At 43.5% G+C, this 246,791-nt stretch overlaps 1 protein-coding gene and 1 long non-coding RNA gene across 11 annotated transcripts; one reads left to right on the plus strand and one right to left on the minus strand.

The window, feature by feature from the left end:
* Positions 1-32,921: 32,921 nt before the first annotated feature.
* On the minus strand, positions 32,922-37,439 carry LOC108390108 (uncharacterized). 2 transcript variants are annotated; one of them, XR_001851431.3, is made up of 3 exons: positions 36,099-37,439; positions 35,493-35,644; positions 32,922-34,187 (listed from the first exon to the last, which is right to left on the minus strand). It is a non-coding gene; the product is annotated as an uncharacterized lncRNA (long non-coding RNA). The 2 variants fall into 2 exon arrangements; XR_012129329.1 differs by having other exon boundaries at positions 35,493-35,655.
* Positions 34,802-239,563, plus strand: DGKG (diacylglycerol kinase gamma). Of its 9 annotated transcripts, XM_073231961.1 has the most exons (27): positions 34,806-35,151; positions 67,752-67,975; positions 83,611-83,687; positions 91,285-91,450; positions 92,030-92,092; positions 108,071-108,241; positions 112,013-112,062; positions 115,318-115,392; positions 116,079-116,201; positions 120,351-120,468; positions 121,996-122,084; positions 124,918-125,034; positions 126,083-126,175; positions 127,703-127,762; positions 130,204-130,283; positions 131,429-131,503; positions 134,105-134,190; positions 138,639-138,728; positions 140,719-140,879; positions 148,084-148,148; positions 175,943-176,033; positions 195,125-195,302; positions 215,633-215,753; positions 218,004-218,064; positions 227,682-230,003; positions 235,323-235,417; positions 239,420-239,563. In XM_073231961.1, the coding sequence occupies exons 2-25, from the start codon at positions 67,909-67,911 to the stop codon at positions 227,778-227,780; spliced, it is 2,376 nt and encodes a 791-aa protein (XP_073088062.1). In that variant the 5' UTR covers positions 34,806-35,151; positions 67,752-67,908; the 3' UTR covers positions 227,781-230,003; positions 235,323-235,417; positions 239,420-239,563. The 9 variants fall into 9 exon arrangements, with proteins under 9 accessions (XP_073088063.1, XP_017504291.1, XP_073088064.1 ...); XM_073231959.1 differs by having other exon boundaries at positions 227,682-235,577; XM_017648799.3 differs by having other exon boundaries at positions 227,682-235,417.
* The last annotated feature ends 7,228 nt before the right edge of the window (positions 239,564-246,791 follow it).

Here is a 246,791-nt window from a genome sequence, read left to right on the forward strand (position 1 = left end):
ACATGTAGCTGACCAGTTTTGCCAACACCAGCTGTTGAAGAGGCTGTCATTTCCCCATTGTATGTCCATGGCTCCTTTATCATATATTAATTGACCACATATGTTTGGGTTAATATCTGGACTCTCTATTCCGTTCCACTGGTCTGTGGCTCTGTTCTTGTGCCAGTACCAAATTGTCTTGATTACTGTGGCTTTGTAGAAGAGCTTGAAGTTGAGAAGCGAGATTCCCCCCTGCTTTATTCTTCCTTCTCAGGATTGCTTTGGCTATTTGGGGTCTTTTGTGGTTCCCTATGAATTTTAAAACTATTTGTTCCAGTTTGTCAAAGAATGTTGTTGGTATTTTGATAGGTATTGCACTGAATCTGTAGATTGCTTTAGGCAGGATGGCCATTTTGACAATATTAATTCTTCTTAGCCAAGAGTATGGAATGAGTTTCCATTTGTTGGTGTCCTCTTTAATTTCTCTTAATACTGTCTTGTAGTTTTCAGGGTATAGGTCTTTCACTTCTTTGGTTAGGTTTATTCCTAGGTATTTTATTCTTTCTGATGCAATTGTGAATGGAATTGTTTTCCTGATTTCTCTTTCTGTTAGTTCATCTTTAGTGTGTAGGAAGGCAACAGATATCTGTGTATTAATTTTGTATCCTGCAACTTTGCTGAATTTAGATATTAGTTGTAGTAGTTTTGAAATGGAGTCTTTAGGGCTTTTTATGTACAATATCATGTCATCTGCAAATAGTGACCATTTGACTTCTTCTTTACCGATCTGGATGCCTTGTGTTTCTTTGTTTTGCCTGATAGCTGTAGCTAGGACTCCAGTACTATGTTGAATAACAGTGGGGAGAGTGGGGGAAAGTTGTGTTTTTCTAGAAAGCTTTCCATTTCTTCTAGGTTATCCAATTCATTAGCATATAATTTTTCATAGCGTTCTGTAATAATTCTTTGTATTTCCATGGTGTCTGTAGTGATTTTTCCTTTCTCATTGCTGATTCTGTTTATGTGTGTTGACTCTCTTTTTGTTTTAATAAGTCTGGCTCGGGGTTTATCTATTTTGTTTATTTTCTCAAACAATGAGCTCTTGCTTTCATTAATTCTTTCTATTGTTTTATTCTTCTCAATTTTATTTATTTCTGTTCTAGTCTTTATTATGTTTCTCTTTCTACTGACTTTGGGCCTCATTTGTTCTTTTTCCAGTTTCATTAATTGTGAATTTAGACTGTTCATTTGGGATTGTTCTTCCTTCTTTAAGTAGGCCTGAATTGCTGTATACTTTCCTCTTAGAACTGCCTTTGCTGTGTCCCACAGAAGTTGGGGCATTGAGTTGTTGTTTTTATTTGTCTCCATATATTGCTTGATCTCTATTTTAATTTGGTCATTGATACATTGATTATTTAGGAACATGTTGTTAAGCCTCCATGTGTTTGTGGCTTTTTTGTTTTCTTTGCACAATTTATTTCTAGTTTCATGCCTTTGTGATCTGAGAAGTTGGGTGGTATACAATTTCAATCTTTTGAATTACTGAGGCTCTTTTTGTGGCCTAGTATGTGATCTATTCTGGAAATGTTCCATGTGCACTTGAGAAGAATGTGTATCCTTTTGCTTTTGGGTGGAGTGTTCTGTAGATGTCTCTTAAGTCCTTCTGTTCTAATGTGTTGTTCAGTACCTCTGTCTCTTTACTTATTTTCTGTCTGGTTGATCTGTCCTTTGGAGTGACTAGTGTGTTGAAGCCTTCTTAAATGAATGCATTGCAATCTACTTCCCCCCTTAATTCTGTTAGTATTTGTTGCACATATTTGGGTGCTCCTATGTTGGGTGCATAGATATTTAGAATGGTCATATCCTCTTGTTGGACTGACCACTTTATCATTATATAATGTCCTTCTTTGTCTCTTGTTACTTTCTTTGTTTTGAAGTCTATTTTATTTGATACAAATATTGCAATTCCTGCTTTTTTCTCCCTATTGTTTGTATGAAATATCTTTTTCCATCCCTTCATTTTCAGTCTGTGTATGTCTTTGGGTTTCAAGTGAGTCTCTTGTAGGCAGCATATAGATGGGTCTTGCTTTTTTATCCATTCTGCCACTCTATGTCTTTTGATTGGTGCATTCAGACCATTTACATTTAGGGTGATTCTCGAAAAGTATGTACTTATTGCCATTGTAGGCTTTGGGTTTATGGTTATCAAAGGCTCAAGGACAGCTTCTTTACTGTCTAACAGTCTAATTTAACTTTCTTATTACACTATTATAAACACAATCTGAAGATTCTTTTATTTTCTCCCTTATTTTTCTTCCTCCTCTACTCTTTATATGTTGTGTTATATTCTGTACTCTTTGTGTATCCCTTGACTTTGTGGTTAGCTGATTTAATTTTGCATTTGGTTAGTAATTAATTGGTCTATCTCCTTTACTGTGGTTTTATTTTCTCTGGTAACAGCTATTTAGCCTTAGGACCACTTCCATCGAGAGTAGTCCCTTTAAAATACACTGTAGAGATGGTTTGTGGGAGGTAAATTCCCTCAACTTTTGCTTATCTGGAAATTATTTAATCTCTCCTTTAAATTTAAATGATAATCTTACTGGGTAGAGTATTCTTGGTTGTAGGCTCTTCTGTTTCACTGCATTAAATATATCATGCCCCTCACTTTTGGCCTGTAAGGTTTCTACTGAGAAGTCTGATGATAGCCTGACAGGTTTTCCTTTGCAGGTGATTTTTTTTTTCTCTCTCTAGCTGCTTTTAGTATTCTGTCCTTGTCATTGATCTTTGCCATTTTAATTATTATATGTCTTTGTGTTGTCTTCCTTGGGTCCCTTGTGTTGGGAGATCTGTGTACTTCCATGGCCTTAAAGACTATTTCCTTCCCCAGACTGGGGAAATTTTCAGCAATCATTTCCTTAAAGAGACTTTCTATCCCTTTTTCTCTCTCTTCTTCCTCTAATCCCCCTATAATGTGAATATTGTTCTGTTTGGATTGGTCACACAGTTCTCTTATTATTCTTTCATTCCTAGTGATCCTTTTTTCTCTCTGTGCCTCACCTTCTTTGAATTCCTGCTCTCTAATTTATGTTTCACTTTCCTTCCCCTCTACCTCATCTAATCTGCCTTTAAATCCCTACATTGTATGTTTAATTTCAGATACTGTATTTTTCAAAGTTTCTCTCTCTTTCTTGAAGTCCTCCCTGAGATCTTGGATATTTTTCCGTAGCTCCATGAGCATATTTATGATTTTTATTTTGAAATCTTTATTGAGAAGATTGGTGATTTCAGTTTCACTTAGCCCTCTTTCTGGTGTTTATGGGATTTTGGTTTGTACAAGGTTCTTTTGACATTTCATATTTGTAATGAATAATATGGAATAATAACTTTGTGTAGGCAGTGCCCTCTAGTGCCCAGAAGCTCTACTCTCTGGAGCTGCCCAGCAACTGGAGCAATGGTAGCGGTCACAGGTGAATGGCACTAAGGTCTGCTAGGTGGAAAGAACACTTTCCTGCTCCCCAGTTGCAGAGCCTGCCTCCACTGCCAGGGTCACTGGACCAAGCATGCAGGGAGGAACCTCTGCATTAAGCCCTTGTAGCTGCCATAGGTGGGGATGCCCTCCGATTGGCCTTGTGTATTGGCAGGGGCAGCAGGTTTGTGAACTGGCACCTGCCAGGGGGATGGAGTGGCAGGCTGCATATTGCAGTGGGGACCCTCAGTGCTGCATTGCCAGCCAGGCGGATGGAGCACCTGAAGCTGCTGAAAGTTTCCAATCTGCTGGGCTGAGTGTACCAGGATGATTTTATCTACCTGTCCATTTTCCTGAGAGCAGCTCTGTGTAATCCTTCCCCCTTTAGCATCCCTCTCACTACTGGGAAATCTTTCAAAGTGCCCACCTTTATTTTATCCCGGAGCAGCCGGTTGTGGGTACCTGTTCTCCACCATTGACTTGAACCTCAGTCTCTTCAAGTATGCTGTCTGTCCTTGCTTTCCAACCCAATGAATCTCCAGAGAGCACCATGTAATGTGTGTTCATGCTCCCAGAGCAGATTTCCAGGGGTGGGTGTGGGCTTGTACTCCCCCCGCTCCATTTCTCTTCCTTCCGCTGGTGAGTTGGAGTTGCAGGAGGGCTTGGGTCCCACCGGATTGTGCCTTTCCTACTGTACCCTTTTCCATGAGGTCTTCTCTTTTTCCCATATATAGGCAGTCTGTTGCAGTCTGCTTTCTGGACACTCTTTCAGGTTTAGTTGTATTTACTGTATTTTCATGTTATATGTGGTTTTGGGAGAGATTTCTGCCTCACTTCTCATGTCATCTTCTTCCACCTCCACCTTGATCCTAATTCCAACTGGTTAACATTCAAACAGCCAGCTCAGCCTTTCCAGGGTGTACCTGCTCATAACATCTAGGCATAGGTGGGTTTGTTCATCTGCAGGAACTTTAGTCTGCATGATCATTGCTTCATTTCCCCCAAACCCATGCCATCTCCACCCAGAGTAGGCAAAATGAGCCCTCAAAGCAGCTTGTAGTGGTTGATAGGATTCTAGAGGGTACAGCAGGATCATGCTTCAGATCTGGGCTTTGCTTATTACCACCTGTGTCACATGGGGCAAGGTAACTCCCTCATCCATAATATGCAATGGCCATGCTCCCTTAGTAGAGACAGTGTGAGAACCACATAAAATAAGACATATAAATTGCCAGGCACAAGGCCCAGTACATAGTAGATACTCAATATATGGCATCAACCCTCCAAAGGGAAGTGGAGACACAAAGCTGCCCTCAGTGACTTTCATTCCAGAAGGCCCAGTGCCATCTACCCTGGGGCTGACTGCTGGGGAAGTGATTCTGGGCAGGATGATGGGGGAGGACAGCTATTCAGATCTGGCTGCAGCAGCCTCCTGAGTCCTTCCTTCCCAGCCCCAGAGGGAGACACCCACAAAATCTGATTTTTGCAGTCCCTTTGGAGGAGGATTGCAAAGCAGCAGTGCAAATAGTGTCAGGACAGAGAGCACTGCTGGAGGACTCACTGCCAAGGACAGAAGGCACTGGGGAGATAAGAGGGTTGGGGGAGTTGGCCCGGCCTTTTCACGACCCACTCTTCCTTCCTGTATGCTCCCCACTGTTTGGGCAGTTTAATACTGTTGCCATGGGAACCCCCTGCATGGTGGAAAGAATAGAAACCAGTAGTCTGAAGACATGGATTTGAGTCCTGGCTCTGCTGTTTTTTGGCCATGCTATTTCATGCCCCCTAACTCTCCCTCCCCCATATCGTTTGCTTCCTGAAATATAGGAATACTGTACCCGTCCCACCGACCTCATAGATTTTGCAAATTTAGCTTTGCAAATACGTACATGAAAGCAATTTGCGTAATGTACTCTCCAAACAGTTCTGTAACATGATTGTGTTTGTTTAATGTAACCTGAGTTTCCCCAACCTGCCAGCCAGTGGGTGCCATTAGCAGTGACTACCCATGCTTCACCAGCTGCTACCCTTGCACTGCCAGCTAGGTCCTGGCATCTGTAAAGAGCCTCTTAAGGACTTGTTTCCTGGGGATAGCGACTGGGCACCCCACACAACCTGATCCCACAGGCATAGCCTCTGCACCTCAGTTTCTCCTGGGCATGCCTTGTCCTCTCCTGCTGTGAAGCTTCCCCTATGGGCATGCTGCCCATGTCCAAGGATCTCCTGCTCTACCCCCACCCTATGTCACATACTGTGCCTTGTGTGCCAACAGAGCCTTGCACAGGAGCAGCTTCTGCAGACCCTCTTTCCCTGGGGCTTAGACCCAACTGCCCTGTTCATTACTTCACTCCTGGCAGTGGAGCCTTCAGCAAAAACCTTCCTTCTCCCTGATACCAAAGACAGGTAAATTTCACAAAAATTAAATCTTTCAGGTACTATCCATAAGCTAACCAGACTTACTCAGAGAAATTTGTATCTACTTTTAGGGTAAAGGTGGTATGCTTATAATAATAATCACCATTTTTTTTTGAGAGGGCATCTCTCATACTTATTGATCAAATGGTTGTTAACAACAATAAAATTCTGTATAGGGGAGTCAATGCTTAATGCACAATCATTAATCCATCTCAAGCCTAATTCTCGCCAGTCTCCAGTCTTCTGAAGCATAATGAACAAGTTCTTACATGGTGAACGAATTCTTACATAGTGAATAAGTTCTTACATGGTGAACAGTATAAGGGCAGTCATCACAGAAACTTTCGGTTTTGATCATGCATTATGAACTAATAATCACCATTTTTATTATTGCAAGTAGCAACATCCCCATCTGTGGTTCCTGAATTTAGTTGGAGTGATCCTCGTGGTGGCTCACCATATTCCCCAAACAGGACCTGGGAGGCAGCCCTTCTAGATCCCTCTGAAGAGAATCTAGGCAGATGAGCTCTGGCTGAAGCAATGATGGAAAAGGGCAATCACGTCTTAAGGTTTCCATGGAGTAGTTAAACTGAAATTTAAAGGGAGTGGGATAAATATTCCAGAGAAGCCCAGTTACCAGAATGGTTTCATGTAAGTCATAGTTGCTCAAACCACAGGTCACATCTCATTAGTGTGTCATGAAATCAGTTTAGTGGGTTATGACCAGCATTTTAAAAGATGAAGTATGATAGAATAGAAATATTAAAGTGCTTTACACATACTGAGGGTAAGTATTGTTTTGTTATATTTTTTTCCTACTTTATCATACATAGATATTGAACTATATGAAATTACCACTTTCTAGGTCAGAGCAATAAAATATCTGCAGTTTCATATAGTTCACCTTACTAGGATATTGCTTATTTGGCCATATGTAACACTTTCTTTCTATAAATCACAATTTTAAAAACTTGAAGAAGGCAATGGATTTTGGAGTCAGAATATTTGCATCTAGATTCCAGGAGAGTTCTTTACTAGCTCTTTCAGCTTTGTTTCCTTTATGCATAATGGGGATGATCAGCCCAGCTGATGGAACCAATGTCAAGAATTGTGGGAAAGAATGCATGTGCTTCTGAATAGCCAAAGCAATCCTGAGAAGGAAGAATAAAGCAGGGGGGAATCTCGCTTCCCAACTTCAAGCTCTTCTACAAAGCTACAGTAATCAAGACAATTTGGTACTGGCACAAGAACAGAGCCACAGACCAGTGGAACAGAATAGAGTGTCCAGATATTAACCCAAACATATATGGTCAGTTAATATATGATAAAGGAGCCATGGACATACAATGGGGAAATGACAGCCTCTTCAACAGCTGGTGTTGGCAAAACTGGTCAGCTACATGCAAGAGAATAAAACTGGATCATTGTCTAACCCCATACACAAAAGTAAATTCGAAATGGATCAATGACCTGAATGTAAGTCAATGAAACCATAAAACTCTTAGAAAAAAACCATAGGCAAAAATCTCTTGGACATAAACATGAGTGACTTCTTCATGGACATATCTCCCCGGGCAAGGGAAACAAAGCAAAAATGAACAAGTGGGACTATATCAAGCTGAAAAGCTTCTGTACAGCAAAGAACAACTCCAATAGAACAAAAAGGCATCCTACAGTATGGGAGAATATATTCATAAATGACAGATCTGATAAAGGGTTGACATCCAAAATATATAAAGAGCTCACACACTTCAACAAACAAAAAGCAAATAACCCGATTAACAATTGGGCAGAGGATATGAAGAGACAGTTCTTCAAAGAAGAAATTCAGATGGCCAACAGACACATGAAAAGATGCTCCACATCACTAATTATCAGAGAAATGCAAATTAAAACCACAGTGAGATATCACCTCACACCAGTAAGCATCACCACCATCCAAAAGACAGACAACAACAAATGTTGGCGAGGTTGTGGAGAAAGGGGAAACCTCCTACACTGCTGGCAGGAATGTAAATTAGTTCAACCATGTGGAAAGCAGTATGGAGGTTCCTCAAAAACTCAAAATAGAAATACCATTTGACCCAGGAATTCCACTCCTAGAAATTTACCCTAAGAATGCAGCAGCCCCGGTTGAAAAAGACATATGTACCCCTATGTTTATCGCAGCACTATTTACAATAGCCAAGAAGTGGAAGCAACCTAAGTGTCCATCAGTAGATGAATGGATAAAGAAGATGTGGTACATGTACACAATGGAATATTATTCAGCCAGAAGAAGAAAACAAATCCTACCATTTGCAACAAGATGGATGGAGCTAGAGGGTATTATGCTCAGTGAAATAAGTCAGGCAGAGAAAGACAAGTATCAAATGGTTTCACTCATCTGTGGAGTATAGGAACAAGTAAAAAACTGAAGGAGCAAAACAGCAGCAGACTCACAGAACCCAAGAATGGGAAAGGGACTGGGGAGGATGGGTGGGAAGGGGGTTGGGCACACAGAGGGCTGTACAGCACAGAGAAGACAAGTAGTGATTCTATAGCATATTACAACGCTGATGGACAGTGACTGTAATGGGGTTGTTGGGGGGACTTGGTGATGGGGGGAGTCTAGTAAACATAATATTCCTCATGTAATTGTAATGATACCAAAAAAATAAAAAAATAAAAAAGAATGCATGTGCTGGTACATAGTGCATACTTGCTTAGTATCAGCTGAATCTGGGGAGAACAGTAGATTCCAAGCATGTGCCCCTCAGGACTCTTTATCTACAAATGTTAAACCCAATGCAGAGCAGGGAGAACAAAACAATGGGAGTCCCGGAGTTGGGTGACCACAGGCATGACTGGATGCAGAGACTCAGCTGGTATCACCAGGTCTGTCTCTCCCTCCACCTCTTATTTCTGCTAGCCTTTAAGGACAGGGTTCTCTTAGGAGAAGGATTGGGGAGCATTGTTGCACATGATTCAGGTCTATCTCACCCAACAATGATCTCGTAAGTGTACCTCTGGGAAGACTGACCCAGACTGGTGGGTGTGCTGTCCCAAGAGCGTGCCTCTGTGATAGAGAGAGGGATGAAGCCACCTGGGGTCCCTCCCACCCCTGTGGCCAGAGGGTGGGAAGCTGGACCTGTTGGTCCCAGCACAGAAAGGATAGTGGGGCAGTGGGGCAATTCCCAAAAGAAGGGGAAGTTGTTATCGGCAGAAGCAGAGGAAGGAAAGAACCCCGAGCAGACCACCTCAACAAGATGGTTCAGAGAATCTGAAGTGCCTGCAGAGGGTACCAGAAACAATATTTCTTGTTACAGGTGTCTAAAATGTCTGTCCACAGCAGGAATGGTGAGCAAGTGAAACTGGTTATCTACAAGGCAGCCTACATGCTCTTGTATAGATTTCTGAGCCACAGGGATAAAGGCCTCGATGCTGAAATGGGACAACTGAAAGACAGGAGCCATTCCTAAAGAGCATGCCCATGACCAAGAGGCCAGGGAAGAGATGGAAGTCAAGAAGCTTTAGGACTGCCTGGAAATGTACAATACCCCCAAGAGTACACCAGGCAAAGGAGCAAGTGGGAAAATCTGAGAGGAGCGGACATGGTAAGACCTGGTCAGAGAGAACAAATGGAGGCTGCATTTCAGACACAGATCATAAAACTGGCCCCAGGGAAAACACTGTAAGCCCCAACTTGTACAGTTCAGATCTGTGGAAACATTGTTTGGCTAAAAGCAGAACATCTGACACATTCACACTTTGCCTTGATGGATATTTTATCTCACAAGGAGTAAAAGAAGTAGCAGATAAGCTTTTCTAGGCAAAATTCCAACCAATGAGGAAGCTGTGATGGTGAGGGAGGGGGTGGGTGGAGAGGAACTTTGGGAAAAAGCTTCCAAGATGTCTCACAGCTAATTTGTGACAATAGGGGAAGAGACACTGGACATAGTCAAAGATCCCCCCTGGACCTGGGATAGGCAGATACCAATCCTTCACAAAGAAAGGGTGGGATTTTATGGCTAGAGGAAGGCTGCAGAGGATTGGCAAGCTCTCAAAAGGACAGTTCTGCTGGTGCCAGAACAAAGGGTCCTCCTGAAGAGAAAATATAGTGGTATCTTAGAAAAACTGAAATGGTAGAAAATTCACATAAAAGATTAGTTTTCTGGTTACAGTGGAACCAAGATTTTTAAAAATAATTTTTATCTTCTCATGAGTTCCCCAAGTATCTGTAATCAACCAGTGGCAATGCTGACCCCCGCACACACACACATACGTACACACATGTGTGTGCATGCATGCAAACTCCTATGCTGGTTCTCCAACAACTAGAGTTCTCTATTTCCATAACTCTCTCTTTTTACACTGTGGATGGGAAACTTGGGCAGTCACTAGTTTTATCATCACCTTACGGTTGCCATGCAATATTTGGAATATATTTATGCCAAAATAATGCTTTTAATCTGAAAATCAAATTTAACCGGGCATATGAACATTTTTCTATGTTGACAGATAGTAACTGCTCTGGTTGGGGTGAGGATTTAATAATGTGGGTAGCTGGTGAACCACTGTGTTGTATACTGAAAACTAATATAAGATTGTTTATCAAGTATACTTAAATTAAAAAAAATTTAACTGGTATCCTTTTTGTGTGTGGGGGAGGGGAGGGGTTTTGGTGGGGTGGGGGGTTATAGTGCTAAATCTGCAACCCTCACTCCACCCTCGCCCTGGTGCATCTCTCTGGGAGGCTCCAGTATTGGACAGGACACTTAATGAGTGAGGCAAGGGGTAGGGAAGCACCTCCAGGTCTTCAAGTCCCCACACTCCGAGCTGGGGCCAGAGCTTCTACCCCTACCTCTCTTCCTTGGCAGTCCTCCGCACCCGAGCACAGTCACTTGCTTGCCAGGAGCAGGTGCTTCTCCGTGCTCTTCAGCCACAACACTCCCCATAGAATGGCTTATTTTCTTGCTCACAAACAAACAAGCGGTATGAGAAGGCTCATGCTCCTCTCACATAGCAGGGTGCAGTTGCTTTCATCTCCCGCCTTGGAGCTTTCTTCTCTGGGAACTCCAGCCTTTCCATTACTCAGAGCCTCTCAGATCAGTTTGTGATCTGGAAGTTTTGGGATGTCAGGGCTCCTTTCTTTTCATTCATTCATTTATATACCCATCCATTCCTTCATTCATCCAACAAACATTTATTGGGTCTTCCATGCTAGACATTGGAGATGCAACCAAATAAGACATTGCCAACAAGTCATCAGACTCATGCCAGGTCCTTTCACCTTAGTGGTGCCAAGGATTTAGGGCATCAGGTTTTCAAGGTCTTGACTAATGTATGGATAAGGCACATCAGTAACTCAATTTAAGGGGACTAGGAAAGAAAGAGTTTATATACATAAATCCTCCCCAGGATCATTGATACCTTCCCCCACTGCTCCCTGTCATACAAAATCAGAGAAAACACTGGGAAATGTCAGAGGTAGCAAAGGCCACAGAAGATCTCCTAACCGGTCTCTTACTTGTACTTCCTAAGGACTATACTGTTATCGCTAGGGATCTGCCTAGGATTGTGCCCTGGAAGCAGGTTTAATGAGAAATAATAAGGGTACATTGAGCTTTAAAGATGATTAACTGCCCTTAAATCCATTCTGTCATGTAGTCCTAACATGGCAATGAGCTAGTCAGGGATACCATTCCCATTTTACAGATGAGAAGACAGGCTTGGAGAGGGTAAGTCTTCTACCCACCACAAATAAATAATGAACTGGACCTTCATTATTTACCTCCAAGTCTGTGGCTTTTTCATTACAGCCCATCTAGTGAGTCCAGATGGCCCCAGAACCTCAGGGAAGATAGCAGCCCCAGGGCACACTCAGAATGTGTGTGCATGCAGAATGGAGGACTACTGGGGGCAGGATGAAGCTGGGTGTGTGTGTTTTCTACAGTTGTGGTAACAAATTACCACAAACTCAGTGCTTTCAAAACAATAGAAACTTATTCTCACAGTTTTGGAGGCCAGAAGTCCAAACTCAGTATTAGTGGGCAGAAATCAATGTGCTGAAGGGCTGCACTCCCCCTGAAGGCTCCAGGGGAGAATCTGTTCCTCATCTCCTCCAGATTCTGGCATCGCTTAGCTTGAGCTTGTATCACTCACTCCAGTCTCCAAGGCCAGCATCTTCAAATGGTCTTCTTGTCTGGGGCAGCTCTCCCTCTGCCTCTCACTTATAAGTATATATGTGATTGCATGTAGGACCCATCTGATAGTCCCAAATAAACACTTCAACTCAGAATCCTTAACTTAATCATACCTGCAAAACCCCTTTTTCTAAATAAGGTAAGCTTTACAGGTTCCACGGATTTGGACCTGGTATCATTGAGAGACAGCATAACTTGGACTAGGGGCTTGCACATTAGTGACCTGTTCCGCCCTTGGGTAACTGCACAGTAGACATGTGGGAATGGAGAGGAAACATGGTATTGTGACAAAAGAATTTTGGGAGGACTACACAGATGAGGGTAGGATGAGACAGCCTTCTGCAAGTAGCAGTTTGTTTATTGATTCTGTCTTTAAATCTGCTGCCTTTTCCCATGGTCCTGCAGAGTTGGCTCATGTCCCCAGACTCCTAACCTCCTCTCTGTCCATCCCAGTCCTGGGAAAAGGCTAGCCCTGAAAACCTGGGATGTCAGAGCTGGACAGATCACCTTGGCCAGTCTCCACTTCCTCCTTTACCACTGACAGCCTGAGGTCGAAGTGAAATCAGACTTGCTGAGCCGTCCTCAGAAACCAGTACTTCCAGATACTTGAGTCTGTGTTTCTCAGGAAGCAGCACACTATCCTCCAAGGAGGCTTCAGGTCAGGGACACAGGCTCAGTGCAGGAGGAACCAGGACTGATTGAATATGTGGAAAGCATCCTTTTATGCTCTTTTGGAGCCTGGCTATGGTTCTTCCTGTTCATCCTCTCTGAGTCTCTCAACCGTTTCCTTTCATTGTCCATCTCTTCTCCCCATCTGATTCCGCGTCTGCCTCCACTTCTTCCCCTCTCAGCCCTTAGCCCTTATTGACCTGGCACTATTAGTTCCCTCTTGCTCTCGCCTCCCCGGTTATCCTCCCTTCTCAGCCCACCCTGTTCTAGCATCCTTGGCAGTAACTCTTTGTCAATTTCAAGACCAACATGATGAAATAGAGAAGCATAGTGGCTTCTGGAGGCAAATAATTCTTTTTGGTGGGTGGGGTGGGGTCTAGTTTAAGGCCTCTAAAACTCAGAGAGATAATGAGGAAGGAAGTGGGGTTATAGGGGAGGGAGGTTTACCTTTGCTTGTTTGTTTGTGGGTGTCATTAGCGTGAATTTTCTTGTCACCAGGATGATGAGTAGATATCTAGGCATCTACTTACATAATTGCTCAGTTGAAACTTATGTATATGAGAAAAACAGACCCTCAAAGTTAGGACATCCATTACTTGGATGGCCAGACTGAGGCTTCTACTTGTACCAATGTTCCAATATCATTTCTTAGCCATGTGACCTCTGGACTTGCTTTCTCATCTTTGAAAATCACAGAGATAGTATCTACTTCACAAGGTTTTTGTGAAGCACAAAAGAGATAATTCCTGTGAAATCCTCTTGCAAATTAGTGCCAGTTGACAGTCAATAAATATTTGTGGAACTGATATCTGGGTCACTTCCCTTGTGAAGATTTTTCTAACCTCCTATTTCCAGGAGACCCCTCTTTCTTTAGTGTACCCTTTACACCCTTTATGCCCCTGTCCTAGAACCTATAATACTTCATTATTATTCTCGGTCCCCACCTGCCTCACCCCACCCCTCTCTCAGGCTCTAAGCCTCTCCAGGGCAGAGACACCCTTACTCATCTTTGTAACCCCAGTGCCTAACTCAGTGACTGGCTCAGGAAAGATGCCCTATAAATATTGGTTGAATTGATTTGAAGTGGTGAGGCTTTCTGAATGAGTCTTTCAGGCCAAGATTGCTTTGGATTTATCATGCCAGTTGTTGTCTCCTTGTATTTATTAAGATCGATGGCAAAACCCATTGGAAGGTATCTCACCCTAGAAGCCCCAGGAGAGCCTGTTGGCTCTAGTCACTCCAGGCAGATGGGCCTTATTAAGAGAGATCAAACTGTTTACTATGCTAGCAGTGCCCGGACTTTCTTCCCTCCCAGGCTGCATTGTTTGAGGCTCAAGTAAAAGTCATCTACCTCCCCAACGTTCCCAAGGGGGCTGCCTCATGGATTCACTTTCCCTGGGGACAGTCTTCTCTGGTTGCAAGCAGTCTTTCAAAGGCTTCAGGTGGTCCTGCCTGTCTGTGGTGGATGGCTGTGCAGCCTAGGGAGTCACACCTAGACAGGAAGAGTCCTGGTTCCTGGAGGTGCCAGAGGCCCGTATCTAAGAATATCTATGGGATCTTGTCAGGAAGAAGTACCACCTGTGGTATAACTGGGGAAAGAATAATCTGATGCGGAGGCCCCATAGAAGAAGGAGTTGCAAAGACATAGTTGTGAGTCTCTGAAATAGGTCACAGAAGGAAGTAGGGAACTGGCTGAATGGTCACTAATAAGTAAAGCTGATTACCAGGTACTGGGAAACTACTAATGTGCTAGACACAGCCATATACTTCATCTTTTGAATCATCATAGCAACCTATGTAGCAGACTTACACAAAAAGACATTGAGATTCAAAGGACTAAGTGACTTGCTTAAGTTCACACAATAAGCAAGTGGCAGAAATGGGGTCAAATCCAGGCAGTGGAACCCAGTCTTCTGCTCCTACTATGCTCCACTGCCAATATGGGAATGGAGGGCATGTGCTGCAACACCTCTTTATGTTATGTTCAGCATGTGCTGTGGAGGCATGGGCCCACCTGATTTGGGGGTCCGTGCTAAGTAGAGAGGCATGGCACACTGCATATCTTGTAAAGAAACAATTCTCTTACTGTCTCCCTTATGGCCGATTTCTGGCTCTGTACCTGTGCTGTGTCATTACATTGTACTGGGATGGGGATTTCTTCTCATTCATTATTTAACACTATTCATTGTAGCTATTGTGGCCTCAAATAGGGCCTCCTCTTAGAGTTGAGAAATGTGGCCTTTCCCAAGTCAGCCACTATATGAAGAGATAGGACCTGATATGGGAAACTGAGAAGGTGAGAGAGGGGATTCTTTTTTCCACTCAAGGTCTTTCCTTCACTTTCAGACAAGACATCAAAGAGCATGAATTTCTAAGGTGTGGCTCTCAGATGATAGATAGTACACAGCATAAAAGACTGAATGAAAAGCAAAGCCACAAACTGAAGAAAACCAAGCCATAGCCATATCTCAAGAACCAGAGTATCTAGTACAAATTACTCACTAAGCTTATTTTCCTGATACTATCTCTGAACACTGCATGAAGGATTATTTAAATACCCTACCTAGTCTGACCTCTTCTCTAAAGAGGAATTTTTAAGAGAAAGATTGTAATTAGGGCATTAAAGAGAAGTGGTGGCCTCAGGTCATCATGCAAGGTGACCCTTTAGAAACAAGAGTTGTATTGTTTTACTGCCTCTCTCCACATGGGGAGTCTTCCTGCCTGGCCAGCCTTGCCGTGAATATCACTTAGGATTCTTTTGGTCACAAGAACAGAACATATTGAATCTAATTGGCATGATGTAACTGATGTGACCAGAGGCCCAGAGCAGAGCAGCCCCAGGCATGATATAAACCATGAGCAATGATGGCATCAAACACATAGGTTCTCTCTGCTGCCCCACTCAGTGGCCCTCTGTGCCGGCTTCTACCAAAGCTGGTTTCCCTTGTGGTTTTATGATGCCTGCTATCATAATCAGGGCTACATGCATCCTGTGCATATCAAGAACTATGATGCTTCTTCAAGCATGACTAGATTTCTCAGTATAAACGAAACATTTTCCATATTCCCACACCTGGTCCAGTTATAACAGATGCCCATTGGAATACCACAACCCAGTAATGGGCGGATGCCTAAATAAAATCAGGATTCAGCTGGGAAGTTCAGTTGGCAACCAACAGAATCTACTTCAGAGAGGCTCAGTGTTATTTTATCAAGGAAAATGGCAATTTCCTTCAAACTGGCCTTTCCTTCTGTGATTGGCTAGAATTTGGGGGCCTTTTTGCCAGGGTGGGAGCCAAGTGGAATGGCAGGGACATTGTTGCCAGGTACACACAGTGCCTAAGCCTTGAGCACATAGATGTTTACGTCTTATTTATGTCTAGTCTCTGAGTCACTCTCCAGAGTTTCAAGGACTGTAGCTGCAAGGGCTGTCCCAGTCCTCATGGAGGCAACTAAGATACAGAAGAAATCCTTAAAATTGAGTCTCTGGAGAACTGCCAGGTACCAACATATGCTGTTGTCTTGTGCAAACCTGCCCACGCAAAGACTTTGCCTGTGGCTGTCTTTATAGCCTGTGGTCCTAGGAAATTGTATTTGTGGTCTGGCAATGTTGGCTGGGCCCTCTGCTTCCTGGAGCAGCTTTGTCAAAGCTTTGAGTTGACTCTTGAAGTTAACATGGCTTGAACAAACTGAAGAGCTTCTACACCTGTACCCCCAGCTCTCATTTCCATCACTAAATGCTCATTTCCTAAGCACTTCCAAAGAATCAGGCACTAAGATGCTCCATCTTGCTCTAGAGATTATTTCTCACCCTACTTGAGGAATAAAGGGTCATATTAAAGAAGACACATTAGTGAGTCTGTGATTTGGGTGGTACCACTGGGAGCATGGGTGGTGACAAATAGAGGAGTGAATGGAGTATGAACTACATATGCTTTTGGGGGAAAGAGTGCCATGGAGCATAATAAATGGCTGGAGTCATTATGGGTCAAGCTCTGCTAAGCCAGCTTGAAAATATTACTTGCCAAGGAAAGCCAGTAAGCCATACCAGTTAAAACAGACAATACAGAGTAGGGGTTTCCTCTGTCAAGTACCCCATATGTCACTTCTGACAACTGAGAGAGCTGTTAAAATCAAACAGGTGTTTGGCCTGGTGTTGATCTGGGGACCCCTGACAGCTGCTGTCTAGGCCACGCTCTGTGACTCTTTACCTGGTGCGCTGTCACTCCACAGAGGCAAGCAAGTACTGACTTTCTTCACTGGTTTCTCAATGGCTAAGTCAGTGGCAAAGCCACCAGTGCTGTGTAACCAGACCAGATCAGGATGGCGGAGGTGGGCATGTGGCCCGTTAAGCCCAAACTCTATTCTGTATATACCAGTTTTTAAAGACAAACAGCATGAGCTTCTGCAGAAACTGTATGAGTGTGTGAGGTGCATATAAGTGTGTATGTACCTACCAGAGGAAATGTATTAGAGTGCATGGACCTGATGTTACCATGAGGACTCTTTCCACAGAAGCCTCACCAATTCTGCCAGGCCTCACAGCCCTGTTTTCTGCCTCCCTGCAAGTGGAGAGTACAGGCTGTGTCCGGCAGGATTCCAACCTGGCAGGCCCCAAAACCAAGCAGCGCCTGAGTGAGTGGGGTGTGCCAGGACAGAGTGATGGACTCCATGCTGCTCACAGTGATGAGCTGCGCCATGGCAACCTGGGCAGGTGTTTGGTGTCCTGGGAAGGAACCTACCCTCTGCCAGTACTGGGCCTGGGGCTGCACTGTGTGCACTGGCTCTTCAGGCTTTGGGGTGTTCAACTCATCCTGCATCTTAGCGTGTGAAACCATCACTACCACCACCACTTCACCCTTGTCTCTGCCTCCTCTGTACCACCTCCCCATCCATCTCTAATCACTATCACCACAGCTACCACACCTGATCCCCTACACTCCTCTCCCACCAGCACCTTCCTCTCCAACCACCACTACCACCACTTCCACCATCACTGGCTACCATCACCTCCTCTGCCAGCATTGCTTCAGCCACCACCCTCACCTCCACTGCTATCACCATCACCCCCTCCACCCACTCCATCGCTGCCATCAAGCCATCTCCTCTTCCACTACTGTTGTCATCATTGTCCCCACCTCCATCCCAACTGCCTCCACTCCCTCCACTATTACCAACACCTCCAGCAGGATCATTACTACCGTGTAATCTGGCTGCTTACAGTATAAGCCTGAGCACTGCTGGAGTCTCCTCACTTCTTACTATTTCTTACAACAGTTTCTCCCTTTGTAAAAATTCTCACAGTCTAAATCTCCAAGCACAAATGAGAACACTTCAGTTTAGGTACTGGAACTTGAATCCATGAATCAGGGTTTGGAATACGTGACCTACAAATACTCTTTCAGCTCCAGGCTTCCTTGGTAGGTGTGTGTGTTGTGTCTGACTGTGTGTGCACACCCATCCATGCCCACATGCACGGGGGCAGCCAGTTCAGACTAGCATTCGTCTTCCTGTGAGTATTTCTGATAGAATATAGATTTAGAATGTGCAGAAGGAGACGAGGCACAGTGACCTGCTGTGCGTGGGCAAGCCCTCCAAGCTCACAGCATTCATCACTGCCTTGTAAACCAGAGATGGAGTGCAGGAATTTAGGCTCATGGCAAAGCTTGGGGGCTGCATGGCATGAAGAGTCATCATAGAGAACTAGGAAAGACTTCTCTTAAAGACCCATCAGGCCTCTTACTCCCTGAATGACCTTAAGTGAGTCACTTTCATCTCGCTTAACTTCAATTTCCTCTCTGTGTAAGCGGGGACAATTTTACCCACTTCCTACTATTTCTGAGGGGATTAAAAGAAAAGACAATATGTGGTAATACCTGATGCCAGGCCTGGAACCCAGGGCTGTTGGTTCCTTCCTTCCTCTCGCCTCTGCCCCAAGACCCTGCAGCTTTGGCTGGGGGACCCCTTTCTGGATCCAGTCCTCTGAGACAGTGGGCTTCCTGTTCCTAGTTCTATCTCAATGGCTCTGAAGAAGGAACACAGTGATCCTGTAAAATGTCACTGAATCAGAAGCTCCAGCCTTGCCAGCAATCTGGGGAGAGGACTGCAGAGTAGCTACAGGGAGTGAGAGGGCAATCTTGGGCTTGAGCTCCCCAGTGGGAATGGGCTCTAGGGCTTCCATCTTTTCCACCACTGCAGTAGGGGAACTCATCACACACCACACACACACAGACACACACACACACACACACATGCCAACCCCATTGTGGGGCAGAGAACAAGGACAAGAAGCTAATGGGGTCAGAGCCCTCAGCAGCCCAGAACTGGTGCCCATGAGCTCTGATTGATTCATGGCCCACATCCAAATGACTGCCCAGACAGTACCTCCCACTGCAGCCTTCACCGTCAGAGTATACAGAGGAGCAGGCTGATGGCCTCCCTGTGGAAAGGGTTCTGATGGAAACATCAGGTCCATGCACTCTAATACATTTCCTCTGGTAGGTACATACACACTCATATACACATTCTGACTGTCAGAGTCTCTTGCCAGCCTTTGGTCCAGGTTTTTCTCTCCATCCCATTGGTTGGTGGGGCCTCTGGATGGGGACTGCCTGGCCAGGGGCCCATGGAAGCACAGGCTGGGACACAGGGAGCCACTGAGGGATAATGACGTGGTGACAAGGACCTCACTTCTAAGCCAGCTGTTAGCACTGTCCTCAAAAGCCCAGGGTCAGCTCTAGAATCAGAGCCAGGGAGAGAACTGCATCTGCCTCTTCAGCAGCCATGGCACTTCCTGGGAAGCGTCTTATTTTCTTTTTAGCTCACAAGATTCTGCATGGGAACAAATTCCAACAAACCGTGGGATTCGTGTGTTGCATCCCCTAAAGCTGGAGACTTCACTAATACACTGAGCCCTGGATTTGATTCCTGTTATACCCCTACTAGCTAGGTGACTTGGGGCAAGGGACTTACCATCTTCCTTTATGCCTTGCTATCTTAATCTGTAAAAATAGAAATAAATAACAATGTCTGTTTAAGAGGGTTGTTGGGAATTTAAATGAGGGTTATTTCTGGCTCTTGAAGACTCCCAGTGTTCTGCAAATGTCAGTGAGTGCTGCTCTTACTACAACTTCCTCATCCACTACCACAATCACTGTCTGCAGCAAAACTTGCCAGAAGAGTTCATTCCAAACCCCAGAGTTAGAATTAGTTTTTGTTACCATTTAGTTAGCACCTACATGAACACACTACTTGGTACCTTTGCTGACATTTATTAGTCTAACTCTCACAATTTGCCTGTGCAGTAAGTCATATCATTTCCCACGTATTTATGGATGAGAAACAGAGGGGTTTCCTAAGGTCCCAAGGAAAATGGGGGCAGGCAAGGGAACTTGGCAAATTTTTGACCTAGGCATTTATCTATTTATTTATGCCTTGTTTCATTCAAAAGAAGAGTCAAGGGCATCTGCAAGTCATCCACGTGCCAGGTAGCAGGGTGCCTTAGAAGGTACAAATGCAAAAAAATCGATGATCCCTGGGTTGGAATCCCAGCTCCTCACTAGCCAAGTAAGTTGGAGATTATATAAAAGTCTATGAGCTTCAGTTTCCACATTTATGAATTAGCTATACACACTGAAAGATAGTTATCATTATTGCCATTGTTCTGATGAGTAAGTCAAGATTCAGAGATGGTGACACTAAGTTTCCAAAACTATTAGGTAAACAAATAACAGAGTCAGATACTGGGCCCAGGTTGATTTGATTTCAAATCTCTTCCCACAATTCTGAGCTATCAAATGGTGCCCTTCCCACATGCAAAGCTGGAAGTCAGACATGGAACAGTGTTTCCTATGACATCATGGTACTGCTGGTTTTTTGGGCCATTGGTCTTAAGGGGGAAAAAATCAAAGACATTCTGACTTCTCCATTTGCACTTGCCTCCTCCCAAATGACTAAAGATCTCAAGCCCTTAAGAATAATAAAAGATAATACTGCCTTCAAAGTAAGGAGGGAGAAGATGGGCTACAGCCCAGACTGTAGCTTCATACTGATTTGATTTCCCTTCATCCCCTATTCCATGGACCGTGGCAGTCTGGCATTTGTCCCAACACACCATGGGGAAATGTTCTCCTAAGATCATCAATCATCTCATGGTGGTCAAATTACAGGCTTTTAAAATATTTCCATCATTTAGTACCAAATGCATACTGACAGTCTGCTCCACAAAGGCACTCTGATAGGTGAGTCAACATTTATAAAGGTGCCAGGCCTCAAACAGATTACAGTCTGTGTGGGAATAACAAGAAATATAACTAGAATGGAAGGCAGAGTATGAGACATGGGAGCACAGACAGCTTCAAGTGTTATCCTCACCCATTATCTCTCCCACCCTGTCTTCACCTCCCCATCATTGTGTGATCTTTTTCCATTCCCATGAATGAAGCTACCTCCCTGGGAACCACTCCCCATTCAGTTTCTCAGCCCAGGCCTCTCTCCCTAATCAAGGCCTAATCACTCAGCTGCCACTTTGATGGCCTTCAGAACCATCACATTCAGAGCTACATTTCCCATCTTCCTGCCACCAGCAATACCTTTCTGGTGAAAAGGCATCATTGTTCACTCTTAACACTTTTCTCTCCCTCATCACCCAAATTGAATCAGTCTCCAAAATCCTTTCAGATCCTCCTCCTGGATAGTCCTTGCATATTTTCTGTTCTCCATAGTCACGTGGTTTAATCCAGGCCACCCTGTCTCTTGACAGATCATTTAGTCAGCTTCCCAGCTGATCTCCTTACACCACTTCAGCCCACCTCTCATCTGCAACCACACTTTATCAGAGTGATCATTTTAAAAGCCAAATCTGGTCTTGTACTTCCATGTATAGAATCCCCTTCCTTCAGCATAAAATCAAAACTCTGTAGCCTGACCCACAAGGCTCCTCCAGGTCTGACCTGCTCTTCCCTCTCCCCCCTCCCCTTCTCCCACTCCCCGTTCCATTAAGGCCCATAATCAGGGTGACTGAGTATGTTCTCATCGAAACCAGAATACTTATGAGAGTGAAAGGAGGCCCTAGTCATAATCATACTATGATAAACTAGGATTCCCCAAGGCACACTGAGACGTATAATCATCTAATCCATAATGGCAGACACAGACCCCAAATCTACATACATTTTTCTCTCTTCCCAAGAGCTAACTGGCAACTTCTCTCTGTGTCTCTTGGCTCATATTTTTAGAGACAGAGAATTCATTTCTCCCAGCTCATCTTTTCAAGGCAAACCCAACTTACAGGCCCTGGCTGGTCTGCAGACTGGTGGGCTGTGCTACGCCAGCTGTCAGGTGGGTGGCCCGACAGCATGGCACAGGTCACTCACTGAAGCAACACCTGTGGTTTTTAATAGAGGCTTGACTGACATGGAACCACGACGGACAGGTCAGACTGCTCATCTCCAGGACCCGCATCAAATGTTTGAAGGTGGACCAGCCCCCTACCTGATTCTGTCCATGGCTCAGCCCATGGCGCTGTGTGTAGCCTGAGGGTTCAGTGGAGTTTATGGGGGCCACGTGGAACTTTGCCTTTGTTTTACTTTTGGGCTTATCTGTAAAGCTTAATGTGAACAAAGGATTATATAGTTAAAAAATATTTGGACACAACTACCTTTGATTTCTTGAATCAGAGCCCATGTTGTGTTCATTGGTGTTTAGAATAGACCATAGCAAACAGTAGCATCAATAAAAGTTAGATGAATAAACGTATTATTACATTCAAGTTCCTTCATCACCCTGGCCACTCTCCTCTAAAGGCACTGGCCTCTAGGTCGCCTGGGGCTGTCTTCATATACACTTTAATGACCTCCCCACTTCCTTGGGAACACTTGCCAGGAAGTGATGAGCCTGACCCAGATGCCACCCAGGCCCCAGCCAGTTCCTCCTCCATGTCCAGCCATACTGCACCACCCCTCCCAACACAGCCAACCCTTAGCTTGCTAATTTGGAGGAGGTTCTTTCTCCCCAGCTGAATTTTCTTTTCTCTCCCTTTCAAATCCTGCTGTGCTGTTATTCAGTAATGGAAACAGCAGAAATCACTTTAGAAAGGAAGTCAGCTGGTTCATTAGTCTGATTAAACTCAAGCAATGGGATCTGAGCACAGTTCATATGATGAATGGTATGCCTTTTCCTTGGCCACAGTGAATTTTGCAATGATTATGAATATTGAGGCTCAGTCACCCCTCATATCTGCAAAATCATGTGGGTCTGAGAGAAAGGACAGAGCTACAGCAAGATAATATCAGGACTTTCTGAGTAGAAGTGGTTCAGTCTTCCCACTCCCATTGTAGGTCTGGCAGATCTACAAATTGAGTCTGTTGGAAAGATCCTGTCTATAAGATAGCCAGACTTGTTTTTAAAATCAGATTGTGTTTCAAAGCTCTTCACCTAAAAGAGGGTATAAAAATATGTATGTTTTAAGGGCATCACAGGGCAAATTAATACTTAAATCTCCAAATATAGTGGTTGAGAATGTCTGGAGTATAGGCAAGAGTGGGCAGAAGTGAGAAACAAGTTGAAACAAGGTAAGCAGGGCCAAATCACAAAGGGTCTTAGAGGTTGGGCAAAGGAGTTTATGATTTTATATTGTAAGTATGGGGAATATTATAAAATAAAATTACAGGAGAGTGATGTGATCAGACCTCATTTTGGGAAGCTCACTCTGGCAGCAGGGCAGAAGAAGGTATGAACTGGACAGGCATTGGACTGGTAGCAAGGAGAATGGCCAGACAGTTATCCCAGGAGAAGTGATAGAGTCTAAGCAAAGGCAAAAAGTGGAATAACAAGGACTCTGTCTATCTGGCAGCAGATTTGGAAGTCAGTAAGGAAGCAAAAAAAAAATGCCATTGCTAAGGGACTGAAAATGGAAAAGGGTACCAAAGAGGGGGAAGTCCTGGCTGATCCCAAGGTTTCTGGGTTAGATGGCTTTGCAGAGAGTGGGAGCCAATCTCTATGGAAAAAAAACACAAATGGAGAAGCACACTTGTGAGACGCGAGAAGACAAACTGAGTATGGGGCATGTTAAGTCAGAGGCAATATTTCAAATGTTCTATTTAGTGGCATGGAATCCAATCTGTTGTGGGTACACAACTAGACAGACCCTGTCTGGAGAGCTCACCTCCCCAGGCCCTATTTCTAGGAAGATGAATGGCCAAACTAGCCAACACCAGTCCGTTTATATCTCTAGTCTGAAAGTTTTCCTGGCAAGTGCTTTTGGAGGCTGTAGCAGCCTTGGCTGGGTCTACAAGTGCTTCCAACTTTTCTATCAAGAAATCTCACTTATTGTGCAGAACACCAAAACCTACCATTTCTTATTTTGCCCTTCTCCTCCAAGTATGTTTCATGTGAATATATCTTTTCTCTGCTGGTTCCAGATGTGGGAGGGGAAGGACAGCAGCTTCAACTGGAGGGAACATCAACATAACTGTGCCTCTTCAGAAAAAGGTCAAAGATGACCCCAGGTGATTGGTGCTCCTAAAGGAAATCATGTTGTTGGGAAGAGTGTCAGGGCAAAGCAGATGGACCACTGCAAGCAGGGACAATAACAAAAGACCAAAAGATGACAAACACCCTATGTACAAAGGAATCCCAAAAGTAATCTGCAATGGGAGGGAAAAAGAATGTGAACCTTAGAGTTGCCTGCAAGAAATGGCCTGGTGTAATGGAAAGAGCGCAGGTTTCGGGGCTCCCCAGGCTTGGGTTCAAAGCTCAGGTATAAGCCAAGTCATGGTGGCTCTCTGAGGCTCAGTTTCTTTATCTGTAAAATATTTGGAACAGTACCTGAAAGGGTCAGGGTGAGAATTGGCCCTCCCCTCCAGTGCTGGGGAGGCAGTGAATTAAGTTTGGTAGTTGTTAACGCCATGATTGCCTCCATCCCCTCCCTCCAGCTGTCCTCGGGCTGCTTCTCTCTGCTTTGCGGCCACAGACACAATCCTGCCCCTGTGAGCACCAGACTTGAGGGACACCCTCTGGCCAGATGCCCACTGCCCAGGAGGACACTAAAGGGCATTCCCTCAACACATCTTCACCCAAGCAGCTCTACAGGCCCCTCTTGGTTTGTGAAAAAGTGGGGTTTGGGCTCAGCTTCTCTGGAGTTTGAAGATATCTGGTGATTATGAAGACACGCAGTTAGGGGAAAAGAGCCTGGGTCCTGGTGTCTAGCATAACGGCGTCACTGCCACTGCCACTCCCGCTGCGTGACTTGCGCAGCTCACCTAATCCCTATGAGCGTCAGTCTCCTTGTCTCTTCCTTGGCCTGCCTTGAAGAGCTATGAATTGGTACAACCCATGAACGAATGCAGGCACACAGCAGAGAGGGCAGGCACACAGCAGAGAGCGCGGGCACACAGCGGAGAGAGTGCAGGCATACAGAACACGGGCACACACCTGAGAGGGTGTGGGCACACACCTGAGAGGGTGTGGGCACACAGCAGACATGTGCATGTGCTCTCCTCTCCCTTCATGTCCTCTCAATATTGAGATTCTGGAGATTAGAAATTAAGCATAAAACTGCATAGGACTAAATGATACCAATCAATCTTTTAAATTACTATTAAATGTAATTGTCAGCAGAAGAGAACAGAAAAACAAGCACCCAGAATCTAACAAAATAAGCTGACTCTGCCTTTGTGGATTGATGGCAAACTGGCTGAGCTCCTATTCTTCCTTTTTTTTTTTTTTTGATGCTTCAGAGATGAGGGAACACCATTACCCAGGCTGCAGAAGAAAATGTCTCAATGTATTTATGTTTTGGGTTTAATCCTTTCAAATGCAAGAAACAGATAGTCATCTAGAACAAAGTAGCCCAATGACACTTTGTGGTTATACAGCAGCGCAGCTTTTGGGATTCCATTCCCATTTATCCCCCTACAGCAAGGGGGCTTACAGCATATTTCTCTTGTTTATTTCTATATTAAAAAATCATGAAAAGATTATGGAGTTGAAGTCTAAATTTCTATATAACTTAATGATTAAACATGAGGACAGTAAAGAAATCTGAAGCTTTTAGTGGTGTGCCTCGAGACCTGAGGAGGAGGAAGACACCAGTTCACTCCCCGGTGACAGTGGCACTCTAGGGGAACACTGGAGAAGAGCAGCCTCTTCCTTCTTTCCCTCCCCATCCTTAGAGCCACTGTCAGGAACAGCTTGCTGATTCTCAGCACAGGGACACACTATCTCATACTCCTAGAGACCTAATGTGGCTTCTGTTGACAGAGCCAAAGAAGGGCAGGGGTCACCGTGAGGGTCCCCAGGGAGTGTTTACCTAGGTGCCAGGGAGAGGTAGGGGTGGGAAGGCAGACCATCCATGTGTTAGAACTGGAAGCTGAATTGTATCTCTTCCTTGCCCCTGTTAGTTTCTACCATGGCATGAGATGTGGGGTGCAGGAGCGATGTGCCACTAGGCATCTGACAACCAGCTCTGGTGGGAGTCAGGTAGGGGTGCCTGATTTATAGCAACTATAGATTACTGTGGTGTAAATGCTCCCACCATGGCTGATTCCATACTACCTACATGACGTCACAAATGCAAAACTGGGAAGAGGTGCACATCATTGTCTCCAGCACACCACAGGGTAGGGCTCTGGGACCACCACTGCCTACAATTGTCAAGAGGTCCCACATGCTACAGAAGAGCACTGGAAGGCTCCAACTTGCCTTCAAAACACACATAAGGCCTTGCCACCTGCTTTGAGAAGTCTCCCTCCCACCCTACCCCAGCTGGACCCCCTATGCCCCTCTCTCCTAGATAACTTGTGAGGCCATGATGTCTTCATTTGTCCACACATCAGTCCTTCCATTAAACCCGTTTTCATTTCCATATCCCCGGTGCCTAGCAGAATGCCTAGGAAAAGTAGGCTTATAAAGAACACTGGGTAAACATTTACTGGATGGACACCAGAAAGAATGATGAGCAAATGTTCGGGGAGGTGGGATGCTGCCACCAAGCATCTGCAAAGATGCCATATAAAAAAAATGCCATATACATATTCTTACATGTACCAGGACCAACAAGAGGATGGGAAATAGGCTTAGGGTCTCTGAAAAATAAATAGAGATCCTGGCCCCTACAAAATAGAATTCAGAGTCCTCCCTGTCTTGTGCCTCTAAGTTAGCATCTCCTGCCCTTCATTCACTTGAAAACTGGCTCTAGTCTATTCCTCCTGCCTCCAGCCCTGTTTCCACACCCCAGCACAGGGAAAAGGAGTTTATGCTATCACCACAAATATTGAAGGAAATTGCCTGGTATGCATTGCATAGCCCAACAGAGGTTGGGATCACTCAAAGTAATGGAGGTCACAGTCCTGAGTAACTCTTTGCAGTATATAAATGAACAAAAAGAACTTCTGGTGGGCGCTTCAGGATTTCTCTCTCATCCCTCCTCCACTGACTCTTGACTCTCTCCCCTTTAGGCATTAACCCCATGGCACCCTTCTCACCACCTTGCCTGTGTGTTCTCCACACAGGAGTAAATTTTGCTCCACCTGTTAGACTTTGAGCCTATCAGGGACAGAGACTGAGATTCCTGTCTGAATCCCCATTGCCTAGCACAGCATCTGGTACATCGGACGTCCCCAAGAACGTTTGTTAAATGAATAAATTCAGAAATGATGAAAAAAGGTCCACTTCCTACACCTTTAATTTATATGTTCCAAACTGGCAAAATTCCCAGGAACATCTAGAAACAATTTGCAGATCAAGTAAGCTACCGAGTGAGCCAGAGCTCTGTGAGAAGGCAATTTGGGAAAACTGAGTCTGTCTCCCTCCCCATCTATATCCTTCTAGAGCCAATTGTAAAAATCTTTTTCTCAGAGACAAATAGCTATGAAAACTTTAAAATACAGACAGTTCCCTACTTAGGAACATGTTGTGTTCTGAAAGTCTATTTATGAAATTGTTGTTTGAAATTCAGAATACACTTTCTCACAGAACCATGTTAAGAAGAGTAACTGACAATGTAGCTCTAACTTGAGACATTAGCACAGGAAAATAATAGGAAGCAATGAAGCTATACTGTGAAGGCAACTTTTTCTTTTAAGCATCATAAAATAGACATATGGAATGTGTCAAACTACATAGTAGCCTTTGGACAAGGGAGAATACTAGGAAGCAATGAAATGAAATTTTAAATGGTTTCTTTTTATTTATTATGGGTGCAGCTATTTGAGAAAAAGCCAGGTTTATTTGGAACAGTCACTGAAGTTAAAAGGAAATCCCTCAGGGGAGCTTAGGACAGGCTGTGGTGCTCAGACTTCTGGGTCCAGAGACTAGTTTAAAATTCAGATTTCTGGCCTTTGGATTCAGTGGGTCCTGGATAGAGCCCAGGAATATGCTTTTTAACAAGCATTCAGGAGAGGCAGACCCAGGAGATTAGAGGACCACACCTAGAGACTTGCAAGCCTGGAGGAGAGGCCACCTCACCTCTACTGGGCTAAAGCCTCATCTCCTGGGACTTTCTCCAGTTGGTATAGAGCCATGCTCCTCCCTTTGCCACCTGTTCCTTTCACTGATGGGAGAAGGTGGCAGTGACTACCTGTCACTCCATGGGATACATATGGATCAGGGATTTATCATCAAGAGTATAGATCGAGAGATGGAAAACATTCCATCATTTACTCATCAAACATCATTTAGGGCTCAGGTTCAGCTGGTATGCTGGTGACTAAAATAGCAAAATACTTTGTATCTCTTGGAAAATAGCCTCTGCCCTGGTATTTCCCAACTCAACACTCCCCTGCCAGGAGCAGCTCCGATTGAATTCTCTGTAGAATGGGATTGATAACATCTTCTTTGTAGAATTAGTGTGTGTGTGTAAAGTGCTAAATATATGTGTTTAATAGATGGTTATTTATTTCAATTACTATATTGCTGTACAACTACTTGGAGAATCAAGACAAAGACATTTAAAAAATACAGCCAGGAAGCAATAAACAGTTTTATATAATTCAGGTCAATTTGTTCACAAGTGTTATAGAATGAAAATTAGAGCCTGGTGTGGAAGAAGCTCCCTTAGAGGAAGGGAGACAGAGACTGTGCACACGGAGGCTCTGGTCACTGACACTGACCGCACCGCTTGAACAATCAACATCTGTGTAAAATGAGGCTGGTGGCACTGTCCTCACATGGCTTCTGGAGGAGTGGCTGGCACATGGTAGGTGCTCAGTGAATAGCTCTTTAGAAGATTTTAAAAATAAGAATAAACCTTCCCTCAGTGGTAGAATCTCAGAGCCAATAGTGACATTTAGTGTCTTTGAAAAATTCAATGCAATGTTATTGATGCCTGAGTATGTACAATACACTATGGGTGAGAGGAAGATGATTAAGATATGGTCTAAAGAAGGTCAGCTCTGGTCCTAGGGATGGGGCAGAGTAGGGAGTGTGAGGCACACACAGATAACCATTATTGAGGTAGCCTGTTTAAATACTAGAATAAACTATACACAAGTTTCAATGGGAGTACAGGAGAGAGGAATAAAAAACTTCAGTGGGTAGGCTTCAGAGGTGCCACTATAGAAGGAGCAAGAGAGAGAAAAAGGCAGCTCTCCTGGCCACCGGAGCAGTCCAAGTAGGATACGGAGAGGGGTGGGTGCAGTGTGTGCTTGGCTGATGAAGCCAGTCCACCGTGTACCAGATCCTTACAGGGCTCATGGAAGTGTGAGTGGATGAGTAAGTAGGGACTACAACATGGAGGGCCTTGAATGCCCTTTTGGAAACAGCAACTTGATTCTGAACCATCATAACAATAATCCTATTAATTGAGAACTTGCTACGTGACTGACACTGTGCTAAATGTTTTATAAGTATTTCTCATATACCCTGCAGAAACCTATGCTTGATAAGTATTCCTATGACTACCTCGTGGATGAGGAATCTGAGACCTTGAAAGCTTTTAAGCCAAGGGATGGCTCAGGGTTTATACTTTCAGAAAGAAATTCTGGCAGCAGCAAACAGAAAGAATGGATGACAAAAATGCCAGCACTTAGGGGCTCCCTTCATTTTTAACATATTTTGACGGTTTCTCCCCTCCAGATTGGTTAACAAGAGAGAAAGAAGTGACCAATATTTCTAAAAATGGACTGATCCCTCTCAAAAGTTCTGGAGTTGGGCAGGCTTTGAAGCATAGGGCCATTTACGGAATTAGAACCTTTTTCTCCTTGTGGTTTTTCCCAGGGGTCCCCAGGAAAGCTTCCCCCCACCAGGGGCAACAGTGAAGAAGTCCACAGCAGTGTCTCCTGACCAGGCATAGCAGAAAACAGATCCAGAGTGATGTGAGTGATCCAAAATTAGTCTCTTTACAAGCTCATTAAAGCAGAAAGTTTAGCATCCATTGCCCAAAATATATCAGGAAGGCAAAGGCTTTTCTCTTTCTCCCTGCTTCTCAAACTTCCTTCTTTCCACCATCCCTTTCCTGATAGACAATAATCAAAGTAGGATCTTGGATGGCTGGATGTCTCCTTCATTTTCAAGTAAACTCAGTCAAAGTACCTGAGAATTACACTGTGAGCAACTCGAGTGACATTGCAGAGTTCTAGGCAGGGGGAACATTTGCAGCCTGTGAGTCAGTCCTGAGGTCCACTAGCTCCTTTATTAAGTTTTCAGGTTAAAATATTACTATCCTTAGGAGCATGGAGACAGTTGCTGACCTAAATTGTTGCTTCCTAGGAAGCAGACAAGTGAATAAGTAATATAATTGGGTTTTTTTTCTCTTAACAGACTGTCTTAGGGGAGCAGACTATTTTTAATAATTATCTTTTTTGCATAGCACTTCTATATATACCAAGCATTTTTACATATGCTTCTTCATTTTACCATTACCCCACCCAGTTTTACTATCCCCATTTTACAGAAGAGGAAACTGAGGCTTAGAGACATAGACCCAGGTCTTTCAACTCCATCTAAATGGTCTGTTTATTGCTCTTAACTTCATGGCTTCTCTTTTGTGCTTTTCCCCCCAAACCTATCAGTTGGCATCATGGGAATTTTCCCAGCTTGTCTTGTGAGGGGTCCCACCTTAGTGATGGGACAGTTCTTAAAAATTGTTCAGTTGACAGTACTTAACAGAGTATCAGAGATCAATTTCCAAACTCCTTGTTTTACCACAAAGAAAACTGAGGCCCACAGAGGGAGCAGCCTGCCTACATTCCCAGGGCTGGACCACAAATCTGGTGTGTGACAAAACTGGGACCAGGAGCTGAGCTTCCTATTTCTTCTGTCCCCATCCCACAGTCTCACAATCTCTTTCAAGCACAACCTTCACAATCAAAGCCAAGAGGAAAGTTAAGGTTGGGACTTGGCTAATATCAGTCCCCTACCTATACTTGTTTCATAAAATGGAAAGATTCTATTCATTATGAAATATTAGGTTGAAGGCAGTGTGGAAACAATCTGGTGTGATCTTTTCATTTTGTAGATGAGAGAAGTGAGTCCCAGAAAGGTGAACTGAGTCCCTGAGCAAGGATTTGAGCCCAGGTCTCCTGGTCCCCAGTCACTGACCCACCACTGCAACCTCAGCTGTGCAGTGTCACAAGCTGTTCATGCAGCTTGCCAGAGATGGTTTGACTTAAAAATTTCCAGACACAGGTGCCTGACTCAGCCCTGGCTTTGCCTTGGCAATGGAGACCAGACATCAGCTGCCAGCTTGGATGATGTGTTCCCAGAGCAACATGGCAAACGTGAGCTGCCAACATTAAAGTCTCAGAGAATGTAAAGTGTCAAGCCAGTTAAACATCCAAAAATGCCCTGTCTCTCAGAAACAAGGGTGACTCACCAGAGTGCTTGGGCTATGACTGGGAATGGCATTAGAGTGGTCACAGGAGCTAAAAGTCCAGGCTCAGAGGCCTCCAGCTTCGCTGTATCCATCCCTTTGTTCTCAACTCTGTTCTCTAATCCAGAGCCAACACACGCTCCTCTCGGAAGCCCAGATGTCCTCACACCTGAAACCTTCCTTGACTGTTCAAGCCCAGAGAAGTTCTTCCTTCTCACACTCTAGGAATCTGCCCTGTGTAATTTAGCACTTGATTTTCTATTGTCTTTTGTGGCTTCTTAATTGTTTTGCATGTTTGTTTTATAGCCAATGGGATTGTGGTGTTCTGAGGGGACAAAGTAAGCTTCCTACTCTGCACCCCATAGGACATCTTGGAGTGTCAGCAAAGAGCAGAGATACGCTCAGGTTCATAGCTACTCCTGACTTCAAGACTCTTTCACTTTACCCTTGCTTTGCACACACAGCAAATATTCAGTAAATCTGCAATTGCTCACTGTCGCTTCATCAGCCTAAGTTCCACAGCCAGGGTCTCTGTCAGGCCAGCTCAAGCCAAGCCTCTGTGCAAATTAGAGAAAAGCCACCCCTTCCTGCAGGCAGATGGGGCTCTGCCAGGCTGCATGGCTGGGCTAGTGGAGTGTGGGCTGGACTTCAGCCCTTTGGCTGGGCTCCCTGTGAGTGAGCCACCTGCACTACCTGGGCTCTGGCTCCTCATGAAGGCAGCAACACGATCTCTCCCCACTCTCCCTTCTGGCGGGAAGGCTTTGCTTGGGAAAGCTGGCATCAGAGGCTTGCCAGCTTGTTTCCCAGCCCCTTTTCTGTCAAAACCAAACCAAAACAACCAAAAATGCATGTGACAGCTCCTCGGTACTCAGAGCCTGAAGTCTACACTGCTGGCAGAGACCCTGGGGGCTTTCCATAATATGATCCTGGACCTTCCTTTCTCCTCCCGATGGCCCAGATCTCACCACGGGTTGTACTCCTTTAGTGTTCTGTTTTTCCTCAGCGTGGAGTGCCCTTGTCCTCTGGTCTTTGTGCCGGACCCCTCCTCACCTTTCAAGTCCCTCACAAGCCTTATGCACTCCGTGTCTCCAGCCACCTAACTGTGCGTGATGCCTCATCCCTTCCCAGTGCTCCCTGCCTTCCACACAGCTTCTGCCTTTATTACAACCCTTTCTTCCCATGGTATTAGCATGGAACTTAGTGGCCTCTGTTCACTCAGGCTTCTCTGTAACTCACCCTGCATCAACCCAGATGCTGAACTCAGCAGCACCCTCAGTTCCCCAAAGGCGTCTACTCACAAACAAATTAGGGAACAATACTGACTTTACAAATGATTTATTTCATAGGAAGGGTGAAGAGTGGGGACTTCATACACCCCCACCCCAGCCTCAGCAAACTACCAATCTTTGCAAGCATACCCGTCCTCCAAATCCTTGCTTGACAGCCCTGTTCTGGGAGTTTCTCTCATTACTCTTCCTCAATGCATGCCCAGGAAGGTTGCATCTCTGCACTATATCTCTGTGTGCTTTCCTCTTTCCTCCCATCCAGTTTATTTCCTTTTATTTCCTTACTGTTCTAATTCAATACTGCCCCACCCGCTACCTGCAGGCATGCAACTCCAAATCCATCTTGATGCTCAGCCCAATATAGGTGCTCCCTCAGTTTCACCTTCTTTAGAAGGAGTCAGAAGTGGATTGAACAGGAATGTTTTTTTATGACATGTATGTGTTTTCCTCCACCTAACAGAGGATAATAGTTCAGAAAGCAAGGATTATGTCTTCTACATTCATCCAACCTAGCACGGCAAAAATATGCAGAGTGAGCCTGTGACCAGCCTTCTTCTCTACTGGGTACAGGGGCAGCTCTAAGCCTTTCTGTCTCTTGCTTTTCCTCTCTTCCCAAGTAAGGCCCAGGACTAGAGTCAGGGGAAAGTGGTTGAAGACATTGTAGGAGCTTAGTAGGTAGCTGTGAAATGGTGAGTCAGTAAGTGAAAAGGGAACAAAAAATGATAAAAGAATAACATTGACAGCATCCTCACCAGGATTATTTCAGTCCAGCTGAAGGGAACTTTGAGCAACAACCCAGGGTGACAGAATGAATCCTGAATGGTAAGATGAACTATGAACATGGGGTTCTGGTACTGGCTTGGCCTTCATTGCCAGGTGGAACCTTGGGGAAATGTTTGAGCCTCAGGTTCTCATCTGTCCCATTAGTCTGCCTGTAGATGTTCCAGTATGGATACTGACCATCAGGGTCCTCGGGGCTGCTTGACATTCATGTTTGAGACTTCCTCCCCAAATGCCTAGGCACCCAGGACCCCTTGGTGCCTCTATATCTCCAGAAAGCTTTCCTTGGCTGCAGTCCTGACCTGGGAAAACTGGTAAACTCCACATATTTTACAGATGAGAGTCCACACTTCCAATGACTCTAAAGTGGTGTGAAATGGACAGAAGTCATCCCCTGATATGACATGCCTGAGACAGTGTCACCACCACCACCACCCCTTGCAGGATGTACTTCATGGAAAGAGAAGCAACAAGTCACAGTGCCTTGGCCAATGTTGGCCTTCATCCCTTGCCCCTCACCCCCAGCTCCGTTCCTGTATTTTTCCACATTTTGAAAATACAAAGTGGTCTGTTTGCTGCGAAGTAAAACAGTCCATGTTCACCTAAATGCAAAAAAAGAGAGGAAATTAACAACCCTCAGTCCTGAGACCTGATCCAGAGATCAGAGCCCAATTCTGGTGATCTGTGATGGTCCCCATTATACCTGTGGAGGGGGAAATATTTTCAAATTTAGCAGTCTCCAATCCCTAGCCACCAGGGTGAAAGCTGTCAGAAATATGCCCCTGGGCAAGGGCAGTGATTGGAGGCTATAGAGACATGGAACTCCTGGAAAACGGAAAGAACTTGCCGATTTTTTATTTTTACTTTTTGTCTGATTTGGTCGAGGTATTAAGGCAGCCTACACCCTGGTTCGATACCGAAATGCCCGGTGGGTATTTTATTTGCCAAACAGTTGTCCTCCGTCTCGGAGTGAGCTGGTCTCTGTGCCTGCCGAGCTCACCACTGCTGCACCCTCTCCTAACCCCTAAACCTTGAACTCCTCCTCCCAAACTGAAGCCCTATTTGTGAGACGTGCCCAAACGATGCCCGCGCCCAAGTTACACCAAAAGGGCGCGGGTGCCAACGGAGCCGATCAGCATTCGTGTGCGCGCGCGTGTTTGTGTGTGGCGCGTGTGTGCGCGCGCACGGGTGTGTGGCGTGGGCGGGCTCTGCGCCCGGAGGCAGGGCTCCGCGGTGAGAGTGGCAGCTGGACCTACCAAGCGGCTAGGGGCAGGGCGCCGCAGTGCCGTAGTAGCGGGCGGCCGCTACATACTGCTTTTGAGCCGTGGCGACCGAGCAGACAGAAGACCCTGGGGCTGCCTAACCCCAGCCGGGCCGCCCGGGCTTGCTGGCGCCCGCTCTGGCTGCCATCTCCCTCCCTGAGAGGGCTGCGGGAGCGGGAAGACGCCCAGACGACAGCTTTGGTCCCCTCTCTGTCTCTCGGTTCCTCTTTCCTCCCAAGTAAGGGAATAAGCTCCGAGGAAGGAGCGCTCCGGGAAACCGCGCAACCAAGTGTTGCATGACGAGGTAAGACAGTGGCCGGCGCAGCGGAGAGGGTCTCCGGCTGGGGAACGCGGGCTGCAGCAACTTGAAATTTAGGGTAAACGGGAGCCAGTCCCGTGGCCAGAGGAAGCGGCTGCAGCCGAGGCCACTGCACCCACCCTGACGGTGTCACTTGCCCCAAAGCCCCTGCAGAAGGAGATGCCCCTCTGGAAGGGTGAGGGCACGGGAGCGGCACAGGGTGGGGCATCGGCTCCCTCTTCGATTGGGAGGACCTTCCAAACCGCAAAGGTGTGCGGGCGGGAGGCCGCTTTGCTCCAAGCAGTTTGCTGAAGCAACTGGTCAGATTTCTCCCCGCCTAGACTTACCTTGGCTTTTTGATATCCAGTTCGCGCTCCAGGGTGCACAGGGCCGCAAGCAGTGGGGGATAGTTTTCCTAACGTCTGGCCGCCAAAGCTTCTGGCCGTCCCACAGGGTTCCAGGACTTTGGGGCAGTCCACGAAGCCCCGGAGCTCAGAGCCTAAAGGGCAACTGAAGAGAACAGAGACACCTTGGCAAAGATAGGCTAGGAAAGGAGAGGAGGATCAGGGAGAGAATGTAAACCTGACCTGTTTAGTCTCGGGGTCACAAGATGTGTGTGTGTGTGTGTGTGTGTGTGTGTGTGTGTGTGTGTGTGTGTGTGTGTCTACAGCGGTGCGCGTCTAGTATCACCTGTTGGGCTTTGAAAACTCCAACAGTCCACTTCACCCTTCCTAGTCTGGGATTTTCTTCCTCAGGACAAGTGGACTAGAATTTGGGGAGGGGGCTGCGAAGTTTGAGAAAGCCCTGGAGGAGATTGTACTGCGCCGCCCCCTTCCCCGCCAACGCTGCAGTGGAAAGCACGGGACTGGAGCGAGGAGGCATCCTAGCAGATGTGAGCTATCCAGCTGCGGAACTCAGAGTTCCGGGCACGGCTCCTTCCCCTCCCCACCTACCCCTTCAAGAGGGTCTGCGGTAGCGTGCCTTGAGAGGTGGCTGCGCCGCAGTGGCGCGCGCGCGAGGCCGATCCGCCCGCGCGCTGAAGGCAGACGGGCAGGCACGGCGGTCTCCGCCGGCCCCTCCAGCTTCATTAGCATATGATAACCTAGCAGTGCGGAGGAGGACCCGCGAAGGCTGTTTGTCATTTTGTCATTTAGCGGGCTTGGGAGAACGCACCTTGGGTCTTGGAGGTGTGGCCCCGAGGAGTCACCGGTGAGCGGCAGCGGTCAGGACACGGGACCAGGAACTGCCCCTAAGGTTCGAATGCGGGGGACGACTTTGTTTTTTCAGTGCCTGGGATTCTTTGTCTAAAATACAACCCACAGAGCCACTTGCTGGATCCTAGTTGTCAATGAAGGACATTAGATCACAGGGGGCAAATGCCTTCACTGTTTGGTCACGTGTACACGCGCGCGCGCGCGCGCGAACACACACACACACCCCTTTGTGCTTTATGCCCTTCTCATTTCAGGGACAAGTCCTAACGTGGAAAGGGACGAAGTGGAAAGGGCTGAATCTGCCAGCCATTCTGTTTAGAATATAAACTGTACTAACTAAATAATGCGGCTGCAACCAAGCTAACTTCCTGTTGCACCGATGATTTGTCTTTTCTTTGCCAGTCACCTTGTACGTTCATGTAAAGCACTGTAGGCGTTATCACAGGTATTTTCCTAGGATGGGCTTGAGGTGGGTAGCAAGTAGATTAATCTTTACCACCTTACTCTTTTATGTCAGTCTTTGGTTCAGATCAACCAAGAAAGGGGAAAAAATGATAAACATGAGAGCACCTTGGAATCTAGTCTCTCAGAGACAGGAGTCACTAAGGGCATCTGTTCCAACTTCCCCCAACTGGCAAAGCACCTTCAACAAGCAGTGGAGGATTCTGCCAACCCCGTACTCCCAGAGGTCTCTACCCTGAGCTTGTGAGGCCAGAGGAAGAACCCCTAAAGCATCAGGGCTTCCCTCTCCTCCTCATCCCTAGGGGAGGAGGCCTCCCCCAGCTCCTCCCCTGCAGGGGAACGGGGAAGAGGAAGGGGAAATATTGTCTTGTTGTGGTAAAACTATTTTTTAAAAATACCGTATTGTATTATATCACCATGATATCTTCTTTTAGTATAAAAATAATTCATGTTTAATGTAGAAAATTTGGGATGTTGAGGAAAGTATGCAGAGAATCAAACTACCTGCAATTCTACCACCCAGTTTCCACACTGTTAATATATTGGCATATTTCCTTTCCATCTAGTTTTATGCCTTGAAATCATACAATTCAAAGAGAGCCAACATTTATTCAATACCTAATAAATGTACTTTGCAAATATGAAGTATTTTATATTCAGTGTGTCATTTAATCCTCAGAAGATTCTCTGAGGCAGGACCACAGACTTCAGTTGACTTGCCCAAGTCACACAGGTAGCCAGTGGTAAAGCCAAGATTAAAACCCAGGTTTCTGACTACTGGGTAATTAGTTGCTTAGCCTCTCTAGCTACTACCCTCTTTTTTCCATAGCAAAAGTCCTTCATGAACATCATTTTCATGGCTGCATATTATTATGCTGTTACTGATTCAAAGTGCTTCCTGTCTCTAGCAACTACAAATAACTGCACGACATCCCTGGTCAAAATCTTTGCTGCACACATGTCCCAGTACTTCCTCTGGGTAGTTTCCCAGAAATAGAATCACTGGGCCAAAGGACATGAATGTTTCAAGACTCCTGATATATATGACAAGCTGCTTTTTGAAAAGGCTAATGTATACTTCCATCCACCAGAGGCAACTCTACCACAGTCAAATCAGGGACTCTAATAAGGACTCAAACAGACCAGAGACTCACATGAGCAAGCCAGATCACATGAGCATCCTCCTGGCCTCATAGAGAAGGAATCACACATATCATCCAGCTTTATACACACACAGGGTGCCTGCTTTTATCTGAATGTGTGTCACTTGCAGAATTCTCTGGCTAGACATTACATATTAACTTTGAACAATGAAACTATTGCCTGAATATGTAAGTGGGCATAAGATCCCACTGCTCCACACATGTGATTAGAATAGCCCTCTCTCCTATGAATGTGCATCACTACTCCATCCAGCTTCAGCCAGCCCAACCAATCAGTGACGGCTTCTTCACATACTGGCCATATTCACAGAGCTGTTCATTCACAGCAAGTATTGGAATTCCACAACCAAACCACAGTGGGCGTTGATGTCACCTTATATGTAACAGAGTTCATCTGCCCACAACGCCATTCCTCACACCCCAGAACCTGCAATCACTCAAGGTTAGTGACTACTAATAAAACAATAAAAAATACACATTATCATAAAATGTCTACAGGTGAAGAAAGTGTGGCTGCAGGAGAGAAACTGGATTAGACAATACAAAAAGACACAAAGGGAAAATTTTCAAAGAAAACAAATTGATCCTAGCTATGAGTTTTCCCCAAGGCCATGTTTGCCTTGTAACCACCTCTGCCATCCACACTGAACTTGGTTGCCCTGGAGTACAGTCTGTTGTTGCAATGGAATAAGTATCAACTGAGCCCCCACTATGAGATCTACTTAGTCAAGGTTTGGCTCAAGTCTATTCCAATCATCCTTCTTAGAAGCCTTTCCCAACTGCTCCTCTGAGTTATGGTGCACACATAGTGCCTGTGTATATGCTCACATTGGGGCAGTGAGCTCACTTAGCTTTACAAGCCCCATTAAACTGTGAGCTCCCTGATGGTCCAGCTGGTGTTATACCTGAGGTGGACCTTATGCACAACAGACTATGAAATGTGATGAATAACAATGAAGATAATTTTGCAGATACTGCACTGAGTGCTTTATGTGCATTTCCCTTTTGATGCATCTTTTTTTTCTCCTCAGTCAGGTCAGTCTCAGAAATGGAACTGAAAGGTGTCCAGAACTGTGCTGTTTTCACAGGGAGCAATTGCCATTTACATTTAATTCTTTGAAATTAACTCAAACTTAAAATTCAGCTCCCCAGTCATGCCAGTCTGATTTCTAGTGCTTAATTGCTGCATACGGCTTTGGTCTACCATACTGGAGAATGCACATAAAGAACATTTCCAGCATTGCAGAAAGTTCAACTGAGCAGTGCTTAGCTTGTAAGCTTGTGCAGGCAGGGGATGTGAATCTTGTTTTCTACCATATTCCCTGCAACCATCACAGTGCCTGGCCCAGAGGAAGATGAGGGAGAGAAAGAAAGAGGAGGGATGGTAGTAATAAATGGAGTAGTAGTATTAGCTATACCATTTATTGGGCCATTACTTGGTGCCCCACATTGTGCTTTATTTGGTACATGCTTTGTCTCACTTAATATCCACATCACTATGAGCCTGAGAGTCACAGAAATGGAAACTGAGTCTCAGAAAGTTTAAATAAGTGGTCATAAAGTAAGCGGAGAGGCTATATTTTAACTTAGGCCCTTATGATTTCAAAACCTACTCTTTTAGGCCTTTTGCTTTAGTACCTCAATAAATGTCATATGTAGTAGTGGTGTTGTGAATTGCCATCATCTTCTTCCCAGGAAATCAGAGAAAGGGTGCTTTTAAAGGATTCCCAAGTGAAATAATTGGTACAACTTATGAATGCTGATAGCATTTAAAGAACACAAAATTTTGTTTAGGAGGCTCAAGAGGCTTTATCCCTGGATGGATGTGGTAGGGAGGAAGGAACCCCTGTAGTGTGGCCTGTCCAGAGGGCCATGACCTGGAAGAGCAGGTCAGTCAACCACTACTGCAGTGGTTCTCCTAAAGGAGGGCCTTCACCAGATTTGGGACACACTGACTTGCCCAGGATCTCACAGCCAATTCGTGATGTAATGTGGCTTCCAACTCCCTGGTCAGTGCCCTTTCCAAGGCTCCAACCTATCTCATAGGCCACTGGCTCCAATTCCTCACTATCATTATCACTCCCGCTCTACTTCTCTTTAATTTCTTTATTCTTAAAGAATAAAATACAAAATTTCAAGGGAAGCCTAATAAGCATCAAGTAGAGTAAGGTTATCACCTCCTTCCATCTACATTTCATATTTCTGTTAAAATTCTGTGAGGTTGAATTAGGAATCTATACCAGGAACACCTGTTGAGCTTAACACCAACTAGAAAAACCCAACTTTTTTTAGCTTGCTCTTGAACTGTACCACATGGCCCACACCCCCATGCTTATACTGATGCTATCCCATACCCAAATACAGAGCCTTTGCATTTATTCCCAAATTTATCTTGTTCATTTCAGTCTATCCTGCCAGCCTGCCCAGATAGTTCTGGCTTTGATTATGTTGTCTAGTGTAGTTATTGTCCTTTCCAGCTGGCTTCCCGTCACCCCCAAGTCTGATGAGTGTGACCTCTTCAACTAAGTCATCAATAAACATGACGAGCATAACAGGATTCTGAGGCATTCCACATATGCTCTCTAAAGATAGATGTTAATTCAATAAGTAAACAATACTCTTTTAGAAAACGTATTCAACTTCTTGTATTATTACTCAGCCCATATTTCTTCATTTTCAAAAGATTATCAGAGGAGTCTTATCAAAGGTCCTGATAAAGTCCAGATACTTTTTATCACTGGTATTTCCCTAATCTGTCTGCCAATAATGTTGTCAAAGAAGCCATTAGCCTGACATAAACTACTTTCAGTTAACCCTTTTTGGTTCTTAGAGATCATGGCTTCAATTGTAAAAGTTCATTCCACATCCTATTCCAGATTGTTTTCTGGGATTAACATCAGCTCCCAAGTTAAGCATTTTCATAAATTATTTTTCCCACTTTTAAAAACAGAACTGTCTTTGTCATGAAGTGGTTGTGGTGGTGATAGTGATGGTGATGGTGGTGGTGGGTGGGGATGGCTGTGGAGGTGGCGATGGCGGTGGTGGTCATGGCAATAATGCCGTTGGGAGTCATGGCGATTGTGGCAGTGGTGACGGAGGTGGCAGCGATGGTGATGATAATGGTGGTGGTGACAGTGGCAGTGTGGTGGGGATGGCAATGTATAGTGGTGGTAGTGCCTTTCTTAATGATTCTGAACAAATTAAGAGGAGTAGTGATCTCAGTTGCATGTTTTCTCAGCATTCCGAAGTATTATTTAGTTAGGCCAAAGACATTTTAATTTGAGGCAGATCTAAGAGTCTCTAGCATCACAGAAGATGAGATCAGGGAAGGAGCCTAAAGAGTATCTGGCATTCATCCTAAAATGAAGAATCCTCTTTCTAAAGTAGATGTGCCTTACATGGGGGTCGCATATCCAGGACAGACCCCAAGGTCTCCCACTCTTTCCCAAAGCTTTCCCAGGGCATAACTCCTTTTCATTTTCATTTCTGAAGAAGCATAGGCTTTGTTTTATGTAGAAATGTTCAGTTTCCTTTTGGAATTAATCTCTTAAGTCATTGATGCCTAAGTGAAAATTGAAGATTCTTTCCTGGCATCATGATTTAAAAGGAGAAAGAAAGAGAAAAGACTAGAAACAACAAATGCTGGCAAGGATGTGGAGAAAGGGGAACCCTTCCTACACTGCTGATGGAATGTAAAATAGTTCAACCACTGTGGAAAGCAGTATGGAGGTTCCTCAAAAAACTAAAAATAGAAATACCATTTGACCCAGGAATTCCACTCCTAGGAATTTAACCTAAGAATGCAGGATTCCAGTTTGAAAAAGACACATGCACCCCAATGTTTATCATAGCAATATTTACAATAGCCAAGAAATGGAGGCAACCTAATTGTCCACCACTAAATGAAAGGATAAAGAAGATGTGGTACACATACACAATGAAATATTATTCAGCCACAGGAAGAAAACAAATCCTACCATTTGCAACAACATGGATGGAGCTGGAAGATATAATACTCAGTGAAATAAGCCAGGCAGAGAAAGACAAGTATCAAATGATTTCACTCATCTGTGGAGCATAAGAACAAAGCAAAAACTGAAGGAACAAAACAGCAGCAGACTCACAGAACCCAAGAATGAACTAACAGTTGCTAAAGGGAAAGGGACTGGGGAGGGTGGGTGGGAAGGGAGGGAGAAGGGGAATAAGGGGCATTATGATTAGCACACATATTGTAGGGGTGGGGCACGGGGAAGGCAGTATAGTGCAGAGAAGACAAGTAGTGACTCTATAGCATCTTACTACGCTGATGGACAGTGACTGTAATGGGGTATGTGGTGGGGACTTGATAATAGGGGGAATCCAGTAACCACAATGATGTTGCTCATTGTATATTAATGATACCAAAATAAAAAAAATAAAGGAGAAAGAAAGAGAGAGCTTAAGGACTCTTATTCTACAAGTAGGAAATGAAACCAAAAGGTCTTCAAGGCAGGGCAGGAGCACAGAAAGAAAAGGTTCAAGTAAGAAACTATTTCTAAAATAATGTCACAATAATAACTATCTTTTGCATATGTAGCACACTTAGAATATAACCACGTGTTCATATCCATGATCTCTCCTGATTCCTGTCACAGGTGTGTGACAGTGAGCACGGACATCACCAGCCTTATTTCAGTAGTGTGTTTTCACCAAAGCAGAGGCTGCGGGATCTAGAAGAATCTGCTCTGGCAAGAAACGGGATGCAGGACAAAACTCAATGGCGTAGAGCAGATGCCTGCTTAGCTAGCCATTTGGTCCGATCGCTCCTTTCTGTGTGGTCTGAATGAAGAGGTCTCTCCTCATTTAAGGCATAAACAGTGTCCTCTATAGAAGAACTGAGTTTTCACTTTCCTGATGGCTGATCCGGTGTGAAAATCATAAATAGCCAGAAGTCAGCAAAGCCACTTTGACCCTTCCATGCTGAAATACTTGAAATGTTTGGCCTTTAATATTTTCATTCCTTGCTGAATTTCTCTACCTCTCTTCTCCGGGACAGCAGCCTACAGCACTTTACCAGCTGCTCGGTGCCCCTGCCTTTCAGTTAAAGTAAAAGAGCTAGAGAAGGTTCTCCCAATCTCCCAGAGGGCCAGAGTACTCATTCCAGAATTCTTGATGGCCACACAAGTGGAGACTCTTATCCAGTAATATCAATCCCCATCCCAAGGTGTCAATGAAATGGATGTCCACGATCCCCCGAAGCTGGCCCTGGGACACCCACTGGTGATGTTGATTTCCTCTCTTTTCTCATGCCAGGATGTCCAGCAGGCTTTGGCTAATCACAAGGGATCTTTCCTCACCATTACGAAACCAGTAGCCATATATTCCAATAGCTGGGGAGATTTCCTCCCTGCCCCAAAGCTCCCACTCTTTCTAGTCCCTATATCATGCAAATCATGTCAAATGCACTCCCAAAGAGACTTACTTAGTCATTTGGCTGTCATTATATAAGTAGATATATATTGAGCACCCCTTCTGTGCTAGGCATGGACTAGTTTCTGGGGGTAGGACCAACTGGGTTTCCAGAAGCTGGGTGGAAAACAACCAGAAAGAATTATCTCATAGCATTAACTTTGATGAACTTCAGAGGAGGATCATCCTCCCAGCCTCAGTGGTATTGGACCAAGGAAGTCAAGTAATCATCTCTGGAGTAGATGAGCTTTAGCTGAAACTTAAAGGATGGGTAGATGTTTAGTGAAGAAGTGAGTGTTGTGATACATTCTAGGTAGAGGGAAATATAAGCAAAAGCTCAGAGGCAGTTCTTGGCTACGGTCCAATGTTGTTGGAGCAAAAACTGCCAGTCAAGAAGTGATGGGTCTGGAAATGTGGGCAGCAGGATCTTGTCTGTTAAGTCAAAGGGTGTGGATCTTTTCACATAGACAGTAGGGCACCACTGAGAAATGTTAAGAGGGAACTGACATGGTCAAATTTTAACATTAGGGCAATCCCTCCAACTGCAGTCTTAGGAGGGGAGAAGACAGGAAGCAGGGCCTCCCATTGGGAGGCTTTTGTGGGAATTTGGATAATATGAGGGGTAACATGTGGTGTAGATGGAGGGAGTGACAGAATCAGATGTGAAGGTCATGAGGTAGGTGGAGGAACCAAGGGTAGATTCCAGACTTCTACCTCATGTTTCTGGGAGGACAGTGGTCCCACTGACCTTGATAACCAAGGAACAGGAGCAGGAGGAGATAATGATTCAGTTTGGGCCATATTATATTTCAGGTGTCTGTGAGAGATCCAGATGGAGATGTGGTTGATAGATGAGACCCAGATTTGGGAGTCATCTGTATAACCACGTGTGCTATATGAGTATGCTAGAAGCTATAAGCCATGTGAGTATAACCATCAGTGAAACCATGAGAGCTGATAAGATCATGGGGGTATCTATTTTCATTTATCTTGATACATGTATTGTCAGTATCTGAAAGATCCATGACTGCTTAATAAGGGGAGGCAACTTCTCACAGAGTTGAGAGTCTGGGCTTGATAACTGAGCAGTATAGACTTGGTGAGTCAGCTAGACCAAAGTTACTTCTGCCAGGTGAATGGTCAAGCATGGGGTTTGTTACCAGACCACTTGTATTCCTCTTCCATATTAGAGCTTCACAAATTTGTAAACAGGGTCCTTTTCTCTAGACCACTGGTTTTCAACTCTGGTTAAATGTTAAAATCACCTAGGAAGCTTTGCAAAAATACTAATTGTGGGTCCCACTCCTGGAGATGTTAATTTAGTTGGTCTGGGGTCAAGGCCTGGGCCTGAGTATTTTTAATGATCCCAAGGGACCAAGACATATCTGGGAAGATGATGTGTTTCCCACCAGCTACTGCCTAGCACTCCTACAGGCTCCTGCTGTATGTCTACTTTAAAAGCTAAGAACCATTGCTAAACAAGAAGTGCCTTCAGTGATTCCTCAAAACAAAGGTTTTTAATTTTTAGTTCCTCTGGCAAATCTCTTATCAAGGCATTATATATATAAAGCAAACCAGTCACAAAAGGACAAATTCTGCATGATTCCACTCACATGAGGTATTTCATATAGTCAAACTTATAGAGACAAAAAGTATAATGGTGGTTTCCAGGTCTTAGGGAAGGGGAGAAAAGAGGATTATCATTTAGTGGTACAGAGTTTCAGTTTTACAAAATGAAAAAGTTCTGTGGATGGATGGTGGTAGTGGTTGCACATATGAATGTATTGAATGCCCCTGAACTGTATGCTTAAAAATGGTTAAAATGGTAAATGTCCTGTACATTTTATCATCATAAACATAAATTTTATGTTATGTGTATTTTACCACCGTTTTTAAAGTAGACATATAGCGGAGGCTTGTAAGAGTGCTAGGCAGTAGCTGGTGGGAAACACATCTCAGTCACATTAGTGCCTCCCGGATATGCCTCAGCCAGGACATGGGGCTGTGAGCCATGGGACTCACTCTCAGTCAGTACATGACAGGAGCTCATATAAACAAGATTTAGTAGTTCAAAAGAATGGTGACGTCTAAGAACATAAAACGAATTTCTCCCTAAATAAGAGACACTATTTTTAAAAAAGGGAGAAACCTTTACAAAAATCTCCAAATATGTTTACAGAGATTCAAGAGGAAGTGGCAGGAACTATTGAAAGGGAGCAATCTAAAATTAGGAAACTTTGCCTCCTTTAAAATGAAAAATATTTTGCAGAATTAAAATCATGTAATGGATGCATAAACATTTGACCAATGCAAAAAACTAAAAATTAGTATAAATTCTCAAAGCACCAGTAGAAAACATAAAAACTTAAATAATGAGTGAAAAAATGGAGACTACAATTCAACACCTTAAATATTAAAATATCATATTTTTCAGGAGAAGAGGAAATGCAAGATGAGTTATAATAAAAAAAATATAAGAAATTACTTTCCTGATATCAATTAAAAATATTCATTGTGTACCAGGGAAAATTAAAGATATAGTTTGGTGAAAGTTGCTAATTTGTAAGGATAAACAAAATGTAAAATCAGAAAAACAATTAAAAAAAAAGTATGTGTTAGACATTCTGTAACACTAAATGTCAGAAGGAAGTTGGTAAATGGCTATAGAATTTTGAAGTAATAAGACTGTGACCAGAATTCTGTATTCAGTAATATGTGAGGAAGAAGGCAAATATTCTCTTACAAAAAAGTACCCAGAAAGTGGACCACTGTAATCCTTTAGTGAAAAAAATATTTACCCAAAACATTCTGATCTATGGGAAAATTAATAAACATTAAAATTTGGGAATGAGAAGATGTGATATAAAAAATAGGAGGTGAACAATGAAACCAGTCAAACACAGACTTAGTGTTTAAATGTTATTAATATGGTTATGAAACAATGCAATTGTCAAAAATCATTCTTACTAAAAAAATATATAAGAAATGTAATACTAATAATCTGGGTCTAAAAGCTCAAATACTCCAGAAAAAAACCATGAACTACTAAATTTCTAATTTTGTACTGCAGGAGACATTGACTATTAAAGACATTTTTAAATAAGAATGAGAACAGATGAATATAAAACTAGAAATGCCATGTTTAACTTCAAAATTAGGCAGAAGATTTGGAATGTTACAGCCAAGGTCAAAAACTAATAAAGAAAAGAGCAAGAGTAAAAAAAGAAAGTATAAAATAAGATGATAGAAGTGAGGTCAAACATATTATCACATTAAGTGTGAATGGTTTAATTGTTTCTATTAAAAGACAAAGAGACATGGGTTGGGCAGAAACTAATTCTAAATATATACTGTTCTAAATGAAATGGGACAGAAAGGAGCAAAAAAAAGAGAGTATAGATATACCAGGAAAATTAAGACCAAAGAAAGAAGGGAGAACAATATGAATATTAGACAAAATAGAATTTAATGAAGTATGATGCATTAAATGTAGCTAAAGGGTATAACTCATTAGGAGACATACCATCCATGAATATTTTATTCTTAATAATGTAAATATCAAAATATATGAAATAAAATTGTCAAAATACAATCAGAGTATTTCCAATCATAACATGTCAACCAATCTTCAACATACTAAGTGACAAAAACAAGTATATAATCTTATAGACATAAGGAACTTGATGTAATAGTCATATACTGAGTTTCACATTCAAGAATAAAAAGAATATATGTATAATAAAATAATTATGAAGTATTGAGAATTTTTTATTACATTGTAAAGAAAATTACAATACATTCCAAGAGGTAGAAATTGTTCTGGTGGTAAGAGGAAAATGAAGCTGACGTAGAGTTACTCTAGGATAATATATTCTAGAAACTTGATATATCCTGGGTTCGGTGCACATCCACCTGCCACTGCTCATTCAGTATTCAGTGAAAGCAAGACCTAAAACCTGTTATTTGGCAGGCATCAAGTTTATAGAATGCTTCCTTCTTTAAGAATCAGTAAAGAGTAAAACAGATAGGAACTCAGGAAAATGCAAGATAAGGGAGTAAAGAATAACATACAGAATGAAATTAAATAAACTCCTCCAACTGGACCTAAAAGAACATTTTAGGAGACTAGAATCCTAAGTGGGCAAGAAGCCATGGCTTCTACAAATCAGAAGAGAGTGAGAACAGGCCAAGATGGAAATGAGATATGCAAAGATATGAATGAAATAGGGAAGGGTTGCAAGGAAGCTAAAACAACCGCAAAATTAAAATCTACTAGGTGAAACTAATTAGCAGAGTTTGTTCTATAGAAAATCAAATGAAGTATATGGAGGAAGTAATGTTATAAAGGATAGGCAGTTAGCCCTGAAGCCAATTAAAAAAGAGATGTCTTAATAATCCAGTTTTAAAATTGTATGCAAAAGTAAAATATATTCAAAGAGAAGATATGCATTGTTACAAAAATTATGAAGCAACAAATCTGGATTCAAAACTCCAGATTACATTTTTAAAAGCCTAAAAAGATTAGTGTTTGTCTGGAGTCTGTGGGAAAGGATGGGATGATAAATAGTAATGTTCTGAATTCCTTGGTTCAACTATAAAGGAGACATTTTATCCTTGACATTTAGATTTAGAAAATAGTAGTTACAGAATTCCTTTTTCCACTAATCTGTCTTCCAAACCAAGAGGTCTAAGAAAACATTTCATATGACAAGCAAGGGAAAACAAAGGAGATGGTAAGGAAGCATTAAAATAAATTAAGAGGAGCATGAAAAGGATGAGATCAAATACCTCAGTTATAACTAACACAAATGAACTAAATGACCCATTTTTAGTGAAGGGCTTCATATTGTGTCAAAAACTAAAATTTGACCAGACATTGTTTACCATGATCATCCCTAAAACCAAATGGTGTACAAAGATTAAAAGTAAAATGATATGAGAAAAAGGATAGCAAACAGTTAAACAAACACTAAAGCAGAAGTTATGATATTGATATAAGACAAAATACAATTCAAGGCAAATATCATTAAATATGACAATGAAGGTTGTTTTGTATAAATGAAGAGTCCAATTCATAGTGAAGATATACTGTCATGGAAATTCATGCATCAATAAATACTGATAGATACAAAACTAATGTTGTACCCATAACCCATTAGCAGTGAAAGATTTCAAAATGCTGTGCTTGAGCTTCCATATGTCAAGTAAACAAAAAAGAAATAATATAAATACAGAAATTGTATAACATAATGAGTATGATTGAATGTATGCTGCATACTACCCAAAATATAGAGAAATGAAATTTCTTTTCCAGAATTCATGAAACATTTACAAAAATTAATTATATGTTAAGTTACAAATAAATCCTCAGCAAGCTCCTCAAAACAGAAATAGTGAAGATCATAGCCTCTAACCATTAGAAATGAATAGTAAAAAATAAACAGCATGGGAGACAAGTAATAAATTATGGTCCATTTATAAATACTATGTAGCCACAGAAAAAATATTGTATGTAGATGAATGTTTAATAACACTAAATAATGGTCACCATATGCTGTTTAAATGAAAGACGTCAAGAGGAGATCAAAAGGAGTTCAAAATTTTACAAAAAGAAATGCATACATCTTTACATGGGAAAATTCAAGAAAGAATTTACAGCAAAATGCTAATTGTGGTTATAGGTAATGAGATTATATATGTGATTGTTATTTTAAAACCATTTTAACTGGATTTGGAGTCTTGGCTAAGACTAAGATGCTCACACTGCTTATAGTTTTTAGAATCTATATTCTTCCATTTTTTTGGTAATGAAAATAAGATCAGAGTTGCTTGTTTCTAAACCTTTGGTTTTGTGGTGATGTTCTCCACAAATCTCCAAATACAGGGAAAGTGGTTTAGTGGTCACTGAAAGTTCTCCTGGTCATCCTTGCAGACACCAAACAGTAGACCAAGCTGTTCTTTGCTTTTCTTGCTCTAAAATTAACCAATTCACTTCCCAGACTTCCCCCAACCTTTTATGGCCAATAGTGGTTTGGTGGGTTGTGGAGGGGAATTGGTTATGGTTGTTCTTTATTGTCACTTAGTATCTTAAGATCACTTTGCACTTTTCATAATTTGACTCAACAAGTCTGTGCCAACTTCCTACATATTCCTTGACTGTGTGCCTTTTCTTTCCTTTATTCTAAATATCTTTTTCAGATACAAACCCATGGTTAGTCCTTGGGTTGTTTTTTATTTTAAGAACCATTCCTTTTTCCTCCTCTGCCTTAATCTAGAGTCCTGGCTATTTCTTACAACCAGACTTCTCCTTCTTGACAATCACGACCTCTGAGTTCTGTCAAGATGTCTGTCCAGCCTGCTTCACCAGGCAAGGTGTTCCTGTTGGTCAGAATGGGGGTCAGGGGAGTTTATCCAGTTAAGCTCCTTTACTCCATGTCAGCAAGGGAAATAACCACTGGTCTGATTCTCTACTTTTAGCCAAATGCGGCTTTCTATAAACATTTAACCAGTACAAGTGGTCCAGCTACCCATGTGCCAGAATAGTAGTGGTGAGGAATACACCCTTCATGTCACCTGTGGCTAAGTGGTCTTGTAGAAAATGCTCACGGTGATGTGTTCCCCACCCTTTTGCTCACTCATGAGATATTCCAGGTGCTCTATCTTTAGGGTTATGAATTCCCATTATAAACCAATTTTGAATCCAAAATCATGTTGCCATGTAGACATGTCAGCCCATAAATACAATTTCTAGTACTCTTTGTAATCATATATACGTATGTGTATATGTGTACGTGTCATGAGGCACCTCCTCCCTCACGTTTGACTTCGCTTTACCAGCATTTCTACACTTAGTAGTATTCATGGTATTATTCCAGCTCTTCGTTCTTCTTCCCCGTCAGTCTCTAGGCAAATACATGACCCCCATGCTCATGAGATGTAAACTTTTCATTGCTAGACATTAGCTTCCCCTTTGGGCATATGGTAAATCATGGCCTAAATAGCTATAACCAGTGTCAACACCATTTGTTTCCTTTTTATCCCAGAATCTTAGTTGTCAGCAGAAGGAATAAGTGACAATACCCCCTGAATTCCCAAGTGTTTCACTGTCTTGCCCCAAACTAGAGAGAGATTGGCTCAGATTAGATGGTAGAGGATCTTGAATGCCTGGAAAAGGAATTGGACACCAACTAATAGTCAAAAAGAAGCAAATAATTGGGAAAGAAAATAACTGAAACTAATGGGTTTTATAGGCTAAAGCAGTTGTGTGCAGAGTAGGCAGAAATGGAGTGAAGCATTTATGAAGACTAGAAGCAGATGCTGGAGCCAGTTAGGAGTATGTTGTCCAGAAATTGGAGATTCTGTCACAAGGAGAGAAACTGGGTTTGCTGTCATAAGGAAGGAACGGAGCTGAGAGAGAATATAAAATAAAACCTGTTAAGCTGGTTTCTGATTCGGTATTAAAATTTGGGGAGGAGAAAAGGAGGTCAAAAGTAGGTAACGCCAATCATCAAGCTCACTATTTGTGGAGAAAGACATTTCCAGTGAAAAAATGAGGAAAATCTCTGTTACTTAGTTGTGGAGGTGGAGGTGGAAGAAAGTTAAGTTTGAGAGTAGATCTATTTATATATTAAAAGTCACACCTAGTAAATGGTAGGAGCACTGAATAAATGCATGTGATTCCATGAGCAACAGGATGTCATTCTGAGCTAACTAAACTCAGCATGTGATTTCACACTCCGATCAAAACAATGTCAGTCAATCAAATCAAACGATTTTTTTCTTTTTTCTTCTTTAGTGAGGCTGGTTTCTGTGGGCTATTTTTATCTAGTTAAAAGTGATTCACCCAAGGAGGCCAGTCTTTCTCCAACTGGACTATAATTTCTTAAATACATTCAGCCAAATGACTGACTGCTCTCTCCCAAACCCTTTAAGTGTCCTAATCTAGCTCATGCATCTAGCTGTTCCTAACCCCTGCAAACAGAAGTTGCCACCAAGTTCCCATGCCGTAGTTTTCTGCTGTATTCTTAAACTGCTTCTAGGACTGAAGATGAAAATTTATACCTTTTCATATTTTACAGCTCATTCTGAAAAGTATCATTTTTCCCTTCCATCCTCTTCCTTTAACTGAGGTTTAAGATTTTTCATCCCTAAATTTATACCTTCTCTCATCTTAAACCGCTTTCTTCATTTTATGAGGGCCCTCAAGGAATCAGGGAGTCTTGGCACATTTGCCTGTCTTTGATAAAGAAGAAGGGAAGGCAATTAACATCTATTGAGCTTTATGTGCCAGGCACTAATAAATCTATATTCATTATGTCTAATCTTACTCTGTAAGGTGCTACTACTATTCCCATTTTCTAACTGAGGAAACCTGGCCTCAGAGAGATAAAGTAAGAATAAATAATGTGCTCAAGACCACAAATCTAGGAAATACCATGGATGAGATGTTGACCAGGTTTGCTGAACTCGAGGGCATACTCCCTGTTTTCTGACAGATGTAGATTTCCAGGTGTGGGATACTGATATTCTCTACATCAGAAACCCACAGTACAGAGGAGCAGTTGAGGAAGAGCTCTTTATTCCTCCCAGGCCCCAGTGTGTGGGCCTCTTCACATCTCACCCACTCCCAGCCCATGCACATGCTTGAGTGATCAGAGCTCATGAGTTTCAAAGATTTGGAGAAAATGAAATGGCACACTCCTAATTAGTTTGAATTGGCAAATCCATTAACTGTAATTCTTGTTGAAACTGAATATACAAGAAATAATCTCAGAGCATGAAGAAGCGCTTCCAAGTTAGACCCAATGTAGGAGTCTAGAAGTTTTGATTTCAGCAGTTCCTCTCTCTGGTGCAAACATGTTGGGTCCACTCCATATACAAGAGTCTTTTCTCTCCTCTGCCCTTCCTTTTCAATCAACCATATGAGCATCACCTGCACTGAGCTCTCCTATCTCTGAGCTCTGTGGCCCTTAGCACACACAGCCCAGTACTACAGCTGTTATGGAAGCTCTGAGCTATTCCCAATGCCCTGTCAGTTCACTGAGGGCAAAGACTAGTCATGATTCATCCCTGCAACCTCCACAGTATTTAACACATACAAAGGGGTGGGTAAATGTGCAAGCTTTATGAACATCACTATCTTAACCAGACTTTATAGAAAAAAAGAAGATAAACAGAAGATAAAATAGAATTTCAAATCAGAAAAATCCACTATAATGTACAAAATAACAATTCTGGTGTAGGAGAACTGCAGATAATTCATTTATTTAACTAAGGTATACATTTATGCAGAGTTCACAAATAATTAATCCACATATATACACATAATATTCATAAAGTACCAAAAGACATGTAATGCACATTATTCATACTGTAAGCCCATACACAGTATACATGTTAATATGTAGTATGAACACTTTTATCTACCTTCAAGTCAATATTCTCTAAGATCCAATCTCTAACCAATGCAAGTAAACTTTGAGAAGATTTATTTGAGTTGTGCCAGAAAAAAATACAGTGAAGCAGACCAAGATGGTGAAAATAAGGAATTTGCTGTAGATCTTTAATTTTATAAATAGTACATTCCTCTTTTTAAAAAGAATTAAAATATTACAGATCATGGAACCTCAACTTCACATTTCTATTGTGTTCTTTGGAGGTAACAATGGATGTATGCATCCTTTCATAGGTCTCATTTTTGCAGTTACATACATATATTTGCACTACTAAAAATATTGCTCTGATTTAGAATTTTTTTAATGTTATTTACTTCTACTAGTTCTAACAGTCATAATAACTGCATAAGAGAGGTTCCCTTATTCTCATTTTACAAATGAGGACACTATGGCTCAGACAGATTAAGATTTAAGATTTTTCCCAAGGTCACATAGCCAATATGTACCAAACTAAACTGAGCCTTCCTTACCATGGATAAGATATTTCTCCATTTATTCAAGTTTTCCATTATGTCCTTCAGTAAATTTTTATAGATTTCTCTACAAGGACCTTGCATATTTCTTGTTGGATTTACTTCAAGTACATGCTACTTTTCATTAAAATTTTGAAAGAGATCTTTTTCTATTATGCCATATTTCCTAATCAGCTATTGCATGTGTAAAGAAAAGCAATTCATTTTTAAATTTTTATTTAACTTATATATAGTCACTTTGTTGAAATTTCTTGATAGTTATCTTATTCTCTTGGTCTTTCTAGGTATATTATCATATCGTTAAAAATTGTGAAAGTTTCATCTTTTCTATTCTAATATGTATACCTCATTTCTTCTTATTTAATTTGCTGCCTAGGACCTCTAGCAGAATGGTGACTAGTAGAGATTATAACATACATCCTTATCTTGCCCTTGATTTTAATGATAGTGCTTCTAATATTTGCCACTTAAGTATGAATTTGGCTATGGGGTTTTAGTAGATAGCTATTATGAAGTAAAGGATGTTCCATTTACTTTCTAAAGTTCTTAGAGGTGTGTTGGCTTTTACATTACATTTTGGGTGTTGAATTTTTTCTATTTTTTCTTTTTTATTTCTCTTCTATTGTTAATATAGTGAATTATATTGATAGGTTTGTAATCTTGATCCATCCTTGTTTTCCTAGAATTAATACTATACTGGGTTTTGCTATTATGGGGGGCAGGGGGTGGTGGTGTTTAGTTTAGTAAGGAGATTGGTCTATAATTGGTTTTTATTTGTGCTCTCCTTATTCAGTTTTTATAGCCAGGTTATTCTGGCTTCATAAATTAAGCTGTAACTTAACATCTTTTTCTATGCTCTGGAACATCTTATCTAAGAGGAGAATTACCTGTTCCTTGATGCTTAGTACTTGACCGTGAAACTGTCTTGACCAGGAGGTTGGGTCAAGTAGCCTTTGAATATTAATTCAGTTTGTCTGTGTTATTGGACTAGTCAGGCTGTTCTACTTCTTGAGTCACTTTTGATATTTTTTATTTTTTCACAAATTCCCATCTCATCTAGTTTTTTAAATGTAATGCTATTGAATATCATATTCTCTTATAATTTAATAAAATCTCATGCATTTATGATTGTGCCCGTTTTCATTCCTAATAGCGCTGGTTCTCCTCCTTATCCTCCTCCTTCCCTATCTCTATCTTTATCTTCCCCCAGGGAATTGTCTTCTTTATTGGTTTTTTTCAACAACAACGAAACCTTTTTATTTTATATCTTAAGTCCAGTTGTTTTGTTTTATTTTGGGTGCTAGCTCATTACTTTCTGCCTTTATCTTCTTCAATACTGGCCCTCTCAGCCTTATTTAGAGTTCCTTTTTTTCTTTAGCTTCTTGAGTTGAGACCTGTTTTTTTTCTCATCTTCCTTGTTTTCTAAGAAATTAAATTGATTTAAGCATCTTTAAGCACTGATATTACCAGCTTACTAAACTGTTATGTAACACTTCCACATCTTAATTTACTTTTTAAACTACAACTCACTGAAGAATATGTGTGACTTTTTTCTTATTTTCCATATGGTTGCAAGTCAGATTTTCTGGGAAGCAGATCTGAGGTGGAGATTGCAGTGCAGGAATATTCTTAGTTTTAAAGGGAATGCTCTTGGGATCACCACTTGTGGAAGGGAAGTGGCAGAGCAGGATTTGACAAAATGGGAAGCTGGGCTGGGGTGGTCCTGCCGAGTTGTTCCCAGTTGGGGTGAAGAGACCAAGCCTTTACACCTGCTCTCTTTGTATCATTCAGTATCTGTGTGTGCTGCGCTCAGAAAGGGGGCATGACCTTGGGCAAGGCAGATCTTTCCAGATAAGGCAATTCCTGAAAAGGGTTTGACAGCTGAGAGCTGTCTGCCAGTGCATGCCCAAGCATCTGGGGGAATTAATACTTCTTTCCAGAAGGGGATCTGGTTGGCACAGTTCTGCACTGCACCTACTACAAATATTTATAGTTTAATATTTTGGTTAACTTTTGGCTGTTGACATTTAATCTGCATAAGACATTTCCCTATGGATTTGAATTTTTTTTTTTTACTGAGTCTCAGTGATTGCAGAGTATTTAATTAAGTGCATGTCTGAAGATGTATTTAGCCATCCCATATTGTGAGACATTTAAATTTTTTGGCATTTTTGCTATTATGAACAATGCTGCCACAATTATCATTGGTATTGAAATTTTGTGGAAGTACTAATAGTAGTCACAGAGATAGTGCTGTTATTGTCCAGAGTTACTTTCTTACGACAAACTTACAGAAGTAAAATAACATGGAAATGTACATTTTGAGGCTATTGATAAATAGTGCTATTTTGGCTAAATTACTTCCACACCAGCAGCGTTGGAGAGTTTCCCTTTCCTCGCATTCTTAAGAACAAGAATATTATCTATTTTTTAAATGTTAACAATTTGAAAAGTTGGCAATCATATCTTGCTACTGTTTCTATCCAATGAAGTATGACTTAAATGAATATAAAAATCACTGACACCTCCTAGCCTAAAATAATGGAAGCAGGCACTATGTGGCAAGAGCAAACATTTCTGTAAGGAAAATGGAGTTACTGTTAGAAGAAATCTTAATTACTTAACTCTCTGAAATTGTCAGATGAGGAACTTGAAGTCTAGAGAGTAGAAGTGACTTGCTCAGTCACCTAGCTACTGAACATCACGAGGATTTGACCCACAGACTCCAGACCATGCCACTCCATCTTCTCTAATTTGCCTGGGAAATGAATGTATCTTTCTTCCCAGTTTCCAAAACTCCATCAAGCTGTGTGTTTCTGAAACTGGAATTCAGGAGTCCCCCACCAATGAAATGTCCTACCTAGATTTTTTACTTTAATCAAATAAAAATATCTTTAAATTATTATAAATATCTTTGTATCTTCTTGATGACTATCTTATGCCAAAGACTGCTGTGTGATTTCAGTGCCCCTGTTATTTTGTGTCACATGGCATTATGGTGAAGAACAATCCCCAGAGTCAGATTACCTAGATTTGAATCTTGAATCCATCACTTAAGAGTGACATGACCTAGGACAATTTACTTAACCCTCTGTGCTCCACTATCCTCATCTTTAAAATGGGTATAGTACTTATATCTACCTCATAACGTTGTTATGGGTAATCAACCATATAATTCATGTAAAATGTTTAGGACAGTGTGGCATATTATAAAATTAGCTATTACTAATGAGGTGTTTTCAAACTAGGACTAAATACCTCAGGGACGGGGGGGCCATCTAGAGTATATTGTCTAAGGTTGGAATGAGGTGCTGTTGTCTGTGTGCAGAATCATCATTGCATGACTTCCCATAAGGACATTGTTGTTCTATGGAGTTGGTGGAGGAAGAGCACTTGACTGTCCAGCACCTTCTATAAACTAAATCCTGGGCTCCTAAAATGAGACAGAAAATTGATCCTCAAGCAGTTTACAACCTAGAGACTGTGTTATAGGTTGAAAATCAGCATGGTCTGTGAACAGAGTATGGGCTTTGCATTCGGGCAGCAGTCAGCTGTCTGCAAGGAGTTTGATCCTAGGAACTGAGACATAGTAATGCTTACCTTGGAAGATTGTTTTGAGGATAATATAAATGTAGAATAGGCAGCAGATTCACAATAAATGGTATTGTCTACATTGTTATGGGAAGCAGAGGTGGGAGGAAGGAAAAGGAAAAGAGAATTAAAGAATGGGAGATGGAGGGGTAGCAGAGGAGGGAGGGGGACGAACACAAGATGTTCATGAAGTAGAGGATGCTCACAGCCAGCTCACCACACTCCTCCTGGAACTTGTCAAGCTGAACGTGGTTTTGCACACTGTCCCAAACTTGAATATTGTCTCTTTGGTGTGGTTTGGTTTTGCTACGGTTCTTGTTAAATACACATATGCACACAAGCACACACCACACCACTGCCACCACAGTACTTGGTATTTTTATGGTGTTGTCTTTTTCTAGACCTTCCCAAGCCCCATTCGCATGCCAGTGAGGTGTCTCATCTCTGATAGTTCCATTTCTGACACGGAAATGAGCTGCAGTATGAATAGAGCTGTCATTTTCTCACCCTCTCAGGCTTTTCTGTGTGTTGGTTTTTGCCCTTCATTCTATGGTAGGAAACTCCTATTACCTATCTGTGCCTTCTCAAGATTATATGTCTGGCACAAAATGGCACAGGAAGAATATGAAACACAGATCCAGAATGTAAGGAGAGAAAAATTCTTCAAGAATACAAGTCATCCATAACATGAGCATTTGGGGAGCTAGGTAGGATGACAGGCATCTGGCCATCATGGGGCTCTGGCTTCCCTACAATATTTTCCTGCCTCAAGAAAGTGGGACTGACATGAGAGATCAAGAATCTGTCTACTTCAGGGCCCTTAGAAGGAGAAGGAGCCACTCCGTATATCCCAAGGTCCTCTTCTCAGTCCTGTCCCTTACATAATGTAAAGCAGAGGCCCCAAAACGCTGGCTGCATCATAATACCCAGGGCTCTTCAAAACACAGATTGCTGTGCCACCCTGAATTTCTGTAGGTCTGGGTGGGTTCTAAGAATTTGCTTTTCTTACATGTTCCTGGTGATGCCAGTACTGCTGGTGTGAGCACTGCACATGAGGAACCATCGCCAGTAGGAAACTTTACTTGCTGTGACTCTCATAAACAATATGCAAAAATTCTTATAACAACCCTGTTAAACATGTACTACTATTAATATCATTCCCATTTAGAGATGAATCACAACTTGTTTAATGTCACATAGTTGTAAATGGTAGAGCCACGATTTGACTTCTGGTCTATACCAGTCTTGTGCTTGACGCTTTGCAAAGAAAGCTTCCTGACAGTGGATGTGAGTCATTTTCCTCAGGTAGTAATTTCATGAAAGAGGCCTCCTCTCACCATCCTCTTCCCAGCATCAGCTCCTCAGTGTGGCGTCCAGAATCATACTTCGGAGATGCTATTTACAAACCACTTTTTTTTTCCAGTACTTTCCATGTAGCGCCCCTAGTGGCAACCCCGAGTAAACGTTCTCCCTGTTGAGAGAACAGTTAAAGGCGCCCTGGGGCAAGAGCAAGTTTAGTCTCCTGAACCACAAACTTCCGTATTTGGCATTCTATTCCATTATGTGTTTATGTTTAATATATTGTAGGTTTCTTTCCTCAGATAATGTTACCCTCCCAGGAGCATGTCATAGTTTTTCCTCTGGCTTCTAATTTACCTTACAGTTTGAAGAGGAGAGCTTAGACCTCCATAGCTGGCTTGGTGGTGGTATCAGCCCCTAGCACTGGGCCTGGCACTTGGGTGCTCAGTACTTACTCATCCAGAGGTGCTTTGGAGAAAGGAAAGACCATGGACTTTGGAACTAAACAGACGGGTTTAAATACCAGTTCTGTTACTTGTGGGTGGTGAACTTGGGAGAATCACTCTAGAGCTGTTTTCACAGCTGTAAAATGGACATGAAAAACACCTTCCTCACGGGTTTTGGTGACTGCAGCAGATGAACACTGTAAAGCACCAGATGTGTTGTAGTCTATGAATGAACACTGCAGCTATGGCTTGTTGTTGTAAAGATTTGTTGAACAGGTCAATCAATACATGAACAAACGACCCACACTCAAGCTGAGGAGCCCCTGGGCTGTAAATACTCTCCCTTCTGACACTGCCTGCCTGTGCCAAAGGCAGCCGCTCCAGTAGCAGGTCCCAGCCTCTCCCAGGAGCCCTCACACCTTTCCTGGGTACCAGCACCCCCACACCTGGGCAGCTCCATTAGACCTGACATTTTCACACCTCCCCCAGAGCAGGAATTTTTTCATTCACTCTGGCCACTAATGAGATGCAAGTCCTCAATGCAACTCCTCTCTATATTCTTATGGGTAGCACGCAATCTAAGACTTAATTTTATATTGGTGCAAGGACTATATGCTGGTAATTCACTAAATGAATTATTAGCGCTCACTCATATTTGCTATTCATAAACTCAAATTAGCTCATTACTAAGTTCCCCAGGGGCTCTAATTCGGTTATCTGTAGTCAGCCTGCTTCTACATGCTCAGCAACTGGGGCCTCCACACTCAGCCGGGAGGTTAGAATCCTGTGACCTGAGGAAAAGTCACTTTGTGACCAGTGCAGTGTTACACTTGCTTTGCACTGGGTGTGATATTCAGCAACTGCTATTATTGCTTTTTAATTAGAAATTATGTTTCACTTAACTTCATCATTATTGTACTAATTTATGGAGGGTATTTGGTTAACCCAATAGCATGCAATGATATACACTTGCATCTTAGGTATTTTAGGCCTATAATTTTCCAATTACTAGATTTTAATACATAATCAAGTATAGTTCAAGCATGAATCATTGATATGATGAGTTGTAAGAAGTATATATTAGGTCAGACTAAATATATATTTCCCAGGTATTTTGGTCTTCACAGTTTCAGAAAACACTTCAGAACCTTAAAGTTTCAATGGGTGTCTTGTCATGTTAGTAAGAGACTTTTGGACCCCACTCAACTGTGGAAGCTGAACATTGCATCAGTCAATTGCCAGTGATTTTAGTCAATCATGACTATATAATGAAACCCTCACAAACACCCCTGAGAAGAGAATATTGCTCTCTTGCATCCCTCTTCTCTGTCAGAGAGAGAGCTTTTACGCTTGGGGAACCAGAATGCTTCCACGTGTCACTGAGCCAGGCTACAAGCTCCATGAGGAGAGAGGCTCCTTTATTTGGGACTTGCCCTGTGTATCTCTTCATCTGGCTGTTAACTTGTATCCTTTATTAAACTGGTAAACTGTAAGTGTTTTCCTGAGTTCTGTGAGCCACTCTAGCAAATTAATGGAACTTAAGAGAGGGGTCTTAGGTAGAGCCCAAAATTAAGAGAGGGGTCTTTGGTACTGCCAATCTGTAGCCAGTAGGTCAGAAGCACCAGTAACAGCCTGGAGCTTACAACTAGTGTCTGGAGTTGGGGTGGAGGGCAGTCTTGTAGGACGAAGCCCTTAACCTGGGGAATCCTGTGCTGTCTCCAGGCAGAGTCAAAATTGAGTTGAATTCTCGGACACCCTGCTGGTGTTTGAGAATTTCTTGGTGTCCTGTGTGGAACATTCCCCCCTGACACACACATCAGAACCTGAAAGGAATTACCGTGTAATTCAAGCATGCATATCCTCCTGCTAAACAGATATATATGTAATGTAGCTTATGTAACTGTTTTGGTTATCTATGACTGCATAATTACCCCAAAACCTAGTGGCTCAACAGTCATTTTATTATTCCGCATGATTCTGTGCATCAGGAATTCGGGCAGGGCTCAGCAAGGACAGCTTATCTCCACTCCACATCATGTCTACTAAGGCTGTAAAATCTGAAATAGTTTTTATCTCCCATGCCCAACACCACAGCTAGGATGGTTTAAATGACTGTGCTGGCTAGAATGGCTTGACAGAAGGGGCTTCAGTTTTCTTCATTAGCTGGTTTGCTCAGTCCTCATCTATGTAATGGTAAACTCCCTCTGTCCACACGGTCTCTTTCCAGCAAGGTGGCTGAACATCTGAGATGGCAGTTCAGTGCTCCCAAAAAACAAAGAAGCTGCCAGGCCGTCTTAACATTCAGGCCTGAAACTGGTAATGTCACTTCTACTGCACTCTCTTGGCTAAAGTAAGTCATAAGCATGGCCCATCCTCAAGGGAAAGGGACTAAAAAAGGCATGAATATCAGGAGGCATGGTTTTGGGGGACCACTGATGTAACAGACTGGTGCAATAGTGTTCAGTGATTAAATCAAGCAACTCACATAACTCCTAATATACTATCAGGTTAAGCATAATAAAGTGATTATTGTAAGTTTATAGATTATAGTTATAAATTTATAAGTCAATATTTTAATTAAACTTTTAATTAGAATACATGCACTGATTCATCTATTTTATTAAAAAATAAATGATATTACCTACAATTTTATGCTGACCTGTGTCATTTGTTCTTCTCCAAATCTGTTGTCAAACCTTTGTTCTTTCTCTACTGGGAACTGCAAGTGGGTGGTAGGATCTTCTGCTCCACCCAAAAGGGCTCAGTCAAAAAAGGTTGAGGACAACTTTTCTAGTGGTCAAGAAATGAACCCTTAGACATCTTGCAGTGACTGGAGCTATAAAGCAGGCAGGACACTGTTTCTGCCCTGAAGGAGCTCAGAATCTCACAGGGAAGCATTGGCCAATACACTGCAGAGGGGTAAATGCCATAGTGGAGACAATCCTAAGAAGCTATTGGAGAGCAGGGAAGATATGACTAGCCCCATCCAGACAACTCAAGGGAGCTTCCTGGAGGAAATGACACTGGATGTGAGCACCAAAGGCTGCAGAGAAGTTACAGAGTTGGAGAAGGATGGGCAAGAGCAAACACCAAGAGATGGGACCTTGATCAAGCTGCAGTGTGTCACAAGTCTGGGAAGAGAGAGGGGTTCTTATTTCTCTAGCTTTTAGTCATTCTTCACTTAGAAAAATATACTCATTATGGGTGTGTTAAGAATCACCAGATTCATATAAATAAGCTCCCCCAATCTAATGCCATATTCATGAATTAATGTTTTTATGAGAGCAAAGATGAGAGGAAGAGGTGTTTGTTCCTGGGTAATTGGCTATGGCTGATTCATTCAAATGAATAGAGAGACCTGGGGTGTGATTCAATACCCATTGAATTTGCTGTCTTCCCTCTGACTTGTGATTTCCATGCTGACATCTGTACAGAACAAACAGACTTTGATCCAGTACATAAAATTGTAGAGCTAGAAAATGTGTTAGAAACCATTTTCCCACCCCCTCATTTTATAGACAAGAAAACTGAGGCCCAGGGAGCTGAAGCAAATGCTCAGAGTGGCATAGTTAGAGGGACATAAAACAGTCTTCTTCCACCCAAGCCTGACAATATCCAATCTGAGTGTTATTTGGAAAAGCCTATTACATTTTTTTCTGTCAGGAAAGATGCTCAGAGTGTAATAAGCAGCTTGTTCATGGTGCAGAGATCCTCTGAGTGGGGAGCGATGGATCAGGCTGCCGAAATGGAGGTGCCAAGTGGTGGCGGTTGGAGCAAGCCCTCGCATGTGGTAGCTATCCTCTCTATCAGAGGGCAGAAAACCAGCAGGCCATCATGGGGAGCAGAGTCAGCAGTTACCACCTGGAGAGTCAGGCGGTGCTTCAAGCCGCTGACTTTTCCTGATGGAAACAAAGAATGGTGCAGTTTCTTCCACTATGGAGCCAAGCACTGGGTTAAAACAGAACAATTGTAATATGAATGTTTGTTGGGTCATTGCAAAATATATCCCTTTCCCTTGTTACTCCTCCTCAGCTCTGTCAGGAATCTTTTTCCACCCCCTTTGCCTGCTACAGACACGTTAGATGGCCCCATAGTTCCCCGTCTGTACCTGTCTGTACCACGACTCTTACCAGCTGTGTGTTAATTTTCTGTTTGGATGTCTGTCTCCTACACGGGACTGTCAGCTACCACAATAAAGAAATATAGAGGATCTATGTGTTCGATGGGAACTCCCCTGGGAGAACAACTTAGTTTTTTAAAGAGTTCACAAATGCTATAGAAAAGAAGTGACCTTTTTATCTGGAACCAGATATATGAGTAATGGCTTATTATGAGAAGAAAGGCATGAAGGGCATTTCAGGTTTGTCAGTCCATTAACTAATGTTTATGAGGTCCTACCATATGCCAGCCACTTTGCTAGGTGCTAGGCATGGACAGTAGGTTGATTGAGCTGAAATGTGGAACATGTGGGCAGGAGGTAATTGGAGTAAGGATGGAGAAGGGAGCTACAGGTGAAAGACCCTTAGGAACTGTCTTCCAAACCTGCCCTTTATCCTAGAGACCAAGAGAGGCCTCTAAAGGGTTTTAAGCAAGTAAGTGTTGGAGTCAAATTTGTTCTAAATGAGGACAATCTGTGTAAACATCTGTATGAATGCTCTGTATGAACAGAGTGATTCATGGGATGAATTGGTAAGTGAAAAAAAATGTGCAACAGATAATCCATAATGTGCTACCTTTTATGTAATAAAGAAGGAGAAATAAATATCTATATGTCTACTCACTGGTGCAAAAGTAAACAAGAATGATAAACTAGGAACTCTAACAGGTGAGTGGGTATAAGACGGAAAGGAAGGGGATGGGAGCAGAGTAAAAGGAAGGGGGAAAGCAGGGCTTCTCTGCATATACCTTTCCACATTGTTCTGACTTTTCAAACTATACTGAAAAAGATTCAATGGGAATGGACAAAAAAACCCTATGGTGAAATACAAATAGAAATGAATGGGAGTGGGAAAGAACTAAAGTAACTTTTGAAAATAATCTTTTGAGGATGACAAGACAAGTTCTTGTCTGAAGACAAGAACTGTAAACAAATCTTGAACTTTTTTTCACCCACAGATATGTGGCTGGCAATTCTGAAACTACTTTCTGTGTATTTTAGGCTTGAGCAAATAAGTATATTGCAGACAATGGAAACAAAGTTTATTAGAGAAGGAAGTTTAAAAAATATGGAAGGAAACGAGGGCTACAGTTGGCACTGCAGCAATGGACTGTAATAGGAGGTGTGCATATGAACTAGGGGTTTTTAACATGGATGGATGGATGGATGGATGGATGGATGGATGGATGGATGGATGGATGGATGGGTGGAAAAATAGAAAGATAGATGGATAGATAGATGATAGACAGATAGATAGATAGATAGATAGATAGATAGATAGATAGATAGATAGATACATACATACATACATATAGATAGCCAGAGATGAGATGTGTGTGTATACATGCATGTATTTGTTAGCCCTCTCCCTCATATGGCCGTGGAGCAATGACACCCCAGTAGCAGTGAGCACACTGAGTGCCCAAAGCTTTGTTTCAAATGCCATTCCCCACTAAAAGGAATCAGCACTTCAGAAAAATGACTGATTTCAGGACTAGAACTGAGGAAATACAAGATGAGACTGAAACCTTTTGTATACCAGAAAATAAAGATGTGGTCAGAAAATGATGGGAATATGTCTAAAGAACAAGGAATCACCTTGAATGAGCTTCCACTGGTCAAAACTGGGACAATTTGAGAATCAAGGCAAATAATGATAGTAATTATAACCCACTGAATAAAATTAGAACCATTAATATAAATAATGTATATTATATATAAGTGTATTATATATTTATACATGTTTGTTTAAGTATTATCTGTCTTTATTACATTTATATTTTATATATTTTATAGTATATACAGTACTTAGAGTGTGAATAAATGTATTAAAATAAACTGATATAAAGAAACAAAGGAGAAGGGAAAGCTCTTCCTTACAGTAGAAGCTTCCTATACTAACTATAGAAGGAACAGTAGAATTAGAAGTTCACTATCATAATAATAATTAATCCAGGCAAGAACTATCAGTGGATGCTAAAACTAGTAGAAAAAGGTTTGATGAATAATTACAAAATTACAACAACCTGGAGCAGGATAAGATCAATTTCAGAAATCTATGGCATAACACAAAGACTTTGCAACCAACTGCTGTCAGCTGACTGTTCAAGTCATATTGCTAAGTGTATCTGCAATAGATTGATAACAATAATTATTTATTGAGTGCCCACTGTAATACAGGCATTGTGCTAAGTGAGGTTTGGGGGAGAGGTGTTTGTTCATGTTTTGCATATAGTAACTCACTTAATCCTAACAGTAACTCAGATTTTTTTTAGTAGTACCCCATTTTTGAGATGAAGAAACTGAAGTTCAAGAAACAAAAAATTTGTCTAGAGTCAAATAGATAATAAGAAGCAGAGCCAGAATTCAAATCCCTATGCATTCTGATTTCGAGTTCCATGGTGTTCCCATTCAGTGTGTCTCTGGGCCCCCTTAGAACTCTGTGCTCCTGAGAGTCTGCAGAATGATATGATGAGAGAGGCATTCTTCAACAAAAGCATTGGAGGTTCCTTCTTTCTCCTCACCATTATTTACTAAACACCTTGCCTCATTTTCCTCACCTAAAAATAGGGAAGACAATGCTTAATTTACATGGTTGTTATGAGGACTAACAGATAATATATGTAAAGCACATAGCACAATGAAAATAAGTGTCCATTAAATGACAACAGCAGTGATGATAATACCGGTTGTAATGTTGAATTCCTTGGTATGATGGAAAATGTTTCTAAAGGTCACACCTCATTTTTGGACTGAATTGATAATCAGAGGCCAGATCATAAAGAGCTTTGTGTATCATGAAAAGATTACATTTTATTCTACAGGCAATAGAAACCACTGAAAGAATTCTATTACCAGGAAAGATGTGATCTAGTTGGCAGTTTAGAGTGGACCAAGGGAAGGAGAGAAAAATCCAAGACAGGGAGACCAGCAGGAGGCTGTTGTCAGAGGCCAGGCGAGAGGACAGGAGGGTCTGAGTTAATGACCTGGCTGGCATGATGGAGAGAATGGAACACACAGAGGATGGTCACACTCCCAGACAGGTGCCTGTGTTTGGCAGGAGAGAGAGCGGGACAAGCTTAGGCTGAGTCTCGGGCTTCTGGGGCAGTCTAGGGGCATGGAAGCTGCCAGTTTGGGGTGGTTTGAGACGTACAGGTAGTGGCAGTAGATGGTTGAAAATTCAGATCTGTACTGAGGAGAGAGTGCAGGGCTGGAACAGCACGCCTGGGAGCCACTGGGACTTGGAGGTGGATGAGATCCTTCAGGGAAGGGCTATGGGGTGCGGAGGGGCCTGCAGATAGGTTTTGGGAAGGACTAGTATTTAACAATGGCTAAAGAAAGAGGAGGAGGAAATGGCAAAACTGAGGAGGAAAACTCAAGAAGATGAGATTGCAGGAGGTTGCTTTCTGCCATGGCAAAGGCGGCAGAGAGAGCAAATGAAACAAAGAAGGCCTGAAGGTTGGATTTGAGAATGGGATCACTGGGCACCTTGGCAAGAGTGGGTGCTGAGGAGCAGAAATCCAATGGGCTGGTAGATTAAGGAGAGAACTGGACATATAAGGAAATAAACTAGAATTTGGATGTTCCCAGGGATGCAGGCATCTCACTCCTGTGTCATGCATTCCCATCTACTGTTGGAGAGCTCTGACTGGTGGAAGGTCCTCCTTGTCGAGCCAGAATCTCCCTCAGGCATCTGCCCTCAGCTCAGGCTCAGCCCTCCAGATGCACACCAACCAAGTCTACAGGCCCCCCCAGAGAACTTTCCAAATGTGCCTCCTCACTGGCTGGTCTCATCTCATACGCTGGTCTGCATGGGCTCCAGACTCCCCAACTTGCCTTAAGACTGACTGTTCACAATTTTATTAAAACTGACTTATTCTTTGGTAACATTGATCTTTATTTTTCCTCTTTTTAGGTTGGTGGCTTTGCAACTTTTTTTTTTTACTTCAACCCAGAAAAGAAATATATCTTATATTATAATCAGTGTAAACATGTATATATAACTGAAAGGAGATGCACTCTTATATTCAATTCCATTTCATTCCATTCCATTCCGTCCTATTTTATTTCACATTTTTAAATGCTGGTCTTGGCCCACCACATTAATCTCACAACCCACTAAACTGATTTAAGGACTGATGGTATGACTAACAGAGTCACTGTTCTAGGAGGGGCTCATCGGAAACGCTAAGCATCTGTCTGACTCCGTTCCTTTTCCCTCCTTCAGGTTCCTCTGCCCTGGGGTCCGCAGGCCCTCCCTCCAATCACTTATTTGTGGTTCTGAGAGAAAAGAAAACTGCGTTAGTCACTAGGATGTTAGCCAGCCTTGGGGGGTGTTTGAATTCCCAGTGTGACTCATAAGAGGAAAGTAAGCAGCTTTAATGGTGGAATTTAGAAATCAGTAGAGAGACGGGCTTACCTTTCAAATCATACCACGTAGGCTACTGTCCCTGTACTTACTCATGAGGCATCCAACAGCCTAAGGCATTTTCGTGCCTTAAGGATGGCCTTAGGAGGTCCTATTACTACCTTTCATGTGAGACAGTTCAAATTTCCCAGAGTTTAAGAGTATGACCACCTATTCATACAGGCCACCTGACCCCTACCTACCCCAGCCAGATAAGTATCTGGAGTTGTGCTCTTCTGGTCTGATGCCCTCTTCAAATTCCCTGAGGGGACATCCCCTCCTTGAAAACCATCGCATCCTATAAATCTTTAAGCAAAGAACATTTGGGGATATTTTTCAAGTAGGAAAAGTTGACTTATATATTCTGACACTCATTCACAATGTCTTTTCTGAATTTACCTTGACAAGCAAGGATTTCTGAATTTACCTTGACTACAGACAGAAGGATGTTGCCTGAGGAATAACAGAAGTCTTCTCTCATCTGCTGAAAGGTGCCTCCTGCTGCCATAGACAGTTGGGTCCTCGAGAAATCTCCCGAAGGGTTTGTCCATCACATTTCTGCAATGAGCCAGGCCCTGGGCTGGGCCTTGGCTTCACCCTGGTGAACAAAACCATCCCTGACCTCAAGCACTCACACCTGGCTTAAAGATGAATGAAGAACGGTGGGTCTCCCTCACTCCAGAAGAATTTGACCAGCTCCAGAAATATTCAGAATGTGAGTAACTGGATTTCTCCATCTGGGGTGGGATTTCCTCTTGGTTGGGAAGAGCATTTCTGGAGAGCAGAGCAGTATAATCATTTCCCAGTTGCAGAGAATGGCCACACCTGACAGCTATGTTTCCTCATCACCACAGAATTAGTGTCTTAAAACATAAAAACATAGTTATCTTTATACTCTGTAAATGATACATGCTCACCATAGAAATCCGAAATATGCAAGGGAAAAAATAAACAGTCAGTTAAAACTCACAGCTAACCTCTGAATATTTTAGAATACTCCCCTCCTATTCATAGTGCTATACATGGTTGAGCTCCACAGTCTACCACACCTTTTTTTCCTAGTCTGCATTTTTCCCCTAACATAATATCAAAAGTATTTTCTCAGGTCATTAAAACTTCTTTATAGCATATTTTTTTAGGGCTGCAGGCTGCATGGTTAAAATGGTACTCAATCATTTGCTTTAATGACTCTCACATTTGGACCCAATGCCTTCTATCAGTGAGATACAGAATTCTGATGCCTATCTCTTTCTTGACTTTGTTCTGGAAAAGCCTGGGCTTTCACGTGGAGCTCTTGGTTTCCCATTAGTTGCACCCAGAAAAAATTTCAGTGCTTGCAGACATAGTGGTGGCAAGGCCGAGGTTCACAGGAGCCACACAGCTGTACCTCGCAGGGGCCACTCCCAACCTGACATGATAGGAATCTGCCTGGGCTGTGGCAGAACACTAACTGACCACTGCACCCTGCACGTGCAGTGACTGTCATGGCTGTGCAATGGCACCAGCTTTGCACAGAGGCCTTCATCTGGCAGAGCTCTCAGCTGCATTGTGTGTCCCACCCCTTCGTTCTCATCATCTCTCCCTTTCCATTGATTAGACAGTTGCTTTTGTAAGTCACTAAGCTTACTTATGGCCTGTTGACCTGCCCTGCAGAGCTTGCCCAGGTGGCCCTCCAAATGCCCTTTTGGCAACCTGCCCCTTATCACAGGACAGACACCCCTAGTCCATGGTACTGGTCTGGGAGTCAAGGGGTTGGGCTCATGTGCCAGCACTGGCTCTTGCTCTCTGTGATGTGACAGCCCTTGAGTTCCCAGAGCATCAGGGTCCTCTTCTGCAGAATAGGAGATCTCTCTCTATGCTCCCTCCCAGGCCTGACATCCCATGACTCCATGTGTTCCCCATGGCCAACAGGAGCCCCACATGGCTACTGCTCAGTCTACCTCCTGGTTCCCTGGTGCCTGTGGCCCCTTGTCTGACCTCGATGGGCTTGGAGAAGCGCTGTAATATAGTGATAAGAAGCAAGGAGCCACCTTCCAGGGTAAATTCCATTTAATTCAGCCTGCTATGTAGTCAGCAAAGTACCAGACACTGTCAGGGATGAAAAAGAAGCACAAATAAAAGGCTTGCCCCTGGGGGATCAGGATCCTGTTAGGGAGTCAGAAATGCACTCGTGACACAAGTGGAGAGCAGGTGCAAGGCAGCGGGCAAACACCTCTGGCAGAGGAGGCTGGCTGAGTGCGGCAGTGAGAAGGGAATTAAAAGCTGGGGAAATTGATACAGCAGAGTGTACTGGTTTGCTAGCCTGCTGTGACACAGTGCAACAATTTGGGCTGTTTAGAACAACAAAAAGTGTTCTCACAGGTCTGGAGACTAGACCAAGGTGTCAGCAGGGTGGCTCCTGCTGAGGGATGTGAGGGGAGGATCTGCTCCAAGCCTGTCTCCTTGATTTATCAATGTCCATCTTCTCCCTGGGTCTCTTTGTACTATGTTCTCCTCGTGTGTGTCTCTGAGTCCAAATTTCCCTTTTTATATAGACAGAGTCACATTGGATTGGACCCGCCCTTCCAGTATGACTTCCTCTTATCTAATTACATCTGGAACGACCCCATTTCCAAATAAGGTCACATTTTGAGGTACTGGGAGTTAGCACTTCGACATACACATTTGGGGGAGATACAGTTTAACTCACAACAGGATTTAGCTGAGTCAACTCTATGTAGGAAAGAAGTTTAGAAAGTGAGTAGTAGTAGGTGGTGGAGGAGGAGTAAAATCAGTGGAAGCAAGGTAGAGGGGCACAAGGAGAAAGGGTGTGCATGGGGTCCTGAGGAGAGCTTCTGGGCTATATGGAGATAGGAGGATGAGGGCAGGGAGGAAAACACAGGAGGGGCCAGGTAGCAGGAGACCTTGCACCCTGCTGTCAAGTTATGGGCTTTAGACTGAGGTGGCAAAATTTAGAGCCATCAGTCTGGTGGCTGTGTGCAGGATGGCCTGGATGAGGAAGGTGACACATCAGGGAGGCCAGGCAGGATCCTCTGGATGAAGATTAGTCTGAGCTGAGGAACAGGGTGTGGATGGTGAATGTGGCAGTAACAGAGGTTGATTTGTGGAAAACTGTGGTGGAGGTATCATCAAAACTTATGGAATGAAAGGAAGCCAGCAAAAATATCCCAAAGACTGTGAATATGTGGAAAATGCCAACATTAGGATGCCAGGCTTGGGGGGACAGTTTGGGAATGTTGCTTTTGGAACGGTGGTGACAGGTCTACTTTTGCATTCGTATGTGGGAGAGCCCAAGGAACCAGAGGTGAATGAGGCAGGAGTCCACCAATGATGTTCCATGTGACAGGTGCAGTGGAGTGGCGAGCACGGAGGAGGGGACCTAGCCCAGCCTGTGGGAGGCTCCCTGACATTTCTGGAGTCCAGCTGGTAGGCGGGAGGATGGGGAGGGCATTCCAGGCAGAGGAAGGGGCTCGGGCAAGGCAGGGCATTGAGGCAGTGACCGTGGCAGCTTCTGAGAACCACAAGCAGGACATGGGCTGGGAGCCTCCAGCATGAGGCAGCTGGGCTGAGGGGATAGGACCCCAGCGTGGAGGGTACTGCTGTCCAAGGGAGTGTCCTGTGTGCCCCAGCGGGGTGGATGGTGGAATGTGAGTAGGAATGAGGGTCAGGCTGCAGCTCTGACTTGGGGATCATTGTGGGGAGACATCAAGGAAAGGAAAAAAAAAGAATGCAACACTTTAGAGCAAGAACAGGGGGAGAGAAACAAGGCGATGGGGAACAGGCCTTAGGTATGCCTACAGCAGGGGCTCAGAGAAGGAAAAAGAACCAAAAGACAGAGGGAACAGAAAGACAACAAGGGAAAAAAGAATACAGGGTCCAGGTAGCTAAGGCAAAGAGGGTCCCCAAATGGCAAAGTAATCGAGGAGGCAGGGGGTGAAAAGAAACCAGAGAATCTGGTAGGAAGGGGTTCCTTTGTGGTCTGGATCTTTTTTTCAACCATCAGCTTTGTCCTCTAGTCCTTCCTCATTTCGTCCTTCCCAGGACTGGACAAGGTGCTCGGAAACCATTGTTTTAACAGGAGAAGAAAAAAAGATACAATTCTTGGAAAATGATTAATTCTCAGAGGAAACCCTGAAAAGGCACTTCTACCAGTTTTAGACACATTCTGGTATTGTCAGATTGTATTGCCATAGTAACCACCCTCCCATAACCACATAAACAGAAGCTTTACAATAGCAAATAACTGAAGTGCACAGCTGAGAACTGAGAACTTTCTCTATGGGGTTACCAGGTAGTAGAAGCCAAGAATTTCAAGACACGAGGCTCTCAGTGTGTTCTGTTCATATAACATAAACCCTACACCTTCTCTGGGGGCCTTCTGTCAGGTGAGAAGCCATGTAAAAAATGCCCTTGGAAACAATTATATTTTATATGTACATATACATATATATACATATGTATATGAATAAATATATATTGGGTATATATATAGTTGACAGTAAGCTTGATGTTAATAATGTAAAGTGCTTATCATAAAAGATAATGTGATATTAAGAAATATTTTGTTATGAAATAAAACAAACAAGTGTAAAAATTTTGAAAAATGGGAAGATGAAATTTAAAGCTACCCATGAGCCTCTTCTCTGTGATAACCACTCTGTAATGTTTGTGTATAATCATCAATATTAAAATACACACACACACATATATATGTATACATATACTTTTAAAAAACTGAGCATGCTAGGCTATTTTGCATGCTCGTTTTGTTTTTTCCCATAATTCTGTGGCTCAGAAATCTGGGCAGGACACAGCAGGGACAACTAGTCCCCACTCCACAGTGCTTGGGGCTTCAGGTAGAATGACTCATGTGAGCTGGCATGGCTCATTCACTTGCATGCTGATACCTCGGTGCGTTTTCTCATCTCCCAGGGCCTCTGCATATGGTCTGTCTCTCCAGCGGGGTGGCCTGGACTTCTTACAAGTTGCTCAGGGCTCCGAGAGCATAAAAGCCATTTTATCATCGGGCTCAGACGCCCTAGAGCAGAACTCTCACCACAGTCCTCTGATCAGAGCAGTCATGGGCCTGGCCCAGATTTGATGGGCTGAGGCCTGGACTCCACAGCTCACCCAGGGCGTGGGGAGCTTGATGGCAGCCATCTAACGAGCACACAGTGTATCATGAAGTGTTCCCATATCACTCGATACTTTTCAGAAGCATGGGTTTTAGTGCTTGCAGAGATTCCTTTTGAATACAAAAGTGCAATTATTTTATTTACCAAACCACTTATTGTGATCTTAGGATGTATTAATAGACTCTGTCTAGGAAGGCAAACTGATATCCACATTCTATCCTACCCTGATCAGACCTCTCTAGAGAACTGTGTTCATTTCTGGGCACCACAGTTTACAAGGTATGGTAACAGATGTGGACAAGGCAGAACTTGAGAAGCGCCACAAGCATAGTGATGAAAGTATGGCTCAAAATACTGGTGTATATATCCTGGGACAACTCAAGAACAGGTGAGGGAGAGCTAGTTGTATTAAAATAGCTTCAGTGCTATTGTAGGAAGGCAGTGTTAAGTTAAATTCGAATGGCTTCTAGAAGGAGCCCTAGGACTAGTGGGAGGAAACCATCAGAAGGAAGACAAGTTTAAAGGGATACATTGTTTCCTCATGGTCAAAACTGTCCAAAATGGAACAGAACTCACTTAAGAGCAGCTTAGTTTCTCTAAAACTGCAGAATTAGCTGAAACACCACAGGGGAGGTTAGAACTTCATTATGTCCAGTTGATTAAATAACCTTCATCACCCCTTCCAGTACTTATTTGCTATGTTTAAACAGGTTTCTTTTCAACTTCAGAGGGAATAAGATGTGGGGATGCCTCCTACTGACCCACCCACTAATAGCTTCAAACAGAGATATCATTGCCTTATTGTCCTTCTAATCCTGATATTTGAAGGGAGGGGATTGTTTTCTCCAGTTTTTTCCATGATTTATCAAGGACAGAAACTATCAGCTTATTCAGAAAGGGTAAAAACTGATAAAGTATCAGTTTTTACTATTAATTCTCTAAGAAATTAAGCCAAACATTTCCTACATCTGCCAGTGGTTGCTTGATTTTATAGACTTTTTAAAGCTGGGAGAGATCTTAGCCATCATCAAATCCAACTCTTACCCATTTTACATTTGAGAACACTGAGTCCAGAAGTGCTCAGGGACTTGTCCAAAGTCACACAGAGGGTCAGTGGCAGAATAAGAATTAGAACCAAAATTGTCAATTTTAGGTCAAATTCAATGTGCTTCAGTTCAGTTCCAACAAATTAAATACAAAAGTACCAGTGGAGGTCAACCATACACTGGTTTTAAATAGACAGATAGATGATAGATAAAATTACACACATACATGTCATTAAATTATAATAGAGCAAAATTTTTAAGTACATTGAATGAGAACAAATCAGTAAATTGTGCTGTTCAGAAATATATTGCATCAGAATCAGATCAAAGCAAAGTTTCTGACTTTAAGATGTAGGTCATTTACAGCTTCAAACATGTCAGTGTTAATATGGGAGTCAGAGAAAATGTTTAGGGCTGATTTGTAGAACAATGTTAGACTCTACATAACTTCTTTGAAACCTTGCCATTTATATGGCCAGTAGAGTTAATCAAATGTTAATGCAGCTCTGGGCCCAGAAGGGTCCTGCCTATTTTCTTCCCTCTTGACAAGGACAGCCACAGCTGTTTCTCAACCCTGTCCCAGCACACGGGCCTTCTTTTCATTATGATAACTGGGACTCTGCCCACAAGCGGTCACAGATCTATGGAGAGAGAGAGATTTCTATGGAATAATGGCACTCAGATTTAAATAGACACGTGAATCTCCCAGAAATCTTGTTAAAATGCAATTTCTGAATTCTGCAGGCCTGGGGTAGTCCTGAGATTCTGCATTTCCAACAAGCTCCCAGGCAATGCCGATGTTGCTGGGCCAGGTCACAATTACAGCTGCAATTGGGTACAGGTTACCTGACCTATTCCTTCACCTTTACTTGGAATGTGACTGATGAGGCCCAATTATTTGGGGGCAGAGTGGGAAATTTTGCTAGCAATGCAAATTTTACTTACACAAATAAGCCATTCTAACCATTCAGATCATTTATGATGAATCAGAAAATCTTAGTATCCTGAAGAGGAGTTTCTTATATTAGCCCAAATTCCCTCTCCTTCAGTGTAGTCTTTTTCTCTTATTCTGTATGGAACACAGGCAGAACCATCACTTCCACAGGTGCCCCCAGCAGTTAGCTTGGTGGACCTCAGGGTCCTCAGTCTGGCTGCACATTGGAAATACAGGGCAGGCACTGAATGCTACTGATATTTTACCCACACGTCCCCTCACCGCCGGACCATTCAGTCATTATTTGTAGGTGTGGGACTGAGGCAGCAGTAGTGTTTAAAGCTCCCTGGGTGATTCCAACATGCAGCTGAGGTTGATGACTACTGACCTGCCTTTTCTCCCTGTGCCCCTGGGAACATAGGACATATGTGACAAGTGTGACAAGCCCAATCCATTTTCTAGCTCTCATTAATTTCATATTTATTTATTGAACATCAATTTTTTGCCAGGCAATGAGCTACATGCTGGAGATAAACAGTGAACAGGTAAAGAAGTGTAACTGGGGGAACTTATCAATGCTTATGCAGTTGAACGTCTTATGCACACTTCCCACGTTCTGCCCTGGGTGCTTGATTCCTCCTGTCTGAACAAGTGGGCCTTTGGCTGCATGGCCTTTGGCCCCAGCATCTCTGTCCTGACATCATCCTCCATCTTCCCAAGACCCTTGGAAAACCCCACTCTTGCTTTTGTGGATCTCACTGGAGTATTCAGAAAACTTACTCATTCATCACAGCCTTCATCAGAAGAAAGAAAATCTAGGGTTTGGACATTTTTCCCCTCATCTGCTGGCTTCCTTTTCCCCTCACTCTGCATCTTTCCCCTCCTGGGTTGAGAGTCATTTATGGTTTCTCAGTCTATGGAATGTATTCCTCTAGCCTCAGCATCATGTCTTTTCTTCTGTCTTGTGATAGGCAATTTCAAACACAGACGCCTTACAGCAGAACAATCATACCCATCACAGCACTTACATCTGGTATGGCATTTATACCACAGAATAATAGTCCAGTGAAAATAGGCCTAACATTTGGAGAAGCCAGTGTGGGGTGGGGACAGATTTAAAGAGACAACTCATTTGTCCTATAAAGTCTTATGGCCAGAGTTTCTCCCACAGCAATGCAACTCTGGCTTGCAGGCTGTCATTCAACCTTGCCAGGTTCCGAAAGTAAAGGTGGTCACTGTAGACATGTAACTTCACCCTTCTGGGCATCTGGTATGCTTCTGCTAAGAGATACTATTCTCTTGCTCTGAGCCCCTCTCAAGGCATTAACAAAATGTTGGGTTTCCCCCATTGCATCACCCACTTATTCATCCCTTTACCCTCAGCTATAATTTCTCCCTCTCTGCATTTGTCATTTATCTTTACCCAGTCTTTTCCTTCTGTGGAAGGGATACTAGGTTCAGCTACTGTGCTGGTCCAGATTGCTGGCAGCAATACTAGTCTAGTAAGTGCCTCCCCCTCAGCTCACTCCCACTCCCATAAGGCAGGGTTACACAGGTGCAGAACCAGCAGGCTGTCCTGGCCACTAGGCAGCGCAGCTGCGCTCACTGTCAGCCCCAACCTGGCTGGATGGGGTGAAGGCACAATCTGCCCCATCAGGCCCTTAGGAGTTTTGGCATAAAGGTTTAAGGGCAAGGTTACAGTTTCTTGCTTGGTAACCTTCCCTTGCTTCTGGTGCCCACAGTTGCAGCCCTGGTCCTGGGACCACTGCGTCCTATAGGAAAAAGGAAAGTTGCAGTGATGTAGGGAAGGACTGAATGGTTGCACCAGCATCCTCTGTGCCCCTCTTCCCCAGATACCCCAGAAAAGCAGAGGAATCTATCTAGAGGGGACCCTCCCTTAGGCCCCCTCATGTTAAGTGTGATCACACACTCTTGAAGATGTATAAGCCAGCCCTTATTCATTTATCTCCTCCCGTTTTAAACAGCAAATGTTTCAGCTGCCATTCCAATTTTCGATTAAACCATTGCTCTGGGAATGATATACAACATAGCATGTCCATCTGATGTGAGGTCTCTTGGCCCACTGTTGGACACCATGGGCTGTGAAGTGCATCCCTTGGTCTGAAGAGATGTAACTTGGTGGTCCAAATTGGTACAGAATCTTCTGTTTCAATCCTTTAGTGGTATTTTGAGCATTTGCATCTACCACTGGGTATGCAAAGCCCAGTCCAGAGTTAAGTGTCTATTCCAGTTAGGGCCCATTTATAGCCCCCAGGGGCTACTGGCATTGGTCCAATGCAATCCACTTGCCAGCTATGTGCGGGGTCTTCTCCCCTGTGAATTTTCCCCATAGCCAGCTGCAGTCTTTGTCTCTCTTGTTGACCCATGGAACAGTTCTTGTTGGCACTCTGTGCCTCACAGGATGCAAGAAGAATATGTCTAGATTCAGCCGATCTCTGCATTGCTGCATCTCCCCACATCCACTCATTTCATGGACCCGGTGGCCACCTCAAGGGAACGCACCAGCGGGTCCACTTGATGGTTCCCATCACCTTCTGATCCAGGAAGGGGGTCCTTCTGATGGGCATCGACATGTCCTACTTTAATGCACTCCTTAAATTCCAGGTGATTTCCATAGGGCTGCACCTCACACAGGCATTCCTTTAGTAGTCCAGTTTTCCACTGCCCATCTACGTCACCATACAGCCAGGCCACTGGCTAGAGCCCCACAAGTCAGTAAAAATCCAAACATAGGGGTTTTATGACTGTTCAATTCTTCCATCACTTCCAGGAAAACAGCATGCAGTTCAGCCCACTGTGCTGATTTGTTCTTACCTTCCACAACCAGAGTCTTGCCATCGCTGGTCTTAATGCAGCAGCTTTCCAAACAGGATATTGTCCATTCACTGTGGAACTGCCATCTGTAAACCAAGCAGCTTTTTGCTGTTCAGCTGAGAGCTGTTCTAGGGCACAGCCCATGTGACTGTTGGTTCTGGCAGCTCAACAGGTGGCTCCAAAGTCGGTCCTAGAGGAAACGTGGCACTCTGCTCATGGGTACGGGGTGGAGCTCCTTGCAGTCCCCTGGCTACATGCTCCTGTATGAACCATTTCCATTTTATGGAACTCTTCTGGGCACTGCCTTCCTTATTAGTGTTTCTCTGACATCACCCAAGACATGGGTAAAGCACTTGCAAGGTCCATCACTGAGTGCTAGCCTCCTTCAGCCTGCTGTATTTTCAGCATGGTTGAGACCATGTCTGGAACTGCTGAGGCTATGGGAGGTACAACTTTATTTAAATTTTGCTAGTCTACTGTTAGTCTCCATAAGCCATCTGCCTTTTTCACAAGCCATACAGGACTACTGTACAACGAATTCATGGACACCAGTACTCCAGCTTCCAGCATGTGACTGACTAAAGTGGTGATCTCTTTTTGGCCACCAGGTGGTCGATACTGCTTCAAGTTAACCACCTGTGTGGGCTCAGGCAGTTCTAGTGCTTCCCATTTAACCTGCCCAATTAAAACTGGCCTGAGGATGGGCTTACATCCCTTCTGTTTTATAGCATTAGGTAGGGCAAGCAGTCCCCGGTCAGACATAATATCCATCCCAATAATACATTCAGGTAAAGAAGATGCAATTGCCTCATACAAAATCTGCTCAGATACCTCAGCTTTTCATCCAACTTTGATTTTAATACCATCAACCTCCAGCCCCTGCCCTTGGAGGAGGGAGCTCCAAAAGTCTCTCATTAACATAATAAAACACCCTTTTCACCTTTAAGACTCTGCAGTGTTTTCAGGAACTGTAGATGAAGACCAAACATACCTGGGAAATAGATACATAGAGTCATATGAATGACCAAATATATGTATTTCTTATGGTTCATTATATCACAGCAAGCCTTACTAGTCAGCCACACACGTACAGGAATGCTGCCTAAGGCCTGCTCATCAAAAGTGAGATCCATGGACCTGCATTATTGGTGTCACCTAGGATCTATTAGAAATGCAGAATCTCAGGCCCTGACACAGACCTACTAAATCAGAATCAGCATTTAAACCTGATCCCCAGGCAAGTCAGATGCCTCTTACTGCTTGAGAGTGTTTCAGGGAACTTTGAGGAATGGAGAGGTACAACGCACCTTAGAATCTCATTCTCATCTGTAGGTTTGCAGATTCACTTTTTTTTTTAATCGAATGTATGTCACAGTAGTTCAACAGTTCGTCGTACCTCCCCTCCAACCCCCGCCCACTCCCCTCCCCATTGATAACCACTAGTCACTTTTCAGTGTCTATGAGTCTAATGCTGTTTTGTTCTTTTGTTTTTATACTCCACAAATAAGTGAAATCATACAGTATTTGTCTTTCTCTGCCTGGCTTATTTCACTGAGCACAATACCCTCTAAATCCATCCATGTTGTTGCAAATGGCAGGATTTCTTTTCTTTTTATGGCTGAATAATATTCCATTGTGTATATGTACCACATCTTCTTTATCCATTCATCTGCTGATGGTCATCTAGGTTGCTTCCATATCTGGGCTATTGTAAATATAAATATAGGGGTACATATATCTTTTCAAATCAGGGATTTTGTTTTCTTTGGGTAAATTCCTGGGAGTGTAATTACTGGGTCAAATGATATTTCTATTTTTAGTTTTTTGAGGAACCTCCATACTGCTTTCCACAGAAGTTGCACCAATTTGCAGTCCCACCAACAGTGCAAAAGGGTTCCTATTTCTCCACACCCTCGCCAACATTTGTTATTTTTTGTTTTATGGATAGTGGCCTTTCTAACTGGTGTGAGGTGATACCTCATTGTGGTTTTAATTTGCATTTCCCTGATGATTAGCGCTGTGGAACATCTTTTCATGTGCCTGTTGACCATTTGTATTTCTTCTTTGTAGAAGTGTCTGTTCAGGTCCTCCACCCATTTTTTGATCTGGTTATTTGTTTTTTGGGTGTTAGGGCATATGAGTTCCTTATATATTTTAGATGTTAACCCCTTATCAGATGAGTTATTTACAAATATATTCTCACACAGACTCACTTTTGAAAATGTTGCTTTATAGTTATTTCAAAGTTTAATGGTCTGGCTAGTGCTCAAATACTCAGTGTCCTTAACTAGAAGATAGCCCATAAACTTGGGATTCCAGTTCAGGCAGTACAGCTTACCTCCTTCTGTAAACAGTGAAGCACCTGGTTTGTCTGTTCAGATAGAGGGCATCCCTGTCCTACACAAAAGTGGCAACAAAGATTCCTATGAGTAGAGTTGAGTTTTCTCCTTAAGACTTTGAATTTGTTCCAGTATTAAGAATGAGTGTTTGGTTAAGGTCCCAGAATCCTTAGCACATAAAGCATAAAGGGACAATTTTGGATTGAAATTTCTAAGGGTAGTTGTTACTAGTGACCTTGACCCATTTTGGGGTGAAACGGCATGTTAATAGTCCTGCCAGTGTGGGCTAATGCAAATCATATCTCTACCTTGACAAGCACCTGGATAAGGTGACGTGTTAGGTAGAGAGAGTTCTTTAATGGTGTCTACTTCAACAACAGGGAAAGTCTGCCAAGCATAATTATTTTATATTTAGCAGAGTTACAAACTTTTTTCCTTTCACAATAATTATCCAACAAGTTCAGCTGCTTCTTAAGAAAGTCTTCATTTCTAACAATAAAATCACATCAAAGAATACAGTTTTCAACCTTGACTGTACATTTGAACCTCTAGGAATCTTTAAAATATTCTGATTCTTGGGTTCCTCAAGACAGGCTGACTTAATTGATCTGGGTTTCAACATGTGTAGGGTTCCCTGGGTGACACTAGCATGCAGTCAGGTTTGAGAGCCACTGTCAGAGAGGAAGGGCCTTATATTCTAATTTACCAGGGTTCATGTATCCAAATACTCTAATAGCTATGTCACATTATTCAGTATGTTAAAAATCGGTTACTCAGTAGGATGTGCCCTTGAAAGAGTCATTTAAATTCTATAAACCTCAGTTTCCTCTTCTCTAAAATAGAGATAACTATTAAATTAAAGGGTAGTTGTAGAAATTTAAATAAAATACATAAGATGACTAGGAGAGTGCCTAGCATATAGTAAGCACTCAACAAAATAGGAGCTGTTGCAAAGGATTCTGGACATGGCCCTACTATGTACACTTAGAAATGGAACTCAGTCAAGTCTGGTGGTGTATGATACAGGCTTTGACACAGAGTTCTCTACTGAGGTTGTGCCATTGAGGCCACAGATGGTGCCTTAAGTAAGATCAGGGAATGCTCTGAAGAAGCCTCTCATTGTTTTGGACTTTCTTAAGACAAAACCGAAAGGAGCAGTACCGCCCTATTCCTCAGTGAAAGAGAAACCCAGCCTGGAAATCTGTTGAAAAGAAAACCGTGATAAAATATCAGACACCCCAGGAGAAAGTAATCAGTCTCAAATTTGACAATTAGATTGTTTTCCGTTTTTAAAAGAGAAAGGTGTTGATGCTATGAGCATATTAAAATCCATAAAACAAATTGAAGTAAATGTGTGGTGAGGAACACCCCTCCTGGAAATCTAGTAGCCAGCAATCTCTTGGATTTTTTTTAAATTTAATTTTAGACTATTAATCAGAGACTTAAATAAATGCCTTCTCTATTTTTCCTTTTAAAACCTGTTTGCTTTACATGTATATACACACACATATATCATATATTTAAATATAAATCCAGATTTTGCAAGTAGATCTATAGCACTTTAGAACCAAAGGATGAACTAGGGAATCTCCAAAATGTGACAATAATATCAAGAGTATAAGTTCAAGTGACATTACTTCCTTGGTTCTCAATCAAAATGCTGGTTCTGTGCTAATCTAGCAGAAGCCTCACCAGGGGAACCTGTGCTCCCAAATTCGCACCTTCAAAAATTTGGCCACTCTGGCTGAGCTGAAATTTCCCATTAAAATAGATTTTTAAATGTAAGTTTTTTTCTAAATAATTAAACTGCTCATAGAACAATTTGAATAAAATTTATGTATAAAGTTAACTGAGCTCTGGCCTAATACTGAACTCTCTTCCATTCTGTTGCCAGAGTGGCCTTTAGAAAACAGAGACATGTGGTTATATTATTCCAATGTTCAGAAGATCTTTTACTATTTGAAATTGATGTCCTTAACTTGGCATTCAAAACCTACCAAAATATGGCCCCACACTACCCCTGGTTCTGTCTTTTCCTAAATACCCTGTGGTGCTCATATCCACATCTTTGTTCACTCTGTCCTTTCTGAAAACACCCCTTCCATTTCAATTCTGCCTCTCAAACCCTTACCCATTCTTCACACCCCAACTCAAATGCCAATGCCCTCCTGGGGCATCCCCCATCCCCATTCCAATGCTACTTTCATCTTAATTTTATTTCTTCCCTGTTCATTTTACTTCTTCCCCAATCTGTGCTTCCTAGAGCTTCATATTATTGCTACAGCATCCTTACAGTTTTCCTTGTGTTAGCAAACATTTGGGAAGTAATAGTGACTAGTGCTTAAGGGAAAGTAATGCAGACTTTTGAGCCAGACTAGACCTGAGTTAAAACCCTCCTAGGCAAGTCACCTAATTCTTCTGAATTTCAGCTTCTTCATCATAAACAGAAAAAAATATTATCAAAATTGCATGGATTGGTAAGGGAGAGTATATGAGAATACTCAGAAAAGGTCCCCAATAGAGGGTGCTATTAGTACCACATTTATTCAGATCATCCCCCGACTAGTTCATCAAGAGTACCTTGGAGCATCTTACCCTCCATAGTGTTTTCTGAACTGAATGGAAGCAGCAAAAATTGATGACATCTGCTGCCTAGCTCTCACTGAGCTATTAGTTTTTCAACATCAGTTCTGAATTTCAGAAAGAAATGTCCATTTTTAGGCAACAGCAGCATCTCTCTGTGACATCTCAATATGTCTCAATCCTGAAATGATTATAACTCATGTTAGATTCAATCCAAGTTGACAAAGCCTTGAAGAATAGCCCAGCCCATAAGCATGTCTACTTTACTTAGGCTTAGGAGAGCATAGCCTTCTGTACAAAGAGTCTGAACTCCAAGGAACACTATGTTAGCTTTTAATGACATTGTCCTTTGCTCAGATGTTTACATAGAGGAAATAATGGATCTTGGGAAGCTCTTAATTATCCAAAATACTGTGCAGTAAGAAAGGCACAGAAACCCTGGTTTTCTTTAACGTCTAGAGTGCTGGTAACTACACAGGATGCTCTCAGGATGTGTTTATAATGACAATCCTTGAGTCCTTTTCTTGACTCCCAATTCCCTCTTAAAACTAAAAAAAAAAAGAAGCCACAATTTTCTCTGGCAATTTCTGAATTATTTCCTTTGGAAAGCTGAATTTTCTAAACCACCATGCTTCATGAATCCTGAGTGTCGGTTTCAGCACCAAGGACAGAGCCTCTCTGGGTTTAAGGCCCACCCATCCAATTTCATTAACAAAATCTTAAATGTGTTAAAGTTTCTGTTCAGATGTTCATGTAATATATTGCTTTTCTAAACAGTAGTTATGTATCAAACCTTGGTATGATATACAAAGACTCAGTAGCAAGTTTCAGCTTTCAGGATAGAACAAAGGCAGTAGATGAACAAGACAGGCAAGTTAGTCATTGTAATGCTATATGATAAGCGCTATTACAGAGTTCTGTACAAGTCATGTAGGAGCCGTGGGAGTGAAAGATTAAGTCTGGCTGTCAAAAGAAGGCTTTACAAAGGAGTTGACATTTAAGCTGGATACTGGGAGTTGAGTGAAATTCGCAGTATAGTGAAGAGACTCAATCCATGCAAGAGTACACAATATATTCAGAGGTTTCTGGAAATGTGGTTTGATGTGTCTAAAAAGTGTTGTGAATGGAAGATTAGGGTAAGAGATAAGGAATAGGCTAGGTCAGATCTCCTCATACTTGTATACCAAGCTCTGGAGGTTACGCTTTATCCCAGGAAAATTGGGAGCCATAGAAGGGTTTTGAGTAGGTACACAATCTGATGAGATTAGTGTTTTAGAAAGATAGTTCATATAGCAGGAGAGAGAATATACAGAAAAAAAAAAGAAATGAGAGGGCAGTAAAACAAATAAGAGTAACATCTGTCCATATGGTCCTGGGAATGAAGGACCATTCCATCATAATCAAGGTCAGACAGGGAGAATTTACTTAGCCCTATTCACTGCTCATCAATGTTTCACATGTGTATTATGTCTCTCCAGATTCTTCCAAGAAGATAAAAGATGTCTTGGCTGAATTTAATGAGGGTGGGAGTCTCAAACAATATGACCCACATGAGGTAAGAACATTTCCATTTCAAGACTTTTTAAAGCCCTGTGTTCCAGCCTTTCCATATTCTCCTCTTATAAGTTTAGCTCAACTTGAAAAACTTGCTTCTCAACATTTTTTCCTCCTAAATTTCAAGTGAGCCATTGCTGCTACCCAGAATTATGTTCCCCAAGTTCATTTGCCCTCTCACTGTCCTAGGAGTCTACATCAGACCTTCTCCCCTCCTCAGGTCTCTCACTGCTCCTCCTTTCTTCATTCTCAGATACCAGCTGTGTTTTCTACTTCACTAAGGAAATAGAAACAATAAGAAGAGATATTCCACAAGATCCTCACCCACCTACATACCTTTTTTCCTATAACTAGGGATGAACTCTCCATGGTCTTATTAAGTCCAGCTCCTCCATATGTAGTCAGTCCCATCCTCTTTTTGACCTACCAACAGGCATTGCTTCAGCAATGCATCCTCTCTCCCTTTCTCTCTGTCATATATATCTTTCACATCAGCTTTCTCCTAAATATTGGCTTTTTCTCATCAATATATAAACATACTGTTATTTATCCTATATTAAAAAATGTTCTCCTGACTCTACTTCTCCCTCAAGCTACCACATCATTTCTCTCCTGTCCTTTATAGCAAAGCTGAGCAAAAGATTTATCTATACTCATTGCCTCCAATTTCTCTTCTTCCCAGTCTTTTGAAAGCCCTTCAGAGTGTAATCTCCACCCCTTCACTAAAATACTAGTCAAGATAACCAAGGACCTCCATGTGGCTGAACTCAATAGCCATTTTACTCATTAGCATTGGACATGGTTGGTCAAATCCTCCTCCACCTTTTTCACTTGATTTTCAGAAACTACATTCTCCTGGTTTTTCTCTTACCCCTCTACTTGACATTTCTGCTTAAAAATCAAATAGGCATCTCAAACTTAACATGAGCTAAACTAAGCTCCTTAATCTTCCCCTGTAAAACCTGTTTTTCCAGCACTCTTCCCCATTTTAGTAAATGATAACTCTGTTCTTTAAGTTATTCATCCTAAAACCATGGAGTAATCACTGACTTTTCTCTTTCTAAATCATCATCAAACTTGTCACTGTTACCTTCCAAACATACCAAAATCAAGCCACATCTCAACACCTGCACTACTTCCACCCTGCCCTGAGGCACCACCATGTTTTGCCCAGATTTTTGCAATAGTCTCCTGACTGGGCTCCTGATTCTGCTCTTGAATTTTAAAATTTATTCTTCTTACAAATCCTGAATGATCTGTTAAAATTTAAGTCAGATCATGTCACTGATCTCTCAAAGTCCTCCTACCCACTACTCAGAGTCAAAATCTAGGTCATTATGATATGTACCTTCCCTTACTTTCTAACGTCATCTCTTGCTATTCTCCTTTACCTTATTCCTTTCTAGCCACATTAGTCTCCTTGATGCTGTCAAATAGGCCATGATTGCTGTGACCTCACCACCTTTGCACTTGTTTTTGCCTCTTCCTAGAATGTTCCTCCCCCAGTTATCCACATTTTCCATTCCCTCACCTCCTTCAAGTGTTTACTTAAATCACCTTCTCAGTGAATGTCACCCTCTCTCTCTAAATTTTAAGTCCTCTTTCCTGATGCTTTCTGTACCCTTTGTCAGCCTTATTTTCCTCCTTAAGATTTCTCACCATCTGTCATGCTTTATAACTTATTTAATTGCCTATCTCTCCCACTAGAATGTTTTTGTTAACTCCTAGATACCCAGAACCCTGGGTACCTGGCTAATAGTAGGCACAAAAGAAATATTTGTGGGATGATTACATGACTTCAAGACCTCACCTACTTTCAAATTCAATCCATGTAATGTTTTGTAACCATCCAGGCTTGTGCTTGGTATTGTAGAAGATATAAAGATGAGGCAGCATACTTCTTGTACTTCAAAACTTAATTCCTACTGGCAGGGTCAAGTTTAAGAGCCATGATCCTGGATTCTCATGGCCTTAGCGTAGACACCTATCTCTGCTGTCAACCAACACTATGGCCTTGGATAATATTTAACCTCTCTGAGCCTCAGTTTCCTCCCCTGTGACCTGATGATAGCAACAACCAAAGAAAGACCTTGAAGTTTGCAGAAGAGTGAGTTAAATTTGATAATTTTTGCAAAGTGACTAAGACTTTACAGGACACTTAAAAATGGTACCCATTATTATTCTGTCCCTTCTGTCCCCTTTCCCAAGAATGTTATAAACTCAACACCCTTTCCCCTTTTCCCTAGTCCTTTTATAAGGACTAATGGTAGAAGAGTGACTGATCAGCAGGACGAACTTGGAACAAGGCTGGCCACTTATTTATTCATACTGTCATTCTTTCAATAAACCTCTGTCAACTCCTTCTCTGTCAGGCACTGGGAGTGAGTCAACAGAGCCCACGCCCTCCAGGTATACCTGAGAGGGGCTTTGGATAAAATGCACCCATCACTGGGAGAATGAAGCAGGAGGAAGGTTGCTGGGTCTGGAGCCAGACTGAGAATGCACCATTTCAAAGAACATTCCTAAAGAGAAGCCATGCTGAGAAAATGGCAGAGCCAACAAAGAATTTGCTGCTCCCCCAATCCCCCACCCTCAGCTCCAAAAACACAGTAACAAAGACTGACAGAAGCTGCCTATCAGCTTGTTGGCCCTGAGGCTGACAAGTGGGAGAGGAACAATTTGGTTGGGGCCAGGGAGGGTGTGAAGGCCACAGGAGCTTTCAGAAGCCAGAGCAGCTTGGCTGTTAAGAGCACGCCGCCCCCGCCTCCATCAGGCAGGCCCCCACCTTTTGTATGCCTGGCACTGCTGTGTCCCAGGAGAGATCTGTCATTCTGGTTTCAATCTCTTTCACAATGTAGTCGTCTTCTAAGAGGTGTAATGTCCCAGTATGGGGTTGGGGAAACAAGCGTTTAATTTCTCTTGAGCTTGATGGCTTACTGCAGCTAAAACATCTCAACGAGAAATGACTTAGCTGTGACAAGGGGCAGGTTGTTAGGAAAGCAAAGCCAGGAATAAAAGTTTTCAGAGTGGCAAGGCTGCATTTGGCCATGACAAGCATGTCCTTACCCTCAGCACCAAAGTGATTCTCTGGAGACTAGAGCACAGCTGAAGAGAATGTGGACAAGGCCATGGTGGAAACAGAAAGGGCAGCGTGTCTTGGGGCACCATGACCTTAGACTCAGACACAACTGAGCACAAAGCCCAGCTCTGCCCCTTGCTTTATGACTTTGAACAAGTTATGTATGTTAACAGAATACTTCTCATGCTCAGAGTGGCAGTAAGAGACCCACCTCAAACTGTTTTGAGACTTAAGTGAGATGACATATATAAGGTACCCAATGCACAGTAAGCTCTCCATCTAGTCTTCCTCCCTTCCTGACCTGTTTAAGAATGAGCATCTCTCCTTAAACATGTTGCTGCAGCAGCATTTGCCCAGCTACCTCCTGCGTGAAAGTTGCAGTCCTGGGGAAAAGCAGGTGTGAACAATGACAGTGCCCCTGATGTTACTCCAGTGCTCAGAGAATTGCCAACATGCCTCCTAGGGTTTGGGTACCTGGTTTGAGCATAGGTCCCAGCCCCTCTCTACCCATTGCACATTTACTAAGCAGTTACTCAGAGCCTGGCCTGTGCCTGTTGGTCACTTATAACCCACTTACCACTTTGAGAGTGGCACACAATCACATTTCTGTACCTACTACCTACTGACTCAGGGTGCTTTGAAGGCCTATAGTAGGGACAGGAGCAGGAGCCCTGGAGCAGGAGACTGGGCTCCTCGTTTTACTTTGCTGTTAGCTGACTCAGGCAAATCACTGAACTTTCAGAGCATTGGTGACATGAGGAGATCTAGGCTCTTCTGTTATGAATGCCCCATGTTTCTGGGCTTATTCTATGCCATCTGTTCTCCAGGATTGGGACATAAATGGTTGGACATGTGTTATATGCTTGTTTTCTAAGTTCCCATAACAGCTTGTCAGTTCTTTTCCTACAGCACTCACATTATTGACCTGACATTGGAATTATTTCAATGCCAGCCTCTTTTGAAGGTATAGACCTATGCTAATTCACTGGTGTGTTCCCTACATTGTGTCTCATACCTAGGAGGCTCAGTACATCATGCTAACTAAACTGACCCCACAATAATTGATGACAGCCAAGTGTATCAATTAGAAACCCAGCATCCATTAAAATACCTATCAAGAAATGCTGTGATAGATGGTGTGGGGAACACAGAGATGCAATAAGACATTTCAGTGCCTACTAAGAGCTGTAGCTCTATTTGAGGAATTAAATTATGTATGTCATGAACAACTGTATATTATAGAGGAAAGCAGATATGAGTGTCACAAGATAGGAACTAAGGTGGAAAAGCATAGCAATTCATGAACAGGAGATCATACCAGGCTTCTTGGAGAAGGTGGCATCTGGGTTGGGCCTAGAATTTTAACAGGTAGGAGTTCATATGAAGTGCATGGAGGCTTGGCCAGGAAAGAAGACACAGATCAGTGTGGACAGGGTGTGGAGGTACACACATAGGGAATAAAAGGAGAAAAAGCCAGAATGGTCTCAGATCTTGAAGTAGCTCCAAGCCTAGGTTGGAGTGGCATTATGGGAGGGCTGTGAATCCTAAAGGGTCCAGGGAATGCACAGGATGATCTGTGGACTGTGGGAATACTACATCCTAGACCTCCCATTTACATTGATTTTTATCTCATCTAATTTCTATTTTCTCATTTCTTTTCTTGTATATGTTTTATAATGTATTGTAGAGGAGGACAGTAGTATATGTATATAATTTACAAGTAAAAATAAATGGGAATGCATGCTTTAAAATATCATAGAGGGGCACATGGTTTTAAAAGTTTGGAGACAACTGATCTCAACTCTCCTATGGGCAGTTAGAAGCTGTAGCAAGTTTTTGAGTAGGGAGACAATCTGATCAGAGTTGTGCTTTGGGAAGAACATCCTGACAAGGATGACTAAGACAGAAGGACTAACAGGCAGAGATGGAGGCAAGAAAGCCTTTAGAGGTAGTGCAATGGTCCAGGTAGGATGCAAGAAAACAAGTCTGAAAGCAGGAACAGTGGGGCCTTGAGCAGCCTCCTTGTCAAGGTGGTGGCAGGCAGGCAATGGACATAAAAAAGACCTAAATATGGCAGGTATTTGGAAAAGAACAGTGTACAGAAGGGATGAGAACTAGTCTCAAAAGACTGTGAGTTTAAAGCTGAGCCTGGAACATTAGAAGAATAATAGTGTCATTGACATTACCAGAAACTTCCAGGTCAGGAAGAGGAACTGGTTTAGGGAGGAAGCTAAGACAATTTTAGGTAGGAGTTCATATGAAGTGCATGGAGGCTTGGCCAGGAAAGAAGACACAGATCAGTGTGGACAGGGTGTAGAGGTACACACATAGGGAATATGTGTGATCACACATATTCAGTTTGCTGACGAAGAAACTGAGTTTCAAAAAAGAGGGAAAATGTGGTAGGGCTGAAACCAGTCACGAGGTCTCCTGAATCACATACTAACCTTCCAGCTTTGGTTTTCTAAGAGCATTATGTTAGACTTTGTTTAACTGAACTTTATCTTTATTAAATCACTTAGTACACAGTCTGGTTTCCAGAAATACTTTATGTTGAGTTTTCAGTTTGATGTTAACCGGAAAAAATTAACAGGACATTTTGGACCTCAAAACTACATTATAAAACAGTACTTGTCAATTTAAATAGTGCAAAGGAAAAGGCAAAGCAAAAAGAGCCTTTTAAAATAAGTTAATAACAGTATCATCAGCAAATACTCAGATCAAAGTAAAGAACGAAGAGAACCAAAATAGCACACCGCCATGGAAAAAGTTTCAAGAAGCAGAGAAGACGGAATGCTGCCGAGAAGCCGAAGGTGAGGAAGTCTAAAAAGAAACAGCTGAATTTGCGAACTTCAGGAGAGCTGGTTTAGATGTGAGGGGCTAGAATCCAAGCCAAATGGGATTAAGGAGGTGAGGAGGCTAAGGTGGTCTGTTTGGAGAAATCTGAATTGGACGGGAGGAAGGACAGGCTAATACCTAGAGCAGCCAGTAGTTTCTTTGGAATAATGCCCTTGGATGTGCTTGCTGGTAGAGAAGCAGACTCTGGGAGATGCCACCGGAGGCAGGGAGGGTGGGATCAAGGGTCATAAAGGTGGGTTCCATTTGAAAAGGAAGAGGAAAAGATTTTGTCCTTGTGTACTGGGAAAAAGGAAGATGTGTGAGAAAGGACATTGTGAGGTGATGAGTCTGTGGAGATGAAGAGGGATAGAAGTAGTATAAAAGAAAGACAGGAAAGAGAGAAATTGGTAGCTGTCACAAGATGTGTCAGTCCATTATTCGCTTAGAGATCCCTTAACCTGATGACAAATGGCATTATCCTCTGTCTTACCAAGTCAGGCTTACCCCCGCTCTGCAGAGGAGATGTGTAGAAAAGCCTGGCCTGGGGCTAAGTGGAAACTGCCCTGTCGGCACCCTCCCAACGGGGTCAGGAGTGTATCACTTGTTTTTGGGCCAAGACTTTGTATCACAAACCTGATTGTACACATGCAAGCCAGCTCCTGGTTCTGGAAAGTCTACCAGATCTCCCAGAAGAAACAAGGGGTTAAATGCTATCAACATTTCAGAGGGAGAGCCAAGTAGGAATTTATTCTCGTGGCCATTATTATTCACAAAAGCCTGCACAGCAGATCTTGGAGTAGTGCTTCCTCAAATGATTTCCAGGAGCATCTGCTGATTTGATGAAGAATCTGATACCATCAAAGCATAAGGCAGTGATGACTCACTGCAAACTGTAGTTGTTGAGCGCTGCGGAGTGCGCCAGCGCTCTCTGGCACGGTGGCTCCCAGACCGGGAGAGATACAGCAGGGAGAGGTTCTCGTTTTTGGCACATGGCTTGGTTTCTACCTTCTGTCCTTGGCTTCCTGCTCTTCTCCCATTGCCTAAAACCTTCAGAAGGACATTTTTTGAGAGCAGCTGAGCCAGGCGCACATTCTTCCCTGTTATTTTGAGGTTTGTCCAGAGAAGGTCACTTGTGAAAGAATTGAAGGATGGAGCCTACCCTTTCCTATTTTCTGAGACCTGAATACTGAGGAATCACATCCCTCACAGCAAAGCAGAGAATGGAGATACCACAGAAGAATCTTTGCTTCCCATTGTGTTTTCAACTGTATCCCTCTTCATCTTAACTAGGACTCCATGGCACTGACCTCACCCTGCTCATGGGCCTGCACTCAGGCAGAGCCCTTCTCTGTGGCCTCTATCCCAGGGCTCACCCTCCATCACACCCGTTTCTGCCTGAATTTAGACATGTCTCATTACCAACACCTCCTGTGTCTTCATGCCCCACCAAGCCCCAGTGTGCAGCCACCAGGTTTTCTCTTGCTTACATCCTGTCCCCTGCCCCTGTGCCTGTCATTCTCTGTCACCTCCCCAGCCTCTTCATTTCTGTGTGCATCAGCATCTCCACCTGCTATGCTTGCCTTCCCATTTCTCTGGCCAGCTCCCTGACTCCTTTTCCTTCTTTCCCTCCTTCTGTCACTTGGCTTCTTTCCACTGATTTTTCCCTCATTGTCCCTCTCAGCCAATTAGCTATGATGTCTTCAAGTTGTTCATGAGGGCATACCTGGAGGTGGACCTTCCTCAGCCACTGAGCACACACCTCTTCCTGACCTTCAGCCAGAAGCCCAAGCAGGACACCCCTGACCACGCCAAGGAGGGAACCAGCATCAGCGAGGCCAGTGGCCCAGGTACATAGAACCGCTTTCCCCAAGACAGAAGGGAAGTTTTGCATCTCTCGCCTACTTGACACATGCACAAGCTGCACTCCTAGAGGGTCCCTGGGCCTGTTAATATCCCTATAGGGTGGGCAAAGACACCAGGGGACCTGGGCTCCTTGCTGCATATGCCCTGACAAGGAGCCCCATCTGATGGATCTCCCAGAGGAATAAAACAGGGCATAATTCCTGCCACTCAGGAGCAGAGGGGAGGATGGGGGCAAGAGGAGACACAAACTAGAGTATGACAGAGGGAAGAGAGCCTCCCACAAAGGCTGCTCTTCTGTGGAGGGAACATATTCAGCTCATGTGCCCAGGTTGGGACTAGCCTGACAGTGTCAGATGAAGGGTTAGGTGTGGCCACTGTCTTCCTAGAGTTTGGGATATAATGGGGGGAGACACAGCCAAACCCCAATAAGTGAGCATAAACCCTGCTAACACGTAGAGACACAGACACAATCCCGGTGATCCAAACCTTACAGAAAGACTTCTATCTGCCTCTCTTAGAAGCTGGAGGGTATGGTCTGGTCCTTAAATCTTATTATTCCCCAGATTCCAACACACAGAATGTGGATAATGCTGCTAAAGCAGATGAGGCCTGTGCTCCTGATATAGGTGAGTCTTTGGGATAAAGATTTGGGGGAGGGAGTGGGGAATGCTTCATCCATGATGGAGGGAGGAAATCTAACCAGCAGTTTTGTCTCCATGTCATTGTATGCCCTTGAGCAGATCTCATCTGCTTCCATCTCTGGGGCCCCTGACATTCAAATGTGCTCGGATGCTGAGGCTGGCTGAAGGTTCTTGCTTCACTTGCCCTGAAACAGGGAGATCAGCCCTTGGGACAGCTCATTGCATGTTTACTTCCAATGAGTCACCTTGGCCAGAGAGGGAAAAAACAGGAACCTTTGAGGAGAAAGTGTATGATGGGAGTTTGAGTGTGTCTGTGTGTGTGACAGAGAAAGAGCATATGTGAAGAAGGGCTCTAGGGCTGAGGTACAGATGGCTCTCCCAGTGGATGGCTGAAGAGGGGTAAGGCAAGAGAGCAAGAGCATGATCCTGTTGACTTCCAGCAAAATTTACACGCCCCCGGTTTGAATAAGTTGGGAACAGGAGCAGGGAGATCGGCTGACTCTGGAAGGCCGATTTGCCAGGCACCTGCTTTAGTCCCTGTTTTTTATCCTTTACAATCATACCACTTCACACACTGAGGAACTGAGGCCTTCAGATATTACATATCACTGTGTGGCATGTGGAGCTGGGGTTTTCAATCCAAAATTATCTGACCTCAAAGCTAGTGTTCTTTCCTATACCAAGAGAAGAAGCAATGGTCTCTCTTCAGGCATCTAAACTAAGGTTTGCCTCCACATACAGACACCCATCTGGCTAGTTCCCCATGACATTCTATTCTTAACTCATTAAGGTCTGCCATGATCTCTTTCAGTCTGTGCCCTCGGTCTCCAAGTGATCCAGATGGGCATCCTATTCCCATGGAAAGACTCTCAGGGACTCTCTCCCTTCCAGGTTGCTTTTGGAGCTTCAAATGCAAAGACTCAGAGAGTCAGGCTTTGTTTTCTATGCATTATAGTCTGGAAAAGATTAATATGCATTGGTGAATTACAGCTGTTAGGATGTGCCCAGGAATAAAGAATGCAGTTTTGTATCTTTCAAATATAGATAGATACATAGATATGTAGATGAGAGAGAGAGAGAGAGAGAGAGAGAGAGAGAGAGAGAGAGAGAAGAGAGGATACATCTCAATAAGAATCAATTGTAACCTAATACGAGAGAATTTTTCATGAGAAAAAGGGCAACTAGAAGAATTGTAGAGTTTTCAGTGTGCAACCGAAGACTGATGAGACCAAAGGTCAGCTGTAGATGGAAAGCAGAACGTGGTTAGGAAAGGCAAATTACCTCATGCCCAGCAAATTCCAGGCTTTTCATAGAGCCCCAGGAGCACAGATTGAAGAGCACGGGTGCCTTCTTGAGGCCTTCAGGCACAGCAGCAGAGCAGGACTGTACAATGTTGGACTCACCCACCTTCTTTCCCAGCATTCCACCCAGTTATACTAGGTCCATGGCCAAGTGGTTACATTGATTTAATTCATAAATAAGTCTTAAATCTCTGTGGAATAGAGGAGGCATGTTATGACATAAATCATTCTCATGATAGAAAGAAAAGGGTAAAACTGGAAGCTTTGAGATTCTAAACTCTCAGCAAGAAAATCAACCATGAAAATCAACCATCTGAACCCAAATTCTTTATCCAGAGACTTTCTTAGTCCAAGGATCTAGAACTTTAAGAGGAACCTGACAGCAAATACACTTCCTTCCCTGAGGTTCCAAATTGTCTGAGCAGGGTTTGTTTCAGTGGCTCAAGTTCCTGAGGTACACAGGAAGGACTTATTGGGGATATTGTCATGTGATATTTGACAAAAGATAATAAATGATACTAATGGAAGTTGGCTGGCTTTTAAAAAAATTTTTTTATTAAAGTATCATTGAAGTATCTTATGAAGGTTTCACATGAAAAAACAATGTGGTTACTACATCCATGCATATTACCAAGTCCCCACGCATACCCCAATGCAGTCACTGTCCATCAGTGTAGTAGAATGTCACAGATTCACTATTTGCCTTCTCTGTGCTACACTGTTTTCCCTGTGATCCCCCACACCATGTGTACTAAACATAATACCCCTCAATCCCCTTCTCCCTCCCTCCCCACCTGCTCTCCCACACCCCTCCCCTTTGGTAACCACTAGTCCCTTCTTGGAGTTTGTGAGTCAGCTGCTGTTTTGTTCCTTCAGATTTGCTTCGTTGTTATACTCCACAAATGAGGGAAATCATTTGGCATTTGTCTTTCTCTGCCTGGCTTATTTCACTGAGCACAATGTCCTCCAGCTCCATCCATGTTGTTGCAAATGGTAGGATTTGTTTCTTTCTTATGGCTGAATAGTATTCCATTGTATATATGTACCACCTCTTCTTTATCCATTCATCTACTGATGGACACTTAGGTTGCTTCCATATTTTGGCTATTGTAAATAGTGCTGCGATAAGCATAGGAGTGCGTATGTCTTCTTGAATCTGAGAAGTTGTATTCTTTGGGTAAATTCCAAGGAGTGGGATTCCTGGGTCAAGTGGTATTTCTATTTTTAGTTTTTTGAGGAACCTCCATATTGCTTTCCACAATGGTTGAACTAGCTTACATTTCCACCAGCAGTGTAGGAGGGTCCACCTTTCCCTGAATCCTCGAGTTGGCTGGCTTTTTTGACCATCATGCTTATTTGCAAAATCTGTGTCATTCTGGGTCTAAGAGCAGTTTGCAGATATTTCCTCCTAGAGAAGTGATTTGTAATGCGCCATTTTTCTTGTGTATGGGGAGTACCAGTCTCCTGTGGTCAAATCCTGAAAGGGCATTTATCTGACTGCTGGTGCAGGCTGGAGTATAGCATTTTTAATCTTCTTTTGTGACTCAAGATTTAAAGTAGGAAATCCTTTTCCTGTTAGACCACCTTCTATGAATGTCTTAATTACATGCCCCTATTCACCAGAAACAAGAATGTAGGGACAGTCAGACACCTCAGGGAGGGGAGGGGCCTCTGCCAGCAAGGGAGAGCCAAGTTCTGCAATTACCTTAGGTCAGGCCATCTGTTGAAAATTCCGACCTTTTCCTACTGCCCACGCAAAAGCCAGAGGAAGAAACTAGATTCTCATGTGGTATGGCCTATTTAGGCCTATCAGATCAATCTCCAAGCTCAGATGTAGAACAGCCCGCTTCAAATTATTCACTTCCAGAGCATTTTTTAGGTCCATAGGCACAGCAAAGAGGAGCTTTCACTGAGTCCAGACATTGGCTCAGAGCCTTAAACACCCCGTCATTGTCAGGATGTCAGCTCAGGAAAGGAGGAATTTACTCTTCCCTGACTGCCCAGGACTAAATGAGATGAGCAATGTGGACTCAGTGTCAGTTTTTATTTAGTTCCTCAAACCACTGAGATGTTTCAGCAACTTGGAATATTGGAGACTCGAAAAGTCCCTCAATTTTTTTTCTAAGTTTTTCCCAACTATACAAGTAACACACTCACATTGTAAAAAATGTGAAGAGTACCAAAAAAGAAAAAAACTGAAGAAACAACAAAATCACCCACAGTCTACCAATGCAATCACACACACACACACACACACACACACACACTCATGTATACTTGAAGGGTTTTTCTATACATTTTTTACATAATTGGGATCAGACTATATATGTAATTTTGGAGCCAGCTTTTTCATTTAATGTTATATTCACAAACACTTTACATGTCATTCAAGACTTATAGTATACATCAATTTTAATACAAGAGTCTCTTCTAACAGATGAGAAAACTGAGGTTGGGTGTGGGAAGAAAGCTTACTTGTGTAACATCGCACACCATTTAGCACAAACCCAGAGCCAGAATCCCAGTCTTTTACCTTTAGCATAGTTCCTTCCACTAGGACACAGTGCCCCACTGGAAGGCAACAAATAATACAGGTAAGAACAGAGAAGATAGAACAGGTCAGGTCTGCCTAAGAATCCCACGTGAAAGGACTTGTCACATGGTACCTGTACAGAACCTCTATGTCCGTCTTTTATTACTGGAGGCCCTGGAGGGATGTGCTTAGATGCCTGTGGGTTAGGGGTGTTTCATGTAAGGCAACATGAGGAGGAAGGACACCAGTGGACTGTGTGCCACTCAGTCCTCTGGGCTCCAGCATTTCCATGACTGAACTGTAGACCTCAATGAAGATTAGAACAACAGTTCAAGATCCAGTCACAGCTCTGGGAATCCAGGAATCTTTGTAAAAGTCTGTAATAACATTTTTGAACAACTTTGTTGAGGTGTAATTGGCATAAAATGAATGGCACATGTTTAAAGTGTACAATGATAAGTTTGCACGTATGTATACACCTGTAAAACCAGTACCACATCAGTGTGATGAGGAGAGCCATCATCCCCAACAGTTTCCGTGTAACCCCTTTCTCCCACCCTCCTTCTCCACTCTCCCCTTTGCCATACAACCACTGATTCATTTGCTGTCACTATAGATTAGATTGCATTTTCCAGATTTTATATAGATAGAATCATACAGGATGGACTCTTTTTGGCATGGCTTCTTTCACACAGCATAATAATTTGAAAATGCATCCATGCTGTTGTGTGTATCAATAATTTGCATATTTTTATTACTCATTAATATTCCAATATAGAGGTCCACAATTTGTCCATTCACCCACTGATGGATGATTGAGTTGTTTTCAGCTTTTGGCCATTACATAAAAACATGAACATTCTCATATAAGTCTGTTGTGTGAACAGCTTTCATTCATTTTGGGTAAAGACCTAAAAGTGGAATGTTTAGGATTATCATGTTATTTTAATGAATTGGACTATTTACCATTACAAAATGATTCTCTATCTCTGATAATACTTTTTGCCTTGAAATCTATTATAATTACATTCATAGTTAATATAGCCAGTCTAGTTAACTAGTGTTACCGTGGTATATCTTTTTCCGTCCTTTTACTTTTAATATATCTGCGTCTTTATATTTAAACTGACTTTCTTACAGGAAGCATACAGTTAGGTCTGACATTTCAGCCTTTTCATTAGAGCTTTAGAACATTCACATTTACTGTGTAATTGGCATAGTTAAATTTTAAACTACCATCTTGCTATTTGTTTCCTTTTTCCCCATTTTTTCTTTCTTTCCTTTTTGTTCTTTTTCTTCCCTTTTTTTAATTTAAAGAGGATATATATTTTTGGAATGTTTTTATGATTTCATTTTATCTCTTTTCTTATCTTATTAGGTATAACTGTGCTATATTATTTTAGAGGCTGTTCTATCAATCACAGTCTACCTTCAAGTAATTATTATTCCACCTTGCATATACTATAAGACATTTAATGTACCTCCATTTTTCCCAGCCAGGCCTCTGTGCTATTGTTGTCATATATTTTACTTCTATGTTTATTATATTATAAACCATACAATACATTGTTATTACTTTTGCTTGCATAGTTAATTATCTTTTTTAAAGACTTAATGAATTAGAAAAATATTCTTTACATTCACCCATGTGGTTACCAGTTTCTGTGCTCCCATTCTTGTGTGTAAATCTAGGTTTCCATATGGTATAATTCTACTGCAAGGATTTTCTTTACCATTTCTTGCAGTGCAGCTCTATACAGTTTTGCATGTCTGAAAGATTCTTTACTTGCCTGTTTTTCTAAAGGTATTTCACTGAGCAAGGAAATCTAGGTTGACTTTTTTTTTCTTTCAGTACTTTGAATATGTTGTTCCACTGGCTTCCAGCTCACTTTGTTTGCAATAAGAAAACTACAGTCGTTCTTTCTTTCATTCTACATGTCTTTTCTCTGGCTTCTTTTATGATTTTCTCTTTATCCCTGATTTTATCAATTTTATTTTGGTGTTCCTTTTTTTTTTTTCCTTTTAAAAGCTTATATACTGTTTACAAGAAACACCTTAAAAATAAGGATATACAAAGATTAACAAAGGATGGAAAACATACTACGTTCTAGTTACTTTTGCTCAGAACTTCAAAACTTAGTGACATAAAACAGCTATTTTATTATCGTCCACATTCAGGAACCCGGACAAGGTACAGTGGTGTGGTTTGTCTTTGCTCCGAGATGTTTGGGGCCTCAGCTAGAAAGACCTGAAGATTGGGGGTGACTTTCAGGCTGGGAGTGACTCTGCAGCTGGGGGCTTGCGTCATGGAGGCATCTCTACAGGCTTGACTTGGGCGGGACTGTTGTCCAGAACACCTAACGTGGTTTTTCCATTGGATCTCTCCATGTGAGCTGGTTTGGGCCCTCTCATGGCCTGGTAGCTGAATCCCAAGCATTAGCACCCAAGAGAAGACGGAAGAGCCTTGATTTTCATTATCTAGCGTCAGAAGTCCCATAAAGGACCACGAAGCTTCCAGTGGAGGCAGCACCCACCACTCCATTGGAGCAGCACTGAGGCCATACTGTAACAAGAGCAAGTGGGATGGGAGATACTGTGGCCATTTGTGGAAAATACACATGGCCACAATCGCAAACACTAACCGAAAGCAAGCTAGTGAAGCTATTTTTTGACATCAGAGACTTTAAGATAAGCATCACTAGAGACAAACAGGGATGTTTTGAAATGATCCAGGGTTCAGTTCACCAGGAAAATATCATTTTAAATTTCTATAATGACATAGCCTTAAAACATATAAAGCAAAAAATTGACAGAACTGGAGAAAAAGTTAAAATCCATGATCTTAGTCAAATGTATATATATTTTTTAAAAGGGGTCTTAGCAACGATCACATGAGGTAAAAAAAATCATTGAGAATACAGGAAGTTTGAACAAAGCAATAAATAAGATTAACCTAATTTCTCCCTATAGAACATGTCCCCAACAACAGCAAGATGTATATTCTTATGACATGCACATGGAACACTTACCAAAACAGGTCATGTACTGGGCCATACATGTATCAATAGATTTTTAATGTTTGAAGTCATATAAGACATGTTCTCTGACTATTGGAGAACTAAGCTAAAAAAAGTCAACAAAAATAAAAATATATATTAGAAATTCAAGTTAAAACCCAAATTCAATACTACTGCATACTCACCAGGACATCTAAAATTAAGGACTGATGATAGCAACTATTAATGAACATAGGACACAGTCAGAACTCCTGTTCGTCGCTGATAAGAGTATAAATTAGTACAACCATGGAAAGCTTTCTCGGTATCTACTAAAGCTAAGCGTATGTCTGTCCTACAGCCTAGCAGGCTCATTCCTGATACATACTCAATATGAATCAGTACACTTGTGCCCCAGAAGAGAGGTCCTAGACCTGTAGCAACGAACAGTCATTAAGGACGTGGAGTCTTTAAACATGATGAACCGTCTGATTAGCAGTAGGGTAGATGAACAAAGTCTACTATACGCACTTTTTTTTTTTTACTGATTATAAATTTCCATGTGCCAAATGGTAGTTTAATTGTAAATATTTTTTTTTTGAGAGGGCATCTCTCATATTTATTGATCAAATGGTTGTTAACAACAATAAAATTCAGTATGGGTGGGTCAATGCTCAATGTACAATCATTAATCCATCTCAAGCCTAATTCTCGTCAGTCTCCAATCTTCTGAAGCATAACGAACAAGTTCTTACATGGTGAACGAATTCTTACATAGTGAATAAATTCTTACATGGTGAACAGTACAAGGGCATTCATCACAGAAACTTTCGGTTTTGATCATGCAATATGACCTATAAACAATCAGGTCAAATATGAATATTTGTTTGATTTTTGTACTTGATTTATATGTTGATCCCACATTTCTCCCTTTATTATTATTATTATTTTTATTTTTAATAAAATGTTGAAGTGGTAGGTAGATGCAAGATAAAGGTAGAAAACATAGTTTAGTGCTGTAAGAGGGCAAATGTAGATGATCAGATGATCAGGTGTGTGCCTATGGACTAAGTATTAATCCAGGCTAGACAAGGGCAGCAAAACATCCACGGATGCAGAAGATTTCTCTCAAAGCAGGGGGAGTGAGGTTCTGAGCCTCACCTCTGTTGATCCCCAAATTCTCACCTGATGGCCCCCCTGCGACTGTGCCTGTCTTCGGTTATTCCTCCCTTGAGGAATCTTACCTGTCTCTGGCTAACCAGTCATCTTCTGGGGCCATACAGGGAAATGTAAAGTTGGTAAGTGAGAGAGAAGCCATATTGTTTGAAAAGGTTAGCTTTTTACTTCTTTGCAGATTTATGCCCTGTGGCTTCTATGCCCAGCACTTGTCTCGAGGTATCTTTACCACCTGGAGGAATTATGATACTCGGTAAATTCGATATGAGGCACGAATTCTATTTAAGGGTTGTAATTAGGAAAAAAGAAGAAAAGCTACAGATGTAGCATATGGAAGGAAACATGGGAGGATTGATTATTTCTTTGACATATCTTCTTGTAGAGTACCTTAAGTATGTGTAGGTTTTAAACTACTAACTAATTTGCACACACATATTAACATAATAGGAATACGGTGACATAAACAAAGCAAATCTATAATTACCATCCATCTCCAGTGAAGCCAAGAAAACCATTTAGGCACCCTAGGCATTTGTGAAAATTTGTCTATGATATGATGGATATTGTTCAACTGTACTTGAACAGTCTGAGAGAAATCAGACAAATTAAAGCAGCCCATTTCTGGGATCTGTTCACATCCCATATGTTCTTTTAACCATAGATAGTCTATAGTCATGAGATTTTGGAGTGCTACACCTTGCACCCCTCCCAACTCCTGGTTGAGTTCCAACAGTACAGATCCGGTCAAATTCATTGTCTCACTGTATGCACATGCCAGCCTAGACATCTCCCTCCTCATTCCAATGGCAAGTCCAGGAGATGGTGGGCTGGATGCAGCCACAACCGCAGCATCGTCCGGATCCCTGTGGAGGCTTTTTGATGATCATCCCCCGGCACAAGTCCTCCAGAGAGTGCTGATGTGGGAAGCTCCTCCTCATATTGTATCTTAGTTCATTTTCTGGGTATCCAAGCTAGGCCTTGATCTTCTGCATAGAAACAAACAGACCCTTTGCCCACACTTCGACATGCCCTCTATACCATTGTGCAGAACTCATTGGAGGTCAGCACACAGTAACTGCCGTTTTTTTTTTTTTATTAAGAGAAAGGAATATTATCAGAAAAGAGTACCTCCATAGCTGATCATCTGACACCCTTTAAGTGATCAACATTAAGGATATTTAAAGCATGCGTTGATCTTTGATTTATCAATAGTTTTATCCTATCAAGGAGTAATCCCCCTTTTCTTTCTTTCTTTCTTTCTTTTTTTTTTTAATTTTTAATCTATACTTACATGAAGAATACTATGTTTACTATGCTCTCCCCTATATCAGGTCCCCCCTAACAACCACATAACGGTTACTGTTCATCAGCTTAGCAAAATGTTGTAGAGTCACTACTTGTCCTCTCTGTGTTGTGCAGCCCACCCTCCCCTTTCTCCCTCCCCACCATGCATGCTAATCTTAATACCCCCCTTCTTCTTCCCCCCCCTTATCCCTCCCTGCCCACCCATCCTCCCCAGTTCCTTTCCCTTTGGTACCTGTTAGTCCATTTTTGGGTTCTGTAATTCCGCTGCTGTTTTGTTCCTTCAGTTTTTCCTTTGTTCCTATACTCCTCAGATGAGTGAAATCATTTGGTATTTCTCTTTCTCCACTTGGCTTATTTCACTGAGCATAATACTCTCCAGCTCCATCCATGTTGCTGCAAATGGTTGGATTTTTCCACTTCTTATGGCTGAGTAGTATTCCATTGTGTATATGTACCACATCTTCTTTATCCATTCATCTACCGATGGACATTTAGGTTGCTTCCAATTCTTGGCTATTGTAAATAGTGCTGCGATAAACATAGGGGTGCATCTGTCTTTCTCAAACTTGATTGCTGCGTTCTTAGGGTAAATTCCTAGGAGTGGAATTCCTGGGTCAAATGGTAGGTCTGTTTTGAGCATTTTGATGAACTTCCATACTGCTTTCCACAATGGTTGAACTAATTTACATTCCCACCAGCAGTGTAGGAGGGTTCCCCTTTCTCCACAGTCTCGCCAACATTTTTTGTTGTTTGTCTTTTGGATGGCAGCTATCCTTACTGGCGTGAGGTGATACCTCATTGTAGTTTTAATTTGCATTTCTCTGATAATTAGCGATGTGGAGCATCTTTTCATGTGTCTCTTGGCCATCTGTATTTCTTTTTTAGAGAACTGTCTGTTCAGTTCCTCTCCCCATTTTTTAATTGGGTTATTTGTTTTTTGTTTGTTGAGGCGTGTGAGCTCTTTATATATTCTGGACATCAAGCCTTTATCGCATGTGTCATTTTCAAATATATTCTCCCATACTGTAGGGTTCCTTTTTGTTCTATTGATGGTGTCTTTCGCTGTACAGAAGATTTTCAGCTTAATGTAGTCCCACTTGCTCATTTTTGCTGTTGTTTTCCTTGCCCGGGGAGATATGTTCAAGAAGAGGTCACTCATGTTTATGTCTAAGAGGTTTTTGCCTATGTTTTTTTCCAAGAGTTTAATGGTTTCATGACTTACATTCAGGTCTTTGATCCATTTTGAGTTTACCTTTGTATATGGGGTTAGACAATGGTCCAGTTTCATTCTCCTACATGTAGCTGTCCAGTTTTGCCAGCACCATCTGTTGAAGAGACTGTCATTTTGCCATTGTATGTCCATGGCTCCTTTATCAAATATTAATTGACCATATATGTTTGGGTTAATGTCTGGAGTCTCTAATCTGTTCCACTGGTCTGTGGCTCTGTTCTTGTGCCAGTACCAAATTGTCTTGATTACTATGGCTTTGTAGTAGAGCTTGAAGTTGGGGAATGAGATCCCCCCTACTTTATTCTTCTTTTTCAGGATTGCTTTGGCTATTCGGGGTCTTTGGTGTTTCCATATGAATTTTTGAATTATTTGTTCCAATTCATTGAAGAATGTTGCTGGTAATTTGAGAGGGATTGCATCAAATCTGTATATTGCTTTGGGCAGGATGGCCATTTTGACAATATTAATTCTTCCTAGCCATGAGCATGGGATGAGTTTCCATTTATTAGTGTCCCCTTTAATTTCTCTTAAGAGTGACTTGTAGTTTTCAGAGTATAAGTCTTTCACTTCTTTGGTTAGGTTTATTCCTAGGTATTTTATTCTTTTTGATGCAATGGTGAATGGAATTGTTTTCCTGATTTCTCTTTCTATTGATTCATTGTTAGTGTATAGGAAAGCTACAGATTTCTGTGTGTTAATTTTGTATCCTGCAACTTTGCTGTATTCCGATATCAGTTCTAGTAGCTTTGGAGTGGAGTCTTTAGGGTTTTTTATGTACAGTATCATATCATCTGCAAATAGTGACAGTTTAACTTCTTCTTTACCAATCTGAATTCCTTGTATTTCTTTGTTTTGTCGGATTACCGTGGCTAGGACCTCCAGTACTATGTTAGATAACAGTGGGGAGAGTGGGCATCCCTGTCTGGTTCCCGATCTCAGAGGAAATGCTTTCAGCTTCTCGCTGTTCAGTATAATGCTGGCTGTGGGTTTATCATATATGGCCTTTATTATGTTGAGGTACGTGCCCTCTATTCCCATTTTGATGAGAGTTTTTATCATGAATGGATGTTGAATTTTGTCAAATGCTTTTTCAGCATCTATGGAGATGATCCTGTGGTTTTTGTCTTTCTTTTTGTTGATGTGGTGGATGATGTTGATGGATTTTCAAATGTTGTACCATCCTTGCATCCCTGGGATGAATCCCACTTGGTCATGGTGTATGATCCTTTTGATATACTGTTGAATTCTGTTTGCTAATATTTTATTGAGTATTTTTGCATCTACATCCATCAGGGATATTGGTCTGTAATTTTCTTTTTTGGTGGGGTCTTTGCCTGGTTTTGGTATTAGGGTGACGTTGGCTTCATAGAATGAGTTTGGGAGTATTCCCTCTTCTTCTATTTTTTGGAACACTTTAAGGAGAACGGGTATTATGTCTTCTCTGTGTGTCTGATAAAATTCCGAGGTAAATCCGTCCGGCCCCGGGATTTTGTTCTTGGGTAGTTTTTTGATTACCATTTCAATTTCTTTGCTCGTAATTGGTTTGTTTAACTTTTGTGTTTCTTCCTTGGTCAGTCTTGGGAGGTTGTATTTTTCTAGAAGTTGTCCATTTCTTCTAGGTTTTCCAGCTTGTTGGCATATAGGTTTTCATAGTAGTCTTTAATAATTCTTTGTATTTCTGTGGAGTCTGTCGTGATTTTTCCATTCTCATTTCTGATTATGTTGATTTGTGTTGATTCTCTTTTTCTCTTAATAAGTTGGGCTATAGGCTTATCTATTTTGTTTATTTTCTCAAAGAACCAGCTCTTGGTTTCATTGATTTTTGCTATTGTTTTATTCTTCTCAATTTTGTTTATTTCTTCTCTGATCTTTATTATGTCCCTCCTTCTGCTGACTTTAGGCCTCATTTGTTCTTCTTTTTCCAGTTTTGATAATTGTGATGTTAGACTATTCATTTGGGATTGTTCTTCCTTCCTCAAGTGTGCCTGGATTGCTATGTACTTTCCTCTTAAGACTGCTTTCGCAGCGTCCCACAGAAGTTGGGGCTTAGTGTTGTTGTTGTCATTTGTTTCTATATATTCCTTGATCTCGATTTTGATTTGTTCATTGATCCATTGATTATTTAGTAGCATGTTGTTAAGCCTCCATGTGTTTGTGAGCCTTTTTGTTTTCTTTGTAGAATTTATTTCTACTTTTATACTTTTGTGGTTTGAAAAATTGGTTGGTAGAATTTCAATATTTTGGAGTTTACTGAGGCTCTTTTTGTGAGCTAGTATGTGGTCTATTCTGGAGAATGTTCCATGTGCACTTGAGAAGAAAGTATATCCTGTTGCTTTTGGATGTAGAGTTCTATAGATGTCTATTAGGTCCATCTGTTCTAGGGTGTTGTTCAGTGCCTCTGTGTCCTTACTTATTTTCTGCCCAGTGGATCTATCCTTCGGGGTGAGTGGTGTGTTGAAGTCTCCTAAAATGAATGCATTGCAGTCTATTTCCCTCTTTAGTTCTGTTAGTATTTGCTTCACATATGCTGGTGCTCCTGTATTGGGTGCATATATATTTAAAATGGTTATATCCTCTTGTTGGACTGAGCCCTTTATCATTATGTAGTGTCCTTCTTTATCTCTTGTTACTTTCTTTGTTTTGAAGTCTATTTTGTCTGATATTAGTACTGCAACCCCTGCTTTCTTCTCACTGTTGTTTGCCTGAAGTATGTTTTCCATCCCTTGACTTTTAGTCTATGCTTATCTTTGGGTTTAAGGTGAGTTTCTTGTAAGCAGCATATAGATGGGTCTTGCTTTTTTATCCATTCTATTACTCTGTGTCTTTTGATTGGTGCATTAAGTCCATTTATATTTAGGGTGACTATTGAGAGATATGTACTTATTGCCATTGCAGGCTTTAGATTCATGGTTACCAAAGGTTCAAGGTTAGCTTCTTTAGTATCTTACTGCCTAACTTAGCTCGCTTATTGCGCTGTTATATACACTGTCTGGAGATTCTTTTCTTCTCTCCCTTCTTATTCCTCCTCCTCCATTCTTCATATGTTGTGTGTTTTGTTCTGTGCTCTTTTTAGGGGTGCTCCCATTTAGAGCAGTCCCTGTAGGATGCCCTGTAGAGGTGGTTTGTGGGAAGCAAATTCCCTCAGCTTTTGCTTGTCTGGGAATTGTTTAATCCCGCCATCATATTTAAATGATAGTCGTGCTGGATACAGTATCCTTGGTTCAAGGCCCTTCTGTTTCATTGCATTAAGTATATCATGCCATTCTCTTCTGGCCTGTAGGGTTTCTGTTGAGAAGTCTGATGTTAGCCTGATGGGTTTTCCTTTATAGGCGACCTTTTTCTCTCTAGCTGCCTTTAAAACTCTTTCCTTGTCCTTGATCCTTGCCATTTTAATTACTATGTGTCTTGGTGTTGTTCTCCTTGGATCCTTTCTGTTGGGGGTTCTGTGTAATTCCATGGTCTGTTCAATTATTTCCTCCCCCAGTTTGGGGAAGTTTTCAGCAATTATTTCTTCAAAGAGACTTTCTATCCCTTTTCCTCTTTCTTCTTCTTCTGGTATCCCTATAATACGAATATTATTCCTTTTGGCTTGGTCACATAGTTCTCTTAGTGTTGTTTCATTCCTGGAGATCCTTTTATCTCTCTCTATGTCAGCTTCTATACGTTCCTGTTCTCTGGCTTCTATTCCTTCAATGGCCTCTTGCATCTTATCCATTCTGCTTATAAATCCTTCCAGGGTTTGTTTCGCTTCTGTGATCTCCTTCCTGACATCTGTGATCTCCCTCCGGACTTCATCCCACTGCTCTTGCATTTTTCTCTGCATCTCATCCCATTGCTCTTGCATTTTTCTCTGCATCTCTGTCAGCATGTTCATGATTTTTATTTTGAATTCTTTTTCAGGAGGACTGGTTAGGTCTGTCTCCTTTTCAGGTGTTGTCTCTGTGATCTTTGTCTGCCTGTAGTTTTGTCTTTTCATGGTGATAGAGATAGCGTGCAGAGCTGGTAGAAGTGACCGCTGGAAGAGCTTCCCTTCTTGTTGGTTTGTGGCCTTCCTCACCTGGGAGAATAGCGACCTCTAGTGGCTTGTGCTGGGCAGCTGTGTGCAGACAGGGCTTCTGCTTCCTGCCCGGTTGCTATGGGGTTTATCTCCGCTGTTGCTGTGGGCGTGGCCTGGCTGGGGCAGTTCCTCCAAAATGGTGGAGCCCCGTTGGAGGGGGAGCAGCTGGGAGGCTATTTATCTCGGTAAGGGGCCTCTGTGCTCCCTGCTGCCCAAGGGGGTTAGAGTGCCCAGAGATCCCCAGACTCCCTGCCTCTGGTCTAAGTGACCTGTCCTGCCCCTTTAAGACTTCCAAAAAGCACTCCCCTTCACAAGATGCTGGGTTCTTGCAGGTGTGGATGTGGTCTGGATGTTGTCCTGTGTCCTGTGGTCTCTATTTTAGGAAGATTTTTCTTTGTTATATTTTCATAGCTCTATGTGTTTTTGGGAGGAGATTTCCACTGCTCTACTCATGCCGCCATCTTGGCTTCGCCCCTTTGGTGTTCCTTTTTATAGTTTTGTTCATGTTTCTTGTGTCTGTAGTTCATTGAGCATCTTGGATCTGAGGATCTATAGTTTTCATCCAACATCAACAAATTTGGGAAATTTTCAACCATTATTTCTTCAATTGTTTTCTACTTTTGACCCTCTTCTTCAGGTATTCCAAGTACATGTTTGTTTGACTACTTGAAGTCATTCCATAGCTCACTGATATGATATTTTTAAAAATCTTTTTGGATAGTTTTTATTGCTATGCTTCATATTCACTTATCTTTCTGCAATGTCCAATCTGCTATTAATCCCATTCAGTGTCTTTTTCTTTAACAGATCATATCCAGACATTTGATGTGGGCATTTTTAAATATCTCTCATGTCTGTATTTAATGTGTTCAGTCTTTTCCCTAGCTTCTTGTACTTATGGAATGCAGTTATAATAAGTATGTTAAAGTTTTTGTGTGTCTTTAAATGTAGTTGAGAAGAATATTGTGACAGAATATATTGGTAAATGACCAATAATTTGGAGTTTGAAATTGTATCCAAAATTACCTCTACAAATTAAATGTGTTCCCCAAAAATTAGGCTAAATGACATTTACCTGTTGGCTATTGGTATTATTAAAAAATCACTATCATCTTTTCTGAAATTTCACAGAATATAGGTGAATTTCTTACAAGAACTCTTTAAAGAATGAGAATAGGGTCCATTCAGAGAGTATGAACTCCACAAGCTGGATTTCTAGGGCCACTGATTTGATCATATCTATGTTACCAATGCTTTTGTCCACACTTGCATAAAATTCTTATCACTATCATGAAAAATGGAAAATGGTTCAGTATTTACTAAACATTAAGTGCCCTTGACTGCTTTCCTTTTGCCTGTTACAGAGTCAAAGATCGCTGAGAAGCAGGTGACAACTAAAAGCCAAGTGGTTGCAACCTGCCTGGGAAACCCTATTGCTCAATCTTCAGGCTCAGAATCCCCCATAGTGTACCTGAAGGACATTGTGTGTTACCTGTCCCTTCTGGAGACAGGGAGACCACAGGATAAGCTAGAGTGTAAGTACTCACCCTGTCAAGGTGCTTCAACTTTCTCCTAGAGGAAGGGCTATGTTCTGTCCATCATTCTAAACATGCTGGAGATTGATCTGCAACCATGGGTATGGTCCTGTTCCATGGGGGAAGTTTTTCTGTATTGTCCTGTGGTGATGTAAACATTTCTTAGTAAATGCGAACACCACACTAGTGGTGATGTAAACATGTCCACCCTGGGACATGGTTATAGAGAATGGGAAGTGCATCTGAGACTTTGGTATTGAGCACCAGGATTTAGAAAGGGAAGGGGCTTCTACAGGGGGTCAAGACTCCCTTCCTTTGTTGGCAGGACTTTCTGAAAGCTTGCAATCAGAAAACTGCTGCCTCCTAGTCATAGATTTTTCAAGGGACGATATTCACCACTGTCTTCCTTTCCCTATTCCTTGCCCAAGCAACTCTCTATGAGGAATTCTGTTTATTTCTTGAAAATCACCCTCTAGCTTGTTAAAACTTATTTCCATTTTTTTACCCACCCCTACCCCAAGTTTTTTAGTCTCTAGAGGAAGAAAGTTAGTTAATTAAGGAAGTTGAGCTTGGTTTCATCCTGCTACTAAAGTTGGTTTCAAAAACATATCTTCAGGAGGAGAGTAATAGCTGGCGGCAGAAAGGAAAACCCACAGTGGCTGGAATAGCCTTCAGTCTCATAGGTCACTCACTCCAGGGATGATCTCTCTGGCTTCTGTGAGCCTACAGACAAATTTTTAAAATAGGAGATGACATGACCTTATTGAAAAGACATATTGTTTTGCCTTCTCTTGGGAGCTTAGTAGACATCAAGGGAAAACATACATTATAGCAAAACTCAGAGTTCCAGTAATAATAAGACTAGTCAACAAAACTTAATAATTAGCAAGGAAAAGTCTGGCACTGGTTAACCCTTGCCAAAAACAAAATGAAACAGTTTGCTCATTAGCTGAGCTCAAAATCTCCCCCATAGGTTTGAGGTGTTAACAACTGCAAGTCTTAAGTTCTATTTTAGAAGTAAATGTAGCAGATTTTTCTGTTTCTGCTGGCTGTTAAAAGTAAAATGTCAAATTATTTCCAATATTCAGCTGGATTTTGAGTTTTAGGCATTGTATTTATTCATTACTACCAAAGATGTGGCAGATTCTTCATACTAGCGGCTCTCAGACTGAGTTTTGTAATGGCAATAAAAAGAAACTGCACTTTTAAAAACTTTTTATTATAGAAAATTTCAAATAAAAACAGACGACTACAGTGAACTTCCAAGTACCCATCAGCCCCCTTCAGCAAGCTCTTGCCAATTTATGGTCAGTTGTGTTTGATTTATACCTCACACTCATTCCCTCTGCCCCAGATTATTTTGAAGTAAATTTCAGACATCACATAATTTCACCTGCAAATTTTTCAAAATGTACCTCTAATGTAAGACTCTTTCTTAAATATAACCACAACACCATTATCACATTTAAAGACAATGATTCCTTACTATTACTAAACATTCAGTCACTATTCACATTTTCCTAACTATCTTATATATTTTTATTTGTTTGTTTGAATCAGGATTCAAGTAAGTCCTACACATTGCCATTGATTCTTATCTCTCTTCAGTGTCTTTTAATCTTTTGCTTATTTTTTTCTTTGCAGTTTTTTGTTGCAGAAACTTGGTCATTTGTCCTGTAAAGTATTCATCTTGCTTTCTCTTTAATTAGACCTAGTTAATTCTAATCTTCCCCTGATTTTAATGATGGAAAACAAACAGCTTTCTTTTTTAATAACCAAACATGTATCTTTTTTGAAATAGCAGCCTGAACTCTCACCTATCATCAGTGCAAAACAACAATAATAACTCTCATCATTGAGCACCTCGCATTTGCTAAGCACTTTAAATGCATTATCTCGTTTTAACTTCACAATAACCCTAAATGGTCAGTATGATTATTGTCATTTTACATGTAAGTAAGCACAGAAAGTTAAATGACTTGCCAAAGGCCTTTCTGCTAAACCATAAGATGCTTACTCCCAATCTCTTGTTCTACTTTTCATGCACAGTAGAATCAAGAGAGCTCCATGTTAGAAAGCTGCCCAGGCCAGGGCCCAGGGACAACATGAGTGGAAAGTTCTGTCCCTGTTTACATCATTTAACCATCTGTTTGGCAAGTCAGCCTCATATACTGAGTGCCTCTGATCAGGACATTCTGAGGACTCACGAAAAATTGGAAGCCCATGACCCTACTTTTTTTTTTAATGTATCATTAATCTACAATTACATGAAGAGCATTATGTTTACTAGGCTCCCCCCTTCACCAAGTGCCCCCCACAAACCCCATTACAGTCACTGTCCATCAGCGTAGTAAGATGCTACAGAATCCCTACTTGTCTTCTCTGTGTTGTACAGCCCTCCCTGTGCCCCCCACACTACTAATCGTAATACCCCCTTTCTTTTTCCCCACCCTTATCCCTCCCTTCCCACCCATCCTCCTCAGTCCCTTTCCCTTTGGTAACTGTTAGTCCATTCTTGGGTTCTGTGATTGTGCTGCTGTTTTGTTCCTTCAGTTTTTTCTTTGTTCTTATACTCCACATATGAGTGAAATCATTTGCCATGATCCTACTTTAAAGAACTTGAACTCCAAACACGATCACACCACTGAACAAACACAAGGTACCGAAACATCAAAATATGTAGAAGGAAATGATGACAGCAGGGCAGTGTAGCAGTAGTGCTGTTCCCTGGCCGGTACATGCTGAGCCATCCCGAGAGGCTGCATGAGGGAAGGTCAGGCAGGGGAGGCTCCACAGGAAAAGTGGGTGTCGAAGGGTTTGAAAGAATAGGAGGAAACCGAGCATGCTCAGCTCTGCTCCTCCATCCTGCTTACTTCTGAGACCACAGGCAGGGTCTCTACCTTTTAGATGAATGAAATGCAACTTTCCAGGTCCTATAAATGAACATTTAGTCCTTTGCCTAAATTTCTCTCCCACATCTTACTTATCCTACATTACCTCCTGATAGCTGGAACATGATAGAAGATGCTTCTCAATAGCATGGTGACATTTTAGAAAAAAAAATAAGACTTCTACAATAGTAACTACTTCATAGTGCTATTGAGGATTAAATGAAATACTGATAAAATGCATAGGCCAGTACTATACACATTAAATGTCATATGTAAATGTTCATTAATGAAGAAAAATTAAATAAATAACATCTGCTGAGTGCTTTCTAAATTCCAAGCACTGTGGATTTGGCATATTATTTACATATTAATCTTCATTTTAAAAATCAAGGAAAAAGAAACTATTATAATCTCCATTTTACATATAATGAAAATGAGCCCAAAGAAGTTAAATGACTTGTTTGATATCCTTGATATGAATCTGCCTAACTCCGCACTCTTCCTGTGTGCAGTAGAAGCAATGTCCCGGCTTTAATGCCTGTGCCTCTGCCCCATTACAAGCTGGGAATTTGCTTTAGCAGTGTTCCAGTGGTGCTGAGATGTATGCATGCTCTACAGGGAATCACACTCGTGACCTGGATCTCATCAGCTGCTGAGTTATTGCTTAGACAGGTGCAGATGCCAGGTGGCTTGACTTTCCTTCCCCTTCCTACCCTCTTTGTAAGGGGTCAGACTCTGTGCCTTGGAGGGTGGGTGGGCTGGCTGCAACAGCCTTCTTCCCAGTAGTGATTAGAACTGATCTAAAATCTGGCAATATCGAAGACAGTCTGTCACTGGTGCCTGGAGGACCCCTCAATCCTCACTTCTGTCTCTCTTGCAGTCATGTTTCGTCTCTACGATTCAGATGAGAACGGTCTTCTGGACCAAGTGGTAAGCTCTTGCTCCAGATATCTCTTCTGGATCCAAGAAAGGCTTGGGGAGAAGGGAGCAGGGGAAGGAGGAGTCTTAAAATTCTCAGTTCCATCTTTATAGGAATAACAATGTCTCAGTAAGAGCTGCAGAAATCTTAGTAGAACTTCCCACCTTCTACTTCCAAAGAGCCAGCCTGGAGGAAAGTAAATTCCAACTTTCCTTTTATTCTGGAAGCCTAGGATCATAAAATCTCAGAATGGAGAAATGCTTTCATATCTCACTTACTTTAACTTCCCAGTCAGTTCAGAAACTCCCCTGCTATCTCCTGCTAGAGCCCAGGGGTGTTGGGGAGGGGGTAGGAAAGGCAGCAAGACCCAAGCAAGGGGACAGGAGGAAGGTAGTTAAACTCCTGGTGTGCTTTGGCCCAGTGCTTGGCCTACATACCAGGGCACTAGCTCAAGAACTCTCGTTCTTACTATTCTGAGTACACGTTTCATCCCATTGTACCTGGGAAAGCCTGAGACTACCCCCCACCCCACCCCTGACTACCTCTCAGGAATAGGTCAGAAATCATGGATTGAGCAGAAGGAGGGCAAAGGAAGAAGGCAGAGAGCGGGGAAGGCCACTAGAGTGAGACAGGCCCTGCCCTCAAGACTGGCAGTGTGGAAGATGGAACTCATTAACAGAAAGGCCCTGAGACTGAGGGGCATGGGGCTGAGTCATAGCAGATGGAGGAAGGAAAGAAACGAGTCTACTAGACCAAACAAATCATCCCAATTCCCTCTAAACCCCAGGGTGCCTTTATGGAGGATCCCTACAGCCACACTGCAATGCTGTGCACTGGGTCACCCACAGGAACAGCTGGAGAATCACAGGCTCTCAAGCAATTGGTCAGCACATATATGTTGAGTGTCCACCACATGGCAGGCACTATTCCAAGCACTGGGGATCGATACATCAGTGAAGACAGCTGACAAAAATTCATGCCCACATGAAGCTTGCATTCCAGTGCAGGCACATACACTAAACAGCATAGTAAAATATGTGTTAGACAGAGATGTGTGCTACCCAAAAAATACAGGAGGGAAAGCAAATGTCAGAGGGGCCAAAGAAGGTCTCCCTGAGGAGAAGACCTCTGAAGGAGGCAAGGGAGTAAGTCGTTGAGATATCTAGAGGAAACACCTTCAACGCAGAGGGAACAGCAAGTGCAAATGTCCTGAAGTTGCCTGGAATGTTAGTGGATTAACTAGGAGGCCAGAGTAACTGGAGAAGAATGAATGAATAGATGAGGTCAGGGTGAACAAGTAATAAGAGATGAGATCAGAGAAGTAATGCAATCAGAGGAAGTCATGGAGTTTGCAAAGCATATTAAGCCTTATAGGTGATCAAGGGTGTTTAATCTTTTACACTGGAGAAATGGAGAACTACTAGGGATTTTGAGCACAGGAATGACATGACTGAAATAAGTTTTAACAGGATCACTCTAGCTGTGTGTTGAGACTAGACTATAGGGGTGCAAGCAGAGATACCAGTTAGGAGGCCACTGAAATAAGCAAGATAAGAAATGATGGTAACCTGCACCAAGGTAGAAGATTGCTGGTGATAAGAAGTGGTTAAATTCCAGATATATTTGGAAGATAACTTCGGTAGGCTGACCGAATCTCAAAAGAGATAACCTGATTGCACTTCTCACTGAGGACCACTAGCAGAGAGACGCCCAGCCTCTTTGTGAACACTCCCATAAAAGAGGGTTCACCCACTACGTTAGGACAGCCACTCCTCTGCTGTCTGTGAGAGAGGGCTGCCTTCCTGCACAAAAGGCACCTCTAATCTGCCAGGGAAATTTTCAGCACAAAACCTGACTCCACTCTGCCTTCCCTTCCGCCAGCCCAGTAGTGAGGCCAAAATAGGCCAACCCTCAACGCTTCCTTCCCTCCATCCCTCGGCTTCCTGCTGCCCTCTGTAGTTGATTAATGTAATACTGATTCTACTTAATAGGCCTGTCAGTATTTGAAGGTACTATCACATCTCCCCTAAAATCTTCTCTAAGCTCAAATTTCCCAATTTCTACACTGCTTCTCATAAAGCAGGCATGACTCTCCACTCTGGTCAGCCTCTGGTTTCCTAATACCATTCTTAAAATACAGCACAGAACTGAACCCACCCCTCCACGTCTCTTTAAGAATCCACATGTGGCCTGACCAGGGTAGACATCAGGGGAACTGGTTCTTGAAAATGCCTACCCATTTACACAGCCCAGGACAGAGTCTCATTCTCAGTTCCTGAGTCATACTACTTTCTCATTCAATCTTGGACCAACTAGATCCACAAACACTTTTTCGTTGGAGATTCTGTTAGGCTCTGTCTCTACTTTTCTGCCCACTTCCTTACTCTATCTCCTATCTTATCTGCAGTTTTCCAGTGGGTTATTTAAAAGTTAAGTGAAATACAGGTTTTAAATCCCTATTGGGTTTTAACTTGCCTGTTTTGACCCCGCATTCCACCTGGTGAAGGTAACTTTTGAACCTTGCTTCAGTTCACCAATTCAAGATAAGTCCCCCCAAATCGATCTTGCTATGAACATTGTAGATGGTGCCCAAGGATGCAGATGCCTCCCCAGCCCAGTGTGTTTCAGTGGGACTCTTAGTGCACTAATTCACTAACATCCAACAATTCTATGAGGTTTTAGGAAAAGCCACACAAAAGGCTCACTCAGTAGGCTCAAACATATTCCTCGTGAATTTCCTGTCCACAGAGTCCTGGGCTCGGAGCATGGACATGATACAACAGGAACAGGGAGATGCCTAAAGGAATCTGAATCATAGTGCCTGTGCGAGGACCAACTCGGTGGTACTACACCCCACTGAAATTTCCCCTGAGAGGGATAGATGGATTCCAAGTTACTAAGGCTATAGGAGGAGATATCTGCCTTAGTTTGTAATTGTTTAAGGGAGCTACAGTCACAAAGGAGGGGACGGGGATTCTTTCTATGTTTCTCTAAATCAAAGCACAGAATGGGGGAAGGAAGGTGAGTCCAGGTGGATCCCCCAGTGAGCTTTCTGCCTATCTCTGGCTTGTCTGTGTTCTATGCTTCTTGTGAGCATCTACTCTCCACTGAGCTTTGAGGTCCAGACAGAACTAAAGAGCAGAAACAAATGGTGAGCTCTTTGTGAAATGTCAGTATATTGCACCATCTGGTTCTCACATTCTGCCCATCTTCCCATGGGGTTAAAAATGCACCTTCAGTTGGTCTCTCCCTTTGGTGTTTTCCAGGAAATGGATCGTATTGTCAACCAAATGCTGCACATTGCCCAGTATTTGGAGTGGGATCCCACGGAGCTGAGGCCTGTGAGTTTCTGAAAGCAGGGGGTAACTTCCAAGTAAGCTTCTGAGATGAGAGTGGGACACAATCAAGACTTGGAAACAAATGTTTACTGTGTAGGCTCTGCCAGACTCATCTTCTCCAGGGTCCTACACTTGACCTCCCACTTCTCTGATAGGAAAGGTTATAGGCAACAGAGGAAAACACCAACATAAATCAAATAATAATACCTAGTAACACCCCCTAACCTTTTTACCAGAGCTAAATTTTTAAACAAGAGTTCATAGGTCAAAGAATTTAGAGCTAGAAAGAATTTTAAATATTTTTCACAATTACCAGATAATAATAATTACATTTTGGGGCAGCTGTGAGTCAGGTATTACATTTGATATTTTATGTACATTTTCTCAAATCATCACAACAGTGCTGCAAATATTGCAATATTATTTCCATTTTACAACTGGTCAAACAGAACCCAGAGAGTCAGGCTGGCTTGCCCAAGACCACACAGTCAGGTCAGGGCAGAGCCAGGTCTGGAACCCTGGTCTCTTCACCCCCACTTGCTCCCTCTCTGTTCTGCTAACTATGAATCAGAGGACAAAGGGGGTAAACCACAAGCCATATAATACAGAGCAAAAGAGAAAGAAAGGGCAGAGGGAGGCAAAGAAGTCAAGGAGGCAAGTGGACAATTGTTGCTCTGTGGATTCCGCAGATATTGAAGGAGATGTTGCAAGGGATGGACTACGACCGGGACGGCTTTGTGTCTCTACACGAATGGGTCCATGGAGGGATGACCACCATCCCACTGCTCGTCCTCCTGGGCATGGACGACTCTGTAAGTCAGCAAGCCCAAGTTCAAGGAGCTCTTTCCTTTCAGGAACATCAGGCTCCATGTGGAAGTTAATACCTACACATTGCCTTGGCTTCAGCCCTGGGCTTCCCAATAGACACACCGTGTGCTCTAGGCCAGCCCAGAAGTCCTCCCTTTTGGCCTGTAGTGCCTGAAATATATTCACTCATTTGGCAGGTATTTATTAAATTATTACTAAAGATATTGTTCTGAGCACTGTGGAGGGACACAAATACAATATTCACTCACCAGAAGCTTATACTCAACCAAGCAAAGGGAAAAAAAATTCAAGGAAGAATTCCAATTTTAACACAAATTAGGTTAAAACATGCTAAGATTGTTGGAGAAGGAAGAAAAGAAAAAATACTGATCTGTTGTGAGGTGGAGGGCATTTAATGATGTTATCTAACAATCAAACAGATAATAGTAGATTTTATTTTTCCCAATGTACACAGATGGAAAACTGAGGTTCTGAACCCAAAGAGGAAAAGGGAAGAGCCAAAATTTGTTTGTACTTGACCCCAAAGATCCTGCATTTTCTATCTTCACACACTTAAGAGTGAAAAACTGGGACGAAATCTTCAAGGGTGTTTGCCCTGGCCCTGAGAGGTGTATGGAGTTTTGATATCTATTCTTGAGTGTAAAAATCAGGTAGAAAGACTGAGGAGGATGTTTGATCTGATTCTCAAACATGGGTATGATTTGGCTAGTAGAAGATGATAGAGGAGAGAGTTTGTGGCCAAGAAAATAGCTTGATCAAAGACTCAAATGAAGGAAAGTTCAGGATGCATCAGAGAAACCTCCTGGCTTAATCAGAGTAGGGGATACAGGTGGAGGCTTAATGTGAAGTCAGTGGTTATATATGCCTGCATCTGACCTAGTCTGCTTATTTTCCAAGTAACTTAATAAATGAGGTGGCAAAAGTTAGAAGTAGGAGTACAAATGGTCACATTAACCATTTACACAGAATTTGCGGCAATACTCTGAGATTACTGAAATGTCATATAAAGAGGAACAGAACAGAAAGTTCAGCTGAGTTAGCCTGTAGCTGACTGTCATTACCTGTAATGTCTTCAACTGACATTTGGTCCTGCTGTTCAGGACCAAAGCTGAACCTTCATTTCCAACACTTGAGAACTAAGAATCCTGCAGTCATGTTATAGCATGTCCAGTTCCTTCCAAGTGCTGAGTAGAAATCAAGGAAAAGAATCTACACAACTCCCGTCTTATTCTTTAGAACCCTAGAAAGCCAGAGCCAGAGAAGACCGTGGTGATCCCTAGTCTATCCCCTTCATTTTACAAACAGAGGGACAGAGAGATAAAGGGATTTACCCAAGGACAAATCCCTGGTTAGTACCAGAGGCCAGCCTCCATATTCAGGAACAGCAGACCCCTCTTTCAATGATCCCTTACTAAGAACCTACTATATGCAAGAATCTACATGAGCTAGAACGTGGGGTACTCTGCTAAGTAAGATACACTTTCAACAATCAATATTCACTCAAGATTATATGTAAATCAAAGTGGAAGTTCTGCTTGGATGCTGTTCAACATACTTGCTTATTATCTGAAACATGGGAATGGAGATAGGACATTTTAATCATAAGGAACCAATTTCTATCTTCTATTCTATTTTGGACTTCTAAGTCCAAAGTGCCACCAACTCTTTTCAGGAGTGGATCCACTGTGTTATGGATGAAGGAGGGAAAGACAGACTATTTCTGTCTTCCCCAAGTGTCCTCCCCAAATGCCAAATCTGCCTTGTAGAAAACCATGATTTATATCAGGAAAGTAGCAAACAAAAAGCAAATGTGAATTTAGTTTTAATTAATCAAAATTTTCATGCATTTATTTTTAAATATGCAATAAACTATAAGTTTTCACATTTTATATTTGGTTGTTCTAGAGAAAGCATCCCTCCATGTCTTAAAAAAAATCTCATTGCTTCTTTAACTTCTTCAAAACCCACATATGGCCTCTGAAAAGTCTGGGGAATCTCTGAATGGGGTATATGGGAAACAATCTGTCTCCCAGTGAAATTACTGCGGCAGCACGAAACCTGGTTTGCACAAGGAAGATTACCTTCCACATCCTGCAGCCTGCACAGAGCAGAAATGAAAGAGCCACATGATGGTGCTCTAACCCAAGTAGAAATGTTACTTTATCCCAAGTCAGGGTCCTTTTGCTTCTTACCCTGTGTCTATGAAAAAAGTATCTGAGAAACTAATTGACTTAATTAATAAATGTATGTTCAGGTAAAATGACAGTCCTTTGGGCTACATGAAGAAGCTGGGTCTGCTGAAGAGTGCTGTGATTTCCTTTCTGTCCATGAAGGGAAAACCCTGGTTTGTGGAGACAGGAGAGAGGAATAGAAAGAGCTGGGCTCTCAGGTGGTTATTACATCACTTGTTACCTGGGTGGTGTGGGGCTATTTACATAACTTCTCTGAGGCTCTCTTTCTTCTAGTACAGGTGTAAAATCTACCTCCTTACACATAAGGAAACACTCTTTACTTACTTCATGTCACTTAGTGTTTAGCACGGAATAGAAACTTAATAAATGCATCAGGCACTGGATTAAGAGCTTTATTTACATGATTCATTTGATCCTTACCAAAATGCCTAGACAGGTGTTTATCAAAGGAATAAATGAATCAGTCTTTTAACGAATCATTTAATGAACTAGTAAATCTATTTACTAAAGTAGAAAACATTAGATTAAAAGATTGCAATTCCATAAAACTCAGCTTCTTGGAAGAAGCAGGGTTTGAGGTGGTGAGAATAAGAGAACTAAACCTGCCCCCAGGAAGAGCCCAGCATTTGAAAAAGCCCACACACTTCTCTACAGACCTTAAGCACAAGAGTCTGGGCACAGGAGTGGTCTGGCTACTGTGACCAACGCAAACTGGAGGTGCCCAGAAGTAAGAGCTGGGCTTGAGTCGGCACACTATGTGCCTGACTCTGGCTCGCCACCTTTCTGCAGTAGTCTTCACTCCCCTTAAGATCCACCCAAGAGTGTTATTCTTTTGATGGAGCCTGAGAAAGTTTCAGGGACAGTACACATGGAGGAGTGGGTTCCCAGGGCCTGGAAGGTGGGAGGTTTGGTGTTCCAGGGAAGGTGTGGGATTGTATGAGGCATGGCTCATCCAGTGGATTAGGATGAATTTGGTTCTAAGCCAAGTCAGGAGGAACTGGGTCAACCCTCTGTCTCTGTCTTTACTATTTTATCCATGCACAGAAAGCTGATGAGAGGAATACATTGTTTTTACTAAACTATTTTTTCCTGATTATAAACCAGTACATGCTCTTTGTAGAAAATTTGAAAAACACAGAAGAAAGGAGAAATTAGACAGCAAAATAAATCTGTGGTACTGCTAGCTATAACTAACCTCTCTAAACAGTTTAGTAACCATTCTTCCCACCAAAGATCTTATGATATAAAACTGATCATAATATCAAATTTGCATTCTGCTGTTTGGCTTAGCATTGCACCGTGAGCACATTCCCATGCCATTAGATATTCTTGTAAGTATATTTTTGATGACCATCTAACATTAAGCCATATGGATATACTACAACTAACCTTTTGGTAATTTTGAGACCTTTAGAATAGTTCCAAGTTTTCATTATTCTAAATAATTCTGTGTTAAACTTCTGGCAGAGCAAAAAGTCATGCATCTGTTTTTCAAAAATTATTTCTTTGGGATAGAACCCAAGAAGGGAAATTTGTAAGTCAAAAGTTATAAACATTTGAGTAATCTCTAGATAGGTAGGTAGGTAGACAGACAGACAGATAGGCAAATAAGCAGACAGGAGGCAGATAGAAAGCTTGTTCTCAATTTACACATCCAGAAGCCATGGAAGACAGAGCTTATTTTATCCCACACATACATACCATCACTACTCAGATATTCCTAATTTTTAATATTTGCTAAGTTTAGAAGCACACACACAAAAGACTTTATTTTGACTTGTGTTTATTTTAAAAGAGTCCTTAAAATAGTTAAATGAATATCTTGTCTTCCAAGTATGAGAAGTGTCTTTGGAAAGAAGAAAAACCTACAGGCCGCGGCCGCTGGCTCCTGCTGTCGTCCGGTTGCATGTTCAGCCTCTCTGTCGCTTGCTATCCCTGCAGGGCTCCACGGGGGATGGGAGGCATGCCTGGACCATGAAGCACTTCAAGAAACCCACCTACTGCAACTTCTGCCACATCATGCTGATGGGCGTTCGGAAGCAGGGCCTGTGCTGCATTTGTGAGTAAACTTCCTTCAAACTCCTTTCCCAGGAACTGTCTTGTTCTGCACGTGGCTGAGCCATTCCAGAGAAAGTCTAGGTATCTCTGCTCCCTCATTTGAGGGACCACCCATATTGTTCCAACAGCATGGAATAAAGCAAGACCTTTGTGTCCTGTTTTAGTTCTACACAAATCAAATGGACAAGTACTGTCCTTTTGTTGGAGTCCTGTCATGGTCCACTGACTCCCTAGAAAACATTAATCAAGGTTTACACATAATTAAAAGATACCTCATATTAATTTTAGTTGGGTTTTGCTGGTAAATGTTTATTTCACATGGTCAAAAGAGACTGGGTTTTTTTTTTAAATTAATAAGCCCCTAAATATATATTCCTGCAATGGAATGAAATGGAAATGCAGTGGAAATTAAAACTATCCATTTGTTTCACTTCATAATGCATTTGGGTAAGTCAGACAGGAATGGAGAAAACACCTGTGAGAAAGGACAGAGGGAGACTGGGAAGGAGAACAGGAGAGAGATGGAAGGGAGGGAGGGAAGAAGGAGCACAGGGCAGGGGGACAGGAGAGGGCGGCATACCCTGTAGGTGCCGCAGAGTCCTGCCGACCACCACACCATACAGACCACAGACAATTGGCTGGAACAGAGACTGGGAGCCGCTGCCACGGGGAGAGCACTGGGGTGCAGTTCAGGCATTTTATCTAAACACACGCACATGAGCGCAGCCGCAAACAGGCTTGGCCACAAATATCTTAGCAGAGCTGGGCCCAAGGTCCACCCAGAGCAGACTAAAGAAGGGTCCCCACCAGTCTCTCCAGCTCCCACTCACCCCAGTTCTCACCTTTTACAGACCCAGTGTCATTCCTATTAGGCTATGGGCCTGTGGGCCTCTGCTGTTTGCATAGTCACAAGAACTAGTAATACTGACAACAATAATTCATAGATAGCTATTCTGACTCAGACACGTGGTGCTTTATACAAATGATCTTATTTAATGCTGCAAGAGCCCTGCAAAAGGAAAAAAAGCAATTTTATTCCTATTTCATAAAAAACCTGAATTTCAGAGACATGAAACAATGTACCCAAGATCACGTGGGTGGTTACAAATGGCAGAGCCAGAGTTAAGACCCAGGAATTTCAAACTCCAAAGTTAGGAAGACCCCTGCCCTTCCTATCCACCTCCCATCCCTGACATACAATCGGCATGTGAGGGCAATGACTCGTGCCCCCTTTCAGCAGGAAGTGCCCTTCTGGGGATGTTTGTCCCCCCATGTCCACTGCCCACTGCAAAAGGCAGTGTGGGGGGCGGAGGGCACAGAAGCACATCTGGGAGATAACCATGAACTGTCTTCTCAACGGGCAGCTGGAGACTGTTTGAGTCTCCATTAGGATGTCCAGCTCCATATGCCCCAGCCCCAGACTGGCCACACAGGGAGGCATGGGCCTCAGCTGCAGTGAGAGTGGGAGGATGATTGGACCTTTTCTGGGTGGGCACTCACAAGCACTTTCCTTATTTTTATTTTTCAGATTGTAAATACACTGTCCACGAGCGCTGTGTATCCAAAAATATTCCTGGGTGTGTCAAAACATACTCAAAAACTAAAAAGGGAGGCGAGGTAATACCTACTGCCTTGTTCTACTACATGCTGTGTCCCAGGCCACATGTCCATCACCACAGATTCCTGGGCAGGAAGGGGCTTTGGGAGCCTTATCCAGTCCCTTCTCTGCTTCGAGGACCACCCTTAAACCATCCCATTCATCCATCAATCATTCAGCATCTCCCTCGTGCTCACCATGTTTCAGGCATTGTACTAGAGGGTACACAAGATTAAGATGGTCTCCAGCCTGTTCTGGAACTCTGTAGTCTAGTGGAAGAGACAGGCATGTAAGCCAAAGAAGTGAGATCTGTGGTAACAGGGCTATGTGGGGTACCCACTTGAGTACCCAAGCCAAAGAAGTCTCTACTGTAAGGCATGGTCGCATGAACTGTTCTGAGATCAGTACTAGTTTGGTGTGACTGGGATGGAGGATGCTTAAAGGGAAGTGACAGAAGATGTGCTCTGAAAGTGGCAAGATTGAGCCAGGGGAAGGTCTTTGAAGCCACTGATGAGTTGGAAAGGAATATCCTATCCCCCTCAAGGGCCTCTGAAAAGCTTAAAGCACACAGAGAAATTATTGGGTTTGCGAATCAGGTTAATGGCCATGACCACAGTGCAGGGAGAGATCAGAAGGGGGAAAATACTCTTCCAACAGCTCAAGCAAGAGATAGTGTGGCCCTGAGGGCCTGACTGGGCGGGGCTGCACTCACCCACTAGGCTCTGATACCTCCACAGGCACGCAGAGGAGGCCATGAGGGTTGTTGAGTGTTTTGAGTCTTCCACTCGCTAAGGCAGAGGAGTTGAAGGGAGAATTTAAGAGCTCATTTGGCACTCCCACTGCCAGGATTTGGTGCCTGAGGACGTAAGGGATAAAAGAGGGGAAGGAGTTAGGAATGGCTTCCAGGTTTCTAACTTGGCCATTGGGTGGTGCCATTCACAAAGTCTGGAAATAGACTCCTTAAAATTAGCAGGGAAAGGGCACTGAGTTCCTGCAGAGGGAAGAGCCCACTGTGGAATGTGAGTCAGGAGACGGTTAGCAGGAGGGGATGGTATCCAGTCCTCCCCAGAAGGACCTCTGAGAGGGAAGAGTGCTGCATAGCACATGTGTGCATGCCAGTGGGACCCTCCTTGGTCTCTCGCCCACTCCTCCCCCACCACACCCACAGACACACCTTTCCAGGTCCATTCCTTTTACCAGGACACATGGTGCACGTCCTGGGCTTGGGCCCTAAGCCTACACTTGTCACATACAGAATAGAGAGAGGCCCCTGAGGAGCCAGCAGGGCACACCCATGACTTTCTGAGTCTCCAGGGGCAACCCAGGTCCTTCACCATCTCTTCTGATCCCAGAAAAGGATGGAGAAAACAACGTGGTATTGGGAGACAACTGTGGACTTGGAGTCAGAAGACCTGGTTATGAGGCCCTGCTTAGCCACTTACCGGCCTTGGAACCTGGGGCCTGTCTCTTGACCTCTCTGAAGCCTCATTTTTTTCTCTGCAAAATGGAAATAGTAAAAATCTTGGAGCAAATGCAATGTGACAGTATAGATGCAAACTGATTAGCAAATTGGATTCTTCACACCCTCAGGGGTACATGGCAGAGGTGAGAAGCTACAAAATAAATGTGACACATCTTCTAGAACAACAATTTCACCAAAAACTTTTTGTGGGGAAGACATAGTAACTTACCTGATAAGTAATTTAAAACTTATTTAATACAAGCATGGATGACATCATTGCAAATATCCCATATGTTTGCAATATTGTGCTTGCAGTTGGCACTTGAGGCTATGCCTTCACATTCCCCCAGAGTGTATATCCACTTCATTTGCTTTTTGGGGTGCCCCTCTAGAATTACCAGGGGAAGGGTACTCTGAGAAGCTCTGTAGAACTCCTGGGGGAGATTCCTGAGGGCTTAGGTTCCCAGAATTTGGTGTCATGGGTCACTTTGACTGCACTAACACACACACACAGACACATACTTCCCCATCTGCTTCCCAAGTTCCTGATCTGCCCTGGTAGCATTTCCTGATCAGGAAGCAGGTACAACCAGCTCTCTAGGAAACAGAAGTGTAAGTTGCTGGCTGCTGACTTACATTAATTTTTTTGGACTTTAACTTCCTTCTAGAGTACTTCTCAACCTTGGCTGCACATGATTAATGAATCACTCAGGGAACTTTAAAACATACTAATGATGGGTCCCATCTCCAGAGACTCTAATTTATTTGGTCTGCACTGGGCATGAGGACGTCTAGAAGCTCCCCAGTTGCTTCTCACAGACAGCTGAGGCTGACAGCCACTGGCCTATAAAGACCGGAAAGGGAAGGGAGTAGAGGTGGGCTTATTATGACAATTTCTTCAGATGAGGGACTTGAGAATCAGAGAGGTCCAGGAACTGGCCAAAGGTCACTGCGCTGTGAAGTGGAACATCAATGACGCCAACCAGTTTTGTCTGCTGCCCAAGCCCTCTCCTGTTTCCCTGCATCACGCTGCCTTCCAGAAGAGGGCATACACAAGCCCATCACTCTGCAAGGAGTTCTGCAAGACAAACAGATGGACTGCCAGACAAGACGCTGCTCAGCCTGCCAGGGTGAATGAGCTATTCAAAGCATGGGCAAAGTGGATTTCATCTATCTTGGTTAGCGAGATGTTGGTTAGGCAGGGAGGGATCACATCGCTGCAATTCAACAAAGTGGCCCAGCATCCAATAAGTACCTCCACTAAACAGGAAGTAGCCCTCTCTGACCCCTACCCCCATCCCTGCCCTCCTCCCAGACCCTTCTCCTCAGGGCCAGGGCCCAGCGGCGTGGTTCTGCATCCTTCCCTGGTATGCTTCCCTTCCCTCCTGCAGGTGATGCAGCACGCGTGGGTGGAAGGGAACTCCTCCGCCAAGTGTGACCGGTGCCACAAAAGTATCAAGTGCTACCAGAGTGTCACTGCGCGGCACTGCGTGTGGTGCCGGATGACGGTGGGTTGGTGCCCAGGGTGGCCCTGCTTCTTTTCAGTGTGGTTTTTTGCTCAAATTGCAGCCAGGGAGCAGTGGACATCCCACCAGAGGGTGTAAGCAGAGCCAGGGGAGCAAGGCTGGGGGACCTAGAGCCCCCATTCAGTGCTGTAAGTCTAATGGTGCCTCCAATGAATTGCCACACTGCCTTGGAAAGAGAGCACCCCCCAAAAAAGGGGAGCAAGAGCTGCATAAGGAGAAACTAGCCAATCCACCGCCTGTGCGGCCAGGCAGCTGTGAGCAGTGACCATTAACTACGTTCACCTGGTGTTACCTGGGGCCAGGGACACTGACACCTAACTGCCTGCTCCTCAAGGCATCAGAGGAAGGCACACTCCTTACGGCAGCCCCACTGCCTGAGCCAGAGGCCTGCGCCTGCAGCCACCTGCCACCACAAATGTCCCTGTCCCCCCTGGACACCTGGAGCTACCTGAGCTACTGACCAAAGCAAACTCATGCCATGTCTTGTCCCCTTAACCAGGTACCAGCATCAAAAAGGACTTGTCTCCAAATCAGACTGTGGAACTCTTAAAATTCAGGGGTTGGGTCATGGGTTTTACCTCCAGCCTCTCATGAGTCTGCTCAACAAGATCTCCTTCTCCAGAGTCTCAGAAACTAGGGAGCAAATATTTCAGAGTTCTGGAATCCACATGGGGGGCCATGCGGAAGGGTCTGAGCTCATGACCATTTCACTCCCACAGTCATGGGCAGCGCGTGGTCTCCTTTCTCTTCCCACAGCAAACTTGGCACCCCTGACCCTCCCCCACACACATTCTCACACTCACACACACACATGCTCGTACACACACACACGCACACACACATGTTCACACACCCACACACATGCTCACATTCTCACACTCACACACATACACGTGGCTATACCCCCAAAGCCAGCAGTGTGTCAGGATTCAGAGGAGCACTAGACAGCTGCCTCCCCAGCAAACCTCTAACCCTCACAGTTGACTTTTCCTTGATCACTTTCACCTACTCTCTTCGTTTTTTTCTCCAGTTTCACCGCAAATGTGAATTATCAACTTTGTGTGATGGTGGGGAACTCCGAGACCATATTTTGCTGCCCACCTCAATATGCCCCGTCGCCCGGGTAAGTACTGCTGCCCCACCAAGGCTCTGGTTCCTCCCGGTTTGCATGTCAGATGCAGGCAGCGCTCACACATTCACATCCCTCAGGGGTCTTCTCAGTAACTGTCAGGGTCTGTGTTTTCAGGACAAGTTTAAGAGTGGTCAATGCACCTGCCAGATTGTGAGAGAGAACTCCTGATTAAATGGGTTCCAACTCCTGGCCAACCAGAAAGCTCTGAAATAGCCCATCATGGACACATTCATTCTAGCACCTTCCAGGCAGAGCTGAAGGAACCTTAGCCACCTCCTTACATGATGAGGCCTCCCAGGCTTCCCTTCTCCCTGTCAACCTCTCTCCTGTGCCTAAACACGGGCCTCCCTCTGCCTTGAGTATTTCTACTTGGGTGTCTCAGCCCTATTTGGAAATGAAAGCAACAGAATTAAACTCCATTTATCCACATCTGAAACTTTCTCTGCTCCTGTGTTAAAAACTCCTCTTTTAAACCAACTGCCAAACACCTTACCTGTTCCTTTTCCATCTTAAAATGTTGCCAAGTCTCACTGATTTGTCACATCTCATCCTTCATGTGACCACATGCTCCTTTTTCATTAAAAATGAAGAAAAACTACCACTCTAGAAAACCGTTTGGCAGTGTCTACTAGGTTGGAAATACACAAATTCTATGACCCAATACATCCCCTCCTAAGTATCTACCTGAGAAATATGAACACCAAAAGACATGTACAAGAATGATCATATCAACTTTATTTACAACAGTCAAAAACGGGAAACAAGCTAAATGACCACAGACAAGACAGATAAATAAGTTGAGGCAGATTCATTTAATGGAATACTACACTGCAATGGAAAAGAGCTATGCTTAGATGCAAAACCATGGGTAATCTCAAAGACATGATGCTGAATAAAAGAAGTGACACTCAAAAAAAGATGCTCTATGATTTCATTTATACGACATTCAAAAGCTGGGCAAAACCCATATGGCATCACAGTCACAACAGTTATGCCTGATGAGGCAGCACTTATAAGGGAATATATGTATGCAGAAATTTATCAAGCTGTACATTTAGATTTGAGCTTTTTGCTATCTGTGAAATCAACCTCAGTAAAATAAATAATAAATATTAAAAACAGGACCAAAAAAACTAAAAAACTAAAAAACTCTGTATCACATCATTTAGATAGTGCTCAGCGGAGAAGCCCTCTGAGGCCTTGCTTTTCAGAGCTCAAGCTTCTGAATCAACAAAGCAGATTTCTGCCAATTTCCACATTTCCTCTCCCTGTGTCCCTTCCAATATCTCGAAGTTGAAGTCTGATCAAACAATGAGATAGGCCTGGAGAAGCCTAGAGAAACCCAGAGCAGAATGTTTCTATTTTTAGGTCCAAAGTCCCACTTTGAAAAACTCCTCCCACCCTCTACTCGTTTTTGATTCTCTTTCTTGATATTAACTATTTGTTTTTCTTCTGATCTCTTTTTTATATTAGCCATTTTCCCCCCAAATATGCTTGTCTTTCCTCTCTTTCTCACAGGACAGGCAAGGTGGGAAGTCGGATGGCAGCGTGTCAGCCAAGGGTGAACTTGTGATGCAGGTACCTCAGCAGGTCGGAACTGACGGCTCGCTCCAAGCTGGCCCAAGGATGTGGAGGAGCTTGGGTTCTAGAGAAATACATTTCAGCATTTGCTTTCTCACCTGATCACTTAGATCACACAGGAGGACACTTAATTCCCAGCCTCTGGAATTACCTTTGACTGCCACACTGTAGGCAAGTGGTGAGAAGGGAGGTTGGTGGATCCCATGGCTGGCCAACTAGGCTTTATCACCTTTGTAGGAACATGTTACATCAAACTTCACTGTGCACAGCTCCTAAATGATAATAAGGGTGTGGCCTAAAAAATGGACAATGGGTTTTCCAAGACTGCTAAGCTGTCTCCAGAATATGATCTACAAAGTTAACCAGATCTGAAAGTTCCTTAAAGAATATTTAAGACATCATTTTTTACTTGGGTTCACTAACAAACATCTCTTTGTGCCTTCTCAAAGTTCCAGAATGCAGGAAAGGCAGCCTGGTGAGATGCGAAGTGTCCTAGAACAGGAGATACGAAACTAGGGCTTCCTCCTCTGCGTTTGAGGCTTGTTTCCTTGTTTGAAAAGGGGCATAGCAATCACTGCAATGCCCACCTCCCAGGGACCTTCAGGTTAAATGAGAACAGACACATTAGTGTGCTTTGGAAATTAAAATATAAACAATAATGAAATAATGATGGGGAAATGTTAATGAGGTGCGAAAGTTCTGCACACCTACAGGTGAAGGGCGCATATGCACACACACACACACACACACAGTGCAGGCACACACCACTTATTACAGCTGCATCCATCTGGTTATCTTGCATCTGATCTGATTGGGCAGTGCCCATGCTGAGTGGGTTGTTAAGTATTTTAATTATCATCCCAGAGGTAAAGAGTTACTTCTCAGGCTCCAAGATTCCTCTGAGTGTCACACAGACAGTCACTCTGGGAATACAAGAAAATTCTTCAAAATTATGAAGACTGCTGCTGTCCATTTCAAATAACATGGGGCTGAGCTTGCTGAAATTTTTAGCTTGAGATCTGGAAAAGTAGGCATTAGATATTATATGTGGAAAGAGGTACATTTCTGTATCAGTCTGTCCTTTAGCTGAATCCACAAATATTTTTGAGTACCCACCCCTGTATCTGGTGTGTACTGTATTATGGGACCCTTGGTAGGAAGGTTTTACACACACTTGCCCTGCTCCTGAAACATTTAAAATCCAGTTAATATTTAGAGACATTTACCAAAGAAAGTTTTAAAAACAAATACAAACAATAAAAATTAAGGTCAACCAGAAGATACTGCATGCTTGAAGTGCAATAGTTTTAGTTGCAGTGATCATGGAAAACTTCATAGAGGAAGTAGCTTTTAAATTGGCCCTGTGGGTGAGAAATTCTTTTAAGAAGTTGTGAAAAATGAAGGGGGCATTTCAAGGCATCAATGAGAAGAAACCCAGAGTAGGAGGGCTGCAAGAGCAGCCCACAGGGTAGGATGCCGGAGACAGACTCACTAGAGGGTGAGAGCACATGTAGCTGCAACAGCAACTGAGGCTTTGAGTCATGTAGAGAAAAGAGTAGAATGGGGCTACTCTGGAATGCCTTGGATGCTGAGAGACTTGGATATTATTCTCTGGGCAACGTGGTGTCATTAAAAGTTTTTGAGCAGGAGAGGCCTGACTAATGTGATGTCCCGGGAGGGAACCGCGTGGGAGCAGCACTCACCATGGTGGGAAGGGCCCGAGCAGTGTGGGTACTGAGGCAGCTGCCAGAAATAAAGGGACATTCCAAGGAAAAATCTGGCAGGACAGGGTCCTCCCTGGATGACTGGATGAAGAGTAATAGTGCCTTGAACATAAACAGTGAGCCAAGAGAGAGGACCAGTTTTCTGGGGAAAGAAGATAGGTCAGGCTTGGAGTATGTTGAATTTGTACTGATGGTGAGACATCTGGTTAAAGGTACCCATTGGACAATAAGAAATGTGAACCCAGGGCTCAGGAGGAAATTTGGGGCTGGAAATGTGGGTGTGTAATATGCCAGGGTTAAAGTGATGGTTGACTCCATGAGTGGGTTTTTTTTTTTTACATGTATGACCAGATGGCCATACCTTCTAATGTTACATTCAGTTGTATTCCACACAAAATATAATCTTGTGCTATGGCCACAATGCCATACCACTGTTGAATGATTGGAAGCTATGGTGCTGTGCCCCATCTTTAATCTTGACCTCAAACTTTTCACCATTAACACTACTGAAGGCCACCAAAACTGAGAACACTTAGCTGCTTAAACCCTCAGAAAATGCAGCCAGGAGGCAATACACTGCCTCCCAGCTGCCTCTCCCCCATGCCCGAAACTGCTTCCCCTCCACTGCCCCAGATGCTGTCTTAGCATCAACTCTCATCTCGTCCCTCCTACTGGCTAAGAAGGAGCTAATTTCTTTTTCTTTTACCTTTTAAGTATAAGATCATCCCCACTCCGGGTACCCACCCCCTGCTGGTCTTGGTGAACCCCAAGAGTGGAGGGAGACAAGGAGAAAGGTATGTTCTCTTCTTTTTCAAAATGCAGAGGCTGGGACAACCTCACTCAAACAGAGTGAGGGACAACCTTCCACTCAAGAGAGTGGGCTGTGGAGAAAGGCAGGTCTGGCTTCCACTCCCAGCTCTGCCACTTTATGACCTGGCCCAAGTGACTTAACATCCCTATACCTTGGTTTCTTCCTCTGTAAAATGGAGATAACAGTGATTTCTCCTTTCATAATACTGTGAGGACTAAAGCAGACATGGTGCTTAACATAGGACCTGTTTCAGTCAGACCAAACTCTGAGATGCCTGTTTCCTTCCTGACCTCCCAGGTCTTTTCTTGCTTTAAAGATGTGGCAGGACTCACCTGACTGGGACCTCTTGGCCTATCCAGCCCCTGAGAAAGCAGGGCACCCACCTCTGCAGTGAAGGGAATGCCCAGCTTGCTGGAAGCACTGGGAGAGGGAGGAGAGGGCAAGTGGGCTCCACCTCCCAGGCCTGCTCAGCTCTGGGGTAACAGGTGACATGGTGAGCAGAATCCCAAATTTTAAAAATAGTAATTAGGGTTGGAGCAAGAGCTCTGAGAACCCCTATCTCAGTCCAAGGGACAGGGCACCCCTCCCGAACTGACCTGATTAGTCTCAAGCTGGGGCCTTGAAACCAAGCTTAGATGTGATCACTGCCCCCAGCCCTCCCTGCCCCAAGCCCACCTCCTGTGCTTCCTCCTGATTCTGGGATTTGGGGGCCATTTCCACAGCAGGCCCCTTGATGCCTTTCTATCATCCATGAAGAGCAGAATCACACTGTCTAGAACACAGAGAACATTTGGGAGAAGGTCTCCACGAAGGAAGAAGCCTTAGGAGAGCGGAAGTTCTTGTCTCCGGGTTTCTCTGCCCTGCCTTCTCTGCAGGGGGTGATAACTGTGGGGTTGGTAGTGGGGAGGCCCTTAAACCAGCAAGTGTGTGAACGATGCCAGCTGGGCCTGGGACTTCAGGGTCTGCAGAGCCTGCATACAGCCTTCTCCCCTCCTGGGTTTAAATGGACCCACATTCCCACCATCAGTGGGTTCCAGAGGTGTTTGATCTCTTGTGACTTCTCACGATGACATTCTCCTTCTCTGTCTCTCTCTCTCTCTCTCTCCCTCTTTCTTTTTTTTTCCATAGAATTCTTCGGAAATTCCAATATCTGCTCAACCCCAAACAAGTTTTCAACCTGGACAATGGGGGGCCTACTCCAGGGTATGGAGAAACAATCTTCTTATTTCTCCCCCACCCACTTTAATCTCTAAATAAGATACCTTTTCTGTCACCTTTTTTGCCTCTTTGATCAGTGGACTTGTCCTTTCTGGCATTTTACTCTTTTTCTCTTCTTTCCCTTACATCCACTCCTACTTCCTCCTGAAGATACTCAGGAACACCCATTATGGATAACTCTTGGAAGTAGTCTCTTGCACTTTATTCCAGAAAAATTTGTTGATTTTGTAAGAGGGAAAAACTGCATATGCTATTCATTTGATTGACAGGAAGGGTGGGTTGGTAAATTATTTTAACTCATTTGCAAGGCTGTGTTAACTACTATCTTCATACCGAATCGTCAGGGAGGAAGAAGGAGTTTTCTCACTTCTGCCAGTCAGAAATTCAGAAATCTATACAGCTGACTTGGAGTCCTGCTGCATATTCTGTTGGGGGGGCATTTTAGGATCAAGACAACTGGTTATTCAATGGAATCCCTTTTTAGGGGGGAGGGTTATCCAATTTAGAGGTGGTTGCACTCCTCCTGGCCCTCCTCCTGTCATTTGCCTACTGGCTGTATCACTGCTCATTAGAGAGGGAGAACAAAGGCAGGAGACAAGGCAGCCCCTTTGAGGCTTAACTGAAGGTCTGGTGGAAGGAGCTGGCCCCTGTGTTTGCACTAATGTGGGGGGGCTCCAGGTCCCTGTAATCAGAGGCCCCTCCAGCATGGGGGGCTGGAAGAAACCCCAGGTCTGGGCTTCTCACCAGACAAAGCCGGTGCACTAGGGACACCTGCTGGCCAGCCCTGATGCTGTCTCTGTGCCAGAGCCTCAGATCTGCGCCCACTAGGCTGGCTTTCCGGCACACAGCCACTTGGCCCAGCCTCCTAACCGGCATTTCTACCCTGGGCTCAGCAAGGTCCTCAGAAGGGCTGGAGTAGAGACTCTCAAAAGGGAACCTGCCCCTGTCTTCAGGTGTTTGACACAAAGCTATCATTTGTATGGCAGAGGGAGTGCTAGACCAGTTAAAAGGAGAAGAAATGTGAGTGTAGATACAGTACCACTGCCATGATTTACCTGTAAAACTAATTTAAAACAGAGCCTGCTAGTACCGCTGTGGGTACCATCCCGGTCACCCCAACTGCCAGTTACTGCTGTGGTATGACCTGTGACTGAGCAGCAGCCTGAAGATCCCTTCACCAGCCCACTCCCTTCTAGGACACTTGACTACCTGAATGCAGTGCTTTAGCTTAACTAACCTCATCTCTCCTAAACTGTCCTTGCCCTGGATGACGAGCCTGGTGGCTACCTCTAGGGCTGCTGTGCCCTCGGTATCTTTGCTGGGTCAGTCTGTACTCAGACAAGCTAGCTGGCTGAAGGGAGCCTCCATTCAAGAATTCACTTCCTATAGGGGAGTGGGTTCTGCAAGAGATGGGGAAGAGAGAGAGTGGTGATTTGCCCACATGCGGGTCAATGACTCAGAAAGCCCCAGCAGTCTTCTCAACCACCAGTTTGGGCAAAGAGGAAATACTGAGCTTCAGCTTTCATGTCCCACCCCAAGGTATCCACAGGTCACATTTATTCTAAAGCAGAGGTTTTAAACCTTTTCCTGTCAGTAACCCATTTGTCAGCCTGAAGCCTGTGGACCCCTTCTCAGAATAATATTTCTTAATGCATAAAATGAAATATATAGGATTACTAGGTAGGGAAACTAATTATACTGAAAAACAGTTATCAAAACATTAAGGAACAAATTTGTGATACAGGAATATATGTGGTATAGTAACACATTATATAACAAGATCCAGAGGCAGGTCTAATAACCATTGTAAATTAAAAGCAATGATGAATGTAAATGATAGTATGAGATATCTGCCACAACTGTAATAAAACATTAAAATATCTGTGATTCTGACTGCTAATAAAGTTACAGATATTGTTAGTACCTCTGATTTATTGCCTACATTCTTAATAGAAAGAAATTCCAAATTTCAGTTAGAATTTAAGGAGGGTAGGAATATAACATTTTCTCCTCCAAGTTCACAACCCTCTGGATTCTATCCACAAACCCCTGGGAGGGTCATAGACCCCAAGTTAAGAGCCCTGCTCCAAAGGGTAATAAGCCCAAGAGAAGATGGTGCTCACTCCACTTAGGTCTGGACCCCCAGGAGAGTGGGATGAAGACACAGCTAGTTCAGTGCATCTGGCATAAAGGGGAGGTTTTGGGGGCAGAGCAGGCAGGAGAGCCCTGGAAGAGTCAAAATGTTAGGGGTTAGTTGTGTTGGTGCCAAAATAAGCAAACTCTGGCTTCCTCTGCAGAGCACGGCTCTCTTTACAAATAGTAAAGAATTTCTAGAAAACTGCTTTCTATTTGTGCTGTGAATATTGAGTCAAATTCTCCTTATACAAGGATAGTTCCCGGGAATTCTCAATACTTAGTGGCATGTTAGTAAGTTCTAATTTCAGAACATTAAGTGGCTCTTTCAACCTCAAAAGGAATCAAGGTCATAACATACTCCCAGGGAACAGGGAGACCCTGATTCAAGGAGTGTCAAATGTCAGCCTGAACCTAGTACAACACTATTTTGGTTTTTCTTCTACTTCCCAGGTTGAACTTTTTCCGTGATACACCAGACTTCCGTGTTTTAGCCTGCGGAGGAGATGGAACAGTTGGCTGGATTTTGGATTGCATTGGTAAGAATGGGCTGGGAAGGACTTCACAGTTTATTTTGAGTAAGCTATATTTAAAGTTAGAAGAAGGCAATAAAATAGAAAGGAATGGAGCCATGTCTCCTTAATCCTTGTTTCCACTCTTGGACCAATGTTTCACTAAGTATGTACTTTGGGTGGAAAAAAGAAAGAAGACAATGAGAGGCTTCTCATAGGTACAGATGTAACAGTTTAGATTCAGGCCTTGCCTGGAAAACATCTGTCAAGGCCAAGGTTTCAGCAGTGGCAGGATAGACCAGGTTGGGGGACTGTGGAGGAGGGGCAGCAGGACTGGGAATCCAGGCAGATCCAGGATGTGGAGAAAGGCCAGAGAACTAAGTGTAGCTGCATAGCACAGAGCAGATCACCTTGAGATCAACAGCTGAAGCCTGAGCCCAAAAAGCAGAACTAGAAAGTGCAGCCCAGTGCAAGCAGAGAAAGGCCACGTTGGGATGTGCCCTAGGTCAGAAAAGCAGTAGGGAGAGCCCAGACTGGGAATCAGGAGGCCTTGGTTCTAGACCAGCACTGCCCAACTCTGTGGGTCCTGGGACACGTCACCCCCAGCAAATGATGGAGACTGACTCTGAAATTGTAGAATCAGAGTATATTCAAGATCTAACCCAGGAGAACCCAGATGCACACTGGGACACGGAACATAAGGACAGGAAAGCAAAGGAGAGAAGAACTCAGGTCAGCTGTCATCAAAGTCCAAGACTGTGCCACAGCAATGAGCCCTTCGGCTGCTTCGGTCTTTCCATCATTCATTCCACAGAGACTGCCTGTGCACCTCCACGTGCCAAGCTCTCCTCCAGGCACTGGTGATGGAGGAGTGAACAAACGGACAAAAGTGCTGTCCTCACAGTGCTTCTCTTCCAGAGGGAAGAGGCAGGCAATAGACAAAGAAATAAGTGAAACATGTAGTGTGTCTGAATGTGATCAAAATAAAGCAGGGAAAGAGCAAAGGGAACTCAGTGGTGGGTGGGGCAGGGGTGGGGGGTTGCAATCTAAAACTGAGTGGTCGGGGAAGACCTCACAGAGCAGATGACCTTTGCATGGAGACCTAGAGGAGGGGGGCGAGCTGTGTGGATACCTGAAGGAAAAGCAGTTTAAGCAAAAGGAACAGCAAATACAAAGGCCCTGAGGTAGGAGCAGGCCAAGCTGCTGAAGGCCGTGGGAAGGCTGCAGAGCATGCCCAGAGTAGAGTATGTGAGGGAGAGTGGTAGAGGATGAGGCAGAGATGGTGCAGGGCCAGGTCACCAGGGCATGTAGGATGTTACACGGAATACAGCTTTCATACTGGAAAATCCTAAGACGCCGGAGAGTTTCAAGCAAAGGAGGAGCACAAGAGATTATAAGAAAAGGGTGGAAGCAGGCAGACCTGCAGTAATCCAAGCGAGGTGACTGGCTTGGACCACTGTAGAAACAGAGGAGGTGGTGAGAAGTGTGGTCAGATGCCATTTGAAGGTGAAGCCAACAGGACTGGCTGACAGACCGGATGTGGGAGATGAGAGAAAGAGAGGAGGCAAGGGTGGGCCAGGATAGAACCTGAACAGGGCTAGAAAGGCAGGGCCTCACGGGCTTGGAGGCAGACCACCTGGGGGAGTGGGCCCCGCACCCTGGCATACCTGCCACTTTCTGCTCCCCACAGGCGTTCGGTTTCCATGGACACAACCCTGCCAAGCAGCCACCCACGCTCTCCTGTCACCTCAGAGTTGTTTGTGGGAGGAGGGAGGCGTCCTCTGGGAGCCAAGGAAGGAAAAGCTGATCGGCAGAGGGTGGATGGCTGCAGGATTGTGCGCTGCTCTCAGGCTCCCCTCTCCATAGTGGAGAAGGTGGGCTTTAGTGAAAAGTTTTATAAAATTCACCTGTACAGAGCACTGCTCAAAACAGAAAGAAGGTCATGTGATAGACTAGTGGCCTGAAGAGAAGAGCTAGTGGTAAAAGGAGTAGTGTACAAGGCCGTTCCCTCCTTCAGGAAATACCGATGCGCTTGTTCTGTGTTCTCCTCCCTACTTTGGGCCCCTCTTAGTATGTTTTCCTCCTGAAGTCAATGCGGTTTTTCCTAACTGTCAGTGAGTTCATGATATGCATAAAGCATGTCAGTGGCTTCCCATTATTCTTAGTATACAGGAAAAAAAACTTTCAAATGATCCTCAGGACCCTAGAAGGTCTAGCGGTGGCCTACCCTCCCAGCCTTATCTCATACCTCCATCCCTCCCCTCTAGACTCCAGCTGTACAGTCTCTCTCTCAGACCCTTACATGTATCTGTCTCCCTTCTACCACAGGGCCTTTGCACAAGTTGTTCCTCCTGTCCGGTATGCTTCCCCAGCCTTAGAGCTTTGTCAGTTTCTGCTTTGAATTTCTGACCATGGTTTCATCAGGAGAACCTACCTTGACACATACCCCCGGTCTCAGTCACCTCATTATAAGACCACACTCCTTTCTTTTCCAGTATGAATGAGAAATTATGCAACATTAACATGAAGACCTCATTAATATCTGACTCTCCTTCTTGACTTTAAGCACCATGGAAGCCTGAGCCATGGTTCTTTTGCCCATTATTAGAGCCACAGCACCTAACATAGCAACGTGCACACAGTAGGCCTTCAGTATGTGTGGAGATACTGTGATGAAATACAGTTCCCTGGGGGAGGTTACAGTGCACCCAGGGAACAAATGAGCAGCCAATACAAGAGTATGATAGGATCATCCCTCATGCTAAAGAAACACTTGGAGAGGCACCTGGTCCAGACTAGGGTAACCAGGGAGGGCCACCCAGAGGCAGCATTGAAGCAGAAAAGAGCTTATGACTTAAGGCACTGAAAACACACCTAGAGAAAAAGGCAGAGCATGAAGGACCTAGTATGCCATGCTCAGAGGTGACTGGAGCTATCCAGGAGGTAAAGCAGTGGACTCGTGATAAGGTGCATGGCTCAAGGACTGCCTTCCTTAGTGGAAGTGTGGAGAACACATTAGGAAGTGGAGCTGGAGGCTGAGAGGTCAGAGAGAAGGCAAGTGCAACCATACCATCAGGAAAGAGTCCTATCATACCTGAATGCACGTTGCTATGGGGATAAAGAGAAGAGATGGCATGGAGACCTATTAAGTAGCACATGGAACCTGACTTATGAATGGATGTGAGGGAGGGAGAGGGAAAACCTAGGATGACATCCAGGTTTCTAGCCTCAACACTGTGAGGATAGTTGACCTGCTGAGATGAGGACAAGGAATAAGGTGCAGATGTAAGGAAACAAAGCCTTCCAGGCAAAAGGAAGAGCATGTGCAAAGGCATAAACACAGACTACATGTTCTGGAAATAATGAGAGAGTCTGTCACTTTGCTCCATCCTCCATCTCAACCCTTCTGGTGGTAATCTCAGCCCTGGGTCTTGCCCAAGCTCAGCCACTTCTAGTATAAGTCAGACAACCTGAGGAACCTATGAACCCCCATTTTTCTGGGGCAGCCCTGGCATTAGCCTCACCAGCTGATTTCTGCATCCCACCTACCCCCTGCCCAACCCCACCCCCGCCCCACCGTGACATGGCTCACATCCCTGGCACTGGGCCCTGAAGGTTATATGAATGGCAGAACTTGGAGCCCGATGGGTGCCTGTGCCTGCTTCAACTTTCCCAGCACAGCCAATGTGCTGCTGTAGATCTGTGGCCAGATTAACACATATGCATTCAGCTGTGCTTTCTCCAGTGGTTCAGTTCACAACCAGCATGGGAAATAGGTTAGGAGTCTGTGTATCTGCAAGTCTGGGAGGTGGTAGAAGTGGCAAACTGATAGCTGGGTGACAAATAACACCTGGTTTTGCTTGTTAGACATGATTATTTTTAAACATTTAAAACTGAGTGGCTTGAGGTGAGGCATCTTCACTTTTCCAAATGCCCCACCATTTCCTAATGCTTCAGCCCTACCTGTTTTACTATCTATGCACTGGCCTACCTCCGCAAGAAAAGAAAGCTGTGGTCTTGGTGTCACAGAGATCTGGTTTTGTATTCTGACTCTGGAATTACTTTCCCTCTCTGAACCTCAGTTCCTTCATCTATGAGGAGAATGATAGTATCTTATAGGGTGGATGTGAGGGATAAATGGAGTAAGTGCTAGTTATGATTAAAGATTAAAACACCAACTACTGTTATTGAGGTATATTCTGTCACCTCAAATGAAAGAATTTTGATGAAATGAGGATAAACACATGCAAGTTACAGGGAGACATATTCAGCTCAATATGAAAGAATCCTTTGTATGTTAACATGCTGGAGATGGAAGAGAGGACTTTAGAAAGTAGTAGGCTCCCCATCATGGGAGGTATTCAAACAAAGAATGCTATGGAGGGGTTCAAGCATCAGATCGCGGATTACTAGATAACTCAAACATTTTGTAATCCCTTGGCATATGCTTCTCTCTTCCTCTGCATGGGTTGCAGATAAGGCCAACTTCGCAAAGCATCCACCAGTGGCTGTCCTGCCTCTTGGAACAGGAAATGACCTGGCCCGGTGTCTCCGCTGGGGAGGAGGTGAGTCTGCATTCACACGGCACTACTCTGGGACCAAGAGCTCCAATCTAGAAGTGGTGTTCTGCAGAGCCAGGCTGGACTTCCCTTTTAGAGATCAAATTCCACAGAGTCATGTCTCCTCCATGACCAGTTTCTCTGGTCTCCACTCCATGCCAAGGCCTGTGCTTACCTCTCACTATACTGTCATCCAGAAACTATCAGCTTAGAACCTGCCTCCCCAATAGAAAATAGTCAACTTTAAGATACAGTTTTATTTGTCTCTTTCCCAGGGCTCATCCCAGTAGGGGCTCACTTAGATGGGTATTTTCTGCATAAAACTTACATAAAAATTACAGATCTTCTTCTAAATGAGGACTCAGAATGCAGACTGAAAAACCACATCACCAGCTACTAGGGACGTCCAAATCATCCTAAGACCCCATGGCCATGGACCTCATTTTGAAATTCCCCTAAGTGGCAACTCAGAATGGTGACCAGCTTACAGGGCAAGGGGCAGGAGCGAAGGGGAATTATGCAAACTGCAACAGTTTCCATGGAGCTGGGCATACTCCAGAGAGTAGAGAAGTTCAGGTCAGCACATGGAATGGACAGATCGGTCTAGCAGGCAGAATTCGGCTGGGATTCCAGATGGCTGATCAATTCAGAAAATGATTTCAGACCAGGCCGGGCAGCAGTTAGTGTTGAGAAATGGATGCATGGTGGACAGGGGCAGAAAAAGCAGGAGTGAGCCCTAGAAGGAAGTTGGCAGCTTGGGCAGAGCTACCAGGGTCCTCAGCCATACTCCAAGGCTAGAGAAGAACCCTCTGGGTTCCTAGGCAGCATAGCTAGGAGCAAATTTCATGCAGAAAACCCATCCCAGTGTGTCCAAGTATCAAGGCCCCCAATCACATGGCTGCTGTCATTGCTCTCTTGAGGGACATCCCCTAAGGAGCTGACTGAAGCCCTGACAGCTTGAAAACACTCCTTGAGGTTACCCCAAAGGTAAGCAGGAGTATGGGAGTGTTATTTGAAAGAACAGTCTCTCCCACTAACCTCTCAGCACTTAAAATTTACATAACAAATTATCATAAATGCAGAGCCTTAGGACATTCATTTATTAGCCCACAGTTCTGTAAGCCAGAAGTCCTGGAACAAAGTGACTAGGTTCTCTGCTCCAGGCCTCACAGGCTAAAATCAAGATGTTAGATAGCCTGTGCTCCTCTCTGAAGGCTCAAGGAAGAATTTTTTCCTAAGCTCATTCACATTGTTGGCAGAATTAGGTTCTTTGTGGCTGTAGGACTGAGGTCCCTGTTTCCTTGCCACTTATAAGCTAGGACCACTCTCAGATCTTAGAGGCTTCTCACATTCCTTGCCAGATGGATCTCTCCATTTTCAAAGCTAGCAGCAGAGAATATCCCTCACATCAAAATCCCTCTTAAGCCTTGAATCTATTTCTTAAGGACTCACCTGCTTAGGTTACATCCACTGAAGATAATCTTCCTTTCTTAAAGCCAATTGTGCCGTATCATATACCTAATAATGACAACCATCATCCCATTTTATTCACAGGTCCTTGAGGGTTTTGCAGGGTATATATACCAAGGAGGCAGGAATAGTAGGAACCATCTTAAAATTCTTCCTACCACACTGTCCATCTCTACATAACACAGACCTGAAACAGATCCTTTGTTCTTCCATGTGCAGCTTCCCAAGCACCCAGCCCACCAACTCTCTAGAGCTTCAGCTACATGCCCTGCCCTCCTTTGGCCAGAGATCCCCATCTCTGCAGCACCAGCTACTCTGGCTCCCAAACCTCCCTAGCTTCTTTCTGATTACTCCCTATTGTCCTCTCCTCCAGGGCTCAGGGAACCTAAGTCTCTCTGGCCCACAGACACACTGGGGAATCTCCTGGTCAGATGCCCATGGTGTTCCCTGCCCTGACAGCTGCCTGTGCATCAGCAGCAACTTAGCCTTTCTGCTCCAGGGGCAAATGCAATGCCATGCTCCACAGGTTATGAAGGGGGCAGCCTGACGAAAATCCTGAAGGACATCGAGCAGAGCCCCTTGGTGATGCTGGACCGCTGGCATCTGGAAGTCATCCCCAGAGAGGAGGTGGAGAATGGGGACCAGGTCCCATACAACATTATGAACAACTATTTCTCCATTGGTGTGGTGAGTTTGCCAGGGATCACCTTTCTGCATGGAAGAGAAATGACTGGGTGGGCAGGAAGGGTTCTAGTCCTCCATCGTCCTCCTCTGGGTCCACACTTTTACCTCCCCCAACTGCCTGCAGCCTTGACCTGCATCCAAGCATCCTTGCATCTGGCCTGGGCATGGACACCCTGATTGTACCAATTCCCCACCAACCCCACCTTGATTATGGAGGAAATTCCCTCCCCTATAATTTTAACTAATACAAGAAGATAAGAAATTTTTCAAAAGACACATTTACTCTTTGGATAATTTAAAGTAGTTAAAGAAAAGCAGCACAAAGAAATGACCAAGGGGAGAGGAGAAGAAGACTCTCGTATGAGCTTCCAGAGTTGGGCTTTCTGGTCTCCCAGGGAGGACTGAGTAGTCCCAAACAGGCTCAGTTGGCTTAACTCTCAGAATTCCTTCTCTCCTGTTTTCTCCCCTCATCTCAACCTCATTCCCCGCATTCCAAGAGCTCAGAAACCTGTGGGGCATCTCCTCCTCAGGCTGAGCAACTTGTTCCCATTGTGCTCACATCCTTCGGGGCTCACCCTGTCAGTGCACTCCGCATAAGATTGACAGGAGTAGTTTAGAGTGCTTGTTTCACACTCCCTCCAACACACACACACACACACACACACACACACACACACACACACACACACACACATATGCCATGTCCCTCTTTCCCTTCCCAGTCCCTAGCACATCTAGCACAAATTACTTAGTTTCGCTAACTCAGCTTTTGGACCAAAGAGGTTTGGGGTGGAGACTGCTTCCCAAATGGTGAGGGAAAAAATGGGGGAGAAAAGGGATCTGGGTTTTGGAAGGAGGATGCAACAAAGACACTAGCATTTTTTGAGCACCTACTGTGTGTTCTCCAACCTGCTAACCTTTATATATTCTTGTCCTCACAACAATCTCACAGGCATCACTGTTTCCACCATCCCCACTTCACAGATGGGGCTTCAGGACACTTGACTAGTAAGGGATGGACCCAGCCCAGTGCTCGGGGCCTTACTCTGAAGCCAGGTTCTTTCCTCTATTTCCCTGTCTTTGGAATTCTGCTGCCCAGTTGCATATGCATATGAGTCCATCCAGACCAACCCTCTCCCCAAGACTCAGTGACACCTGCACTTGTCAACCATCCTCACCTATGCCTCTGTTGAAAATGGTGGTGGTATTAAAAAAAAAAAAGAAAGAGAAGAGGAAAGGATAAGTAGCTTGAGGGAAGAGCAGGTTTAAGGAAAACCTTTTGTTTTTAATAAGAAGACTAAAAGGAGAACCATGGAAGAGGAAAGGATTTTTTAAAAATAATACCTTATATTTATAGGACTTTAAATTTACCATATGTACAAGATATTTTCTTGATTCTAATGACTATTGTGAAGGGCAGTATTGTCTGCATTTTATAGGTGAGGAAACCAAGTCAGATTAAGGGATTTGCCTTCATTTTCTGACTCCTGACCCAGCATTCTTTTTCTGTTAGTAAAACTGAAGAGAGAGGCATTGTTGGACCATGATCAGGGCCGAGAGAATGGAGGCACTGGACGAGGAGCATACTCAGGGCTCTGTGCACCCTGATCTGGTTCATCCCCCCAGCTCCTCTGGTCTCAGTTTGAGGAGACATCCTTCCCTAGGCCTCTTTCAGCTCCCCACTCCAGTGATGTAGGCAGACCGCTCCCTCCTCTCCTAGGGTCAAAGGTGCCTCCCCTCTTTGGACTACCTGCTTAGGCTCCACTTATCCCAGTAGAAACATGCAGTCTTCACCTATTGCAAATCAAATTGGCAGGTCTGGCATTCAAGGGTCTTCCAAGCATGGGCTTCCCACATTACAGTTTCACAAAAACTCTTGTCTTTTTTCTATGGTAACCAGAGCATAACTTGCTAACACTTTTTGAGTACATGCTGCATACCAAGCAGTTTTCCTGTCGGTAGCTACTGTCATTACCTTTTTTCATTTTATAAGAAGGCTCTGTAGCTTAGGAAGATACAAAGACAAGTCCAAGCTGGTGAGTGGGGGAGCCGGGAATCACTAGAGCCCACTGGGCTGTGGACCATGAGCCATGTGGCCTCTGCAAAGCCCTTCCCCCATCTTCAGGCTGCCAAACGCTGCAGCCTTTAGCAGTGGGAGTCTCAAACTTTAGTGTGTCATGGCTCACCAGTGCCCTTTGTCAGAAATGCAAATTCCACCCCCATGACAGACCTTGATTTGTATTCTGATTCAGTTGGTCTGGGCAGGGTCTGGGAATTTGCATTTTTAACCAGCTCTGAGATCATTCTCATGCAGATGGTCTGGCCCAAGTCTTTAGTGAGTGGAGTCAACCATTAGAGCAGAGAAGAATGGTCACAGGAAATGGTTCTCACTGGAGCACAAGCTCGACCTGAAATATATGGAGGATACAAAACGTAGAAAGGAGGGTGAACCAGCACCTTAGCAACCAGTCTGAGGCGAGAGCTGAGCAGCAGGCCTGGGAGACCTGCCTGGGAACTTCTGGATGGAATGTTACAGCCTCAGCTGCCTTCAGAGTATTCAGCCCCAAATCTTGTCTTTCTTAATACATCCAGCTCTGGCTGTCAAAAAAACAACAAAATTCCTGACACATCCCTGTCTATCTCTACACAGTGCTATATATAAAAAATAACACTTGCTTAGTATTTGCTGCCCCAGTGGATAAACACACCAAAAAGGAATAGACAACCTCTCCTCAACTAGACAACCAAGTCTTAATCCCGAGACAAGACTGATCATGGTTTTAATTCCTTCTTGCATGTAAGTAGAAATGAAGGAAGACCATCTGATTGTCCCCCAAGGAAATACATATAAACAGATTCTCCATCACACTCAGTGGTCAAGGAATTTATTTGCCCTGGGCTGACTTATAATAAGCCAATCTGTTCATATTTTCAGTTACAAAGAACTTCACAGTATCTTCCTTGTGATTTATTTTCATGCACCTTTACCTTGTGCTTGTTTAATATTTTATTGCAAAGCAATGAGGAATCAGGACTATTTTTTATCTCCTTGGCGTACCCATAACCTTCTCTCAATAAAATGTTTGCAGGGTCTGTGTGCTCACTCTTTAAAAGTTGGAAAGGGAAATTCTTGAGAAAACAACTAGACAACACGCTACCCTAACAGAATCTGGGGCTGACATTTGCAGAAGCTCTTGCTCCCTATTTGACTTCCCAAACTTTGTAAGAGGAGAAGTAGGCATGTGAACCAACCCACAGTTTTAGTTCCTTACAATGATTAGAGTCAAACAATTTTGGCAAAGAGAGTCTTGCAAAGTCCTTGCCTCTTGTGAAGGACCTGGAATATCTTACTCATATCAACTGTCTGATGCCTTGCATGCATACAGGTGATGACCGTTGCTGTGGTGCCCCTAAGTGATAAAGAATGGCCCTGACAAGTTCATCCAGTCCCCTTGGTGCCAACGGAACCCCTTTAATAGTTGGAGGGGCTAACAGGGCAGCCCCTCTGGGACTGTCTAGGGAGTGACTATACCCTCATTGTCACCACATTTGCGTCACCCACATACATGCCAGCTCCCCACCAGTGAAGAGTTGAAATAGTTGGCCTTCTCTGTCCCCCTGACTGATAACATCCATTGGCAGAAGATTTTAAGCAGTCATGCAGGACACTACTTCCTCTGACTTCTCTGGCCTGCTCTTTATTTTTGGATTTGCAGAAATGTCAGGATGCTCAGGTATCAGTGACAGGAAGTTTGGCACTGCAAAATAATTCCTTGGATATGTGTGACTCTGCCTCAAAGGCTCTGCTTTCACTGACTCTCAACAGGATGAATGGACAGCTAATCCTTTGATTCAATGAAATCTGTTTCTGATGCTAGGGGAACCCAGGGGCCAAGGAGAGGCCACAGTCATCACACTGGCTCACACACCATTTTCCACCTTACAAATGGTACTTATCTGACTTCCGCCAATTTTCCACAATGATAAGCCTCCTACCTGTTAGGGAATCAACAGATCATCATTTGCCCTGCAAACTTCTGGATTCCCTCAGCCTCAGGTTCGTGACTGTCACCTGTGAGAGCCGTGGAAGTACTAAGACGATGGGACCCACTGAGACGTATATTACACCAAGGGGTCTACACTGTTTCATTTCCAATCTGCCCAAATGTTTCGTAACAATCCACATTTCAAATAATCTAACTTATGGTCTCCTTTGTCTTTTTATCTCCCTAAGTTGCCAAAGTGACTTAGACCTGCTTTGTCCAAAATGGTAGCCATTAGCCCCGAGTGGCACTGGCCCTGGCAATGGGGCTGGTCTACACGACAGATGCTCAAGTGTAAACCATACGCCAAATTAAAAAAATGTGGTATGAAAGAATTTTAAATATCTCAGTAATTTTTATGTTAACTACATGTTGTAGTGATAATATTTGTTAATTAAAATATGTTACTAAAATTAATTTCATCTGGGTTTTTTTTTTCACTTTTTTAATATGGCTACTAGAAAATTACACATTTATTTCTACTGGACAGCCCTGGCCTAGACATGCAAATATCTCCGAATCCAAAAGACTGCTGCTTATATTTGGAAAGGGCACAAAAATCTTGTCCAACCATGCTCTTGGAGTTTTCGTTCAAAAAGAGTAGCTCACCATCTCGTCTTTACCCTGCACCTCACAGCAAGGACCCAGGAGAGTGAAGCTGTCTGAAATGCCATCAGCACTTCCACGGCTTTGCAATCCCCATCTCCAAGCTCCTCCCCCTTTGGAAAAGAAGTTTCATGGTGCTGTAATTACTACCAAGAAAGGGTTTGAACCTTTGTAATTCTGTTTCCAAAGTTTAAATGAACTCACCCCTGAATGTAAATACACCCCAGCTCAGTGGCTGACACAGAGCTCAGCCACTGAGCTAAAGGCCCATCTTCACTCTCTTTTTAATCCCCAGGTAGAGAAACATGGTCAGAGCCTTGCCCATGATTGCCTTTCAAGACTGAACAGCAAAGGAACGCTCAGTTCTCCCTTGCTACTTTGTCTATTTACCAAGGGATTTGATTGTCAAATGAGGAGCCACATGCTTAACTAATAATATTGTAAAGACTGGTCTTTGTGAAAAGAAGCTTTGCAAAACCTAGTTATGAAAACACCAAGGATAATCAGAACTACGCAGAAGAAAGGGCCTGTGCTCTTATCCTGGAGAAGGAAAAACCCAGGAGCCATTCACAGAAGTATTGGGGTGGGGAGGGGGGGTATAGTGAAGTACAAATCATGCAGGCAACATGTAATTGCTTTTTCCTTCACTTTTCCTTTACTTTCTTTTCTTTTCTTTTTACCGACAGAAGAAAATTAGTACTTCAAAGGAACACAAGTAGATGTAATATTATCCTGAGTTCTAGAGAAGCATTTGACAGATGTCACATGAATCATATTCAGTGTTCACTGAAACTTGCTGAGAGAGAGGGAGGTGGGTGCAGTCTGGGAGCATGAAGCATGGTGCCTGGGGAAACTGTGCAGGCAGCACAGGCCCAGGGGACAGAGGCCTCCCAGGCTAATCTCCTACTGTGTGTCCACAGGGCCACCTGACCAAGACCTTAAACTCTTGATGTGTCTTAAAGGAAAAACTAAAAAGCAAATTAATAATAGAGCTTAAATGTTAAATTCCCAAGGCATTATTTCAGCAAGGAAGGTTGGCCAACGACAAAATAAGCCCATATCCTTGACTTGCCCTCTCTGGTTTTCGGTACTGGACTGCTATCTGTTTTAACTCCTCTGCCAAGTGCAAATATTACAAAAGCTCCTCTTTGCCCCCTAACTTGCTTCTGGACTTTCTGTCCCCACCATCAGCCTGTACGTTCCTCACCACACACAGCACATGCTCAAGAAAAAAAAGCTTTTTTTGCTAAACTATACCTTCTTATGTTAAAAAAAAATTCAGAAATTTTCTTTTGTAGAGTTTCCATATTTAAAAAAGAAATTAATATGCATTAGCTGAAAAAATCTCTGTATGGAAGCTCAGTTCTCTTTTAGCCACATATTCCAATAGATGAGTTTCTGTCTTTCTCTCCTGTACTTATCTGAATCGACTCCCTTGTTCCTATGTCACTAACTTCACCATAGACCCATTCACCTGTTTCTTTCTAAAGCTACCGCCTAAAGTGCTAGCAATGGGTCTAAGTGGTGAAGGGGGCTTACACATTCTTCTACTGGAAAGCAAGACCATTCACAAGGGTAAAAGACCAAGTTCAAGAAGGAAAGAGGAGTTCAGTGTTAGGTCTGAAGCTCAGGTTTGGTTCTAGAGCTGAATGTTGTGGAGACATCAAAGATGCTAGTAACAGCTAGAAGAGCTCAAGATGCCCACGGTTTGGAATATAGGCTGTAGAGATGATCCAACCCTGGACTGTGAGGTTGGTCACAGGATGGAGCACCAGAAGCCTGGTGTCTTGGGAGCCTTCCTAATTGTGAGTTCTCAGGAGCAGGTGGCAGATAGTGCAGGAAAGGGGTGTGCTAATAGGAGGATAGCAAAGTGTCCATAAAATTCAGACTCTTATTGACCTAGGGGAGAGTTGTTTCTGTAGAGTGATCAAAAAGAAGAAGCTTAAATATTTTATTATCTGCTACACGTGCAATCTAATGTTACTAATGATTTGTACTGATATGGATGATTAAGAATCAATATATACAGCATCTACCGACGTCAGTTTCGGCTTTGACAATGTGCTACAGTTATGTAAGGTATTATCAATGGGGGAAGCTGGGTGAAAGGGACACAGGAACTCTCAGTACTATTCTTGCAACTTCTTGTGCATCTTAAAATATTCCAATATAAAAAGTTTTTTTTTTAAGAGTTAATATGGGGAGGCATTTCCAAAGCATCACCGTCAGCCCCAGGCATGGGCTTCTGCAGTCTAACTGCTCATAGATCCAGGCACCCTCTCTCCTGCAAAGGCAGCAGGTGTCCCCTTCACTTCACTTCCCTGACCTGTGGCTGGGTGGAGAGTGAAAATTGCAAGGAGTCGAGTGGAATTAGCTCTTCCAGCTTCAGTAGCACTAGCCCCTAACCTTGGACCTGGTGTTCAGCCTTTGGGGCAGCCTTGGTGTTCTCACCTGGAGACTAACTCTCAGGGTTTGGGGGGTTTCAGTGAGGGAGCGCTTGCTTACTTTCCACAACGTACAGTGACAACCACTAACCAGGCATCTGCTTTCCCTTTCAGGATGCTTCCATTGCCCACAGGTTCCACGTGATGAGAGAGAAACATCCTGAAAAATTCAACAGCAGGTAAGAGGGCCTCAAGGCTGCAGCCAGCTGAACTGCCCACCCGGCCCTGCGCCGCCGCCCTGCCAGACCCAGGCCTCCACCTGGTCTCATCCAAACTTTATTGACCCGGCAGTCCAGGGACGTAGGTTTCCTGCCATGTTGCCAAAAGGAGAGTTTCCATTTGCAGGAAGAAAATAGTGTCAGAAACCTGCTGCCGCCTGGCCGCCTGCACCCTCCCAGAGGATAGAGTACAGAGGGAAGGCGTGCTATGCCTGCGTTTTGCGGGCGGGCGGGTGTCTGCTCTTGGCTAACTGGAAACCCCTCCTGGGCTAGGCCACAGTCTCTGAAAGAGAACCTCCCATAACCCCAGCCTCTGAGCTTCCTCTGGAGAGGCAGGCAGGGTGGCAAGTGCCTCAGCTTCTCCTCAAGGAGGTAGGTGGCGGCAGCTCGCAGGCCAGGCCCTGGAGTGCCGAAAGCACATCACCTCCATCCCCATGACAGCAGAGAGCAGCAGAGGGAAGGCCCTGCAGCAGCAGCCAGCCCAGGAGCCCAGCGCAGAAGCCCACCAGATCCCAGCCTCAGCCTGCGCATCCAGGGTGAAGTCTGGATGTTAGGTCTAAAAATGAGAGAGAAAATCAGATTACTTGCAAAAACCAAACCCTTCTTGCTGGTGGGAGGGAATTTGCAAAGAAGTGAGTTTTGATTGACATATGCCTACCCATGGAATTGTTAAATTCTCTTTATCCATTCTTCCTTCTTCTCTTTCTCTACTCTTCAGTTAATTTCCATCCTTTCTCCTCTTTGTTGTGCCATTTCAAGATCACCACTGAATCCCACCCCACTGTCAGGCAGGTGGAGAGGAAGGACTCAGACTGAGCCTGAAGGGAGTGACTTAGCCCACAGGATTCTCTTCAAAGCAGAGGTCCTGTGTTATCTAAAGACATTTATTTAAAGCCCCACACCCGCGAAGAGCTCACCATTTCCATTCCTGCTCCTTCCCCCTGTCCCCACAGCCTGGGAGGTTAACTAGAAAGAAGAAAGGCTTTTTAGGAATCAGAAACTGAATGTAATGAAGCTACTTCAGCTTCAGGAAAATGCTCTGTAGGATCTAATAGTCACTGAACTTAATCTTCTTAGGGTGGTCATTATGTCACAGGCAGATCCCATCTTGCTGTCTCACACACAGACCATGCACACTCTTGCAACACAATTCACATGTACACTTTCAGCCGCTACGCCTACTATATTCACAAATTTACAAATCAACTGAGTCTCCTCTCACAATCTTTTTCAGTCTCCTACATCTACTACATCACTGTTAAATACTCCTTCTCTTCTACACATTCCAGACTTCTAAAATCCTCTTTTCACATAGGTACCCTTATGAATACTCATGCACATATGCTTGTTAAGGTGCCAAATTCTTGTGAAATCCATGGGGCTTCTGTTCATTCATTCCTTCATTCAACAGTATCTTTTGAAAAAATACTACAGTATCAGGCACTGTTCTGTAGGTGTTTCGGATAAACACGTGTAGGATACTCACAGTCCAGTGGTGGAGACTAGAAAGCAGATATGTACAATGCTTTGCATTAAGTGGTCTGAATTGAGATGACCTATAGGAACACAGAGCAAGGGCATGGAACTTGGTGTGGAAAGTCTTCCAGCCATAGAGATCCCCAAACCAAGAAAACTAGTATGTATTTTCCAGGTTGACAGAAAGAGATGGGCAACCCAGGGAGAAGGAACCAAATGTCCAAAAAGATACCAAGGTATGAGCAAATGCAGCATGCCTGGGGAAGAGCAAGCTGTGTACTGTGGTCCCTGTGAGCTCTCCTGGTGTGGAAAGAAGCAAAACCTCTGTAGTTTGTGGAGAGCAAGGAAGCAGAGGGAGGGAGAAATTTCACCATATTCTAAAAATCAGTAGATGGGTTAATAAATGACACAAAGAGAGCAATCATCAATCATCTACATGATTAAGTACAATCAGAAAATATTGTAATTGTGCATTTCACTGCAAAGTATGAGCAAATTCACTGTGATCTGAATGGCTGTTTTCCTTCCCACTCCCAGTTCCATTAACAAGACTACTCTTTGCAGTTAGGTGCATATCTCACCCTTCACCTGGCTGAGGTCAAGGGAGGAGTGTGGTCCCTGGGATGCTAGGCACGGGGATTTGCAGGTCAATGCATGTGCATGCCAGTCAGTGAAGACAGAGTGGTGCAGAGGGAGACCCTGTTTCACAAGGTCCCAGAACATTTCTTATTAAGAACTTTCTGTCCATGTGGCTTCTCCCTTGCCTGTTCATGTTGAAAATACCCTGGAGTGCCCCGTTTGTCCACTGAGAGGCAGGCAAGCAGCCATTTTCTCCAGGCTTCCTTATTTAGCTGTGGAGATGGTTTTAAAGAGGCAGGTGGTTGTCGCCATGGTTACCCAATTACACCAGTGGCTAAACTTAGGAAGGGCCACAAGGGATAGGAAGAAAGCTTGATACCCGGGATTTGGAAATGTAAACGATATTATCAAACAAGCCTTCATTTTACTCAGCTGAACTTAAGTTTTCCACAGAGTATTCTCTGCTTGGCTAGATGCTCTTACCCTTCAAGCCCAGGACTGGGCCCTAGGGGGTAACCCTGAAGTTAAATCTAGGGAGCTGTAAATGTTTTGTTTTGCTTTGAACAAGGGAGAATGACTAGTCAAGGCTAGAATTTATCAGGAAACTTGAATCTTTCACATTGCTCATTCTGTTTTCTGGGCTTTTCTAACGAGAATTCTTAACTATACAAAGGCTGCAGGAGCTCTGAGAACACACTGTAATTATATGAAAGACTAAATAAATTTTTCGGGAGAGAATGTCCATAACTCTCAGAAGGTTCTTGAAGAGATCCATAACCCTCAGATGGTTAAAAAAGTCACAGTTCTGAAGCCTCTTTGAATCCTAAGAGGTATCAAATTATGGCTCAACTGTTGGGGTTTCAGGAAATTCCCCCAGTGGCTTTTCTATACAAGTTGTTGCCAGGGAAGGTGGTTGTTTGCACAAAACTAAATTATGTTCCCTGGCTGAGTAACTTGGTTAATGGATTGAGAACCAGAACCAGGATGGAAGAAGATGAGCCAAATGTGGTGAACAAGGATACAAAGACCTTCAATGGCAGAGATTCTACTTCCTAATCATTGACAGGCTAATTATTAATTGCTCATTTAAATATATTAAAATTATCATCTCATTGCTGGCATATACAACAGAAGAGAGATTTAATTCAATGAAGATCTTAACATGAGTTTGAAGATGTTTGAGGATACAAGGGTAAATAAGACATGGTTTCTGCCTTCAAGGAATTTACAGTCTAGCAAAGATGGAATAATGATCCTCAAATATGTTTTACAAAATTATCTTCACAAACAATGAGGTTACATTTTGTAGGTCATATAATATGCAGGAAGCTGTATAGTGTAAGACACTTATTTGTGGTTGTATCCCAACATCACTTGTAAATGAATTGTTCAGAGTGCAGAAATAGTGGCATAAGGGAACCCAACAAAGAACTGTCATTTCTTGAGCTCCTACTAGATACCAAGTGATAAATTTGGCTCTTTAACTACATTAGATTATTTTTAATCCCCAAACCACCTTACAAAGTAAATATTTGCATTCCCCTTTTACAGATAAAGGCACTAAGGCTGTTAGAAGACAAGTCACCTACCCAAGGTCATACATCTTTTTTAGTAGTGGGGCTGATAAGATCCTAAGCTTGCTCCTAACTCTTCCAGAGTTCAGGCTCTGTTTTCTGCACCTGCTGTCTCCCATAGATTTTATTTCAGACATCTATTGTGCATCAAACACTCTAATGGGTACTTTATACATAATACCACTCAATGCTCACAATAACATGCAAGGGGAAGTGCTACTGTCCCTATTTTAGAAATGAAGAAAGTGAGACTAGAGAGGGTACAGCTTTTATCGGCTGCATCCACCATTATGGACTGACTGCCTCTGTGGGAAAATGCCTGCTGAGTTCCAAAGGGGGATCCCAGGTACACCACTCACTCTTAACCTGTGTGGTATGACTCTTCTCCCTGTCTCAATGACCAAGTGAACAAGGAGGACCGACTGCGTGATCTGCATGGCCCATTGCAAAGGTAAAACGTGGGGCCCTTGTTCACAACTCAGAAACTTCATGGGGCACTGGTTTCTTGAATATCTGGGAGACTTTAGTGGGATCCTCACTTATTAGCCAGTACAACTACTGCCTGTTTGAGGAATTGATACTCCCTCTCCCTCCTTCCCCCGTTGAAACCCTCTTTCTGCTATTCTTTTACCTTTATTGCACACTCCCCACTCTGTAAGCCCTGGCAAATGGGTCTTTTTTTTATTAGTTAAGCTGAGTTCCTCCTTTGGAACTCGGCAGGCATTTTCCCACAGAGGCAGTCCATAAGGACGGATGCAGCCAATAAAAGCTGTACCCTCTTTGGCCCCACTTTCTTCATTTCTAAAATAAAGACAGTAGCACTTCCCCTTGCATGTTATTGTGTGTTAACTCTCTGTGAAGGGTTTGGCATATATGGTGTATATACGTAAAAGCTATCTAATTCCAACGTCACTGTGGGTGAGCATCCAGAAAGAAAAGTCTAGCTGCAGGATTTTTTCGCTGTTGGTCAGAAACTCAGAGCACTTGAGGAATGTGTTATTCCAAACCTGTTGAGTGCCACCCACTTGACTATGTCCACTAGCAGTTTAGGCTGAAGCAAATATTTCCTGTTAGGCCCTTCAAAGGGACCGACACAGCGCTTCATTCCTACCGAACGCAGACCACCTTTCCCAAAAGCCCTTGGGTGATTAACAGGCTCTGGTGTATTAGCTTTCTTGGAGCCAGGCTCATGGAGTACTGATGAGGGGTTCCCCAGAAGCCCTAATGTAACCTGAGTCCTTAAAAGGTTAGAAATACATCTTGCAAATAAGCTCTCAATAGATATTTATAGAATGAGGCAGTAGGGTATAGTCTAAGTTGGCATCAAAACTTGGCTCTGACACTTACTAACTGTGCAACCTTGGGCAAGTTAATCTCTTTAATCCTTTTCTTCCTCTCCTGAAAATTTTGCAAGACTGCTAAAAGTACTTAATGAGATAATGTGTAAGTTCATGGTGCATAGTAGGTTCTCAACATTTGTTGTTGAACACAGTGAATGACAAGCATGAGGAAAGCATCGCCTTAAGTTTCCAATGAATCATTAACATAAAAGGCTTTTCTGATGGAATGGCAAGTGGGATTCAGTTGGCATAAGGTTTTTACTTCATTGATGTGGTCCTTGTCCTTGAACTGAAAAGTTGAAGGAGAACTAAAAGTTGACCCCAGTGGTGATACAGTGAATCTGTCCCAATCCCTCTCTTAGGGTGTGGAACCAACTAGGCAGGAGGGGGTTGGATTCTACAGGACTGCAGCTAGAGAGAAAATCCCTTTCACTGGCTCCATGGGTGTTCAAGAGGGAGGGTTTGTGGTCTGACTACCAGAAATTGTAACTCCAAATGCCAATTCCAAGCTAGAGGCAGGATCTAAGTAGGGGTCCCAGCTCCCAGCTGACGTGGTAGCAGGAGGAGCAGGGTGAGAGTGAGTAAGGGGGCATTGCAGGACAAGGGCATGTGCTCCGTAGAGGCTTAGGGCCTACCAGCTGGGGCCATGTTGTGCACAGTGGGTGGGAGGTGGGTACGTGGTAGCTGGTGGGTGGCCTAGGGCACTCAGACACAGGATGTGACTGCCCTTCCTCTGCTGATGCTCACTCTCCCCTCACCCACAAGAGCATCTCTTCTCCCACTTGAGATACACACAGAGATGGTTATGGGAGGCACAAAATAGGAGCCAGCAAAGCTCAAGTTACACAATTCTGGAAGTGAAAGGACCTCCCCTCTTGAATACCTATACTGTGCCCTGCAGTCTCAAACATAAACTGTACTACCATTTACATAAAATTGTCTTTTTTTGTCTAAAAATGAAACCATTCTAAGTTAGTCTTTCCAGGAACCCTGTGAGGTAGTCTGATGCTACAGCCCAGATGTTTGATGTTCCCAAAGCATAAAGGTGCAAGAGCAGAAAATGCAGCAGGGTTAAAATCTATACTATTGGAGCATCCATTCTGTGCCCTGAACTGGGTTTTGCTTTTCCTCATCTTATGCTTGACACCCCAAGAGAGACTGCTGTAGAGACCCAGAGGTCCAAACTGTCTGCACCTGTTTCCCACAATATGGCAAACTATTTTTTCAAACATGTGGGATTCAAAGAAGTCCCCACTGAAGTTGACTGTGGCATTTTCTGTTTTATTCCTTCTCCTGTAGGTAGTTACAAAGCAAATGCAAACCTGATGTTTTATGTTCAAGTACCTTTGGCTCTTTAAGTCAATCTGACAGAGCAACTCACTTAATTACTTGAATGTTTATGTACTAGCCCACAAAAATGTTTTAGCCCCCATCCTCCCCACCCCTCCTTGGGAGAGATGCAGAGGAAAATGAATGAAATATGGGTTCATGTTTTTTTTACTAGGCTTTCACTATTATCAACTGCCAAAAGATCAGGGGTTTTTGTTTTGTTTTGTTTTGTTCTTTGGCTGTCTTATTTATTTACAGTCAACCCTTGATTATTTGCAGCAACAAGGGAACAGCAGCATGGATCATTTAAAGCTGTGGATGATTAAAGATTTTAGAAGGCTATTATTAATATTCACGTGCAGGTCTCTCTGCCCTGAAGAATCACAGTGTTTTCAATAATATGATGAAATCACATGTCCTTAATTTTCCTCCTGGCTCCCCAGTCCACATTGATCACACAACCTCTCAAACTGGTATAGGTGAGCAGCCTCTGATATCTCAAGGCTCCTTAGGAAGTTGTTGGTTCACCAGAATAGCTCCTTGCTGTAACTTAACAGGCCTTTTCTTCTAACCCCTGCCAGGCAAGAACAAGAAAGGTATGATTCATGTCAACAAAGAGTGGAATCAGTTTGTGATAATATCAGAAGGAACTTGAAAGCCAGCTATGTTCTCAAGTCTTTAGGCCAGATAATCCAAAAGTCATTTATTGATTGATCTCTAAAACTATTTCCATCAAAGAGCTCAAGATGTAGCATATAATCAAGTTCAGAAGGGTAAGGTCAGCATGATAACCTCATGGACGAAAATCAAAGTACATAAATTCAAAGAAAGGTAAGAACTGGCTAGGACCTCAAATGTGTGTTGACAGTCTGGATGCTTTCCAGAAAGGAAAGGTCAGGAAAGTGCTGGAATTTGATACCATGTCTTATAAAAAAAAAAAAAGGCTGAATCAAGGACTGTTTCACCCAAAGAAGAGAAGACTTAGCAAGAAGTGAGGAAAATGAAGGACATGTGGTTTCATCACATCGGCCTCAAATATTTAAAATGCATCCCATAAAGGAGGAATTAGGTTATGTTGCATGATAAATAATAAGAAAAGTGACTACAAAGATTAATGTGAGCTCCAAATAAAGGATGTCAGCCCTGCCAGTTAGAGCCTTCCTTGGTGCAGGTGGCTACTGGGGATGATGGCGAGTTCATGTTCAGGCAGGGGCTGGGCCATCATTTTGATGCTCCAGTGGAACCAAATGCCCAGGAGTAGGATTCAAATGCTGGCATTGCCACTAACCACTTATATGTGACCTTAAGTTACTCTACTAAATCTCAGTCTGTTCACCTATAAAATTAGAATGTAATACTATACTCATTTCCTACAGTTGCTGTAACAAACCACCATGAACTTAGTGTCTACAAATCACACAGTTATGATATTACAGTTTTGGAGGTCAGAAATCTGAAGCAGGTCTGACTGGGCTAAAATAAAGGTGTCACCAGGGTTGCACTTCTTTCTGGAAACTCCAGGGAATAATCCCTTTCCTTGCCTTTTCTTGCGTCTAGAGGCTGCCTGCATTCCTTGGCTGTGGCCCCCTTCTATCTGTAAAGCCAGCAATGACCAGTCAAGTCTTTCTCACGCGGCATCCCTCTGACAGTCTCTCTTCTACCTCCCTCTTCCACTTAAAAGGACCCTTGTGATCACAGTGGACCCATTCAGATAACCGAGCATAATCTCCCCATCTCAAGGTCAGCCGATTGCCCGTTTATTTTTTATTTTTTACTTTTTCACTCCCCAACCCTCCCCTTGCCTGTTTAAATTTCATCTGCAAACTTACTTGCCCCTTGACATGTGACCAAACATATTTATTTTTGTAACTTTCAGGGATTAGAATGTGGACATCTTCAGGATGTTATTCTGCTTGCCACAAGTACCTTACCTCATAAAATTATTTTGAAGATCCAGTGAAATAATGCATTTAAAGTTCCTATTACAGTCTTGGCACATAAATGCTTGCTATTATTTTTAGGATTATTAGTATTTTTCTTATTGCAAAGACACATCCTACATCAGATAACAGTCATGTTAGATGACTCAGAAGCCCTTAAAACCCTGAGATTTGGTGATTCTCTAAAGAGGAACAGATAAATATCTATTGGTCATAGGGTCTGAGTCATCAATGTACCAATATATGGCATGGTTTCTTCTCTTTATTTACTTGATAAATTTTTTTCAATAAAATGCTGATACATTTTTCATTCTAAAATTTAATAACAGATCATAGTATGATCACATAGTTCCTTGAAATATCATAAGCAGTAATTTGTAAAGTTCAGAAAAGTTAAAGTAAGAAAAAACAAAAAATTCATAGTTCCATTACTCAGAAACACAATTCTACCATTTTGATACATTTCAGCAGTTTACTTGATATGCATATTTTAAAGTATTTGTGATAATATGTTTTATAAGGCTTATATGCTATTTTTAACACTTTTTCTTTATATAGGTAATTAAGGCTTATTGTAGAAAAATAAATCATACTCTCCCCCCAAGAAATAAACACTGTTAACATGATAATTTATTTCTTCTAACTTTCACTGCACAGTTTTATTTACTTGTGATCACATTGTGTACGCTGGCTTACAACACTATTGCCACAGTAGCATTTACGGCTATGAAATGAAGGTGATATAAAGGAGCTTATTGGAGTGAGTTTATCTGCCATGGTAGTTTCATTAGTCTTTTCCCGTTAAAACAACCCCAGTGATTTTGTTCAGTCAATATGAGAGTTTTAAAGATATCAAAGATATCATTACCTGAGTCCCTCTGCAAGTAGAATATCTGATACGTTGTACAGCTTTATTCTCCTGGAGGGTAAATAAAAAGATTTGATTCTTTTAGTACAGTTCCTGGTCCTGTACATAGTTTTGCTATGTCTGAATAGGACCAGTGTGTGTTTTATGTGACCATTAGAGGTTATAAGAATTGCCATCTGAACTACACAGGGGTGGAGTTTTTTAAGCATACATGACTCTCAGAGTGTTTGATCAAAGTGCTTGAAAGGTGGTGTTGCCAATATAATTAGCAATGCTCCAGCCCACAGTAACAAAGGAGCCATTAATTCTTGAATGCTTTTAAGAATTTCATATTCATTATTTTCAACTTTCAATTCTCCAAATATAAGGTAAATATTATTGATCCATTTTACAGGTGAGAAAATTGAGGTTCAGAAAGATTATGCAACTTGCTCAAGAACATACAGCTAGTTTGCTATTCAAACCCAGGCCTGATTCCACAGCCTCCACTTACCCTGCTACACTCCCCTGCCTCTCTGGACGCCCAATTTGGTGCCCCATGACCACAGAAACACCAGAGAAAGAGACTAGAGAAGAGCCCAGAGACAATCAGTGACCCTATGAAGAAACCTTAAATAAATAAATAAACAATTTTCTTGGAGAGGAGAAGCAGGCATGTATTGGGAATAGGCCTCAAGTGAGTGAAAAATCCACAACAGGCAGTAATGGCCACCTGCTTACTCTTCACCTTGGCTCAGGAGAGAATGGGGAATTAGGGAATGGGCTTCTGAAGTGAGGAATTGCTGTTTTGCTGGGAAGGAGAATCTCCTTGCTGAGAGACATGTTAAAAGCTAAAATGAGTTATTTAGAGAGATTGTAGAATATCTTGCAAAAGTTTCTAAACACTGAAGACAGCCTCATTTGTGAAGGATGACGAACACATCATCGTCCCCAAGCCCAGGGCGAGTCCATCACAGCTATGAACGGGAGCCTCCTGCCTCCCAGCCGATCACAGGCTGGGCACCCTGTGTGGCCTCCTAACTCCTTTGTTCCTCAGTTCCCACCTCGTCCCCAGATGTCCCCTCCTCAGGATTTTCTCAGCAGCCCCCTGGCCTGTCCTAATGTTCCCTCTCAGGCCCACCCTACCTGGAGCTGCCCACAAAAACCTGCTGCCACGATCCACGTCCCATTTTATAGAATTTAAACGTACCTGCTTTGCATTCAGGGCCCTTTACAAAACTCTCCTTCCCAATGCCAGCCCAGTCTTACTGTGTTCTGGCTCCATCACCCTCACCTTCCCCACACATGGCCTTAGCTCCTCAGTCTAGTGTGACGTCTCCTTCTGAGGTCTACTTGTCACTTATTATTTCAAAAGGCAGTCCAAAATATTCGGAACATTCCCTCCTTGACCAACTCAACCCTGGTCTCTCCTTTCTCTTAGAATCTACCTACAAGGTTTTTGACAAATTTTTTCCTGCTTTGACTTTTCCTCTTTGCCTCCTATAAATCATTGTTTTGGTGCTAATCCATTATCTCTCCACCTCATTCATAAGCTTGCTCAGAGAAATGAACCCTTTCTGGGATCCACTGAAGTAAAAGCAGAGGGTAGAATGGAGCACATTCCCTCACTCATCAAAAATGTGTTGAGCATCCACTTGGTGTTAGCATCATGTTGGGGCTGAGAAGAAATACAGATTACCGCAGGCCCTGTTTCCATGAGTCCATGGGTCTAGTTGGGAAGATGAGTACATATAGAAGCTATTATCAACTGTATTCATTTCCCAAGGCTGCCATGACAAATCACAAACTGGATGGCTTAAAACAATAGAAATGTATTCTTTCACAGTTCTGGGGGCTAGAAGTCTGAAATCAAGGTGTCAGCAAGGTTGGTTCCTTCTCAGCCTCAGGGAGAATCTGTTCCATGCCTCCCTTCTTGCTTCTGGCGGCAGAAACAAGATGCCACCCATCCCTGGCCTTCTTTGACTTGTAGCTGCATCACTCCAATCGCAGCTTCCATCTTCCCATGATGGTCTCCCTCTGGGTCTCTGTGTCCCTCTGCCCAAATTTCCCTCTTCTTATAAGAATACCAGTCATTGGATTTGGCCCACCCGATCCAATATGACATCATCTGAATGTGATTACATCTGCCAAGGGCCTATTTCCAAATAGTCACATTCACAGGTACTGGGGTTAGGACTTTGAATATCTTTTTGGAGCATACAATTTAACTCATAACACCAAGCCTCCCTCAAGCCCTCACAAAAGAAGGAAATACAAACTAATATGGCAAGTTTCATTTTAGCAGAGGGACATGAATAATGAGCATGTTGTGGAAGCACCTAGCTGAGAACGTGGGATCAGACTTCAGAAAGGAGGTTACATTTGAGTGTGAGTTTGAGAGAGAAATGGGAATCCATGGAGGAAAGGAGGAACTGGATGCATGCTAGGAGGAGGGAAGCAGGCTGAGCAAAGGACAGAAGAGTAAGAAGACCCTGACAGGAGAAGCAAGATGAGCTGTTCCAAGGTGAGGTGGGAGGCAGCTAAGCAAGATCTTAGGGTCTGCACAGGAGTTTGCACTTACCCTGTAGGTGACTGAGTGGATGGTAAGCTAGTCAGTTAGCAAATACTTTTTGAAGAGATCGATTAAGGAAGGAATTACCTTTCAAAGTATTACCAGAGCCAAAATTTGAGCCCAAATTCAGAAACATGGGGACATTTACATACCAGACCTTGCTGAAGTGTTAGAATAGTACAAGGAGGTTCAGTCAGACAGAGACCCTGGGAAGGAGAAAAGGTAACTCCCAGGGGCAAAACAGACAGGAGAGAGTGTATCAGGAGGGAGATAAGGGGAACCAGCTCAGCTAACCTGGGAGAGACAGTACATACCAGGGCCAGAAAAACTATGGAAGCCAACCACCGGGCTTTCTTAAAAACCCTGAATGGTGAAGCATGCTATTTGATTGTGGAAGTAGAATTCCTTATTGAAAAACAAAATGTCATTCTCTCTTCCTTGCCACCAAGATTTCAGCTTCTCTTATGCAGAAGTTGACTTAGGTGACTTTTAAACTTAGCTTAACATGTTTTTCTGCTTGTTTGTTTCTACCTCCAGAGAAAAGAATACCAGAGTTTATTAATCCTCTATTATACTTCACTAACTAGAACTTTGGAGAATTACTATCCTGTTAAATAGGGGACATTTCTGTGAGACATAACATCCATCTTCATATTTAGAGCTGATGTGATTAGCATATTCAGTCTGATACATTTTCCTTAAACTGTTCATAATTGTACACTTTTTATTTAAAAGAGATTGAAAAACAAGGTGGAACAGTAATAGATATTCTCAAGAAAGATTCAGGTGATTAATTTTAGTTCCTCATCTAGCATTCAGTAAAGAAAATTTTAATACACTTATTACTTGGCCAAAGGAAATTTTGAAAGCAGCCTTTTTGCTGTACATACTAGAAAACTAAGTAACTATCTTTATGAAATAAGGCACTTATTTCTCAAGAAAACCTGGGCAAATGCCTTTACAACTCCACATGTTAGGCTGTACCACCCTTATGTGGAATGGAGATACCAATAACTGGGTTTCATTGCATTCAAAATCAGAAGAGCTGTTTCAGCTCCCACCCTGCCTCTGTGCCCTTGGGGAAAGTTACTCACTTCTCTGATTTTTAGTTTTCTGGTGCATAAAATGCAAATTGTAACTACCTCACAAGATGCTTATGACAATTAGAGTAGATAAATCAGTGGATTTGAACTGTTTGAGGTGTTTATATGATGCTGTTGATCACTTAAGGAATTTGTATGGAGAACATGCAACAGCATATAAGTGAGTGCAGTGTGGAATATTTTATTTAAATGCATAGTGTTTGATTCTTACATGAACAATAACTTATAGAAAGTTAGCTTTAAGCAGGACCTTAGGTTTCAGCCCACTTCCAAGGATAAGCCCCTACTGTCAACACCCCTCTGAGAGGGGTCATCAAATCTCTACTTTGAAGATTGAGTAGTGTTTAATTTTTTTTTTTTTGCCTTACCACTTCACATTTCACTAAGAAAGCATTTTCCCAATCTTCTAATGCTCTTCAATGAAAGAGGGGCTCTCCTCATTCCAAGGATGTACTTATACCCTCAAGTTGCTAAACATCAGGTACTTACATAATTGCTGAATATTCATGTTTATTGAACGTACACTTAGATTGAAATTCCTAACTGTCTAGCTACAAGATGTTTTCTATTCTGTTGAATGAAGAGTCCCTTTAATCTTGAAAGTGGGCCTTTTTGGAGAACATTCCAAAGTGCCAATCAAGCCAAGTACCCTAACTTGCCTTTGAACTCAATGAGCTGCAAGTGTGTCTGTAATCTCCAGCTTTGGGTTACCATAGGGCAAGAGGTAGTAGGAATGTTGTGGATAAATTGAAACTCCTGTTAGTCTTAGTGGAACTTTTCTTACAGCTGTCAACAAAGAGTGTCCTGATCAATCAGATTCTCCCTTTCCTCTTCTGTATCACCTTATCCCAGAACTTTGGCAGGGAGAAGGATGAAGGTTGTGCGTGATCCAGGTTTCTGCAGCCTGTGCAGGGCTGGGGTGCAGATAATACAACAGGATGCACTCTGATTTGAGCTGATGGCCTGGTTCATGCTGTACTTACAATCTTGCTCCCCACCAAACTGGTGATAAGTGTCCTAAAGACAAATAAAGTGGTCAACAGTAAGCCAACGAGTTAGAAAAGAAGAGATTTGAGGACTGGATAATTTGTCCTTAATAATCAAGACATGATAGCATAATGTTAACATTCACAATAACCATCCATTTGTGCAAAGTGGAAACTTCAGGGGAAAGGTAAACATGAGCTTAAGCTAGCTACTTCTGAAGTAATTAAAGGACAAGTTTATTACTCTGTGTTCTGTGACTACCAAATAGTTGATAAACTGACCAGGTTGTGCCTGACCTACAAACACAAAGCAACTGAAAATATTTTTCCCCAGAAGAATTGGACTTGGGATTTTATTTCTGTGCACATGATCATTGCAAATGCCAACAGCTTCAATTCTTACCCTGCTGCAGCTGGTCAGCCCTTGAAGTCAGACACATATTAGCACTCATGACCAAAAGCACCAGTAGCTCAGATGGTAAGGTCAGATTGGGAAGGACGTAGGGCAGGCATTTTTGAGGCAGCTTCTAGGAAAATTCCCAGGAGGAAACTATAAAGGTCTTTATGAAAGGTCACAAATCCAAATGCCAGCAGAAACCTTAATGTAAATTAATGTATATGAGGGAGTGGGAGAATGTGAGGCTTTAAGGAGTGGTGGGGACTCCAGCAAAGTGGAGATCATGTGCCCTGTGTAACAGGAGCAGCCAGCACTCAGTTCCAGCCAATTGTTGCCAGGTGGAGAATCCAGTATTAACAGATCTGATTTCTCAAAAGAAGCTAGGCTCCAGATTTAAAAATCTTCCAATTTTAAAAACCATTGTGCAAGTCAAATAAACTCATTTCTAAGGCCTCATAAGATCCATGGACCTCCAAGCTGTCACACTGATGCCCAAGAAACATAACCTTGCAGATGAAATTGGAGCCAATTATTTATTTTTCTTGCTTGACCTTGGTCAAAATATTGGTGGTGCAAATGTAAACTGGTCACCAAAGAGAGAATGATTGGGCATGGGGAAACCTCAGACATCGTGTACTTGCATTGATGAAGGGTTCCTAAATGTCTTACAAGAAATTATCCATAAAGAAAAGGGACTCAGAAGTTTAAAGATAACATAAAGCAAGGTCAGAGTCTGATTAATAAATAGATATAACATGGAAATAAAGAGGTGCCCAGTCCCTGTTTGGGGAGAAAAAATAAAAATATGGGACTACACCCAAGAAGGATAGATTTGGATCTTCTGGAGAAGAGAAAGCAGAACAGTTAACAGACTCATCATAGTGTCTGATGAGCGCCTATGGAGGTAGATATCCAGGTTGTCCTCAAGCATGTCTCACAGTAACATTGCTTAAAAGGGCTGCCATGGGATGTTAGAAGGACATTCACGGGAAGATTGGGGAGGGAAGAGTACAATAATCAAATACACTTGGGAAACTTCAATTAAATATATTTCTTTCCTTATGGTATTGTAGAGCCTTTAATATAGATCCTAACCTACTAAAACCATGCAGAAGCAGGATAAAGTAGTTTCCCAAATCTACTTAACTACAGAATCCCCCTAGCCCAGAGCATCTTATGAAACCAGTATTTTGCTGTGTTCACATGGGTGCAAACCCATGTTAATGACAAAAAGGAATGCACAGACTCCTGTAACCCACAGACTATGCCTCCCCCCTGTCTGCAGATTCTGGGGCAAGGAACTGATCCAGAATAATCCTGGGTAGTAGCTCGAGTGACTCTGGTGTCTTGAGTAGGAAACTTAGGGACGTAGGGGAGAGGAGATGCTTTAGTTTCTTCCTCAGCCATGAATCGTAATTTGGGAAGAAACAGGCACATCGGGGGAACACAGAGCCGCTCTATAGCTGATCTGAAAACGACTGTTCTTCTGGACCGTGGAACTCAATGCTGCAATGACAGGCCCCTGGCAAGGAATTGGGAGCTTGTCACATAAACCAAGAGGAATATTTTTGGCCAGAGACTTGAAGACCAAACAAGAGAGCTTTAAAATGAGGTTTAAAGGGGATAAAGTAGAATGTTCAAATGAAACTCTAAAATTGCAGCCCACAGAGGGGCAGCAGGTATAAGCTAGAAATAAGAAGCCTGGTAGAGGTGGTGCCAAGCTTCTCCCAAGGAACTGGCAAGGCGGGGCAGAGGTTCACATCCACAGTGGGGACATGTTTGCCAGTTGCCAAGTGAGGGGGCAAAGTGAGCAGGTTGTGTTCATTAGCAGACCTCCAAGATAGCAGAGACTTGGTGGGTAGAACACACAACCAGAACATCATGCTAGGTGAGGGTCACAGGTTCACATGATCATAGTCCCTGAAATGGGTGTTAAGAGTGTAAGAAGTCACAGGTATCAGAGAGGAAGCAACACCAAAAGCATATGGATGAGATTTTCAAAAGGACAAAATAGAAAGGATTTTGCTGGCCATGTTTACTACTGTCTTCTCAGACACAGTAAGGCTCTGGCTGATTCTTTCCTATTTAAGATGTTTTAAACTAGTACAGGAAGAACAGGATATAGGGATAGGAAGGGGTATTTTTCTAGGCATCTGCCCCATGATGAACTGTTGACTTGCCTTGCTGACAATTTCATGATTTAAAAGGTAGAGGAAGCAAGGAGGGAACTACTTACTCTGTATTTAATTCTGGCCAGGAGGCATCCAAGTGGTTGAGGGTGTGGAAGGCACAGGAAACTTGCGAGGAAGTAACGAGATGGTCACGTGGTTTTATGACAGCAAAAAGAAGAGGTATAATGTCTGCTTACACAGCCCTTACTCACCCTCCTACCTCAGCTGCTGCTCACTTTCCCTCTGGCACTCCCAGTCCCATTCTAGTAACTCCAGCCCAGACTTCAGGGTGGTCACCAGGAATCTGGGGGCAAAAGAGTCACCGTGTTTCTCTCCTAGGAAGTTAAGAAAAGTTAAGAGTCCCCAATCCAAATTCTGCAGGAAAGACATGCTGCTGGTATTTCAAGTTAGAACTCAGAAGCCATGAGGCGACAAAGCCAGCTTTATACATGGCAGTGGAGACCTATTACACCATTATGTGAGTATATATCATATAACCCATAAATACATAAATAACCCAGGAATATTCCCAACAATCCCTGTAAGGTAGGTAATATCATCCCAATTCAAAGATGAAAAAACTAAGATCCAGAGACACAATACCTTGCCCAAGGCCACATGGCAAGTAAGTGACTGGCCTGTGGTTTGAACCCAGGCCTTTCTGGCTTCAGTTCCACCAAGCTGTGTCCAAAACTAGATATTGAATACCTAATGGGTTAATTGGCTTTTGTAGGTTAGCCTGGGAATCCAGTCTCAACATAACATTGTTTCTCTGGGGAACTGTGCTCAGAGGGACAAACAACTGGCTTAACCAAAGAACTTTTGAAACCTGACCTATGGTAAACTGGGCACCGCCTTATGTTCAGAAATGCTGCTTGTGGGAGGTAGAGAGGAAAGCAGGCTCATTCGGCCTGCATAACCTCAGACACAATGATACCATTCCAGTCCAGCTTTGCATTTTCAAGGAGCAATAGTCTCAAATCTATCTATAAAAAAACCACCATTGTACCTGCCCCAGAAGGTAGATGTGAGGCCCACAGGAGGGGACCTTTGCTTTGCAAAGCAGCTAGTGCAGGGAGTGGAGAGGGAGGCAAAGCTCTGCTCTCTCTCTCAGGGCCCAGCTGACCATTACAGTGGGCTGAGGGTGGGGGCCTGCTTCAGGAGTTTGCCTCTGCTCACCCGGACGGTTCCTAGTTTGTAGGCTTGGTTGGTCAGGACCCAGGAAGTGGCCTTCTGCACCAAGAGCTCAACTCCAGCAGAGCGACATGCCTTGTCTAAGCATTCAGGGCTTCTGTTCTAATCAGCCACCCTTGCCCACCTGGGCCTTAACCATCCCCACCCCCTCTAATACCAATGGCCTGGGCTGATGGCAATGTGAATGCTGAGAATAGAAAAGCTAAGCAATCATTCAGAACCTTAGAGACACATGTGTCCATCCGTCTTGGCCTTTCTCTCTCTGGGTGCAGGATTTCTTTCTGTTCCTGTATTTGACTTTGCTCTCTGAGAACTGTGAAAGCAAGCTTATTTGGAGCCCTCTAGCATCAGCCAAATCAACTTGAAGGGGATTTTCTTTCCCCAAATAAATCTTCAAAGGGAGAAAGGATTGCTAAAAGCAGCCAAATTGTTGGGATTTTTTTTTTTTAGATGGGGGAAAGAAGCTGTTCTCTCTTGGGAAGGACAGGTACTGACTTGAAAAACACTGCAGAGACTCAGGTCTCAGGAGAGGGAAACCCTGGTGGCCTCACCTGTTGTCACTCCTGAAGGTCACCCCCAAAGTGGCAGGACCATGTGGTGGCATGCATATCCCTGTGGCAGTTCTCTAAATCGGGCTGTGGGGCTTCTGAGAGCCCCTGTGGCCTCTGAGAGGCAGTGTCTGTGAGTGTGCTCAGTACCTGTGGACCAGGTTGATGGGACAAGTCTCCCTGGTTTGGCTTGCCTGTGTCCTGCACACACACACAAGTGGCCCCAGGTTCCACGTTCGGGGAAGATCCCATTTCAGACCTTGGCAGGCTTTGTGCTGGAAATCCTGCCCCTAGAAGGAGAAGCCATCAGGTCCCAGACAGAATTTGGGAGAGACTACCAAGGGAGAACATGTCCACAGTCCACAGAAACAAACTGTCTTGTGTAGAAGAGAAGACATTGTTCAGAGGAAGTAGATTCTCTGGAGCTCAGACTTACCCTTGAAGGGGTGGAGAGGCTGCTCCAGACATGAGGCCAGGGGAGTTGGCCCTTTGTTATTTTGGGGCAAGAGTGGAGACCAGAGACCCGTAGGGAGGCCCAGACCACAGATTGAGGTGTAAGGTGTCAAGGGGTCCTAAGTAGCCAGAGCCAGCCAAAGTACAGCTGGGATCTCACAGCCATGACCATGGCCTGAGTCGCAGAAGTGAGCAAAGCCAGCCCACAAGCACAAATGAGAATGGCCCACAGTTGTACAGTCACCAGCTTGGGGGAGTCTGGCTAACATTTCCTCTGCTCAGATGCCTCTGGGTATAGCAGGAGGTGCTAGAGGGAGTGAGCAGAAAGAGATAAGGACTGGAAGTTGAGAGCTGGGGTTTGAATTCCAGCCAGTACCTCATCAAGGCCTGCTCTCAGTTTCCTAGCCTGCACCATGAGAAGGCTGCAGTGGCTTAGAAGAGAACTGCCCTCCAGAGCTGGAATGGAGTAGTGGTTCTGCATGCACCCTTTGACCATCTGATAGTGCACTATTTTTATTCATTCCTTGCCACCCCCACCATGGGTGCTATATTGAATCAGACTCCTGCCAGTCATAAAGTAATAATTCATTTCCCCATTTATTATTCAACAGCATCCATTTGCCAATCAATCAGTACTTCTAGTTACCAAGAGGTAACCAATATAACTGATTTAATTCCATTCCATTTCAAAAAAGTTAACGCACTGTTAGCCTATGCAGGCTTTATTATGAGTAAATGCACCAATACTATTCCACCTGAAGAAATGTTGACAGCAACTCATGGACTCTTTTCATACTTTGGAAAATTCCTTGGAACCTGTGATCTCCTGGCTGGGAATCCCTGGACCCCAAAGGCCTATTAAGTGCAAATGATCTGTCATCTGTAATTTTACATGTAATTTTTAAAATGACATAAGTGTCTTCACCAGTTATTACAACAATCCCATGTTTATACTATAAAATACATGCCAGGCAGGTTTCTCCCTCCTTTCTCAGCCTTCTTGTTTTCTTCATCCCCTTCTTGAGCTCTCTCCGCTTTTTTGTTCCCCATATTTCTGCCCACCCTGTCCTGGTCTCTAGTCCCGGTCCTGGTCTCTGGTCTCCAGTCCACCCTAGATTTTTCTGAGTGCCATGAACACCAGTCTTGTCCCCAGTATGGAAAAAAAGCCAGGGAACACCTTGCCGCATGGAGCTAAAATACACTGAGCCAAGACAAATCTGTTGGCAGGAACAGCAGGCACAAGAGTCACATTCAGAGAACAAAAGCAGCTATTTATAAAGCCTCCCTCCTGATTGCTGGGGGCTCACCTTCCCTTGTACCAAAGGGGCCACTGCCCCCTCTTGGAAAAGATTCTTCTATCCACAGCTCCATGCCTGAGGGTCACCAAGTGCCCAATCCAGTGAGCAGTGAAAACAGGGGACAGCATGCAGGGTGGATTAAATGTGGTGACAAGCCCTCTGATGGGCCAGGGCAGCTGGGTGTGCGGTTGACACAGATGGCCTCTGCAGCATCTGTGAGGTGAAGGTCTGGGCCCCTTTTGGGACCTGACATCCTGGCCCTAGAATCAAACCCACCTGCCCCAGCTTTTTTTTTTTTTTTCCTTTTTAAACCTTTGGTCTAAACTTTGGTTAATGCAAAGGCACTTGGGATTCAAATAATATAAAATGTTAACAGATAAAGAACTCTCAGTATTATTACAAACACAAGTATAATTCAACTTAAGTTGCATTTGCCCTTTCTCTGTTGCCCTCATACTTATTTGATTTTGCTAGAATATTATTTACTGTAATAATCTGACTCTAGTCTCTACTATCTTCAGTAGTAGAAGCAATAACACCAACAATAACCCAGCAAGCCTGTAAGAGAATTAAGTGAGATCATTTGTTTTGTTTTTTCACTGAGATGAATCTTCGACAATTTGTAGTTAACGTACGGAAGTAGCCTGTTGGGTAGGCAAAGATTTCCCCAGCTTTTGCCCTATAATACAGTGTTCTTTTAAAAAGTTGAATTAGTTGCCAACTCTAATATTCAGGATATTTGACATCAAAACACTTATTTCTGGCTTCTATTTAAAAACTGGCAGCTCTGGCAATACTTGGGCCCGCACTCCTACAGGGCAGCAGTTGTGGAACACATGGGCACCCCACCCTCTGCTGTGTAGTGTCATCTCGAAGTGTTCAGGGAGTTCGAAGAAACCTTCAAAAGCAATTGTTCCAAGCCCTTCCCTGTAGAATGAGGCAGCTGAAGCCAAGAGACACACTTACTGTGAGGGGGGCGCTGAAAGGCAGGTCTCCCACCTGTTGCCCCCTCAGCACAGCGCAGACCAGCCTGAGGGCGGCCTCTTCACCAGCTGACTCAGCAGGCCTGAGTCATGACCTCCTCAGGGAACCTGACAACAAGGTGCCAACCGCAAAGAGGAGTACCTTCACTTCAACAGCTCCTATTTCTACAAATAGCTCTAGTGCCCTCCTCGTGGTCTTCTAAGCCCAAAAATATGTTTTCAGCTTTTGATGACTTTAAAGTCTATTACCCTTAAAACTTCCTAGGTTATCAGAAATGGGCTGTTAAAGCTTGTTGCCTTTGCTGGTAAAAATGTCCAGCAGCTAGCTTGGTTTTAGTATGGACATCCTTGAAAACAGGCTATTCATAGGCTGTCAGGATGATGACTGAATCCAGCCCTAAACTTCTGACAAATATAAAAAACATTTTTAATTAGTCTCATTTTTCCCTCATCTGTCAAATGAAAAGATTCAACTAACTAGTGTGCAATCAATGTTATTTTCTTATAAAGCAGGGAAAATTAAGAAAACCCCGAAATAGAGTCAACCCACGGTGCCACGGCTGCCATTTGCCTCTCCTCCACGTGCCTGAGAGTCCCTTGGAGCCCAGGCAAGGGCCTTCTGCCTCACGAATGGGTTCACCTGGGTAGCGTAGAGCCTAACAGTAAACCTAGGAGTTTGTGGACCTGGAAACCAACCTCAGGACAACTGGTTAAGGATTAGTCATCTCCAGCTGAAAGGTGATCATGAGAAGGAAAGAAATGGTGGGCCAAAAAAAACTCAGGAAGAGAGATGCAGAAAAAGCATTCCAGAAGCCATTAAAACATTGTTAGTTTTGTTTTCTTCAAAAAATAGTGGCTGCCTGGGATAGACCCCCCCACACTACTTCTGCCCCTCCCCCTGCACCCACTGGGGAAGCGGCTCCCAGTGACTGTGTCTCCTAGCAACGAGCAAGAGCAGCTGGGGAGCACTCACCATGCATTAAATGCTGCTTGAAGCTTCACATTTGCCTCATGAGCTTCACAACTTTGTTGGGTAGAGAATAATATTCCCATATTATAGAAGAAGAAATGAAGGATCAAAGAACTTAGAGCCTTTGCCTAGCCAGTAAGCAGCAGAGCCAGGCATGAGCCCTAGCGCTTCAGATCCCAAATGCCATGTTCTTGTACAACTGAGGATGAAACTGACAGAAACGGGCACCACATGCAGCAGCCACCACCCTCCAATAAGGGCTCCGCGAGGTGTCTGAGGAGACATCCTAAGAAGGGAGGCAGGAACCCTGGCGTCCAGGCCCTCTCATTGTCAGGGTGTGCTCCGCCTCAAATCGCAGGGCAGCATGTGCCTGTAGGCTTCTACCTACGGCTTTCAAAATGTGCTGGTGCTGGTGCTGGTGCTGGTGCTGGTGCTGGCACAGGAAAAGGAGGAGAGGGAAAGTGAGGCAGTGGAAAGTTCACTTCAATCTGTGAATTTTCTTATTTGTAGCAACGGTATCTACTCATCAGGTTCTTCTGAGTGGAAGGAGATAATATATGTAAAATGTTTAGCAGAGTGCACAACCAAAAGGCCAAAGCCTCCCTGATGAGGGGCCTTCTCTACTGCCAAATCAGCAAACGCCATGCTGTACAGATCAGCTCTGACAATGGAGAAAGATTACCGCTCCCCTGATGGCTTGGTGTGCAGTGACGGTAGGTGAGAGTCTGGTTTCCTTCCTCATCTAGCAGCTGAGAAAGAGGCAGCCTGGAGCCTGCAGAGAATCCTGCCTCAGGGAAGTCCTTGGCAATACCCAGTGTAAACAAAGAAATGTTCTGTCTTATGGTCTCTTCTGTCACGTGGCCTGAAGCCACCTCTACCTCAGAGCCCACCATTAAAGGCTAGATCATGCAAGGCCTGGGAGGCATCTTTAACTGATCAGCCTTTATCCCAGCAGGAGTCTCTTCCTTTCTCTGTCTCCACCCCCATGGTCCCTGCCTTTGTACTTTCAACCATCATGGTGGCTAGGACAGAGAAAGCCAAAATAATCCCCTTTTACATTATCTCAAATAAAGGCTGCTGGCTACTTTTCTGAGTAACCAGATAAGTGACCTGCATTAGGAAAGAGAGTACTTTGATTGTTGACAGGGCATCAGCAACATTCAATCAATAAACATTTAGTGTATATAGGGGGTGAGGGCCTTCTATAGACCAATACCTGTTCCACATGATTTTAAATATATCTTTCAATACTTATATCACCCTGTGAATTAAGTATTGGACTATCTGATACATAAAGAGGCTCAGAAATGTGAAAAATTTGCTCAAAGTTACATGACCCGTAAAGGGCAGGGGCAGGTTTCTGAGCCCAGGCCTCCTTGGTTCTGGTCTATGCATTACGAGGGGCTGATAATGGCCCATGTTGAACCTGAAGTGGGAAGCGCTGAAGAACGGTTTATATTTGTCCACTAGCTTTCTCTGATTCCATTCTGTGCTGGGGCTGATCCGGGGGCATTGCCTCTGCCCCATTTCTGGCTGAGCTCAGAGAAGGAAAGGTACAGGGTGTCTTGGGAGCATCTGGCTTGGCCAGTGGTCAATTCTAGTCTCCATGACTTTCTGAGACTTTGTAGATCCAAGACCAAGAGGTTCCAGTGACAAATCCATTTCAAATTCCCCTAGAACTCAACTGGCCACTGAGAGCTGGGAGGGTCTGGCACTCTTTATCAAACACAGCACTAACATCCCAGGCTCCCAAGTGCATGCATTTAACAACCTGGTGAAGGAGAGCCGTAGCAGTCTGGCAAACCACAGGCTCTGGGGTCAGACAGGTTTCAGTGTCCCCTCTGACCTAACTTTCTCTGCAACCTTAGGCAAGTTACTTACCCTTCCCAAGTCTTTGTCTCCTTATTTGTAGCAACTATGCCTACCTCATAGGGTTCTTCAGAAACTGAAAGAGATAGTAGATGTAAAATGTTTAGCAGAGTGCAAAAACAAATAGGAATAGAATGTATTTACTTCTAAGTAAAAGAGGCCAGAGTTAAAAGAAGAGAAATACAAGTTCTTAGATTTTGAACACATAATCTTCCATAGGTCAAAGTCAGATGTCTTGGTGAAGCTGTTAGAAGTATGTAAGCTCTGTGAGGGCAGAGATCCCATCTCTTATATCCATTACATATCTCCAGGCCCTACGCAGTGCCTGGCTTATAGTAGAGCTCAATAGATGTTCTATGGGTGATGAATGGATGCATGGACGCACAGATGCATGGATGGACAGATGGATCAACAAACGCTTTATCCTTCAATTACAAAGAGGACTGCCACTGAAGAACTCTTCTCCTGTGCCCTTCTTAAAGTGAATGGCACCTGTCATCTCTCATGCTAAGACAAAAACATGGGTGTCACTTTGACTGCTCTATATCACTCAGTCCTTACAACAAACCAGCCCTGTCAGTTCCACCTCCTGAATTTTAGCTTGTGAATCCATTCTCTTCTCCCAAACTCTACTGTCACTACCTTTGTTCGGGCCCTTCCCAATTCTCTTCTAGATTTCTACACCACCTCCAAACTATTCTCCAGGCCTCTAATCTGTACCCACCTCTTCCAATTCACTCTCCACATTTGGGACACAGTGATGTTTAAAAAGCACAAACCTGACCAGGTCACTACTGCCACCCCACCCCCACCCCCAATACCACCTGCACTTGAGGATGGTCCATGACACACTATAGACTGTGAGATAAAGCCCAAACACCTCTAAGCATGGCATCCCCGGCCTTTACAGACTTACTCCTATCTGCCTCTCCAGCCTTACTCGGCCAGTCACCACCGCCCTTGAGTTCCCGGTCCCCTCCAGCAGGTGTATGCTCTCTTTTTCCTTTGCCATTTCCTGGACTTCTTCCTCTGCCTGGAATGCCCTTTCTCCACTTTTTCCATCCCCTTCACAGCCTTCAGAACTCAACCCTGGCGTTACCCCACCTAGGATGCTTTCACGACCCCAGCCCCACTAAGAATCGGATGTTCCTCCTCCCAGTACTCCAGTGCTGAGTACTTAGCCATGACGTTATGATCTGTTTCCTTGTCTGTCCTTCCCAGGGGCCTGATTCATGGAATGTTGTGTTTTGTTCTTCATTATACCTAATCTATCTAATCTGGGCACAATGAGTGTTTCTTGAATTGATACTTTGTCTCACCAAACATGCACTTTCTCAGAAGCATATTTACAATCAGCATCATATCTTCGGACAATCATGTGACCAGTGAAGGTAATAACTAAGGATTAGGGTGTGGTCTATGACTCTGAGGGGAAAAAAAGCTATTAGAATAGGCATGTGGGAAACACGATTTTAACCAAAAGTCAAGATACATGATCTGATAAACATGATCACATATCTTTGTGTCCCAGATATTTTTGAATATAGAATGTCTATGGGCCCAGCCTGATCTGTCATTTTGGCCTTATCCTGTTATCCAAATAGGCCTGTAAGTAGCTAATATTATTGGCAAGCTTACTATGCAACAAGTCTTATGTGAAGTGCTTTGCTATAGTCTCAATCTTCTCAACTACCCTTTGAAGCACATCTTTTTATTATCTCCATTTTGCAGATGTGGAAACTGAGGCTTAAAAAACTTGCTAAAGATTACACAGCCAGCAGTGGGCATCTACCCAGCAATGGACAAATAGTCTGCTTGATCCCCTCAGTCATTCTGTGATACTGATCTAACCATGACCTCATAACCTTATTAGATCATCAGAAGAGCCACTTCTGGGCAAAAATAGCTTGTAGCTTCCAAAATTTTTTATTAAAACTCTAAATCTCCTGGCAATAACCTTCAAAAGTCATGATTCAGACCAGCAGTGATATTCGAAAATGGAATCACAATGCAGGTCTCTTGGCTACGAAAATTCCAGGAGGAACGCTCAACCCTGACATTTATGACAATTTGTATTTTGCTCTTACTGGGTCATTTGCCATCTTGTCTGTTGAAAGGCACCGACTCTCATTCTTTCCTCCCTTTCAGGTTTGATTGGTCTGTCCTCTGCCTTGATTGTCATTTCATTGGGATCTAGAGCAATGTTTCTCAAAGTCCTGACAGCTGACCACCTGCATAATGATTGATCACTTGGGCACTCATAAAAATGCATATTCCTGGGCTCCATCCCACAACTGTCACATAGAATCTCCATGGATTGGAGCCCAGGAAGCAGCATTTTGATCACATTCCCCAGGTAATTCTTATGAATACTAACATTTTAGAACTACAAATGCAGTCTCCAGATTTTCACAACTCCAAGTGTGATCCCTGGACCAGCATTAGCAGCAACCAAAAAGCAAGGAATTCTTCAACCCCCATCCTGAAGTACTGAATCCAAACCTGAGTTTTAATGAATCTTCAGGTGATTTGTATTCACATTACTGTGCATACAGAGAACCAGTGATCTAGAAGAGTGTTTCCCTTTTTTTCACATCATGGCATGCACAGGAAACAAGGGCATTTGTCCAGCATGCAGATGAGAATTCCTGCTGTGGCACTGGGTCTGGGCCTGCCCCAGACCCTGGGGGTGACCCTGAAGGTGGAGGAGATTAGCATCTCAGGCACACCTCTGCCACAGCACACTGGTTGAGAAGCCCTGGTCTACTTGATGCACTAGCTTTCTTCATGAGGCAAAACTCCCAAAATCTTGCTTATTCTCACTTCCTCGGCATTTATCCTTTATTTTTATGCAGACCAGGAGTCAGAAAGGTTACATCCCAATAAACTGGGTTTTAGAAATCTTCATGCAATGGAAGACCACAGTCACATCTTCAAGTTCTAGAGGGACTCTGAGAAATGCAGGAAGAGTTATGCCTGTTATTCTGAGGAGTCATCTGCTGTGACCTAGGGAAAACTAGCAAGAAATAAGGGCCTTCCTCCCTCTGAAGAATGCTCCTCTCCTCTTAGTCCACAAATCTGAGGATGGAGGATCAACAATGTATAGGGTGGCTTCCTCTCTCCTGAAGAATGTGCCAACAAGAATATGGTTCTGTTTAATCCTTCCTTAGCAAAATCTGCCAGGTTGTAAACCAGACAGATGACCCTCTCCTAGTCAGCTCCTGACAGGGGGACAATAGTTGGGATTAAGGGAATGGAATCATTTCAGAAGCACTTCCCGGTGAGACCATCTGATCAAAAGGACGCAGTGTCAGAACACATCATCTGACTTTGCAAAGCCCCTAGCTGCATGGGAATTCTATTTTTCCTCAGTAAGAAAAATACTGAAAATTTTTAAAGCTCAAAAGGGTAAGCTCTTACTAGGAAGCAAATACGACACTAAATGAAGGATTGCTGTGGCCTAAGCAAATACAGTGAGAAAGAGATGGGGGAACTGTCACTACCAAACACTCACTTTTCCTCTCTTTCCACCTTGCCTGCCAATCTGCGTCTAATGCTCTCTTCTCTGCTTCCCCCAGTCAAAGTATATATAGACAGAGTAGCACATATTTTGGCTGGTTTAGTGTGGGACTATTCCTCATCTGTCCTGAGACTATCCATCCCTTGACTCCCAAAAAGGCATCTGGTCTTCCCTTTGCACCCCAATTATACCCAAGAGAGGACTCTGCCTGAAGTCCCTCTGCATTAGTAGTAGAAAGGACAGTGACCGGAGCATACTGTCACTAGCCACTGCTGACTGATTTTCATGGAACTCTTGCTTTGATCCAGCTAGAGAGAGGCAAGCAAGCCTGTCTCCTGCTCTGACCATGACATGCAGAAAGCAGTTAGTTGGCAGTTCACACAGAGTAGCCATGATGTCTAAGAAACAAATAGGTTTTTCTCTGAGTTTGTAGCAAGAACATTTGGTAAAAAAAATTTCCATCCTTGATCATCTGATTAACAAGTGCTAAAAAGCTAAGACTGGGGAATGCTGAGGGCCTGGGCCTGCCAGCCTCAATGGCATAGCTATTTCACATGGCCGTTTCAAACACACAATATTGAGCCATCTCTCTGCTTCATGGTCCAGGATGAAGAACAAGCTGTGGTACTTTGAATTTGGCACCTCAGAGACCTTTGCAGCCACCTGCAAGAAACTCCACGACCACATAGAATTGGAGGTAAGTGGGGAGAAGGCTTCCTGGACCTTGATTCTGCTCCTGGACTATCACACACACACCCTAAGGATGTGTCACCTTGGGTCCTTAAAAAGTGAGCCAGAGTGTAGTCCCTTTGTTGTACCTCTATCCTGTTTCCACACATCTCCACAACCTCGCTCTGGGACCTAGAGACCAGAGGACCCAGGACCACAGTCCTTTCCTGTCCTCTGCCCTCAGCCCTTTCCCACTGTGGCCTGCAGTTCCCCTTTTTCAGAGAGGTGAAGATTCAGTTGTCACCAGCTAGGTGAAAGGAGCTGTTCTTGGGGTACAAGCAATGTTCCAAGCCTGGTAGAAGTCTAAGAATTAATGTACACAGGTAGCAGGGTTGAGGGCTATGGGGGTTGAGGCCAGGGGGTGATCAGACATCCCCCAGCTCACCAGGTCTCAGCATTTACAGCTGCTTTAAGGACCGACTCATAGAACCTAGGCTCAGCTACTTGTGCAGTTGCTCAGAAGGGCCCTTGGCTTGATGCTCTTTTGTCACCATCTTGAAATTATTGATAAGTTTTTAACAAAGGGCCCTGCCGTTTCATTTTGAATTGGGCCCCCCAAATGATGTAGCTGATCCTGCTGGTGCACTTGTGTTTTACTAACTCTTCCGGCACTTGTAGGGCCTGCCTCAGACGGTTTGCCTGTCGGCTTCCCTCCCTTGGTTGATAAGCTGCCCGCTTCCCACACCCTCCACTTCTGCTGGGTTGTTCTCATGAAGTCCTGAAGTCACTGCTACCAGAAGGTCGCCCTGGTCTCTGGCCACCTGAAAGCCAAACTTAGGTGCACACCAGCTCTGTCCCTGCTCGGGAGGACCCCGGGCCTGCCAGTTCCCTTGCCCATAGTTCTCAGCTACCAACCCCACATTCCCAGGGGACTCAGGCCTCAAGTCTGACTTTCACTTGAGTAAAACAAGTGAATGAGGCAGCCAGAGAGTTCATCCAGGGTGGACTACTCTTAGCCCACCGGCCTTGTCCCTCCTTCTGCATTAGCAGTCAAGTGGGGCCTGGACATCCCTTTGAGGAGGAGCATTTGGCCTGAAGCAGTGTGGGAAAGCCCCACCACTACCTGCTGGAAGGGAGCCTGCACTCACAGGGAACTTTCACAAGCAAAAACACAAAGCCAGAGATTCTGCGCTTCTATTTGACTCATCTCCCCTCGGTTGCTGGGTTACCAGCCTCAGTGGGGGAGGAGCCAATGTGGCTAATGCCCTGAACTTGTGGCCAGCTCAGTCAGAGGGCAGAGAGGCCTGGACCCAGGGGCGTGTCCACAGGGGGCACCACCCACACCTGGGAGAGACCGAGGAGCCAGACGTCCTCTGTTGCTGCACAAAAGCACTGCCCCAGAGCTGCCTTAACAGAGAGGGCTGGCCTGGAGTGACCGAGCGAGGCCGACAGAGATATATGTGTGCATTTTTCCTGTTGGCATGATCATCTGGTGGGGTCTCTTTAAATATATCCCAAGTGAGGGGCAGCCCTGGCCCAACCACTGCCAGCTGCAGGCACACAGCGACTGCTTGTTCTCCCTGCAGCTGGCCTTGAAACTGTGCCCAGAATAGAGCGGTCAGCTCCCCTGCCCCTGTGGCCTGCCCCCACCCCCGGCTCCAGGCTCCAGATCCATACTGCTGGCAGACCCCTCTGGGTCCGAGATGCAAAGGCTCTTCCAGAACCACAGAGGCAGAGGGGCTGATGGCCTCATCACTGAAGCTGCTGGTGGCCTTTGGAGGGGGTGTGGTTGTTCACTTTGTGGGTCTTAGGGGGCTTGCAGGAGCACTTCCTGTTTTCCTTATCTCCCCATAATGAGTCGTTTTAGTATTTATTCATGGGGGTAAAGGGAGAAGGGTCTTGTAACAGCCAGGTTTGGGGCAGGCACCATTTTTGCATCCAGAGTAGTGGGTGGCTGGTTCTGCACATCATGATCCAGAGAGGAACCCAGAAAGAGAAGGGGAAAGGCATGTGAGTGACAAGCGTTAGGAGGCTGCTGAGAGCCACAGGTAGATGTGAGCATCCTGGGCCTCAGGAAGAGCAGGGGAGCAGCTACATAAAGGGGCCTCTAGATGTGGCTGCTGCACACAGCAGCCCAGGCCGGTGAGGATCAGCACAGGCCTGAGAATAACTCTACCTACACAAGTCATACTGCATATCACCATTTTCAAAGTCCTAATCACAGCCTTTCTTCCGAGGGCACAATACCCCTGGGACCCTCGTAGACCAGGTATTATTATTCCCATTTCATGGAAAAGCAAGCTGAGGCTCTGAGGTTTAGAAGGACACACATACGGAGAAGTAAAAGGGCAGAGGAAAAAGTCACATCTTTGACTGACTACCATAATATGTCCTCACTTAATACAGTAACCTCTGAGCAAGCATTATCACATTTTTTTAAAGGAGGAAACTAAGGCTCAGGTACATTCAGTAACTTGTCCAAGATTTCATTGAAAAGATTCTAGGTCTCCTGGAATGAGTTTGGCTTAGAACCCAATCAGTAGAGATCTACCTAACAAGGGCTAGAAACGCAAAGAATCCTTCAGCATCGATGAACTCTTTCTTCTTCCTTGACTCAGCGTGGGGCCATTTGGTTCCCTCTTCTCTGAGGCACATGGGCAGGTCTGCTGAGAAACGTTTTGAAAGAGTGGAAGGCACAGTCCCACTGCTTATTTGAGGAAGAAATGGGTTTAGTGGGGATGATAGGAGAGAATCAGAGAGGAAGACTGCCTTAACTTTTGCAAAAGATTTTCCCACACAGCATCTCATTTTATTTTGATCACTTGTCAAACATGCAGGCAAATACTAGTGTCCTCACTCTATGCGTGAGGAAACTGAGGCTGGAAGGTTCAGCAACCAAGAAAGGGTGCAAAGTTCAGGGGTTCAGGGGAACAGAGAATAGTCTGTTTAGTTTCTTCTTCTATGCGTGTGTCTATGTGTCACGCTAGTAAAAGGTTGAATGTTGAAACTTAAAGCTAAAATGAGATTATGGGGGGAAAGTGGCCCATGAAAGTCTGTCATGAAATATGGCCTGTTTCTCTGAGGCTCGTGGCTTGCTGAGAAGGACCAGGAGACTTGGTCGCTCCTCTGAAATAAAGCTTACAGCCTGCTTGACAAAGCACCACAACAAGCTGGTTAATATAGTTCTCACTTAACTAGTGCTAAGGAAACTGGATCCAGGGGCCCGGGGAGCCACATGAGCTGGTTCAGAGACTCTGGACACTGTTTTGGGGGCTCAGAGACTCAGCTAGGGGAGAAGGTGACACTACACCTACTGTTCACCTGCAGACCCTCAGCCAGGGCTTTATGGTGAAAGGGGCCAGGCCTAGGTATGTAGGACCTGGGCTTAGCCCTGTTCTGCAATTAGGCTAAGTAACTTGCTGAACTATGTGTGTGGACCTCAGCATTCTCATCTATAAAATGGGAAGAAAGGGGTTACCTACTTCCCAAGGCTATAATTCAGATTAGAGTTTTCAGGGTTTTTTTTTTTAAGTAACTAGCAAGGGTGCTAAGTGCCCCCATGGAATCTGCAAAGCAGTCCAAGTGAAGCCCCTTTCCAGAGAAGGGGATAGAAGCTGAGAGAAGGCAAGAAGCTCACCTGAGGTCTACAGCCCATGAGTGGTCAGGCCAGGCTTCAAATCCAAATTTGCCCCAAACCCAAGAGTTTCAGGGCAGTACTGACACTTCAGCCTAGAGCAGATTCTCAACCAGGTATCTGGTCTGTTTTTATTCACAAGCTTTTGTTTATTTTATCATTTTGGATAACATTAAAAGCAGGCATGAGATTTTTACGTCTATCAAAAAGAAAGCATAAAAACATATTGCAAATGCTTGCTCTAATGACTCCTTTACAGGAACACAGAGGAAGGCCTAGGAACGCTAGTGTAGTGCCTGGAAATGGGTGCTCAGTAAATTGTGGCTAATTCTAATTAAGAGGCCAGCACCTCACCCACACGGCTATCATCATCCTGCTCTAAGGCAGTCTCTCAGGGTCTCTGAGAGTCCCTGACTCCCCTTCCAAAGGCATCCCATCATGCTCATTCTAATCTGATTTCTCCTGCATAAACAGTTGGGGGATGGGGTGAGGGAGGGACACAGTGAGTCACCTCCCCAACCCCAGGCCCAGAATAGCCTTGTCAAGGTTTTTAGACATGATCATAGTGAGGTGAAGCAAACCAGGCAGGCTTCGAGTTAAACACTTATTTTACATGCTGTGGAAATTTTTCATTCTACTTGCTAAAAATAAGAACTTCCAAGATTCCTTGATATTTTATCTACTTTAAAACAATGTTCACAAGAGAAGACTAGCCAGCTCCACTAATATGAATCTCTGCATGGGGAAAAGTGAATCCAAATTTGGAAGCTGCTCAAAAAAATCTGTTATCCAGTATATTTTGGGACTCTTCCACATCAGTTCCCCCCTTTCAACTGAGGATCTTTTAAAAAATACAACAAAGTCCTGAAAACAGTATATCAAATTTCCCATATCAAATTGACATGTTAATATTTTATATCCCTCAAGCATTTCTTAATCAAAGGAATAAAATATTACACATAGAACTGCTCTCCACAATCCCTCTGTGCTCTGCAACTTGCCTTTTTCCCTCCCCATCACCCTCTTAAGATCCCTCCGTGTTGATCTTGGTAGAGCTATAGCTCGTTCACTGCTTTGAACTGCTCTGGGAACCCCACCCTTTGGTGGTGAGCAGGACCACCAGTGGAAACTCTCAGACACTGTGGTAGGAACATAAGTGGTAAAGCACTTTGGAGAGTAGCTTAGCAATATATGCTGAACCGAAAATGCATTTGTAGGCCATAAGACCCAGCAGGTTCTTCACAACCTAGACCTAGAGGATTCCTGCCTGTGAGCTCTCAGAGGAGGAATGTGGAGATGGAGTGCACCATTTTTTTATTACAATGAAGTGGAATCAGTCCAAATGACTGTGTTATCCTAACACTTTAAAAAGAGTGTGAGTGAAAGTACTAAATGTCACTGAATTATATACTTTAAAATGATTAATTCTGTGTTACATGAATTTCATCTCAATTTTTTTTTATTTAATTTTACAAAAGGGAGTATGCTGGGCACAGTGCTAGGACTATTTAATCCATATCATGATATGAGTCCAGTCTTTGAGAATCCTAAGTTCTAAAACTAACATTTAACATAACTATGTGTATCTTAATAAGTAATGAATCAGATTACTTTAAGATTGGGTGGCTACCTGTACCTACTCCAATCCAATCAAGTGCCATTGTTTTTCAAAATAGAAATCAAGAACTCTACGGGTTAAGTAGCTTGACCAAGTTCACCCAGCCAGTAAGTGGCAGAAGAGAACCCATGCCTCTCAAGGCCCATCTGGGGGCATTCTCTTATTCTGCCTTGGTATCCACCTGCAATACTGCAACAGACCTCTTCAGTGAGAGAGGAAGAGATCTTAAGCACCTTGGCCTCTTCTGGCATCATTTAAACCTCAGCTTAAGCAGGTAGAGCCTTTCAGAGCTTGGAGTAAGAAAGGTGGGAACTGGCCAAATGCTCAGCCCATCAACCCAGCCATGGTGATTCCAAGAGAGATGAAATGAAAATCTGTTCATGGGGAAGGGTAAGTTGAGAAGGGCATTGAAGGGGATTTTGAATTATTGGAAAAGAAAAGGTGGCAGCCTGATTATACATCAAACCCTACAGTCAGAAGAAAGCCTGGAAGGGGGCTCAGAAAGACATCCTCCTTCTCGTCTACTCCCTTCCTCAACCAAGTCCAGTGGCTCCATCATTCCAGAATTGTCCTCATTGTGCAGCCACCCAAGGCAGTTCTTACCCCTTCAAAGGTCTTTGTCCTACCACCCCACAGTGTTCACTGCCCCAGGTACCACACCTCAGTCTCTTCCTTCTCCTCCTACTATGTACACTAAAACTCTTGTACTGATTATGAAAGTAACCCCAATTCATGTAGAACATTTTGAACTATAGAGGGGCAAAAAAAGAAAGAAAAGTAACCCACAGTCTCTCCAATGAGAGATCAGCACTATGATGATGTTGGCTTTGTTTCAATCCTGTAATAATATTAGCTGTTGTTTCTATAAAATCAGGCCTCTGGAGGACCTCTCTAATTCTTTGATTTCTTAGATCCTTATCCATTTTTAAACAGAGCTCCATCCTCCCTATCTTTCTACCTCTTTCAGCCATGCACTGAGTACAAGTTTTCTTTGCTGATCCTTAAAATCTTTCAGCCTAAGAGGAAATTGTTTCTGTCAATTTTGTGTTATAAAATCCCATTGTTTGTTTACACTTTCTGACACATAACTTTTTCTCTCGTAAATGACCCTCTTTTTTATTTCCTACAAATGTGTACCCTGTATGTCACTTCAAGCCTCCATTCATCCACATGCTTTTATATTCTTGTTCTTTTCCATTTCCTTTGTTTTTTTGTGAATTGCTTTGATTTTCTTTGTCTTCAAACTCCTGGCTGTACATACTTTGTGTCTTTCAAGGACTTTGGAATAACTTTTAAGGATGAATTCTCATGCCTACATTTTCACAAAGCAGTGGGGGGATATGCAGCACAGTGGATAGACAAGGGTAGGGGCCAAGTGACTCAGCACACGGGGTTAGAAGGAGCCCTCCCAACAGAATCCTAGAAAATTTCTAGGTTAACTTCTGCACCAACAAGTTTAACTTTTCTACCACCAAGGTCCAAAGAATAACTTAACCCCAAGCAATGTCTATCCTGTCAGTGGGAAATATATTGGTCTTTTAGAATATTGAAAAGAATTTGTGATCTTCATCTCCACACTCAGGAGATTCAGGAACCTCAGAAAAAACAATGCCTTTCTGCTTCTACAACTGGTTCATGAAACAGAGAATATTATATACAAGTATATCTTCTTAGCTATAGTGGATAGGTGTTTGTTCATCTATCCTAGTCAGTGGGGTCATAAACTTGCTGACCCTAGTATACAGAAAAGGAATTAAGAAGGTAGAAGAAATGACTCTATATGAGAGGGCACATGACCTAACAAGGGATTGGGTGAATACCAGTGCACACACAGACGTGCTCTATCTCTAGTCCATTAGGTTCAACAAATTAATAACAACAGTAGTCACTTCCTGAGCACTTACCTTGCCATAAGCTCTGTCCTGGCACTTTCTTACCTTATTTTACCCTCATAACAACTCTCCACAGTGTATATTATTCCCATTATTTACACAAGGAAACTGACTAAAAGATAAGATCTTTATCTCCTGAAAATAAGTAAGTACTCCAAGATCAGATGAGTTTCAAACCCATGTGCCCCTCACAGTGCCAGAGAACTCCCCCTAGTAGATGGCCTCAGCATTACACTTCTGCTTTCCACCTAATGCATGTGTCTATTGAGTTGGTCATAGGGCTCCAATTCAAGACTTGACGTATCTATCAGGCAGTCGGCTGTCTGAAGCAAGGACTGTTAATCATTCTGTATCCCCAAGCCTACCACCGCTCCTGAAAAGAGGTAGTTACTCAACAGTTATTCGTTGTATAATTGAACCAAAGTGTGAAAATTCCCATAATTAGTGTGAACACTAATAGAAATTACCATCTGACCAGCCTCAAGTGATACCTTTTTATTGGAAGCCACCAGAATAAAAGGGACCCACCTCACTCTATCTGTAACACAAAAGGGGAGATGGCTGAGCTTACAGCCTGGCACTCTGGTCTTCTCCTAACTGTTTTGTGAGTGGGAAGACCTCCTACACCCATTTCTGAGCTATTGCTGGGACCTCTGAAAGGAGCAGAGGGTCTGGGACAACTGTGAACCCAGGACAGGAAATGCCAGAGTTCTCCCACCTCTTTCCCACCAGAGTTAAGACAAGGAGTGGGTAGAGCCCATACAGCAGCAAGGGTGCCAGGCAGCTCTAGGGTCAGAGAAAGTGACCCTAAAAGCCAGAAGAAGAGGTCTCCACTATGAGCCCTCTCTTGTGGCCCAGAGCCTCCTGCTCCTGAGGCCTGCCAGTTGCTATAGCCAGCAGCCCTGCTCCATCTGCAGGAAAGCTTGACCCCTCAGAAAGCCCCATGTACCCCAAGTTGTCCTGAGCTCCCCAGACAGACAACAATTCCTGTTAATCTGCATCCAGAGCAAGAATGCCTCAACACACCAGGTTTTTTTTTTAACTTGGAGAGGGTGGAGCAGAGGATAGGAAATGGCTTTGCCCTCTGTCCAACTCTGAGGCAACCCACCACCATGGGCTCTGAGAAACAGCAGTTTTGTTTTGGAAACTGGCACCCAGTGCAGGCTTGCTCCTGGAAGTGGATTTGGTGCCCCCAACCCCCACCCCCAGCTGCAATGTTCTACTTCCAGCCTCCCTGCCAACTCCCTCTTCCAGCTGCCCCTCTCAAAGGCACCATTGTGCCCGCCTGGCACAGCAACAGAGGAGGGCTAAAGAGGAAAAAAACATTTTCTGCCCATGGGATGTCCTTAAGCAGGTTGTGGGTACACGGCTTCAATGTTGCATTCCTTAAGCCCACACAGACCCGCCCAAACTCCATCATCCCTGTCACAGATGGAAACCACTTTCCAGCCTAACTGGCCCACCACAGCTCACTGTCAGAGAACGCAGAGCTGGGTGGGCAAGGCCGGTGGGGTGGGGGTGGGGGGTCATGATGATGCTTTTTCAGTACAGCACTCTAGCCTGCCAGAGCATGGCTGAACGTTAACTCCCAAGCTCTGAACTTCAAAGGATTTAGTTCCACTTACCACTCAAGAAAAAGATTCATTCTGTAGATAGCACATTCTGATAAGTGCACATCTAGCCACCTCCTGAAAACTGTAAAGATAGGAAGCTCACTACTTTTCCAGAAGCCTGTTCCATTGCTGGCCAGGTCTGACTTTTAGAAAGTTCCTTCCAATGTTGAAAAAAGATGTGTATCCCCTTCATCACCATATTCTTCCCTTATCAGCACTTAGTACCTATGCTTGGAACAAAATAGGTGCACAATGGTTATTTGCAAGATGCATGACTGAATCCCCCACCCACTGGACCTATTTTACCTCTTGGAGTACAGAGACCATGCCTTCTTGCTTCTTCATGTGACTGCCCTTCATAGGGCTGAAGTCTATCTTCCATGTCATCTCCTATTGATCTTCACTGAGTAAATATCCCTTTTTCCTTACATGACTCAGTGTATGGATCCATGACTATACTGACCACTCTTTTCTTGATAGACCTCATTTTTTCCCAGTGTCTTCACTCAAATGCAGAATCAAATCCCTTGTACTATCTAGAATATTCCAAAAGTGGTCTCTTAGATAACACAAGATTAACAGGCATCAGGTACATGCTCTGTTGGACTTGTCATTTGCATCTCATGCAGGAAAGCAGGTCCATGCAGCCTACCACAAACCTGGATAAATCTGGAAAAGAAGGACCTTCCTTAGTTTCATTGAGTCAATGTTTCCTTATCTGTAAAAACAAGGATACAAACATCTCAGGGTTGTAAAGATTAAACATAAAATATTTGAAGTGCCTGGTTCATAATAGTTACTCAATAAATGATATATATATTATCATATAACATATGTATGTAAAAGTACCTAACTGCCCACAATAGACATCAGCATCTAAAATGATATAAAACAGCTCCTCTGGATGCAGGGGAAGCCACTGGCCTGTAGGTTTTACCTACAACTGCCAGGCCATTTTTGTTTTCTGTAGATAGTACTGGACTGTCTTCCAATAATGCCATCACCGCTCATCAACAGCACTCAGTTATCGCCTTTTCTTGACTCAGAATACACATCAGATTATTGAGACTAAAAACATTCTCTCTAGTTCTTCTCTAGGGAAAACAAACATCATTGTTTGCCCTGGCTGCTTTCCTTTCACTCCCAAATTTCTTTATTCTGGCCATAGGCCCTGCAGATAGGCAGATATCTACTCCTCCAAGGTGTGAGGAAGTCAGCTTGCTTGCTGGCACATCTCTTCACGGCCCCACTGTCAACGATGTCACATTGTTAGCTTGAAAGTGGTCTTAGTGGGAATATGTACATCACGGAACATCACACTCAGAGCTTCTTTCTGTTTTTTTCCCTGGAGATCCTGCTGTTAAACCTTTAGCGGCACACCCCTGGCTAGAGCATTGACCTGCTGTGGGCACCTTGAATACAAGGACTGTGTCCCATTTCTGTTTCATCCCCAGAGTCTAGCACAGAGTAAATAGGTTCTCATCATTCTTAATGGATAAAGGAATGCTTTTGTCATCTGTCTTGTAATGTTTCCTTTATATAAATCATGCAACACTTGCCCTATTCTTGTTACCAGCTGTTCAGATACAGATTTCCTTTACCTGTGATCAGAGGACAATGTCTTGCAGACTTGGATTAACTTTCCATATCTCTCCCTAACCTGGACATTCAGTCCTCTTTATCTGGTCAATACATTTACCTTAGGAAATCGTGGGAATTCATCTGAAAGTAAAGAAACATTGCCAGATTTCTTGAAGGAATACCTTGGTTTACATTTTGGAATTTCTCCACACAGTCTTTCTTCCAATAACAAATAGTTACATTGGACATATGACATGGGTAAGAAATGCCAGGAACTATGGAGAAGACAGAGCTGTGCAGCATATGGTCCCTACCCACTGGGAGCTTAAAGCCTCCTGGGGACAAGCAAATACGTATGCATAATACATGGCAGAATATATATTCCTTATAAGACAGAAAAACAAAGCAATGAAATTTGGAGGAGAGGATCAATTTATAGCTAGAGCATTGGGAAAAGCCTCATAGAGGAGATAGCTTTTGGACTGGAAAGGTGGGATTTTAACAGGCATAAAAGAGCTGATTGGCAGTTTAGGCAGGGAGGACAGCAGAAACAAAAGCAAGTGGGCCTAACTCTGTGGTCTACATGTAGGCCAGTTCGGACTAACTTGACCCACCTTTGCTAGGGCCCAGCTAATGCTCTTTCTCAGCTACCCTCCTCTCTTCAAACCAAAGGGAACCTTGGATCAGTGTCAGTCTTCCTCATAGTCTAATTCACACTCCAATCTGACAAACCAATTCATAGACCATCCTCCCCACCTACCAAAGCAGAAATGTTCCCACTGTAAATGAACATTACCACCCCCATCTTTCCCCGGAGCCCTATGGGACCCTGTAGCTGTGCAGGGTGGTGTCCCCATACTTTTCCTTCATCTAATGCCTCGTCCCTCAAAAAAATGGAGTGAGGGATCCTGGTCAAGTCTTTATGTCAGCTGCTCCTCTGCCCTTGAGTGTATGTCTGAGGCTCTGACATGGAGCCCAAGTGTTAAGGGATGCCACCCTCTCCTCTTGCTCATCCTCCTTTCAACCCATCAGAACCCCTATTCAAGTGTGTCCAAATGTTGTCTGTCTCTTCCTCAGCCTTGTCTCTTCCTCCCCACTGTAACTGAAGCATTGTTTTCCCTAGACACTTATTTCCCAGCACTTCCCCACTTCCCTCTTCAAAAGACAACCCCCCTCACCCCCATTTCACCCTCACTAAAGAAGGGAAGGACTCCAGTATCCTTCTCAGACCAATGTCCCACTACCATCAGCAGCATTTTCCCTCTCACCCCATCTACTTCCCATCCTAGGCACTCCCAACTTCCTCCTGCCTCTATGCACTCACCCACCAAGTGTTCATTGAGGATCTTCTCTGCCTCAGTCATCCATGAAAATGCTTTTCCTCAATCACATTACCATTTTCAATCCCATCTTTTCTCCCCAGTCTCATCTGCCACCAAACCACGTAGCTATTCTGACTCTGTTCCCTTACTACCACCCCTACTCGTCCTAGTTAAGCCCTAGCTCTTGCAAGAGATAGCTGTGAAATCTAAGGTCATTTACCAACTTTAGACTCTCACTGTTCTCATTTTAGTAATTAGAAATTACCAATCTAATGTTCCATCTGGCTTTCCCATTCTAAGATTCTATGCTTTGGCCCTCGTCCAGCTGCCAAAATTTCTGTTTACAACATCACTCATGACCTCTTGGTTACCAAAGCAAATGACCAAGGTCTAATTCCAGATCTACCAACTCTAATTAGCTATGTGACTTTGGGCCATTCCTTTCACCTTTTTAACCTACATTTTTCTCATTTTTTCTCATCTATAAAATGAAGTGATTCAACTGAATGGCTTTCCAAGACTCTTCAGGTCTTTTGATTCCATGAGAACACAGGTACAGGGTGACAAGAGACCCTTTACAGAAAGTGGACAAAGAATTCATGGAGAAAATAGCATTTGTAGAGATTTAGAAGAAAAGCACAGAAGGGATACTAGGGTGTACTCAGGGTGTCCTAGGGGGTTATAATAATGGGCCTAGAAAAGCATCATGATCCACTGATTTAAGAACTGTATAAAAAATGGAAGATTCAAGCTGACAATAACTGAATCCACTAACCAATCTGAACATCACTAAAATATGACACAATCTATGTGCCTCCTAATGAGATACAATTAGAAATACATAGCCCCACTGATAAAGCATTCTTGCCAAAAAGTCACCCTGAATCAAGCCTCTAGATCTGAAAGGACCAATTTTAGTGAACATACAGAATCTAGACTGTGAACGTGTTTAAAAGACACCTCATGTACACAATCAGCAAATTCTGGACTCTGGGAAACACTCAGCCTTACTTCTCAAAGCGAGTGTTGTCCATCACACACAGCATCAGTATCACTGGGGACCATGTAGAAATGCTGAGTTTCAGGCCCCACCTCAGACCTCCTGAATCAGAATCTGCATTTTAATAATCCTGAAGTGATTTACATGCACATTAAAATTTGAGAAGCCCTGCTGTGCAGGACAAGTGACCTATTTCTTTCAATAAATATTGAAAGACAAGGAAAAACAGGATGGGGAATTTATAGATCAAAAGAAACATAAGAGATACATCAATGAAATTCAATCTATAGACCTTTCAGATAAGCCAATTATTTTTTTAAATGAGACTATCTTGGACATTTGAACAATTACTAGGTATTTATCAATATTAAGTAATTACCATTACTTTTTAAAAGTGCTGATAGTACTGGGGTAATTCTTTTTTTTAAAGAGTGTTATTTAAAGATACAGATAGAGGTACTTATGGATGAAATGATAGAATATCAGGGATTTGCTATAAAGTAACTCAGTATGGAAGTGGGAAAACAAACTAGGGTAGAGTTATGACAAGAGTAGCTTCCAGTTGCAAATTGCTGAGTCTGAGATTAGAGGTATGTGGGTTTATTACTCTTCCTACTTTTCTGTATATTTGGACATACCTATAAAAAAAAGATTAAAAACAAAAAGACCAAGGAGTCATCAAAGATGGGAGGGACGAATCATGATAACGCAGTGTAAGGGAACCCGAGAGAAATTTTCAACACTAAAAGGGGACAAATGCTCCCAGAGCCATTGAGGTCTGGGTCCCACCTGCGATCTGGCCTGGAAGAGACATTCCAGGCAGCAGACACAGCCTAATGGCAGGACTATGAAGCAACGCAATCCGCGTTCTAAACCAGGGAAAATCGACGTAATCCGTGGCACAGTCAATCGAGGTTAGACAAAAGGAGAATTTCCTACTTGCTAAAAACTGAAACAGGTCATCAAATAAATTATGGGATCTCCTTCTCTAAGGACCTTCCGAAATAGGATCGACAGAGCTGAAATGGCAGCGGCCTCGCTCATGTGGGGGTGGGGGAGGGTTCTGATCCGCCAGCTTCTCCAGGTCACCGAGGCCGGCAGGCCCCCGGGGCATGGAAAAGCCCGCAGCCTGGGCAGGCAAGCACCCATGCCTTCCCTCACCTCCTCTGCTCTCTGAACCTCTCCGGGAGCGCCAAGAACTTGGCGGGTTCAGGTTCTGCCCAGAATTATGGGGATTTTAGGGATCCAAGAGAGGTCAAAGCGGAGAAAGGGGGCTTGGTAGGGAGCGGCTGAATACGAATTCCCAGTATTCTTTTCATTTGCACCTGAATGAGCTTCGGCTTCCTACCCAGTCCCCGGTTACCTAAGCGCGGACTCTCCACCAAACAAACCTACCATCCCAGGCTCAGGAAGAAACCAGAACTATGGATATTGCCTTTGCTATGCGGACCAGGGCTGAACGTGGCCGACAGCTGCGGAGAGGCGCAGCGGGTCGGGGAGGAGGCGGGAACGGGCCACTCCGGGCCTGGGCTCGGGCAGATTCCTGAACCGCTTCCAGAAGGGTCAGGCGCGGGACTGACCCCAGGCACCCGGCTCCAGCCGACCCGGGGCCGGCAGCGCCGCCTCGGACCCAGGAGGCCCCCGGTCCCTCATCTCGCCGCCCGTGTGCTCCACGAGCATGACTTCGGGCGTGTGCACTTTCGCTACCGGGACGTGGGCTCTCTGCTTCGGTCCCCACACCCAGCTGTAAATACCTGGGTCAGCGTGTCCTGGGGTTGGAGAGGAGCCTCCTTGTCCAGTGCCAGGTTAGGGGTGGTTAATGGTGCGCGCAGGGACCGCCGCCCTCCTTGCACTCTCCCCAGGAGCCCCCCAGGCCCGAGCAGGGGAGAGGGCCCGATGACGTCATGGAACTGTTGGAGATTTAGCTCAGGAACCGCCGGAGAGGCCCTGGGACGCGTGTTCCATTTAAACCGACGGTGTACTATTCTCGGCTCCATTTTCCCAAATCCCGCATGGCAGATTTCCAGCTTACCCGAGACCTAAGCGGCCCTGGGGTTCTGAAGGAAATCAATACGTGCCGTCTAGGCCAAGATCCCCGGAGAATGGGCTTGCAAGTATGGGCTGGCAAGGCTCACTAGCATGGGTTGGGCCAAGAGGGCATGAAATCTCAGGTAGTGGAACAATCATTTCAGGCCGAAATATGCCTCATAGCACAGGTAATGTTATCATTAACTGTAATAACAACGCAGACAGCTAAGGAATGCTACCGTCTTCCAGAGATCAAACCCTGAAGTAGATGCTACCACCCCTCCCCTACCCCATTTTAGAGATGACAAATTGAAGCTCCAAAAGGTTAGGGAACTAAAGCAGGATCACGCAGCCAGAAAATGACAGAATCGAGATTCAAGCCCCATGTCTTTGTCTCCAAGCCCGGGCATGCTCTTTCTCAGACACCACGGTTGCCTCTCAGTTCAAATAGGTGCATTCCAGAGGCGGGGGCATCTTTCTCCCAGTCTCCAGGCTCCTCCCACCTCTTCTAGTCTATTTGACCCAGTCTGTCTATAACCCAGCGAGATAATGGGGTAAGGGGACAATGCGCCAGACAGCAGTGAGGCCTCTTTGCTCTTACAGAACCAGGTCGACGGTTTACAAGTTAATAACTAACACTCCTAGCTGGTTATGACTGGAGATGGAGGGGACAACCTACTCTGAAAATTGCAGTCGTTTTTTTTTTTTAAAGTTACTTTGTAGAATACTGTGTGCCAAAGACTGCTGTGCTAGTCCTATGTCTTTTTTTTTTTTTTTTTTTTTTTTTTACAGAGCTGGCACAGAGGCAATATGTAGTAATACTGATATCCAACACTGATGTGCCAGGCACTACTCTTAAGTACCCTACAAGACAGAGTGGTGGTGGGAAGATTTCAATTATTCAAAGAACAGCTGGAAGTTTAATTTTACTATAAGTCTAGCATCAGCAAAAGCTCCAATTTGCCTCACTGACTCTTTCATCTCCAGAGTGGGATGTAGCATTTGACTGCCTGGGTTTGCATCCTAGCTCTGCCAGCTTGTAGAGTGACAAGTTGTGTAGCCTTGAGAAGACACCATAACCCCTGTGCGACCCTCTCACTCGGGGGTAGCAATGGTGTCTCCATCCTCATGTTCACATAAGAATCCCAGGACCAACACAGTGTCCAAGGAAGCTCTTGCCAAACATGAGCTGCTAATATTATTATCATTACCGCTAGAAGAGAAGGAGCATTGTGACCAACAATGAATAAATTGAGGGGATGTCGAAGTAACTACAACGAAGAAGGAAAGTGGCTGTGTTGTCTAGGAGGTGATAAAGATGAGGGTATATGTGTACAAAGGATGGAAGACACTCCAAAATAAATTTTTAATAATTCACTAATTCTTTCTAGAAGAAAAAGAAGAATTTTTTTCTTAAACCCCCATGACAACAGCAGGGCGCTGTGGGTTGAGCCCATACTTTCAGGAGACTGCACACACACATCACATGTGCAAAGACAGAGTAGGGGCATGCAGTCAGATGGGAAAGCACAAAAGCAACTCAGCCTTGAAGCCTGGTTCAGGCAAGCTGAAGGCTACACAGAATGTCAGACAATGTCTGAAGCAAAAAAGAACAGGGAAACATAGCTCATTAGGACTTAGCCATTCCAAAAGAGTTTTTACCTTCTCCAGAGAGTAGCCCTAATGAAAAATCAAAGAACAAATGCTCAAGGTGGGTACCAGAGCCCAAAGTACATCAACAGAGAACTGACAGGCCTTGGAAAACACACACACATATGAATGTGTGGAAAATACACATATTTGAATAACTTGCTGGAAAAACCTAAATATGTCATCCAGGGACCACTTTAACAAACCTAGAAAACAGAGCGGGTTCCATCCAATGAGAAGCAAATAGACAAAGGTTCCAAGATTCTGGAATAAATTATGAACCAAACACACAGACATTCATGATTTAAAAGAGATCTCTTATTCCTTTACTAGTAGAGGTTATAGGGTGGTCATTTAGGAAATGCTGTTTGATCTCAGAGCAATGTCTTCTGTTTTAGTGGAAAGAACATGGGATTGAGGTCCAGAGACCTGGATACTAACCCCGCTCCATCTTTCATAAATTGGGTGACCACAGGCAAGTCCCTTAACCTTGCTGTGCCTCATTTGTGAAAGATAGGGCATTTTTCCTTGGTCCTTCTCCTCTCTAAGTTCCATGACTCCACAACATGATGAAAAGTGAGGTGAGTCAAAGTCCAGATGAGAGAATGCAGTGCCAAGAAAGCAGCCACACCTGAAAGCTGTCTAATGTGTGATGTCAAATGTGTTAAACTGACCAAGGGGGCAGCTTAAGAAGTTTGGTCCCTGTTTTGGCCCTTCATACACACGTATTAATGACTGGAGTGCTATGGCAAGGGTCATAGAATACAGATTTAAAATAAACTAGATGGACTGGAGAAGGCTTAGGCTGAATGTCAGATGAAATTAACAGACATAAATTTAAAGCCCTATGTGTAACTTATAAAGCAAAAATACCTACATGAGTTCAGGATAGAGAAGAGCAGCTGAGAAGTAGATGATGGGATGAGGTCTGGGTGTCTGAAATGCCCACCCATTCAAGCCATCATCCAGTGGCTAAAAAAAGAGCTATTGCAACCATGATCACACCTACCAGTAAGGATAATGACAATGGGGGACACGTGTTGAGCATTTACACGGGCTCCCCATGCTACCTCATTTCTGGGATGTGATCGTGTGATAGGCTCCCATCCTGGGGCAGTACTGGTGCCATGGCAGCCTATGCCATCTGATTGTGTCAGGGTGTTGTTTTCAATGCTGAGGCTCTGTGGCATAGGAGAGTAACAAACTGTAGTGCGTCCAGAACAGGACAACCGAGATGGGGAAAGTCTGAAAACCAGACTCCTCAGGAGAGGCGGAGAGAGCTGATAGTGCTTGGCTCAGAGGAGGCACAACCAAATGGTAGTGAGCGAAGGAGGAGAACTGAATGAGTGGCTAAGACTTCTGCTCTGACTGCCCGCCCTCAAACCTGTGCGCTGCCACTTATAAGTTGTGTGACTTTGGGCAAGTTATGTAACCACCTCTGTGCCTCAGTTTCCTCAAATGTAAATGGGAGTAGTCATAGTAAGGAATTTGTAAGATGATTATGAAGGTAATGAGTGTGTGTAAATGCTTACCTGGCAGACAGCTGTGCTTAATACATATGCTGCTGTGATTGTCATCTTGTGTCTGGTAAGCTGTCCCCACAGAGGAAGGGAAAGCCATTCTGTCTGGCTTCAGAAGGAAGAATAGGACCCATAAGGATAGCAGGAAGAGAATCTGGTTTAACATGAAGACGTTTTTCAAATGATGAGAACTTCCCAATGAAGAAATGAGTTCCCAGTTCCCAGATAAGCTCATTCTATTCCATTTTGTAGTTAGTAAAAAGAGTCATAGGGATGATAAGATACCATAAATAAAGTACTTCAAAGAAATCAAGGAATAAGCCAATATGAATGGCAGTAAGTCCTGCCTTTCTATTCCTTCTCTGCTGATTTCTCAAAGACAGTGAATTTTTGTTGCATGCAGGATAAAGAGCTTGGGCTTTGCAGTCAAATTCCCTAATTTTGAATCCCTACTCTGTTATTTAGCAGCTGTGCAACCTTGGATAACTTAGGTCACCTCTGGTCAAGGATTTTCCTTCTGTAAATGAAGTAAACTACCTACAATCCTGAGGAACAAGGATCAGAGCTAATACAGTTTTTGCTGCATTAGTAAACATTATGCCAAACTGGGCTGAGCTTATAGCTATTTGAGACAGGCAAATTCAAGCCTTCTGGCCTTTTGTACCTGGCAGGGCATGCGGGTGGTGGAGGTTGGACAAAGAAACTCTGCTACATCAGCAAGCACATAAGCCAAAATTGTACTTACGATACAAACACTGGAGACAGGCAATTTCTGAAAGCCTTCCAAATCTTAAAGTCTTGTACTTACCACAGGAGTATAAAATCTAAGGGAGTAAAATAAAATTTTTCTGTCATTTGTTGAGAATCTACTATGTGTTAAGTTCTGGACTCAGTGTCCCACCAAATCTTTGCAATGGTTAAGAAGGGGCAGAATTGATGATAGTGAAGTTAGACTAGAAAACAGGTTTGTAATTGTCTTGTGAACCATCCCTAAAGGCCCTTTAGATTTACACAGGATCCCTGGAGCCTCTATCTTCCCGAGAGCTGATCAGGACTGCATCTTGCATCTCACTACAGTGGCCGAAGCATTGAACTAGAGCTACTTTACTCAAGATTCAGTTTCTAACAGGGGCAGGCTGGTGGCTGAGGGCCTGTCACATCCTTCATGAGAACCCCCCCACACACACACACATACACACAGCCCCTTGGGGTCAGATATGCTGAGGACACTAATGGATGACCTTTTCTCTCTGCCCCTCAGTGTGACGGGGTTGGGGTGGACCTGAGCAACATCTTCCTTGAAGGCATTGCCATTCTCAACATTCCCAGCATGTACGGTGGCACCAATCTCTGGGGAGAAACCAAGAAGAACCGGGCTGTGATCCGGGAAAGCAGGAAGGTCGTCATTGACCCCAAGGAACTGAAATTCTGTGTCCAAGGTAAGCCAGGCATGAGGAAAGTCACTGTAAGTCAGCGCCCTGGTGGGAGGAGCATTCAGATGGGTGTGTTAGCAAACTGCATCAGATTCTACAGCCTGACAAGGACCCATTGTTCTGGGGGTACACTGACAAATTGTCCCTGATGTTGCAAAGCTTACAACCTAATTGAGAAAAGAAAATTAACAATAAGGGAGCCCTAAATGACAGTAGTCAAACTGTGGGATTCCATGAGGTCAGGAGTCAAATGCTGCTCCTGTTAAGGTTCCCGGTGTCCTCCAATAAAGCCAACAGACAGTTCTCAACCTTGATCTCACTTCACCTGTCAGCAGCATTTGGCCCAACTGGTCACTCCCTCTTCCTGGAAATACTGTTCACTTGGCTCTAGGACTCCACAAGTTCCTGGTCTTCCTCCTACTCCCTGGTGCATCTTCTCACTCTCTTTCGTTGATTCTTCATCTTCTCTCTAAACTTCTTGCTGGTGGGTCCCTAGGCAAGGATCTGGACCCTCTTTTCTGTCTACTGACTTTCCTGATGACCTCATCCAGTCATGAGACTTTATTTAAATACTGAGTATTGATGACTCAGCATGTCCAAGACTGAACTCCCGCCGTCCTTCCGCAAACCTCTCCACCCATAGCCTTCTTCATCTCAGTTGATGATTCCAACCTTCTCCTGCTTGAGCCAAAACACTTGTCATGATCCTTGGCTCCTCCTTTGTCTCACATCTCATATCTAATCCATCATAAAATCTGGTAACTCTACTTTTAAAAAACACCCAGGATCCAGTCACTTCCTACCACTGCATTCCTAACCCCTTCATCTGAGCCACTGTCCTCTGTTCCCTGGATTCCTACAGATCCTCCTAACTGGAGTCCCTGCTTCTACTTCTGCCCTGTACAGTCTGTGCTCACCCCTGCATCAGCGTACCCCTGGGAAAATGTCAGACTAGGCAGGCCACTGTCCTGATCAAAATCCTTCTGTGGCTCAGAGTAAAAGATCTTCACGTGGCCTTAGAGGGCCATAGAAGGTCTGGCCTCCTGTTAACTCTGAGACTTCATCTTCTCCTCCCCGCTGACCCCCTCTCCTCTGCCACCCTGCTCCTCTAATACAGAAAGCTGTTTCCATAGACCAACTCTCCTTTCTGCCTAGAACAACTGGGTAGGGTGCCTTAGAGGACATCAGGGTCTCTTTTAACCCCCTTTTAACCCCCCAGGGCATATTCTGAGAGTACCCTTAAAACCACCTCCAGTCCTACATGTTCCCAGCCATTTCCACCAATGAACCAAGTGGGGACTCAGTCAGAGTTCCTGGCAGCTCCGATTCCTCTTCGAGTGGATGAATGGCCCCCGCTGACCCTCAGGGGCTCCCAGACTGGTCAGCTGGCCCAGAGAAACCAGGTCTGGGGCACTGGCAAAGACACCATACTAAGAGGCAGGAGACAGGGTTGGAGTCCAAGTGCTGGCACTGACCTATTTTTGGCATCTCAGTTTATTTTTGCCATAAAACCAGCATCCCATGTAAAATTTTGATAGCTGAATGGATGGGATTGAATGGCATCATCGGTTCTTAAACCAGGCCTCAAACTTTCATTTGTTGAAGATGAAGGTTCCTGGGCCCTCACCCAGATCTACCTAATCCATCTCTGGGTTGGTTCCTGGGACTCTAAATTGGTAATGAGCTCCCCAGACAACTCTGATGGACTGCCAGGTTTAAGAAGCACTGACAGACAAGTGTCTGTGAATCTGGGTCTGTGTTCTTTGATGTCCCAGACTGTTCGTGCTAAGATTGGATATGATCCCACAGTTGAAGGAGACAAACTTGGCTGACTTTCAAAGAGAGGGGTTACTTGCTTATTTCAGACCCATCTGTTAGATTGTTATATTCCAAGGTGAGGTCATCAAGAGGGTTTGTCTCCACACCTCTGTCCTTTAAGACAGGACTTGGGAATTTTTATTTCTCTGTTGCCCTCTTAAATCCCCTTTATTTCACACAATAAACTTTCCAATTTGTATAAATTATTAAACGGAATAATGGGTTCCTCCTTCCTCCCTTGGCAGGGGAAGCAGAGGGTGGGGGAAGCACTGGAGGTCATAGAAAGGTTGTGCAGATTTTCTCACCCTGGTGCCCCGACCACAACCCCCACTCTGGCACCCAGCCCCATCCGAACAGAAGCAGGGTAGGCTCCTCCCCCACCCTCCACCCAGGGGCTTGCGGAAGCTCTAGCTGAAGACATGTTCTAGTTTGGACTCAAGGGCAATCTTTGTCTTCCCCTTACATATCTGATCATGTATCTTCCCCTTCAAGCAAGGATGATGTGTCTGCTGATCGCCCTTGACCATCATGTACAGGAACTCTCTCCCCCAAATCCCCCTTTCCCACCCCAAGAATGTGCTTTCAGAGCTAAAAATGAAGCTACTTCCTGTTCTTTAGATGAGGACATGAGCTGATCAGAGCAGAGGCCAAGGAGGGGGCCTGGCTTCTGGGCTTTACAAAGACACCAACACTGAGCTTTTTTTTTGAAAGGGCCATGATCTCATATAAGTTGAAATGTTAATGGGGAAAAGCTAGAGACAACCTATTTTAGCAAAAGCATTGGCCTAGGTGCCAAGAGTCCTGGGTTCCAGTCCAGATGCTGCTTCCCACTAGCAACACTGGGCAAGTCCTTTCAGTTGGGGTTTCAGTTTTCCTTATCTGTAAAACAGGCAAATCATAGAGGTTCCCATAAATCACAGGTTCCTCCTGGCTCCACAAAATCAAGGCATGGCCAGGTTTTGGTCTAGGTGAACTCCTTGAACAGAATTATACGACAGGTTTCTTTGTTCTTTCAGTGTTTTTTGTCCCACAATTTATATGCCAGCAGCTAAGAAGTCAGGGATCCCTGTCTGCAGGGCCTTTGTTTGTTGGGATTCTTTATTCTGACAATTTCAGTGGTATTGGAAGTGAGGGAGAAGTCAGGAGAGAGTAGTGGGAAGGAAGTGATTTATCATAAAAAGTATAAGAAGAAATGACAATAGAAGGGGTTACTTTCAAATCTCTCTCATCACAGATCAGTCTTCTTGCAGAAGCAATCTAAGAAAGGTTGTCAAGATTATCATAGAATGAGTTCTATAAAAACACTGGCTGATTAGAAAACAATAAGGGATACTGGGTAAAGCACCAAGTTTGCAGTTGAATGACATGGCTTTAAATTTAGGCTTTACACTTCCTAGTTTTGCAAACTTTGGGAAATTACACAAACTCCCTAAGTCCCAGCTTCCTCATCTGTAAAATGGGCATAATAATACCTAGCTTGTTACAAAGGTGATCCATTTATAGCATAAACTCAAACTTTTTAAATATTTAGACTTACACCATCAATTGTACCTACTCTGTCCCTTCTTGATCTTTCAGATTCCAGGGATGGAGTCTGGGTGTTATTCATCTTTGAATTCCCTAGTCCAGTGTAGTTAGTCAAACAAAGGTTGTTGGATCAAAGAGAAGTACATGGGCATTGATTCTTTTTAGCTTTTACAACACCAATGAGAATAGTGACAGACTGTCTCTTGTATTTATATTCCATTGTGGCTTGCAACAGTTTTACATTTATTAACTTAATGTGATCCTAACCAAAAACCCACGAGCAAAGTTGTATCTCCTCCCCTCCATATCACTGTTGTGTAGTTGGGGAAAACAGAGCTCCAGGTGGGTAGGACTTAAAGAATTTATGTCCAGTGGTGGCCTCAGACCAGGTCCATGATTCCTAACCTAGCCCCAAGAGGCTAGGGTCCAATTAGAAAATTTATCTAAGGTCCTACTGTGTGTATTGCACAAGTCAGGCACTCAGGAAACAGGAAACATCTATGACCCAGTCCAAGGAAAGGCTCCAGATATACTTGTGGAAATTCTGCTTCCCCTGCAGGGCCTACCCCAAGGTTCATCTCCTTCCTGGAGCCTATTGTGGTACCTCTAGAAATGAGTCCAACTCCTGAATTCCTAGAGCACTTAATTTTGCCCTCGGTCTTGCAGTACAGTGATTATAGAAAGCCTTGCTGCATAGGCATGTACATCCACATCATCTTTCTCCTGCCAGTATTTGGAAAATGGGGAGCACGTGTTCTTTGTCTTGGTGTCCTTTCCAAGCCTAACATCCTACCTGGCTCACATTGTTCTGTGGAAATGTTTGCTGGAGGGAGGGACAGAGGGGGAAGGACTCTTGCCTTTGGTCTGCCAGCATAGTGGACAGTAGATTCTGGAGCTGGATAGAAACAGGCATTTAGTGAAAAATCTTGGGGGGGAAAAAAGGGTTCTGAAGAGTTACATGTACTGTGAAACAAAGAATTCGGTTTCATTAAACCATTAGAAACTTTTTGATAAGTAAGATATGCCCACTATCTTCAAATAAGTAATTGAAATATAGCTTAGAGGACTTTTAATTTAGAGTCAGTGTGGAGTAAGGAACTAGACATTGGACTATAAGTTAGAAGAGTCAGGTATTCCCCTCACCAGCCAGGTGACATTGGTTGGGTCACTGAACCTCTCCAAGGCTCCATTTCAACCCTTACAAAATGGAAACAATTACAGTCTCTCCCTCAGCATTGTTTTGAGGGTTAAAGGAGATCATCCACGTAGAATTTAGCAGAGTGCCTGGTCTGAGCAGAGAACATGCGGAGCACTTGATCAATAGTAATCAGAATTACTGTTAAGCGGTAATTGGAAGGTGGTATTTAGTATATGATAAGAAAGGGGCCAAATTTAGAATTTCACTCTCTTGACCTCTGCTTCAGGAATTTGGTTTAGATTATCTTTAAATCACCTGTAGCTCTAACACCGTATAACTCTATGGTTCTTTGTTGGCACTGTGCTTAAATGTGTTTGGCTGTTGCTGCCAGTGTGGGCTTATACCCGAGTTGCCTGTCCAGTGAACTAAGGGGAGGGTAAACAATGCCCAGTCTTGCCAGGAAACCAGGTGAAGTACCCAGGGCAGGGCACAAAGCTGGATCTGTCCCCACGGGACTGGTGAGTGGGGCCTGGAAACTCTGCCATTGTTTCCCTCTGGCCCCAGCCTACGTATGAATGCAGAGACTTCCTGCACATTTCCGCAAACTCTTCCCTCAGCCTCGTACCTGCCCCAATCCAGCCTTCAGCCTTGAGCCAGGAGCAGCCCGGAGGCTGCATCACCCACACCTGCCCACCTCCAGCTATCTGTTTTAAAGCAACATTCCTCTTGGACAGAGAGCTAAAATCTCCCCAGAATTTCTTTAGATAATAATTTTTGCACTTTCTGGTAAACAAAGATAGGGAGCAGACACCATCAGTGGAATACATACTTCAGGCGGGAATTGAGTTGATTCCCTAGCAATAGGGACAGGCTTTCCGTCATTAGTCAACACACTCACAAAACACCTACCAAGTGCCAGCCACCAGGGAACAACGATGAGCAAAAACAGACATAGTCCCTATAGCCATTAGGGCATGTGGGAGCCAGGCCTCAATAACATAATCCCACAGAGAGGTACAGAGTTAGGATCCGTGATAAGTGCTAAGAAGGATAAGGCTACCCAGGACCCCAGCAATGCCAGCTGGCCAATTGGTAGCTCACAGCTATGCCTTGCTAACCTGGTGCTCAAACCAACTGAGCAAGCAGGCATTCACATGGGCACCATTCTGGCAAATGCATACTGTCATCAATCCTGCCTCCCAGATGCCAAGGTCTTGCTTGGGAAGGGGAAAATTCTCCCACTGCAAAATCACCTAACTCCATTACTTTGCAGGCACATGAGGTTCAGTCTACCCACACACTGTGCCCATGTGGAATTTTGTTAATTGTACAGACCATACCTTGAATCTCAAAGCAAGAGAACGAGACACCAAGCCAGCCATTTCAGTTACACTCCCATGGCGGGAGCTAGAGCTCAGATGAGACAAAGTAATTGCGACACATTGAGTTCATTGCTTTACAGGACTTTCGTTTCATGTGTATGAAACCCTAACACAAAGTGGCCTGTTGGATCAGGAGCTGTCCAGGGTTTAGGTTCCCAATTTTCCCATTTGGTGGTCTGACCAGCCAGCCACTTATACTCATTAGGGTTGAGAGAAAATAGAAGTGCTCCTAAAAAAGTGTGCATTTCACAGAGGCCTCTTTGGCCCAGGTCTCTCCTGGGGATTGAGACAGAGCAATGCTCTGGGGGGTGCATGCAGTGGGACTCCCCTCAGCACTGCAAAGTAACCATGGCAACGAACATGTCATCCCTCTTAAAACAGTTTCCAGCCTAGAGACTCCTCTTTGTTCTTCAGAGGAAATCACAGCTTTGTCATTCAGTGCTTCAAGGAATCAACATGCCCCAAATGAGGCATATCTCTCCCGCTCTTTACACACCCTCTCCCCTCTCCGAAAGCCCACTGCCCCTCTGTGTTCCCTGCTTTGTTCATGGCACCACCTGTTGCCCAGACTAGAGACCCAGAGTCGTGCATTTTCCCCTCACAGCTGGCTGGTGGAGCTTTCCTATAATTATCTCTTACATGGTGTGTCTCCCACCCAACTGTGAGCTCCTCAGCTCCAGATATCATAGTCCCCCTCTATCCATGTGCCTGGCATAGTCTCTGAGACCTCAGAAGGGCTTATTAATAGTGGTTGACCTAAATGACCCAGGTCAGGGGCACCTGGAGTGGTGAGTTAGGGAACTGTGTTTGAGTTGATCTATCAGAAAAAAATGGGATTTGTATGTGATGCTCATATACAACATTACACATTCCTGTGCCAACATCAGCCTGTACAGGAGGCCAAGAGGTCCACCTCCTGTCCTCTTCCCTTCCCCAAGCTGCTGTCTGTTCCCAGCTGACTACATTAGACTACATCAGGCAGCCACTCTCATGGCATCTGTCAGGGCTGGGACTCTGCAGGTTAGGCAAGGTATGTTTCTGCAGCTTCCAAACAAAGGCCACAAAGCCTGGTTCTCAGATAAAGAGCCTGTTTCTATAGAAACTATGGTGTTTCCTATGTAGCACCGAAATCCCAGAATCACAGTTCTCTTAGAAATGTAGAGATCATTTTGTCCTTTAGCTAAGGAAAGTGTGAGCCAGCAAGGTGACGTGGCCAAAGCCCGACTGAAGTGCAGGTCCTTTAGCCCACACAGGCCAGCCCTTGATCCACCAGCAGGTAGGCTGGCAAACTTTTTCTGTGAAGGGCCACATAGTGACTATTAAAAACTTAGGCTTTGTAAGCAGTACAGTCTCTGATGCAGTCACTCAACTCCATCTGCTTAGCAAGAAAGCAGCCATAGACAATACACAAGCAAATGAGGATGGCTGTGTTCCATAACAACTTTGTTTACACAAACAAGCAGCAGGCTGGATGTGGCCCTTGAGCTGTGGTTTGCCCATCTGCACAGAACCTCATGTGGTTCACAACCAGCAACAAGGATGTCACCTGAGAGTGTCAGAAATGTAGACTCAAGTCCCAGGCCAGACCTGCTGAAGCCACGTCTGCATTTTAACAAGATCCCCTGGTGATCTTATATGTACTGAAGTTTGACAAGGACTGCATTGTGGGCCTGGCTGCTCCCCCTAAGAATGCCAAGAAGAAACTTCACGGATTAGAAAAATGAGACCAGGGAGATTAACTGACCTCTCCAAGGTCACACAAATAGGTGGATCTTGGACTAGAGTCCAAGTCCTAGTATTCCAAATACTGAATTCTTTCTACACACATAAGTGCTCACCCAAGCATCTCCATTTCTGGCTATCTCCAACCCAACTCAAATGCACTAGAAATTCAAACCAAGCAGTCCTTCATTCTTAGCTCACTCCTGAGCCAAGCTGTGTCTCCACTCCTCCCCGACTCCCAGCCCAAGAACTGGGAGGGGCCCGTGAAATAGAATTGTGCCTCTGGAGGCTGCTCTGCAGAGGAGAAACTTGCTCACACAGGTTTAAGCTGGAGTTAAACTCCAACATAATTCCTGCCTTAGGAGGTTTGCTGCTCAAAATAGAACCACAGAGAGAAGGAACCTTTCATTTTTCACATGCAAAAGAAATTTCTAGACTGACTCTTTGGCAGATCCTAGATGCTTTAGATGTTTCCCTCTTGCTTGCCCCATCTTGGCCCACACACCAGCTCCGATGCCCCTGTAGCAGCTTGTCAACCATTAATACCAGGTGCCTCCTTAGACCCAGCCCACAGCTGGCCACACACTCTGCACAGCCTGAATCTTGGTGTTCTACTTGATCTACTTCTAATTTGTGCGAGAAGTATTTCATCTCCTTAATCAATAAATATGTATTAGGCTGTTATTTACTGAGGACTTACTTATGGGCCAAGCCTATTGCATATTTGACTACAGACCTTCCTTGACTTACAGTGGGGTGACATCCTGATAAATCCATCATAAATTGAAAATACCATAAATTGAAAAATGAAAAATGAGACCAGGGATATTAATTCAGCTAACCTACTGAACATCAAAGCTTAGCCTTGCCAACCTTAAATGTGCTCAGAACACCTTCATTAGCCTACAGTTTGGAAAAAGCATCGAATACAAAGCCTGTTTTATAATGAAGAGTTGATTATCTCACGTAACTTACATACTGAAAGTGAAAAATATAATGGTACAGAACGGTTTTAAGTTTATAGGCTGTTGAACCCTGTGATCACGTGGCTGGTGGAGCTGACCTGGCCGCCCCTGCGCAGCATCAGGAAAGGATCCAATTGCGTTTCGCTAGCCCGGGGAAAAAAACAAATTTAAAATTCCAAGTATAGTTTCTACTGAATGAATATCACTTTCACACCATTGTAAAGTCAAAAATTCGTAAGTCAAACCGTTGTTAAGTCAGGAACTATCTGTATTTAATCCCTTTTATGGCTGAGGACACAGGGGCTGATGGGGCTAAGTGACTGGCTCAAGAACACGGACAATACAATAGAGCCTGGATTCAAACCTGCCTTCAAGGATCTGCAGAGCTCCAGGTACTGGAGAGGATGCAAGCAGAAGTGTAACGCGGTCCAGACCTCTAGTACTTCGCAGTCTACATATGAGAATGTGTAGAACAATCCTGTTAACACTGGCATGAGAGGCAAGTACCCTAGAATGGCAGAGAGTATGACAAGGTGAGGGCAAGAAAAAGAGGAGCTTTCCTTAGGAACTGAATCCCCAGCTGCCTGGCGCTGGGCCATGCACCTAGGAGGTGAGCAATAATATGTGATGTATGACTGAAAGAATGAATGAACAAGATACAATGAATGTGTGCTAATTTGAAGCTGATAAGGACTTGACACTGAATAAGAGAGGGGGAACATGGACTAGAGCACTAGCACACAGAAGTAGCCAAAGGGAAGGCTGGAAAGATAGAGACCCTTGAGTAAACATGCTATGGAGTTTTTACATGGTCCTCTGACTAATAGGACATGAATGTTTTTCAGCAGAAACAATAGGATGTGGGAGTAATGTGCAGTCTGGATTAGAAGAAAGGGAAAGGAATGTGTGGCAAGGAGACCAGTGAGGAGACTAAAGCAGAGCACAGGCTCACAGCCCTCAGGCCTTGAACTGGGAGTCAGTGGCCCAAAAGGTGCAATGGACACAAGCCAACAGGAAGTAGGGAATAGACAAAGGGAGTGCTGCTGCCACGTGGTGATTCCTCCCTCTCCCCAAACTACCCAACAGGATCCCAGCTTCTTCTACCCACAAACACAGCCTTCTGCCTGCCTCCACACCCGAACTCCTCCCCATTACCAGCAGCTTCTGTTGGCAGAACGGATGCCTTAAGCAGGGACCTATGTCTTTTCCACCTGCAGTTTGCTGCCAGCACCCCTCTTTTCCAATTTTCAGGCCAATTTGTCCAATACTTGTTAAGCATCTGTGTGAATTTAGCACTAGATTCTGAAATATTTTACACTCATCATCTCATTTTAATGCCCTTGAGAGACACTTTATAATTAGATAAAAGAGGCCCAGGGAGGTTAATTGATTTGTCCAGGGCACACTAATTGGTGGACTGGGCACTAGAGCTGCATCCTAGTATCCCAAACACAGCATTCCTTCCATGCACAGCATGATACCCTCCCCTACATCCCCATTTCTGGCCAATCCTGAACCATAACTAGAAAAAAATCCCTTCCGAGCACAACTTTCCTCTAGTTTTGACTTTCTGGGTCAGGTGGGTATTGTGTGTATCTCTGAGCTGGAATTAGTTGTGTTGGTGTAGATGTCTGCAATGGTACCTTACATGTGTCACATCTGAGAATACGGTTTGAGTTGAGCTGGAAAAAAACCTCACCACCAATTGATGCATTTTATTACATACACTGTACCTGGAATTGAAGATTCTTCAGCTCAGTGGGCAAAGTAATGCCAGATAATACACCAACTAGTATTGTATCTTCAGGCCAAGAAACTCAGAATTCCATTTAATAAGACTGTGTTCCCAAGAAGTCCCTTCTGAGAGTTGAGAAGAGGCTCACTCACTTCCATGCTCACTTCCCTGTCCTCAGACACCCTATCACTCCAAGATACGTTGTCTCTGCCCCAAATCCTTTATTCAGAGATTATTTTTGGAGTCAGACAGGCCTTGGTTTGAATTCCAGCTTTACCATGTACCAGCTTTATAACATTAGGCAAGTTCTTCAACCTCTCTGAGCCTCAACTTTTTTAAATATTGGGATAATTGTTTAGTATCAGAGTTGCCACAAGGATCAAAAGGCCTTGCCTAGAGTCATGCCCAGTAATGGTCATTCTCTACATGTCCTCATTGGGACCACCAAGTCAAGATTCCCTATAGCCCCCTGCCTTCCAGGCCTTATTAGACATTCTGCCCCTGGGTTTCCTTTAGAAGTGTGGTTGATGTCAGACCCTCACTTCAGAGCCATTTCCAGGGGATCATTTCTTTCTAAGAGATTCCCCAGCACACCAGTCTGCCAGCACACTGCCTCTCCCCCTGGAAAGCAACTGACCGTCAGCATAGAGAGGAGCAGAAGCCCCTGTCCCCACGGGACAGCTTTTATCTGAGCACCGCCAACCAGGACGAGAAAAAGCCATACAGAGAAGGGCCTGCTCTTCCCTCTGCCCCACCACATAAGCAGGCTTTCAGGAACCAGGGACAATGGCCACTGTGAGCCGGCACTTGCTCTTTCCCTTGCCTCGGCGTACAGTAGCACAGAACATCCTGTCTTCTTCTAGTGGGAGGAGTGGCGAGGACTGCTGACAGTCTACTCTTGATCCAGACAGGAAAGCCAGCCACCACCTTTGCTGAAGAGTTCAAATACACTTTAGGGATACATTGTCCCCACCTCCAATCAGGTAAAATGGGGGACTCAAGGAGGGAAGTGACTTGCCCAAGGTCACACAACTCGATAGACAACCAAGACAAAAATCCCCTACCTGCTGGACCAACACATTCCCTCTCCCTCTGACCCTGCAGCCCCTCTCCTCACAAAGTGGTGGCTCAGACATGCTTTTCCTCCCTACGTGTTTCCATCTGGATTATCCAGAGTCAAAGACCACACCATATCCTCTGGCCAGTTTATGCCCTGATGGAGTGTCACAGATCCCTGGTAGTAGAAGAAATCTGCAAGCTAATGTGATAAAGGCAGGGCACTAAAGAAGTCCCCTCAGAGTGGGTACCCAGCTGGGCTAGGGCTGTCAAAACCGATCTCTGAATGATCTCTAGATCCTACTCTGCAAGGAGGCTTGCTCAGTCCAGGAACAGGGGAAGACAACATGGATCCTATGGGATTGTGTAACAACACATACATACATACACACACAGGCATACAAATGCAGGAGAAGGAAAGGGACTAAAGGAATTCATCTCCACACAAAAAGCTGAGTGTCCTCCCTTCTTTAGAGTGAACAAGACAGAAATGGGGATGCTTTACTTTCCAGGAGGGGTACTTAACCTTAAAATCTCAAGGTCACAGCACCTGCATGCTTCCTGGTATCTCTGCTTTTCTCTTCCTCAGCACCCTGTTCTTCCCTTGCTCCCCCTCCCTCTTTCCTCACCCATGTCCCCTCCTCCTCTCCTTCTTCCCCCTCCTGCACTGCCTTCTCTGGGTGACATTCATCACCATCTGCCCAAGGCCGTGCACTTACCGTGTAGCAAAGCCAGACTTTCCCAAGGATGTCCCTGTGTAAGGAAACAAAGTCACAGTAACAGCCAGTTTCTTGAGGGCCTTCTGTATGCTTCTGTATGCAGGGCAGGGGATGGCTTCCCCTGCAACCCTGACAGCAACCCTGCCAGTGAGTTATTATATCTGCATCTCCCAGGTGAGGGGCAGACTCAGAGAAGCTCCGTCACTTCTCCAATGTGATAGAACTAGTGGGTGCTGAGCGACAGTCTGTCCAAAGCCTGCGCCCTGTGCTTCACAACTTGTCTCAGGAGTGCTTTCCTTTGGTGGGGCTTACAGAGTGCCAGGGAAGGAGCCCTCCTGTCTGTGTGGTGTGCTGGCACGGGGCCCTCTGCCTCTGCCCTGTGACGGAGTTAGGATCTCTAAGGAAAGCACTGGTCACAGATTCTTCAGGCTCATTATGGTTGGGCTACCTAAGGGCTGGGTGCTCTGAGAGGCCAGGTGGGAACAGGAGGGGTGGAGATCCTATCCACCCCGCTGAAGAACAGGGAAGAATCTCCTGGGGTTCTCTCCATCTCTCCACCCCCAGGATATTTTCAGGCTGCTATGCTTCTAAGCCAGCTTTGAAGCTCTTCAGCCAGGAGTAGTCTTTCATCTGCACAGATCTGACCCAGTGGAAAGCTTAGGGGGACTGATCAGTGCCAGGCTTTGTTGGGCTCAGGGAGCCTGAGCTGGTAAAGGCACGTGGTCCATCTCCATGGAAATTTGGAGGCAGGAGAGGAGCCCAAGCTGACGCCTGCCACAGCCTTGGTGGGCCAAGTCTGAGAGAGGCCTGTCAGCTACCACTCACCTGTCTAGACTGTGGGGACTGAACCTGGCCTCACCACAAGGCAGAGCTGGGCTTGCATCCTTTCTTTCAGAAACGGTAAAAGGACCCGCCTCTCCCAAAGCCTGTCAGCTTCTCTATACTCAGAGGTAAGGGACATGTCTAATTGCTGTTCTTTATCTCTTTTGCCCTCAGAATAATTCATGAAGTAGGTTTTATTATTGTCCCTGTCATGGGCAGGGACCTAGGAGGAATTTTGTCCCCCTACTCCCGCCCTGCCAATTCATATGTTGAAGTCCTAGCCCTGAGTACCTCAGAATGTGACTGTATTTGGAGATCGAGTGTTTGAAGAGGTGATTAAGGTAAATCGAGGCAGTTAGGGTGAGCCTGAATTGATTGGCATCCTTATAAGAAGAGGCAATTTGGTCACAGAGGGAGAGACACCAGGGATGCATTTGCAGAAAGGAAAGACCCCATGAAGAGGCAACAAGGGGGGTCATCTGTAGATGAAGGAGAGAAGCCTCAGAGGAAACCAACCTAGCCCGCACCTTGATCTTGGCCAGCCAGCCAGCCTTCAGGACTGTGAGAAACTAAATTTGTGTTGTTTAAACCACCCAGCCTGTGGCATTTTGTTACGGCAGACCTAGCAGACAGACTCAGAGAAGACACATAACCTACCCTGTACGGACACAGCAATTAAGCTGTTAGCCCCAAGCTCAAGAGCTTGTGCAGAGTTTCTCAGGTTTTTTCTTGAACCCTGTGACTCCATATTTATCTATCAGAGGCCACTTACTAAGTAGAGACAAACTCCTTCTTGCATTTCTAATTAATCAGACACATACACCTGCCAGTAAGAGCTTCAGATCAGCATTAGCTAACTAGTGTTAACCACTGTACTGATCGGATTCCAGCCCAAACCAATGACACCTAACATCTCACTTCACCTGTGCTACTGTAGCCCAAGTATAGGAACAGTGCCCACAGGTTTTATTATTACACAGATATCCTAGGGCATAGGGCAGAGTTCCCCACCACTGTGGTGGGATGGTTCAGAAACTCTCTGCGTGTCATCACATAACCAGGGTTTCGACACCTCCGTGGAGGCTTGCTGATACCCTGGGCCAGCCCTTTGCAGCCCTCGGACCTAAATCCCAGAGTGCCCATGGAAGGCGGCAACAGGGTAGGGGTGGGATTGAGATTAACAAGGCATCCTGTTAGGCTAAGGACCTCCCAGGCTTCCCCGGGGGCACCACAAATGAGGAATCCAAGTTATCAATACATCCTGAGTTTTCTTGCATCTTAAATGACTGAATTTTCATTAATGTGAACAAGCAGCCAAAATGAAAATAAACATAAAAATTATACATTAAAAGAGAGAGGCAAGAGCTAGACTGGGTCATTGTTATCTGTTATATGCAGATTAAATCAAGTCACTAAATTCATGGAAAGCCTGTAACCCTGTTCAATCTAGGCAAGTAGTTGTTATGATTATTATTAATTATCTCTTTCTCCTTTTAAACCAAACCTGTCAAAGTCTTTGGCACTAAGACAAATTAGACATGTGTCTTATTCAGTTTACTCAACAAACATTATTGGGAGCCTTCTATATGCCAAGGGCTGGGCTAGTTGCTAGGGATGCAAAGATAAACAAAATGAGAACACATCCCTGCCTTCTACTCTCAATGGAGTTGGGAGAGTGCTGTGCACAGGAACAATTGTGGCTGGGTGAGATCCACTATCAGGGGAAAGACAAAGCACGGTGCCTGGGGTATCCCAGGAGCATAAGCAGCAGTTCTCCAGACAAAGAGACACCTGTGCAGGGGACAAGGCCAGATAGTGAATGACCTTGCACACCTGGCTAGGAATGGGGATGTTGTCTCCGGGCTTCCAGAGGCACTGAAGGGTCTGAGGAAGAGAGTAGACAGATGAGATATGCCCCTTAAAAAGAAGGGCTTTGCAGCCTTTACCTGTGGCGCTCCAGTCCCTCCTTCTGACAGTGGGCAGGACTAAGAAAATAAAAGCCAAACAGGGCTGTTGAGATCAAAGAAGTGGGAAAAGGAACAGAGTCAGGGAAGAGATTAAAGAAGGAAAAGACTGACTGAGCCAGATGCCCACTTCATCTAAAGTTCACCTTGATTTTTGGCCTCTGTGTGGAAATATAAAATTCTGAGGAATATTGAAGGTTTTAAAAAATGTTAGCCCAAATATTATGGTTTGGGGACTCTTGTACACAGCTCTAGGAAGGCAGACAAACAGGCAGTTGGGAGTTGTCAGGGTGAATGTGGCAGGAAAGTGAAACTTATATATGTTTGTGCCTACTCTGTGCCAAGTGCTTTCACTTACAGCTCTGCCATTTAATCTCCCACTGCACTTTGAGGTTGGTAGTATTATCCCTAACTCCTAATTTTCAAGTGAAGAAGCTCTAGATTAAAGCAGTCAGGAAGTAACTTGTTTGTGTCCTTCTCCACTCTAACTCCTGCATATGTGTTGGGAAGTTTTATTGCCTAAGGCTCAAGTTCTCTAAACTTGAGTGTACCTCAGAATCTTCCAGAGGGCCTGTTAGAACATGGACTACCAGGCCTAGAGTTTCTGAGTCAGTCCATCTTGGGTGCAGCCTGAAGATTGGTTGTGTTTCTAGTAAGTTCCCAGATGCTGCTCTAAGATCACATTTTGAGGGCCACTGGCCTATGCAGATGGCCTACCCAGTAACTTAGCCCGGTGGTTCCCAAACTGTGCTGCATTTTGGAATCACCTGGCTATCTTTAAAAATAAATACTGATGCTTAGCTCCTAGGCCCACACATTCTGATTTAACTGGTGTAGGTGCATCATTATTTGTAAAAATTCCCCAGGTACTTCTAATATGTAGCAAAGTTAAGGGACCACTGACCTAGCCTCACTTGTCCTTGACCCTAAGACCTATCACCACCCTCTTCAGCTGCCCACTGCTGGGGCTACAGGGGGAACTTGTTGTCTACTAGCAGAGCTCCAAGCACCTCTTTCCAGCCCTCCTGCTCCCACTGTCTCAGTACACCTGCTCCGAGAACTCATCACGTCTCTTACTTGCCTTCTCCTTTTTCATCCAGTCTTTCATCTCCTTCCATACTCAATAATATGGTATAATTATTGCAACCATCCCTTGCCTACAGCCAATACACCATTCCCCTTGTTCTTTCTTTGACCATATCTATTTAAGAAAGTCTGAGAAGGAGTATCTAAATCAAACTGCACACATGAAAGTCCAAGGAGACTTCTCAAAGTTGATGATGATTGAGCTGAGTTTTGATAGATAAGTAAACATGGAGAGGGCATTTCAAGCAGGAGTACAGCATATGAAGAGGCACGAGGAGGGAAATAGTCAGGTTTACCTGGAGAACTACAATTGTTATGTATATCTGGAGCAGATACTAACCTTATGGTGTCAGGAAATAAAACTGCAGGGCCAGCCTCTTGCTAGATGGGTATGGGCCTTGAGCATCAAGCCAGGGAGTTTACATCATCTTTACAAGTATGAAGAGCAGTTGATAGGTTTTTTACATGACACTTGGAAAAGCATGAAGTAGAAAACAATGATCACCTTTAACCTAATTGCCCAGAACTTACCACTGTTAAGATTTTAGAGGATTTGTGCCTTTTTTTCTATTCATATTCTTACATAGTTGACAGCATGCTAAATTTATATCCCACCTTCATACCTAACATCATATACATGCATATTTATTGGTTTTGAGACTTTATAGTATTTTAATTGAAGCATAATACTCTATCATATAGATACTCTATAAATTATTTACTGTCATACAGGGGGACGTCAGGGAGGGGGAAATTTCACTGTTATTCACTATTATCATCCAGTTATGGATGTTTGTATGAACTTAGCTTCTGTTAATGATTTCTTGTGACCAATAGTGAGAATGAAATTCATCAATTTTCATGAATTAACCATGAAAGTTTTAAACACTTACTGTCAAATTTCTTTCCAAAAAGCTTTCTGCCAGTGTACACTATCATCCTTTAAAAAGAATGCTCCTTTCTTCTTCTCTTCCCAGGACTTGGTGTTACAGTCAGTGCCACTGAAGGAGTTTTGGTATGGGGGTGACATGCAGATTTGCATTTATAAAATCACATACTAGAGTCTGAATCAAGTGGGCCAGACTGGGACTGCTATTGCTGTCTTTGATGGTCCTCCTTTGCTTCCATATTCTCCTTTTCCCATTTTTCATCTTTTTTTCTTTCTTAGCATACATTGTTAACTGCATACAAGCACAAGACTTGTTACCAAGAGCAGTGCTGAAAATCTGTGGTTGTAACAAGCTTGTGGTGAGCCCAGAGACTCTGTTTTCTAGTTCTATCAAAAAAACAACCTCTGGATAGTAATTCTCCCTAGTTTGAAATATTTTTTTATATTTTCCAATGAAATTGTCAAGTGAGTTTACTCTTAATTTATTTCTTCATTCTGTGTATATCTAAGCCTGCCAGTCATCATCCTCCCCCTGGAATGTCCTCCTCCTCCTCATTCTTAACCTAGCAAATTACCTTGGCATTCATCCTTCAAGAACTTCTCTAAATGTCTGTGACACTTTCCTTCCATACCTTCCATCCAGTCAGCATCAGTTACTCAGCCCTGCTTCCTATAGTCCAATTGCAGCATTTTCTGTACCTAACACTTTTTCTCCCCCTTGGCCAAGAGTCTTTAGAGAGTAGAACATTTTGCATCCCCAGTTCTTAACAGTGTCTGACACTTGGTTGCTACTCAGTAACTGTTGAAAGAATGAATGACTGAATTAATCAGTTCCTGTTTTACTAAGGTGCATGAACATTCCATCCTAAACACTAATGAGATGAAGAGTGTAAAGACAGTATGGAGATGATATGAACTGCCAAAACCACACTCTGAATCATTGGTACCTAGGGTAAAACAGACACCCTGTGTACCAGGTGTCCTGATCCTGGATTCTAAATTCTGAACATTAATTGTTCTGTATGCCTGGATATTGACTTGCATCCTGTTCTTTTTCATTTAACCCCAAATTTAATTTGTGCATAAGTATCACTGTGCTAAAGGAAGTAAAGAGAATTAAGTGATTCCAGAATTTTCCAGTGTATGTTCAAAAGAAAACTACCATGGACTGTTTATAGGTATCACACAAAAGAAGAGTCTCATGGTCTAAAGTTAAATAGATTTCTTTACCTCCAAATTTCCTGGTAGGCCTTCTAAAGAGTTGAAAGAAAGATCGGGTAGGCAATGTAAAGAAATAGAAGAACAGTCAAGTCTTCCTACAGTAGTAGATTGGAGTCATCCTAGCCTCTTTATGCTAGGGAAGATTCAGAGTCCAAATTCAAAGGCAGAATAACAAGTATACCAAGATCCTGGCCCCTTCCCCTACATTTATCTCCTCAGTTCCACAGTTGTGTAAACCCCTGCCCCCAACCCACCCACCATGCTGATGAGATAATCCTTTATTACTTCTCTTCTTCTCTTCTAGAGCCAGGAAGCAAGGTAATGTGTGGGAAATGATAACAACTTTAGAGTTAAAGACATTCAACAGGGCAATTTGATAAAAGACCAAGACACTGTAAAAGCTGAAACCCTTGAGTCCATTAAGTCCTCTCTCCTTAGAACATTTTGTTACCAGGGAAGGAGGGAAAGCACTGTCAGATAGGAAGCCTGGTACAAAAAGCAGCATTTTACAAGACATCTGTCCCATTACCACTAGAGAAACCTCTAGAAAGTTCTACTCTTTTCTCCTCCTTTATTCTACCCTACTGTAACTCCCCGCCCTCCACACCCCTGGACACACTCTGTATATTCCTCTCCTCACTTAGGCTCTTCCTCCTCCTTCCCCCTCATCTCTCTCTCTCATTCATAACTGACGTTGGTTTCACAGTTTAAATGACACAGGAATAAGCTGAGACTATCCAATGGTTTTTCAACACTCTTTGGTAGGAAGGGAACTAATTAAGTAAGTGACTAGAGGTTTAGACATTTGTTGTTTATTGGATCCAAACTCCTTAAAAAAGCCTGGAACATTCCCCTAAATAAACATTGGCCTTTCATGGCTTCTCCTTCCAAGTATAAAGGAGATGGAAAGTTTAAGAGACAGTATCTCTTCACAGATGTGTAAAAGAGTACCAGAGAAGGAGAATGGGAGTATGGATGGATGTAGAGGGGAAAGCTATGTGCCTGTCACAAAAAGACTAATGCAATTTGTGTATCTGTTGGCAGTAATTTCCATCAGTGATCATCAATGTTAGACTGCAATGATGGTGACCCATATATGGTCAGCCCAGTGGTTTGTTTAACTGTCTTCCTTAGAAATACATGTATCAAGAGAATGTTTTTTAAAAATAGTTTGTCTTCTAAACAAAAAAAAAAGACAAACCCAAATATCTCCTGTCCAATCTTAACAAACACTACTACACTAAACCAGGAGGCACCTTAGAAGACAGAAGCCATCTGTTAAATAAATAAAAGCACTAACATAGATACAATTTTCTAGTGCGTGGATGTTAATAGGGTGTTAGTGGTTAGCTATAGCCTATGAGAAAAGTACCTTTGCCTTAGTAGGCAAAGGAATGGAAACTTTTAAAGAATCTGCCTTTTTATTTTGTTTCTGTTTTAAATAAATAAAACTTGTGTTGTAAAAGTGAGTCTTGGGCCCAGCATCAAACTTGATCTGGCCATTGCTTTCACAGGAAACTGGGAAGCACAACCTAAGCCTCAGAAGCTCTGAAAAAAGGACTTCCTCCAGGGGCTAAATCAGAAGTAACTGCCACCATGGGAGGCCATCGAGTCTCTGTGACTTTGAACCTAACACTCAGATTTTCTGTCCATCTTTTTTTTTTACCGCAGACCCAGAATAATTTGGTGTAGGTGAAATATTCTTTTGCTTGGCTCAGATTAGGCACCTGGTGTCCTGAAAGAGGTCACTGATTTCCCCAAGGAGGCCCAAGGAGGTTGGGTCACCACTGGTTTACCGCAGGCCACATTTGAGGTTAATTAACCATCAGTCATTGTCAGTGCCAAGATGTTATTCAGACATTCAGCAAAGAGAAACTTGATCCAGCTATGGATAATGACCTTCATCAACATTCCTTCCTATCTTAATCCCAAACCAATGTGTCTTTAGCTGCATTGGGCGGTTGAAAGTTATTTCAGAACTGGCTGGCTCATCATGTCTGTTATTCCATATGTGAAAAGGCTTTGATATGCCAACTTAACCATTGGATGCCCACTAATAAATAATATTCTGAATCAAAACCTTTTTTCACTAGAACTGAGTTTCTGTTCATGAAAAGGCACATTTATAGACTTTTGGGGAAATTCCCTATTTATAATTGGTCTGAAAATGCTGTTTGGTGGGAGATACTGACAGCTTTAGGCTGGCCGTCTGGAGACCGGGCCTTCTGGCTGCAACCAGCCTGAGGAACAGAGACATGTGTGTGCACTTCTCCTGCTTTTCTTACTCTGCAGACCTCAGTGACCAGCTCCTTGAAGCGGTGGGGCTCGAGGGAGCCATGGAGATGGGGCAGATCTACACTGGCCTGAAGAGTGCGGGCAGAAGGCTGGCCCAGTGCTCCTCTGTCACCATCAGGTATACTTCCTCAAGACCCAGCAGCCCCTGAGTCTCCCCACCTCCCTTGACAGTCACACAGACAGCAGCTAGGAAGCCAACTTTGGATTTCAGTGCAGGGAGAGTGGGGACAGAAGCCTGACAACATTTGTAAAGACTGTCTGTGGAGATCTTATCCCAAACTGGATGTAATACCACCATCCAGGACATCAGCTAGAAGGTCCACTACAACCAGTTTGCTGTTCTCTTCGAATGCATTGGTGAAATTCTCTAAACCGGAGTGGAAGAGTGTGAGGTCCAGAGAACCAGAGGCCCAACTCCTTCCCTTTTTTCTTGTTACAAATAAAATGTTAGATGTATACCAGAAGGCTCACTGATAAAAACCAGGTTCTCTGTCCAGCTCTGCTCTTCCTGGGATAGTGGCCTTAGAAATACTATTTCCTGTTTGCCTTTGTAGAACTAAACAATCAACGTCGGCAAACCTGCTGTAACTGACCAGGAGGTTGATACTCTTCAGGGTATGGACACATAGGTCAACCACTGCAGGCTCCTGGAAGAGATGGACTGATGGAGGGAATCCTCAGATTTCAGTTGCTTCTGTTTAATCATTGCAACTAATCAGATTCTTCTCCATCTGATTATTTCAGAAGTTTTTATTCCTTTCCTTTTCCCATTCAATTTATACAGATCAAATCTATTAGTGTGCCTAGAGGGGACCACAGCATGCAGGTTTCCCAAAGCTATTTGACCACAGACCCTTTTTCTCCCAGAACCTCTTGGGTGAGTGTCCTAAGAGCACTTTTAGGGCAACTGCTCTTGGTGCTACCCTGCATCCCTCAGAAAGGTCCCCAGAGCTGGTTCCCTGATATCTCTTAGCTGAGGGTCTATCCCACTGGCTCCTGTTCTTCCCTCTTCTCTGTGTCTTCTCTGAATTTTCTATTATTCCCCCACAGCTTTGCTCCTCTTTCTTTTCTCTCTGGGCTACTGTTGTATGTGGCCCTGTTTTCCATATTAATCTCTGTACTTCCCTCCCTGTCCATTCTCCTTGATTCTAACAATGCATAGGCCCAGTCTACTAGCACATCAAAGCCATACCTTATGTATACCATGGAGAACATGGCATCTTGATCCTGGAGGAATGAAACAGGCCCTGGATGAGAGACTTCTTTCTCATATCCAGTAGACTGATTTCCAGGTAGAAACAGAGGAATTGAGCCAGGAGTCCCATCCTCCTGGGTATCTCTCAGTGACTCTCCTCAGCCCCAAGAACAAAAATGCCACCCTCTCCTATTATTTGTTTCATCATTAGGTTTATTGTTTCTTCTTATTAAATATCCTCAGGGTCAGTTAGAGGATCATCTATATCAAAACATATCTGGCTTCCCTCATTTATAGCTTCCAAAACAAGGCAGATGGCAAACCAGGGTAAGGGCTTCCTGGCCAGTTGGTGGCAACTGTCCCCTGCTTGCCCAGGTGAGATGCCTCCAAAAGGACCTGCCTTTTCTCCAGAAGGCAACATAGTACAAATGCACAACACTTCTACAGAAGCAAGTCAGATCTCATCACTCTCCTTTTAAGAATCCATATACCAGAGAAGCCTCGTCCCAATCAAGAGGGCAACAATTCTCCTCTCCTCTCCTCTTACCCAGGAGACAATATTCCTAATGAGCCCATTTCTCAGCTAATCCAGGCCCACAGTCCCTGCAACCACAGAGTGTACTGTTGTTCAAGAGATAAAAGGGGATGGCTAGGATCAGCAGCAAGGCAAGACACACTCAGACCTGAGCTGCACCTTATTTATAGGTTGGAGACATTACCTCAGTGACATGATGCTGCCTCTCACTCCACACAGTAACCAGGCCTTTGCCCTTTTCCTAACCTTTCCCATTTCTCAGAGTCTTTGGCATGGCCTCCAGGCCCATTGGCTGATTGCTTGAGGGCCTTCTCACCAGGGGTGCTGTTGTACTGATTGGTTGCTGTGTCCCAGACTTCTAGGGACTTCACTGCTCACCCATGGCAGTGTTCCTCAAAGTAAGGGCTGGAGCAAAAGAACCACCCACACTGCTTGTGAAAATGCATATCTCTGGGCCTGTTCCCAGACCTGCCAAGTTGGAATCCCTGAGGTGTGTTCAGAAATCTGTTTGTAGCAACCTCCCCAGGAAAGTCTAAGAGAACCACTTCTAAGTGGGCAGATGAGGTCTTCCCACTTCTGTTTCCCTGACTCCCCAACTCCATGAAGCTCACTGTGTCCTCTTGGTTATTGGATTATAGGACAAACAAGCTGCTGCCAATGCAAGTGGATGGAGAGCCCTGGATGCAGCCACCTTGCACGGTGAGTTCTGCCAGTCTTTGAGCTGAGGATGAACTTTATTTGGGGCCCCTTCTGGGCACTGACTTCATATGAACTCACTGACTGAAGCACTTGCAGGGGCATTGGGAGATCATCTAGTGCAACCTGTCTTTCACTTTATTCATCCACCCATTCATTTACCTGCTGAGCTTTTATGGAGTACTTGCTATGTGACAGGCACCAGGAGGCACCAGTTCCAATGATAAATAGACCCATCTGGAGAGAGTTCACAACACTACTTGATAATTTGAGACTTCAGCTACAGTATGCTTTGAGAGCCTCAGCTTGAATCGTTGCAGTGGCAGGGAACTTACCCCACAAAAGGAAGATTGTTGTGCTGATAAACATCTCTAATTGTTAGAAAGTATGTAGAATCCAAACCTGCACGCTTACCCTGGAACTTCCACCCAGATACTGTGACCGCTGGAGCTCCTGGGGAGAATTCCCATAGTGCAGAGATGCACCTCATCACCGGTACCCCCCCCTCCACTGCAGCCCTGAGGCCCTGCCTAAAAATGCCACTGCAAGGGAAACCACGCAAATTTCCTGTTTTGTGTAGGGCATTTTCAGCCAGTGCCTAGCACCATAGCTGGTTTGTATGGTTGCACAATAATATTTGTTGAACAGTGAGTGAGGGACTTAACAAATAAACAAACAAAAGCCAAGGGAACATTCCCCATCCCTATAGGTACTTACCTTACCTATGTGAACTCTCCTTTTAGCACCACTACAGGAGACATTGCACGCTTCCTTTTTAGTTCCTTCTTAGAAACCCAGCAAAAAACTCTATGATGAAAAGAAACCACTGTCCTCATATACACAGCTGAGGGTCTTCACTGGGATATCGCATTAGTAACGTCCTCGATCCTATCAAGAATGTCAAACCTCGGAAGACAAAATAGTGTTTTGAAGCTTCCTCACTCTGGTGGAGTGTTCAACCATCTCAGTAACTAACCTACTATTCTGAACCCTTCAGAACATCAAGGTTTCTTCTACAGAGCAAGGGCTTTCATGAGATTTCTACTGGGCCTGAATTTTAGGTCTATTTATATCACCCTTTGTTCTGCATGACCTCTACAAATTATAAAACTGGTCCCTAGAGACAGAGACTCTAAAGATGCAATCTTCTGTAAAGGTTATCAAGTCTTACCTCCATCTTCTGGTTTCCATGAAGACTAAGAAAAAAATGAAAACACACTAGAGCAAAAACTAATAATAGCTTACCACCTTGTTAGAATTAGAAAGGATGGAGAAAATTTCTACTACTTATAACTCTGATGGAACTGAATTGAGAAAAATCTATCCAAGCTCCTCCTGTCTCCTAAAAAAAGTTGGGAGAAATCAAACCCCCTCACACCTGGCTCAGTGATATCCAACAACTCGATTGTCATTCTTCTTAATCTAAGCACTTGTTTTTGAAATAACCAAATATTCCTCCTATCCCCACTCCCACCCTCTCTCCATGCCACCCTTCAGAGACTACAACTCACTATGAAAAAAATCTGTGACCCAATGATTTTTACAGTATACAGTCCATGGAAATCCACATGTAAAAGTGTATTATCAGCTGGGCCTGCCATCACAAAATTGCACAGATAGGGTGACACAAACAACAAAAATTTATTTTCTCGCAGTTCTGGTGGCTGGAAGTCCATGACTGCGGCACCAGCAGGGTTGCTTTGTGGTGAGGCCTTTCTTCCTTACTTGGAGACAGCCACCTTCTCACTGGGTCCTTAATGGCCTGTCCCCTGCATGAGCAATCCTGTGTCTCTTCTTCCTGTGTGGTCACAGTCTTATTGGATTAGGGCCCCACCCTTATGGCTTCATTTAACCTTAATTACCTCTTTACAGATCCTCTCTCCAAATACAATCACATGGGGAGTTAGGGCTTCAGCAGGTAACAGAAAGTCGTTCTTAAACTTGCAAGAGTTAAAACAAAAGTACCTTTGTGGAAACATTTTCCTGAAGGCACACACAATCAAAGAATGATTCAGAATTAAAGGCTTAATGTAGGGGCATCACAACACAAAAGAACTGGTAAAAATTGAAATCAGTAAATCAGAAAAACATAAAACAAAAACTGTTAAATACACTTGTACAACTAAATGCAAATGACAAAAATCATTCTTTGAAAGTGGAGATATGTAATGTAAATATTAATAAGCTGGATCCCAAACCTAGGGTTATATTAACCAAGGCTGAAAGCATGCGGGAGACATTGTTGAAGGAACTGTAAAAATATGCTAAATTTTTCATTGTTTTGGCTCACTTTTGATAATTTAAAAGTATAAATCAGAGGAAAATTTTAATAATTAGATAATCACTAGTTAAACTGCAAATAGGGCACACACCTTTCACATCTGGGAGAATTTTTAATTTACGAACCTATAATTGTATCAGAAGATAGAAAGCCAATAGTAAGAAAACACTTAAAACATTTTGAAGCAAGATGTAAGAGGTTAAGACAACAATAAGGACCAAAAAATCCCATAAAGTCACTATTAAAAGAATAATACTCTTCTAGTGAGTTAAATATTAAAATCCAATGTTATGCTTCTTATGAGAAATATATCTAAAACAAAGGGACATATGTATCTTTTTGTTTTATCCCTTATCACCCTTAAGAAAAGTAAGAAATGATATTGTTAATTACATTAATTTTAGGCAAACTAATTTTCCAATATTCCAAAAGCATGAAGTAGAATAAAGAAGGTCACTTTTTATTTGATAAAAATTACACTCAATTATGAGGTATAACAGTCATAAAATGTTAGGTATCTAATTACAGAATCAAAATATATATATACTGTGAAAAACAGTATTGATACATAATTTGAGAAAAAATAGATATATATGAAGTTGACAGACAAATATTGAGATGCTTTAAAATAGTCTTTTCTGCCTTTGAGGTCAAGAAGCATAAAACTTGGATGAAATTAAAACCTATAAACAAATATCTCATTTTTTTCAAGGATCCATTGACTATTTACTAACATAGATCATAAATAGTTCACAAAGAAAAAATATGTCTAAAATTCAGAAGCAGAAATTATAAAGGTTACTTTATTTGACCACAAAAGCAATAAAACTAGAAGTTAATAGTAGAAAATTAAATGAATACACAAATTAATCCAATCACTCAGAAGGTTTTAAATGTTCCTTAAGAACATAAGATTCAAGAGGAGACCAAAACCACTATTATTAATTATTTAAAATAATAAAAATTAAAAGTTCTAATTTAAAACTCATAGAATATAAACTAAACTGCATTTGGAAGTAAATTCAAAGTGTCATATACTCCATCATTTAAAAAGGAAAAAAATGTAATGAGTAATTCCAAAATTAGGAGAACAATAATAAAACAAATTTAGGAGAAGAAGGAAGAAGAAAATAATGGAGATAAAAGTGGAAATTAAATACTTAAAAAGCAGAAAAATCTAATACTAGTTCCTTAAACATGTGAAATGTTTGAAAACCTAATTTTAAAAAGAGAAAAACAGACTTCAGAGATATTAAAATATAAAAATATATAAGAAATGCAATAAATATAAATATGTTAATGGGTTTAATTATAAGACATTATTGACATATATAACCATCTTGATTCTAATAAATTTGAACATCTTATGAAAATCATAGGTAACCATTAGTGAAATGGTTTCAAAGATTTATATCCAAAATGATCTTAAAACAGTCTTACTGGTGAGTTCTTCCATTAGAAAGTTCTACCATTAGAAAATAAATATTTATGTAAATTCCACAGTATAAACAGAATAGAAAGCTCCTCAGTCCATCTCATGAAATTATGACAGATAGAAAAACCTAACAAAAAGTATACCTAAAAGTAGAAAACTACTGACCAACCTCAAATATGAAGCCAATACAAAAATTCTAATTAAAGTATTATTCGATAGAACTGAACAATATATTAAAAGAATCATTCACTCTTCAAAATCATCATATCAAAGGAACAGAAGGAAGTCTTCTAATATTAGGTTAGATAGAAAAATTACATGATAATATGAATACTTGACCCAAAAATATTCTGATTTTTAAAGAAAAAACTGTTAGGAAATTATGACCAGAAAAAATACTCTCTCAAAATAATAAAAAATACCTCTCATAAGCCAATAACTAATATTTTACTTACTAGTAAAACACTAGAGGAATTCTCATTAAAATCATTGACAAGACATGCATGCTAACATTGTTTTGGAGTTCTAGCCAATGCAATACACATTAAGCAGAAAAGAAATATAACTGTTTGGAAGAATCAAAGCTGTCATTATTTACAGATACAATAATTGCATACATAGGAAGCTAATAGAATCAACTGAACACCTGATAGGTTAAATTACTTCAGTGAAGTCCTGTGGAAAGATAGATAGACAAAAGTTAATGGCTTTTATATATACCGATAATAACCAGTCAGGAGCATATAACAGAAAAAAGTTAAAATATCATAATAGCAACAACTGAAACAAAATACTAAGCTGAACTGTGAAAAAAAGACAAAGAAGATTATAAGACTTAAACAGTATTTTTAGCAGATTTGAATTTAGAAATCCGACGTTTCTAAATTGGGGTCCCAAACAAAATCCCAATACAATTGTTTTTATAACTTGATAGAATAATGCAGTAGCTAAGGCATTTTATGAAAGAACTAGGAGGAAAGATGTCCCGTAAGATATTAAAATAATTACAGAACCACAATAATTGGCACAATATTGGATAGATCAATCAATAGTGCAGAGGAAAACCCTAAGAAATCCTAGCATGCATAAAAACTAATGAAGAAAAAATGAAAGATCATAAATTAATTTGAAAAGAATGGACTGTTTAACATACAGTACCCAAGAAATTGCCAAGTTGAGGAAATGTCATTATATATACCAACCTCTAACATCAGTGTATACCCCAAAAACAAAAACAAAAACAAACAAACTCCAATTAAATCATTGTTACTAGCTAGTAGGGAAAACAGATGACTATAATCACACACTGTTAGCTTGGATTTCTAAGGAAAAAGTGATATGTTTGACTATTAACAAATGTAGCATTCCGTAAGTCAAGAATCAATATAGTTATTTGAAAAGCTAAGGACAAGATGCTTGCAATAGCTATCTCAAAGAGGAGGCTAATTCCCATAACGTATAAAGAGTTCTTGGAAGCCAGCAGGAGAAAATACTAACAATGCAACAGTGAGCAGACAATTTACAGAAGAAATGGCATGGGCTAATAAAGCTGTGAAAGAATATTTAATACCACAAGTTGAGAAAAAAGGGGGGAAAGAATTTCAAATTAAAGTAGTGAGAAAGCCATGCCATGTTTCACTTACCAAATTGGCATGATTTTTTTTTTTTATGCTAACACTGTATTCATTGCTGTCAAGGGTGTGGTGAAGCCGGCATACTCAGTGAGGCAAGAGTATAAACTGGTACAGCCGTTCTGGAAAGCATCTGGAGCCATGTATCAAAAAGAACTTTACAAACATTAATATACACTGATCCAGTGCATTTAACCCTTAAAATTTTGTCTTAATACTTCTAAGAATTTATTCTAAGTAAAATACAGGTATCAGAAATATAGAGACTGGTGTATAAGAATGTGAATTTCTGGATTATTACAAAAGCAAAAAAATGAGGGAAAACTCAACATTTAGAGAAAGGGTTTAATAACTGTCTAAGATTCATCAAATGGAATAATGTTCAGCCATTGAAAATCATTTAATGAATATTTAATGACATCAGAAATGCTTGTAAAATAATGTTAAATGAAAACAGATTAAGAAGCTGATTTCCAGTTTATTAAAAACATCAGTAGAGAGACAAAAAGCTAATGCCAGTTACCTCTGGGTGATTCTGAAATTTTCCTGTATTTTCTAAATTCTCAGAAATGAGTATATATTTGTTTATGCATACAAACATATGTATATAAAATATATATTACTAAGAAAACTTGCCTCGTGCTTGCAGTACTGTATGACTTCTCATGCTTTGCCATTAGGCGGCATAATTTGAGCCTTAAAATTAAGAACCTCCTTCTCCCAGAGTTAGCTAATAGCAAGGTCTCAAAGTTGAAAAGGATCCTAGTTATCTAGTCCAGTGATTCCCAAACTTGCGTAGGCATCCAAATAACCTGATGGGCTTTTAAAACAGAGCCGGCTAGGTTTCTGTTTCAGTAGGTCTGGATGCCTGAGAATTCGCATCTGACAAGTTCCCAGGACATGCTGATGCTGCTGGTCCAGGGACCATACTTGGAGAACCAGTAATCTAGTCCAACCTCTCAATTTATCAATAAAGCCCAGACTTCTCCTCCTCCCCCAGCAAAAATGTTTGCTGTTTGTCCAGCTATGTTTGCAAGCCTCTGATGGTAGGAAACACTCTTATGAAGCAGAGTGTCCTTAGAAGTTGCAGAACCCAGAAATAACTCAGACCTGAAAGATCATGCAAGCCCTTTTTTGCTCCCCTAGACTAACATTAAGCAGGAATATTTCCTTAACTATTTTTTTAAATATCACAGAGACTAGTTGAGACCTTTTGGGTTTGTGCCTTTCTGTTTTTCTCCAGCTGAAATTAGGGAAGACTCAGATACTTCCTAGGTGATTTGGGGTGGGTCCACACTTATGGTTATTGACCATTGTGCTGATCATGATCTGAATCACTTGCCCTGAGAGGGCAAAGTTCAGGAAGGAGTCATCCATTATTACTTCTCTTGAATAATAAAAATGTGTTCATTTTCAGGAAACGGCCCCCATAACAAAGCAAATCGCCCCCCCCCAACTAGTGCAATTTAAAAATGTACTCCATTTTAAAGGGGAAATTACATGCTACAGTCGTTTTGTGAATTTGAGCTATCACACAAGAGTCCCCTGGATCAGTTCTCTCTGTAATGGAGCAGAGAACAAAGAACACGGGGCTGCTGTTCTTAGTGCTCATCAGATGTTGTAAATGTCATGAAAGGTCTTCAAGAAAATCACAGAGATGTTAGTTAATTGCCTGACAGGCCCAATTAGCAAAGAAGTCTGAGTTGTAACTAAAGAGACGTGGGATGCAGGTTTAGCCACATTGAACTACCCATCTACACTGGGATTCTAACTATTTAATTCACTGACCTCTCCTAATTTGGGGGTAAGGGAGTAAAAGACTGACATCTCTTTGACTGGAAGTGAGGAAATGATCTCACAGTTTTTGCATTCAGTGTATGAACATACAGTGAGCTCTCAATTATCTGCAGTAATAGAATCCACAAACCACATCAAAATGTCATGTTACCCAGGATCTATCCCATCAAGACCTTTGTCAAAACTGCTGAAAAACCAGAGGGGAGGGATTTTAGTTTCACTTCCTCGTCTTTTCTCTGGAGGTGCTAACAAGCAATAAATTGCTCAGCTAGAGGGAGAAAAAGGAGAAGCAAGGCTCCTCTATGGTCTAAAAAATGGGCTCCATCAGCGGGAAATGTAGGCATTGCACCACTTGGCACTGTCTGCCCCAAACATGATCGTCTCCACCCAGGACGCTCTCTTCTTGCTTCTTGCGCATCAGTCACTAGTTCCACAGCGTGCACTCTGAAAGGGCAGTGGGTCAGGGAATACCAACGTGAGTAAGATGAAGCTCTTTCCCTTGAGGAGTGAGAGCAGGCTCACCACAAGGAACTCTCCACAGATAGCCATCGTCAGAGAGCGCTAAGTTTCACACCAGAGGTAAGTGGTGTCGGTCCCTCACCATGAATTCTGGAACAGGCATAATGCCCATAATAAGGCCCATAACACAAAATGGCGCTCAGTGTACTTCTTGGTCTACTTCTCTGGTGACCACAACACAGCACCAGGTTTACTCCCCTTCCAGGTCTCCAGGGCAGTGGAGACCAACACAGCCGTCGCCCTCAGCTTCCACCACCCAGGTTGTGCTGATTCTCTTTTGGTCCCACCTTTGTCTTTCCACATCCCAGGGCCTTATAAATTTAGACCTGGCTTGCAGTAGGCTCTCCCCAACTCCAGCTCATCCTGACAACAGCTGTGGGATATTTTCCCTCAAACTCTTTTTTTCATCATGTTATTCTCCAGCTTAGAAAATTATCATAGTTCCCCATTAGCTCACATCAAAGCAAGTCTCAGCCACCTGCCTTTTAAAGCCTTGCACCAGCTCACCCACCTGTATCCTGGACTTCATTTCCCATCCCAGGCCCACATTTAACCAGCTCATACGTGACTCCTCTACCCAATGCCATCCCCTTTCTCCTTTTACCAACACATTTCCTCCCATTCCTTGCAAATCTTAAAATTCTTCCTCAGTTGCCCTATTTAGGCTCTTCTCATTCCTTACCTAACTTCTTTTGGACACCACTTAGTTTATTCCACATTCATTTAAACTTGTTGATAGGCCTCTCTCTTCAAAAATTCTTCTGTTCTTTGTGATCACACCGTCATTTCCAATAATGTGGTAGAAACCCTGAGAATGAGTTCATAGAGACACATTCTCCTACTCCTCCAATGTTAAGATAGTAATTACTTAACTGTGAGCTTTCACTGACAGTCCACCATTGATCTTCACAACTGCTTTAAGAGGAAAATAGGACAATATGTTATTATCCTCATCTTCCGGCTTAGCCAGCATAGCTTTGAAGGTAAAATGATTGGTCTAAAGGCTTACAGCAAAGGAGTAGGAGTTCTGGGACCAAACCCAGGTCTTTTCAGACCCAAACCCATGTCTTTGAATCCTAACTTCCTCTTGTTCCCACGTTATCTTCCTATCTGAACATGTGTCATACTAGATAAATGTTGATGGACGGATCATGCAGATGGTTAAAATGGCAGTGTTACCAGGCCACATTCAACAGGAGTTAAACATTTTGAAACCATGCCCTGAGAATAAGGTAGGGCAAAAATGAGAATTCACCAGTCTTTCACTTCTAATTGACTTGAGGTTTGCAGGAGAAAATACTCATAAAACCTAAAATTTTTAAAAATATGCTTTTAAAAGAACATTGGATTTTCCCTAGAAGGTTAAGAAAAGAGGAAACACCAAAGGGACTCACTTGAAAACTCTCCACATGATGTTGCTTGAGTCAGAGGCCAGAAGCCTCAGCTGTGAGTTACTACCAGTTGACATCTCTGCACTGCCTTGGCAGGAATGGCCAGGAGCAGGGGGTACTGGGAATCTAGAGAACTGGATTCTAGCGGTTCTGCCCCTCTCTCTGTGACTTCAGGCTAATGTAAGCCTCAGCAGGCCTCAACAAGGCCTCCATTCCTTTATCTGTCCTGCTAAGGGGTCGAATGCAATGGTCCCTGAGGTCTCCTCTGTCTGTGACATTTTGAGAGTCTATGAATAGCAAGGACACAAGACAGGTGCGAGCTGATCACCACGTGGGACGCTCACACCTGTCTCTCCCCAGTGTTTCCGCCCCTCACTTCCAGCAGTGCCAAACTCCAGGCCCCATCAGGGTCCAGTTGCCAATTTTGAAGCTGTTCAAGGACAGTTGTCCTTCTACATAGACTCCTTCCAACCCAAAGCTGGCCTGCCTTCCTTTCTCTGCAACTCAGTCTGCCATAGGCTACTGGAATTTGCATGCCACTAATTCATTTCTGCCTCTACTTTTAGATTAAAATCACCCACAAGAACCAAGCACCCATGATGATGGGACCTCCCCAGAAGAGCAGCTTCTTTTCACTGAGGAGGAAGAGCCGTTCAAAAGACTAAACAATGTGCCAAACGCCAGTTAAACCAACTGAGAAAATGAGAAACTGTAACACACACACACACACACACACACACACACACATTCACACACTCTTCTCTAACCAGTGGAAGCAAAGCCACCCTTCAGGAAGCAACCTTCACCTTGCCATTCTCTCTTTCAGCAACGGACACACCAAACAGAGCCAGTGCCAAGGGAATTTTGAATGTACTTAGGGCCCACCACAGCGTGGCTGGCTCATGCAGCAACCTCCACATTCCCAGAAGGCCTCGAGCAGGACTTTCTGAGACTGAAGAAGAAATTCCCCTTTTTCCCACCAGCCCTGCAAGTTTTCTCATGAGGCTCACAAGGAGCAGGTTTCCTGCCTATGGCAAGATCAGATGTGGCCAAGGGAAAGTGCTCCCATTCCAGACCACTCGCACACACAAAGGTCCCTCTGTACAGAGACAAATGGCCTCCGACTCTGAGCATAACCCTTGGCAGGGCTCAGCAAGCGCACGTTGGTTTCTTGGTTGTCTTTGAGCAGCAACTTCTCCCTGAACTTGCTGAGGAGGCAGAAAGGCTGTGAGAAGCTGTGTTTCCATTCTTGGTTCTCCCCACCGTCAGTGGGCACTTGCTCCTTTCCCCAAGCCTTCTCCTGGTGGCGGTATGCTTGTTCAGAGATGGCTCCCAAAGCCTCTGAGCCTTCTGCGCAGCACACCTTAGATGTGTTTATTTCCTTAGTTCTGTGAACACCTGGGAGGGAAAGCAGAGAAACTGGGATTTATTTTCCAAATTGGTGTCATAATATTGTGTAAAAAGGGAAGGAAAAAAAACACCCCCAGCTTCTTTCTTTTTCAAGCCAAAGTGTGTTTCCTGTTTGAGTTCCAAGCCCTGGTGGCAGACTGTTCCTGAAGGCAGAGAAGATGGGAAGAAAGGGCCTTTTGCTGAGCAGACCAGGATACAAACCACCAGGTGATGCCCTCTGACCTCTTGGCACCTACCACTCCCAGAGTATGACTTAGAGGCCCTTCTGATGGTCTGACGTGTGTGTACATATATGTAGCATATATATTTATATTTATATATAAATATAAATATTTATTTACTGACGGACTTTTCCTGACTGGAAAAAAAAATGTAATACAGGAGCAGAAAGTGGGAAAGAAAAAGAAGGTTCTTACTTCCCCATTCTACCATTTCATTGTCAAGACACATTTCCCTATGGTGATCATGAGATTTAAGGGAAATGAAGTGGCTTCTTATCATAAAGAAACTGAGCATTCCTCTTCTAGATCCTCAAAACAACCATAAAAGATATCCTGGGCAGGATTTCTCTCCCATTTGTCAGATAAGGAAACTGAGTCTTGGAAAAATTAAGAGACTCGTCCATGATATCTTGGCTAACGTGGTTTGAGAATAAGGTCCACTGAGAAGATATTTAATAGGGAAAAGAACACACATCTTGGAATAAGGTCATTTCTGGTCACTGAGAAATGACTCCATTTGGATCCAGATCGTCAGGGGAGAATGAATGCACAGCCCACGTGTGGCTGGGACATGTCCACTGAGAAAATGAGGGCCTTAGGATGCTTCCCTGAGATTCTCTCTGACCTGACCTGGTGAGAATTAGGTCTGAGGTTGAAGGTGCCAGACAGATCATCAGATTAAACTCTCCACATTGTGGCATGTCATGGTCATCATAGTCTCTTAGTCTGGAAACACCTCTGGCTGTAGGGACAGCCTGAGTGGAGAATCACAGGGGGACTGAGGCCCTTTCTGCAAGGTGCTGCCAGCCAGTACCCAGAGGGCCTTGGCACCAGTCAGTGAGCTTCATGCAGCTGGTGCTGGCGTTAGCCTCCTTTCCCGAGGTGAGTCTATGTAGAGCTTCAATGGTAGAAAGAAACATTTGCCTCAGCACCTTTGCTTCCTTGGGACTCCATCCCCTCCGAGATTTTCTCCAGAGGAAACCTGGGCCCACTTGACATTGTTCCACTGAGCTCCCACTAATCTTGCACTGGGTCAAGAGCTTTGCACAAGGAAGGGAAAATTAAGATTGTGCATACACATTGATCTTAACTCTGAAGGAAGCAGTCATCTAGCACCAACTGGGATGGAGATCTAGGACCATCCTGCTCAACGGACCAGTGCAGAACACTGGGCAAGGGGAAAACCAGACCACCTCAAGAATATCCTGAATGATGGAATCCTTGGTGATGGACCAACTAGCTCCAGAATGACAGCAGGTACTCTCTTGGAAGCCACTTGATTCTGAAATAAAAGCTGGTTCAGACTTAAGGTCACTGATTTGAAGACATTTACAGAAGTTTTTGCATGTGTTTCAACCTTAATCCTCCAAGATTGAGACTGTTAAAATATGACAGTAGCAACAGGTAAAATTGGTTCTCAGAGATTACGAGGCAGAGACTGGCCCCAGCCTGCTCTACTCTAGTGCATGGGACTTGCAGTGTTGCTTGAGAAATGTGTCCCAAATCCTCCTGAAAGCCACAGAGTATAACAAGCCAGCAGAAATTTACTTCTGATTTGGTGACCTCAGTAAGTCTAGTGTTGTTGTTTAACCTGACCTTGCAACTCATTCCCTAACTACTGTGACTGTGGTTTCTTCTCACAGAGTATCTCATCACAGTGGTCCTCACAGCAACTTCTGAGGTTGACAGAGATTGTATTATTATCCGAATCTTAATAATGAGGAAAATCAAGTTTAATGAGGTTTAGTGAATTCTCAAAAGCATACAGTTAAGCAGTGAGGGGAGAATTCAGTCCCTATATCTCATCTTCTGCTAATTCTGACCATGCCATAGACATGTTCCCATTTGTCCCAATGGTTCTACCCCACTAGCTACAGAAAGAATGAAGCAGGAAACTTCAGTGCATCATGTCGTGCCTGGGCTAATGAGCTAGGAGTGGCATCTCATATGACTTGATCTTTGTGGGTTTCCTCTAGTAAATTGAGAATGGAGATAGACTTAGTAAAATTATTATATTTTGGGTCAGAGACCAGCTCTTCTCAAGAGAGTTCTTTCTACAGATGGAAAAGATATGTTAAAATTGCCAAATAAATTAGGAAATACTTGGCAGAATCTGGAAGATACTCCAGACTGGCGTTACATAACATGCATATACATTATACATATGCACGTTATATAAGGTGACATAGTACTTAATGTGCTGTATATATTATGTAAATTACATATTTGTGAGTAATCATGATAAATATAGAGACCCACTAATCACTTTTTTACACATCCTCAGTGACAGATTAGGAAGTTACTTTGCCAGAGAGTCTTAAAACTTACTCTCTCCTGCTGCTTTGGTTCCAATTCCTGCCAAAAATAATTGCATCAACTTTTCCCATCTCTAACCCCCTCTCCTCTTGGCCAAAACCCTCAGTTACCTCCTGTCCCAGTGAGGCTGTACCTTCCATGGAACACTCCCACAACTGGGATCCACAAAAATAGAATCATGAGCATGGGAAGGATCTAGTCTCCTGGATTCCTTGTCACAGCACACACCTCAACACTCCCAGGCAGGTGGGTACCTAATGCTAATATGAAAAGGAAAGAGGAAGAAGGGAGGGAGAAGGAGTCTACCAGCCCTCCAAAGAAGGGAATTTCATAGTGTTTCTTGACCACCGCTTCCCAGATCCAAAAACAACCAGTCAGGAAGTATTTCAAGTGCTTGGTCTAAGTCTCCACAGCATATCTGAAACCATAATTTCCTAAAATGTGTTTCATAATAACTGGTATCCATAAAATGCTCCATGCAAAGAGTTCTGTGACCAAGTACTAGATCCCCTTCTAGGAGATACAAAGAGAGCCTTACCTCTAAGAATGCACAGTAAATAACCATAAAGTCCTTTATCTGTCTGTCAGTATCTATAGATTAGAAACGCTGCCTTAAGCCCACTATTTCTTCTTCTTCTCAGTGAAATGGGAACATACAAGTAACCATCCTCAACAGTAATATTCCAAAAAGTACTTTTCTAGGACAAAGAGTCTCCATTCATAAGACACTCTTTCTGGTTTCCTCAATGTGATTGTTTAACTACTGCTATTATTCCACTCTAAATGTTTTCAAGCAAGAATCAAGGATCTGGATTCTTTGTCCTCCTAATGGAGAAAAATTAAGGGAAAAACATGATAGCTATCAGGGGTCAAACTTCATCTGCATAGCTCTAGAGACCAGAACTAGTCTATAGAACAGTCACCTGCTCTTGTAGGAAAAATCTTGGCCTGGTTAGGTAGGAAACAAGGAGTGGTTCATCTGCCTTGTTCAAAAGTGTCCCTTGTTAAGTGAAAGAGTGAAAAATGACTCCCAGAGAGATTTCTGGATCATTGGGTACTGACTGGTTAGACCACACCTACACAGGGCAGGATTAACCAGATTCACTGGCATCCTCAGTGGCAACTAGTGCTGGTGATCTCTCCTCAGTAGCTTGGAGAATTAAAGGAATGAGCTACAGTATTAAGAACAAAAGAGACTTTGTATTTCCAGTGGGATCCATATTAGTGGTTTGGAATTCCTATCCTGTCACAAATACCAGACCTGCATCTGACTTGCAATAGCAAGGAAAAAGAAACTGTCCCACATCTCAAATATCAATCAAGTTTGGATAAAATAAGAGCCGAATTGCATAAAATTTCACATGGAGCCATTGATTTTAGCTCGCCTTGATGTTTCATCATACTGGAGGACATCTTTCAACTTTCTCCTATAGAGAGAAAACAGGGAAGGGAGATCAGAAAGGGAGTTCCCATTTATTGCTAATTGGGTGCAAGGCACCGTGTCAAGGTCTCTTCCTGTGCTAACCCATTTCATCTTCAAAATGGCCTATGATATGGGCATTGTACTTGTTTCACAGATAAAGAAATTACTGCATAGAAAGGTAAAGTACATTGTCCAACATCAAACAGATAGCAGGTAGCCAGGCTAAGACTTGACATGGGTCTGTCACACATCAGAATTTATGCTTTTTATACTATATTTTAGTGCCTCTAACATTCTCATCTGTTTCCAACCCTACTATCATCCTATGTGTGATTACACAACATTGACAAATTGATAACCTACCTGGTCAACCTCTGGACAGCCATCTAGTCATATTCCTACTGAAGACCTTCCAGTGCTTGTTCACATTTAAACTCAACAGCCTCAGTGGACAGCTGGAACCCAAAACCTCACCCTTGCAATCAGATTGGCAGCCATCCCTTAATCCTCAATGTTTCAGATTCTAGCTCAATGGAACTCATTTCCCAGGGCTGCCTAATAGATTTTCTATTCAACTCTGTGAGTGGGAGAACAGTAAGCAGCCTTCTCAGACTTAAATGCCATGGTCAACAGTGACTGGCCTCCATGGGGAAGGAGGGCGAGGGTTGTTGAGGGAGCCTCCAGCAAGAAGGCTCTGCATGTGATCCTCATTAGTGGTAGGCGTGGGATGGGCCATCTGTGTTCCACAGGAGAACAGAATGGCAGGCTGCCTTTCAGATGCCAAGAGATGCTGTCTAATAGGAAGATCCAAAGAGCTCAAACAGCAGAGAGACATCTTTCCTCATGAGCATTTCTGTAGGAAACCAGGGGCACAGAAAACCAAGGATTTTTGGAAGTAAGCTGCTAAACTTGCTGGGCATTCTTACCCTTGTTACTACTTCATTCTTCATGTCCAAGGTGTAGGGTGGCAAACAGAGCTCTAGAGCCTCAGCTGCTAGTTAAGCTCCCTTAGATGGAGCCCACGATGAAGCTCTGTTACCCTGAAATCTGTAGATGGAATGGCAGGTGCACTATAGCAAGACACCAGAGTTTGCAATTAATCCTCCAAGTTTCCCAGGGGTCAGGAAACACTGTGGGTAAGAGAGACAATTTAATTGGATGCTCAAAGAAGATTCTAGAGAAATAATCAGAACACATGGAAGACTACTCTAAATGGGTCAAATTAGGAAAATGAAATTTGGAAGCAAAGAGGATAACATCTAGCCTGGTACTGAACATATAGTAAGTAATAAGCAAATACTTTTAAATTAATGAATAGCTAAAGTGGGTATCTGTCCTTCTACCCTGGAATGGGTAGGGGAAGGCGGGGTAGAGGGGATGAAAGCTTTTAACTAACAGCTCAGGAACTTGAAACCACAGGATGTAGAGGGAGCTCATGGGGGCCTTTAACTACCCAGACATCTGTTGAGTGATGGATGAGCTAAATATGGATCATCAAAGGGCTTTCTAGGTCACATGGAGGGCAGCTTCATGATGCAGAAAATATGAAATTCAACTTGGACAGAAAGACAGAAATATTTGCAATCTACTTCTTAGGAATCAGGTCAGAATTGACAAAGAATAAAAAAGGCAGCACAGAAGTGGAGTGACAACACAGTAAGAGAGCAGCATAATAAGATACAGATCCATGAGATGAAAAGACTTAGATAACTGGCTTTGTTAGCAAATTTATATGGGCAACGGAGATAAGCATGAACGCTACAGTCTAAAAATGGAAGAAAAGACTAAGAAATCCTTTTTTTTTTTTATAATCTTAAAGTTGAGTAAATGAGGAAATGTCCAGGCATTAATGAAATTGTTATTAAATAACTATCATTTATGATCTGGTCCAAAGCCTATTGCTTATATGACCACCTTCAAACTTCACAAGAACCCTGTGAAATTGGTGCTATATAATTCCCCACTGACAAGTGAAGAAACTGAGAAACAGAGCAAATCTCATAGCAGGAGATCCAGAATTCATATCTGTCAGTATCTGCCCTCAAAGTCCCTATTTGTGCCTGCAGGGCCATCCATGATTCCTCAGAGCTTCAAGCATGGTGACTGGGATTTAATACCCAAAGCCAATCCCCTCTGCACCACTTACTGACTTCCTTCTCGAACTGGAAGTCCAGGTCCCTCTCCTCCCCCTGCCCCACAGCTGGAGTGGGGAGCAGCATTCCTCTGTCTGGGCACAGAAGCCCACTGAGGAAAGGAAGCCGAGAGGTATGTACACCTCACCCACCTCCCTTCTTCTTAGGTCCTCTGGCCCAGACACCAGCTAAGGCCACCTCCTAAGACACAATTCAGAGAACAGACAGCTAACAAGGAACACGTGGTGAAGAACACAACCAGCTCAGAGTATTCACATAATGTTAAAGATCATAATAAAAGATAGACAAAAACCATATTAAAGATCAGGAGCAAGTGAAATGAGGTCAGGTAGTCAAACATCAGAATTTAGTAACTAATGTCTAAAGGTGGAACAGAGATTCAATATACCTTTAAAAATCTGTGAGGTAAATCGTAATTTGGGATAAAAAGACTGCTTCTAGAATGATGAAAAATATTTTCTTTCCAAACAAAAAATCCTTTTTAAAATGAAATCTTAGCAAGAACTACAAGGTGAGGGATAATAAAATGGTAATTTATTTGGAAATGAAATTTAAAACCCGTCTAAATAAGCAGCAATCCAGAAGAAGATTCCAGAAAGTCTGCATTTTCTGTTGGACTAAACAGCAGTACTTTCAAAGTAATTAATGAACTTACTTTTTTTTGTCTCTTTTACTTTTTTTAAGAAAACTGGTACCAGTTGGTTACCAGAAAATGGCATGATCTTCAAGAAAAGAAAATTTTCCTGGTGAATATTTCCTTTCTTCCCAACATCCTAGAGGTAAAAGGATTGAGAATTAGATCTTTTAACTCAAAGAACCACATGTGCATGGAAAACATTGAAAACCATACATGCATGGAGGATATTAAAAACAGAGGATGTCATTGAACTTCTGTTTGGGGTTTGCAATCATCATACTCTGCTACCACCAGGCATAAAGGTAATGATGAAAAACCTAAGAGCATTAATCAATTCCCACCACCCATTCCCTGTCAGCCTCCTAAACTTCTCCACCACCAACCCCCTGTCCCAAGTCAAATATAATTCCTGGAATCACAACATGTGGGAATAATTTCTTTTTATTATGCACATTTTCAAACAGATAAAAGAGTCGTGAGTATGTGTATACACACACACATACACACACCTGTCACTTAGATTCAACAGTTGATATCATTTTGCCATATTTGTTTTATCTTTTTTTACACTGAAATATTTTTAAGTAAATTATAGATGTCATGACATCAAACACCAAAATACTTACTCTTACAGCAATATAAGGAATCCTTTCTTAAGCGTTAAAGGTTGTGTGTATCACATTGCTGGAGGAAGAAGATTTCAGGGTGTTGTGCATAGGAGCTCAGTCATTTCTCAACTGACTGAATCCAGTTGTCACAAATAGAGGTTAATCAGGACAATCATTCTAACATTCATGAGGAGAAAGTTTTGGGTAAGGAAAGTCTTAGCTGTGCTCAAACATTCCTGATTGATCTGGAGAGAAGGTAAGCAGAGCATTAGCTAAATTCTCAAAAGGCACAGATGGGGAAGGGCTCTAAGCACCAACAACATGGAAGAGTTAGAAATTTACCTGAACAATGAATGTTCTGTTTTTGAAATAAAAATTGTTTATAGCATTAGTAGTTACAGAAAGACTGGGTGTGGGATTATTTTGCACAGGTAAAACATCATATCTGCAGATTCATTTAATCATAGAAAAAACAGTTGTAGTTATTGTCCCCATAATGTGAGGAAAATGAAGCCTGATAGGGAGTGGAGGGCAGTAAGCTACTGGGACATAACTGAATTGGAAGTGTGTCAACCCCCAAAAGAATGTCTGGAAAGCCTGGTTGAGAAGCTTGTCTCCCTTATGCAAGGTGAGATATCATTTTCAGTAGGCTGAGTGTAAGGGAACCGGGTACCATACAGCTTGCTCTGTGCTCAGCTGCCGAGCTGGGGTCAGGGCAGCTGACTGCAAATGTTTTGGACAAGGTGTTTGGTTAGTTTGCTTGCAAAAGTCTCCCAGCTCAGTGATTCTGCCAAACAGAAGGGCAGTAGGCAAAATGAGTAACAGCAGGTTCTAGAATATTCAGCCGGCCTCAGTCAATAAGTGAAATGTTTCCTATTCAAGAGCAGCCTAGGTGGCAGCAGCAACTGGGAACCAAGGCCTGATTCCCGGCTTAGGACTGGCAGAGCTAACTGAGCACCCATCTGGCTTCCCACAAGGGAGAAAGAAAAGCTATTTTACCCATGCCCCCGGTACACATCTGCATGCCTTTGACTCATTAAACACCCCCCACACCATGGGGTTCAGAAGAACAAGCACCACTTTCTCCTCTCCTGACATTACTGCCATAACGAATACATAAGCCTATGTTGATTGACTTTAAGATGGAAATTGTTTTCATCATCTTGAGAGTAGGAACATGTTTTCTGCCCAGAGCACCCCCTCTTTGGAAGAACACAATCTCTTCTGCGCTCCCTGCTCCAGCCTAACCCCTGTCCCTGAAGCCCAGGATCCGATGATGGGTGTGAAAACACATGAGCTCACTGGAGCTTATATAAGAGCTCTTGGCAGGCCTTCCTGGGAGCACACTCATGTTTGCCTTGTCTAGGCACTGTGAGTTTCCTTTTCTCTATCTCCTCGGAACAGAGAGGCCTATCTGTACTACTGTTCTAGACGCCCGCAGCAGGGAGAGGATGCACAATGATCTGTTCTATATACCAGTGATTAAAATTGGCAGTTTTCCTGAGGGGGAAATAAGTATTCAAAAGACCAAGTTCACTGGCATGTGTTGAGCCCCCTTCACGGTGCCACTGCCCCTTTCCTGGGCTCTCTTCCACGATGAGTCCCAGGGGCTTCAGCTCGCTGCAGAGGAGCAATGAGAGGAAAAAGAAGCTGGGATCGGCGGGCAGAAGCCTCCCTGCAGCCCGGAGGCTCCGGCTCAGCCATCCTGCTGAGGTGTCTGTGCGCAGGGCGCAGGGCCCAGGGCTGGGGGAGAGACAAGAGCGGTGGGAATTCCCTCTTTCCCCAAAGGGAAAAAATGTGTGGTGCTCGGTCAGACGTTCTCCAAAGCAGGTTAGCTGAGGAAACTGACCCTGCGTCCAGTCGGCCTGGGGAGAGCTCCCATCCTTTCCCAGACTGCATCTTCGGGAGGCGGAGAGAAACTTTTGGAAATTGTACTCAGGAAACTCAAAGGGAAATGAGGAGAAAGAGAAACCCAGGGAAGGCCACGAGCGCAACCTCCAAATTCAATGGCTGTTTTACACGGCTCCCAAGAGGAAAAGATTTCTGAGGAAAGGAAGGGAGTAGGAGGGGCCGGTGAGGCCTCGGCGGTGACGGGCTCCTGTCTGCTGCCTCGGACCTGCAGGGCTGGGCAGCTCAGGCAGCGCCAGAGCAGACTGGGCGCTCTCACCCTCCTTCCTAGGCTTCACAGCCACCACCCAGGGACACTTCCTGCCCGCACGGAGTCGGCCGGGACAACCCACTCCTCTCCCTCTGCTCAGCATGGCACTTCTTCTCTCATGGGGCCACCTTACTTCCCACCCTGACACCAGTTAGCAGTGGGGACTGGGGCAAGTCATACCTGTTTTCCCACATGTAAAACAGGGCTGGAGAGAATGATTAATGTATTTATTCATCAATAAATGTTTTGTTATTAAACATGTCTCTTTGCCAGACACTGGGTCCTAACTTCTTAACATGTTTCGGTGAGGTTCTCTTACCTTTTCTCAGTCTTTTCCAATTATAGTCTGCTTTTCTCAATCTCCACCCACCCCCAAGCCTGCTCCTTCCACATTTTCTTCTTTCTTTTATTCTCAGGATGTCTCTCTTCCTTTTTTCCCCCTGTGATCTATTTTTAGAGCATTTTAATATATACATAAATCAGAGAATCAGTGGAATCTTAAGGGCACATCTTAAGATAATCCACTTAGTTATCTCCAGGCAGGTCTGTGCTTAAAAGGCTCAGGCAAGATCAGAGTACATCATCCAGGGCCCAATTTCAGGATGCATTCAAGTATCTCACAACTTCTCCCATCAATAAGTTGTCCTCGATGTCTAATTTAAACCCTTTTGTTCAATGCTACTCTCCTTTTTCTCTTACCTTTGAGTCTCAGGCACAAAGCATCTTTGTGGTTACAGGTGTTTTACCTGTTGAGTTTAACCCTCAGTGACATAGTTAAACATCCCAGAGCAGAAGGGTATTAGTTCCAGTATGAAAACAGCAGAACCAGGAACAAAGAAGAGACTGGAGGCCACAGAATTTAAGGGAGTTTGGCTGCAGTCAAATCAACAAAAACAGAATAAGCAAAAACCCACAAAAAAAAACACAAAAGGAGTTACAATTTCTGATAAACCATCTCAATTTACAAGAAAAATCCATTGAGCAGGGAGTCCTGGAATCATAGACCCCACCGGTTGGAAAGGCCCTTCCTTAGGTGTCATCCAGTCCAACTTTTCAAGCTGAGTTGGTGGCCAACATGGCATAATGTCTGTGCTCTGTTGACTGCAGTTGAATAACAAACAGTGGTCATTCAGCATTGGTTCCTATGTCACCATATACAGAATTACGCTCCAAAGTCATTTTTCCCAGGCCTCTGGGTAGGAGGCAAGCCAGGTCTGTGCTTGGAGCCCAGTGCTTCAGATGTTGCCCATTTTGATCTGTGTGGACCTGCCAAGGTGGCTTACAGTCTTGATAGAGGCACTGTGTCTGATGGGTGGGTCACCCGATAAGGAAGTAGATTCTAAAGCCTTTAGCATTGCTTTCTTTCTCTCTTCTCCAGATGGCAGGAGGCAGGAGACCCACCTAAAGAGAAGAGGGTCCTACAGCAAGTTGCTGAACTGGCTTATAGCACAGTTGCCCTCTTCCATAGAATGGGAAGGAGTAAACTTTTGGGCATCTCTGTACCATCATCTTCAACACTCGGTAGATATCTCAGAGAAAGTGTTATTGTTAGCAAGGTAATCATAATTCCAAGAAGCCACTGCTAAGGGGGTTCTGATGGATGCTTTTCTCTCCCTGCAGGAAATAAGTAAGACCCTTCTGTCTTGGAAAAGTCTGGCAAATGTTCCATAGAAACTACTGTGGAAGGGTGGCATTCCATATCCTGTGATGGCAGGAGGGATGACACCCTACCTGGGAAACAAGAGCAGCCCAGGGAGTGGGCTATGATCCTGCCCCAGCTGCATGGCCTTGGACCTGTCCCGTAGCTTTCTGGGACCTCTCTTTCTCCATCCACCAAACAGGGCCTCTAAAGACTTTTCCTCTTCAATGATCTTGCCTTCTTTACCTGGGGTAAATACTGCAGCCATAGGAGAGAAGGCAGGGTCCAGATTCTCATGGGTCTTCTGCCAGGCCCGAGGCTTCCCTCAGCCCTGCTGCCCTGGAACACTACTACTACTCCTCAATGGAGAACGTTCCCTTCCTTCTTGAGGACTGATCATGCTCAGAAATCTGATATAGGAGGCCAACATGAAAACAAACCCTACGAGGAAACTCTTTGACAAGCCCTCCACCTATACACACACTCACGCACACACATATACAGACACACATACTCAACCCCTGAAGCGTAAGCATTTTCCCTTCTGTGTATCAAACTTTTTTTACCCTTTCGAATTGCCAGTGTGTTAGGAGAGAATTCATTACCACAGATGGAAAAGCACTGCTTCCTCTTGGAGATCTTAGCTAAACCTCAGTGTTTGGGGGTGAACCTGGTCAACAATTGAAGCTAGAGGTCCTACCACACTTCAACAGAGGCCACAAATGCGGACTCTACCAGCCAAGCTTGAGGCAGTACCAGGGTCCAGATCCTTCCCTTCTTTCTTGTCCACCTTCACTGCCCCCAGCCCCCACACATATATACGTTGTTCTTTAATGGTGGTTGCCTGCTTGAGCCTGCCTGTGTGCCTGCATAGAGTGCCGTGGACTCATTTTGTAACGTACTATGTACATGTACGTCCTGACTCTCTGGTTTACTGCAAATGAAAATGACAGCAGATGGCTGACCTCTGTCTGCCTGGTGGTTTCTGTTCACGCCATTGCTTGAGAAATCCAGACAGTTTGATCAGCCACAAAGCACTAGAGACGTGCAGGCTTCTCTAGACGATTCTGTAGCATTTCCAGTTGTCCACTGCAGGGGAATACCAGTGATATGCCAGGACTGGGAATAATGGAAACCCTCTGTTGCCATTTTCCTGGTGTTGAAGGAGAGGGAAAGGAAGCCAAAAATCCTGTTGAATAACCCCTTACTAAACATTTCATATACCTCACCTCACTGCCATCTGAAAAGTCCCCTATGAGGTGATTAGCATTTTATAAATGAGGAAAAAAGGATCAGAAATGGTAATTACTTGCTCAATAAATAACACAATAAGTCACCAGTTCTGTCTCCCTCAAATCCAACATTCATGCTCTTTCCTCTAAGCTAGTGTTTCAAGTGTGGGGTGTGACTGCTTTCATCAGAAACACCTCAAGTCCAGATTTCAGGAATCATGATCTGGGACCCTGAAATTTGGTATTTCATAAGCTGGGATGGTAGATAGCCCCTTGTGCCCACAAAAGTTTGAGAACCACTCCACCACACCCTGCTGGGAGAACAGGACCTCTCTGGGAGGACAGAGACAAGTCAGAAGCTGGAGCCTTTAGAAGGCCACCCTCAGCCTGAAGAGACCTCAAGAGAAGCAGGTTAGGGATGAAAGAGCAGATGGGAAGCAAGGCTGAGGACTTCACATCAGCATTGGCTGCCCGCCCCCACCCCAGAATTTAGCCCTAAGAACAAGTCCATCAGCTGGTTTCCAATCCTGTGCCAAGGGTTCAAGATTATACCTGGGTGGGGCTAGGCAAGGAGGTGAGGGCCCAACGCGGCAGGGACTGGGGCTGCCGTGGGGCAGCAGCCTCACAGAAAGAAGCCACGGATGCCTTACAGCTGCTCGCAGGCTCCTGCTGCCTTTTCAGCCCCCACTTTCCTACCCAGATAGCCTGGTCCCCAGGAACTAAAGAGCCACTGCTCTTGTCTCTCCAAGCTCTTCTGGCCACAAATGGCTTCCAAAAGCCCCAGGACACATGCCATGAACCCTCCATGCTTTCCAGTCCCTGCTGTCATCCTCTGGGCTGGGCAAGGACTCTGGCCTCAGGAAAACTAACCAGAAAGTTACTCGCTTCTACCCATTTCCTCCTCCTTCCACCTGCATCTCCTGAGTTTTGTTTTGTGCTTCCGAGTCTGAGTGGAGGTTTCTGAAATGATGGTGGGGATGTTTGAGGTGGGGCAGTGTGAGAGAGATGCCTAATTGCTACCCAGGACAGTGCGAAATGCTGGAAATAACCTGGCTGCCCACTTAACAGGAGAGGCGGCTATGCTCTCACCCTCCCAGCAACACTATGCGTGAAAAATATTTTCCTCAAGAAAATAGCTTTTCTGAACTCAACAAATTTAAAAAACACCTCTCTACAGAATTTGATGTAACCAAATCAGCAAAATACTTAAATTATGAATCCAGAAAGTAGTTTATGGTATAGAACTCTTATAGTGAGGATTCTCTTGAATCTTTGTAGCTAGCAAAAGAATTGGGTGAACAAGAAAAATGCTAGTCCATTCAAGAATAAAGGCCGTTAACAGTTGTGTTTGCATTTTAAACAATAGGGAAGAAAAAGCCATTTGCTATAGTACTTACAAGATTTTCTATCATGTGGCAGGTTCCTGCTTCTCTCCCACTGAACAGGTTACTGTGTGCCCTGAAAAGTAACAAAACTGCCTTTGTTTTCAAATATTCTTCCCTCCTACTTTCCATTAAACTAGACTATCAATTATTACAGAAAGATTTTTTTTTTTTCATCTAAAACGCTAAAGCCCTTCACAGAGGGAACAGGAAGACAAAGCCAGCAAAAATGGCAACAAGAGGAGGTCAGAAGGAAAGATCAGAAGGAGATAATGGCTGTCTGAGGACTGGAGGGACTGCCAGAGCACCTGGCCTAAACTCTCAGCTGGAGCAAAACTCCAGGGCACAGCCCTCCCCTCACACAGCTGCCTCTGCTGATGGGCAGCCCACTACCTTCCAAGGGAGTCCTTTCAGGAGAGGTCTCTGAGCTGTAAATAGGCTCCTGTTACACCCAAAGATGTTTCCCATTAACTCCTATCCGTTGGGCCCTGGCTTGGCCGCTAGCAACACAAAATAAACCTCACCTCTCTCCTGCAAGACAGCTTTCAGATATTTGAAAACAGCTACCTTGTCCTAGCTAACTCTTTTTTTTTTTTCTCTGGTCTCCAGACTAAACATCCTCTACATCCTTAAATCATCCCTTATATGTCATGGCTCTCAGACCCTAAGCTATTTTTCAAACTTTCTCTGGAACTTCAGCTTGCCAAGGTCCCTCTTAAAATGTGATTCCATGACTGAGCATAGCACAGTGCCCCTGACACGGGTGGACAAGTGCAGAGCCACATCCCTTGCCCTGGATACCAAATCAGTTTTCTTTGGCAATCATCTCACTCTGGTAACTCATCCTGCCCTCACAGCCAACAACATCTAATAACTACCACGGGTGTGATGCTTCACAAATCACAAAGTCCTTTCAGAAACATAGTCTCATTTACTCCTCCCAACAACCCAGTGAGGTTGATTAAAGATGAGGAAAAAATATGGTTTTCTAAGACCGTATGGCCAGGCCTCAAGGCTTGATCCTCTGACTCCAAATCCATGCCTTTCCAAAACACACCCATGTTGTCTTTGCACTTGAACCTCTGTCCAGACCAAGAAGGTCTCCCTGGCTTCTTTTGGTAGTGTCTGTTCAGATTCTTTTTATTTTTATTTTTTTCTGTTCTATTTTATCTTGTTGATTTCTGCCCATCATTTAACCTGTCTAGATCTTTTTGACTACCCATTTCTGCTGTCCTTTATAATAAAGAGAAGACACTGGGTCGGAAAGAGAAGACGTCAGAAGAGGATGAAATACCAAATGGGGAGACTTTTAGAAAGGAGGAACTGGGAAGGGAGCATCTCAGGAAGAAGCAGCAGTGTTCTGTGCAGATGCGTGTTGAACAGGCAGATCGGGAGACTGGCTTCCAGGCCCCTTCCGCCTTGGCTGCCTCTGCTACCCTAAGCAAGTTGCCTAGCCTCTTAGGACCTCACATTCTGAGGAGCGGGCATCTGAGTGGGGTAGTCAGTTCCCAAGACCTTTTCCCAGGTTTATAAATCTAATAGATAGAAAAGACCTTATCCTTAACCCAATGGTTCCTCTACTCTTTTAATCCAATGAAGATATTGATCAGTCATCACTCAAGATATTTCACATGGCTCTCTTTTGCTAAAATAAGAAAAAGATGGCTAAGAGCCATGACAATAAGCAACATTTATTCATTGATAGACAGCACCGTTTATTTTGTGGAGAGAGGAGGGAAGGATTACAACAATTACCTCTCAAGATGTTGGACCCAAAGATTAAGATATCTTCAAGGGAGCTGAATGAGAAACTCTGCAGCTGTCACCTGACACCCTCTCCACATTCTCAGAAAACTGAGGGTCCCACAGTGAGCAATCCCCTGTACAGTGACCATTTACATGATAGACGGGAGGGAAACTCCTCTGTGTTAGGCACCTCCCATCTGCCTTCTTTGAGAGGTCGCATGATAAATGTTCTTGGATCATTGTACTAAGATAGGAAATATCATCCCATGTTTTTCTTCTTCTAGACTGAAACTGTTCAATAGAAATATCATGTGAGTCACATATGCAAATTTGAATTTTCTAGTAGCCACATAGAGTAAAAAAACAAGTAAAATTAACTTTAATAAACTATTTTAATTCAGCATTCCCCAAATGTTATCATTTCAACATGTAATTGGTATAAAAATTATTTGTGAGATACTAACATTTTTTCTGGTACTAACTCCCTAAAATCCAGTATTTATTTTACATGACAGCACTAACCTGGGATCAGAGAAGCTCTAGGTGTTCCAGCAGCATCTGGGATACCCCCACCCGAGCACTTCTCCAACTACATCATAAATGTCTGTTTCAGGGTCTGCATCAACCACCAGACTGGAGCTCTAGGAGGGTCAGGTCTTAGAGTTAACTGGTATGTTCCTAGCTTCTAGCACAGTGCTTGACAGGGATGCAATAGGCTCTCAAGAACACTGGACAAGGAGGCAAGGAAGGAAGGAATACAAGTTCACAGAGCTAACCCAGAGCTTGTGTTTGGTCCTGTGTCTGACCATGGAACACACTGTCATTGCACTGTATCATGCTGCCTCCTGACTTCAGGAAGCATTATGGAAAGAGCACAGTCTCAGTGACAAACAGACTGGGGTCCAAATTTCAACTAGGTGACCAGTTACAGGGAACTCACTACAGAGGTTGCTGGAGTGATCTTATGCTAGTTACCCTGTCTCTCTCAGCCTTAACTTCCTCATCAGTAAAATGAGGGTAATAATATTTGCCTCACAGGTAACTGTGATGATGACATGTATCTTGCAAACACTAGACTTTCTATAAACATTAGTTTGCTTTCCTTGCCTAATAAAATAGACATAAATCATTCTTCTCTGGCCAAGCTTTAATCATGCATCATCAGCTTTGCCCCTATCAAGAGAGGGGAAAGTAATGAAAAACAACCCAAAATTCGAGTAAGGGAGCCAGCTCCTACCATCTGCCTCCTTGTTGTTCTTTAAAAAGCTCTGCAAAATGCAGATCTCACTGGGCAGCCCGCGAAATGTGAGGAAGCGAGCAATCCCCTGGCTCTGCCAAAAGGTAGGTGCACACCGCACTTCCTTCTGACCTTCACCTCAAAGATTCCAGCATTGAAACCTCCTCAGCCCCAGGCCCATGGAATCTGCTCTTGCTATTCTGAGAGCTCAGGAGGCTGGAAACTCTTAAGAACTGTGCCTGGAGCAGCAGCCCAAGTGGGGAAGGAGCCCAGGAAACACCCAGAGCTTCAGTTATGATGAGACCTAAATCTTAGCTAGGGTTTGATCTTCAGGAAAAGAGGGAGAGCTTGGGGGTGAAAAACTGCCATTTTCTTAATCAGAAAGTAATTATCAAAGTTAAACACTCCCTCTTAGCCTCTCTCCTCCGCTCACCCTCCCCTGGCACATACCCTCTAGGGTTTTCTCACTCCTGGCACAGCATCTCTGCATACTGGGCCCTCCTCCCCACCTGTCACCACCAGTCCTACTCCGATCCACCTCCACTTGCCAAACCTTCCCTCTCCAAGTGCTACCACCACCACAACCAACATACACACATACCACACACACACACAGCCACCACCAGACATACACACCCGGCCCGTCCTATCCTTACCTGTCTTCCTTGCTCAAAAGCCTTCCCTTCCTAATTTCTACCACCACCATGATCAGTACACACACTCCACCATAAACAGACACACCACCGCAACCACACACTCAGACCCATATTCACTACCACCGCTTACTACACACACATATATACCTACTCCCACCCCCTCACCACACACACCACATACACATGTCCCCCCCACACTGAGGCACACACACACCAGAACTGACCACACCACACGCCCTCCTCTCAGCCCCCCACCCCTACACACCCACCCTACACAGAGTAGTTACCCATCTCAGAACAGTTCATCGCCTGGATCCTGGAGACTAGGCTCTCTCACCTTGATTAGTCATTCATATACAAATACCTTATTTCCATTACTTGACTAGGAGCCCCTTGAGGATGGAATCTTTTTCTCTTTTTATTTTCATAAGCTGCACAGTTCTTGTTTCACGGTTGGGGCCCAATAATTATTTCTGAATGAATAATGCTTCAATCAGTCAATATAGGGCTTAAATGGGGTGATGGGGAAAACCAGTCCTGTGTCCCCAAGCTTGCCCTGCCTTGGGGGCTGGGGGGCGCTGTCTTTGGTGGCCGATCATGCCTGATCCTGCTCTGCTGCCTCAGTTTCATTCCAAGAGAAATATTTGTTCTGTGAGCAAATAAAATGTGAATATGTTCTGATCTGTTGCAAAGATACACAGAGCTGCCTTCGGCCTGATGTTTAGCTCTCTGAGAGCACTTCAAAGAACAGCAAAAATAAAATGTCCACTGGCAAATGTCAGGAAAATTATAACTCTTTCCTTCCCAGAGAGGAGGACAATTGAAGACTGAATGATAAGTTTCTCCTTGAATATTTCT

Source organism: Manis javanica, chromosome 3, assembly GCF_040802235.1.
Source record: "Manis javanica isolate MJ-LG chromosome 3, MJ_LKY, whole genome shotgun sequence".
Lineage (NCBI taxonomy): Eukaryota > Metazoa > Chordata > Mammalia > Pholidota > Manidae > Manis > Manis javanica.

What these genes read in the sequence shown, in the direction of transcription:
- DGKG (XM_073231959.1), top strand. Translation starts at nt 67,909, where the DNA reads ATGAATGAAGAACGGTGGGTCTCCCTCACTCCAGAAGAATTTGACCAG. An exon ending in AAACTAAAAAGGGAGGCGAG is followed by an intron (nt 122,085 to 124,917) that starts GTAATACCTACT and finishes TCCCTCCTGCAG; the next exon opens with GTGATGCAGCACGCGTGGGT. An exon ending in TGCTCCTCTGTCACCATCAG is followed by an intron (nt 215,754 to 218,003) that starts GTATACTTCCTC and finishes ATTGGATTATAG; the next exon opens with GACAAACAAGCTGCTGCCAA.